We start from the raw sequence: 277,500 nt of genomic DNA, 5'->3' as shown, positions 1-277,500 counted from the left end.
GGGCACAGGTCTATAGCAAAACTATATTTATTCATTCTTTCATTCGGCTCAATTCCCAAGGGAACTTTTTAAGAAATCTACTTGAGAAAGATTCCAATAGGAATCGAAACATTGAATCAATAAATGAGATATACGGTATAAATATATATATATATATAAATATATATATATATATATATATATATATTAATATATATATATATATGAATTGTGAGCACATTCACATGTCTTAGACAGGTCTGCAACCCTGCCTTTCAACCATTATCACCTAGCATACAGTGCTCCCACTGCAGCAAAGGATTCTGGGATTCGGTGGAGGTTTTTTTGTTGCCTTTCACCCACCATAACTTTTAAAAAAAAAACAAAAAAAAAACACACACACACTTTTTCCCCCTTTATACACAGAAGAGCAGCCATCGCACCATATTTAGGTTTCAGAGAGGTGTTCTCATGTCTTTATGGGTATATAGCTAGCAGGGAACCAGCACACTCGACTTTTCAAGCAAGGATGTGGATTTTCCAGTCCTCAATCTTGATGAAGGTCCCATTGGGAACCAAATTGTCAACCCCACACAATAAACGTTTTGGTTTTGAAGGCGAATGTGTGCTAGTTCCTGCACACGTTATTCATAAGAACTGCGTAAATAAATGGCACTGAAGGCGCATTGCCAGGAGGGCTTCTAAAATGGCGTGGTCAAGCCGGTGAATGATTACCTTGATCTGATAACTTGGGGACTTGTGTTTTTCTCTGTTCACCCCAACATGTGAGCGCTTGTGACCTCCGACCATGTACTGGTAAAGCTGCTCTGGAACATTGAGGTCAGACATGCCAATCAGGTTACTACCATGCTACAAGAAAAGAAACCAACAAATAGTCATACACAGAGAAAACAACCCTAAGCAACTCATTAAAGCTACAGAGACTGTAACATTGAATATGCTGGTTGAACTGGAAATCCATACAGTATTCATGTAGGATGCAGTTATATGTTTGTTATTTAGGGTGTAATTCTATATACAGTAGTCTGAAGCGGTCATTCGGAATGTTCTTGGTAGAAATCCCTCCCTTGACATGGATGGGGATTTTCGATAGACCCAAACAGCCGCTTCAGAGTAAGGCCTTAAAATGTGCTACAGTACCACTTTGGTTATAAAACATCACCAACATTGCACCATGTAGAGTTTAGAGAACTGAATCTCCTGAGTGGTGCTACAAAAATCGCTATGAGTTTTATGTGTCAAAAGCGGGAAAGAGACATATCAATCCATAAATAGATGGATCAGACTCACTGCGTATCAGTCTGTGTAATCTGTGCTGTTGCAGTCACTGAGGCGCTCACTGAAGCGCTGAATCAGAGATATGAGCCTGCGGGAAAGGAACCGAACACCGCAGCCCTGCCATTTTGAGCAGCGCAGCAGGTAGGTTTAAACTAACCCGCAGCTCTAGATCCAAGCTGATATCACAGCATGTCAAAGTTTAAATGTCCATAATCCCCTGAACACGTAGTCAGCTCAATGACAGGCAACAGGTTGTGCACTCACGGAGCCATGATGCTTGTATCTGCAGATCTTTAGATCCTGTTGTGCGTCCCGCTGGGAAGCGGTGATGAGTAGAAAGAGAGAGCAAGGGAGCACAGCGAATTTAGAGAACTGGAGGCAGGATCGTGAAAAATAAAATCAAATTTATTGAAGCATGTTGCCCAAAGAAGACAAATACATGATCATCTGACGCGTTTCTCGCCGTCACTGGCGCTTTATCAAAGAGTGGTGCATACAGGTTAAAAACAGCTTTATATACAGGCACTTCCGGCTAGGTAGCAACAATCAACGTGCCAGCTGATACAGGGACGAACCAATGAGGAGACAACTACTGCCTCAGTCAGTAAATCCTATATACTGTATGTATAGCACAGCATAAATGAATAAACTAAAATCTAAATTATTAAACAATTAACCCAAAACCATAAAAAAAGGGAGAACAATATAAAATGACTAAATATATACATGGAGGTGTGTGCAGTAACTACCAAGCGAAAGCATATTGTCTTTGTTAGATGCTATATTGATGATTTAATATTTATTTGGGATGTGGAACTATCTACACTGGTCCCCTTCATTGACACACTTAATAATAATAATCTTAACCTCACTTTCACTTATAAACAGAATATTCATCACATTAACTTTCTTGATATAATAATTTATATTGATGTTAATTTAGAAATTCAGACAGACATCTTTTGGAAGGTAAACGCCAGGAACAGCTTTTTGAAGGCGGACAGCAATCATCCCGTCCTCTCTTAAAAAGGAGGTATCCCAAAGGTACAATTTTTACGTTTAAGGCTGCGTCCATAGAGGGGCAGACTGCGCGGACGTGTCCGCACGCTGAGCGATCAGACTGCCTGTAAAGGCTATACAGCATGCGGGCGGAAGCGGAAGGGGGCGCGCAATGCGCTTTAAATCAGTCAATACTGATTTATCGCGCGATAGGGCGGTCTCGTGAGCGGTTCGACCCAATGAGGGCCAACCAGCTCCGCAACGTCACTGGCCCGCCCCATAGACACGCCCCCGGACGGGGCGCGTACTAAGGCCAGGGAAAGCACCCGCTTTCCCACAGCCTCCGCGCGCCTCCGCACGGCTGCAGTGTCTATGGACGCAGCCCAAGAAGGTTGTGTTCTGGAGAAGAGTCTTTCGATAGACAATCTGCAGATTTGTCCTCAAGATTCATTTCCAGAGGGTATAGAAGAACAGATATTGAAAATGCATATACTTATGTGAAATCAGTTAATCGTCAAGATTGACTTAAAAGCACACATAAACCTAAGAGATCGGACAAGTTTGTTTCTTATCAAAGTGAGTCAGCACCTTTATTCATAACTCAACATAGCAGTCAGGCGACCTAAATGCGTACCATCTTTTACAAACATTGGGATGTGTTACATCTGGACAAGGATATTAAGCAGAGTGTGGAACGGGATCCTAACTTCGTGTTTAGGAAAGCAAAGTCTTTAGCCCATCACTTATTTCATTCATTTATGCTGTGCTATACATATATAGGATTTACTGACTGAGGCAGTAGTAGTCTCCTCATTGGTTCGTCCCTGTGATTTTGGTATCAGCTGGGACGTTGATTGCTGCTGCCTAGCTGGAAGTGCCTGTCTATAAAGCTGTTTTTAACCTGTATACACCACTTTTTCATAAAGCGCCAGTGACGGTGAGAAACGCATCAGAGGTGCTCTTGTATTTGTTTTCTTTGGGCAACATGCTTCAATAAATTTGATTTGATTTTTCACGATCCTGCCTCCAGTTCTCTAAATTCGCTGCGCTCCCTTGCTCTCTCTCTTTTTCTACTCAACATTGCACCATTGAAGATTCACCCACTTATCTCTGTTCCTTACTAATCATGTCAATAAAAATAAAGCACAGTGGCTTGGGAATGAACAGCCAGTAAGGTCTTACCCCAAGACAAACCATGCCCAAAGCCAGCCCAGCTACTAGGGAATAAGACTCTCTATCAGTGCAATACTCCATCTCAGGTCCCGGGGGGCGGCCTAGAATCCAATCAGAAAACAAAAAAGTTCAAAAAAGCATACAGAGGCTATTCTACACGAAAGTGAAAAACTATGGAGGTTGCAAAGGACATTTTGCATAATTTATGATATATACTGTGTACATACATCAACACATCCCACATGAATTATTTTTGGGACACAAGAAGACAATCCTCATATAATAAGTGGGCTGTGTAACTTCTACCTATACTATTTAAAGCAGCAGCTCTGGGAAGCCCCATTTTCTGAGATACCTGTAACAGTAGTGCTGGTACTTCCTGATATTTAAATCCCTGGCGTCATGCGGGCTAACAGCCAACAGATGATGGCCCACATGACTCATAAGATTTAAACTGCTGTATTTCTTCCCTTTGAGGGGTCAGGAACGTGTTCCTTTAACGGTATCTCAGGAACAAGGGGATTCAGCTCCAAAAAGGGACCAGTTTAATGATGCAGTTCCCCCAAAATGATCTTGAAATTGAGCTCAGTGTTATGCCCTTTGCAGTTGAATACTAACCTTATTCATTTCTTTTTATATCCTAGCTGTTTTTCATGTTATTTTAAATGGCCCAAATACTGCGATAGATGGCGATTTCTGTTTATTCCAACATGTTCCACCCCCACCAGGAAGCGCAGTGCTGGTTTTGCAGAATACTAAATGGCTGTTATGCTCTGAATTGTGTTTGTGCTGAAAGATTTTCTAAGGGGACATCTCGATTGGTTGGAAGTATTTTCACTAGATTAGATATTATTTCCAGCGGTTGATCACTTCATGAATAATACATAGATCCCCATTCACTTTTTGGGATATTAAATTGGGTGACTTTCCTTTAGTGCCCAAAGTGCCTCATCAGTGAAGCAGTTTTATAGTGAGCTTAAGAAAGTTCTTTGGAGTCTAACACAGTGAGAGGGGCTTAGAAGCAATTTTAATTTTGTTTCTGGGCGCATTTGCTCTGCTAGGTGATTTTGATATGTGTTTTTTTTTTAACTAAAATTTGTTAGTTTGAAACCTAAATTAAATAAACAGCTGAAAACAGATGCCTCTGCATACGGGGAGAAAAACTTAAAAAAAAATTTTTTAACATGCAGTGAGAACGCCAATATACCCCATATGTCCAAAATATACATAGGCAGTGTCAAAACCATCTTACCTATTTCTGCTAGCAGAACTTCTGCAATGTGTCGATGTGCAGTCCCCTGGTAAACCAGCCCTATTCCAATCACAGCGGCCACCTGCACATTGTGTGGGACATCCAACTCAGTTGAAGTTGGCGGCAGAAGAGCAGGGATGTGAATGCTAAGAAGCCGTGTAATTGAAATGTCCATTGTACCAAGTTTTGCAGCTGAAACACCCAGCAGGAGTCCGATGCTTGTCATCTCATGGCCCTATTCCATATCAAGTTGCAAAAGCAGCAGAAGGCAAAAAACAAAAGGCAAATAATTACAGTGAGGCCGGGACAGCCTGTCTACAGTCAAAGGATGCTCCGAATGGTGGTAACTATTAGTGGAGATAAAATAAATGTTAAGGTTGAACTCTATAACACCTGAAACTAAACTATTTGGGAAAGGAACATACTGTATGTAACTGATGGGATCTAGAGACTGAAGATTTTATTGTCTGGATTGAAGTTCAGAATTAACGGTGCAATCTTGATAAATGGTTTTCAAACTGTGGTCCTTGGAGACTTTATTGATGACTCCCGAAGGCCTTAAAAATTCCCTTCAATCAGCTGTCGCCTACAATCAATGGCCCGTATTCGGTAAGCTGTGATAGCGGTGTTCTGGCGCTATCGCACAAAAAAACCCATTGACTTCAATGGGGCTATCAGTGCGCTCGCATCAGATCTGCACGATCACAGTTAAAAGAATAAGGGCCAAAGTCTAGAAGAGCACTGTGAAAATATTGATTTTGAAGGCTGCTGTTCAGATACAGGGTCAATATATTTCGAATGATATAGTACATAGAAATACAATGTTCAACAGATCTAATAATTGTTGGTCCTCCAAACAATTCTGAACATGGAATTGCTCTGTGACACGGGACTGTGAGAATTCCTGCTCTAGTTAATCATAATAACACTTACATGGAACTGGCGTGTGCAGCAAATGAACCATTATGAGCTCTGAAATCTTCCATCCCAATGTAAAAAACTTAAACTGGTTGATTTTATTCAAATGATAAAGATCCAAATAAACATCCTAATGTGTTCTCCAACAGGGAACACCTAGTTATGTAGTCAGACAACATTTGTATACACCAGCCTGCCCGAAGTGCTGATGGGCGTATGTGCTTTATTACAGCAGTAACTGGGAGAGTCGCAGCAGTCTCTAAAGAAGATTGCACTGATGGAGCATACACTGGGCTAAGTAAAATGTAACATTTATTGAAAATGTATAAAATGAAGGTAAACGGTGAAATAATAATAAAACAACAACATAAATGTGTCGACAAACAACGGTGCTCAGACTAAAAAACAAGAAAGGAAAAGCAGGCAATAGGTTATCTAATAAGAGTAACCCGAATAATGATGGTGGAATAGTGGAGGGGCAATTAGTCTTGCCGTGAGTTACTACTGGAGACAAGATCCCTCTTATATAACAATAATAAAAAATGAATTCTAGTGGATGCAGCGATCCACTAAAGGGAGAACTGGTGGCGAGTGTTAAAGCAACCATAAGGGTATCCCCAGTATAGCGGATATTGAGTAAGAGCTGCCATCGGAGATAATATGCATTATTAAACTCAAAATAGACACCTATGGTCTCAAGTAATTGGAAATAAACTTAAGTCCAAATTGTTGCTGAATTTGCTAGCATAAAAACTTCAATATTTATATTGGGAGTTTTTTGGGTGTCAAATCATCTACATTTAATCCATTAAACAGTTCACTGCCACTAACTAATTTTACAAACCACAAAATAGTCCGTTTTGTAGCATCAAGATGCGTCTCGCTCCCTGGAAAGAAAGCCTCACCTTGGTGAGGTAGTCGTGTATGTTCAGAGTGGCCAACTTAGTAAGGTGCCCATTTAAGCCCAGTGCCATGAGAAAACCTGCATACTCGTTAGCCAGCTCAGCGTTTTTGGGTTTGTTGTAAACGATCCAAGCCGAGTCTATCTGGGAAGCAGGGGCTATTTTCAGGCCCGCAGCCACTCCGTTGTGGAAGCTTGCCCAGCAACCCATGTTCGGAGGCACGTCAATGTTTCCACTATTGAGATCCACGGTTGTGTTTCTTGGAGGCGCTCGACCTGATCATGAACAAGAAAAAACTTCAACTCTCTTATATTTCTGCTGTTCATAGAGTATGTGTACAGGAACTTCGGAATTAAAAAGGATATGGAAAATGAGTACACATTGAAAGGCCATCCCCATATCAACAAGTATACACACTATTGATTCTAGCACCAGGTAAACCCATGGAGGGGAAATCGAGAGATATGATCAACACCGTTATACTTTAATTCTGCAAGTCATTTATAAGATCACTCAAACATCTCTCTGTAGTCAATATTTTGTTTTAAGACAGGGGTGCGCAAAGCGGCCCTCCCTGATTCGCTGAGGGGGGCGCGGGGTTTACAGGGGCCCCGCGTGCTTCCCGAAGGCATTTAAATTAATACCGGAGGAGCTGCAAGGCCTCTGTAAACTTCTCCTTACCTTGGTTCAGACACTCCTGGTGACGTGTCGCCATGGCAACGTGACGTCAAACGACGCTGCAGGGTCACGTGACGTCGCATTGCCGTGGCAACGTAATGTCATGGCGCCAGAATCAAGGTAAGCAGGGGGTGGGGTGCGAGGAGAGGGGGACTGCCGGCAGGGGGGGGCAGGGAAAAAAGTGTGCGCTCCCCTGGTTTAAGAAATGTAATAGTAGAGCACACATACGGCCTCCCTTATTATCCAAAGAGAAGCCTACCTGTGAGGTTCAGCTTAGGAATTGGCAGTGGTTCCGTTGGAACAGGGTGGTAGGAAAACAATGTGAACATCCCACGTCCCAAAGGCAGGGCCATGGTCCTCTGACACAGCTGCAACAGCCTATCAAGAGAAGGTGAAAATACATGAGCAGTGCTACACAACAGGAATATTACAGACATGTACACAGGACAAAGTCTAAAGTCATTACTGGGTGCTAGTGTCAATACTAGCTATCTGGATGGCACATACATTTTGCACAGCTGTCAATGCTGAACGCTGCTAATCAACATTGTACCATTAAATAAACAAAGCTATTGCACCAAAACAATTGACATTATTATATGAGCAGAAATAAAATCTGTGTTTTGGGCTGCGCCAAAAGACAGTTTAAAATTCGAGGTCTATCCATGGTGGACGTGTAAAAGATTATATCTTTATATCTATATTATATCTAATTAACAACTACTTGGTATGTGTCTCTGAGTTGATTAGGCAAACCCCTCCCTTAATTGTTAGTCAAGTTGATGTGTTCAGAGTATTTAAGGCTATTTTGGCTGAGCCATTTGGCTGTGTGTAACATCAAAAGTGTCCCATATAAAGTGTCTGTGGAGTTCATTTGAGTTTAAATTGGAGGTGAAGATTACAGGAAGATCTGGACTCTGCACCACAACAACAACAACAACAACAACTCTGCAGCTGTGAGAACTTCATGCTCTGATAGTTTGTACTCTTCCTATCCTCCAATACCTGGGAAGTCTCTCCTCCTGCATCTCACTATCCCTCCTTATTGTATTTTCTGTTTACTGTTGTCTCACTGCTTTGTTAACTTTTCTGTTCTGTCCAACTTCCCCACTCCCCTCCTATCCACATTTCTTCATATCTCCTCCCCTCCACCTATGCCTGCGCCCATAAACTGCACCATTATCTATACACCTCTCTCCCAACAACTTGTTTACCCCTCAATAATAAACACTCCCACAAATCCTCTATTCACACCGTCTATCTACTCCTTCCTGCTGCCGGGGATCTCTCCTAATCCTGGACCCAGCCCACCTGCTAATGGTGTTAACCTATCTACTGACTAACCTTAAAACTCACCCCGCAAATCAAGCTTCACAATAGCCTGGACTCATGGCTACTGTCTCACACCCAGTCACTCGTACCAACCATTGTGGCCAAGCACTGCCATCTACAGCACTTTTTCCCTTACCTGCTGTCTCTTTAAGTCTCCCAACATACCACTTAGATTGTAAGCTCTTCGGGGCAGGTATTTCCTTTCCTACTGTGTGACTTTGCTGCACTTATTGTATTATTATAATTCCCTGTACTGTATTCTTTGTGAAGCGCTGAGTACACTTCTGGCGCTATATAAATAAAGATATACATACATACATACATACATACATACATACATACATACATGATGCTAGTTTAGAATGGGCTTTGGAAATCTGACCTTGATAACTAATGCATGACAGAAAGCCACATAAGCTGCTCGCGTTCAGCTCATGGTGAAATTGCTTAGAAAGCTTCCAGTGGACATTTTAACAGTAACCGCTATATGCGAAGTAAGAAAAACCTGCATGCCAGGGATGTCAGTGCTTATGTTTAACATCGAGAGACTAAATTGAACCAGCTACCTGTTCTCTTTCTCCTCTATATACTCGTGGTCGCTCACTTCAGGCATTTGGACGACGTTCACTCGGACCGGATGGGAACTTTGAAGGAGCCGGCGCACTTCCTGCACACGCAAGTCTTCGCTCCAGATCAGCGACATGACTTCCTGATTCAAATCATTCATCCCATCATCTTCCTCCTCAGCTTCCCCTGCAGGGGGCGCATCAGTCAAGGGCACCTGTGCCATGGACTTAAATAAAAGATATACAGAGCTTAATGGAGGGTATTCCCGTGAGAGGACAACTCCACTATTAAAGCCCAGTCAAACACAAAGTCCCACTGCTGGATATTTCCAACTGTCGAGACCTTAGGCATGTTCTATAGAGCTGGGTGCGCGCTACGCTGGCGCACGGAATTTTAGTTGGCTGACGTCAGTCAGCCTTTCTATAATGGCGCCGAGCGCACGGCAGGGAGCGGGGAGCCGACAGACAGCGGCGAAGACGCTACCGGCGCCGAGTGTGTGTGTGTGTGTGTGTGTATATGTATATGTATATATATATGCAAATATAGCTGTATGCTCATCTGCATGTCTTAGGCAGGTCTGAAACCCCGCCTTTCCCCATTATCACCCAGCATACAGCACTTCCACTGCAGCAAGGGATTCTGGGAAATGACATGCAAACGAGCACACAGTGTCACTTTTTGCCTCAATAACCATTTTTAACATGGTTCCCTATAGGCTTAAGCTTGCTGCATGGTCACAGCTTTGAGCACAGCCAGTGTTAAGGTGCATACCCAGAAAACCACCCACAGACAGCTGTTTCGACCTTGATGGGTCTCATCAGTGTGGGGTTGATTTTACTGGGAATGCAAGAGAGGCTATGGGATAATGTATATATATACATACACATATATATGTGTATGCATGTGTATGCATGACACACAAAAATGAATACCGCATCAAACAACCAATACATACATGCACTGTCTAAACCAAAACAGAGAATAACTGAAAATAACAGAAAGACATCTGATTGGCGGTGCTGAAGGAATAGAATAGATATAGAAACACAGAAAAAGAAACCTCACAAAAAGCACTCAGACTAATATTGCAAAGAATAATGATAATAAATGGTGTTATGCGAAACGTTGTAAAGCGAAACACGTTTTCCCATAGGAACACTGTTTAAATGAAAGGTTCCGTTCCTGAAGGCATTTTTAACACTAAAATACACCAAATATTTTATGCAGGCAATAACATATGCAGCATACACATAAATTATATAGTGTATATACTGTATTATATATATAATATAACATAATAAATGATATATTATATAGTATAATATAATATTATATAGTATAATATTATATATACACGCTCTTACGACGCTTTGCAATGTTATTTATGTGAATGTGTATATATATACACACATACACAACGTTGCAAAGCGTCGGAAGAGCGTTGAATAAGCCATTTTGGCGTTGTAAAAATGAATATAGGTATGCATTTCATAGCGTTGGATAAGCCATTCGTTGTAAAGCGAAGCGTTGTAAAACGAGGACTGCCTGTATATAACATATATACATAAGAAAAATAAGCATGTGTATGTATGTATGTATGTATGTATGTATGTATGTATGTATGTGTGTATCTATGTGTGTATGTATGTATGTGTGTATGTATGTATGTATGTGTGTATGTATGTGTGTATGTATGTGTCTGCACACATTTAATAAATATTTAATTTTTTACCAATGTTTTTTTTTTAATAAATAATAAATTACACATACATACACACACATATATATACACACATATATATATATATATATATATATATATATATATATATATATATATATATATATACACACACACACACACACTGTACCTTCACAGCTCTCAGACACGTTCTATAGTATACATACAAAAAGCATGCGGCACGTGCACGCGCGTTCGCATAGGCACAGGCGGCCGCACGCAGTATAGAGCAGGCCTTACACAGAGTCATGAACGCAGATTGGGGGAAGGTTGGAACCTCTGATGTGGATCGCGTTGGGTTGACAATCATTCTGGATTGTTATTAATACACATTTATTGCAATTTTGACCGTATTTCAAAATCAGTAGCGTGAACACAATATGTCAAGACGCGTCCTCTTCATATCCCATGTCATATGGCAGGGGGGCGCAAACTTTTTTCCCTGCGCCCCCCTGCCGGCTGTCCTCTCACTCCCGCGCCCCCCCCAACCCCAACTTACCCTCGCACCGGCGTAATGACGTCACGTTGCCATAGCAACGTGACGTCACATGACCTCGCAGCGTCATTTTGACGCCGCGTTGCCATGGCGACGCCGGGAGGAAGCCGCCGGAGCCACGGGTAAGTATGGTTTACAGAGGCCCTGCAGCTCCCCCGGCACTTAATTTATGTGCCTTCGGGAAGCGCGCGGGGCCTCTGTAAACCCCGCGCCCCCCGTCGGCAGTCTCGCGCCCCCCCTGGGGGTCGCGCCCCACAGATTGCGCACCGCTGTCATATGGCATGCAATTTAAAACGGTATGCAAATACAATAATGGCTTAATTTCAGCAAATTAGAATCATTATGGCCATGACTAAACACAATTTTAAAAGGATTTAGTACATTGCAATTGTATCCTCAACACTGTACTCCAATGATCCTGGGTATGTATCACAGGAGAGAAAAGATCATAATTTGTGACGTCCTAGTAAAGACGTATGAGGGCAACATTTTAAAGCCAGGGCTACTCAGTGACCCCAAATAAAAGTGTTTGTCTACTGATGAAATAACTTTACCTTAATGTATATTTTTTATTTATAGTTGATTTATCACAAGTATTTTTTTTCTTCATTTCATATTGAAAGGCCCTGTTTTCTAGGTAACACATATACAGAAAGCAAAGTCCCTGGCCGTGTCATTGCTTGATACAAACTTACAGATTTAGCTTTTGGTATGTTCCCCTCACAGGCTTGTTTGGAGAGGTCCTGACGCCCTATCAGAAGGCAGACAGCTTCCGGCCAATCAGAAGCAGGCTGTTCGCGGCACTGATAGATAGCATGTCTGATAGGAAGAGCAACTCCAAAAGGCAGAGATTCCAAGTCTCGCAGGGTAAAACCTTATGTTCAAACAGGGGGGAAAACATTGTATGAGGTCAACACAATCGTGCCGAGATAGTTAGATGCCCATCGGCGGTGTCACATTAAAACCACGTTTTCAAACACTTGCAGACTTTGAAACTAGGATTGGGCTAAAATTAAGTGTTTAACAAGAGGAGAGGTCTGAATTTCAGAGCCAGAGATGTAAAATAAAAAAAGTAGGGCGAAATCAACAAAAATATCGAAAAGAAAAACACAAAACTTAATGTGTTACCCAAACATCCCACAACAGCAGGCAAAGTATCCTCACCGGGGAGAAAAGACAGCGGTCACGGCCGCACAGCAAATGAACAAGGCTGGACTGTGCTATAAAAAAAATCTTTATTATGCCATGGGTATTTAAAAAGAGAGAGAGGGAAGCACCCCCCGCAACGCTAACGCGTTTCAGCCACAAAGGGCCTTTCTCAAAGAGTGAACATTACCTGCTGCTGTGTCGACTGAAATACAAGCCCACCCGGAAGTGACATCACACTCAGGTGCTAGCAGTGACTCCCATGATGGACAAAGGGAGTTTGCTCACCTGGTGAGTGTAACCACACCCGTAATGAGCTCCTACCAGAAGTCAAAGCAGAAAATGGCAAATACATTGCCAGTGAAAAAACAATTTGTCACATCAGATGTTTATGTCACTAATTGCAACAACCACAATAAACCTTACAGGGAGGTGAGGTGACAATACTATTTACCAAATGGTATTCTATTAACCTCTACCTGCTACGGTAATAAAACACATTAAAATATGTATGAAATTAAATCAATGCAAAAGATGCATTGATTGATTAAAATCAAGTAATAGCGGGGGGATAAATTGTGTGAAACATTACAATTTAAACAATAATTAGAATTACCTTACATTCATGCAATTCTGAACAGACTACAGAATAAAGTCAAGTGGATACATCTAACCCAAATATTATTTAGGACACAATGTATATACACTTATAACAATTTTGGTTGCTTTGTTGCCAATCATATAAATATTAAGGAACTTGAAGTATGATTTTACTGACAATTTTTTCAGATCATCACAACGTTCAGTGAGGTCAATGCAAGGAAATAATAAGATGAAAACAGACAGTGGAAATAATAACAATAAATGCACAATAATATCCAACAAATGTTGAACAATGAAAATGCAAACAACAAGATGAATTGTTTCCTAACATTATTACCCAGTATTTGTTTGAACATACCGATCATAAACAAAAACTTATCTTCATCTAGTTATCAATTAGTGGTTTACTATTCAAAATATGAAAAACGAAAACCACAGACAAGCTTATTAAGATTTTGTCTAGCTAGTCATATGATCTTAATGAATAAAGACCTAGGTATTAATAATACATGGTAGATTTCAAATTGATCAATAATCCTCTCTTTTAAAAAAATAATCAATACTCAAATATTTATATATATGCTTTTATAAGTTGATTTGATTTACAAAGATATTATAACAGAACAAGAACAAAAGGAGCAGCAACTGATTTTTACGGAACAGGGGTTGCCAGGGAGGAGAGAAAAAAACTTAAAGAAAGTGTTTTATCTCCCAGTCTATATTAATTCCTTTTGGTGACATGGTGTCCATAGTGAATATCCAGAACATCTCCTTTTGATTAAGGATGTTCTGTCGGTCACCTCGTCTGACAGGGGGTGGGATATGGTCTATCCCACTGAATATTAACAAATCCAGTTTGCCCATTGGGCATTCTAAAAAATGTCTTTCCACTAGCAATCTCTGATCTCCATTCTTTATGCTTCTAATGTGTTCCATTATTCGATTCTTTAGTGGGCTTATTGTTCTTCCTATGTAGCTCTTGCCACAACCACATGTTAGGATGTAAATTACGAAATTGGTGTTACATGTGATAAAGCTCTTAAGTTTTATTTTATCCTTGTTAACCCTAGAGTGTATTACTTTAATGGGTTTGGCAAAAGTACATACCCTGCAAAAACCACATTTGAAGAAACCCACAGGTGGAGTGAAACCTTTAGTTTTTTGCAAAGGATTGATGAACAAGCTAGGCGAGACATAACTTGCTAATGATTGGCAACAAAGCAACCAAAATTGTTATAAGTGTATATACATTGTGTCCTAAATAATATTTGGGTTAGATGTATCCACTTGACTTTATTCTGTAGTCTGTTCAGAATTGCATGAATGTAAGGTAATTACAATTTAAACAATAATTAGAATGTTTCACACAATTTATCCCCCCGCTATTACTTGATTTTAATCAATCAATGCATCTTTTGCATTGATTTAATTTCATACATATTTTAATGTGTTTTATTACCGTAGCAGGTAGAGGTTAATAGAATACCATTTGGTAAATAGTATTGTCACCTCACCTCCCTGTAAGGTTTATTGTGGTTGTTGCAATTAGTGACATAAACATCTGACGTGACAAATTGTTTTTTCACTGGCAATGTATTTGCCATTTTCTGCTTTGACTTCTGGTAGGAGCTCATTACGGGTGTGGTTACACTCACCAGGTGAGCAAACTCCCTTTGTCCATCATGGGAGTCACTGCTAGCACCTGAGTGTGATGTCACTTCCGGGTGTTCTTGTATTTCAGTCGACACAGCAACAGGTAATGTTCACTCTTTGAGAAAGGCCCTTTGTGGCTGAAACGCGTTAGCGTTGCGGGGGGTGCTTCCCTCGCTCTCTTTTTAAATACCCATGGCGTAATAAAGATTTTTTTTATAGCACAGTCCAGCCTTGTTCATTTGCTGTGCGGCCGTGACCGCTGTCTTTTCTCCCCGGTGAGGATACTTTGCCTGCTATTTCCACTACACAGCTTGGAGCACGCCGCAGACGGACGGACTTTAAAGATTCCAGTGAGTTATTGATTTTTATTTGTTACTTCATTGCGGAGTCCCCAGGTGTTGTGGTTCATATTGTGCGAGACTCAAGGGGTCTGGGAGGGTCCACGGACTTCCCCCAGACATCCCCAGATAGTCACTGCCAGACCACAGCCCAAATAGGGGTTATTAATCTCTCTATACTCTGCCCCTCTGGACACAGCAGTATTTTTTTCAACTAAGTGGTTTAAAGCCCTGCAGCACTGGCTTACTGAGGGGTGAATGTCCCTCAATGTTCTCTTTATCCCACAACAGCAGATTAGGACTCCTTTTGTTATGCATTTTGCTAAACTGGGCAATAACATCTATTCAGTTTTTTTTTTTAATCTGTCATTTTTTATTTGGAGTTGCACCCTTAGGCAGAGATTATACTACCTACGCGGCTGCGCTTGAATGAGCGTGCGCGCACTCCTGGAGATTGCGGAGGTGATGCAGGGGTGTGGCGGGGGCGTCATGAAGCTGGTTCGCGCTCATTGCCTGAACCAGCTCCCATGACGCTGACAACACGCAGCAGCCGCCTGAAAAGACACATTTTTTTGTCTCTACAAATAGCTGCCGCGTCAACACGCTACATCGCTCGCAGGCGCGCTGGCACTTGGCTAACGGCAATAGCCAACTACGGTAGAGTGCTTGACGAGTGCACGCACGTAGCGACTCCGCGACTAGAAGCTCGGCCTTACAGGCTGTACAGGAAGCAGCTCACGAGTTTTACTGTTGTTTCGTCCAAAAACCCTCACTAAAATAGCAGATTCCATTACCTAATTGGCCAGAAACTCTTTACTCTTGTGACCTAACAGGAGGTTAAAGCGGCAGTTTTTCCAATAACAGCAATTCTCAAATCTCTTAGGAGACCACCGGACACAACAGATTTTAGAAATAAGATTTGCACTTTCAGACAGGTGAATCCATCTTATTTACATCTGAATCAAATGTTGGGTGGTTGCCTCAGAAGCCCGCTGTGGCTCAGCGCCCTGTGGGGACATTTGAGAGCCAGTGCCACAGATAATAAATTCTATCTATTGTAAAGACTGATCGCTAAAGTATGAACTAATGGAAAGCCGGAAATAGACAATTAACGGTGACCGTTTCGCCCCTGAGGATCATTTGGCCACGGCCGTTTAGCCCCTGAGGTAGAGGTTATGGTTTACATTGTTTAGGGGTCTCAAGGGTGAAGGCAAGGGTTTAGGGGTTAAGGTAGAGATTACTTAGGGCGGAGAACTGTCCCGGCGGTGAAATGGCCGCTGCCAATTGTCCTAAATACTGGAAAGCTGTTGAGTTTCTACTCCTAATGCCTCATTTTTGACCCCACAAAACAGTTGCAACATCCGTATTGATTTTTTTTTTTTAAAGAGTTCTTACCTATATCAGTCATCCAGACCACTAGCTTTTCAGACAGGCTGGTAACCGAGGTGCCAGGCTTCAAGCTGAACCTGGCAATGGGAAGCAACAGCGACATCAACACACAATTTAATCCACGCCATGTGCTGAATGCCACTTGAGAACTGAGTATTACAGATGTAGCAGACATTATTGCGTCTGTAATTGTGCAGTACGGCACTACGTTTGCACAATGCTGCAACTGCCCGCTCTATTTATTTAAATTGAACGGCGGCAAACCGTACAATAAAACTTGCGACAATGGTAACACATTGTCGTGCGATAACTGTAGCATTAGCGTCTGCTAGATCTGTACAGCGAAAAGTCTTCAGAAGACTAAAATATATATATAAAAAATAAATAAAAGAAGAAATACCTCCTATCCTCTTTATGCTGCTGTTTCCGGTGCCCTGCAAATAAAAACAAAGACATCACACATTTGCTAATGTGTTTAACATTTGCATATTGGTCTGCAGCTTGCGGTTATAAAGGAATGTTCTATTTACCTGCACTTATTTTGGACAGGTACTTTGATGGCTCATCTAGTACAGCTTTCTCATCTCCAAGTATGTACAAAGCAACACTCTATGTTGGGGGGGATGGGGGGAAATACATACATATGAATATTGATTTAAAGAAGTGAACTGAATTCATGATATGGTCTGTAATGTTTAGATACATTGCACACGTGCCTTGATAAGTGTTTCAAGTGTCTGGGCAGCAGGACGGACTGACCAATTTAATGATATCTTATTCAAATCAGCTAAGTTAACTCTTGAGGAAAGATAACTGGAGACTAGATTCCCTGCTGAAAGCCGTGTGTTCACAATAGAGACACAGGTATATGCAAAGATGTTACCAGCACTACGAGCTTGCTCCTTTCACAAATCCTAGGCAGGTACGGGTATGCTGGAGCCTCTTCTCCTTTAAGACAAAAACTTAACCAATGGTAGATGCTCGGCGGCTCAGCATTAAAGAATGACGGATAATTCATGAATCCAGTTTGGGCTGCGAAACGCAGAGAAAGGAAAAGTTAAAACGCTGCAAATAGAATTGGGCAATCACAAAAATGCCCCCGGGACAACGATATAAAGAAACATAATTGTTATATTTATTGCACTATATATCGTTATAGGTTCAACAGAAAAAAAAACAAAAGATTTGAAAATATGGTTTTCATAATATGAAAAATAAATCATTTGGAAGGTATATATTTTTCACATTTGTTACAGATGAAATAAAGAACATTTTAAAATAAAGAAACACCACTTCTTCCAATCATTGGAAATCATAAATGGCAAAGAGAAGGATGAATGGAAGGGGACAAACGCAGGGCAGAACGATCCTCCGGGGGTTTAGGGTGTCTCCATCCAAAGTGTAAGGGGTGTGATAAAACGAGGGTTTCACCACGCCTCGAGGGGTGTGGGGGTGATGGAGAGGTGCCCAGTTCCCATGCACATTGGCAACTCTGCCTTCTTAGAAACTTCTGTGTCTTCATTAGCTTTCCCAAAAAAATGTCCATGACTACCATGGCAAAATAACCGTAATACCACAAAGATAAAAAAATATCAAAACTAAAATATCAGGGTCTTGCCCAACTCTATAAATATGTGCCACAGGTATTCACCATTCAATACTTACGTTTGCAGTATAGTCGACATTTTAATCTATTACTGTACTTTGCACAGGTCTCTGATGAATGTCGAGTTTTAGGCCACAATGTTACCGGAACTCAACTCTTTGATTTGTAGCAACGCTACATCTACTTATCACTTATTGTGTCGCCTTGTATATATACACACAAACCTCATTTTATATTATTTTTTTAAGTTTAGCTCTAATAAAGTTTCTATGTTTTTAATTGCACTCCGACAAAACAATCACTTTGGGATCACTAGAGTGGGGATACTTTTCCCTTTCAGTTCATGTATTCAATAATTTCCCTGATTGTAGCACCTCGCACAACATTACTTTCCAAGCTGCTGCGGGGGTCCTCCCATTCCCCCCCTCCCCTGTGTACGTGAACACTACATCTCAAACACTTTGGTGAAAGGCTTTCCTTTACCATGTGCAATGCAATTTGTTTTTTTTTAACCCCCTATGCCCACGACAGTGCGGTAGGTCTTTGTCAAAGGACTAAGCAAGGTTTAAAAATGAGAAACCTTTCACATTTTGATGGGAAAATGTAAATTGTATTCTTTAAATCAGGATGTTAAACAGTAATAAACTCTTTTAAAAATACCTTAATAAGCCTACATGGCCTTGCGTGCACACCTACAGTATTTGGGAAAATAAACAGGAACACTATTGATTTCTTTTACACAAATGCATGTTAATGAATGTACAGAACACAAGTGAAACTGACATTACGGGTGTTATACAGTATATAGTAAAGGCATTTCACACAATGTGTTGGCATGAAATAGCAATACGTACTTGGCTCAATGCGACAAATTTGCCCAGAGGTTTTGACCAGAGTTGGATAGTCTCTGAAGTAAAAATCTGTGTAAATGTCCAAGTTTAAATCTCTAAAATAACAAAAGATATGAAAAGAAAAAAATAAATAATCTTACGACAATTCAAAACAAGTTGGTAACTGTATGTTATATTTAGCATGTTTTAGAATCAGACATTAAACTCTTCACTGCAGTAGAAGCCAGTAATGCACTAAACCTTTCGGTACTAAGGGAACACGTATTGCTATACGATTGATCTGCTGCCCGCCGCACAGAAGATCTGAGAGCCATAGCACAAGAAAAGTACAAGGCCCCTATCCAACATACCCTGAAGCCTCTTCCCTATGCTGGGGAAGACATTGACTCCAATGAGATGAATTGGACTAAAATCTTCTCCGTCATGGAGAAGTGGATCCACAGCATATTGAATACGTACCTAAGAAGCATTTCTCAGAATACTTCAACATATGATAGTAAGAAGGTTGGTGAGAATGCTCAAATACCCTGCTTATATAACAACATCATACTGTCCCAAAACATAGAGAGGTGTATGCCATACAGTGAGTAACCTTATTGAACGTAAATAAGCCTTAATCCCTGAAAATTGAGAGTAAATGAGGGACCCACCACAAACAATTTCATTGGGGGCTAATGGGGCTAATAGCCCAGTACTCACGGACACCTCTTGTAGTGGATGATGTGCTGCTGCTGATAGATCCAAGGAAACACGAAAGAAGAGAGCACCATCGATGACTGGAGTCAGGAGGGGATCCAAATAACAATCTTTATTGGAGTAAAGCACAGGGAAACACCTCCTACGCGTTTCGAACAAAGGTTCTTTATCAAGGAGTAAATTTTTTTACTCCTTGATAAAGAACCTTTGTTCGAAACGCGTAGGAGGTGTTTCCCTGTGCTTTACTCTAATAAAGATTGTTATTTGGATCGCCTCCTGACTCCAGTCATCGATGGTGCTCTCTTCTTTCGTTTTACCTTACTTCAATATATGAACCTCACGTGAGTGCATGGCTAACGCTCCCACAAGCCGTTCTCTCTACCAGCTTTCCAGAAATTGGGGTGGAGCATCAAATCCGGTAGTAGAAAACATAATAAATGGGATAACTTGAACATGGCATATGAAGACAAAGAAAGGCCGTCAATATGACGCAAAATATAATCAATTCCGAATTACAGAAGTGCAGCAGAAACTATAGTAGTTGCATTAAGAGATGAAAATGGAATATGAGGCACCTTGCCAGCTGAACAAGCAGAATCACTAAGGAGCGGATCTCCTCTCTCATTAAAGTATTGAGTTTCAGCTCTTCGTATGCGAGATGAAGTACATAGAAAATAGCAGGAATGTGGCTGAAGAGAAGCGCAGTGGAGTCCAAAATTAGGACATGTGGGAGATCATCCTTAGGTGCCGGCACTTCTAAGGGGTCCAACTGCAAAGTCTTGGCCAAAAGGTGACACTCAATATTTCGGTGGTAGTCAGAATGTATCAGATATTCCCAATCCTAATAGTGGCAGAAACAGACGTTTAATAATAAAAAAATGAAACCGTATGTTCAATGCTAAAAAAAAAAACACAAATAAGAAATAACATAATGGGACAGGTATTTACTGCCTCGGGGGTTTGTTAGGTTATAGAAGCAATTAAATCTTCTTTTATTTGAACTAACTTAATTTAAAATTCCTTGTAGTGTCGGGAGTATTTAATGAAACTCAGCAGAGTAATACATTGCAAAGAGTAAAATAAAATTAAAAAAAAACTTGAGAATAAAGCTAACCTTAACCCACAAAAATAACAAATAAGGGAAATTCTGATAGAGTACAGCGCGAGCTGCCATTTTCCTATTGGGCGATATGTCCTTACTCGCGAGTGTACTTAAAGTGAGTGTCCTTAAACCGGGGTATGCCTGTATACTGCTTATAAAGGGACAGCTGATTAACATTTGAGAAAACATTTTAACATGTCTTTTACGTACCTCATCTGATCCAGTCTCTGACGGTCGAGCTTTTTTTGGAGCAATCACTGGAGATAATGAACCTTCAAAGTCAAGCTATATATTTAAAAAATAAAAAAAAAGGCATTAAACAATTTGAGAGAGTAAACTTTGTGTGGACAACTAATTTGCATGCACACCAATACTGCTGGGAGATGTATTGTCGCCTAAGAAGTGGGGGGAACACATCTGGAGATCAACACTAGTTCATGTGACCTGTCGCAAGAGGCTCTCCGTGTACCCCCATGAAGAATGAATACGGGTAAACTGATATTAGAGAATAACATTGGTGCTAACGTGTATCTTACAGTATATCCCATTTGTGATATACAGCAAATACGGCATTTGATTACCTGTACAAGTTTAACTTGTGTAAGTAGAAGCGCATTTTAACACATTCTTTTGACATTTGGTAGCTAGCGTAGGACGCTGCAACACACACGGTCAAATGCAGTGTGAAGCCAAATATTAGACAGATTAACAACTCTCATAGTAATAATAAAAAATAAAAAGAAGGAATATGAACTTGCACTCACCTAGGCATATACAGTATAATTTACATAGGAGGTGCTAAGATCCTGCATCCATACTGCTGGATGCATACAACTAAAAAACATGGGATCGGCACACAAAAAATATATATAGATAAGAAAATGATGAACTCCCGTTTTGAGACCAAGTTCATCATTATCTTATCTATATATATTTATTTTTTTGAGTGCTGATCCAATGTTTTTTTTTTTTTTTTAGATTAACAACTCCCCCCTTAAACTACTGTGATGAATCAATGGCCAACATCCCAAGTCTACTTACATTGCGGGTCCAGGACAGTTTGTCTGTGTTATAACCCATCATGTTCATGAGGCAGGTTACAAACAAATTCCACTCGGACTGATTACTGGGTCCTCCTGGTGCATTATGGGAGTTATACCACTTCACAAGCATTTGCACAGCTATTTCTTTTGGCAGAATATACTTAATGGCTTGCAGGCACTTTTTAACTGTTAAAAGAAATGACAAATAATGACATTTTATTGCTTTTGTAAAATAAAGAAGACTGTAACCAATTTCTTTGGCACGCGGGCCCATATTTATAAAGCAATGGCACTCCGTAAAACCATGTCCAGTGCTTCAATGGGTCTTATGGCGAGCAACACTCTGCTCTGCAGCGGTTTCCTAGCCCCTTTGGAAGCCAAAGGGTTAAATCTGCAATTCCTTTCACTCTCAAATGGGTATGTTTAATGCTGAAAACACAGGACAAGCGATTGCTCCGCACAAATAATAAATGTATCCCTGTCCTAAAACTATTAATTCATGCGTTTCTTCAGCTTCCTTCACTAAAAATCATGGTGACAGCCGGATGCAATTTCGCCCATGTGAATAAAATATCCCGGCATTAAAACATAATAATTTTAGCAAACTGGTATTAATCCATTCAATTAACTTGTTGAGGAGCCAACAACATACTGTAAAGACTTATTAATGAGCCATGTGCTGACGGCTATCCAGTAAAGATGGGCCTATATAATTACAGAAAAAGCAGCGGTACGTCTGTGTACTAGTTTTATCCCCTGCTAGAGGTGCCCGAGATGCAATGAACTCGAAAGAATAAGTTGAGATTCCAGCTACACACGTCAAAGTGAGAATAGAATACAAAGCTTGTGATGTACAGGCATACCCTGCATTAACGTACGCAATGGGTCCAGAGCATGTGTGTAAAGCGAAAATGTACTTAAAGTGAAGCACTACCTTTTTCCCACTTATCGATGCATGTACTGTACTGTAAGTCATATACGTACATAACTGATGTAAATAACGCATGTGTAACAGGCTCTATAGTCTCCCCGCTTGCGCACAGCTTCGGTGCAGGTAGGGAGCCGGTATTGCTGTTCAGGACGTGCTGACCGGCGCATGCGTGAGCTGCCGTTTGCCTATTGGGTGAGGGGAATCAGCACGACACTACTAGTGCGGTCGGTAGGGCAGAATAAGTGTCCGTATTCGCGAAGCGAGTATACGGACACAGGGGTATGGGGCGATTCAAAATATGTCCTTACTCGCGAGTGTACTTAAAGTGAGTGTCCTTAAACCGGGGTATGCCTGTATACTGTACCAAGCTGAAGTCACCAGGAAAGGATCTAAAGTCAGTGAAAAAGGACACCACGACTAAAGAGATAACATAAGTGCACCAGACCACATGGAGGATTTTTAACTTGTAAACAAAAAGGCTGGCACAATACTTTAAACTCACCCAGTTCTGAGGTTGCAGTGTCCGGGATACTGACCCTAACCATGGAGGCATTGCTCAGTTCCTAGAATCAAAAGAAACTTGAAATACTGACAGAAAGAGACAAGAAAGCAAGAAAACAGAAAAGAGCCCCCAAAACCAACTGAGGAAATGTTCTGTTGTCGTGTTAAGTAACAGAGTGGGAGCGCACACAAACACACACACACACACACACACAAACGAGGCCGTTTCATTTATATTGCTAAAAGTATGCACACATTAATCAGTTAATTATTATTATTAAGTAACATAGAAAAAATAAAAATAAATTTTCAATCTATTTTTTATCCAAATAAATAATTTATCATGAACAAAAAATAAAATAAAGAAACCCTCTCCGTTTTGTTGCCTGAAACGTCTTCGTACTCCCCGATGCTTTGCCATGTATATTGCAGTGCTCCTGGGATAGCAATATGGAACACTAGCCACGCTCAGTGGTATGGATGGAGAATTAAGGTCTCAACTGCACAGATATGTGGAACGACACTCTGCTTATGGTGCATAAAATAAATTGCAACCTACCAGTGTTACTCTGTTGTGTACTGGGTCTCGCACAGAATGAATGTAAGTCCCAAACTGATGGAAAGTACAGTCGTCCAGATAAGAAGACTCATGCAGCCTGGAGGAGTCCCGCAACTCGGCTACAGGGGACAGCAAAACTGCCTACACAACAATACACAATTAGATGTTATTTAAAAAAAAAGATACACACATACAAATGCCACAGTATTTAGCAAAAACAGTCTAGTGGGAGATAAAGGACAGCGACATGTTACAGATAAACAAAAAAACGCCATATTAATCACATGCTTATCCAATAGGTATTTTGCTTAAAATAAGTAAGGCTAAGGCCCCAGTGTGTGCGACGGGATGCGTGGCGGGGCTCGCTCCCGGCATCATTGCGACCAGGTGTACTACTGGCCACTTGCGACGGGGAGGCATGGCGGGGGCGTAGCCATGACATCACGAGGCTGGTTCGCCCTCATCGGCTGAAGCGCCAATGTGACGTGACCAATGCTCGGCAAAAATCTTGTCTTTTGGCTGAGGAGGTTGCGTATCGCGCCTAGTGCGCACACACGTCGACTGGGGCCTTCACCATAGAGGGCTGTGCCTTGTGTGTGGTGCGCACGCTATCGTGCGCACAGCCGTGGCCACTGGGGGCCTAGCCTAAGTCTTTGTCCCCGGTGGCTGTGGCGGCAGTGTGCACACAAGGTACGGCCCTCTATGGGGCCGGCCCCAGTTGCTGCCTGTGCGCCCCGACACAATGCGCAATGCCAAAAGACAAGAATTTTGTATTTTGGTGCGGCGGCCAAGCATTGGCAAGGTCACGGCGTCGGTTCAGCCATGGAGGGCGAACCAGCCTCGTGACGTCATGGCCGCGCCCCTGCCACGCCTCCCCATCGCGAATTGCCAGTAGCCCAACTGGTCACGCTGATGCCACGAACGAGCGCCGCCAGGCACCCCGTCGCGCGCATTGGGGCCTTAATCTAAGTGTTTTGTTTAGTACAACATCCTATTTATATTAAAAAAAAATTTTTACAAAAACACACCGTACTGATAAACATGTTCTAATTATATCACCTCATCCAGGTGAGCCAAATTCTTGTTTGATGGCTTAGCAGGGGTGCTGATGCTCTCCAGAGGGGTGCTAGGCCGTGGCATTGGATTGGACATGGTGAGGGATGGAGCTGGCAGTCCTGGAATGAAGACCTTTCCCACCTTTGTAATAAAGAAGGCAGAATGGAAACATATGTACAAACAATCCAAACTAGATTTACATATAGCATGCAAAATCTAAACAAAGTGCCTTTAGTCCCTTTTTTTAAATGTTCTGGACTCCCCACCCACACCTGCTTGTTTTGGTTATTAATTGTATGAATTAATTTTGGTTGGAAACTGGCTGAAAACCGGAAGTAGGTAAAGTGGCAAAAAGGCAAACATTTTCATACTGAAAGGCCATGCACAGAAATACAAGAGCAAACTAAAATGGTTTATATGTTGCCGTCACCCTTTTAGTCACACGTAAATATCCACACAGTGTTTGTACATGTCCCTTGCAATTCAACAAAGAATGCAATCCGCAAAGATGACACTTACCCGAACCACTCCAGTGTATAGCACAAAGTTCCCGTTGTTCTCCAGGACCACCATTGTATCAATGCTCTAAAAACATTTCAAAGACCAGTTATCCATGAGTCAAGTGGGAACTCCGGCTGCTTCATATGTAGCAATTGTGCTTCACTCACCTGTATCGGAGCCGCATCTTTTGCAGAGATGTTCGTGACAGACCCGAAGATCAACTGAGACTTATCGTTGCTCTCTTCAAACTTCACCAAGCTTGAGAATACATTTAATCAAATCATTTTAAAAGTGCAGCAACCTCTCCATCTTTGTCCGATTTTACGCCTCTAGTCTTATTCCTGCTCACTAAGTTTTAAACTGAACTTTTCCCCCCCAAAAAATTAGACCAAAACCTTTGTAGTCTGCATGGAATCCTGCTCTGGTAGAGTAAGTTAGAATAAACAACAGAGGTTTAGTATTAGGCCAGGGCCATGGTCAAAAAGACCGTGCTGAGCCGCGCTGAGGGGAAACATCATCCCTAATGAGCACGGCTTTAGACGGCGCTTCCGCAGGCGTGCCGAGGCGTGTGGAATTGCAGCCGACAGCACAATTTAAGTTTTCCCGCTGAGGGAAGCGCAGGGCCGGTCACTTGACCGCCAAAAGCCAATGGCACTCCGTGATGTCAGCGCTGTGACATAGCGCGCTAGCCCCGCCTCCCGCCCGGCTCACAAGCGCGCACGCTGACGCTCATGCTTAAGCAGGAGAGCGTGAGTGTCAGCGCTGATCAGCGCTGTTAATGACACCATGTCCGTAGCCTTAGAGTGAACACTATGTTTGGGCTCCTTTAAAAAGAAAAACAAAAAAACAGCTAGCATTTAGTAATTTTTTTATTAGAGATTTCCCTCCGCTTTCAAGTGAATCACACTGAACTTAACTTTAAAATAGGTCATTTTTGGTGGCAATAACATCCTTTAAAACGAATACCAGCGACTTTGTTTTAGCGATAAAGAGCATGTCTATACTGTAATAGCAATCAGCCTAAATAGAGAATATTTTCCCCCAAAACTTTTTCTGCATCAATTCAACAACTAACGCCAAAGTACCTATTGTTCCCCACATTACTAGTACAACACAGGGCTGCCACCATGGCACTGCCACAGGGCTAGTGAATAAGGAGAATGCAGCTATGCCCAGTGGCATGTGTTTCCCCCCCATGAAATTGGCAGAAACGAAAGGACAGCTGTAAATATTTCCTTAACGTTAGAAGCAAGGGCTTCTGGTGTTTGAAAAATGGTGGCCGTTTCCATGCAGACCCACCGGTTCAGCGAAGACTAAAACATTTTTGATTGTTGTAATGAAAGATGATCTTCCCCTACTGTACGTTTTTTTTTTTTTTTTTTGTACCATGCGTCTGTGATTTCGTTTATTTGCACTAAACACACGGAGCAACTTTATGAGCAGATTTCAAATTGCCGTATTTCTTACGTCACATTGAAACTTTTTCTGTTACGCTTTTAATCAATGTTTAAATTACATTTTCAATACATTAGGGATTTCAGAAGCTATAGATAGCATGGCTCCCAGGATGTCACAACAGATATGTCTAAAGAAGAAATATAACACAAATATTTGACTACAGTATATAGTAGCGTGGAGCTTTCTAAAAGAAATATCTCTGGGAGCTATTCCCGCCATACCCCAGGGTGTATTTAATGTAGTGTGCTGCGCTGCTCTGCTCCCTTTGTCTGCTAGGAAAAACTTACCGCAGTTGGTGTTGGGATTCTACAAGGAAGCATAAGAACTTCTGTCCACAAAGATCAGCTGTAATAAATACTTTTGTGGCCTGAGAGTTCTTTTCCCTATAAAAAGTAAAAAAAAACACAATTTGTGAGGGGCCACTAAAAAGGCATTATTTGTTGCAGTTCCTTTTTTTGAGCGGAATCCCCCTTGCTTGATGAACAAGGATAAGCAGATTGTACAGTACGTATGTACAGTATGCAGTACGTGGCGATTTACGAGACAATACAGTACAGGAAATTATAATACAATAAGTGCAAACAAACAAGATCATACAATAGGAAAGGAAATCCCTGTCCCGGAGAACTTCCAACCAAGTGTAAGCAGCTATACAACAGGGAGCGTCTCTAAACCTTCGGCACCGAACACCAACTTTTCTTCACCAGACTAATTACTTTATTGTTGCTGAATGACTTGGAACGTTTTGTAGTAAGAAAGTGGAGATAAGTGTTGTAATCTTTTGGAAGAAGGAACAATGTGTTTTGGTTCTCACCGTAAAATAATATTTTTTATAATACAGGTATATCTAAAAAATAATAATACGTTGGAAGTGTACAGTGATACTCGTCACTGCTTGCAACTGCAGCTTGTTAATTTCCATGGGGCGCCATACGTGATCGGGCTATTTATTGGTTGAAATTGTAACATTAGCCTTCTTTATGACCACCTTCCCTACCTCATGTTTGGAACAGTCTCGGTCCACAGGTGGTCAATGCAGAGCTCTGGCACAATCGGTTCAGTTTCTGTGACAAGGAAGTCACTGGATGTGCTATTGGGGGAATGGGAAGCATTTAACCTCTTTGGTGATGGGGTATGGCTGGAGAAGTTGAATCTCTGCACGCCAGTGAATGAGTGCACCCCCAAGGCAGGCGAATGCGAGCGGCTGTGTAGGGCAAAAACAAGAAGTCAAAGAGTTCACAGACACCATTTCAAAATCATGAGATCGAGGACATGAATGCTTTGCACTGCATAGGTTCTCCATAACACACTATGGGTGTGTGCCCCACTTACAACTTGGGTCTCCCTGTGTTGACATTAAATCCCATCAGATCAAACACACAGTTCTAAAATGCGCTGATGGGCAAAATCTGGAGTCTAAGCCGACATATATTTGAGGGAAGAGTTGTGTATTGGACATTTTCAAACTTACCAAATATTTAAAGGCAAACCAAAGAGTTACCATAGCACAGTTGTTTATAAGGATTAATCACTTCCTAAATTATTAATGTTAGAAATTGATCTATCCTTCCCATATACTATTTAAAACCTTTCATAATCTGTCAGCAGGAGAGCATGGGGACTAAGGGAGACGGTGCTTACACCCAAACAGTGTTCACATATTGAAAACCTAACCATAAACTCCCATCTATATTATGACATGCGCTGTATTTTTAGCACTGCAAAATGTTGTACACGCATCTCAAACATTTTGGAAACACAATGTGTCCTTTACACCCCAATACATAAATCAGATAACACAAGAGAGAGAGGAAAGTTGCACACCTTGTGTTCTCATATGTTGGACAGAAAGCGCAGCTGCCACTTTGCACAATGTTTTCTCACCTTAGAGCAGCCATATTGGAGATGGAAGGGGAGTGGGAACGAGAATGAATGCTCGGGGAGGACACGGAGCGACTCTGGCTGTAAATGGAGGAATAGTTCTGGAATGGAGAGGCTGCCGGGGAATCTGCTTTTGAGACACTCCGGAGGTGAGCAGTCAGCGAGCTGCTAGTCATCCCATGCTGCGGAGTACCCTGCTGTTCTTGGTATTTCAGGACCACATTTTGCTCCTGTGTTAAAAAAAAAGAAAGAAAAAAAAAAAAAGAAAAGAACGACACACAATACACCTATACAGTTGTGTGACAAAGAAAGTACACCCTCTTTGAATTCCATGGTTTTACATATCAGGACATAATAACAATCATCTAAACCTTAGCAGGTCTTAAAATTAGGTAAATACAACCTCAGATGAACAACAACACATGACATATTACACCGTGTCATGATTTATTTAACAAAAATAAAGTCAAAATGGAGAAGCCATGTGTGAAAAACCAAGTACACCCTTACTGCTTCCATAGGAATTAAGACAGGTGCACTGAGCAAAGCCACAACGAACGAACTTTAATGTGCTTGCTAGCAGCTCTAGCATCCGTGTGATTATACAAGGCATGGCGTGGATTACTTTGTCTTCTTACCTCTGGCTTTACCTTCCGGAGAGCCCAGACCGTGTGCGAGCTCTGCACAGTATCATAGGTCATCACTATAGAAGGGTCAGAATTGGTGAAAACAATCCGCATGGTGTGATCCGAAACATATTGCACTCGTGAGCTGCCGAATATCCCTGCAACAAGAGGAACCAAACAATTAGGCAAATAAGGAGCGACTGGTCTATACAACAGCCACTCCTCCCGTTACTACCCAAGGTGCACAGCTTTCCCCAAGAGTGGAGGGATTACCTCGCTCTGCAAACTGCAAGTGTGTAAACATTCAACAAATCGAGGGTTAATGCTTGCAGAGAAAGAGCCATCTTTCCACCTCCTCCCACAATATACGAAGTGTATTGGGTACCTACCACCAGATCGGCAAACTAAGGGTGTTATTTCATCTAATGGATGCAGCATGCTGAACATAGTTGGCAATGGTTCTCTATAAAAAATAAAAAAAAAAGTGAAAGAAATAGAAAGATAAATGACAATAGAGACGTTAATATACTCATATACACAGCGACTTTGAAAATCTTTACATCTGCAGCTGCAAGACACTGAAACGGTCTATGGAGACCTGTGTGAAAGAGGTGAACACACGCTCGTGTTGTTAGTCTTTAAAATACTGCACAGTAACATACAGTCAGTGTGATCCGGGCTTCTCTATTTTATTTTTAACCTGGTAACTGGGTAAAAACGGATGTCCCTGGAAGGGCTTTCTCGTTTTGCATTTTCTTAACTCCTAATAGCCTTACTGAAAAAAACTAAAAAGGCCTCTTTTGAAGAAAAAGAAAAATGGCTGATGCCCAACCACAAAAAGAATCTGAGGCCTAATGGCCACCAAAAGACAAAAAATAAAAACCATAAACAGGTAGGCGAGATAGGGTTAATGCTGTATTTTGATAACTATCAAAACTTGATAATTGCCATCAAAATGGAAACATTTGCCGTATTTAGTAATTTTGGTGCTGTTCCTGATATTTTAAATCAGATGCATTGAAAATGCTTTATTTTCAGCAGTACAACGTTGACTACTTACACCTTAAAAATATTTTTTGGGTGGGGAGGTAGGGGGGTGGGCTATAATTCATTTTTGGGCTAACTCCATTTGATGACTCTAGGCCAATGTGTAAATAAATGGTGCATTTATTTTCCCTGGTTTATGTCAGATTTCTGATTTGGAGCGTGTCAATAGGAACAGTTGTGGAGAAGATAAACAACATAAATAGAAAGTATACAATTTTAACAGCACCTCAGTAAAAGTATGTTGAGTCGCTAAACAAATGAGGGTGCGGTGCAAGGAGGGGCCCTAATTCACTCCAAATTTGCAATAATGAACATAGGGGAAGTTCCCAGCACTCAAGGAATATAAATGCAAACGACAATGGGTGATATGCCAAAAACAAATATGTTTTACTATACTAATGAATCGTACAAATGTAGCAAACAATTGCATCAGACAATGATACAGGTGTATTAACCCATCCAGTATAACCACAATAGGTATCAAATACACACACTAGGTGTGATGGGCACAAAAAAAACGGGGGAGGGAGATACGGTAAGGGAAAACAAGGGGAGGCGTGGGGGGGATGGGGAAAAAAAAAAACAGGGGAATATGGGGGGGGGGGGGGGGGCAACATTTTAGGGCTCCTAGCCCCTTCTTCTGGCCCGTTCCCAAAGACCAAAAAGTGATCCTGTTACTTCCCTGTGAAACAGGGACTCACTGGGTAAAAACAGTAGCAAGGCTGAAATACTACTGCAAGCAGCAAAAACGTGCAAAGAACAGAGAACTTCCAATTAGGTATACTTCAAACCCGCAGCAGCCAGGTTATCTCGCAGAGGTTGCTAATACCACTAACAGCCAAGAAGATTGACAGTCCTCAGTAGCACAATATACTCCTGTTAGCGGTTAGTGGTATTAGCAACCTCTGTGAGATAACCTTGTTGCTGTGGGTTTGAAGTATACCTAACTGGAAGTTCTCTGTTCTTTGCACGTTTTGCTGCTTGCAGTATTATTTCAGCCTTGCTAAGGTTTTTACCCAGGGAGTCCCTGTTTCACAGGGGTAAGGGAACTACTGGGATCATTTTGGTCTTTGGGAACGGGCCAGAAGAGGGGGCTAGGAGCCCCGAAACGTTGCCCCCCTTACCCCCATGGTTTTTTCCCCATCCCCTCTTTGTTTTCCCTTACCTTATTTCCTCCCCCGTGTTCAGTTTTTCTCTTTTTTTGTGCCCGTCACACCTAGTGTGTGTATTTGATACCTATTGTGGTTATACTGGATGGGTAACTACACCTGTATCATTGTCTGATGCAATTGTTTGCTACATTTGTATGATTCCTAAGTATAGAAAAACATATTTCTTTTTGTCATATCATCCATTGTCGTTTGCATTTATATTTTTGGTTGAGTGCTGGGAACTTCCCCTATGTTCATAAACAACATTTATGTTATAAAAGAAAGTATCACATTTTGTTCATCAGTAATAAAAAAATTAAAAATCTTCCTCTTTGCGACACAAATCTCAGCCAGGCCAAGCTGATGTACACCTGTCTGGCTATTTGATTAGTAAGCTTTTTATAGCTGCAAGCAAAAATGTATTTTCAAATAATTTCTGTTTAAAATAAAAATACATTTCCTCCCATGTGCTTTCTTCTCATTCGCTCAAGAACGTCAGAATTATTTCCGTGGCTGTCATTTACACGAAGGCACAAACAGGAGCACTGCAGTTCTTTTCGCATCCAGCAGAACAGAGAAAAACAATAAACAGTACATACCGTGGTGGGCTCTGGGGGACTTCATGTGAACAACTGTTGCGCTCAAACAACAAGCCATATTTTGTAGGCCAAACGTTGGCTACCTATAAAAGCCACAATATGAAATTATAATCAGTTGCAAGAAGGAGTGGCTCATTGAGTAAAGGCCCTGACTCTTGAGAACAATGATACTGAGTTTGGAGCGGGGAAACCTGGTTCAAATCCCAGTGTCAGATCCTTGTGACCTTGGGCAAATCACTTTATCTCACTGTGCCTCAGGCACCAAACTCATAGATTGTAAGCTCTACGGGGCAGGGACTGTGTCTTTAAAAATTCCTATGTGATGCGTACCGCACACTATACCGTAATTGTGAAACGCTTTGGAGTCCCATTAGGAGAAAAAGCGTTATAATAAATAAAGTTATTATTAATTATCCAAATTTGCCAAAGTTCATCAAAAACAGGCACAACGTGTGTGTGTGTGTATATATATATATATATATATATATATATATTTTTTTTTTTATTATTATTTTAAGAAGGAAAAAAAAAAAAAGAAGGGACAATAACAGTAAGAAAAATATTCTCTCTCATATAGATCTGCCAATACATGCAGAGCTATACATAGTATTTTGCAGGCACAATGAGTCCCTGTCTCGTACAGTTTACAACCTAATCTTGGTACCCGAGACACAGGGAGATAAAATGACTTGCCCAATGTCCCAAGAACAGATGATACTTTGATTTAAAATCGAGTAAAGGCATTGTATTTCCAAGTAGGTAATGAAGAAACAGGCACACGGTCTTAAATCAGCAACAGGAAGGTTTAATGTGCCATGAAAACCTATTATTTATTTATTTATAAAATATTTTACCAGGAAGTAATACATTGAGAGTTACCTCTCGTTTTCGAGTATGTCCTGGGCACAGAGTTAGGACAAATAATACATGGTTACAAATACAGTTACATAATGAGCAGGGTATACATTATATACAAGACATTGCGTGCACAGTTAAAGCAAATATATGTTATGGGCGAATGAAACAGTTACAGACCAGATTAAAATGTGAGACAGCCTTAGATTTGAAAGAACTTAAACTGGTGGTGGATGTGAGAGTCTCTGGTAGGTTGTTCCAGTTTTGGGGTGCACGGTAAGAGAAGGAGCTAGGTTTTCATGGCACATTAAACCTTCTTGTTGCTGATTAAGACCATGTGCCTGTTTCTTCATTAGCTACTGGACTACTTTGGGACATCAGGAGCTCCCTAGAACCAGTGCACCGGCAGCTAAGTACCCCTCATTTACCAGTGTGACTGAGTGCGTGCACTACCCTCTATCCATTGTATTTCCAAGACCATGACATTACCATACAACTAAAAATAAAATAAAAAGTCAGTAGTTTGTATCAATTCTTCTGCAAACTTCAGTAGCGATCGTCATCCAAAGTCCAGACACACTAGACTGCCCCCAAAAACAGTCTGTTCGAGTGTACCCTATGGCCATTGTTCAATGTGCTGTGAAGCAAGTTTCCAATCCTGGAAAAAGGTTTCATTTCAACAGAGCCGATCTCTTCTCCAGCACTGGGAAGCAGCGTCACAATGATTGAATTGGGGCCTGTATTTATTAGACAACATGACTACGTTGCATGATATTGGTGGGCCTGACCCCTTTTTCGATTGCCACCCTACCAGCAAATGGTACAGTACTTATTGTTTTCCCATTTGATATCAGACTGTCTGTAAAAATCTTATGTACAATGCTGCGTACCGCGCGCTATACTGTAATTGTTAAGCGCTTTGAGTCCCATTGGGATAAAAGCGCTATATGAAATAAAGTTATTATTGAATTGTTGAGGGCAATTTTTAAAGTGCACGTGACAACAGAAGTCCCCCATTTTGTGAACAGCTATTCTGTGAATGTAAAGAGGAAACGGCATCTTACCTGGAAAGGCAAAGGAGCGATGTAGTCCATCCCTGCCGTGTTATGGACATTGATGCAGGAACTTTGCAACACGCAGACGCACTTCTCTACTTTATCTTGATCTGAGCATGGGAGGTGAAGACATAAAGCTAAATGCTTTGTGAATTGCAAGGTGAAAGATCATTGGCCCTGACACACTGAAAGCCTCAATCCCTCACAGGAAGAAAAAAAAAAAAGAAGCAAATCATGAACCAATAGTTCATTCTATGCAACTTTATTTCTTACTGTTCACGGAGTTCATATCGGTTTATTTTACTTGCATCAGCCGTTACCATGGCAACCCCTGTTTTACTGTGTGAATGGAAGCAGCCATTTAAATGTGTGTGCGAGGCACATTTTTCAGCCAGCAATATTTCCACAACGCAACTATACAATTTAAAAAAGGGCGACTTTGCTAAAGACATCCCAATGGAATTGCTTCTTTAATTACAAGACAAATTTGGATTAAATATCCAACTGTAGCTATTGTGCAGGTACACTGCAGGTTTTGAAAGACCAACTGTGCCTGTTAAACAAAAAATAGTCTGTGTGTGTGGTAAGCCACATACTCTATGTCAGGGGTGCGCAAACTTCTTTGCCATAGTGACGCGTCGCCCAAGACCCGGCAGAGAACAGCTAAGGGAGTTACAGAGACCTCACTCGGCATTTAATTTAAATGCCTTGGGGAAGAGCGCGGGGCATCTGTAACCGCCCGTGCCCCCCACCCGGAAATTCTCGCGCCAGCCCCCCAGTTTGCGCACCACTGCTCCAGGTTATGGAACTTCCATAGCAATTGCTGAGAAATTCCTACAGTACATCCACCATTTGTAGAGGAACTACAGTGGTACCCATCTTATCTACAAAATGTTGGAGGCTCCAATGTTGTAGATGTGTCATTGTAATGAATGAGTAAGATATTCAACCTACCATTGTCATTTTCGGTTTTATCATTAAATACAGTAAAATCACACCACAGAGCCTGAAAACAAAGGAAATAAAAAATGGTTTCTAACTTATTATAATCACATTACTTCCATTAGCCTCTATTTTTTACCCAATCCAAACAACATCTTAAAATCTCCAAGCGAGAATCATCGCATTTAATTTTCTATTTTAAGGGTTTGAATTAAAGAAAAGTAAAGAGAGCAGGATATTTGGAATCCAAATTTACGTTTTTTTTTTAAAGCAATAATAAAAATAAAGCAAAGCTTTGACCGTTACCTGTACAACTGGGCTGTCCACAGTAAACGCCTTGAAAGCTGCAGAGGCCTGAATTTTACTCCCTTTACTCCAAATCACCATGTTCCCAGCCACATACAGCTCTTCATCATATTCCACATCTTCGCCAGGATCACTGACACCTTTCCTTAGTTGCCAACTTTCCTGAAACAAAAAGGAAAGGTGAATTGTGTATGTTTAACCTTTTTGTCTGCCAGTTGGCCAGCAACCGAGTGAATGGCTTAGTAGAGTAACATTGGAAAGATTTCCAGCTTCGAAGCACTTGCCCCACAATAAATTACCCTTTCATTAAGTCTGTAATCAACGTAAAATAATGTGCTGATCCAGACTTTCTCTGCACAGTAATGTTTCAAGACCATCTGGCAGAGATGGGGCTAAGAAAGGTTAAGGACAATTCAACTTAGTATCTAATGATATTCCAGGAGAGAACTATTAGACCATGAGAATGTATACAGAGACAACAAACAAGAAGCGAGCCAAGTTTTCTCCAAGCCTGTACATCTACACTTTCTTTGTTATGTCGGTGAAATGAAAGGTATCACAGCCAATCCTATACAATATGGAATGCACTATTCATCACGAGTAAAGTCATAATGATTTGTCCATGGGCAGGAGTAATACAGTGGTAATTACTGCCATTCAAGTGGATGAACCTGATTAAAGTCCCTTTTCGTTCTGTATTCTCTACACCCAAAAAAGAAAAGTTCTACAGGGAAGAGACCTGTACCTGGAACATTTGTAGCACTATACAGTATAAAACAACATTATTATAATTAGATGGATTAAGTGCTTGCTCCAGATAAGATTTCTCAAAATCAATACCTTCTGTTTCTCATGGATTGTTACATCCCGAAGGGATCCTACCAAGCCCGCTGCCCCATCAGAGGACCACAGCTCAGAGGCTGGCTGCAGCTGCCGAAGTTGTAGGTTCAATGCATTGGGGTGGTGCTTGCTGTGGTCACGGCCAAAAGGAACAAACTCCTGCAAGTCCCCTGCTGCAATCATTGTTTGCCTCTCTTCATAGATGTTCGACATGGGTTCTAAATATCCACATTATTTCTGAAAGAGGTTGTTACGCATATATGTTAAACATAGTGTAAAATATATTTTTTTTTAAACCGCACATCGACAAAGCCTTCTATTCATTTTTACATTGTCCACAATTTAAGTAAATCTTATCAGTTGTAAGTCTAGAAGTAACTGCCATCAGACATATGTGCATCAATGATAAGTAATTAGCAAAGTTGCTGATCTATCTGTTCTCCTGTGACTGATCGGCGAAGATTCGGCTTGAGGGTTCACTAAATGGCTGACAGTGAAGCAAAAGAGAACCAAAGTTCGGTGGGGGAGATAATGTGACCAGGCAGTCACTAGATACAATTGGTGCACTGCTAGAAAGAGGGCAGGGCTCAAAAAGGGGTGGACCAGAGCCTGTTTCAGATGAGAAAGGTGATTTGACTTTGTAAAATTTACAATGTAAATGGTTATTATAGAAACAAAAAAAATACATTAAAATATCAGCATTGTTGTTTTTGTTAAATGCTACAAGTATTTTCTCATAGTACAAAACTGATCTATTTAAAAAAAAAAAGTTGGATACTACTGCAAACTTTCAGTAGTAGACATACATAAACACTAGCCCTCTCACAAACAAAATGTATCTTGTAGAAATGTGTAACATAAATAACACCAGATATTTAACACAAATATCCAAGTCTACCTGCAGTATAAACCGTAAAGCTATTCATTTAAAGTAAGAATCCTGGCAACATTTAATTTATTTATTTTTTGTAACAAGTCCTCCGGAGCTGAACCGTGTTAATATCACCAACCGAGATATTTAGCGATGTTTAAACTAAGCATTTTAATGGCCACCCAAATTTGGTGGCCATATTAAACTTCTAAAAGGGAATTAACACATTGGTAACTACACTGGTAATTATCCAGGGAATCCGAAGGTCCCGTAGCTGATAACACGGTTCAATTCCAGAGGATCCCCTGGTTCCAATGTGGTTTAAAAAACAAAGCTTTGTGAAAAAGTTCAACTATACACTTTGCCTGTCAGAATGAAATACCTGCCCTGTAACACAGGAATTAACAAATTAGCCAAGGAAATAAGAGACCGATCCAGATCTAATACAAAACGAAAAGAATTAAGCAGCCCTGAAAAGTTTCACTCATTTTTTATTAAGCATCACTCATCAAAACACCAAGACTGGTATGACTGAAATTTGAGGGCTTTCAAGATCACAAATTCCATTCTGATTAAATTGTCCTGATGGGCAACAGTGAGACTCTGAAGTCCACTGGACCGGTAAGGCTACAAATAACGAATTAGCGACACTTGACAGATTTATTTAGTGTCATCAGTCTCATAACATTCAAAAGAGTTTCAGTGTTACTAAGGGCAACATTTTCAAACGGATTCTGTTTTACTTACGACTTTAAGAACAGAATACTGTACATATAGAGAAATGTGTATTTATACAGTATATATATATATATATATATATATATATATATATATATATATATATATATTACACACACAGATATTAATAAATATACTACATATATTATAATACAGAGTGATGATCGTGGATGGACAGACATATATATTATAATACACAGTGATGATTGTGGATGGACAGTCATATCTATTATAATACACAGTGATGATCGTGGATGGACATAAATATTATAATACACAGTGATGATTGTGGATGGACAGACACCCATCAGACCTGGTTATAAAGTAATCGTCTGTCTGTGCTCTCGGCGCTGGAGAGAATCCTGGTGCAGATCTTCCTCCTGACTGATGGCCGCAGCGCTGCTGCTGTGAGAAGAAGATCAGGAAGATGAGATGTGACAGAGAAGCGGGCGCGCTTCACATGCAGGAAAAACTGGGGAGCGGTTCAAATGGACGCGGCCATCTTGGATTTTCCCGTCAGCCCTTGCGCCCGTGAGGAAAGGGGGGGGGGTAGAGAGATTGAGCCTGTGGGTGGCAGGCTCCGGCGGCCATCTTTGTACAGGAGGGAGAGGGACACAGTGATGGCAGAGGTGTGGTCTAGAGATAGAGACGGGTGGCACCGTGAAAAAAAACACCATATCTCCTCTCTGTTTAAGGTCGTGCTTTCCTTTACCATTTCGTAGAGGAATGGTGGGAGTGAGAGCCCACAAATAAATGAATAGAATTAAATACAAATAAATATACATTGTGTAGAGACAGATTATATTCACCACCCATATTTTATTGGGGGGGGGGGAGAATTTTTTATTTTGTAGCTAGGTGGCTGGGACCATATGAGATAACTAGCAAGGTAGGGCCGGTGAAATATGAAATATATCAGCCTGACACAAGAAGAGAAAAGCAACTTTATCACATTAACCCTAGAAAACCGATGGGAACACGAGAGGCAACAACCACAGATAGGAGAAAATTGCTCTGACACACAGACAAGTGAGATAATGGACATGGTAACTCAGGGATCTCTTCTCCAAAATGCCTGGAAGATCATATTAGATTTCTCACCATATTGCGAATCAGCCAGGACAGAAAGTAAACCAAAGGCCCACTGTCTACCCGAGAAGATGAGAAAAGTAGTGAGAAAAGAGTCGACAACCTGTTGAATCTAGTGTATTTGAAGCATCCCAGTGTGAAAGGTGTAGTCTGATAATATTGGTCCCTAAACAGGACAGTTCCACCAGAGTCTGCATCGGTTTTAGAAAAGTGAATTTAATTTCGCATTTTTATTTCTGTTGGAATGATTAGGTAACGCCAAATACATTATCACACTGGTTCTCATAATAAAAGAGTATTGGCAAAAGAAAATTTAAGGGAAAAAAGGCTTTTGCCACTCCACTGGGTTTATTCAATTTTGTAACTCTTCTATTTGGCTTACACGGGACTCCAGCAACTGTCCAGAGGTTGAATGATAAAGTACTAAATCCCCCTCGTGCAAATTCAGTGGCATGTCTAGATAATGTGATACAGTATTTAGCTAGGATTGGATCAGTTGTTTGAAGTTTAGGCAGCGAGGATGTAGAGGAGCACAGCAGCGTTTCTTGGCAGCATACCAGCTAGTGGATCGCCAAAATGAGGGTAACTCCAAACAGGGATAAGTATTAAAAGGGTACTTTAATGGTCAGTGCAAAAAAACAATGGTAGGAACGCACCTACGCGTTTCGTCCGTAAAGGACTTTCTCAAGGTGTAAGGAGAGGTTCATAGATGCATCCTTATATCCATAAACATTTTCGCGCCAAAATCGCGGCATTTATGACGTCATCTCCATGCGACCGGTAATCTCGTCGCTACTATGACGCGCGCTAAACTCCTTACTCGCGCCCATAATGTAGAGAATGTATAAAGCGCCGTGATTGGATGAAAAAGCCATAATATTGAATACGAAAACTTTAATCAAAAAAAATTGTCAAACACACATATTATACATAGAAAACTCATATAGACAAGACCAATGGATATAAGATTAAGCTTGTCCCCTTAGAAAAGGAGGAGGGCAGACAAAATCAATCAATAACCCATGAAGAAATAAAATTAAATTAAAAATATACTTAATATGGAAGCTTTGTTAGGAGTAACCAGATCAGTGCCTACAATTGTACATACAGTACTAGATAAGTAATGGTAGAGGTTAACAATCCTAATCCCTAGCAACATAAAAAGTATATAAATAAATGGGTTAAAGAATACTAATTAGAATACTAAGGGAACAGGGAACTCTCATTCCCAATCTCAATATATTGTTAGAGCTGGAATCAGGTCTCATGGGAAACCCAGCCAAATGTGCTATAGGAAGGTCGTAAACAAAATACTTGGGTTACACAATGGGCAAAGGTCAAATCAAACCTTTGGTGGCAAAGTAAAAGCCTTAATGGATTGCCCTGTGCCACTAGAAAAAAAGCAAGTTCGGTAATTCCTAGGATTTTTCAACTATTTTCGGAAGTTGGTTCTAGAGTTCTCAGCTTTAGCAGCACTTCTAATAGACCTTACTAAGAAGGTAGCACCTAATCAGGTATGGTGGTCCCAATAATGTGAAAAGGCATTTCAAACGATAAAGGGGTTTGTTGCAGGGTACATGCAACCACACAAGCGGGTTCTCTTGATAAGGCTTCTTTATTGAGCCTTAAAAACATACAGCACACAAAACAAAATAGCTTCTCTTCAGCATACAAAAACAAAATAGCTTCTCTTCAGCAGACAAAAACAAAATAGCTTCTCTTCAGCATAGAAAACAAGGCAGCTTCTCTTCAACATACAGGACACAGACAGTTCATCACACATGTACTTTGAAAAACAGACCTTATAGCAGTAATCTCTTCAGTATTTCAGTCCTGTCTCCTGACCAGCTAGCTTGCATGTGTGTACAGCCTGGGGGTATTAAAACACCTTGATTATGCAGCTGGGGTCAGACTAATTAAGCAGCCCTTCTCAGCTGAAGCTTAACCTCGTCACTGCTGCACTGCAAGCCTAAACATAGGTTTGCCAGGTATATGGCTGGTGACGTTCATTCACCCTGTCACAGGGTTATTTTGTTTTGAACCTGTTTTACACAATCCTGATTTTTCAAATTTGTTTGCTAACAGATGCATCAAAGGTGGGGTTGGGGGCTGTGTTATCAGATCACAGATGGTGAGGAGAATTCCATATTGTATCTAAGTATGCAGCTATTTTCAAGGGAAAAAGCTTATTCCATCGTTGAAAAAGAATGCCTTGCAGTGAATTTGACAGTATAAACACTCATAGTATCCAATGGGAGACTCTTGTCACAGATTATGCTCTACTCAAATGGCTTCATGCCATGAAAGACACCAATCCTAGAATCACAGTGGTATTGTAAGGATTGGGCTTCAGTCCCACCCCCATGATGCGCCCCGTGATGAGACAGGTGATGCGTCTCGCACTGAGGTTGCGCACAGGCTCCACGCGCCCAGGCGGCGGATCGGGCTTAGGCCTCACTCCCGTGGTGCTGCGGAGAAGCTCCCTCACACACCGGCGCCGTGTTGCCAGGGACACACGGGGTTAACACGATTAGCTCCAATTACTCATCACCTGCGGTACACTCCGCCCCTGCTTACCAGTGGACAGAATACGTCTGATTATTCATCCCTCACAGACTGGTGCAGCCATGCTATTGGCTGTCAATCCCTTATATGCTCAGCCAGCCCTCCTCCAAGTTGGCTGAGCCTAACCATAGTTTTGTGACCCGTGCTTGCCTCAAGCAACCTGTTGTTTCTTTGCCTTGTGCATCCTGCCTGCTGTCTTTCGTACCTGGACCTCTGCCTCCTCTGACCCTTGACCACGGCTTGTATTTGGACTCCCACCTTCTGTATTCCTGGACCCAGCTACGCACAACGACCGTCCGATTTCTCCAACCCCAGACCACGGTGAGTACCACGACCATCTGACTTCTCTAACCCCAGACAACAATGAGTATTACAACCACTCTGTCTTCCCTACCCTGACCCGGCTTCACGACTACGACTCTGCAATCCAAATGCGGTTACGCTGTTGTAGGTCGGTTGTCACTAACATTCCCACCTCAGCCTTGCAGTCCCGACCTGTTTGTGGTGAGCACCCGTTACAGGTATTTAGTTTTACAACCATTCTCTTTCAAGGTGAAGTATCGGGCAAAGATGTTACATATAAGTGCATATTTCCTTACCTGGAAGGGAGAGATGTGGCTCCTCCCAAGTGGGCCTATGGCTACTCTGAGGCGGCGGTATGTGATTCCATAAACACACATTGAGCATGCATAAAAAAGTTAAAACGTATTGTAAGCTTCTTGATATAAGGTACTGCCACAATTGCATAGACTACAGGCTTAATTGATTAACAGATAAAGTCAAAAGGCTATTTAACATTTTGAGTGCCTTATTGATGCACCATGGTAAAACATTTCTAGGGGATAATCTGGTTGTCCACTCAATTGGAGCGTCCAAATGGAAACATCAAAACTGGTTTAATGAGAATGATTGGGAGATCTAAGAATTGACTGACCGCAAGCACAACATTTCCTCTGTGCTTGGGAGGCGACATCAACTCCAAGTAAAATAAATATCATTATCAACAAGCCAAGGCAGAGGTTCAAAGGTAGACCCTCAACATGAAGAACAAATTGTGGGAAAACAAGACAAGAGAAATCAAACATCTTGCCGACATCTATGCACATTATTTTTTAGAGTCACTAAAGCCATCTATGGTACAAGCACTCAGGGATCAACTCCTTTGAAACCCAAGGATGGAGGAGATCTGGTAAAGGAGCTGGAAGATGTCAATGCTTGTTGAAAGGAGTGTTTTGAAGACCTCAATCAAGACATTGTTGTTGACGAAAGTGTTCTCAACTCCATCCCGAAACACCCAGTCAAAATCGAGCTGGGAATGCCCCAAACTCTTAACGAGATGAGAAAAGCCATCAAGCAGATGAAGAACATGAAGGCATGATCAAATCCCTCTCGAAATCTGCAAACAGGAGAGAGAACCTCTTATCACGAGAAAATCCCAGATCACCTACCCCAACCCATGATCGGGACCTCCGCTCCTTCCGTCAGCCATCACGCTTCTCTTGCTTCTCCTGGGACCAGCCGCCATGCTAGGCGTGTGCTCACATTCCGCGCGGAGGTTAATACCACTCTCTCCGGTCCCGCCTCCAGACTCCGCCCACACGGCAACATCATCGGTGTGCAACAAGCACACATGGCGTGCGGTCAGCGCACTCACAGGCCGCGTCATCTTTCTGCTTTTGGGATCCTCCCCACAACTGTCTCCTGCACCCTATCAGCCTATCACGGTCAGTCTTACTGACGCGCCTCTTCCAACCTGTACCTCATTTTTTCCTGTCTCCTATATATGCTCAGCCAGCCTACTGGCAAATCGGCTGAGCATAAACCTTCCTACGTGCGAAGTGTTCACTGCTACCCTTGCCTCCACAGTCTTGTCTTGCATTCCGGTTCCTAGTTCCCCTGTTTCTGACCTTGGCTATTCTTCTGGACTCCGCTCTTCTAAACTCCTGACCCCGGCTACCAACGATGATCCGCACCTCTCCAACCCCGACCTCGACAAAGTACCACAACGATCCGCACCTCTCCAATCCTGACCACAGCTAAGTACCTTCAACAAGCCGTACCTTTCCAACCTCGACCTCGGCAAGTATCTCTGACCATCCATACCTCTCCAACCCCGACTCGGCTGTCTCGACCTATCTACATTCCAGATGCGCCCACGCGGCTGTGGGTTGGTGTTAAATACAATCCCCACCTCGGCCTCGCAGTTTGTGGTGAGCACTCCATAAATAATTACATCAGTAAAATTAAACCTGATGGCACACAAATTGTCTCTGTACTTTTTGTCCTTTAGCACCTTCCCCCTGCGGTACTTTCCCCAATCCAATAATCATTTAATGTAGATCATACTGTATACAGCATACAAGTGTAAAAGAGGCACAATCCTCAACTGCAGTTAAAAGCCTATATTTAGGGCACTTTTATTGCAGAAACAATTTCACAATGTTTGGTGATGCCACCACCTGCACCCTTCATCAGTTGAATACATAAGTAAATACTTTCACCTTTATATATCTGCCTACCCACATTCTGGGGCCAGGAGGACAAAGGCACTCCCGGATGATGTCACTTCCACGCTAACTTCGAAGAAAGTAACTCCTTCTGTTCCATATCTGTATTTCATTTCTGTAATCATAAATGTCAATAAAATATCCATTAATCCTTTATTGTCTGGTATTTGTCAGTGATACTAAAAAAACATTATGGAAAACTACACGCAAATATTACCTAAATAGATTTTTTTAAACCTACAAGACTAAACAGCAGATAGATTGAATAAAATTAAATACATACAAAGAATTTTTTTATTTTTATACATTATGTATAAAAAGCAGTCAAGATCACATTACGTCTTTAAGTCTCGGGTACAGGGTATTTAATGTTTCGTTACAAAATGACTTCCTCTGGAGAAAATGTCTACCATCATAATAACCTTGCCCCCTTGGGAACAATTCTACACATTCTAAAGTTTCAATTCCAATAGTTAACAGAAGAGGTCAGGTGCCTCTCATTTGTTGTGATGTTTACTTACATTCTTACAATAGAGAATACTATAGATAGGATATTGTGCATACTAGCATTGCGCTTTATATGTCTTGAACTGTAAACCTTTGAAATATTTTCTTTGTTTAATACAACATTATCAATAGGAAGTTACAAAGCTTTACTTCAGGTGAAATCCACCATATGTTATTTTTTTTTTTTTTGCTTAACTCTCCAGCAAAACTTTCTTGTATTTATAATAAAATTCTTGGTGCATGCAAAATTACATTCTCTGTATGCATAGGTTTATCTCTACAGATTAACTATTAAATATAGATTTCATTATGGGGCATTTAAAAAGCTGAAAAAGTGTGATGATTATTCACAAGTTATTTTTCTCAATGCTGTAAGCACTGATATTTATTTATTTATTAGTGCTGCAGCACTCGTTTATGTGACTTTAGATTTTGAGCTCATTTGAACATTATAGTCCCTGTATCAAGCTAACTGCTAATGCTATGTAATGTATCATAGGCAAACTACTTGGCCCTCGATGCTTATAATCTTTCATGCATTTGATTCACATTTCTTTATCATACTAGATTTACTCTTGGCATTTTTTTTCTAGTGATAGAGAACATATTAAATAAAATGACTTCAAGGGATGAAGAAACTCATACATTCCATTTGTAAGAAATACAACACTGTATTTCATGTTCTTTTGGGGAAGCGTGACATAAAGACGCAAACACACGTGAATATATAAAAGTAGGCTATTGATGTAAACAAATCAAACTGCTGTTACAATATATATATTTATAAAAAATGACAAAATACATGTTACATATTCCATAAAGATATATATTACACTAGATCTTCCTATTTCTTCTTCTCCTCCTTGCAATTTAGTGGTCTTTAAATTTGATACTATTTAGTTACATTTAGTAAAATGCACTTGAAAACAGATTGGCTTGAGGTCAGGTATTCTGGGTGTCTGTAGACTTATTTGGTCATATCTGTGTGAAACTTTGTACAAACCAGTTATAGGTCTATATAAAGTATTAAATATATGGTACTCGGTTAGATTCCAAGAATACGACGACCGATGAAATTAGAAAATTTGTTGCTGCAACGTGGAAAAGAGAGGCTTGCAACCGCAGTACCTGGAAGATCATTGGGGAGGCCTTCATCCAGGTCGACAAGAGCTGAAGACGAGGATGGTGATAATATATGCAGCTCAACCCCATTGTAGCGCGATCCGCTACAATGCAAATCTGCTTATAACGCGGTCTGAGCGTGGCTCCCGATTTGAAAACCTCAGTTTTGCCGCTCGAGGACTCACCGGCATCTAGATCTCTCTCCTCTTTGCTGTCAGCTCACTTCAATTCAATGCTTTATTGCTAAAGCACGTGGACACAACCCTATGAAGTGAGGAGAGAGCTGACAGCAAAGAGGAGGGAGATCTAGATCTAGTTAAGTTATGGTGGGTAAAAAAGTGACAAAAACCCTCCACAGTAAAGCATATAGCAAATGGAAATATAACTGTATGCGACAGGCAAATGAGCATACAGTAATATTTCCATTTGCTATATGCTTTACTGTGGAGGCTTTTTGTCACTTTTTTTACCCACCATAACTTAACTAAGTATATATATATATATATATATATATATATATATATATATATATATATATATATATAATCAAAAAATAAATAGATGATACCGTTCTGTGGCTAACGAAATGCTTTTATTTGTGCGAGCTTTCAAGATACACTGATCTCTTCTTCCGGCGATGTTACAATGAATGAAGCAAGCAAAGCAAGCAAAGGGAATCCTCATACCCTGCTGTCTATTTAGCTAATTTTAGTTCAATTTAGGTAAAAACATCTCAAATTGTCTGTGTGTCCTGCAATCCTCATACCCTGCTGTCTATTTAGCTAATTTTAGTTCAATTTAGGTAAAAACATCTCAAATTGTCTGTGTGTCCTGCAATCCTCATACCCTGCTGTCTATTTAGCTAATTTTAGTTCAATTTAGGTAAAAACATCTCAAATTGTCTGTGTGTCCTGCAATCCTCATACCCTGCTGTCTATTTAGCTAATTTTAGTTCAATTTAGGTAAAAACATCTCAAATTGTCTGTGTGTCCTGCAATCCTCATACCCTGCTGTCTATTTAGCTAATTTTAGTTCAATTTAGGTAAAAACATCTCAAATTGTCTGTGTGTCCTGCAATCCTCATACCCTGCTGTCTATTTAGCTAATTTTAGTTCAATTTAGGTAAAAACATCTCAAATTGTCTGTGTGTCCTGCAATCCTCATACCCTGCTGTCTATTTAGCTAATTTTAGTTCAATTTAGGTAAAAACATCTCAAATTGTCTGTGTGTCCTGCAATCCTCATACCCTGCTGTCTATTGAGCTAATTTTAGTTCAATTTAGGTAAAAACATCTCAAATTGTCTGTGTGTCCTGCAATCCTCATACCCTGCTGTCTATTTAGCTAATTTTAGTTCAATTTAGGTAAAAACATCTCAAATTGTCTGTGTGTCCTGCAATCCTCATACCCTGCTGTCTATTTAGCTAATTTTAGTTCAATTTAGGTAAAAACATCTCAAATTGTCTGTGTGTCCTGCAATCCTCATACCCTGCTGTCTATTTAGCTAATTTTAGTTCAATTTAGGTAAAAACATCTCAAATTGTCTGTGTGTCCTGCAATCCTCATACCCTGCTGTCTATTTAGCTAATTTTAGTTCAATTTAGGTAAAAACATCTCAAATTGTCTGTGTGTCCTGCAATCCTCATACCCTGCTGTCTATTTAGCTAATTTTAGTTCAATTTAGGTAAAAACATCTCAAATTGTCTGTATGGAAATCATCCCCCTATTGCCTTAATTTAATTCATCTTTCACACTTGTGCAAGACAACACCCACCTTTGAAAAACAATTTGGTTTAACTACCCTCACATGTGCTAATTAAGTTTGTTGTACCAACCAGGTGACTTTCTAAATGTATATAAGTAAACTTACAACAGCCATTGCTGCTTGCAGCCTTTGCTCTTAAGCAGAAATGCTTTTAAGTAGAAATCTTTAAAATAGTATGGAGGTTTAAAAAAGGAAGTAGAAATCTTTAAAGTAGTATGGATGTTTAAAAAAGGAAGTAGAAATCTTTAAAGTAGTATGGAAGTTTAAAAAAGGAAGTAGAAATCTTTAAAGTAGTATGGATGTTTAAAAAAGGAAGTAGAAATCTTTAAAGTAGTATGGAAGTTTAAAAAAGGAAGTAGAAATCTTTAAAGTAGTATGGAAGTTTAAAAAAGGAAGTTCAAAAAGAAGTGGAAAAAGTGGACACCATCTACTGCTTCTGATTCCTGCATTTGAACTACGCTGGAAAAGAGGTTATCATCCCACACTGCACATCTCAACACATTACTATTGCTGTGATGCCACCTTTACTTTTTATATTTACTGTAACCTCACTTATTTTCAAATTATGCACTTCCTTCCACCAGCCTCATCATGTCTCTAACTCTATTCATATTTCGCCATCTCTCCTTACTTCACCACTTCTCAGTTCACATGAACTCCTCTCTTACCTGCGTCCTCTGTCACCACACAGTGATGCCGCCTGCACTAAAACACACCCCTACAAATCATCCTCACACATTCTCTTTCTGTCCATGCTTCTCCTCCTTGCTTCTGGGGATATCTCTCCCAATCCTGGTCCCTGCCTTATTTCTACTTGCTCTCGTCCTCGCCTTCCACATGCAACTTCTACTCCTTCTGGTGTCAACCCCTCTAACCTCATACCCATCCCCTGCCACCCTCCCTCCTCTCTCCCTTTCTCCTGTGCCCTTTGGAATGCTCGCTCCCTCTCTAACAAGTTCCTCTCTGTGCATGACTTCTTTCTCTCTCACTCCCTGCTTCTCTTTGCTATAACTGAGACCTGGCTCACTCAGTCTGACTCTGCTCTGGAAGCTGCCCTCTCCTATGGTGGCCCTTCCTTCTCCCACACTCCACGCCCTGGTGGCAGGGGTGGAGGCGTGGGGCTCCTGCTCTCCTCTCTCTGCCGTTACAGAACAGTTTCTATTCCCCCCTCTCTTGCTTTTCCCTCCTTCGAGGCTCACACAGTCCAGATCTTCTCTCCTCTCCCGGTCCATGTGGCGGTCATCTATCGCCCACCTTCCTCTACTCATCCCCCTTCTGCCTTTCTCTCTCACTTTGAATCCTGGCTCTCTTTCTTTCTCTCCTCAGACTCCCCTGTTCTTCTCCTTGGGGACTTCAACTGCCACATTGATGACCCCTCTCTCCCTTGGGCTTCCCGCTTTCTCTCTCTAACCTCTTCTTTTGGCCTTCAACAGTGGACTGCAGCCAGCACCCACAAGGATGGCCACTACTTAGACCTGGTTTTCACTAAAAACTTCTCTCTCTCCGACTTCTCCATTTCCCCTTTTCCTCTCTCCGACCATCACCTCATCTCATTTTCTCTCTCTCGCTTCTCTCCATCTCCATCTCCATCTCGCCCTCGTTTTTGCAGAAACCTGCGCTCTATTAACCTACCAGCTCTTGATTCCACTTTACGCTCCTCCCTCTCCTCTCTCAGTTCTGCTTCAGACCCTGACAACCTGGTCAGGAACTACAACTCTGCCTTATCTTCCTCTATTGATCTTCATGCCCCACTTTCTCTCTGCCGTCCTCGCCCTTCTAACCCCAGACCCTGGCTAAACTCCCACACACGCATGCTGCGTTCCTCCACTCGTTCCTCTGAACGCCTCTGGGGAAATCTCATACGCTCGCAGACTTCATTCACTACAAATTTATGCTATCCTGTTTCAACTCTGCCCTCTTTCAGGCTAAACAAACCTACTTTTCATCACTAATCAACACACACAAGTCTAACCCACGCCGTCTCTTTTCTGTCTTTGACTCTCTACTCAGACCACCCTCAGCTGCCTCCTCTTCTTCCTCCATCTCACCTCAGGACTTTGCTGACTTTTTTAAGAAAAAGGTGGAGTCCATACGGCAGAACATCCCATCTGTTGCCTCCTCCCATCCCACAATGCTTCCCAACTCTCCTCCTGTCTTTCTTGACTCTTTTTCTGCTATCTCGGAGGAGGATGTATCACTGCTGATCTCCTCTTCTCCCTCTACCACTTGCCCTCTTGATCCCATTCCCTCCCATCTCCTAAAACCTCTTGCTCCTTCTATAATCCCTATGCTCACACAGATCTTTAACGCTTCCCTCTACTCTGGTACCTTTCCTTCATCCTTCAAGCATGCAACCGTTATACCATTACTCAAAAACAGCAAGCTTGACCCTACCTGTCCTTCTAACTATCGACCTGTCTCCCTCCTGCCTTTTGCCTCCAAACTCCTTGAACGTCTTGTATTCTCTCGATTGCTACACTTTCTCAACACCTATTCTGTACTAGACCCTCTACAATCTGGCTTCCGCACTGCTCACTCTACTGAAACAGCCCTCACTAAAATAACTGACGACCTCCACGCTGCCAAAGACAGAGGTCATTACACTCTGCTCATATTACTCGACCTCTCTGCAGCATTCGACACCGTGGACCACCCTCTTCTCCTTCACATTCTCCATACTCTTGGTATTCGGAACAAAGCTTTATCCTGGATCTCCTCTTACCTCTCCCATCGTACCTTCAGTGTCTCTTTTGCTAACACCTCCTCCTCCTCTATTGATCTCTCTGTGGGGGTACCCCAGGGCTCTGTCCTGGGACCCCTTCTCTTTTCTCTCTACACACTCTCTCTAGGTGACCTAATCACATCTTTTGGGTTTAAATATCACCTCTATGCTGACGACACACAAATTTACCTTTCAACCCCTGACCTTACACCTGCTATACAGACCAAAGTTTCTGAATGCCTCTCTGGAATATCATCCTGGATGGCCATCCGCCGACTGAAACTTAACATGGCAAAAACAGAGCTCCTTATACTACCTCCCAAACCTGGCCCTACTACATCCTTCCACATTGCTATTGGAAATACGATCATTCACCCAGTAGCCCAAGCATGCTGCCTAGGGGTCACACTTGATTCCTCTCTCTCATTCTCCTCTCATATTCAAAACGTTTCTAAAACTTGTCGCTTTTTCCTCCGCAATATCACAAAGATACGCCCTTTCCTCTGTTACTCAACTGCTAAAACTCTGACTCAGGCCCTCATTCTCTCACGTCTCGATTACTGCAACCTCCTGCTGTCCGGCCTTCCTACCTCTCACCTGTCTCCCCTACAATCTATCCTAAACACTGCTGCCAGAATCACTCTACTCTTTCCTAAATCTGTCTCCGCATCTCCCCTCCTGAAATCCCTCTCCTGGCTTCCGATTAAATCGCGTATCTCTTTTTGGGTCCATTATTATATGTTGCATTCTATGTTTTTCTGTTTTTCTTTGTCCATTGGTTTTTTTATTATTCATTAGTCAGGCAGGCTCTCCAGTTAGTTGTTTGTATGTCTGTTATTTTTTTCTAATTTAATTAAAGTGCCCCTTTTATTCTTTGCAAACATTTGTCTGAGTGCTACTTTAGAGGTTTTCTTTTTGTGTTTTCATATCTATCTCCTTCCTCTAGCACCACCTACAGCTTACATTTTTGTTATAACTATTTCAGATATATTTTTCTGACTTAGGTAGGTTTAGACCTTGCTTCACTTATTGGTAGTGATGCGGTATTCGCTTCTTTGTGTATACTATACAGTATATATATATATATATATATATATATATATATATATATATATATATATATATATATATATATATATACAGGCAGTCCTCGGTTATCCGTCACAATGCGTTACTCAAAATGGCGTTGTAAAGCGAAACACGTTTTCCCATAGGAACACTGTTTAAATGAAAGGTTCCGTTCCTGAAGGCATTTTTAACACTAAAATACACCAAATATTTTATGCAGGCAATAAGATATGCAGCATACACATAAATTATATAGTGTATATACTGTATTATATATATAATATAACATAATAAATAATATATTATATATTATAATATAATATTATATAGTATAATATTATATATATACGCTCTTCCAACGCTTTGCAACGTTGTTTATGTGAATGTGTATATATATAAACACACACAACGTTGCAAAGCGTCGGAAGAGCGTTGGATAAGCCGTTTTTTGTTTTGTAAAAATGAATATAGGTATGCATTGAATAGCGTTGGATAAGCCATTCGTTGTAAAGCGAAGCGTTGTAAAACGAGGACTGCCTGTATGTGTATATATATATATATATATATATATATATATATATATATATATATATATATGGAACCATGTTAAAAATGGTTTTTGAGGCAAAAAGTGACTCTGGGTGCTCTTTTGCATGTCATTTCCCAGAATCCCTTGCTGCAGTGGAAGTGCTGTATGCTGGGTGATAATGGGGAAAGGCGGGGTTGCAGACCTGCCTAAGACATGCAAATGAGCATACAGCTGTATTTGCATATTTGCTTTCCTGTGGAGGGTTTTTGTCACTTTTTTTACTCACCATAACTTAACTCAGTATTATGTGTATAGCCTATCCCATAGCCTCTTTGCATTCCCAGTTAAATCAGCCCCACACTGATGAGACCCATTAAGGTCGAAACAGCTGTCTGTGGGTGGTTTTCTGGGTATGCACCTTAACCCTGGCTGTGCTCAAAGCTGTGACCATGCAGCAAGCTTAAGCCTATAGGGAACCATGTTAAAAATGGTTTTTGAGGCAAAAAGTGACACTGGGTGCTCTTTTGCGTGTCATTTCCTAGAATCTCTTGCTGCAGTGGAAGTGCTGTATGCTGGGTGATAATGGGGAAAGGCGGGGTTGCAGACCTGCCTAAGACATGCAAATGAGCATACAGCTGTATTTGTGTATATATATATATATATATATATATATATATATATATATATATATATATATATATATATATATATATATATACTCCTGACCAAGCTGAATGTGTTTGTCCACCTGTGTGGGAATCTTTCTTAAGACTATTTGTGCTTCTTGGGGGCTGTAAATAACTGTGAAGATGTGTAAACAGATTCCCTCTGCTACAATAAGGGTACCTGCTGGGTCCTTTTGTCCTGTGTGACATTTGCAAACAGCTGTTGTGTTTAGATTTGTTCACAGATATACAGATAAGAAACATAATTTATACAGTGTAATATACATTTCTCACAGCAAGATTCACACAAAAAGAAAAGCCTAGTTTTCTTACACATTATTATATATGGGTTAAGTCAAGGAGCTCCACCCTAGCTCTTTCTATTGCACCATATAAGCAAGTACCTTTTTAGATACACATAATCAAAATGCCTCTCTTGGCATTGGCTTTGTCAGAAATGTCAATAGCCATGAATCCAAATCTGCGATAATGAGTGGTTCTGGACAAAAAAAAAAAGAAATTTTAATGGAAAAGTGTTGACTTCTATTAGTGAGACTCCATTGAAGTAAAGAAAAATTCAGCACCGCACAGCCAGGGAGCCTACGCTATAGTAATAAAAATATATATTTATTGGTTAATCAATCAGGCTTCACCATAAGAGGTGCAGAAAACCCTCCTACATGTTTCGCACTAAACAGTGCTTTATCAAGGAGACTCCATTGAAGTCTATGCCACTGGTAATTCTAAAAAAAAAAACATTAGTGAGATTGGTTTCAAATGGGTGAGACACATAGGTGACAATTATGCTGCCCCAGAGGATAAAACTAAGGGGTAAATCCACAGAGCTCCGTTAAACTATTTATCATGGTGTTACCCCCATTTACCGTGCCTATACTTGTAACGCATATCCACAAATGTGATTAGCGTTACGATGACCTCGAGTTAACCAGAGACATATTGTATCGCTGTCTTTTAATGGACGTCAGGGTTAGTCGTATTTTTCAACAGACATCAGACTTACCCATATGCAAATCATATGCGCGCATTTGGAAGTCCGATAAGCACTGTCAAGGACATCTAACTATTTGGTCACTGTTGCCTTTGGGGATCTTAGACAAAACACCCTAAGTGTGTCTAAAGCAGGACCCCTTAAACATTCAGCAAGCCTCTTACGCTTCTCAAGATATTAACACTACCATTCTTGTAACATCTGTGTTGCTGTATCCATTCAGGTTTCAATGTCATCCTCCCCTACAGGGGTAGGCTTTGCTCCTGAAAATGCTTTTAGCAGTTTATATAGGGACTGTTTTCATTGATGTATTTCATGACTTTATCTATGACTTGTCCCACTGCTTGTAGGAGTGCCTGTGGGAAGGGGTGTAATTCTCATTCAAGGCTTTGGTGTGACAGGATTCATCTCACTTCTAAAATCCTCTAGACTCCTTCCCTCTCGAGTTAAAAACTCCTGGACTCTGTCCACAAGTTTATCAGGTAGTGGATCATTAGAAACAGCCGGGAGGTTGTCGAGTTACAATATTCCATACAGCATTTGTCTCTACCCCACATATTTCATTAGGTACTCTCAGTGAATCAAGGGTTTCAGAGCATACACAAAATACAAATACATATTTTGTGCTGCGACTGTATAATTTCCCATTTATTTGTAATCTGGGCCAAATTGTTACTGCAGTGAGGACTCTAACAATGGGGGCCTCATCAATTGCTTCAGGGATCTTTGTGACTAGAAAAGATTTAGGACATCACCGTTAATCTATCGTAACGATGCTACTTTGCCGAACGACAGTTGTTTTTGCATATCATTGGATTTGTGGATACCCGTTAAACTCAGGAAAACTAACAGACGTTACAATTCAATTGCACGCTTTTATGGAGTTCTTCCAATTTAATTTTGTTGCCTGAAGGACAGGGAGAAAAAGTGAGTTGCCCAAGGACAACAGGAATCAAACCAGGCTCCCCTGTTTCCATGTCAGCGTCGTTGTTTTCAGAGTCAATATCTTTACTCACTGAGCCCAGAAGAGCTTACAATCTAATTTTGTTGCCTGAGGCACAGGGAGAAAAGTGACTTGCGCAAGGGAAAGTAGCTGACACCAGGAATAAAGTACTCCTACTGTCCTTAATAAAATGAAAACACTTAACACTGTATTTTTAATCTCTAAAGCCATGTGATCTTCAATGTATGTATTCATTATTATTATTATTATTATTATTATTATTATTATTATTATTATCATCAATATTATTAAGCTCGTTATTTTGTTACGGCTACTTTGTAGAATGTGCTGTGAATAAGAATATAGGTTATGCTGATAAAATGCATATTTTAAGTAAGGGACGAATGAAGAAGTAAATGTAAAAACACAGAAGTGGGCAAAGAGACTGTGGTTTTGGTTTTGCCTTTAGATCATTTTCTGGTTTCCTTCTTGCAAAACATCATTTTTAATTTTTTTTACACCTTTCATCTAATTACCAGAAATACCGATTATGCAAGCATAATAATAATAATTCTATATTTAAAAACAAATAGTAATGTTATGGGTCTCCCTCAAGATTTACTCTGGCAAATCATTGATTTTGTAGGTGAGCTGTAAAATTATTTTTTTTAATATACAGCTTCCTTGGTTCAAGTCAAAAAGTTCCACCTACAGTAACAACAACTGGCAAGAAACCCAAACTACTGTATATCAGAAGCAAAGGAAGTATGAAGTACACATATGTGGTATGGATCATAGAAAGTTGACTGGTGCAATATTCCTAGATTTTGCAAAGGCTTTTGATACGGGTTGACCACTCTATTATGTTAAAGAAGCTCCTGTACTCTGGTATTGGACCGCATGTTCTAAACTGGTTTAACTCTTATTTATGAGGAAGATCCCAATATCTGTCTATCTCAGGCTCCATTTCTAACCATTTTTTTATTACCTGTGGGCTTTCCCAAGGCTCTGTTCTGGGGCCAACTTGTTTGCATGTGTATGCTGATAATACTATCCTATATGCATGCAGCTCAAGCCTCTTTGACCTGAAAAATGTACTCCAATCTTATTTTTGAAAGGTTGAAAACTGGATCACCCGAAACAAACTGTTTTTTATCACTGACAAAACAGTAACTATGGTGTTTGGGACTCAGGCTAAATGCCATAAGCTTCTCATGACTGAGATACTGATTAGAACCAGGTCTAACACTAATCTTGCCTCGGTTACTAGCTTTAATTATTTGGGTGTCTAGTTTCTATAAATAAATCCTACCTAAGCCCATTGGTCAGAAAGCACATTGCCCAGCAGATTCTAATGCCAATTATTGTTTATGGGGATATAGTATATGGTACAGCACCCCAAATTCACCTCAGCAAACTTGACATTCTGTACCACTCAAAATGCCATTTTGTCTTGCTATGTAACTTCAATTCCAACCATTGTGATATGCTAACTGAACTAGGTTGGCTATCCCTTGTGTCCAGACGCAATGTACATCTTTCATCTTCAAATAATTTCTGGACAAGTTACCCAATTATCTGAGCAAGTTTCTCACCCCAACTGTACACAGCAATTGTATCCTTAGATCCGCCTTCAGTTTTTAGTCCCAAGGTTCAATACAGAATTTGGTCGCTCTTCCTCCTCGTACCGCGATCACCCCACTGCTGTAGTAATTTAGCGGAGTCCCTCAAATCCGCTTTCTGTATAAGTTCCTTCAAGACCTTGACTGTTTCCTATTTTTAAGATGTTTGTAACTGTAAATTGTATTTTTGTCAACTTTAGTTCCTGCCCAGACATATTTGAAAATGAGAGGTAACTCTCAATGTTTTTTTTTTTTTTCCCTGGTAAAATATTGAATAAATAAATTAATAATAAATAAACATGGCCTCTGCTATCTTTGGTTAGTTAATTAGTTAATACCATAACTCTATGCCCAGGACTTACTTGAAAATGAGAGGTAACTCTCAATGTGTTACTTCCTGGTAATCATTTTATAGATAAATAAATAAAAATAATCCCTTGTAAGGTTTGCCTCTGAGGACGGCTGTGGGAGAACATACATTACATCGTACTTCCTACCACATTTCTTTTTCATTTATCAGGCTTAACGTTGGCCTTCAAAACCAGAGTGAACATGTTCATAATTGTTCTTTATGTTTGCTGTATACTGTAGGGTTTTGTCACTTTTTAACTCACCATAACTTACTTGTGTAACTGGTTTGAAACCAGCCTTACACATTCTAACAAACCTCTCTAAAATAGGTCAGGTCAGTCATCTGCTTTACTTTAGAGAAACCAGATGTTTTGGTCTCAAGTTTAAACATCTGAATGAATTCATTGAACAGAAGAGATTTTAGATCAATAGACAGATTGTCCAGTATGTTTACATTACATTGATATTTTAATAGATGTCAGCAATCAAAATCAATCCCAAGTTCTCCTCATGACAGCAGACTTCTCAGGTTCAAACGCAGAACACATACTTTCCCATGGACAGTATTGGCTTTTGATCTTTCATTGGTGATAGCCAAGTTTGGGCATTTACAGTTTAAAGGCAATATTCTTCAAATGTATTTGTAAAATCTTTAAAGGCAGGTTATACTCTCTTTTTTAAATGTTGCTTCAAAATATTTTAAAGACATATGCTACAGGAGCTATACAAAATTGAATTTACATTAAAATAATGACGATATCTATCATCCAGAGAAGGGAGGGAGTCCTATTTGATTTGTAATGTAATGTAGGTCATGGCTGAAATGCATTGATCTTATTATTAATCGATCTGGCTTCTGCTCATTTTGGAATAGCATTAACCTCTGCTCTACCACAATGCGGCTTTCTAGTACATCAGGTAATTAAATGATATGTTTGCGCTCTTCCCCAATCAGCAGATCCCAGAAGGATTAACAATAAATCTCAATGCTGTTTAGCCTTTTAGTGTCATAAATGACATTACAAATCAGATATGGCTACCATATCACTCCTGAAGCATTTGAACCAAGCCGGGTATGGTTGGTTCGGTTCTGTCGTACCTCCCCTATACATTAACCTGTCAAATTGTGTGCATGCATTTGAGAATTATTTATTCAAATGCCACAAGAGATTGAACTGTATAAAATACATTGAATTTTATTGGGATGTATTCCAAGTTGAAGAGCCTTTTTTGATAAGCAAGTGGAGCCAAAAGTACATAAAAGAGGAAATTCAGAAAGGCCTTAGTTAAGTGGGATTTTAATTTGGCGTTTACTTAAAAGTTGAAGTTGTGACATTTTTCAGGCTGCTATCATGGGACATATTCTGTGTGGTAACCCTTTCAGTTTGTGAATAGTGGACTCTTTAACTTCTAACTCTCACAGAAAACAAAGAAAATGAATGATTTTTACACAATCTGACTTACTGTAAAATCCATCAAACATATCCACTTCAACTGACAAATGTGTCATGAGAACTCAGAACTAAAACCTCAAAATAGCTGAGAGTGCCAGATGTGAGAAACGACTCACAGTATTCACAGTTCATACATTTGACGCAGATCTCTTAGCTCAATAAGGTGACGCCAGCATGTGGTGCTTTTAATTTTTGTAGGGCATTTGGCAGATTTTAAAAAGGGGACCTTAAAGATACCACCACACTGATCCCAGTTCACCTTGGGAATGACCTTTAATCATGTTGTCTACCTCGTAAAGTGGAATGTGGAAGCCAACATTCCAGATAACTCTTAAAAATAAAAAGGACAATTATAACTGGAGTAGTGACCTTAAATTGGTGCATATTGACAATTCAGGTTGTCCCCTACTCACATACACCCTGCATTCACCCATGCACATCCTCACATATGAGTACTCATTAATTCACACACTAACATATAAGTAGTCAGCTGTGCATACAGCTACCCGCAAGAACCCATGCACACACTCACATATAATCAACCCACCATGCACACACTCGTGTGCGCACACACAAGAAAATATCTGTGTACATATACAAGAGCACAACTATGCACATACCTACCTGCAAAGTAGAACCTTTCCTTCACTGCCCTAAGGGAGAGTCTTTGAGGGAGTCACACTTGGGCTGATGAAGGAAGTGTTTTAGAAGACCAACATTGAGAAGTTGGTGACTGGCATCCTCTCCTCTCTCCTGAGCCGAGACTTGCAGTGTTAATGTGGCCTGACTGCTCTTCTCATTCTGGTAATTTACTCTGTTTTATAGAATATTTCTCATAGACAGGAGGAGGAACCGGTGACATTCACTATAACACTGCAGTACCCAACTCATGATTGATGAAAGGACCACGGCTGCAGGTCAATCAATAGACAGCTCAATTTTGATCTTCTGATCTGTCCTTTTTGCAAGCCCCTCTTCCTCAACCAGAAGTTTCCTGTAGAGGCATGATACATCAAGTTAATACTGCTCATCCTTCCCTGTAGGTCTCATGAAATTGTGGAAGCCATGGGTTTGATGTGTGGGGCCCCTTCAGGTGCAGGGCCGTAGGCAGCCACCTATGTCAATTATACTTCGAACTACCTCTGATGCCAGCTATGGAGCTTTTTATAGAAGTGAAAAGGGAGGCTAGAGATGCAACATTTTTTAATTTCCACTTATCCTGTGAGTAAGGTAACTCATCTCTAAGTCTTCTGGTACAACTCAATTTTGACTCGTATCAACCCATTTTGCTCTGTCTATACCATTAAGAGCTGTAGGGAAGGGAAATATTGGGGGAATGTATCCAATATTGAAATAACATGTATCAAAATATTCACCTTTAATGCCTGGTGCAATTTTCCTTTTTCTTTGTGTCAAACATATTTGCTAGGTTCAGGTGGTGTTAACCTTTGCTCCTAAGTGATGTGTACCACATACAGTAAAACATAGAAAAATATTAGCAAACTTCATTCATATGCCACTTAGGCAAACAGGTGCAAATTACATTTGTTGTCCTGTGTTTTGGAGCAAATTGCTCCATTATAGTTCATATCCCTGTTTACATAGCACAATATATCCTGGATTTATAATTGGATACATTTCTGGTATCTTGTATTGACCCAGCATGAATATTTGTCATCAAAAGTTTGTGTACATAAACCAATAGAAAAAGCACGCTGTGTATAGCCAAGTTATGTGACACACTGTACCTGGAAAAGTCAACGACGATTGTCTATATGTGAAAGTGAACCCAATAAAAAAGATTTGTGAGAAAAAAAAATTTGTGTACATTTTTTTATTTGATTAATTTGTGATCTATCTCAAGTTTAAATTTGTGGTCTAACTGGCGAAGTAACATGCTCTTTATTGAGATCCTGGACCATCAAGGAAGATTATACCTCCTGCATTAACTTTTTATGACATTTGTTTAATCTTTATAGTATATTATTGTAAGAAATCCAGTTCAGTGATCTTATTATATTGTAATATGTATGAATCCAGTATGAAGACACAATGCCAAGTATACAGTATATTGTCTGATTTGCAACTGTTCTTTCTTTAATTCATGTTATATCGAATGTGATATTCTAATGTTGGTTAAATTCTTCTGATAACATCAGTTACATTGGGATGCTATTTTAGTTATACTGGGAGTACAGCTGTACTGAGTTGTCTGGATGAGAGAAGCACTGTGGGTGAAATTTGAGTGACTATAAAAACTGTGGTTAGAGCTGATGCAACCTGAAGAAGCTATGGCATTAGGTTGGATCTTTCCAGAAGACATGCCATATTAGGTTATTCTCTGTATGGAGGCATGGGCAGTTCCTTATCAGATATGTCATCAGTTTGAAGCTGAAGGACCTTATCTGGTAATAGAATTAGATAGCAAGAGCTGACTAAGGAATATTATCGGGATAAATATCCAGCAGGGTAGCTACAGTAGTGGGAGGACAGAGGGATTACAACAGAAGGATGTGAGAGGGTTAACAACGAGATAAAGGAGAGAAGCTTCAACATCATGATACTTAGATCAAATACAAGGATTCCACTCAGAAAAAGCAAACTATGCAACCATCTTTGAGGATATTCTAACTTATTTGAACGTCACTGCCATTTTGTACTATTTTTGTACTGAGTATTTATCTTCAAAATAAACATTTCTTTTTATGTGCTGAGACCAGAATGCTAAGTACTGTGATTCTGGGTTAATTGAAGAAAGAGAAATAAGGACATTTACAATGATATATATATATATAATTATATATATATAGATCAGGGGAGCGCAAACTTTTTTCTTGTGCTCCACTGTCGGCAGTTCCCTTCTCTCTGCGCCACCATTTACAGAGGGATATGCAGACATCCTTAGCCTTTTATATATGTAGATATTATATTATTATTCTTGAGACATCTGCAATCATATAATTTCTCAACAACCGATGAGACAGGTGGTGCATTAAACCGTTTGCAGACATCTGCAGTGAGGGACGGCAAAGGTGATCCTCTCCGGGGAGGCTGTGGGTCAGGCATATGATAGTCAATTGTTTTATTTTGGCTTAATCACCGGAATCGTGCTTAGAGCGGAGGCCATGCCTAAAATATCGGTTAGCAGCCTGTACTTTGCACAGCTTACCTGCAGATAATAAACCAGGAAGGAGAAAATAAGAGTGGGGATTGTTAATAACGCTACCGGCAAGTATGGCGGAGAATCCTTACAGGTTAGTGTTTTGGTGGAGGGGTATAACGGACAGTGTGTGTGGGACAGAATGAGCCCCCAGAAGTAGATGAGACTGTGATTGGAGGAAACAGTAATATTGAGGATATTGATGGATCAAGCGCTGATTATAGAATTAAAGGAGCTGTGTGTGGGGGGTCCCCCAGCTCACCACCAACTGCTGGAATTGAACCAACCTTCACTTTCACACGCATTCCTCTCTTTTTATCTAACCCTCTTACTCTTATCATCTCTCACCTTTCTCTCCATCATTCTTTCTGTTTCAATAGCTCCCTTCTCTCGCCTCTATTTCACACTCACTTATTTTCCTTTTTCCTCCTCACCCTCTCTCTCTCTAATTATAGTGGCGGCGTGCGCATTTGCGTGACGCCAAAACAAACTAATGTTGGCCAATGAGCACGCACATAGTGCGCACGAGCATGACCGAGCGTGTGATTCTCGGACAGACAAATGAATTTGTCTTTGCTGTGTGATGGTCGGGTTACGTGCACGGCTCATCCAATGAGGGCGAACCGCTCACGTGACATCACGCCATGCCTCCGCCACACCTCCACCACGCCTCCCCGTCACCTCCCGACACAGTGCATATTTCGCGTGACATCATGCACTCGGTTGCGTGCGCACGAAGGCACTATAATCGTGACCTAACTCTCACCCTCTCCAACACACCCTCAATTTCACCTTCTTTCACCCTCACACCCGACCGCATGCTCTCTTTATCTCACCCTTACCCTTTTACTCTTTCAGATTACCAATACTATCAAAATGTTAGCAGTATTGGAAAATAAAGATTGGATTTATGTTGAATCAGATTCTATATAAAACACGTTCCATGGACCGGATTCTTTTTAAATCCGTAAATTTGAGCAGCATGGACGACTTTTAAAGAAGACATACAGGCTAAAGTTGCGGAAATTGGAACTCGGATTTCACACGTGTGTGTGTGTGGGAGAATAGTCGGGTGCCTTTAGGAATGTAAGGTTACAGCAGTGTGCCCGTGATGTGTTGTGGGGCACATAGGTAACAGTGCAAATGTGTGCATGCTAGCATGTAAAATTATGTTATCTCTTACAGCTCTGTTTCCTGGGCCTTATTAACAAAATGTTAGTAACAGTTAACACATGGTAAGCGGCCCCCCTAGCCATAGGCGGGGGGGCTTCATGACCGGGGGGGGTCCGGCCTTCCCCTCGCTGGCCCGCCCCCACACCTCCCTCCCCAGGACAGGGGAGGAGTTCCAGGAAGGCCTACTTAAGGCCAGGCTGGCGGGCAGCACATCCTCTTTGGCTGCCCGCCAGACGATTTGTACGTCCCGCTCCTCCCTGCAGTTTAAACTAAGGTAAGGCCCCGAAAGGGGGGTCAATCCTGGGCACTCCCCCCTCCTGTATAGCCGCGATTTTTGAATCGGCGGCGAGGGGGGAGGCGGGATGCAGGGAGGAGAGGGACCCCGTAGGGTAGCGGCCCGTCCCCATCCTCCATCTGCGGCGCGCAGCATGCAGCTGGGGGGGTCGGACTTAAGCCTGTGCCGCGGCGGCTGCAGGCGGGGAGGGGTTGGTCTCGGGGGACAGAGGGGGTCTGGCGGGCAGTAGGGGCCTGACGGGTTTTTCCCCGCTTCTCCTGGGGGGGGGAGGGGGCTACCTGCTCCCGCAGCGTTGTGCGGGCGGGTGCCTCCTCCATCCGCATAGCCCCGCGGCGGCTGCCATGGGTAGGGGCACCCGGCGGGGAGAGGCAGAGGGATGTTGGTTGCGGGGAGAGGGGGTTCCGGCCGAGGCATGCGGCCCGCGTGTGTCCCATGCGGGCGGCTGCTCGCTGCCCGTTCGGGGGCTGGGGCGCAGTCCCACGTGGTGGAATGTAGCGCGGGCAGAGGCCCCTCCTACCCCTCCCCCCCTTTTCGTTTAGTGGTCTCGGGGCACGGGGGTTGGGGTGGACCGGTCAGCCATGCGGCTGGAGAGGCGGCTGCTCCCGCGCCCCCCCCTTCCCCCACACTTGTGGGGTCGTTAAAATGTATGCGTGAGGTGGGCTGTACAGGGGGGGCCGGCCGGGAAAAATCTATAATAAATAAATAACGTTGTATGGGTATATATGGGTGTGATATGGGTGTGTATATATATATATATATATGTGTGTATATATATATATGTATATATATATGTATATGTATGGGGGTGTATATATATATATGTATGTGTGGTATGGGTATATATATGTATATGTGCGTGGGTATATATATGTGGATGTACGTATAGGTATTTATGGGTGTTATGTGCAGGTATGTGGGTGTGTATGTACATGTGTATATGGGTATGCACGTATACGTAAGTGGAGATATACGCATGTATAGGCTAGTGCAGCCGCTCTTAGTGGTTGCGGCCCTAGGCCGGGGGTAAGCGCAAAGAGGGGGCGGCCAAGGTTGGCGCTTCACGGTCTGCCCCCGCAGTTAGTTTCGGCGGGGGGACACACGCTGATGCGCTCGGGGCGATTATGTGCAGGTATGTGTGCAGGTATATATATGTGTATACGGGTACGTATATATGTGTACATGGGTACAGGTAAATCGGTGTACGTGTATGTAGGCATGTATACTATAAGCTATATAAATATACCGTAGTTCGGCGGGGGGACACGCTGAGGCGCTGGGAGCGATGGCAAGTGGATGCTTGACTGCTCCCAGCGGCCGCTTCCTTCTGGTATCCCGTGCGGGGGTAGCAGTTGCCCGCCCGTGCGGGGTGGGGGTATGGCGAAGTTGGGACAGAAAGGCTGGCATAAGATTTGCATAGGAGGGAGCGCGGTCTGACTGGCGACGTGTCCCCCCCACTTATGGTCTCAGACGGTGCAGAGAATTATATAATGTCAATAGAGCTCTTTATCTAGGGACATTATAGACTATATAGATATATTGTGGTAATTATTAGATGATAAATACTTGTTAATGGGAATCGCAATGTTTAGCATTTATGCTTGGTTACTTTATCTGAATTCCCCAATTAATTCATGGATGGGCGCATGGGGAGGCGTGCGTGCGGAGGCGCATGTGTGGGGGATAGGTGTGTGGGCACAGGTAGTTGGATATATGGATATACGTGTAGGCACATCAGAAGTATGTATGTAGGCACATGTGGATGTTTATATGTGTAGGGGCACACGTAGAAGTGTGCGGGTGTATAGGGGCACACGTAGATGTGCGCTTGCGTGTGTGGGCACACGTAGATGCGTGCGGGTATGTATGGCCACACGTAGAGGTGCGCGAGTGCGTATGGGCACACGTAGGCAGGTGCACGTGGATGCACGCGTGTATGAGCACGCGTGGATGCGCGCGTGTGTAGGGGCACACGTGGATGCGCGCGTGTGTATGGGCACACGTAAATGCGCGCGAGTGTATGGGCACTCGTAGATGTCAGTAGAGCTCTTTATCTAGTGACATTATAAACTATATAAATATACTGTAGTAATTATTAGATGATAAATACCACACGTAAATGCGCGCGTGGGTATAGGGGTGCATGTAAATGCGCGCGTGTATGTGGACATGCGTAAATGCGCGCGTGTATGTGGACATGCGTAAATGCGCGTGTGTATGGACACGCGTAAATGCGCGCGTGTGTATGGGCACGCGTAAATGCGCGCGTGTGTATGGACACGCGTAGATGCGCGCGTGTGTATGGACACGCGTAGATGCGCGCGTGTGTATGGGCACGCGTAAATGCGCGCGTGTGTATGGACACGCGTAGATGCGCGCGTGTGTATGGACACGCGTAGATGCGCGCGCGTGTATATGGACACGCGTAGATGCGCGCGTGTATATGGACACGCGTAAATGCGCGCGTGTGTATGTGGGCACACGTAGATGCGCGTGAGTATATGGGAACACGTAGATGCGCGCGTGTATATGGGTTCACGGAAATGCGCGCGTGTATATGGGCTCACGGAAATGCGCCCATGTGTATATGGGCACACGGAAATGCGCGCGTGTGTATATGGGCACACGGAAATGCGCGCGCGTGTGTATACGGGCACACGCAGGGCGCGCACGTGCGTGGGTAGAGGGGCACACGCAGGTGCGCGCGGGTTTATATGGGTGCGCGTGGATGTATATGGGTGCGCGCGGGTGTGTATGGGCACGCGGAAATGCGCGCGCGTGTGTGTATATGGGCACACGGAAATGCGCGCGGGTGTATATGGGCACACGGAAATGCGTACGGTTTGCTGTGCGGGGAGAGGGGCTGGCGGAGGCAAGCGGTCACAGCGCGTGAGGCCCTGGGTTGCTAATCCTGGGGCAGGCAATAGTCGCGACCCGTGCAAGCAGGGACGGGTAGGGACGGGCCGGTGCCCCGTCGCGCAAAAAATTTGGACAGGCATACGGGAAGCGGGCTGCATGGCATCAATGGCAGAGCAGTTACGCCTTCTTCAAGTCGAGGCGGAAAACCATGACGAGGCATGGTTGGATCGGTGGTTGCATGCGTTGTTCTCTGCGATATACGTGTAGGCACATCAGAAGTATGTATGTAGGCACATGTGGATGTTTATATGTGTAGGGGCACACGTAGAAGTGTGCGGGTGTATAGGGGCACACGTAGATGTGCGCTTGCGTGCGTGGGCACACGTAGATGCGTGCGGGTATGTATGGTCACACGTAGATGTGCGCGAGTGCGTATGGGCGCACGTGTGTATGAGCGCGCGTGTGTATGAGCACACGTGGATGCGCGCGTGTGTATGGGCACACGTAGATGTCAGTAGAGCTCTTTATCTAGTGACATTATAAACTATATAAATATACTGTAGTAATTATTAGATGATAAATACCACGCGTAAATGCGCGCGTGGGTATAGGGGTGCACGTAAATGCGCGCATGGGTATAGGGGTGCACGTAAATGCGCGCGTGTATATGGGCATACGTAGATGCGCGCGTGTATATGGACATGCGTAAATGCGCGCGTGTATATGGACACGTAGATGCGCGCGTGTGTATATGGGCACACGTAGATGCGCGCGTGTGTATATGGGCACACGTAGATGCGCGCGTGTGTATATGGGCACACGTAGATGCGCGCGTGTGTATATGGGCACACGTAGATGCGCGCGTGTGTATATGGGCACACGTAGATGTGCGCGTGTATATGGGAACACGGAAATGCGCGCGTGTATATGGGCTCACGGAAATGCGCGCGTGTGTATGGGCTCACGGAAATGCGCGCGTGTGTATATGGGCTCACGGGAATGCGCGCGTGTGTATATGGGCACACGGGAATGCGCGCGTGTGTATATGGGCACACGGGAATGCGCGCGTGTGTATATGGGCACACGGAAATGCGCGCGTGTGTATATGGGCACACGGAAATGCGCGCGTGTGTATATGGGCACACGGAAATGCGCGCGTGTGTATATGGGCACACGGAAATGCGCGCGTGTGTATATGGGCACACGGAAATGCGCGTGTGTGTATATGGGAACACGGAAATGCGCGCGTCTGTGTATACGGGCACACGCAGGGTGCGTGTGTAGCGGGGCACACGCAGGTGCGCGCGGGTTTATATGGGTGCGCGTGGATGTTTATGGGTGCGCGCGGGTGTGTATGGGCACACGGAAATGCGCGCGGGTGTATATGGGCACACGGAAATGCGCGCGCGTGTGTATATGGGCACACGGAAATGCGCGCGGGTGTATATGGGCACACGGAAATGCGCGCGGGTGCGTACGGTTTGCTGTGCGGGGAGAGGGGCTGGCGAAGGCACGCGGTCACAGCGCGTGAGGCCCTGGGTTGCTAATCCTGGGGCAGGCAATAGTCACGACCCGTGCAAGCAGGGCCGGGTAGGGACGGGCCGGTGCCCCGTCGCGCGAAAATTTTGGACAGGCATACGGGAAGCGGGCTGCATGGCAGCAATGGCAGAGCAGTTACGCCTTCTTCAAGTCGAGGCGGAAAACCATGACGAGGCATGGTTGGATCGGTGACTGCAGGTGTTCTCTGTGAAACCAGCACGTGGCACTAAGGCTGCTCCCCGCGGGAAGGGAAAGCAGAGGGCGCTGCAGCACAACGCGTCAGGCGACAGTCCTCAGGCAGCATTGCGCGCTAGACAGGCGGCATGTAGAGAAGCCGCGCTCCACAGGAAGGGAGCGCGGAGGGTGCTGCAGTGCAAGGCGGCAGGCGAAGTTCAGCAACCGCACGCAGGGCGGCAGCCCTCGGTCACGGTACCGTGAGGCAGGGCGTCAAAGCGGAGGGCGCTGCAGCACAACGCAACAGGCGACAGTCGACAGCCCTCAGGCAGCATTGCGCGCTAGACAGGCGGCAGGCAGAGAAGCCGCGCTCCACAGGAAGGGAGCGCGGAGGGTGCTGCAGTGCAAGGCGGCAGGCGAAGTTCAGCAACCGCACGCAGGGCGGCAGCCCTCGGTCACGGTACCGCGAGGCAGGGCGTCACAGCGGCCTGGTCGGGCCTCAGCGAAGGTGGGGAGGACTTTGACCGCTGGGACGCAGGACACGGCGGATCGGCGCGCAGGTCGGCCCGCCAAGGAGGGGCGGCGACTTCCAGCCACCGTGACGCAGAACAGGGCGTCACGGCACGCCACACGGCCGCCCGTTGCTGACGCGGGCGGTGTCACTGTCAGGATTTCGCCTGCAGAGTCGGCAGGGCCAAGGAGACAAAGACGGCCAACCGCAACCGCGGTTGGTGCCAATGTGTTTCGTAGAGCAGAGAACCCAGCAGGGTTCGACTACGTGGAGCCGGCATCGGGTGAAGGGCGAACCAAGTCGCAGCCCAGGTCTCTTCCTCACGGGAAGCCACAGATGGCCACGGCCGGGGTCACTGGCACCGCGAATCCCATTCCAGTACCAACAGCCATCAGCCGGACCCCGGTGTCTTTCAATTCTTCAGCCACGGCCGGGGTCAGGGGCGCGGTAGCCGACCCACGCGGCAGCATCACGCACTGCACAGATGGTGGAACAGCCCCGGCAGGCGGTTGATGGAGACACGCCGTGGAAGGTACGGCATATGGCGTATCGGGTAATGGTAAGGAGTCGCGTTTAGGGCGGTATCGAGGAGATGCGTCAAGGCTTGCAGTGGGCGACACAGAGCGAGCAAGGGAAGAGGCGTGGCCCAGTCCACTGCCAGGGTCGATTCCCTAGGGGTCACTGAGGGCGGGTAAGAAGCCTGCAGCAGTAAAAAAGGCGAAATCCCAGATAGCGCTGGGCAAAGGCGGCCTGCGGCTCCGGAGGTGGGTATGTCCGGGACCGGGTGAGGGATAGTGCAGCGAAAAAAGCGATTCTCAGGGCATCTTTAAAAAGCATGGCAAGTTGAGTAACTACTGCCCCAGGCGCGATTGGCAGCCCCAGGTGGAATGGAGAGGGCAGGCTGAGCCGGTAGAGGAGCATTGGTCCCGCTGCTAGGCATGCCAGGCGGGGTAGACTTATTTGAGTTTCCGGGAGGGCTTCGAGAGGGTCTGGAGGGTTGGCGGTACGGGCCTAGTTTAAGGGGGGTTAAATAGACCCGTCGGTGGCGGCTCTTGGGGGGTGGGTGCTTGTTCTTGCCAGACTGGGAGCTGGGCCGTTTGAGCCCGGGGGGAGTACGAGTGGGCAAGGTCAGTTATCCATGACCTCGAGAGCCCGCTCGCGTAGGGGACACGAGGTCAGCGGTTCGAGGGCCGGCTGACCGTCCCCTCCCCCTCCTGTCAAAGGAGCACACTCTGGCAGGGAGTGCATTTACCCCATTAGGTTTTCTGTATAAATAAATAGCCGCGGCCATTTTACCTCCAGCTCCCGTTTCCTGTCTTTATTTGTACGTTGCATGTGGGTACAAGGCGGGGGGAGAGGGGAACCGCCTGGAACCTCCCTGGTCAAGCGGCCCCCCTAGCCATAGGCGGGGGGGCTTCATGACCGGGGGGGGGTCCGGCCTTCCCCTCGCTGGCCCGCCCCCACACCTCCCTCCCCAGCACAGGGGAGGAGTTCATGGAAGGCCTACTTAAGGCCAGGCTGGCGGGCAGCACATCCTCTTTGGCTGCCCGCCAGACGATTTCCCACCCACCCATCCCCTTAGTTAGTGATTGCAATCATGTAATGAACGGCAGCAGAAGGTTGAGCAGGGCAGGGTATTCCCAGGAATGTGGACATATGCATTGTATGCCGTGTTAATGGTTCTTTGTTCCGTTACAGCACGAACAGCTGATACTGTGCTGAGTGAAAGGACGAGGTTCCGAACAGGAGGGGTCATTGACCAGTTTTGCCTTTGTCGCGGCGGCTCTTGGGGGGTGGGTGCTTGTTCTTGCCAGACTGGGAGCTGGGCCGTTTGAGCCCGGGGGGAGTACGAGTGGGCAAGGTCAGTTATCCATGACCTCGAGAGCCCGCTCGCGTAGGGGACACGAGGTCAGCGGTTCGAGGGCCGGCTGACCGTCCCCTCCCCCTCCTGTCAAAGGAGCACACTCTGGCAGGGAGTGCATTTACCCCATTAGGTTTTCTGTATAAATAAATAGCCGCGGCCATTTTACCTCCAGCTCCCGTTTCCTGTCTTTATTTGTACGTTGCATGTGGGTACAAGGCGGGGGGAGAGGGGAACCGCCTGGAACCTCCCTGGTCAAGGATTTTCACTGTTTGATGAATGAGGCCCATAGTACTCTTTTTTTTTGAGAAGCTGAAATATGATAACCCTCAATTGACCAATATCCCCCCAGGCGAGTCAACCACCGACTATAAACTACCAGAGACTGCACAGTGGTCACAGACACATTCAGTTCAATTTTGCAGCCATGTACCTACCCTGATTTTATTTTACTATCAATAGTTCCTCAACTCGTATGTGAAATATACCTTCTTACTGAACTGGGCTAAGAAGCAGTTTCATTTCTTGTAAATTTATTTGCAATTATTCAAGCTACTAAAAATGAAAATTCTAAAGAAAAAAGCATGACAGAAAAGAAGAAGTAGTAGAAATGTACCCAGTTTCAATTTCATATATTTGCATTTTCTGGGAATGTATCATTTATATTTAAAATGTATCATTGATTGTGTGACGAAAGTTGCAACTCTCATACATCTTCCTACCAATAGCTATGTACATAAATGTATATATTACAAAAAAAGCCATAACATTCTTTCAAAACTAAAGCTGTCTCACATTTTAACCTGGTCTGTAACTGTTACATACGCTTATAACATATAGTATCTCTTACTGTGCATGCAATGTCATGTATATAATGTATAACCTTGCTCACTTAATGTAACTATGTATTTGTAACCATGTATCTGTCATTATAACTCTGTGCCCAGGACGTACTTGAAAAGAAGAGGTAACTCTCAATGTTCCCGGTAAAACATTTTATAAATAAATAAATAAAATAAATAATATGCTACCATGCCTACAACAAAAATGTTGGTTCCAGAAACAGAAAAGTGTTGCTGGTTTCTAATTGGTATTTTGAACTTCACAGGTCAGTGCATAGCACTTAAGTTAAGCAGCAATCCCCCCATGTCAAATGTTTTTTTTTTTATTACAGAAACGTGGTAATCCCCCCACGCCCCAGAGCTGAACTAGGCTTTTTTTTATAGCTTCCATAACCCCACCAGTTCCCAAGATATTTACCTTCTTACGTGCCTGTGTTTCTGGTCCCTTTTGGGAAATCAATGTGGCTGCCATCCAGGCCTCACTCCCATAACCCAATAGAACGCCGTAATGTCTTAAGATCTTTGACATCTCAGCTTCCTGTTGGATTACCCCAGTGGCCTCATTTCATTTTACCAGCACAAGATAAGTATCTCGGGCTGTCCTCAGAGCTAGGAATCGCACAGTACAGCTCCGGGTGAGGCGACGAGGGGCACACCCATGGGTTTTAACTATGCAAACAAAATGGTGGGGACGGCTGCTTTACCACAGCAGAACTAACTGCTTGTAGATACATGCACTATATGTACAATTATAGAATGACACTGCTTACTAACTGTAATTTTTAAGGGGTAATATAGAGACATACAGCAATGTTTCAGGACCAATCTGTGCCTTCATCAGGCTTTCCATACAAGCTGGGGAACTTGTACAATGAAAGCCAGGGTGCCTTGGATGTGTCCATGTGTCTTTGCTTGTAAACTCGCCACTTTTTCACTTTTAATTGAATGATAATAAATGAGATGTTAATGTTGAACCCTTCTTTCATTTTTGGATCTTTGGTTTGGGTGTTTTAATTGTGTCCACTACATATTCACCTGCCTGGATTAATTTGAGTTGTATACCCAGTTGAGTGACCGCCATTCTATCTTTGTTCTTTTATGATCACCATTACCACTATTTCAAAATAATAAAAACACCAGGAAAAAAAACGCTGATTTTGCCACAGCAAAATGTACACGGGAAACCCTAAAGATGAAGGGCCATGTTTTCACACCTTTTTGGCGCTGAAGACACCTCACAGCCCATTGAAGTGAAAGGTTTCTGTAAAGTATCTTCCAGTGCCAGAAGGTAAGAATGGCAGAAGACTGCTCAGTATATATGGGGCGAAAATGTAAATCATAAATTTCCTGAACAATTTTGTATTGCTTTGCCTATTCTGTCAGTCACAGAAGCAGAGCTTGAGTGGAGGTGAAGAAAAGGAACAAAGATGGGAACTTAATTGCAGCATTTATAATATAATGGAAACATTGGATGTAGCATTGGCTATTTTTGTCTTTTGTTGTATACATTTGGCCACTCCCAGTAGCACTCCTTTTGACACAAATATACAGTTATGTGAAAAAGAAAGTACACCCTCGTTGAATTCTATTGTTTTATATATCAGGACATAATAACAATTACCTGTTCCTTAGCAGGTCTTAAAATTAGGTAAATACAACCTCGGATGAACAACAACACATGACATGTTACACCGTGTCATGATTTATTTAACAAAAATAAAGCCAAAATGGAGAAGCCATGTGTGAAAAACTAATCTTATGATTCAATAGTTTGTAGAAACACCTTTAGCAGCAATAACTTGAAGTAATCGTTTTCTGTATGACTTTATCAGTCTCTCACATCATTGTGGAGGAATTTTGGCCCACTCTTCTTTACAACGTTTCTTCAGGTCATTGAGGTTTTTGGGCATTTGTTTATGCACAGCTCTCTTAAGGTGCCACCACAGCATTTCAATCGGGTTGAGGTCTGGACTTTGACTGGGCCATTGCAACACCTTGATTCTTTTCTGTTTCTGCCATTCTGTTGTAGATTTGCTGGTGTGCTTGGGATCATTGTCCTGTTGCATGACCCAATTTCGGCCAAGCTTTAGCTGTCGGACAGATGCCTCACATTTGACTCTAGAATACTTTGGTATACAGAGGAGTTCATGGTCGACTCAATGACTGCAAGGTTCCCTGGTCCAGTGGCTGTGAAACAAGCCCAAATCATCACCCCTCCACCACCATGCTTGACAGTTGGTATGAGGTATTTATGCTGATATGCTGTGTTTGGTTTTCGCCAAACGTGGCGCTGTGCCTTATTGGACAAAGAAAAAAAATGTGCATTATGGCCAAACATCTCCACTTTAGTCTCGTCTGTCCAAAGGACATTGTTCCCGAAGTCTTGTGGTTTGTTCAGGTGCAACTTTGCAAACCTAAGCCATGCTGCCATGTTCTTTTTAGAGAGAAGAGGCTTTCTCCTGGCAACTTTTCCAAACAAACCATACTTGTTCAGTCTTTTTCTAATTGTACTGTCATGAACTTTAATATTAAACATGCTAACTGAGGCCTGTAAAGTCTGAAATGTAACTCTTGGTTTTTTTGCAATTTCTCTGAAATTTCTCTGAGCATTGCACGGTCTGACCTTGGGGTGAATTTGCTGGGATGTCCACTCCTGGGAATATTGGCAACTGTTTTGAATGTTTTCCACTTTTGAATAATCTTTCTCACTGTAGAATGATGGACTTTAAATTGTTTGGAAATGGCCTTATAACCATTCCCAGATTGATGGGCAGCAACAATTGCTTCTCTAAGATCATTGCTGATGTCTTTCCTCCTTGGCATTGTGTTACTACACACCTGAATGCTCCAGACCAGCAAACTGCTAAAACTTCGGCTTTTTTTAGAGGTGGTCACACTTGCTGATGATCAATTAATAAAGGGCATTTGATTAGCAGCACCTGTCTGCTACATAGGATCTTAATTCCTACGGAAGCAGTAAGGGTATACTTAGTTTTTCACATATAGCGTCTCCATTTGGGCTTTATTTTTGTTAAATCGTGACAGTGTAATATGTCATGTGTTGTTGTTCATCTGAGGTTGTATTTACCTAATTTTAAGACCTGCTAAAGAACAGATGATTGTTATTATGTTCTGATATGTAAAACCATAGAATTCAAAGAAGGTGCACGTTCTTTTTCACACAACTGTATATATGATGTGGTGGATGCTGGGGTTAGAGCTTGCAGGGATTGTATGTTCATTAAATGTCAACTGGCATCAGTTGTTTGGAGGTTGGTGACCCCTCCTCCCTGGGTTTAAGCTCACTCCTCCCCACTTTTTAAGTAGCAGGTTTTTCCATGTACCTGCGCAGGACAGGTCTGCTGAGACCATTCTCCCTCCACTGCAGAGATAAATGAGAATACTCTCTGGTAGTGTTAGGACCTGCATACTGGTCATGCCGTGACGTGGCTGCAGGCTTATAATGCTTTGGCCAAAGGGTTTAACTAAATGACCCTTACTTATGAGAATACAATCATTTAAGTATTAAGTACTATGTATTTTCTGTCACATTGGATGTAGCATTGGGTATTTTGTTCTTTGGTGTATACATTTGGCCACGCCCAGAAGAACACCCTTTGACACAAACATATATATGATGTGGTAGGTACTGGGGATAGAGCTTGCTGGGGTTGTGTGTTCATATAATGGAAAGAAGCAGAGTTATGGTCTAGCCCTCTTCTTTTTTTAAGGCAGGTAATCTTCTTTTTTTTGTTTTTTTAAATCTTACCTTAACCGGGGGTACCCCAGAGGTAATTAGTGGTCCTTCAACGTCTAGTGCCCCCTGGGAGATATTTGTAGTTTTCTATGAGCTGATTTTGGCACACAAAAAACTACAAATATGGCAGTGTTCTACATACATGGCTGCCGCGGTCACCGATAGAGAGCCACGACATCCTCTCCCACTGACGTTGCAACTTTTATATTGGTCGCCGGAGCCAGCACGGACCCTGATGGCTTTCGTTTTTCCCAAGTGTGCCCAGATGGAGAAATGTTAGGTTAGTCCTTAGTCGCACATTAGAATTTCCCTGCATCAATTTGGTGCCATAAAAAAACAGCAACACAGGCCCCATAATGCTTTTTTTTTTTGTCAATGGAAGAAAGGGCATGTGTGGCCTGAAACATTGCCATATGTTCCATTTTCTACTTGGTCATTTAACTCGTTATGAATGCTTTTCTCCAGCTCCAACTAAAATGACATTTGTAATTTAACCGGTTTTGTACAGCAAGTATAGCTACTTTAGGAACCTTGTGACCCTTAACAAAGGTTCATTTCAGTCATATTATAATATATCAACATAACATTCTCCATAAGCGCTGCGCTGGTGTATGTCAGTGTCTTGAGGTGGGTATTTAGACCTATGTGATGGTGCCGAACACCGTTGGAGCTCGGGAATGCAGTTGAGTGTAGCAGGCCTGTACTTCACAAAATACTTTGGTACCACTTTTAGCTGCAACCGTTGAGGAACCTCTCCGACAGTGTTTGCTCATCCGTGCGGCTTCCCGTGAGGATCTTCTGGGCCTCCATTCACGACCTGCTGTTCTCTCTCCAGTCAATGTTCGCTCTCTGTAGGCGGGACATAGATTGGCCCTGGGTCACACTCGATCAAGCCTGAAGTCATTCAGACTCGTGCAGATCTCTCTCACACGTGCTCTGCCAACTCCTCTTAAAGACTCTTCTCTCCTTTGTCCCACCTCTTCCACAACCTTGGTTATTGGCAGATCCTATGTCCATCATAAGTCAAATGTCCATGGCACACTGGAGAGGAACCTTACAGGAAGCAGTGTGAGTGTGTTGCTTGGATCACACAGCGGGTTACATCAGTATTATTTTTAGCAAACAGGCACTAACAGAAAAGATATGAGCGCAAATATCATTCACTAGTGAAAATTATGAACACAAGTGTGAAAACAAAATAAATGTATACACTTCCTTGAAAAGAGTGCTGCTCCAGATATTGGACTCAATCCAATATCCAAGAAGGTTGTTTCGACAAAAAATCAGGAGTTCAAATCAGTCCAGGCGTATATGAAAAAACAAATCATAAATATAGTGTAACACAGTATATGATATACTTGCAGTGATAAATAAATTATAAGAAAAGTACTCACATGGTACGTGTTTGAAGCAGTGTGGTTATTAGGAGTAACCAACTCAATGTAGAATCCGGACACTCTTGTAATGGCGTTTGTCAGGATCAGATGAATGAATAGTAGGGACAAGCAAACAGAGAAGACACAAAAAAAGGGTGCAGATTGCTTTTAGATGCAAATAAGGTAAGTGGTATTGAACTCACAAGCAATAAGAAAAAACAGGCGTTGGGACCACCCAGGGTCAGAATCTGGAAAGGGAAACAGCACTCCTTCCTCCACTGGTGGTTCTGCTGCAACAGCCGTGCACAGTGAACAGATGTTAATACCAGGGAAGGTTGGACCCAATCTAGGCCAGAATCTCTCCAGAAAGTCTTCCAGCCATTGGATTGTCCTCCTAACGTCTGTATGGCTCCGCCCTACGTGTTTCGCTCTGTCGAATTTCCTCAGGGCTTAATGGTGATGTCAGTGTCTTCTTTTCTCCCTTTTAAATGTCCCACTGGTGCTGGTAATGTCCCACTGGTGCTGGTTAAATGTCCCACTGGTTTGGTTCTGCCAAAATACTGTAACCCACAAGGGCATGTGAGAATATACACTACATATGCACTTGTACAATTGATAAAACTCTTAATATTAGAGGTTTCACCTGTCACTTTTGAGATAAATGAATTTGCTTATTATTTTAAATCAAATTTACATGTCTTACATTTATCCCATTTAAAAAAAAACTTTTGGTTTATCAGGTAGCCATGTCGCCTCTTTATTTGTCTCTATTTTATTAAGGCCACTAGGTGCCAGATTGTCTCTCAAGTTCCGAGCCTTTGTAAATACCACTTGGGGTGCGACCGGTAGGAGATCTTTAAGAATGGGGTCCTGTTTGAGAACATGCCAATGTTTGAGAATTTATATGCTGTATACTTGATGATTCTTTATTAAACTTGGTAATAAAAGGAATACAATTTGGTTTGATTTCCCTTTTTTGTTATTACTTACTAATAGATTATCTCTATCCTGACCCGCCACTTTTTCCATTGCTCCTTTAATCACTGAGGGTTCATAATTATTTTCTATAAATCTTTTTTCCAGAATTTTAGCTTGTGACTGGAAGACCTCTGGATCTGAAACAATTCATTTTTATCCGTCTGAGCAGTCCATATGGAATGTTACTTAACCACTTCTTGTGGTGGCAACTGGTCTCAAGGATGTAATGGTTGCAGTCAATACTTTTAAAATGAGTTTTAGTGTTAATTCAATTGTTATCCACATAGACACATAGGTCAAGGAAGGGGATGGAGATTGTACTGAATTCAGGAATAAAAATGAGATTTAGGTAATTAGTATTTAAATATTTTAAAAAAATCACGTAAAATAGACTCTTCCCCCTTCCATATGAATATAATGTCATTGATATAGAGTCGCAAGAGGACCAGGTTTACGCCAAATGGGTTGTTATGGTAAGTTAAATCTTCATTTAAAAATAAATTGGCATAACTTGGCACAAACCTGGGCCCCATGGCTGTGCCGCACAGTTGCAAATAAAACTGCCTCTCAAACCAGAAATAATTGTGGGTTAAGATATAAAATAAGATAAGATATAAAATATCCCATCTAAAATAAATTGGACTTGTGCAAGATATAAAATATTTTTATCTAATAATATCCTTTTGACTGCCTCACAACCTTTGTCGTGATTGATGACTGTATATAATGATGATACATCAACTGTACATAAAATGTAATTGTCTTCCCAGACTACTTCTTTCAGGATATTGATAATATGAGTAGTGTCTTTTAAATGAGACGGTAAGCTGGTGACATATTCCTGAAGAAATGTGTCTATATATTGGGACAGATTTGATGTCGCTGATTCCACCCCTGATATAATTGGTCTCCCTGGTGGTCGCTTGGGGATTTTTCTGGATGTTAGGTAGAAAATAACATAAGGGAATTTTTGGAAATGGTTTTGAAAGTAATTTAAAATCAGTATCATTCAAAATCCGCATGTTTTTACCTTTGTGTAGTAACACCTCTAAGTCCCTTCTATTCATTCATCTGATCCTAGCGAACGCCATTACAAGGGTGTCCGGATTCTACATTGAGTTGGCTACTTTTAATAACCACACCGCTTCAAACACTCATGTGCCATGTGAGTGCTTTTCTTATCATTTATTTATCACTGCACGTATGTCATATACTGTGTTGCACTATATTTGTGATTTATTCTTTCATATACGCCTGGACTGATTTGCACTCCTGATTTTTTGCCGCAGCAAACAGATACTGCATGATTTTATTTACCATGAAATACCATGAGCATACCAGCTTCAGATGGCTTGCTGTTGTTCTGGCCATGTTCTACCATGTCTTTGTACAGTTGTAGCTTCTTTTTGTATGTTGTGTTGACAACAACATGTTCCTGTATTTATAACAGAATACAAATCCTGCTTGTATCATCTGATCTTCATGTGAAAATTGGAGAGCGTATTACAATGAATTCACCTGGTTATTAGGGAGATACTATCGTATAATAGCAATAAAAGTGTAGTATAATAATTATTATTTTTATTATTATTGTTACTTCATTTGTATGTAACAATAGAATATTATTTATCACTTTACAATATAAATATGTAAACTAATTACTGTACACAATGTCAACACAGCGTCCAGACAAAAGTGCGGCCTGCAGGAGTGGAATCATAGATTTGAAGAGCTACCACCTCTTTATCAAGATGGGTCACGGTGGCTGGAACTAAGCGTGTGGTGGTCCTGCAACCCACTGAAGATGAATTTCTGTGACTCAGGATCCCTTATGGACTCTATTTGACTTATGCCATTCAAAATATTGTCTTGTTTGCTATAATCCATTTTGTTTCCCTAGACTATTTTGTAATGTTAGTTTCATCGTGTAAGAAAGATTGTGGGATGTGAGAAAGAAACACATTTAATTGTTTATGGAACACGAGTTGGTACAGAAAACATCTCCAAGGTTTAGATAAGAATACGGTCTGTATGCCCAGGCTTCTGATAAGACATTTCCATGGAGAAGAATATGTTATTGTTTAATTGTATCATTGCTACATACTAACAAAGCCATGAATTGGTTAATCTTTACGTAGGAATTAACTATAGGATGTCTGTTTGGGAATAGTTTCTGTTACCTCAAAGCACTGTTCTCCATTTGTAACCGGTGTTACCTGTACTGCCTGAAGCTTATTGGTTACTGCCTCTAGAAGAATAAAGAAAGGAACTGCAAGAAACCTGTTGCAGACTAAATCATTTGGAATTATATACAATGGACCTGCATTATCACACTTTTGGAATGTTTATTTTCATCACCGCTGGGTTTATATATTTTTATATTTCGGCAATGTATGTATGCTACTGATTTTGTATATACTGTACATCATTCCCACCGAAAAAAATAGTTCCCCCACTCCTGGCATGGGTTTAACATACTGGTACATTTACAGCTGGGGTCTACTCTGTTTATGTACAGGTAGCCGTCAGTTGTGATCACTGGTTAATCATTTGCTTAATAATAATAGTTTTTTAGTGCCCAATACAAAACAAATGAAATGTTGGGGTAAATCTCTTAGGACCATATTTTAGAAAGATGTATTCAAAACTTTACTATAAAACAGAAATGGATATAATAATAACAATTTCATATAGGACTTTCTCCCAAGTGCTTAACAGCGCTATACTGTATGGTACTGTATGCAGCGGTGAACACAGAATTGAGAGAGAGACAGAGAGAGCAGAACTGTTCATTAAGAGTAGTGGTAACTGCTAAACCTGTTTAGCAGGTATCATATTTTTCTGTTAGAGTAGAGTACGAAAAATGTATACGGTTGAACTCATATTAACATAATAGGGAAAACATTGTGATTTTAGAACCAAAAGGGAACAGGGTTGTGTAAAAAGGAGATAAATAAAACAAAGTATGGACGTAGATTATACTCATGAGGGCCTATTCTCGTAGCTCCGAACCGGTATAGCATGTTCAGAAGTCGCGGTATTAAATGTGTTAAAAAAACCTTATTCTCTATTGCAAATCGCATTTCTAAACCACGTCTTTAAAAAAATATAATAATAATAACATATATGTAGCTGGTGTTCCCCCACCCTCTGGGAAATTTCGCTGTTACCGAGTGTTGTTGTGCTGCTCACCTGCTAGGCTTACAGGATACTGAGTGTCCGCCGAAGGTAGTGGGGAAGACAGGACAGGGTTTAGGAATATTCTTAGCTCTTCACTCGGTGCAGCGGCTCCATCTCCAGCAGGCTCCAGTAGAACTGGGTGCAGTCCCTTCGGAGAACCCTCTTGTGCTCCCCCTGATTAACTGAAGTCTCAGGCAGGAGTATATAAAACAGCAACTGGTCTATATTCTTCCAACAGAATACAGCATACAACCGGTACACTTCTTAGGATGGTCCCTGGACTCAACCCCCAGGGCTTGAGGCCCTAAAGGTCTATCCTTAGCTCCCCTATTCCCTGGTGGAATAAGAGGTAGTTGCCCCACTCCCATGAGGGAGGGGAAGGAAGGTGTCCAGAACCCTGGCTCCACACTTTCAGCTCCACAGAACACCAGGAATGAACCACACATTAGGCTGTGGTACCCCTTTTGTATCCAGGAGAAGGGTCCTAGGTCTGAACCCGGATAGGGAAGTACACAGGCATTAGGCCCACCTCCCACCTGTCACTCAAGGGAGCTTCTCACTGCAGGGGAAAACCCGGATTAACCCTAACACTGTCTGCGCTGGTAACAGGGTTTATGTGTTTAGGCAGGGCAGATTATTACCCAAGAGGATACATGGCTACATATAGTTATTGGTTCTGATATGAGTAGCCTTAATTATCAGTGTCGTGCACATGGGAACACAAATGTATTTGATTGAGAGGCTTTAAAAACACATATTTACAAAATCTTGAATAAAGGGTATGCTATGGGTTCTAAGTGTCAAAATCACATTACAACGTCAGTTTGTTCCAGGTCAATCTTTGAACAGGAATAATTGCCCTATGTGACGGGGAGGAAAGGGTTAATATCTGATTTACCATGCATTACTGTTGTTGCCCTGTCCCCGCCATTTTTATTCCCCATGTGCAGGCCATTCCCTGTCTGCGAGGGTAAAAGACAAGATGCATTGCTTGCCATACCCTCTAACCAACACATGATAGAAGATCTTAAATGTAAGGCAGGAGGTATTTTTTTTGTAAGTCTAAGCAGGAATTACTTGGACATCCAGCTGTGATATGGGTGAATGAGCTTCGGTATTTTTATGACCAAGCCTGAAAGGGTTGTAATTATTTTTATGATGGAGCCTCAAAAGGCTCCCACAGATTTAGAGTCCCCCTGTCTAAAAGAGTGTCAATTATGACAGTACCCAGAGGCCCATAATGTATATAATACTGGCATACTGATGCACAGCAGATGTCAGGCTAGTGACACCTCTAAGTCAGAGACCAGACACATTGGCCCCAAGAAATGGGTGTAGCCCAGGTATGCTAAGTGGCATGGGCGTCAGCCTGACCCATGCACCCTGCCCACCGGACAGCCCTTTTGACCGGTCTTATGAACTGTGGGTCACTTGGCTATTCGTGGTATTTTTGTTCCCACGAGGGGATTGGATCCACATGTTAAAGATAGCTTTGGCCAGTCTATAACTGTGGCTTCCCAGGTATTTCCCAGTGTGATTCCTGAATTTTAATCCATGATGTAAAGATGCAAGACTTTGTTCCAGTACAGCAGCAACCAGTCCAGGAGTGAAGGGGTTAACAAGCACATAACCACAGGACTTTTAAAACCAAGGCTGCATTTCTTGCACTGGCAAGCAAAGGACAATTTCTTTCATTCCAAGGACAATTTATTTCATTTCCTGATCCCAGTGAGTGTGTTTTAAGTGTATTCTGCAGATGTCGTGTGTTTGTCTATTAAGGAAATTAAATCACAATTTATTTTGCAACTTGTTCTGTTCAATCAAATACCCATAAATATAAATGTGTTGATAAAAGTTGATGTCATCGTGACACCATATATACAAGAAAAATACATGGTTAGACCAGGGGTCCGCAAACTAATCCTCGGCCTTGGGAAAGCTGTCTGCAACTTGGCATGTGTCTACCAACCCCCTATAATGACCTAGAGATCAAGAAGTTCCAGGGTATTTTCATCTCAACAACATTTTCAATTAGACCTGAATTTCTTCTCCCAAAATTGGAAATGATTGGGGAAGACCATCAGATATGAAAACAAGAACCTATCTGGTTGCCGTTACTCCAGCATAATTAGTACAGTATGTACAATATTATATTTCATTATGTTTAGTTTGAATACGTACCATACATATAGTATTTCATACACGTTTTCTTTACTCTTTTTTTTTTCATGTTTTGTACCTATTAAAGCCTGGAGAATCGATTGTACTGATTTCTCCTCTGAACTTTCAGCTAATGAAAGGTGTGTGTGTGTGTGTGTGTGTGTGTGTGTGTGTGTGTGTGTGTGTGTGTGTGTGTGTGTGTGTGTGTGTGTGTGAAGTGTGTGTGTGTGTGTGGAGATCTTGGTTCCTTTATTTTTCACATACGTTTTGAGAGATTGGTGCGTAAGTCTTATAACGTTATCATTTAAATAAGCACTCCCATTACTGATTGCAGCTTCTTATTGGATGGCCATTTCAATGACCTTGGAGAACACTGGTAATTATACTTTGGTGGTTTCACTACAGAAGAATCTCCAGATTGCAATGATGTTAAAAAATATATAGATTTCGGTGGGATTGCTGCTATGACAAACAAAAAAGTGCTTTTATCATTTTTTGGGCTTCAATTTACAATGTGTATTCGTGATGCAACTTCCCTAATGGAGAAAAACAATGGCCTCTAAAGAGATCGGCATCAAAATATCTAGTAGACAGATCTATTCATCATGGAAAAAAATGTGCTGCACTGTAAATTCCATTGGTTTTGTGTTACACCGCTCAAGAGTTCAGGAAGCACTGAAATGAGAAGGGTGAAAGGAAAACAAATATATGATACAATTAGGATTTAAATACAAAAACATGACAATGTGATGTAGTGAATAAAGATTCAGTACACCCCTCCCCACTGGCTATTAAAATGATTCTTATTATATTTGAATGGCACTGACATATTCTGCAGCGCAGTACAATGTGGCAGGGAGGACAATAACATTGTAAGACAAAAGAGTAGAAATAGGTTAAAACAAACTTTGACAACAGGAAGGAGGTATTTGCCCCAAGGAGCTTGCAATCTAGAATATACATGTCTGTTCATGTAGCCTTTGAAGAAACCTTTTAATGTTGTGGCTTCTATACCAGTTGGGAGATGGCGAGGAGGCGGACCCCCCCCCATTCCCTTATCCTCCTCTTCCCCTTTTCCTCCCCCTTCCGTCCCTTTCCCCTATTTTATTTTCAGATGCTCTATTTACAATGAGCAGCAAATTACCCAACAGTGCATGAAACAACGGTTATTTATGTTACCTGATGTATATTGGAATGTGACTGGTTAGATATACGATGTATGATTTGTCAATTTTTGCCTTAAAACAAAACCAATAAAATTGGTTATAAAAAAACAAAACAGCACAATAAAATATTTGTTCGTAAAAGTGCTGCAATGCAGCTTTAATTTTTTTTACATACAGGGTTGGTTCCTTAGGTCTGCGGGGACCACTGGAGACCACCTGAGGTCTCCTCGGATGCTCACGGGTACCAGGCTGGCGTGTCCACGGGGGACACCTGCGGGGAAGAACCGGTGGCCCCATCTGTGGGGGCACTGCAGACCCGTAGGGACCACCCGAGGGCCCCCAGACCCCCGTGGGAACCACCCGAGGCCCCCCAGACACCGCGGGCCTACCCGTGGAGACCCCATTGTGGCCCACGGTGACCCACGGAGACCACCTGGGAGACCACAGTGCCTGGCGGGGACCACCCGTAGGCCTCCAGACCCTGTTTGAAACCTTTTGCTGGGCCACTGTGAGACTTACGGACACCCGTCAGGGCCACCAGGGACTCCCGTGGGCCTGGGGTATTAACCCTGTATGTAAAATAATAAATCATGTATTTATGGGGGGGGGGCACAGGGGGTGGGTTATGTATGTAATAAATATAATGATGTTTATTGTGGGGCTGTGTATTGTTTTTATTGTGGGTACTGGGGGTGGGGGAAGGGGTTATTGGCCCCAAGGGTATGTGGATAGGCCTCCCACCTGGGTAGTGGGTGTCATGGGAGAGGGGGTTTGGCCCGGTATTAAAGGGGTTACACCCCATTTGGCCACCCCCTGCTCTCACTTGGGAAGCAAGGGGTTTACTGGACTGCGGTCCAGTAATGTGTTTTTACCCTGCTTCAGCAACCAAATATATATTCCCCTGTAAATGTGTATTGTTCCCATTCCAGTGTTTGCACCAACACATACACTGGGGTTGATGCGGGAGGGAAAGGGTTAAGGTTAATTCAGTGTTTATAGCCCTTTGTTCCATTTTCCTGCCTTTTCAGGCACCATTTTGCAGCTCTCCATAGGTCGCCATTGCAGCCCAATGCAACCTTATGGAGATTCCGGTGATTTGGTCCTGTTTCGGTAGAAGACCTGTAGGTGGCGCCTGAGAGGAGGAGCGGCGGTTCCTCATTGTAAGTCAATGGAGCCATTCATTTCAATGGGGATTCCTCGACGCCGACCTCCAGGAACGGGTTGGCAGCCATCCAAACCGCAGACCACAAGAGCGGAAACATTATCTGAAAAAGAGCTTTGATCACTACCCGGTCAAGTTCAATCACAATTGGCGTGGGAAACTTAGGTTCTGGGGCACCCAGAAATAAAATTATTTTTGCCCCTAGCCCCTAGGAACCCCCACACACGACCACCACCGGGTCCAAGAATGAGGGACCCCCGTAAAGGGTCGAGCTCGCCACGAGGGTCGCGCCATTGACTCTAATGGCGGAGCGGAGGACCCATTGAATCCTATGGTGGCGCCGGCCCACGCATTGCCTATGGCGGCGCCGGCCATATTGATTCCAATGGGGGAAAAGCCGCGTGGCTTTAAAACGGCTAAGTCCGAAAGGGTAAAATGGGTAAGCCCATATCTCCGGTTCTGTGAGGACCAGAGGGCTGGGATTTGGGTCGCATGTAGTCACCGTTCCGGCATGACTGCATGGCCATTTCCAGCCCTCTCCGAACAACCAGACGGAGTATGGGCCAATGTGAAAAATTGTGGTTTTCCTATAGACTTCAATGACGGAGTTGCTCCATTGAAAGTCTATAGCGGTGGAGCCCATAGACTTCAATGGCGGAATTGCTCCATTGAAAGACTATAGCGGCGGAACCCATTGACTTCAACGGCGGAGTTGCTCCATTGAAAGCCTATAGCGACGGAGCCCGTTGATTTCAATGGGAGAGTGAAAAGCAGAGATTATTTTAGCTTGTGGCGGAGAATCCTGCATTAAAGTTAATGGGAGATTTTAACTTGTTTTTTGTATCTCCGGTTCTGGGGGTCGTGGGAGGCTGAAACTTGGCCACTATTGCAAAGATCCTCCGGCATGAGGACCTGGTAAATTTCAGCCCGCTCAGACCCACAGAACGGATTATTTTAATATGTGAAGATATTAAAGCATGAATTGTATTTTGGGTCTGGTATAAAAACTCTGAGCCCATATGGTATAGTAATGCTCAGGGAGGGAGACAAGTGGTCTACAATAAACCCCTGATCAAAGACTCCCCCAACCTGCTTGTGTATGCGAGCACAAAGGAAAGCAGGACATGGGTACTTGACGTTAAGTGTTGTAATTCACACCCTAGGGTGTGACAAAGGGTTTCCTGGCCCAAGTAGACATTCAGGCGCCAGGCTTGTGGGCAGGGGCCTAGGGAAATAAGCCCCTGATTAGAATAATACCCACCGAGTGGGCAGGTATTACGGTGCCCCTCAGGTGAGGTGGCAAGGAGAGATTGGGTGCAGGTAATTGTTCTCCAATGACCTGCACTCAATGATAAGGTATAGGACTGGAATAAAATATAAACCAGTGTCAGTCCTATGTTCATTATCTTCGTGTCTTTTCGTGATGTCTTCATCTGAACCTGTATTGTGGAAGGAATTGCCAATCCTGTATCCTGATTGCTTTCTTGTCCAACCGTTAAGTAAGTGCTAATTCTTGTCTGTTATTTATATATCTTGTGTGTTCACCTTCTTTAAGGAATATACTATATTTATTATATCTAAGTCGTGTTCAATTCAACCCAGATATTTTGGTGTGTATTATTATAACCTATCACTAGCTACCGTGACAGTGGGTGAGGATGGTTAGGCTTCACGGGGTGGGGGGGGGGTAGTGGGGGAGGGTGGGTTAACCCCTTAATGACTGTAGCGGTTAATGACTGCTAAGGTGATTAAGGGGTTAGGGGACATTACATTGGCTTTTGTTATTCTTGTTTATGTTTTGCAGCATCGGAGGAGGGCAATGTTATTCATCCTTTTGTATCATCCATCCTTATTGGAGTGATTCTATCAGTAAAATACATGATTGTTGGACATACTTTGTTCTTTTTCTTCATTTTTTGAGTGCTGGGAACTTTTGTTGTATTTATGAAAATTCTAAGTTCTAGTAACTGTATTGGATTTAAATGTAGATTTGTTCCTTTTGATATCTACAATCTACTTGCTGCCTACAATATTTATTTATTTTTCTGCTACCTGTAAATATCTGCAGGTACATTTGTACATTTTTATCAGTGACCATTTCTTCCTCCTTTTGAAGGAATATAAAAGGGGGAAAATAGTTCAATTTTTTTATTTCTAATTAATACTGCAAGAAAAAATCTGCATATTTTTAAGTGTGCTTCGATTCTCTGAGGTTCCCCTCTGACCCTCCGTGTGATCACAGCCGCACATCTCCTCTCCCAGGGTGCACAGGGACAGTCACTGGAGTACGGCAAGCGCAGGGGGAGGGGAGTACGGCAAGTGCAGGGGGCGGGGATTACAGATCCCAGCCCTCGCATGACGCGGAAGTCTTTCTCTCCCCGGTCGCATTTGCCTGTCAGCTGAGAAACATGGACTCGTGCAGGAGAGTTTGCTGGTTACCGGTGGGTGCGCTGCTGCTGGCGATTTTCCCCTCCCCCCCATATGCCTACCTCAGGCGGGAGGAGAAGCTGGTATCCTGCCCTGCGGTTGCCGGCGGAGGAGGCAGCGGGGGCCAGGAGGATGTGGTGGCGGCGGAGGGCAGGAGGATGCAGCGGCAGGAGGCAGCAGCCAGAGCAGGCAGGCCTGCACGCATGCGCTCTTGCAGGCACTGGAAGTGCCGCACTGCTAGAGCGCGCTCCTGCAGTCCTGACCTGAGAGCGGGGTGGTGAGCCATGTGAGCGGGGTGGGGGTGAGCGGGCTCGGGAAAGGTTGAGGGGGAAAGCCAGGAAAGCCGTCACAGTGAGTGCGGGCGGCCAGTCCGTATCTGGAACCCCACGGAACCCTGGTTGGGAATCACTGCATTACATGAACAACAGAGGTTATATATTCAATTCACAGACATTTCATGGACAGATAGAGATATGATTATGGGCGTATGTAACCTTTACAGGCAATATTAAAATTGGGTTAGGAGAGGTAGGATAGGCCTGCAATGTGTTTGAATAGGCCCTGCCTCAAGGAGCTTACAATCTATAAGGCCAGGTAAGTAATTTGGCAAATAGCGCAAAAGAGCAACTAAATCTTGTAATATTGATGATCTTGGTTAAAGCCACTTTTTTTGCTATAGAATGATGCTGCTTTTGGTGCATCTCCTGGTGCTTTATTTGAATTTCATTCTCAAATTCTTGATTTATTTTCTCTTGATTTAGCACAGTGGTGCGCAAACTTTTCCTCGTGCGCACCCCTGCCTGCTCTCCTCGGCATCTAGCGCCCTCCCCTGCTTGGCCCCGGCCTCAAATGACACACAGGGTCATGTGACATCACGTCATGTGACATCACATTGCCATTGTCATTTGACGCCGGGTTACAATGACGACGCGTCGCTGGAAGGGAAGTGTGTTAGGCTGGGGCCATAGAGGGGTGAGGAGTTCCGAGCCGCGCTGACGCTGAGGCTCGCCTGCTGAAATCTGCGCGATTCCATGGACTTGCAGGCGAGCCAGCGTGCGCGAAGGGAGCCGGGGGGGGGGGAGGTGGTTGGAGGCGGGGCAGTGACGTCGCTGGGCCAATCGCCTGCGACGCATTGACGTCAACGTCACGGCTGCTTCAGGCTGATTGGATGTTTTCAGCCGATAGCGCGCTGAAAAACAGCTTGGCTGTCGGCTGAAAATTCCAAAGCCTCAGCACGCCTGCGGACGCTCGCTTGAGCCCCCTCTCAAGGCATCCTCATTGAGGATGCAGGGGCTCAGCGCTGAGCGTCCGCACGTCTCAGCGCGGCCTGTCCTTCTATGAACTCGGCCTTATAGAGGCCTTGAGCGTTCCCTCGGCATTTAATTTAAATGCCTGGGGGGAGAGTGTGGGACCTCTATAATTGCTTCCCCCCCAGAAAATCTAGCGTCCCCCTTGCCCCCCAGTTTGCGCACCCCTGATCTAGCACATTCTGTTCAATCCGTTCCCCTATGCCGGAGAAGATTTTAGTCCCACGGAGCGGAGATTTTGCACATGATGGGCAATTGATTTCACTGCATATTGAAGTACTGTAGGACCTCAGAGTCTCAATCAAAGTAACTCTTTTTTTGTTTTTTTGTTTATGGTTCGAAAGCTACAAACGTTTCAATTACATAGTTCACAGTGTATTTGGATGTTAATTATGTTACGTGTTAGAACTATAGTGCTCTTCTACAGTGAAATAAATATTGCAGTGTACGTCCCGTTCACCAGTAAGTGTAAGGAACTGTGATACTAAACCTTCTTTACTTTTTGCCTGCTGCATTCCAAGATCAGATACATTAGCAGGGGGGCTACCTGGGTTGTTGGTGGAGAGGGGGTTGGTTGGTTGCAGGAATGTCTCAAGCCCCACAAATTAATGTATTTAGTAAGGCTAAAGTAAGGTCAAATTGGAATTGCAATTTTGCTGCAAAGTACAACAAAAATATAAGGTATAATTATACATCTCAAAAAGGCAGCTCAACGCCAGTGCTCAATTCCCAAGCACACTTGTGGTGCTGAAAAATAAAATAAATAAACACACACACACACACGCACACACACACGCACACACACACGTCCACTTTCAAGCAGGTCAGACTGAGGCCTCCTCCCCCAGCTGCAAACTCCACCTCTCTGTTGCTGAGGCTGGTGTGTGTGTGTAGCTTTCACTGGCACAAGAAGAGGCTGCAGCGTGCAACGTCACAGGAGCTGCTCACACATTCTGCAGCACTGGGATTGCTGTTGCAGTGAGCAGAGCTATGTCATTGTATGAACCCAAACAACAGAAGCTGCAATCACTGGAATAATATTAAGAATAACAAAGATCGCCTGGAGGGCGCGTAGTGATGGTTTTGTGCGCCTGGAAAGCCATGTCTGCTGGAGTTGCTGAAGCTCTTGTTTTGTATGGGACCTGTGTGAGTGTGCTGCATTTGTGACTGTTCTGCACTTTGCTGTGATTGCATATGCGGCTGTCTAGTGTCTTGCTGTAAATTACCTGCGCTTTTCCTGTGTGCTCTTGTGACTTTCCTGCATTCCATCTGACATTAACTTGTGTTTCAGTGACTTTTCGGCATTGGATCTAACATTAGTTTGTGTATTGCTGCGACTTTCTTGCATTGAATCTGACATTAATTTGTATGTTGCTGTGACATTTCAGCATTGGATATGATATTAATTTGTGTGCTGTGATTTTCCTGTATGATATAGTACCTGGTATTGTTTTGTGCATTGCTGGCACTTACATACAGTATATTGGGTCCATGGTCCTGTTGTGAGTTTCCTTTAGGATTTAAGATTGTCCCCTTGTGTAACTGTTACTTTCCCTATATTCGGTCTGCGGCTGCCTTGCACTTTCTATCAATCTCCTAGTCTCTGTTCTAGCTAATCTCTGGTTCTGCTACTTGATAATTACATCTGTGCTGCTTCTTGCATCTCTGTGCGTGTCCTGTGCCCCATTGGCACTGTCCCTTGGCTGGTCACTGTCCTGGATCCTTGCTGGAGAAATGCAGTGGGGATACATTATGCAAGCAGACCTGTGCTGGCATTTCTTTATCCTGCTGTTACACCATCTGGTCTCTGGAGTAGGTAAGTCCCATGTCACAAAGGGCAAGAGCAAAGATTTCTTCCAGATGTGTCTTGCTAGGTAGTATTTCCAATACTCCATAATGAGGCTGTATACAGTCAGGGGGTAGATGTAAATGATAGGGTAGCAAGTAAGCAACAAGTGGGGGAGGACTGGACACCCAGTTTCATGGCTTTCAACAGGTTTATTCACTTATTGGTGAGATTTCCATGTTAGAGACCACGTATATCGTACTGTATGTAAAGGGGGATTTGGATTACATTGAAGAAAGTTTAGGGTGGGAATGGATCAAAGTCTCCCACACAATAAACTGTAAAATAAATGTCATCAGACTTGTCACCAACAAGGGTCTCTTATTTAGGAGGCAATTGTTTGTCTTTTTGTTCTGATAACCTGGTTCAGTGTTTTTCTCCATGTTTCTTCCAGTTTTGCAGCTGAGCTATTTTGATACATTGGGTTGATCTGAGTTACGCAGTTTTTGTGCATGTAGTATTGTGTTTACCACCATGTAGTACAGTATGTTCTAATCATTTCTTACTTCATATTTAGTGTGTTTTCTTTCTTTATGAATGTGTGTGAGATAAATGTCAGCATGTTTACCTGATATCTTAGAAGTTGCATAACAGTGGTGGGTCCTCTAAGGTGAAATGTATGTTCCCCTGGTATCTGTATAACTAAAGACATGGTATAGGTGCTCAGTCTTATCTCTGTGAGATTGACTTCAGAATGTGTCTCTTATATCTCATTATCCAGAATCCCTGGCTGCAGTGGGAGCACTGTATGGCTAGGAGATAATGGGGAAAGACAGAGTTGCAGACCTGTTTGACACAAGGCTTTGGCACAAGGGAATACACACACACACACACACACACACACATTATATATATATATATATATATATATATATATATATATATATATATATATATATATGGGAAAGCGCCTGATCCCAGTGCAATAAGTTCAAAATAGACATTTAATATTCCCAAAAATCTAACCAATAAAAACTCACAAACAACAGATATTAGAGAGCGTGTTATGAGATAATACTCATGCACCAGTGACTGGATACTCATCTCCTGCGATCATATGCCTTGTGATGGCGTCAGTTCCACACTCCTCTGAGCTTCTGTCCAGCAGGAACTCAGGGAGCTATGTAGCCGCTATTGTCATCCCTCATGAACAGTGCATGAGGATGTATAGTACCGGGCAAGGCAGGAAGAGGCAATGGAGTCGCGTGAATGAAGTTATCAGCGAGTTAGAGTCCAGTACTAGGTAACAGATAATTGCGCTCACACTAGCAGCACAGTGCACACCCTACGCGTTTCTTCACGTCAAGTGATTTCATCAGTTCCCCTTGCCCAGAACTATTCATGCTCGTGCACTGTTCATGAAGGATGACCCTGAGGAAGGTTCCGTTTGCAGGAACCGAAACGTTGGTTTTTGTGTTTTAATACACTTTTTGCATTTTCTACCCGTGTGTGCTGTCTCTCCTTACTGGACCATCATCTGGTAATATACACATTATATATATATATATATATATATATATATATATATATATATATATATATATATAATCAAAAAATAAATAGATGATACCGTTCTGTGGCTAACGAAATGCTTTTATTTGTGCGAGCTTTCGAGATACACTGATCTCTTCTTCCGGCGATGTTACAATGAATGAAGCAAGGATAACTTAAAAACAGTGTCTCCTGGAATGTTATCTGTGCTTCTCCTTCCCCCGGTGTGGATGTGTTTTATGGCTAGAGGTGTCAAAGGGTAACTGAAAGCAAGTGAAGAAAGATTGTGTATGTGTATCAGTGTGAATAAAAATGAATGGAGAGCCCACAGTATAAACAGTGCTCTACACAAGGTGTGTGTGGAGTGAGAGGGATATAAATGGTGTGGGTGGGTGTGGAAATGTGAGAGTTTGTAGCACAACTAAAAGTGTGTGTGGATACTATGTGGTCCCTATTGGTGTATATGGATGGAAAAATAAGGAGTATTAGTATGTGTGAGAGACAGCTGTGTGTGCATACATATAGCACAGTATGTACAGACATGGCCTTTAGCGCTCATGGGAAGAGAGTTCGCTAGTGTCAGTAATGACTCATAAAATTTCGATTTCTGTTTAGGCCACCCACACCATTTATATCCCTCTCACTCCACACACACCTTGTGTAGAGCACTGTTTATACTGTGGGCTCTCCATTCATTTTTATTCACACTGATACACATACACAATCTTTCTTCACTTGCTTTCAGTTACCCTTTGACACCTCTAGCCATAAAACACATCCACACCGGGGGAAGGAGAAGCACAGATAACATTCCAAGAGACACTGTTTTTAAGTTATCCTTGCTTCATTCATTGTAACATCGCCGGAAGAAGAGATCAGTGTATCTCGAAAGCTCGCACAAATAAAAGCATTTCGTTAGCCACAGAACGGTATCATCTATTTATTTTTTGATTATTGAAGCTCGGCTAACACGGTACTGATACCTCTACATATATATATATATATATATATATATATATATATATATACACACACACATACATATACATACATACATACATATATATATATATATATATATATATATATATATATATATATATATATATATATATATACACACACACATGTATAATAAAATTACATACTTATTGTTACTCTTTATTTTAAAAGAAAAGGAGGTTTATTCTAGAAAGTATCTTGGCCTTTCTCTGTTTCTAGCACGGCTATTGTATAAATTCTTTTAAAGTTATGTAGAAAGACTGGGGATCCACTGGGGATGAGGGATGTGTAGCCATCCTATACTGTATGGGACATTGGGTAACCATTGGATAACGGTATATGTTTCCGTTTGCTGTTTAGGGGCATCTTTTGCCCTGTGACTTATATAATAACTGTCTGTTAGGAGCATTTATTTCAGATACCTTTGTGTTGCAAGCTTCTCTGACACTCAAGGGGTTAACGAAATTAAAGGGATAACCCCTCCTAGGACTAAAGTGAACTAATGGCCACATGTTTAATGGGTTTAATATAGATGATTGAGACTACTTCAAAAATATTTTTAATACACAAGTTTTTAAAATGTTATAATAACAAAATCTATTGGTGCTGTTTATAATCCTTTCCTTATTTCTTGTGTAATCAGACCGCATGACAACTGTTATATACACACAAGTGAATTGTTGGTCCAGACTTTTCACCACTTTTATTTAGTTTAAACTTAGCTTTGCTGTTATCCCCCCCAGACACGTAATATATCAAATACTTACATCTTCTGAACAGAGCATCACATTTAAAAACAAAAAAAATGTCGATCAGCACAGACTGCTGCGTATAAGGGAGACTGAAACTTTCCAAGGAAGACAATTACAATGATACATTGTTTAAAGAAAACTTTTATTTTTGCATCTGTTTTGTCAAGATACTATTCTTGGATGATGATTTATTCTTGGATGATGATTTATTCTTGGATGATGATTTAGGCTAAGTCCCCACTGGCGCTGAGCACGCTCATGCTTGGAGAGCGCTCCAAGCATGAGTGCCGGGTGTCCGGCTTGTACGTGCGCGCGGGGGGGTCAATGCGGGTAGTTCAGCGCGCAGGTAAGTATAGATTTTTTCTTTTGCTAAGCGCCGATCGTGGCTGAGTGTGCATGCACGCGAGCACCGCACGCACTGCGTGAGCAGGGACTTACATATATTTATATACGTAAGCCTCCTCCGCAAGCGCCGCCCGATCAGCGCTAGCGGGAATTTAGCCTTACACTGACATCAGCAATTACCTTAATCTATGAAAGAAACAAACATCACCTTTGCCCTACATCAAGAAGTTTGTTACTTATTACATAGACTTAAAGAGGCAATCCAAGCAGGCAAATGGAAATGGTTTTTTTTTAACATAGGATTGAAGCAGGGGGCATCCGGAGCTGAACCCCGTTAATTTCAGCTGTGCGGATCCCCTGCTTCTTGAGATACTTACCTCCGTAAGGGGTGTTCGCTAGCAAGGATCACGTAATGGCCACTTTTCAAAGCTCCTGCGCCCTGCAGGCCAATAGGAAGTCGTGATGTCATCCGGTGCAGCTTCCTATTGGCCCACGTGACACCATACCCCCTTTGGAGTTGAGTATCTCTGGAAGCAGAGGGTCCCTGGAGCTCAAATGAACGGGGTTCAGCACACAGTGCCACTTTTCATCTCATGCTCACATTACATGAGCAACCCTTAGTCAATGCATGCTGCTTTAAACACAGCTTTTAAGCAAGGACTTGGGAGATGCAAAGTCAGTTAACCCACTCACAGACATGTTTCAACCTTGATGGGTATCATCAGTGTGAGGTTGGCTTACTGACATTTGCTCAAATGAGATAAGAGTAGGTAATCACCACGACTATTAAGGTTATGGTGGGTATATATATATATATATATATATATATATATATATATATATATATATATATATATATATATATATATATATATATATATATATATATATATATATATATATAAACCCTGTCTTCCCATAAGAGAAACGTTGGGTTTATAGTGTGCTGTTTTGTCACTGCTAATACATGTCTTTTTGCTTATCTGAGTGTTGCTGCTTTTGTGCCTTATCTTATGGGAAGACAGGGTTTCTATATTGATTTCTATGGAGCATGCACCTTGACTTTACATTTGTTGCTTGGAGTGCTGGCTGCTGCTTTTTGTTATATATATATATATATATATATATATATATATAAAAACTTATATTCATTTAATAATCCATTTGATTTCCATTCACTGTTTTTGTAAAGAAATTATAACTAAGAAAAAAAAAAAAAAAGCTTGTAGATTTTAATCAAAATACACAAATACACATTTTATGTCTATATTTGTAATGTAAAATTCACACCAGCACACATAGTGCATGTCCTATCTACACAGGCTTTTACAAATGATTAACTGTATCTAATTAGGTATGTTACTGTAAAAAGCCGGCTTGTTACAACTGTGGATATTTCTTTTGCTCTTGACTTTGCGGTTATCCAAACAATGCATTTAATGTTCAATAAACCACAAATGCCGCGACTTAGATTTCTATTACAATACTGTTTTCTTACAGCTGTAGATCAGGTTTTTGAGCACAGCGACATGCTTGTCTTCCATGTTTAACCTTTTAGGCGACCTTGAGACATAACTACTACAGCATAGGTTCTGGCCATCCCAGGGCCTACTGACGTGGTAGCTACATTATAAGTCCCTACTTTTGCGGTTACCATGGTAACCTTTAATCGCCTATAGGGCGCTTGGGAGAACTTGTTGGGCAAGTAGAGATCTCTTTAAGTGGCGATACAGTTTGCCTTTTGTGAAAATTGTTTTAATAGATGCAGCCGTGGCTTAGCTTTAAGTAAATTGGTCTGCCTAAGCTGCCGATCGATCTGTTCTCCCGTGATCGATCGGTAAAGATGCCGCTTTCCCTGGGATCATTAACTATGGCCGCCTATTTCAAAAGAGGAGTGCTGTGCCTTTCTAAAAGGTTGCTATAGAAACCCGAGGAAGCGAAATACATTAACAATCATGAAAAAGTGCATAAAGAATTGGGGGAGTAAAAAAAATGCAGTAAGTATTATCTTATACAGGCAGTCCTCGGTTTTCCAACGGAATCCGTTCCGGAAGTAGCGTTGGAAAGTGAAACCGTTGTAAAGTGAGTCCCATGTTAATCAGTGGCGGTGAGCGTTGGATAACGCATTCCAGCGGCAAAAAACGGCCCATAGGGTTGCATTGTAAAGCGTTGGATATGCCATTCATTGTAAAGTGAAACGTTGGATAGCAAGGACTACCTGTACAAAACAACTGATGTATTAAAAAAAAAAAACATAGGATTTTGAATGTAAGATTAATACATTAAAACTCATTAAAAAGGGCTTAAAGGGTGGGCAGGAATAAAACAAATAGGTTCTTGTATTATCTTATACTACACAACTGATTTGCAAAAGAAAAGGATTTTGAATGTATTATGTATTGCTGCTTTAAAGTAATTAAAAACATAAAATGCAAAAAAAAAAATGGCATCAGCAAAAACTGCTGCTTTTAGGGTTTTATGTATCAAGGCAAGAATAGAGCAAAAAAAAAAAAAACTACATCATTTGTATCAAAGACAAAAATCCCATTGATTTTAATGGGCTTTGTTTTCTTTCATTACTATGGTGCAGTTATTTTGCCCCAGAACTGATACATTGACCCCTTCTCAGTTATTTTTTTATACTTCGTGTAGCGAATATGACATAGTTGAAAATTACACGTTCATCTCCATTTCTTTCCTTGGTATAATGAAAATAAACATCTGCAGGCCTGTTCTGTCTTCTTAAGTATTTTAATATTTACAACGTTGAGAATATTTTTGCCATTAACCAGTGTACAAACCGTGGACAGGCTACTGCGGCGTATAAGTGATATAAAGCAGTTCTCAGGGAAGTTTGGCAGATGTACCAAAACACCTTTCTGTTTATCCTGAAGCACCTGCATATATCTGCTTGTTTGCTTTAGGGTTTTGGCTTAAGGAGGCAGTCTGTGTGGCATTTAAAAACCCCCCCCCAAAAAACATTGTTTTTTTTCTCCTGTGATCGATCAGCAAAGATCCTACTTCCCAGGGTTCACTAAATGGTTACCTTTCAGTTTCAATCAATCCTTCAGTGTAACTTAGCAGCTACAATGTATACTAATATTACTAAGGTAACATCTATTATTGCAGTTTGCATCTCAAACTGCTGGGGATATTGGCAACAAATTAGCACAAACAGGAAAGTGTTGCAAAAAAATTTGCACTGCAGAGGAAGTGTGCAAAAACCTGCTATAGAAAGCAAGCATGTTCAGCATATTAAAACTCATAAAGAAAATGGCATTAAGAGCTGAATAAAAAAAGTAGTAATTATTTTCTAATACTACAGAACTGACTTATTTAAAAAAGAAAACACACAGACACAGAGACACACACACACACACACACTGAGACACAGAGACACACACACACACACACACACTGAGACACACACACACAGAGACACACACACACAGAGACACAGAGACACAGAGACACAGAGACACAGAGACACAGAGACACAGAGACACAGAGACACACAGAGACACACACAGACACACACAGACACACACAGACACACACAGACACACACAGACACACACAGACACACACACACACACACACACAGACACAGAGAGACACACACACAAACACACACGATATTGCATGGATTGCTCCTTTTCAAAAGGGAACCAAAAAGGAAAAGGAAAAAAAGCCAGTGTGTCAATGTAACCTGCTTCATTAGAAACACTCAATTACATTTAAAGTATCACTTTGACTGGTATCCTGTGAAACATGACTGTTTTTCTTCTGGTCCTCTGATTCAGTGTATAAGCTACTTGTGTTTATCTGGTTGACTAGTGGTGGTTTCATAATTATTTTGCGCAGAACAGAAGGAACAAATTACCAGTAGATTTGAGGATTGAGGATTTATCATGTAAAGAGAGTAGATGAACAGTAAAAGTTCAACAAATGATCTAAAAATACTTAGATTTGCCTGAAAGCATTAATCACCTAGATCTGACCTATTTAACATTCCACCGCTATTATGTTGTCTTTTGTCCTGCAGTAGTTGGGAGTGTCCCTTTAAGAGAGACATTACAGGGATGATTGGGGGCACTAACTCACAGAAAGTCCCATTGAAGTTAATAGGAGTTTCAATGCGATAATGCCATGATTGGCACTATAGCAATTTTAAAGTGCAATCCCACATAGGAAAAAAAAAAGTTAAAGTAATGATTGGGATAAACAGGGGTGAACAAAGTGTTAAAGTTTTAGGAGCCAGCTAAACAATTTCGGCGCCAAAGTTTTTTTGAGCGGTGTATTGCAGTTAAGGTATTAAACCCCAACCCTTCCCCCCCCCCCCCCCCACTCAACTTTGGCTCCTAAAAATTCTGCTTCCCCCGTTGGGACCTTGTATGTCAAAGTGTGTGTATCAGTGTGTATCTGTGGCACACAGACTCAGACAGACTTACATTGACACACTCACTCTTCCACTGGCACATTCACTCACACGAACACACTCACACTCTCACACTGGCACACTCTCTCACACTGACACACTCACTCACACTAACACACTCACTCACACTAACACCCTCACAATTAGACAATGACACTCACTGACACTCTCACACTCTCACTGACACATAGCATGCTTACACACAGCAGCACACTGAACCCACTCCCCCTTACACTGACCCGGTTGAGAGCAGGGAGGCAGAGTCCTGGAGCTCTCTAACCGTTCCAGCCCCCGGCCCTCTCATGCCTCTGGTCTCCTCTTTCTCCCCCTGCACTACGCCCTAAGCGGACGGTCGCAGTGCACCCGCCCGGGAAACTTCCATCCCTGATGATATGTTTCCTGGTCAAGTCTTTGAGATTTGCGCTTTTTAAAAAAAGTATTGGAAATAATTATGAAAGCTGTGTTGTCGAGTTTATGAGCAATGTTTTTTAATGACATGTGTGGCGGTAATGTTGGTGCATTTTTTTTAAGTATTAAAAACAATGGTCAAGGAGATAACACTTGTGTTTTATTATTGTGTTATTTTGTGTGTTATCTCAGTAGGTTATAAAGTCTGCTACAGTACATCTGTTAATTAAAGTAGCAATCCTCCAGAAGCCCATATGAGTTAGTACAGGGGTGCGCAAACTGGGGGGGCATGGCTGTCATAGAGACCCCGCGCTTCCCTGAAGGCATTTAAATTAAATGCCGGAGATCGCACGAGGTCTCTGTAACTTTACTTACGTTAACTTGCCAGCGACTCGTCGCCATGGCAACCCGGTGTCAAATGCCGCTGCTGGGTCACGTGACGTCGCGTTGCCATGGAGCCGAGCAGGGGTTGAGAGCAAGCAGCGGGGAGAAGAGTTTGCACACCCCTGAGTTAGTATGTTCTTCCTGAGCCTGTCCTGTTCCGTATAAAAATAAAGATGTTGTAGTGTTAAAAAAAATTCCTGATCACTTATATCTCTTGAATGTAGCATCAGATTAAAAACAGTGCTGGAAACAAAAGAGGAGGCCTCGAACTAAAAATGGCGACCAGTGCAGACTGCTGCTTTAATGGAAACCTGCAACAATATTTCAACCATACTTTTCTTAGCCCTTTACTGTAGGTGGGGTTGGTAAAACATTGCCAAGAAATGTGTTGCAGACTTATCCAATAGCACGTAAAGGAGTGATGTATGAAAATGTAGCGTGCCTAGGCTTTAAAGCTGCAGTTCAGTCAATATCCTGCATGTGTGTTTTTTTTAATAAATCAGTTCTGTAGTAAGAAAAAATACTTTTAGCATTTTCTGTTTTTAAAAAAATAACTTTGAAAGACCAATTTTCTTGTATTCTATTTTAACAGCCATGTGCTAAGGCACTGCCCCTTCATGTCCTGTCACAAGCCCTGGCACACCCATTTGTCAGCCCTGCCCTCCCTCTAGCACATGTCAGTGCAGGAATGCTCATGAATATTCATGAGCTTCCACTGAGTGACAGAGGCAGAATATAAACATATGCCAGCTCTAATGATGTCACCAAATTTCGCCTATCAATACATGGAGAACGAATTGACCTGCAGCTATACAGTTCTTTAGGTAATTAGAGATTGCACACATGACACTATTGAAGTAAAAAAATAAATAAAAAAAATAAAATAAAAAAAGACTGAACTGCAGCTTTAATGAATGCCACTATTAGTTTCTACTTCTTAATGCCACAACATATGTTTCCTTTTGTTGTAGTAGAAAAGCAAATATTGTAACCATATTTTCTTTGCTGTTTGCAGAGGACAATGACATACCCGGTGAAAGAGCGGCAGTACCCCCTGCTTTCCGAGCATTACTACCACCCAGGGAAAGGATTTATTTTGAGAAGCTGAGTGCTCACGAACGAATACGTCGTTACATAGACAGCACAAGTGTTCCAGACGTAGCACCAACTCACCTCTCTCAGCGGATCAGGTTCAACCCTACAGTGGCTAATATTGCTCTCTCCGAACATAAGGATGTCAAGTTCAATTGTTCCATTGTGGTTCCTAGCATTGAGAATGGAGAACAAATTACCTGGTGGAAGGATGAGATGTTGCTGCCATCTTCAGAGCGCATTGCCATGCAGTCTTTTGAGATCCTAGACAGTGAAATGACAACTATGCTGTCTTCTTGCAGGTAAGACTTGTGCTCATTTTTGTGTACAGCTGGTAACATCTGCCGCAATGATGAAAAATAAGCTCTTGCTACAGCCTAATATAGTACAGGGTGGTGCAAGGGGGAGTCATTTTAAGTTAAAAAAAAAGAAAAGACGACTCCTCGTCTGCAATCTCACCACGCGAAACGCGCGTCGGTCTGTGGTCTATTTAAATGGCATCATAGGGCTCTGGATTGAGAAAGTGAAGGATTGTGTACATGAGAGGCCATGCGTTATTACTGTACATCTTTTTCTAACCCGCTGTATAAACAATAAGAGTAAGAAGAGCAATGCAACTAATGACTGTGTTATATATACCCAGCACGATTAGGAAGTATCCTTGGTTTTTAACATGGGAAAACTACTACCTCTTGTTCTCCTTTTTTCCTCTCTACTATCCCAACTCCCACATTTCCCAATTTACTTCACCACTTCCTGTCTCTGTTTGCAATGATAGAATTGAGGTTTACTATTTGAGTGCTAGTCTGGCTCGCTAGAGAATTTATAATCAGCCAATGAATCGTGGTTTTTAATACAACAGCGGTCACGGTAACCGAGCAAAGAAATATATCATACACAATATTTCATATAAAACTCTGCAAGGCCATATGGTTGTGGTAATCCTCATGTAGAACTCTCCTTAGTGACTGATGGGGTTTACCCCGCAGACACCTCTTCTCTGGTGAGTAGCTCAGTGTATAGTAACATTTAAACTCATTACAACCCTGTAACATCAATTAGGAGACAAAGTGTTTTAATTTGTATTCCATTAAGAGGATACTGTGCTGAACTTTCTGTAAAACACTTACCAGTGGCTGAGTCTCTTAATCCCGTATGAACTTGGTATTTATAACTGGGGGAAACTTTCATGTGCATATAAGCAAGGGTTGTCAGTAACAGGTACAGTAGTTGTTGACACTTTGCATGCAATTTTGGCAACAAAAAATGTTGTGGGAACGATAACCTTATTGGTATGGACAATTATGACTATGTAGAGGAGAACCATAGAGCAATTAGGAGAATTTTAATGTAAGAAAAGTATTAATTGTGATAGTGAGTCTGCTAATAATTAGTCACAGCTCTTCATTGGTTTTTATCAAATTCTTTCTTGACTAGGGTGATCTTGTATTGTTACCTGTACATAACAAAGGTTACGTATTAATATAAACTAGCTGATATACCCGGCGCTGCCCGGGATTTAATGTTCTGGCTCCCCCTCTCTCTCTCTCTCTCTCCCTTCCACTGTCTCCCCCCTCTCTTTCTCCCCCGTTCACAGCAATAGCCCCCCCCCCTTCACAGCTCTGTCACCTCCCCTGTTCACAACTCTGTCCCCGTCCCCCCCCAGTTCACATCTCCGATGGGTGACTGAGTGGGTGGGTTGGTGACTGGGTGGGTGGGATCGTGACTGGGTCAGTGAGTGACTGCGTGCGTGACTTTGACTGAGTGAGTGGGTGGGTTGGTGACTGACTGAGTGTGTGACTTTGACTGAGTGGGTGACTTTGACTGAGTGGGTGGGTGAGTGACTGACTGACTGGGTGGGTGGGAGACTTACCTTGACCGGGTGGGTAGTGGTTCCTGGCGGCAGATGGTTCCCCTCCTGGCTCTGATATCTCCGTGGCATGCGGGGGGCAAGAGTGGCAGGCTGGGGCAGGAGGGCCGCGCTGCGCTTCCCCTCCGTTCCTCGTTGGGTGCGAGGGGGGAGGAGGCTGGAGATGGCGACTGGGGCAGGAGCGCAGCGCCGCGCTTCCCCTCCGTCCTGGAGCCGGTGCAGGGCGGCGAGGGTGAGGGCCGCGCCGAGCTTTCCCTCCGTCCAGGAGCCGGTGCAGGGCGGCGAGGGTGAGGGCCGCGCTTCCCCTCCGTCCGGCAGCCGGTGCAGGGTGATGGGGGTGTGTGGGTGTGTGGGTGTCTGTCTCTGTGTCTCTGTGTGTCTCTGTCTGTGTGTGTGAGGAGAAGAGAGTGGCAGTTGGGTGACGTCATAGAGGCACCAATCTGATTGGCCAGAGGCTGAGGACCAATCAGATTCGCCGCATCTAGCACCAGACTCACAAGATTCACTTTTATTATATATAGATTTACATGGATGGGATGGAAGTGCAGTCAAGGAGGAGTCTTCTCTTTCTTCTTTTTCATTTTGTGTGTGTGTAATATGTGCCAGATAACTCCATATCAGCTATGTGATGGAGATCAAAAGCCGGCCTCTGTCTTCCAAACTGAATTATGATGGTAACAGACAAGCAAATGCCAATACAATACCGGGGCTAGTATACATTATACAGTGGCATGGAATAGGGTTGCCAAGTAGGTGGTTGAGAAAAGTGGGTCCAGTTAAGGTTTTATGTTTCTCTTTAGTCAATAGAACAGATAATAGACAAAACCTAGAATGCTTTGAGAAAGAATGATAAAGAAAAGCAGAATAAATTCAGTCTGTCTTGCGGTTATAGGTCCAATTGGCAAACTAATGGGGTTATTCATTAAACTGCCATAGTGCTGACTGTGGGTCACTGCTGCACAGAAACTACCTTTGACTTTAGTGATAGCTTCCATGCGATAGTGCCCAGACTGGCACCATTTCAGTCTAAGGAATAACCCTTTAAGTCTGAATAGGTATTATTTATAAATCAAAACTTTAACTTCTTTATCTGAATTAAAATAGATCATTCTTTTTTTAAACCTTATTTCCTTTTCTTATAGAATGCCGTACATATAAAACAAACTAACACAATTAGTCTCTTAATACAATTAGAGCACTGCTATTTTTTTTAATGGTAATAATTATGCACACACTCAGGCCACCTAACATTGTGCACATAAAAATAGGTACCACTGTAGTTCCTCTGCCCATGCTGGATGCACTTACTTCCAAACAATGTCTGTGGAAGTCCCCGACCTACTGTATGCAATTTACCACACACACACACACACACACACACACACACACACACACACACACACACACACACACACACACACACACACACACACACAGCTTACCACAAACACACACACACGAAGCAAACACACACACACCTGGTCTGACAGGAGCCAAAAACATACATTGTACCTGCTAAATAGGGGCACAGTTGAAGGGTCTGCACACTATATGATAATATACTATGGCTGTTTAGAGATTTCTTGAACATTTTGAGCCTTCACATTATATAATCACATAATGCAGATAATTTGAATATTAGTTTGATTGCTGTACATTTAATTCTGTCTTATTATTATTATTATCATTATTATTATCATCATCAGTATTATCATTATTATAATAATCAAAAACCAGAGGTCCCAAATCACTGGGGGTCATCAGCACAGTGCCAAATTACATGATTTCTAAGTGAAATCTATAAAATAGACAGAGTGCGTAATATTCTTAAGAGTGCTTTTCTTCCCGTGTTGTTTTGCTAAACTTGCTTGGGGAAGTACCGCCTTAAATGAAGGCTTTAAAAAGAAAGTTGGGAGTTTAAAAAGAAAAGCATGTCACTTGGATCAGCATTTTTCAGTGCCTGAAGCTACAGTACAATGGATTTGTGTGCTTGCAGTATTACACAGTTTGTAGTGCATTCAGGTGGCATTGTTGCACTATTAGACATTATAATGTAAGTTCCATTTATTTATCTGTCTTATCTGTCTATCCTTATCAGTCCCTTTCTCTAGACAGGTGTCTGACAGGTAGGTATTGGGCATAAATCTGACGACGTTGTCATTGCGGCGGAGAAAATAAAATTGACAACCACCCGTCCCTTTTTAGAATTCTTACTGTAAGTGAAAACAAGGACATTTTTCAAACATTTAAATTTGATTACAAAACACTTTTTCAAGGCATCATTCACCAAAGTTTAACCAAACACATGGAACAATTCACTTTGATCCTACCTGGGACAGCACCATAGTGGATGAATTGAGCTCCTGCACGCACACTCCTCCCCCGGCATTTGAATTACACAGACCTATTAATTACCGCCCTGTAATGCACAATTTCGGGTTACTGTGGTGTAACAGAGAAAAGTTAGGCCGTGCTTATAGTGCACGCGACGGCGACGCGACAGATGACGTCACTCGTCGCCACCCGCGAAAGTTGTATTTCGCTTTCCAGCGACATCGCAAGCGACATGACCATTGATTGATTCAGAGGCTATAACATGTGGCGACAGCCTCTGAAAAATCAAATTTGACCGTCTTGTATTGTATTGTATGTCTTTATTTATATAGCGCCATTAATGTACATAGCGCTTCACAGTAGTAATACATGTGGTAATCGAATAAATAACAGATAATTTAAATAACAGATCATGGGAATAAGTGCTTTAGACAAACATAACATTAAGGAAGAGGAGTCCCTGCCCCGAGGAGCTTACAATCTAATTGGTAGGTAGGGAGAACGTACAGAGACAGGAGGAGGGAGTTCTGGTAAGTGCGTCTGCAGGGGGCCAAGCTTTATGTATCATGTGTTCAGAATGTTCACAGTGCTATTCGTATGCTTCTTTAAGCAAGTGTGTCTTAAGGTGGGTCTTAAAGGTGGATAGAGAGGGTGCTAGTCGGGTACTGAGGGGAAGGGCATTCCAGAGGTGTGGGGCAGTCAGTGAAAAAGGTTTAAAGCGGGAGAGGGCTTTAGATAAAAAGGGGGTAGAAAGAAGACATCCTTGAGCAGAACGCAAGAGTCGGGGTGGTGCATAGCGAGAAATTAGGGCTGAGATGTAAGGAGGGGCAGAAGAGTGTAAAGCTTTAAAAGTGAGGAGAAGAATGGAGTGTGAGATGCGGGATTTGATTGGAAGCCAGGAGAAGGATTTCAGGAGGGGAGATGCTGAGACAGATCTAGGAACGAGTAGAGTGATTCTGGCAGCAGCGTTTAGGATAGATTGTAGGGGAGACAGGTGAGAGGCAGGAAGGCCGACAGCAGGAGGTTACAGTAATCAAGACGGGAGAGAATGAGGGCCTGAGTCAGAGTTTTAGCAGTCGAGCAACAGAGGAAAGGGCGTATCTTTGTTATATTGCGGAGGAAAAAGCGACAAGTTTTAGTAATGTTTTGAATGTGAGGGGCGAATGTGAGAAAGGAGTCGAGTGTGACCCCTAGGCAGCGTGCTTGGGCTACTGGGTGGATGATCGTAGTTCCAACAGTAATGTGGAAGGAGGTAGTAGGGCCAGGTTTGGGAGGAAGTATGAGGAGCTCTGTTTTAGCCATGTTGAGTTTAAGGCGACGGAGGGCCATCCAGGATGATATAGCAGAGAGACATTCAGAAACTTTGGTCTGTATAGCAGGTGTAAGGTCAGGTGTTGAAAAGTATATTTGTGTGTCGTCAGCATAGAGGTGATATTTAAACCCAAAAGATGTTATTAGGTCACCTAGGGAGAGTGTGTACAGAGAAAAGAGAAGAGGTCCCAGGACAGAGCCCTGGGGTACCCCCACAGAGAGATCAATAGAGGAGGAGGAGGTGTTAGCAGAAGAGACACTGAAAGTACGATGGGAGAGGTAGGATGAGATCCAGGATAGAGCTTTGTTCTGAATACCAAGAGTATGGAGAATGTGAAGGAGAAGAGGGTGGTCCACTGTGTCAAATGCTGCAGAGAGGTCGAGTAATATGAGCAGAGTGTAATGACCTCTGTCTTTGGCAGCATGGAGGTCGTCAGTTATTTTAGTGAGGGCTGTTTCCATGGAGTGAGCAGTGCGGAAGCCAGAGTGTAGAGGGTCTAGGAGAGAATAGGTATTGAGAAAATGGAGCAAGCGAGAGAATACAAGATGTTCAAGGAGTTTAGAGGCAAAAGGCAGGAGGGAGACAGGTCGATAGTTAGAAAGACAGGTAGGGTCAAGCTTGCTGTTTTTGAGTAATGGTATGACTGTTGCATGTTTGAAGGAGGATGGAAAGGTTCCAGAGCAGAGTGAGGAGTTAAAAATGTGTGTGAGCGTAGGGATTATAGTAGGAGCAAGAGGTTTTAGGAGATGGGAGGGAATGGGGTCAAGAGGGCAAGTGGTAGAGGGAGAAGTGGCGATCAACAGCGACACATCCTCCTCTGAGACAGTGGAAAAAGAGTCAAGGAAGGCAGGAGGAGAGTTAGGAAGAGGTGTAGGATGGGAAGAAGAAACAGAGGGGATGTTCTGACGTATGGATTCCACCTTTTCCTTAAAATAGTCAGCAAAGTCCTGAGCGGAGATGGAGGAAGGAGAGGCAGCTGAGGGTGGTTTGAGTAGAGTATCAAAGACAGAGAACAGTCGGCGTGGGTGTCAGGAATCCGCTCCGCGGGTTACTGGTTACCTTACCTTGCAGACCGGTGCAGTTCTGGAACAGCTCTCCTGATGTTTGCTGCAGCCTGGATTCACTCACCAAAAGCTATACACACTTCCTCTGGCATCTACTGCAGCTGTGCAGCCTATTATGCAACCTAGACTTGCATTCTTTCATTGGAGCAATACCTTCACACCCCCGCTGGGGATTGGCCTGCTGGCCTTTAAGTATTGCCTTCCCATAATGCTCCTTGCCGAGCATAGTCCTTACCGGATGTCACCAACAGTTCTGCCATAAGCTCTTGCTTGTTCTCTTGTGCTGAAGCGGAGGTTTCCCTTGCGTCCTTCAGCTTCCTGTTCTCCTGTGCTGAAGCGGAGGTTTCCCTTGCGTCCTTCAGCTTCCTGTTCTCCTGTGCTGAAGCTGAGGTTTCCCTTGCGTCCTTCAGCTTCCTGTTCCCCTGTGCTGAAGCAGAGGTTTCGTCCCTGCGTCCTTCAGCCTCCTGGATTCCTGCACTGAAGCGGAGGTTTCACCCCTGCGTCCTTCAGTCTCCTGGATTCCTACACTGAAGCGGAGGTCTCCCTGTGTATCTACAGCTTCCTGGTTCCTGGGGCCTACTCTTTCCCTAATCTAGAGAGGCCGTGTCCTGGTTCCTGCGCTGCTACAGAGGATTCCCTAGCCCGCTCAGGACTCTTGCGCTGTAGCACTGGTTTAACCGTGCAGCTAGGCGGTGTGTAAATCTGGTCTATCTTCCACCTCCTGAGACCAGTACCATGGGCCATGGTCGCCGCACGCGCAGAGACCCCTCCCGCGCTCATAAGCCAAAGCGGGGTTCTCCTGACTCCCTGTTGCCGAACTCCTGCTTGGACAATGTTTATTCTGACGTCTCCTATCCTGACCCTGGCTTGTACAACGACGATGCTGTCTTCTCCAATCCAGACCCTGCTACGTACGACTATGAACTGCGCAATCCGGATCAGCCTGTGAGGTTTAAGGTTGGTGCTTTTACAACCCTACCTCAGCCACGCGGTCCGACCCGAGTTTGTGGCGAGCACAACCGTGACAGTGGGTTAGACTTGTGCATGTTGATTAGTTCAGAAAAGTAGGCTTGTTTAGCTTGTGAGAGGGCAGAGTTGAAATAGGATAGCATAAATTTGTAGTGAATGAAGTCTGCGAGAGTGTGAGACTTCCTCCAGAGGCGTTCAGAGGAACGAGTGGAGGAACGCAGCATGCGTGTGTGGGAATTTAGCCAGGGTCTAGGGTTAGAAGGGCGAGTGCGGCAGAGAGAAAGTGGGGCATGTAGATCAAGAGAGGAGGACAAGACAGAGTTGTAGTTCCTGACCAGGTTGTCGGGGTCTGTAGCAGAGCTGAGAGAGGAGAGGGAGGAGCGTAAAGTGGACTCAAAGTCAGGTAAGTGAATAGAGCGCAGGTTTCTGCAGAACCGGAGTGTAGATGGAGGTGGAGAAGGGGAGAAGCGAGATAGAGAGAATGAGATGAGATGATGGTCAGAGAGAGGAAAAGGGGAAATGGAGAAATCGGAGAGAGAGAAGTTCTTAGTGAAAACCAGGTCTAAGTAGTGGCCATCCTTGTGGGTGCTGGCTGCAGTCCACTGTTGAAGGCCAAAAGAAGAGGTTAGAGAAAGAAAGCGGGAAGCCCAAGGGAGAGAGGGGTCATCAATGTGGCAATTGAAGTCCCCAAGGAGAAGAACAGGGGAGTCTGAGGAGAGGAAGAAAGAGAGCCAGGATTCAAAGTGAGAGAGAAAGGCAGAAGGGGGATGAGTAGAGGTAGGTGGGCGATAGATGACCGCCACATGGACAGGGAGAGGAGAGAAAATCTGGACAGTGTGAGCCTCAAAGGAGGGAAAAGCAAGAGAGGGAGGAATAGGAAGGGTTCGGTAACGACAGAGAGAGGAGAGCAGGAGCCCCACGCCTCCACCCCTGCCATCAGTGCGCGGAGTGTGGGAGAAGGAAAGGCCACCGTAGGAGAGGGCAGCTTCCAGAGCAGAGTCAGACTGAGTGAGCCAGGTCTCAGTTATAGCAAAGAGAAGCAGGGAGTGAGAGAGAAAGAAGTCATGCACAGAGAGGAACTTGTTAGAGAGGGAGCGAGCATTCCAAAGGGCATACAGTAGGAGAAAGGGAGAGAGGAGGGAGGGTGGCAGGGGATGGGTATGAGGTTGGAGGGGTTGACACCAGAAGGAGTAGAGGTTGCAGTTGGCAGGCGAGGACGAGCGCATGTAGGAATAAGACAGGGACCAGTATTGGGAGAGATATCCCCAGAAGCAAGGAGAAGAAGCATGGATAGAAAGAGGATGTGTGAGGATGATTTGTAGGGGTGTTTTTTAGTGCAGGGGATATAGCTGTGTGGTGTCAGAGGACGCAGGTAAGAAAGGAGTTCATGTGAACAGAGAAGTGGTGAAGGAAGGAGAGATGGAGATATATGAATAGAGTTGGAGACATACTGAGGCTGGTAAAAAGAAGTGCATAATTTGAGAAGAAGTGAAGTCACAGCAAATATAAATGGTAAAGGCAGCATCACAGCAGTAATGATGCAGTCTGATATAGATGATATCCTCCTTTCCAGCGTAGTTCAAATGCAGGAATCAGGGCCAGATGGGGTGTCCACTTCTTCCTCACTTCTTTTGAACTTCCTTTTAAACTTCAGTTGTTCAGTAGTCATGCCACTTATAATGGGCCACTTGGATATGGGCTGTAGGCAGACTAGCTGTTCTGACTGGGTTTATATAGGCCTAAAAAGTCACCTGACAGTGTTGTTCTGTCTGCTTAATTAGCACCGTCTTCCAAATTTCGCGCCGCCACATCGCTCCTGTTGCTCAGTGGCGTTGCACTTACTATAAGCGCACGCGACGGTGCAATGCATTTGTTTTGCAGCGACGTTGCATCGCCATCGTCAGCACTATAAGCGCAGCCTTACTTTGAATGTCCAATTACAAAGTCGGTTCAGACATTTTTAAAACACTCCAAAAGTTACACTTCTATAATTAGGGAATATCAGAGACATAATAGTGATTTGATAAAAACAAGATAAGGAATCCGGATGAACTATAACTGCAAGAAATGTGTACTTGCTCTCCTGTTACTCCAATGGCATTCCAAAAAATATTCAATGGTGCAAAGTGTCTCCGTGGCGGAAATCCCCAGACCGTCACAGTATCAGAATACGCTGACAAGGAGAGACAGTCGCACTCATAGTGTTCAAGGATCCTGAGACCATTGTATTTGTATTCAAAAGAGACAAAAAAGTGGCACAACGTTTCCGGACACAATGTTAACCCTTCCTCAGGTCTTACTAAAACTTCAGAGTCTACTTTTCCCAAAGCAAACAAATGTTGACAGGTTCCGGATAAATATTGTTTCTTTTTCTCTGAATCAGATATAAAAAGGCAGCGTTTGTCTAACTGATTAACTATTATGTCTTTCTTTCCAGCATTGCCGACGTGCAGCGGTCTGACAATGGAACTTACAACTGCAAATTGCAAATTGATGGGGAGGAGGAAGTCGTTTCGGATCCTATCTACATTCAGGTGGAAGGTAAGAGAAGACCTTTTGGATTCTATAAAACTTTCACCTACCTCACTAGGATCACATAAGAGGATCTTGTCTTAACAAATGTGTATTAACTCCTTTGCTGCCACGGGGACAGGAGTTGATTTCAATGTATTGCCTTGATTGCCCCTTTGACAGCGAAGGAATATAAAGCTTGCAATAGGATGACCCAATTGTTACAAGTATAAAGGATAGGTCTTTGGCAAAACATTGTGGGATTTCTACTGAAACATTTAATACTTTTTTAAAAATGTGTTCTCAATGCATGGAACGTTTTAGCACCCTAATTAGCATATTGAATCATTGCATCATTTGTATTATTCCTTAAATACTTTGTTGCACATTGCATTTCACTTTTGATGAAGGGTGGACTGAACAAATTGGACTAATATTTGAGATGCTCAGGATCTGTTGAATCTCGCGTTTTTTCAACAATCCAAATTTCGTGATGCTGTTAACTTTAAGAATACATTTCATCGGACTTTTGTGGGCTGTGTGTTTTATTTTGCTTTTGGGTGAATAATGGATTTTCTGTGCGCCCTAACGTGGAAAGTGTTTATTTAATTTATTTGAGATTTTTTGTGTTAGTCAACTGCAGTTGTATTTTCCTGTGTGCCGTACAATTAGTAATATTGAAATACTTGAAATGTAGATTGTGTTTGCAGAAATATTTTGTCTGCCACACCTAGTAAATAAAGTTGCATGCAATGTTTCATAATCAGGAAAAATGTAAACGACTGTACTTTACTAACGTCTTCCACTGACATTCTTATTCATTTTTACTGTTGGTTGTGTTACAGATGAGAACCAGGTGGTCCGCTGAGCAGAACAGCGCTGTTTTTGGCTCTGGTGGGCCTCCCTGTTCCTGAGATACTTACTAGTTTAGTTGCCAGTATACTTCCTAGAAATTCAAAGCTGGTCACCGGTGTTGTCCAGTAGGAAGATGCAACGCCACCTCCCGATGACGTTACGGCTTCCTATTGGCCTGCCTGACCAGAGCCCATTTGGCAGCCATTTTGATTTCCCGAATGGGAGCAGAAAACCTGGTGACTAGAGGGGTAGGTATCTTGGGAAATCAGGGGGGGGGGGCACAACACCCCAGAGCTTTAAATAATGTGGTTCAGCTCCAGAGGTCTCCCCAGTTCTGTAAATTATAAGCTAAAAAACTAAAATGACACGTTGGGGTGATTGCTGCTTTATAGTGTGGTCCAATCGTACTATAAGCTCTCAGCAGTAACACTCTTTTGCATCCACAGTTTCTTCATCAATACTTGAAATCTAAATTGTGTATGAACAAATCCAGTAAATAAAGTTGCACGCAATGTATCATAATCAGGAGGATAATAATAATTATTATTTGTAATACATTTTTAATTGGGGTACAGAAAGAAGAAAAGAGGAAATGACACTGGGGGTACACACAAATAATGAATTTCCTGATGGACAATGACACAAACAATTAGCAAACCTTTGGCGGAAATATGTGGAAATGATCAGATATTGATGGATTTCCGTTGAGCGCCTCATGAGTTTTCTGCTTTTCTTTTAGGCTTACCGCACTTTATCCGGCAGCCAGAGAGGTTAAACGTCACAGAGAACGTGCCATTTAATCTCACCTGTGAGGCTACTGGACCCCCAGAACCTGTGGAGATTTATTGGTTCCGAAATAGCAGAAGAGTCAACGAAATTCCTGAGCTTTCACCAGCTGTTCTGTTTGTTTTAGGTAAGTCATTAAGTTGCCAAAGACGACTAAAGCAATACATGTTTAGATTAGAAGTTCCTTGGAATAGGGACCTCCTTCCTGCTATCTCAGTTTGTCTTAACGTACATGTTCTTTTTTTTTTGTTATAGATTGTTATTGTCCTCCAACCAACATTGTACTGCACTGCAGAATATGTTGGTGCCATACAAATAAAAGATAATAATAATGTTTAAGAGACAGGAGTGGTCAGTGGGGAAGACATGGGGCATTAAGTGAGATAAGATGGTTTAAATCATAGTGCTACCTGGTTAAGTGGTATGATACCTTTTATTTGACCAATAGGTCACCCATATGTTACCTTCATCTGGTATGGCAGAATTACAGAAACAAACATATTATATATACAGTGTTTGGAAGGGGGACATCTGGTTACAATACATGTTGAGAGGAAGTGGGAAATAAGATAGAAACTGGTAGCCTAGTGTGAAAATAAACAGTAGGGACATAAAAGGCTTTTCTCTATTGAAATGCAAAAGCGGCCTAGAGCAAGAGCCAAGTTAGGTGGAGATCCACAAAAGAGTGTTAAGCTTTAGCACTTCATTACTCTCATTCATATGATTAGGAGCTGAGGGTGGCCAAATCTTAGCACCCTTTTGTGGATCTAGGCCTAAAATGGTACAAATAAAAGGTTTAGCTTGTTTACTGTTGTGGTAAGTTGCAGCTGTTAAGCCTAATAAGGCACCAGCTGAAAAACAGCATCTGAAATTCTAAACAGATGCAATATATTCAGTGCCAGAACAGAGGAAATAAATAGTCAAATATGCAGTAAGGAGGCAAGCACACGGTCTTAAGTAATAGATAATTTAATGTGCCATAAATCCAATGTTTCGGCAGTGAGATGCTGCCTTTATAAAATAAATGTATCAAGGTGAGGCAGATAAAGGCAGCATTTCACTGCTGAAACGTTGGATTTATGTTACATTAAATTATCTTTTGCTTATGTCCGTGTGCCTGCCTCCTTACTGCATATATGCCTGTGGGAAGGAGAAGGAGTGGCTCAGTGAGTAAAGACACTGACTGGCCCTGAGTTTGGAGCAGGGGAACCTGGGTTAATTCCCGGTGTCGGCACCTTGGGCAAGTCACTTTATCTCAGTTTATTGCCTCAGGCACCAAAAACATAGATTGTAAGCTCCACAGGGCAGGGACTGTGTCTGCAAAATGTCTCTGTAAAGCGCTACGTAAAACTAGTAGCGCTATACAAGAACATGTTATTATTTCTGGGACCCATGGAAATCCCTGGATACAGAGCACCGCCAGCTAAGTACCCCTGAATAACCTATCACTGAGTGCCTGCATTTCTTCTCTTTTGAAATAGTCAAACCACAGCTCTAGGCTTGCCCCTCATGAAATCCCCATAGGGCTGGGTAATTACTTTCACCACTACACCCCACAGCACGATCCCAATAAAACTGCCTATCCTACAATGTAAACAAGACACCCGGCAGAGAGAAATGGATTTCATTAAAACCACTTGTGTCCAACTCCGTCTTCACAATATACAGAATGGGGTGTCTAGGTTCTGCAATGCTTATGCATTAATTAATAATGAACTAATTAATTCAATATGTATTGAAATGTGCTCCCTGTGCTCTCAGCCATGATTGCTTTCAATGGTCAGTGGCGTTTTTAATAGCTTTAAAGCAGCAGTTCAAGCAATATCCTGCATGCGTTTTTTTTTTTAATAAATCAGTTCTGTAGTATGAGAAAATACTTGTAGCATTTAAAAATGTAAAAAAAAATGTTTTAAAGACATTTTTAATGTTTCTAATATAGGAAGAGTTTCTAAAGTGGCAGCCCCTTCCCCTTCTGATAGGCTCTGGTATTGAGACCCGCCCCCTCTCTCTAGCAGTGAACCAATTGTATCTAGTAACTGCCCTGTCAATCATATTCCAGGAACTACATTGCCCACAATGCTGTGCAAAAAGTGAATTAAATAGCCCAGAGCATGCGATTGATTACAGGAGAAGGGATCGATTTGCAGCTTAGCTAATCACTTGTCAGTGTGCAGATTTTTAAAAAACGGCAGCTTGAACTGCAGCTTTAAAAATAAAACAAAAAGAGCACTGGAAGCATCGAAACGTTGATGATTTGGACTACAAAATATCATCTTTCAACCTGTAGAAAACAAGAGTCTATAGCACTGATATATTCAAAAGTAGCAGAAAACTCTCATTAGAGCTTGATAAAGGGTTATTGGGACCAGCAATGCCGCTTGTGTTACTATGTTTCCTGCTGCCCATCTGCTGGAATAAATGTGAGTTTTCTGCTACTTTTGAATATACCAGGGCTGTGGACTCTTTTGTTTTCTATTGTACTACTTTGGAGGACAGATGGCACTTCCTAGTCTGATACGCACCTGGATACCTCTTCTAGCAACTATACTTTTTGAGCATTCCTGTGTTTTTACAGCATGAAGTAAGGGATTTTCATCCAATTTCCATGTATTTTTTTCTGAAGCTGTTTCCATTTGTTTTTTTTGTGTGAATGTTTCTACTGCACCTGTAAAAGCAGGTACTGCAGTTGATAGCTTGGTAGCTGCAATACAGTAGATCTTGGGGATAGATCAGTCCTTTACTTCCCCTTTAGGTGCGAAGCCAACAGAGGTGGCTCTAGGTTTTGCAGGGCCAAGGGTAATAGTTTGACCGGGACCCCAGATGCCAATGTTTTGCAGCTTTATGTATGCAAATTTTCTAAGCTTATGGGGGGGATCTTTGTAGTGCTGCTGAGAATGAAGCGTCCCCTTGGACCATCGATACACCAGGTTCCACTTGCGGCTGCAATAGGGGTGCATGGAGGTGAGTCTGTACTGTATCCCAGAGGTGTGCCAAGTATCCCTGTAAACCTGGTAAAAAGGTATACAGAGCCAGAAGGAATAGAGCCTGTGTAGGTCCCCTTCAGCTGTCAGACCCTAGGTTGAAGCCTATGGTGCCTAATAGAAAAGCTGTCCCTGGAAGCTACAGTGCACATCAGCCCTAGTGTAAATAGAAAGTGCTCCCTGTGCTGCTTCACTGATTCTCTGGCCCTCCAGCTAAACCCACGATTGCAGTACAGAGGAGGCGGCACAAGATGGAGGAATGACAGAAGCGGAAGGGGCTCACTGACAAATGACACAAGGAAGAGCACAGAAATACAGAAGAGTACAGGGGTCACACAGAAGAGATAGCAAAAGAGGGGGTAAAAGGAGAAGTCAGATCATAGAGGTGAGAATACTCTGGGGCAGGGAGATATGGGGTGAGGATAAAGAGGGAGACTTTGGAGAGGTGCAAGAGGCGTAGGGGAGAGAAAGCGTTGGATTTGGGCCACTAGATTGTACAGCAAGCTCCCAAGAATTTAAATCTTATTTACTAGATCTATTTAGCAGATGCAGTATGGCAGGGGAGTGCAAACTTTTACTGCTGCGCCCCCCAGTTTGCACACTGCTGGTGTAGGGCACACACAACTTTTTTTTAAATGAAAAAAAAAAAGAGATCTAAAGGCACAGTTCTGCATAATAATAAACTAATAAAAATATATATATTTCAATAAACAAATGTAATATTGATTTAGAGTCAAAATTTCTGTTCCTTAAAAAATAATGTTTCTCTTTCTTTCTACATCGGCTTGTCTACTGTTTCCTCTCATTTTGGCTGGTCTGACCTCACAAATATTGATGTGCTTTGAATTATTCACCCTACATCCTGTCAGTGTACAGAAATATTAAGGGCAATATTTATTAAGCTGTGCTATTCCATAAGACACCTTCCCATGCGGTAAGACACTTTACGGAAGACACATAACATATCTTCTGGCACTGGAAGTAGCACTCTTTAGTAAATATGGGCCTTAGTGTAGTATGACATTACTATAGACATTACTATATAAATATACCATTAATATTGAATTGGCTCCGTTTATGCTAGAGGAGCCTGCAATGTTATGTTTACATGCAACACCTCCATTCAGCCATTACTCTCTGTGAGGTAAAGTAGCATCACATCCTTAATGTATTGCTGATCCCTCTAGCTGTGAAGGGGTTACCAAAGTTGTCATCGTTGTCTGGTGTTTTCCATTTTTACCTTACTACAAAACTGAGATCTCTTCTCCATAGGGAAGAGGAATACTGTTCAGTTTACTTACTGGTCCGATGTGTACTTGATCAATTAAAATAGGTGACCCAGAAAGTAGTACATGTTTGGTACGCTTGAGTTGTGGGTGTTTGAAGACAGACACTGACCAGGCTTTGGAGATCACAGATATAGCAATTGCAGTCCATGAGACCATCGCTCTGCGAATGCCCTATCTTCTCAAGGCCAAATTACTAACAGGAAGAGTATTCTTTAGGGGCTCCACATTGTTGTTTGACACATGGGAGGGGAGGTGTTCTATTTTACAGCAACAAAGAAGCCAATGCCAGTCTCCTTGTTTTATATGCCAGGAATGTGTTGTGAAAAAGGATCAACTGTTCTAAAAAGAGATTACAGAGGCAGGCTTCCAGTATTAAACAGTAAATACTTTAAAACGGTGTGGCCTGGAAGGAATGTGCTCATAATTTTCTCTAAAGTCCGCTTCCAGTGGGACCAAGCTATCGGGCACAAGGCCAGTCCCCTCATTCAAGTGTATTTATAAACCATTGGCTGAGAAGAGGAAGCTGCCCTCACAGAATCCTTTAGGGTTCTGGCAACCTAGACATAAGGTCTGCATCTAGACCTGGGCAAGCCTTTCTATAGCCCTGCTCTTTACTAATTCAATGGTTAATGGATTCCAATAACTTTATATGCCATATCTGAATGTAATATTGGAATTTGGCTACTTAATTTCCTCATAGTTCCTGTTGAAGCTGCAGGTAGTGACTAAGGCTGGGGCCATAGAAGTGGTAGCAGGGCTGGAACGCGCTGACACTGAGGCTCGCCTGCTGAAATCTGCGCGATTTCATGCCCATGCAGGCGAGCCAGCGGGCGCGATCGGAGGCGGGGGGAGACTGAGGGAGGCGGGGCAGTGAAGTCGCTGGGCCAATCGCCCGCGACGCACCGACGTCACGGCGCCGTGACGTTGACGCTGCTCCGCGCTGATTGGATGTTTTCAGCCGACAGCGCTCTGAAAAACAGCTTGGCTGTCGGCTGAAAAATCCAGCGCCTCAGCACGCCTGTGGACGCTCGCGTGAGCCCCCTCTCAAGGCATCCTCATTGAGGATGCAGGGGCTCAGCGCGGAGCGTCCACACGACTCAGCGCGGCCTGTCCTTCTATGGACTCGGCCTAAGTCACAGTCACAGACTTTATTGATGGTTTATTTTTGTTGAGGATGTTACCGGTGAAACTTTAAAGCTGGGTTTACATGAAAGTGGAAATGTTTTGCTGTTTTAAATGCCTGAATTCAATGTGGTTCTGAAGGCAAAACACTTTAAAGTTTGTCTTCTGGATTAAATATGGAAACAGGACTTTGCTGGTAGCTGTTAAATAGGGACCAGCAATGCACTGCTCTACACTGTATGCTGCCAGTGAATAGGAAGATACATTAATGCTTCTTATTGACCATGTTCGGCTAATGAACAAGCACACCATTTCAGGTGGCTTAAAAAATATATTAAATAGAAAAAAAACCTTTATGAAAAAGTAATATTTCATTTTCGCTGGTACATAACATTGCTAAAATCTGCTTTGCATGCAGTTTATATTCAAGTGAATGCTACTCCATCTTTGAACTCAAACCGGTCTAGTTTAAGGTACAGTAGGGCCAGGGGGAGTGTTGGTCAATGTGTGCAGAAGCAAGTGACCTATATCTTGCTCCTTTGTCTAAACTTAGAAAATGCATCTATGCGATTTAGAATACCAACATTTAGGTCAGCACATCCTTCTATTCAACAACTAAGCTCAAATGTTGAGTGAATGGACACGTAGAAGGCTCCTGAGTTTGTATTAAGTGATTCAGCACAGCTTGGGTTTTTGGAATAGGCGCTTATATATTATTTCGATTGACATCAGGATTGTGTGTCTGAATTTTTTTTTTTATATATATATATATAAAATCATTATCATCATCTTCAGCCCTTGTCGATCTACAGCTGGATGATAGGCTACCCAATGATCTTCCACATATTGTGGTCGAAAGCCTCTCTTCTCAATGTTGATCCAACAAATTTTCGGATTTCACCATCCCATCTTACTTTTGGTTGCCGTCTTGGTCTTTTAATCTATCATGGAATTAAGTCGAGTACCATTTTTGTCCAACGATGCTCATTTATTCTTGCAATATGTCCGTCCCACTGCCATTTTAATTTATTCACCCTTGTGATGATGTCACAGACTTTTGTGTGGTTTCAAATTCATTCATTCTTTTTCCTGTGTCAATAGGTAATACTTATTTGCGTTGTCTGAAGCTTCTAAATTATTTATGCATTTAGGTTCGAGGTTTCACATCCATACATGTGTAGAATTTTCTTCTTGAGGCACAGTGGAGGTTCCCATGAAATATGGACTTGTTTCTTCCAAATGTGGTCCATTCCGTCTTCATTCTCCTATTGATTTCATTCCAAGGTTCCCATCCATTGTTATTTGCCGGCTAAGGTAGACATAGCCTTCAACGTCTTCTAGTTCTATTCCATTTATTTCAATCTTTGCAGACTTGACACGTATGTTGAACATCACTTTGGTCTTGATGACTGTAGACGGACGCTCACAGAGGTACACAATTGGAGACTTTTGTAAGGTGAAATTATAACAAGGCTTTATTGTGCCTTTTCCTTAACATCAGGAAACCATCCAAACAAGGGGAAACAAAGCTTCTATTCACTTGGGAGTATTTCTAGTGAAATACTATGCAATTCACAACTCCCTTAGAAAAGCATGTCTCCCAGCCCCAAACACATAGCATGAAATGAACAGATTGTAAGGATTATGGAGACACACCGTTCACGGCGTATCTCCCACTTACCTGCTGCCTCGCCTGACATCCTCGTGCCTCGCAGGGACGCCGGAGAGAAGCGCGCGAGTTCCTGCACAGTGCGCGCGCGCGCACGTTCTTCTTCCTCTTCTGCCCTCGGATCAGGGCGTGGGGCCGCGCACGCAGCCGCGGGCGCTGCTACACAGAGGCGCAGTCACACGGAGGCGCAACCGCCTCTTAAAGGTACAGTGAACCAAACTGTTATTGAATGCAGCCAGATTGCTGCCCTTTATGCCTCATCTCCTGGGACTCATAAGGGACCTATCCCTGCTGCAGCTGGCTCCTTCTACACACCCCTTTATGGCTGCAATGCTATTGGACCCTCTCTCCTTTATATACCTGCCAAGATCACTGGCTCTTTGGCTGAGCATAGTTCCAGTTGTCTTTACCATTCTCTGCCTCCCTAGTTCTATTTTTACAGACCTCCTCGTGTACCTACCGGCTTCCGCTACGTCTTCCTGTACCTCTGGCATCCCGAACTCGGCACACGGCTACTCGACTCTCCGCACCTCTGGCATCCCGATCCTGGCTTACAACTGACAACGTCCCTCTCTCTAACCCTGGATTTGGTAAACGGCACTCTCTACCAACCGTACCTCTCCTGCCCCGATCCGGAATCCCAGACCAATCTACTTTCAAGACGTGCCCTCGTGGCTGTGGGTGGTGTTCCTACCTTCCCACCTCAGCACCGTGGTTCCGTCTCGTTTGTGGTGAGCACATCCTAACACAGATACAAAAAGTCTTGTTAATAAAAGTCTTAACTGTTCGCTGGCTGCTGTAGGGGGATGCTTCTCTGCTCTCCTGGAACCGCACCTGTGTGTGCACAGAAAATGTCAGCATCCAGGTTTAGAAGTCTTATTTGTCAGCTCCAGAGATCTGTGTTCTCTTGGTCAGTCTCTCCTGGGAGACTCAAGAACCTCTTCTCTGTCTCCAAAGTTCAGCTCACATGTGAGCTATGGAGTCACTTCCTGTCTCAAAGGCAGGCTTTTTCTACCACCTGTAATCAGGCAGGTGGTGTTAGTTAATTTGCTACCAGCAGCTAACCACCACACTGCTGGATTAGAGGCACATTTGTGAACAGGGATAAGTCCCCTATTACAATGACAGTCATACGGAGGCCCACATTCTTACTTGCTTCGGCGAGTTCTCCAATTTGTTGCTGGAGGTCTTCTGGACTTGTGGTAAAAATAACAATGACCTCTAAAAATCGAAGATGACTCAAATGTTCACAGTTGATTTCGATTCCCTTTTCTTCCCAATCTAATGTCTTGATCAATTCTTCAAGTGTTGCAGTGCAAAGCTTTGGTAACATGGTGTCTCCCTGCTGCACTCCCTTGATGATCCTTATCTTGCATGTGTCTTTATGTAATCTGCAGCTCAAAATAATTATTTTAGGAAAAATAAAGTATTCTAACATGACCTTCACTACAGTAGAGACTATGAGTAGCTTTCTAAATGAAACCGAGCGTCGTTCTCTCGCAAGATGATATACCCATGTCAAAACATGGGGGAAAATGTGAGGAGTCAGGAAGGAAATAGAAAAAGGAAGGACAAGAATGTCATCTGATTGGTGGTTTCATGATTCATAAAGCAAACTGAAAGGTTAATGTATTTAACCCTGACTTAAAAGAAATATACAAAACATTAGCCGTATGGATCTGAACTGTTACAGGTGGGGTTATTCTACATTTACATAACACAACTAATACAAGAACATTGCAACAAATTGTTATGCCTGCGGTAAGCAAGGGATGTATTACCCAAAGCTGAAAGATGTAATAGATTTACACTAAGCCTCATAAAATGGATGCGACTGTTGGTGTTTCCAGCTTAAAGGAATATGCTGATACAAAATCCTGCTCTTTCCACATCCTTATTCTAGTAAATGTATGAATTAAAGTTGAGGGTTGCTGTAACACAATCACAGAGTAGTAGTGTCTGGAACTCCATATCATGACTTTTTTTTATCTTCCTATTTTTTTTAGTTGGGATCACTCCTTTTCACGGTAGTACGCGAAGTATAAAATATTCCATTAACAAGGGATGTTTTGTCTAGTCAGTAGTGCAAAGCAATGCATAGGTGACCCCTTGCACACTGAAAGGGTTAAAGCGCCTTAATAAGCTCTTTCAAGAGCTATGAGGACTTTATTCTTCAGGAGAACGAGCATTTTCACTGGAAGTGTAGTCAGCCATAAAAAAAAAAACATGTACAGTATAGCAAGTTATTCTGCGTCACATACCATTTCCTCATTCAGGCATTAGTTTATCTTGCAGTTTGCACCAAAATCCTGCTACAGTTATATATTTCTATGTCTCTGGGCTAGGGATCATCTGACGGCGTACATGAAAATCGCTTGGTGTTCAAACTCCAATAAACGCTTTTGGCAGAGAATCTTTTTGGTGCCTGCATGAAACTGCAGCTCAAAATGAAATGAAAGCTTTCTTACCTTTTAGATAATATTGTAACAAAGTGAAAAATAAGCGCAAAAAAATTAGTTTGTGATTCTTACTTAATAGTAAAAAATGTATAGATTAATAATCAGTGTATGTCACAATTATGCATACATATAAGTGAATATAAATAAACTAGTGCAGTGCAAAAAAGTTAAATGTGCAATACAAGAAAGTAATGAATTTGAACCCTTTGCTCAAAACCCTCTGGTGGGGTTCGTTTCCAGGAGGAGTATAAAGGGGAAAAACCTTACCTTTAGGTAAGACATGCTCAACGTCATGTTGTTTGAAGTTAATGCCAGGCAGTGCTAACTCAACATGTTAAGCCGATGCTAAAACGTTACACAGCAGACTTTGTTTTTTGCATACAATTAGCTGTGTGGATATGCGTTGACCTCAGGGAAAAGTAGCACTGAGTTAACGGACCTCTGTGCATCTGGGTCGTTGTGTTAGGCTTGTCATATAGAAGGCGCTGGTGCGCATGCGGGCGTGCGCGCGGCCGGAATTGCGCATGCACGTGGCACGCGCGTGTCGTTTATATGTTGTAAGCGGTGGTGTGCGCGGCTAGGGGGCGTGGCTACAGATGTCACAGCAATAGCCGCCCTGTGATTGGCTTGGCAGCATCACGTGGCGCGGCAGCAGCACGAAAATATACATTTTCATGTATTTGCTGTGATCTGCCGCTCCACCGCTCACTGCAGTGCGCGTCGCGCGGCTGAAGTATAGAACGCAAGGCCTGGACACAGCCAATTCTAATTGATGTGCGTGCGGTAGCGCACGTGCGCGCACTATATTACACACCTTACAATGCCTTTGGCACCGACATTTCGGCACTCGGCGCATGTGATCACTTGAGTAGAGATAACATGGCTCAGATCAGCCCCTCAACATCAGGAAGTCAAAAAGAAGCCCTCCTCTTCCATTCCAATTGTGTCCGCGTCTTTCTCTGGCAGCAGTGGATGCAAGCAGCCCCTCCCATGGTAAAAGTGTGTGTGGCGTTCTGGGCACAAAGGACATGTGTGTGTCTGTCCTCGTGCCATTCCCAGTATCATCGCACTGAAGGGCAAAAATGACAAAGCAAATGCTTTGCTGATTGTAAAATAGTGCCAAGGTAAAATATCCTGCTCTAGTTTGCTGTATTATTAAAAGTGGACAGTTGTACGCTTTGATCATATTTACTTGTAATACATCTTTAAATTGTTCTCTAAGTGTTGGAAGCAGCAGCACACATCATGTGATTTTGTTTTTCAAGCACACTTGTAATCCTATTGTGGCAAATGATTTCTCAACAACCAGGTTTTTAATCTTTTTACCAGTCTGCTGTCTAAATTTAATAATCAATGAGAAAATAGTGTGACTGAAAACTGAATTGCTTTTTACACTCCTGTGGAGTCTAATAAGTAGGACAGGTAAAGTTAAAAGCATATCAGTCATTCCCAGTTTTAAGCCATTTTATACCCAAAGGGCCCAAAAATGCAAATAGGTAAAAGAATAAAAATTATTTTCTTTATTGTACTGTATTTTCTCCACTACTGGAATACTTTTAAGTTTTTGGCCACATGAGGGGTTCCTTATAGCAGGGGTGCGCAAACTGGGGGGGGGGGGGGTGCAGAATTTTCCGGGGGTGGGGGGGGGTGCGGCGTTTACAGAGGGCCTGCGCTCTTCCCCAAAGCATTTTAATTAAATGCCTGGGGAGCGCCTGAGGCCTCTGCAAGTTCCCTTACCTTGTCTCCGGCGGCATCTGGCAACGCGGCGTCAAATGACACCATGGAGTCACATGACGTTGAGTTGCCATGGGAACGCTTCATCACATGACGTCAGAAACGCTGGAGTTAAGGAAAGGGTGGAGGGGGTGTGCAAGCAGGGGGGGGGAGAGCAGGCAAGGGGGCGCACACTAAAAAGTTTGCACACCAATGCCATACAGCCTGAGCCGTTTTAGACCATTAATCCCTAAAAGCAACTAATGTAGCATTGTTGCAGGGTACATGCAACCACACACGTGGGTTCTCTTGCTAAGGCTTCTTTATTGAGCCTTAAAACATACAGCACACAAAACAAAATAGCTTCTCTTCACTATACAAAAACTAAATAGCTTCTCTTCAGCATAGAAAACAAGGCAGCTTTGCTTCAGCATGCAGGACACAGACAGTTCATCACACATGTACTTTGAAAAACAGACCTTATAGCAGTAATCTCTTCAGTATTTCAGTCCTGTCTCCTGACCAGCTAGCTTGCATGTGTGTACAGCCTGGGGGTTGAAACACGTTGATTATGCAGCTGGGGTCAGACTAATTAAGCAGCCATTCTCAACTGAAACTTAACCTCGTCACTGCTGCACTGCAAGCCTAAACATAGGTTTGCCAGGTATATGGCCGGTGACGTTCATTCAACCTGTCACAAGCATGATATCACCATTGATTAACTACAACCTGCTTGCACTGTTGTACAGATTGGCCAAGTAGACTTGCATTGTCCCACTGATTTTAGGAAGAGTTATTGCGTATGTGAGAACAGGGGATGGCAGGAACGCTAGTTGGGCCTGCCTAGATTCCACATGCTTGTGTGAATATTAAAATATTGAATTTATCCTGGATTTAAATTAATATACATCCCACACACACCCAATAGTTTTATTCCCAGTAACGCTTAAGAAGTTATGGTAAATGGTGAAGGGGTAAGCAAGTGATTGGAACCAAGTTTTATTCACACAGTTTAAATTCATAACAAAGTATGTTTTGTGTCAATAGACACTAAAGGAAAAACAAATCTGCAGTTTGGATTAATATTGACTTCAGAGGATTTATATCACAAAGTTGTGACTTTTTGCAATAATAATATTACCCGCCTATGCAATATATTGTGTTTTGGAAAACTGAAGTAAGTTCCACCATTTTTACAAATAACTTCAGAATTATTTAGTTTTAATGCCAAATATGAGTAAATGTGTTTAGTACACAATGCGAATTTGAATGGCAGAGGTGCAGTTGTAGGGGTAAGAAAGTAATGAACCTCTCAGAAGACCTCACATTTTTGCAATAAATGTTGATAATAATATTAATAATAATAATAATAACTTTATTTATATAGCGCTTTTTTTCCCAATGGGACTCAAAGCGCTTCACAGTCATAAAAAGGAAAAAAGAAGAAAACATTTAAGGTTATAAAAGAGCTCAAACACAAGGAAAGCTACAAGACAGGATGGGACGGTACTGTAGCTATTAAATGCCAGACAGGTTGTGGTTCATTCATTAAATGCCTGGGTAAACAGGTAGGTGTTGAGACTGTTTTTATAGATTTCTAGAGAGGGGGCCTCTCGAACCGTGCGAGGCAGACTGTTCCAGAGAGTGGGAGCCACGTGCCTAAAAGCTCGGGCCCCAAAGGAAGTTAAGAAGATTCAGGGAACTGTTAGGAGTCTTTCATCTGCAGATTGAAGTGAGAGAATGGGAGTATAGGGAACTAGAAGCTCTTTCAGGTAGCAGGGTCTCTGGTCATGTAGGGCTTTGAATGTCAGCAAGCCAATCTTGAAATAAATTTGCCATTTTACAGGCAGCCAGTGCAGAGAACGGAGAACAGGTGTCAGGTCGCAAGAACAGGTCTGGTTAGTTAACAACCTGGCCGCAGCATTCTGCACTGATGGCGGGATGTTTCCAAGAATTTCCAACATGTTGCAGCTGTTCATTGCTTTCGGTTGCAATGTACTTTGCATTTTTAACAGACTTATTGTATCAATTTAAACACAAAAAAATGGGATTTAAGGATAATGAGTAGAACCAAATTGGCAGCTTTAAAGCAGCAAAACGGTAAAAATCCTTTATCGTTTTTTTAAATCAGTAGTGTGGTACAGTATTAGATAATACTGCATATAACGCCTAATGCTATTTTTAATGATTGTTTTAAATGTACTGATCATCCTTTTGGTTGCTACCGCAACCATTTAGAAAGTCATATCCACTTCCTCTATTGAAACAAGATCTGACACAGGTTTTTGAGCTCTGCACTTTGGCCACAAAGTATCACAAACAGATCTGCTGTTGTGTTCCAAACAGCAGACTGTCTATTACTCTGAAAGCTGTAACAAGAATGTGTTATACTAGTAATATAATGTTACATATGAACTGCAGCATTTCACTGACCGCAGTATAGTCAGAAGGCGGCCATTATGTGAGGCACACAATCAGGATTTTGACAGCTTTATAATAGGAGCACTAAACGATTGCCAGCTTAGGTAAGAATGTAGAATTATACATTGTCACATGCTTCACATAAGTAAGAAAAAAAGTGGGAAATCTAGTATTAATGCTTCAATAATAAGAAGGATGTTTCCAACACTCCCCCAAACAACACAAGACTGTAAAGGGTTTTTGAATGAGTTACTAAATGATCACAGCATGTACTTTAGCATGAAATCATAATGTAGGTCACATTAATGTAAACAATAAATACATGAATACTACAGTACTGTATATAAAACACCACATATGCATGTATGGAAACAAGAAATAAACACGGTATTTACACTGCAAACATGCATCAAGGTTCCCCCCTACACAATGCTTTGTATGAATATGAACCCTGAGGGGTAACCGAAATATTGTGTACAAAAGCATGTCATCCACTACTGTGCAAAGGACAAACATGCATCCCTAAGGACACAACATAGTATAAGTCCCAGTCTAAGGTGCAATGGGGCGCATTGGGCTCTATTCTTGCTATTGCGTAACTACAGTGGGTAATATAAAGTCCACAACAAAAATGTAGGAGAAAGAGGGATCTTCCCTCCATCAGAAATACAAGCACACAGGGTGGTAAAGGCGTTCGAGCCGGTTACGGCCCTTCTTTCACCCCGTTCCCACAAACAGATTTCTGGGACTTCTTGTAAATTGTCCCAAGTACAGTACGTATACTGCTAATCAGCACATGGGCTTCTTTAGCTACACGTGATGACATCCTTATTATTCTTATAGTTATTCTGGATCTTGCTCCGTGGTTTCTGTGTATCAAACTGGTTTGTAATGTAAGTGTCTTATTTGTGAGTGGTGCTGTCTGCTCTACAATCGTCATGTTGGCTGCTTCTTTAATGTGTTTTGGCGTTTGATTTCTTTGACATACCTGGAAAATAATGATGTTTCAGATTTCATTTCCCCCCTTTCCCATTTATTGTCTGCATAGGTCTGCATGAACCTGCTATATTCAGCTGTGAAGCTCACAATAAGAAAGGTCTGACTGCATCTAATGAAGTGAAGATCAATATAAAAGGTATGACTGAATATTTTGTGTAATGCTCCCAATGGTTCATGTTATTGACAAGTAACATTGATTAACCCTTTTGCTGCTAGAGCGGCCAGCAATGCACTGCTTTTAAAATGCGTTTCTGTCAGAGATGGGGCTAAATAAATAATATCTGGATTCAACAGCCAACACAAAATGAAAAACGTACATCAAATGCATATTTTCTGCCCATTAACACCTCCAGTCTGCACTTCATAGAAAAATGCACTGTGACTAACATGTGGTGTAGATGCAGATCAATGTAAGATTCTGTATTGCTTCAGTAATCTAAATGTTCAGTTCTAAGTAGGGTGGCTCTCCTTCTCAAAGCTCACAAATGCCATTGTTTAAAAACTTCCCTGCTGCACTAACAAATTGAAGCTGAAAGGTGGGAACTTCCTGCTTGTTCCTCCTGCTTTTTATTAGAGAAGCCTAGAAGACACAAGCCTACAAGTCCCATGACCGACTCCTGAAAGTAACCCAGCTGCCATTTATTCTGGATATTTGGGGGAAATCATACAGGAAAAGGTTAGCCTCCCTTTTTAAAAAGCGTACTGCCATCTTTATCTCCTTTAATAAGATGTCCCTGGGTAGCCATAATTAGACATTTCACCATTAAGGAAGTTTCAAGTTGTTCTGACTAAAGATTTTTGAAAGTTCAAGCATCCATTTAAGATAAAGAACAATGGCACAAATCGACTGACAAACAAGACAGAAATAGATTGGGAATAGGCCGTTTCTGATGTAATTCACTCGTAATATAGTAGCACAACCTATTTACACTATTTTTTTAAATAGTTTTTCCAATGCTTCTTCCTAATTCTCAATATTTTGGCATGAAGTTCCAGCTGATTAAGCTTCAGAGTATCTCAAACGTCAAAATAGGTTTTCAGACAGTAATACTGCTACAGAGTTCGGACTTCATTAGCTGCAGGTGGGGTTTTGTCTTCCATCCTTCCGCTCTACTACTTATCTCAGTGCAACCTTGCACCTGTTGCCTTTTTACATTTTGGAATCAAGGACTAAAGGCAATATGCTTTTAAGTTTCAGAAATTGGAATGGTGCATTCAGTAGTTCAGTGGTTTCCAACCTTTTTTTGTTAAGGAACCCTATTTATATTGTGAAATTTGGCAGAACCCCAACGCTCTTTAGTAGCACGTCTGAGATCAGATGCATTGTAATGAACCCCAACCCTCTTTCATAGCGTGTCTGAGATCAGATGCATTGTAATGAACCCCAACCCTCTTTCATAGCGTGTCTGAGATCAGATGCATTGTAATGAACCCCAACCCTCTTTCATAGCGTGTCTGAGATCAGATGCATTGTAATGAACCCCAACCCTCTTTCATAGCGTGTCTGAGATCAGATGCATTGTAATGAACCCCAACCCTCTCTAATAGCGTATCCGAGATCAGATGCATTGTAATGAACCCCAACCCTCTTTCATAGCGCGTCTGAGATCAGATGCATTGTAATGAACCCCAACCCTCTTTCATAGCGCGTCTGAGATCAGATGCATTGTAAGGAACCCCAACCCTCTTTCATAGCGTGTCTGAGATCAGATGCATTGTAAATTCTTCTAGATTTGGTACAAATTTAAAAAATCCTGAAAATAGCAGGGAATCCTTTAGGGACGCCCCGGGAAACCCAAGGGTTCCTCGGAATCCTGGTTGAAAAACTTTGCACTAGTTTATCGTGTTCTGATCAGGTTACCCCTTTTGTTTAGTTCTCTTTGTGATTGTTCTGTCAACCCATGGATGGCTTTAGAGCTCAACTTGTCCTGCCCGCTAAGCCAATGAATATGGTCTTGCGGGAGATTTGCTGCTGTGCTGTACGAGGCGCGTGGCTGATGTGCAGCGATGATGCTGTAGATTTGTAGTCATTTTTCTGTTATTTTTAATAGTTAAAAGAGTACAGGGAAGTATGGAAAGGGGAAAAATGTTGCTACACCAGCGTGGGATAGCTAGATATAATCTAATAAAGGGAGAGGGGGGGTGCTATCAGAGGATTCAGGATTGTTAAATAGAAGGTAGCTGGGAGAATTGTAATTCCTCTTCATTGGTGCACACACCCTGATCGTCAATTGATATAAAGGCCAGGCCAGGCCAGGTTTTTGGGTGATGTTTGATTTTTACCACAATCCTACAGCAGGAAAAAGGGCTGAAGAATTGAAATACAATTTTACAGATTTTAGCTTCAGAAAAACAACTAAAATAGATTAGCAGTTAAAAGTATAAGAATAATAATCATAAAGAATGCAGTAAAGCCAAGAACAATGAAGACTTTTCTCTGCCCAGTATAACTTTATTTGATCTAACTTGCCGGGATACTTAAGTGAACGTTGCGGATTGGCAGAGAAAATGTACATTGGCAAAGCAATCGGGAGGTTGTGAAAAATGGGGATTTGGCAACGGACATTTTGTAGGGCAGCTTAAATAATTTATAGTCAGTATGTAAATACAAAGCAGAACCATTCTGCAAACAGTCCTAGTCCTTCTACTGCTAACCACCACTGTTAAAGAGGCAATGCCTGGCAGTGTATTTGTTTTGCCAACTTTCAACAAACCTTGCTCAGTTTAATAGTCTATGTAGTGGCTTTAATATTTCTATTTTATGATGGAGAGGCCTATATAAAGACACACGTACGCCGTACACACACACACACACACACACACACACACACACACACACACACACACACACACACACACACACACACACACACACACACACACACACACACACACACGTACACCCGGACACACATACAGCAGAATACAAATGATCATACTAATCTTGGTTCTTAATGACTTCATCCAAATAACAGTTCTAAGGATCATTTTTTTTTTTAAACTTCAAACAAATTTGCTGAATGTTTTTAAAGTACTCTGATTTGTCCTAAACACTCTTTGTTTTTCTTAAAACGTTGTTAAATGCACTTGTATCCTATATTCTCTCTTTTTTAAAACAATTGCCTAAGGCTATTTATAATTCATTTCAAGAGAAATAAAAAAAAAAGCCAGATCTTTGCTTTTAGCATGGTTACATTAATTTAAGTAAACCAACTAATGGCCAAAGATTGTTTTGACTTGCTGGAATTTAACCTTTAAGGGGGATATAATCTTGCTAAAGATTTTGCAATTGTGACTACTGTGGATATCCTCGATTATCGCCAAACACCCAAATGCAAACTAGCTCAGTACAGGCATACCCCGCATTAACGTACGCAATGGGTCCAGAGCATGTATGTAAAGCGAAAATGTACTTAAAGTGAAGCACCACCTTTTTCCCACTTATCGATGCATGCATCATACTGCAATCGTCATATACGTGCATAGCTGATGTAAATAAGGCATTTGTAACAGGCTATACAGTCTCCCCGCTTGCGCACAGCTTCAGTACAGGTAGGGAGCTGGTATTGCTGTTCAGGACAAGCTGACAGGCGCATGCGCGAGCTGCCATTTGCCTATTGGGTGATATGTCCTTACTCACGAGTGTACTTAAAGTGAGTGTCCTTAAACTGGGTATGCCTGTATAGCTAGGGTGACCAGATTCTCAAAATGAAAAAAAGGTCACATTTATAGATAATTTTTAAAAACAAATTACATCACATGACGCACCCCGTTGCCATGACAACGAGACACTGACATCAGGCAGTGACATGTTGCCATGACAATGTGGCATCACCTGATGCCTCGGAGCCATAATGCGTCCCGTTGTCATGTCAACGTGATGCCGCGTGACGTCACAGAGGGTCTCGTTGTTATGGCAATGAGCATTACGTGACGTTGCGCAGCCATGTTGACGGAAATTGGAGGGGAGGATACAGCCAAAGGCAAGATAAATAAATGTATAATAAAAAGATCTAATTTTTTTTTGTTATCTCTGGGTTAGCCTTCAATAGGAGGTGGCAACCCTGGCTGCAGTGTGTGTTTCTGTATACAGATGTGGGCCCTGCAGAGTGTGTGTATAGAGGTGGGGGCTGCAGTGTGTGTTTCTGTATACAGATGTGGGCCCTGCAGAGTGTGTGTGTGTGTATGTATATAGTGGTGGGGGCAGCAGTGTGTGTTTGTGTGTATAGAGGTGAGGGCAGCAGTGTGTGTTTGTGTATATAGAGGTGGGGGCTGCAGTGTGTTTCTGTATACAGATGTGGGCCCTGCAGAGTGTGTGTGTGTGTGTGTGTGTGTGTGTGTGTGTGTGTGTGTATGTATATAGAGGTGGGGGCAGCAGTGTGTGTTTGTGTGTATAGAGGTGAGGGTAGCAGTGTGTGTGTGTGTGTATAGAGGTGGGGGCAGCAGCGTGTGTTGGTGTGTATAGCGGTGGGGGCTGCAGTGTGCAGGGCCCACCTCTATACACACAAACACACACTGCAGGGCCCACCTCTATACACACAAACACAGTGTGTTTGTGTGTATAGAGGTGGGGGCTGCAGTGTGTGTGTGTATAGAGGTGGGGGCTTTGCTTGGGCCCTTCAACTCTTACAGCCAGGGCATTATTGGCCAAGAATGCTCAGTTCGGAGGGGATGGTCCCTCACCGTGTATGTGTGTATGTGTAATTAAAATAATTAACAAATTAAAATTAAATAAATAATTGACAAATTAAAATTAAATAAAAAAATGTAGGCATTAATTAAAATTAAGACATTTTAAAAATGTGCCACTCCTGACCTTGTATGTAGGGTCCCTTGTTCTCCTTGTGGCAGTCAGTGACATCACTGCCATGCAGGGCCGCAGACAGCTTTCCCGGGGTTCAGGACCAACGTTTCCACCGGGGCCCCCCCACCCACATTTCAGTGGCCTTGCGAGAACCCCCCCCCCTTCTCATACACCTCCTCACTCTCACCCCACCTCACACTCCTCAGTCACCCTTTCCTTCCTCTCTTTTACACCCACACGCAACCTCCTTCCCCAATATACATGCACACACAGTGACACACACACACACACACAGTGACACACACACACAGTGACACACACACAGCCACTTACCTACACACACAGCCCCATCTCTCCTCATATCTCCCCCTCCTCACCTCATATCTCCTAATATCTCCCCCATCCCGCCTCATACTTCCTCCTCATACTACCCTTCCACTCCTCATCTCCCCCTCCTCATATCTCCGTCTCATCTCATATCTCCCCCTCCCCTCCTCATATCTCCTTCTCATCTCATATCTCCCCCTCACCACCTCATAACTCCCCTCCTCATATCTCCTCCCCTCTTCCTGTCTCCCTCCCCATATTACCCCCATCTCTCATCTCCCCCTCTCCTCCTCATATCTCCCCCTCCTCACCTCATACCTTCCCCTCCTCATCTCATACCTTCCCCTCCTCATATCTCCCCCTCATCTCCTAATATCTCCCCAAATCCTCCTCATATCTTCCCCTCCTCTCCCCATGCCTTCCCCTCCCCTCCTCATGCCTTCTCCTCATCATGCCATGCCTTCCCCTCCTCATGCCTTCCCCTCCTCATGCCTTCCCCTCCTTATGCCATGCCTTCCCCTCCTCATGCCATGCCTTCCCCTCCTCATGCCATGCCTTCCCCTCCTCATGCCATGCCTTCCCCTCCTCATGCCATGCCCTCCCCTCCTCATGCCTTCCCCTCCTCATTCCATGCCTTCCCCTCCTCATGCCTTCCCCTCCTCATGCCTTCCCCTCCTCATGCCTTCCCCTCCTCATGCCATGCCTTCCCTCCTCATCTCCTATGACATACAGGAGACACACAGGACATATCTCAGCTCACTGCATCCGCACCCCAGTACTAAGCCCCGCCCCCCGCATTCTCTGACCTCCAACCAATCCCCTGCTTCTACTCTAAAGCCCCGCCACCGGCATTCTACTATTGGAAAAGAAAAAAAATACTCACAGCCGCCGCATCCTCCTCACGCTGCCCCCGCGCACCGCCGCCGACTCTCAAAACCCAGGATATTTCCAGGACGGGCCGGTTCCGGGAGAGGCCAGAAAAAACCGGGACTGTCTCGGCAAAATCGGGACGACTGGTCACCCTATGTATAGCACAACTATTACGTACATATAATTGTTAATTGTTAAATGTGCAAGAATAGTGCGCTCTAATATTATTTCTTAAGGACAAATAATATTGCCTATTTAATGACCATAATAGGATCTATACAACAAAACACAGGGGTGCCCAATGCTACATCCAATTGACAAAACATATAAAGTAATAAGTATAAAGTTTAAATACTTCAATAATAATAATAATAATAATAATATTTACTTGGTTATTTAGTTAAACCCTTTGGCCAAAGCGTCATAAGCCTGCATACCACGTCAAGGTATAACCAAAATTAATGCAGGTCCTAAAATCATAATAGAATCTAGCCTGAGAATAGACTTACGTATGAGTAAATGACAGTCACTGTATAAAACATGAGGCCAAATCCCACCATGTTTTTTCTTCCAAGTGCCGGCACAAGTAGAATTCCAATATGTTGCACGGTAATGTAGGAAGTTTTTTTGACACCTAATTTAAATGGTATTTTAGGAAATAATGAATCACTCTTTTCCTTCCTTTACGAACTTGTTCATTCACTAAATTCTTGAGGAAGTGATGAATATTGCTGCGATTCATACATTTTAAGCAGATAATGATTTCCTTTGAGCCAGCTTGTAATTTAAGCGTATGGCATACTTTAGTGGATTTTCTCCGGTTAAATGTGATATAAAAACTTCCATTAAGTAACTATTAATTGCCAGGTACTGAATATACTGCTCTATATTTCTCAATTGTCATCTGCTAGATCAGTAGCCTTAAAAAGTGTTACAGTGTAGTGGCAATCCAAGCTGGTGATATTTAAGTAATAATCCCTGAAGAACAGGGCATTACTGGCCAATAATGCCCTGGCTGGAAGAGTTGAAGGCCCGAGGCGAAGCCAAGGGACTTTAACCCAGCCAGGGCATTATTGGCCAGTAATGCCCTGTTCTGAGGGGATTATTACTATTATAGGCTAAATGTAGGCTTATTTGTAAAAAATGTTTAAATGTTTCATAAAAAAGATACATTTTTGTAGTCATATTGATTTTTATCAGCATGATTGTCTACATTCTTATGCTTTTACTGCAAGTTTATTAAAAGTAAATTGTACATATACACAGACCCCCCCCCCCCCACACACACTGCAGCCCCCTCTATACACACAAACACACACTCTGCAACCCCCCTATATACACAAACACACACTCTGCAGCCCCCCCTACACACTGTGCAGCCCCCCTCCTCTACACCCACAAAACACACTGCAGCCCTCCTCCACCCTCTGCACTCACAAAACACACACAACACACAGCAGCCCCCCTCTACACCCACAAAACACATTACAGTCACACACACACACTAACAAAACAGACTGCTGACCCCTCTACATCCATAAAACACACACCAGCAGCCCCCCTCTACACCCACTGCAGCCCCCATGTAAACCCACACACTGCAGACACACACACACACACACACACACACACACACACACACAAAACACTCTGCAGCCCTCCTCCAGCCACAAAACACACACTGCAGCCCCCCCTCTGCACCTAAAAAACACACACTGCAAAGATACACACAAATCAACAAAACAGACTCTGCCACCTCTACATCCACAAAACACACACCAGCAGCCCCCCCCCTCTTCACCCACTGTAGCCTCCTGTAAACCCACACACTGCAGACACACACCAACAAAACCCACAACACACACACTGAAGCCACACACACTGCAGCTCCCCCTCTACAAGAAGAAAACACTCACAGCAGAAACACACCAACAAGACTCTGCTGCCCCCTCTACACCCACAAAACACACACCAACAGAAGACACACAAATAAAACACTCTGCTGCCCCCTTTATACCAACAATACACACTCAGCAGACACACAAACCTTTCCCCTCACTCTCCTGTGCGGAGCTCTCTGCAGACAGGGTGGGGGAGGAGTCAGTGCCTTGCTGGTGCCTCCTGTCCAATCACCTCCCCTGTCTAAGTGCAAATCTCACTCTTTGTGAATGAAACCTGAAAGCTGATGGGCTGAAAAAGTTGTCAAGCTGCCAAAAATTCCGGGCCATTACTGATTGGTTAAAATTCCAATCAGAGAGCAGGGATTTCAATAATGCCCTGAATTTACCAGCTTTAGCCTATAATATTTTTTAACATAGGATTGAAGCAGGTGGTCTCTAGTTGCTGAACCCATTCATTTCAGCTCCGGGGACCCCCTGCTTCTGAAGATACTTACCTCCATAGGGGGTGTCAGTAGTAACTCCGCTCAGCTTGCGGGGTTTATGTAATGGTGGAGTTTTATAGCTGCCTCAACACGTGGGTCAATAGGAAGTTGTGATGACATCATGTTCAGCTTCCTATTGGCCCGCGTGATGCGGGAGCTTTAACGTTTGCAGAGATACCGGCACTCCCTACGGAGTCCTGTATCTCAGGAAGCAGGGGGTCCCTAGAGCTGTAATAAATGGGTTTCAGCCCCAGAGACCCCTGCTTCAATCCTATGTTAATGTGAGGGTTTGGGAGTCACGCCGCCCTCGGCGTGCTCCTCACTCACCTACAGCTCCGACGGAGATTCCCGCAGCACACACACATCCCCTCACCGGAGCGCCAGTCACTGCTTCACGTGGGCGCGCGCGCGCACGCCAGGACTGCACTTCTAATCTCGGGCTGGCGGCTTCACCCGGTCACGTGCACGCAAACCCCGCTATACGGAGGCATGGCCACACGGCGTCGCTCCAACCCCTTAAAGGTACAGCACATCAAAACATTGCTGCAAGCAAATGCACTCAGACTACTGGGCTTTATGGCTCCTCCCATGGGACTCATTCTGGACCTATCCCTGCGATAGCCTGGCCCTTCCACACCCCCCCACCTTGCTGCACTGCTATTGGACCCTCTCTCCTATATATACCTGGCAGAATCACTGACTCGTTGGCGGAGCATAGAACCAGTTGTTCTCACCATTCTCTGCCTCCCTAGTTCTCTTCGCAGACTTCCTCGTGAACCGAATCGGCTTCCGCTACGTCTTCCTGTACCTCTGGCAACCTGAACTCGGCATACGGCTACACAACTCTCCGCACCTCTGGCATCCCGATCCTGGCTTACGGTAAACGACAACGTCCCTCTCTCCAACCCCGGACTTGGCAAACGTCCTTACTACCAACCGTACCTCTCCTACCCCGATCCGGAACCCCAGACCAATCTACACTCAAGACGTGCCCACGTGGCTGTGGGTGGCGTTCTAACCTTTCTCACCTCAGCACCGCGGTCCCGTCTCGTTTGTGGTGAGCACATCCTTACAGTTAAAAAACAGTAATTAAAAAAAAGCATGACTTGCTCCTTTAACGTGGCAATCCTGCCTATTTTACTTATTGTTTTTATTTCTTTACACAATTCACACAGAGGTGGTACTCTTGTGCTGAACTGTGCCATTGTTAGCTCTGGGCACTCCCTGGCTCCTGAGATACTTACCGGTTTAGTTGCCTGTGTTCCTTCTTGGATTTTCAAAGATGGTGTCCGCAGTCATTTAATAGGTAGCCGTCGTTCCTCCGATGACTTTGCAGCCTCCTGTTGGCCTGCTGGACCCACCCTGGACCCACCCACTTTTTTGAGCTATTTTAATTTCCCAGGATTGGCGCCCAAAATGCGTGGTTCAACTCTGTAGACCACCTGGATCGAAGTCTGAAAATAAAAAAAACAAGTAGAGGAGATTGCTGCTTTAAAATGGTGCTGTAAGCACCAATGTTTGAAGGTTGGTATAACAAGTAGAATGTTGCTTAACCTTTTATAAATAGTAATAAAATGGTGCACAGCAGCAAGAACGAGGAGGGCTATGGTGTGGAATTCATATAAAAACCATGTTTATAGAATCGGCCATTAAAGCGAGGCACAACATACCCTCCAACGCATTTCATGCCCCCCACATGGCGCTTTGTCACAGAGTCATTAGACTGCATCTCAAGACATCTTAACAAAATCGGAAGTCAGTGAGGATAAATCCGGAGCTTGTTCACATGATCCTCAGGTAACCCCCGTTATATCCGATCATTGGGGCCAAGATGGTGACCGTAACGAACAAAATATATACTCTGGTATTAACCTGAATGTCAACGTCAAAGCGTCAATGCGAGAGGACGCGGCGTAGTCACTGAGGCCACGTGACCTCATTACCTAGGTGACAATGTTCGACAAGCAGTGAAAACTAAACTTAATAAAGAGCGAACATATTAAAAGTCCCTCTAAACAAAAAGGAATCTATAGGCGCAAGACCAGCCATAAATACGGTCTATGCGACAATTTGCTCAATATTGAATGACATTTCTATTTACTCTCAAATAACGTCTAAGAAATCATATATAATACATACATGATTAGCTAGCCTTATCACTATGGGTATATGTAAATATCACCCCATACAGGGCTGGTGCTACCACTAGGCGACATAGGCGGTTGCCTTAGGTGCCACATTTTAGGGGTGGTGGCGGTAGCAGCAGAGGAGGAGGAGGGCGGCGGCTGGAGGAGGACAAGAGGAGTGGAGCAAGGCGGCTAAGGAGGAAGACATCACGGGGCGGCGGGAGAAGAGTGTGGAGGATTGCAGGAGCGGACCAGGGTGGCACAGGAGGACAGCCAGAGAAGAGTACGACCTGGAAGTCTTCACTGACTTCCGGTATCTGACGCTGCTTCATCGCAGCTCCTCCCAAGCCATCCTTTTCTGCTCCCACTGTCTTCAGTCCTCTTCTCCCGCCACCTGATGTCCTCCTCTTCTGTCCTCTCCTCTCGCTGCTGCCCGCCGTCTTCCTTCTCTACTGCCCTGCTCCACCTCAGACCACCGAAGCCAGGTAGGTGAGAGAAGGAAGGCGGTGAAAGGAAGAAGAGAAGAAGGGTGGTGAGAGAGGAAGAGTAAAATGAGGGGTTGAGAGAGGAAAAGGAGAATGAGGGTGGGTGAGAGGAAGAGGAGAAGGAGGGGGTGAGAGAAAGAGGAGAAGAAGGTGGTGAGAGGAAGAGGAGAAGGAGGGGGTGAGAGAGGAGGAGGAGCAGAGGGTAAGAGAGGAAGAAAAGGAGGAGGGAGGGTAATTGCAGAGGAGTGGTGGAGTGAGAGGATGAGTGAGAGGTGGGTGAGAGAGCAGGATTGGGGGATGAGACAAGAATGGAGGAGGAGGAGGGGGTGAGAGAATGGGGCTATAATAACATAAGAAAAAAATCTGAACGTTCGTTAGGGGGCACAGGACTGAAGGTTTGGCTAGGGTGCTGAATATCCTTGCAATGGCTATGACCCCATATATACATGGAGAAAGACACGAGCAGGTCATAATAACATATTCCGCTCAGGACTTTGCTGACTATTTTAAGGAAAAGGTGGAATCCATATGGCAGAACACCCCCTCTGTTTCTTCCCCCCATCCTACACCTCTTCCTAACTCTCCTCCTGCCTTCCTTGAGTCTTTTTCCACTGTCTCAGAGGAGGATGTGTCGCTGTTGATCTCCTCTTCTCCCTCTACCACTTGCCCTCTTGACCCCATTCCCTCCCATCTCCTAAAACCTCTAGCTCCTACTATAATCCCTACGCTTACACACATTTTTAACTCCTCCCTCTGCTCTGGAACCTTTCCATCCTCCTTCAAACATGCAACAGTCATACCATTACTCAAAAACAGCAAGCTTGACCCTACCTGTCTTTCTAACTATCGACCTGTCTCCCTCCTGCCTTTTACCTCTAAACTACTTGAACGTCTTGTATTCTCTCGCTTGCTCCATTTTCTCAACACCTATTCTCTCCTAGACCCTCTACAATCTGGCTTCCGCACTGCTCACTCCACCGAAACAGCCCTCACCAAAATAACTGACGACCTCCATGCTGCCAAAGACAGAGGTCATTACACTCTGCTCATATTACTCGACCTCTCTGCAGCATTTGACACCGTGGACCACCCTCTTCTCCTCCACATTCTCCATACTCTAGGTATTCGGAACAAAGCTCTATCCTGGATCTCATCCTACCTCTCCCATCGTACTTTTAGTGTCTCTTCTACTAACACCTCCTCCTCCTCTATTGATCTCTCTGTGGGGGTACCCCAGGGCTCTGTCCTGGGACCTCTTCTCTTTTCTCTGTACACACTCTCTCTAGGTGACCTAATAACATCTTTTGGGTTTAATTATCACCTCTATGCCGACGACACACAAATATACTTTTCAACACCTGACCTTACACCTGCTGTACAAACCAAAGTTTCTGAATGTCTCTCTGCTATATCATCCTGGATGGCCCTCCGACGCCTTAAACTCAACATGGCTAAAACAGAGCTCCTCATACTTCCTCCCAAACCTGGCCCTACTACCTCCTTCCACATTACTGTTGGAACTACAATCATTCACCCAGTAGCCCAAGCACGCTGCCTAGGGGTCACGTTCGACTCCTCTCTCACATTCGCCCCTCACATTCAAAACATTTGTAAAACTTGTCGCTTTTTCCTCCGCAATATAACTAAGATATGCCCTTTCCTCTGTTGTTCGACTGCTAAAACTCTGACTCAGGCCCTCATTCTCTCCCGTCTTGATTACTGTAACCTCCTGCTGTCCGGCCTTCCTGCCTCTCACCTGTCTCCCCTACAATCTATCCTAAATGCTGCTGCCAGAATCACTCTACTCTTTCCTAGATCTGTCTCAGCATCTCCCCTCATGAAATCCCTCTCCTGGCTTCCGATCAAATCCCGCATCTCACACTCCATTCTTCTCCTCACTTTTAAAGCTTTACATTCTTCTGCCCCTCCTTACATCTCATCCCTAATTTCTCGTTATGCACCATCCAGACTCTTGCGTTCTTCTCAAGGATGTCTTCTTTCTACCCCCTTTGTATCTAAAGCCCTCTCCCGCCTTAAACCTTTTTCACTGACTGCCCCACACCTCTGGAATGCCCTTCCCCTCAGTACCCGACTAGCACCCTCTCTATCCACCTTTAAGACCCACCTTAAGACACACTTGCTTAAAGAAGCATATGAATAGCACTGTGGATATTCTAAACACGATACATAATGCTTGGCCCCCTGCAGACGCACTTACCAGAACTCCCTCCTACTGTCTCTGTACGTTCTCCCTACCTACCAATTAGACTGTAAGCTCCTCGGGGCAGGGACTCCTCTTCCGAAATGTTACTTTTATGTCTAAAGCACTTATTCCCATGGTCTATTATTTATATTATCTGTTATTTATTTGATTACCACATGTATTACTACTGTGAAGCGCTATGTACACTAATGGCGCTATATAAATAAAGACATACAATACAATACAATACAATATAAATACATAGAAAAGTATGATGGAACATCTGTCTGATATCTACGAATTATTGAGCATCTCTGCCCATTCATTAGATTAGAGCAACATAATAAATATAGAAAGTGACTTAACTTCCAATCAATATTCAGTCCAAGAGGGGCAAGTGTTCTCATAGTAAATATCCAATAGATTTGATGGCGGTTAAGAAAGTTTAATCTATTGCACCCACGTACTGCAATAAAATCTATTCCCAAAAATGCACTAATGAATAACCTTTTAGAAACAGCATGTCAGAATGCTTGTCTCAAAATTGTAATATTCTCTGGAAAGATACATCTAAGCCTATTAAAAAACTAACGGATAAAACAAGAAATCCTAGGAATGTTAGTGCAGAATTTTTTTTTTAGCAGAAGCTTAAATGTTAGAATAGGAGAGTTAGCAGTGGCACATTATAACCAGGCAAAGTGACTCGGCTGGAGAGATAGTAGTCATATATTCCGTGATGGAGAAGGAAGCAATGAGAAGTGAGATATGAGAAGCCCCATCCTGGACAAATTGATAAGTATCTATCAGAAAATTGCTTCATAAAATAGTCACCCAGAGAGCGAGGACAGAGCTTGAGAGGAAAATAGATTTGTGTCATCTGAGTAAGAATATTTGAAGCAAAAAGAGTTAATTAAGTCATCCAGAGAGCATGTATAGTGAGAGAAGGTCTCAGGACAGAGCAATGAAGCAAATCAGATGTTTGTGGAACAGGTGAGGAGAAAGAGTTAGCAAGTGAGAAACTTGTCATGAATAGAAACCAGTAAGAAGAGAGACATGTCTGATCCTGCTATTGGTAAATGCCATGCTTGTATAAATTCCTTGCTTGTATTAAGTTATTCGTCTACTCTGTGTCCTATTATCTTCTCGCTATTGGATTATTCTTAATTCTTTAATACCAGAAAGTATGAGCATTTTTCTGCGTTTATTAAAAGGCGATCAATCACATTTGTATCTATTCTTGTACCTTTCAATGTCCGTAGGAAATAAACTCCTATTATATTCGTACACTCTATTCCTTCTACTTGATCTTTAGTTGCCAGCGCTCCTCCGTGGAACTGAGAAAGCTTTTCTTTGAATGTAGGAGTTTGTGATAGTGATCTTATTGTTACAGGCTTAGCTGGCTAATTAATAGAGACATTAATGTGTGTCTTGTTTAGGCCTGCTGCAGTTCCCTTGCAGGCATGGAAGAGAGCCATATTGTAATGGGATGGCATGCCCCAATACTATTGGAACAAGCAATGATAACTAGTGTTGTTTATGTAATTGAAATGGCACATAACTCCGATTCCTTTCTTTAAAAAAAGAGCAAATACGTATAATATTCACACAAATAGGAGAGTGCATTTGGATACACCTGTTACACCCTAATAAAACACAGATAAAATACACAGCTGTGAGTTAAAGATGCAGCCTTGAGCTAACAAAGCTGTTTTGCTAATAGAATTAATTCAACAAGCATATTCATGATATTGACTGATTCTTTCCTTTTTAGTTATGCTGTAGAATACGTGTTTATTTTCTTAAATTTTTGGTGAGTGTCTAAAATGGCAGCATAGTCAAGAGGGGGTTAAAGTGGGACAGCACAGGCATAAAACCTGTCCCATCATCACCACCACAACAAAAACTTATAGAGGACATTGGAAATATTTCTACTGCCACTACACACTCATCTACTGTATCTCCACTGCTAATAGCAGTCTGTCCCACCTACACATGGTAGAATAGAACTACAGGGACAATTATTATCGCTCCACTCAGCAACAACTAGAGGGTGTTTGCAGTGAATGTGCAGTTCATGAGGCTTCTTAAGGGAATCCTGACGTCATCTGCTGTGCGCGTTGCTCCAATCAGCCTGATAGCATGCAGGTGGTAGTGTCCATAGCGCTGTATCACTCTCTCCTTCCTCCATGTAAATGTAAACAGATCAGGTTACCATGGTAACCACGGGACTTCCTCTGGAGCTTGAAGAAACTAATCTTTTGATATGTGGCAGTATAGGAGTCTGGCAGCATGCAGTAAGATCCCAAACCATATTTAGATGTGTGGATAATTAGCTATAGTAGGACCTCCACAGGATTACCCTCAGAGGGCTACCTATATAGGTGAAAATAAAAACATACCATATTAAATGCAGAGTATTATTTGGGCCTCTCATAAGCTAAGCAATGTATGAAAAGAACTGAACACACAAACAAATAATGTATATAGAGGCTACTATATACATAAATAATGATCATTAAATCTATGAAAATATGACCTGGTGGGTAATTGGGGACCCTAAACATAGATAGCAAGATTTCAAAGGAACTATATAGAACCAGGGTGTCAGGCCAGCGGTGGGGGACACCTACCACGGGCGAAAGTTGGATCAATCTGCACAGGCGGCAAGACGCAGGTATGATAAAAGCAGTAATTGCAGCCATGGGTGTAAAAAAAAGAAATGCTGGCAATGGCGCGTTCTTATAGTGTAGCAAAGTTTTCACCTGATCCCCATTGGTGCATAATTAAGACGTGTTAATTAGAGATGGGCGAATTTTAGGGGTGTATTGGGAGGTTCCTTTGGTCTGCGGATTTCGGTGGATTGATCTGAAAAAGGACGCCTCGCGCTTTGCGTATTTTGTATTATTATTACCAATACACTCTGAGGATTCCGCAATCCGTGGGCGGATTCGTGGAATCCATTCAGCAGATTCAGCAATCCGTTAGCTTGAGTCGGCGGATTGGATTCTACAAATCCGTCCACGGATTGTATCCAATCGCGGTTTTTGATGAAAATGTGCGGATTGAAACCGCCCAAATCTGTTTGCGGATTTTACACCGCGAAATGGAATTTGGGGGTTACATCAGCGAAAAATCCGGGAAATGGATCTGGGCGGATTTGCTCATCTCTAGTGTTAACCCAACTCTAAATTGGCCACTAATATACTGTAAGACAAGTGCAATTTAATATTTGAACGCCCATGAGGAACTAATTTAAATACATTAAATTTTAAACTTTACAGTAAGGGCAGTTAAAATGTGGAATTCATTACCCATGGAGACTGTGATGGCAGATACAATAGATTTGTCCAAAAAAGGTTGGACATCTTTTTAGATGGGAAAGGTATACAGGGATATACCAAATAAGTATACATGGGAAGGATGTTGATCCAGGGATTAATCCGATTGCCAATTCTTGGAGTCAGGAAGGAATTTATTTTTCCCCTTATGACATATCATTGGACGATATGACACTGGGGTTTTTTGTTTGCCTTCCACTGGATCAATAAGTAAGTATAGATAAAGGATAATTTATCTGTTGTCTAAATTTAGCATAGGTTGAACTTGATGGACGTACGTCTTTTTTTCAACCTCATCTACTATGTAACTATGTAACTGTTAGGCCTTTGCTCCACCCGTCAAGTCGTTGGACAAATATAGGCACCAAACACTGTTTGCGGGTGGTAAATTAATCTAACTCTAAATCGGGGTCCTATTGTTTCTAGGCACAAACCCCCTAAACTCGACAGTTGTGCTATGACTCCACTGTCGTTAGCCAACTATCTTTCAGTCCATTTAATGAATATACATTGCATAATTATGTATAATTATTTATATGTATAATACTTTTCGAGGAATACACAAAAATTCAAACAACTACATATTGTGTGCTTTTATCTCAAAACCTTATTTGCTGCATTCTTAAGTAACTATAAATACCTTTAAGCATTAAACGTAGGCATAGTTATCGACTGCAAGTTGATTGATATGGGAGAAGCAAGAAACCAGGCTTGATTGTTTTTTTGCCCAACAATAAATATGAAATGAATTAAAAATTGAAGTATTTCAGCGTATATTATAGGTGTTGTGATCAATTATGTTTCTTGCATGGATGATCAGAAATATCATTGCAATATTGTTGATTGCATTACCCTGGTTAAATAATAACATATCCTGATGGTGCTTTGTCTGAGATCAGTGTTTTCTCTACATAATTCCTTTGAATGTTTCAACAAGCTGCACAGATTCAGTTTTAGGTACAGTAACAATATTTTGTAACCAGGAGTTGGATGAGGAACAGTTTGTGAAATGTGGTTCCTCTTCTGCGTTAACAGGCAGGATTCTATAAACTGCTATTTCTGGAAAGGGCATCGTGTATTTTTGGGTGGTTCTTTAAAGAGTTCGCTGTAACCCTTTTGTGACCTTTGGAGTAAAGTAAGTAATGGGATTGTTAAGAGGTTGTTTTTTGTGTGTGCTTGCAGCATATTAAATAGGGATTGTACAGACAACCTCTGATACTTTGTTTCTAACATTTTTGTTGGGGTTTATATTGCCTCTTAAAAAACATTTGAATCTACTCTGTGAATGTGGCCTTTCTTCATTATGATGTAGCCATTGAGAGATGCCAGTTTGCGATTGTTAGGCTGCGCTTATAGTGCCGACGATGGCGACGCGACGTCGCGGCAAAACAAATGTATTGCCGCCATCGCGTGCGCTTATAGTGGAAGCAGCGCGACGGCTTGGTCGCGATTGCTGGAAGTCATTCAATTTGAGTTTTCCAGCGACCGCAGCGTGTCGTTGCTATCGCCGGCGCCGGCACTATAAGCGCAGCCTTAGATTGCAGTAGTTGCTGTTTCCTCTACAGCAGGGGTGCACAAACTTTTCTGTTTGCGCCCCCCCCTGTCTGCTCTCCCCCTGCTCATGCCCCCCTCCTTACCTGCTCCCTGGCTTCAGCGGCATCTTATGACGCCATGGCAACGCGTTGCCATTTGATGACGCTGTGTTGTCATGGCGATGCGTCGCCGAAGAGCCGGCTGGGAGCCGGTAAGAGAAGTTACTGAGGCCTCACGCCTCCCCCGGTATTGAATTGAAATGCCTCGGAAGAGCGCAGGGCCTCTGTAACCGCCGCGCCCCACCTAGAAAATCCCGCGCCCCACAGTTTGCGCAAACCTGCTCTACAGAACATAGGGGTAGTTCCTCAGAAGGACGTTCATTTTTTAACTGAACGATATCTTAATTTAACGTATCGATATCCGTAATGCGTATCCCCAGATGTGCTTAGAGCAGCGATGTCCTGGCATTTTTGATACATTTTTATGGATGTGTGGATTACACATACGTAAATCATATAGTAATGAGCAGCTTATCTAACAATGGAGATCCTCAGACTTCCATTCATTTGAGTGCATGGGAATAACGCAACAATATTTAGCACCTTCCAAAAGCCGCCCTTACTCATATCCAGGCCCTGATTATCATTGAATTTTTTTAAGGGACTTGCCTACAGGCAATGTAATGAGTGTAGAACTTAACCCTTTCATTACAAAACGTTACATGTGTCTTACAAAGATATATATTAGGGATCATATAAATGTCTTAAACACATCATAAACTATATTGCACTTTTTAGTGATTAAAGTGATATGTTTGTGTGAACTAATATGGTATATAATGTAATAATGACTGTATAAAGTATGTGTACAATAATATTTATCCATACATACCTCAACAGTATAAATTAATATTTTATTTTTTATTAATGTATAATTAAAATTAATGAAGTTCATTCTTCATTTATTTTGAATTATTATTGCTTTAATAATGTGCCTTAAAGTTTGATTAATGCACATGTGGAGTGTATTGGAGAACGCATCTCTGAGACATTATAATCTCCGTTAATAGCTCTGGTACTTTTTTTAATGGGCGTTATTTTTGCATCTCATTAGCTTTGCGGATACCCATTAATAAGAAGAAAAATAACGTCCTTTCCCAATTTCGTGAGCGTCACGTTATTAAGTAAAAATGAAGGGAGCTCTGTGTATCTACCCCATAGCGTCATATTTACTAAGCAGTCTTCTGCCCCAAAGACTTATTCACGGCAATGGTGTCTTATTGTTTAATGTGTGTCAGAATGACATTGCTGTCTGCTTTAGGGCTGATTAAATGTGTTCTGAAGAGAAATAAAATAGAATTATTTTAAGAATACTTAAATATGGCAATTTAAAAAAAAGCGCACATTTATATGATATCATTTTCTTGCCCCCCAGGTATTCCCTTCCCACCAGTTAAAGTAGAAGCTTTAAATAGGACGGCGCATGGTATTCTCCTGTCCTGGGTTCCTGGGTTCGATGGATATTCTTCCCTGAGCCTCTGCAGCATACAGGTAAAGGTCCCCGTGAAACCGTGGGGGCAAATACCACAGCGTAAGAATTATCTCTCACTTGGGTTTCTTTTCCTCTCCTCTTGATCGTATTTTATTTTCCCCAGACATGATGGCAATTGCATTATTGTTGCTTTTCACAGAGTGGTAGTGCTTGTAAGGCCTGAGAGGAACCAGTTTGATACATCATTTTCATGTAACATAATGCACATTCATTTGGATAATGCTGTGTAAGCATGATGAAATACAGTATAACCGTGTTGCTTTGCACACTGTACTGTGCACAGTATTACTGCTTTGTTGGTGATCCCATTTTAGACATCGATTTTCACATTTTTCTTTGCCCATCCGAAGCGCGCTGACTTCCCTTTCCATTGGTCTTATGACAGGGGCACATTTCCTTCCTCTGTACAGATATAACTGTGAAAAAAGTACCATGTTATTCACCTAATGTTTTAGCTCCCTAAACGCAAATAGGAGAAATAAGTCTGAGGATCTGGGTTCACTTTCACACTTATTCACCACTCCTCAAAGGACAATCTATAACATGTCTTCTTCTTTAGGTAACCCTAGTTTTAAGCTGCATCCCCCCGTCCTCTCTGTTGTTTAAGAGCTATTACCTGAATTAAGGTTATTTCTGGGAAGGATTAGGACCTTGTTGTGTTGTACAGATTAACCTTCATGTCCAAGCACTTTGGAGAAATAAAGAATATTGCTTACAGGGGTGAAAGAGCAGGGCTCATTGGCAAAAGGCTCTCACTTTGAAGCAGGAGGACGCTGTTCAAATCCCAGTGTCGGCTCCTTGTGACCTTAGGCTAAGATCCCGCTGCACACGTGCCTGATGTTGTGTGCACATCGCTAAACTGCGATCTTCAGTCTGTAGGCAGCTTTCTGCAGCGATCGGAGGCGCGTGGGGGGGCAGTGTGGCCTAAACGGGTGAGGCCATGAACTTAATAGGCTGCCATTGGTTCGAGGACATGCTGAAAAGGAGAATGTACATAGCGGTGTGTGTGTGTATCCACCCCCCTCCCCTGTTCATGCCAGGCTGCCGGCGATCTCCCATCTTCATTGGCTCACAGTGCATCATGTGATGCGTCGCCGCGTGGGAACACAATCTTGTTGTATCCCCTGCTGGCTGAAGCGCCACAGTGCGAAGTGGGACAACAAGCAAGGAGACACCGGGGCCAGGTGGAAAGCAGTAGAGGGACTGGTGAGAGGCGCGCCATCAGCAACGGGGACCCAGCCTTAGACAAGCCCCTTTATCCCCCAGTGCCTCAGGCACCAAACAGAGATTGTAAGGTCATCAGGGCAGGGACTGTGCTCCGTTAAATGATATGCACAGTGCTGCGTGCTGCATGCTATAGTGTAATGGAGAAGCAGTTTGAGTCCCATTGTGAGAAAAACAGTATATGAAAATAAATGTATTATTATTATTACAGGTCAAATAATGAGACAAACAGTTCTATTATTCATTGGCCACCTTTGCTGAAGTCCATGTTTATTTCTAAATAGTGAGTGGTAACGTTGCAGTATTCCTGCATTGGGGATAGCCGCTTCAGGTCAACTTAAACTCTTTGGGGGCAATTCCTGCTTTATTCTTCCAGCAGTTAGAGTAAATGTGTACATTATTAATAAGACCATTTTCTTTTTCTGTAGAGACGGCTACACAGCATTACACTTTACAGTAGCTTGATATTCAGAAATACAATATAAAACTACATGGAGACACAAACATTGGAGGAATACGATGCACGAGACATACAAATAAATCCCTGTCACAGATCTGACAATCTAAAGTACAGTAGCCTGGTGACAGCAGGAGTATATTGCATTAGGGACCCCAGTGTGTTTGGGGAGATGGTGACTCAGTGATCATACTTCCAATCATATAGACCCTCACTAGATAATCACATATGCGATTGCAAGAAGTACGTACATTTATGGTATGGCTTCCAAAAGGGAATTATCAATGATATTATCCTGTCAAGTTAATGTATTATTATTATTATTATTATTATTAGTAGTAGTAGTAGTAGTATTATCGTTTACCATTGATTTCATGTTAGAACATGTCAACTATTAGATATGGTAAAGATAATCTAAAAAGGGTCCTTGAAGCTCTAGTGGGTGACAGGCTCATCATATTCCTTGAAGCGTTGTAAACCTTGTTAAAGTCTTAGGCTACGCTTATAGTGCCGGTGACAGCGACGCAACGGTCGCTGGACAATCAAATAGAGATGACTTCCAGCGATCGCGACTAATCCGTCGCGTCACGCTTACTATAAGCGCACGCGACGGCGGCAATGCATTTGTTTTGCAGCGACATCGCATCGCTGTCGCCGGCACTATAAGCGCAGCCTTACATGCAAAGTTGCAGTCCCACTGTGGACCAAAGGTTGAGACATTAAATGGCACTGCTGTTTTATTTTGGACTGTTTTACAAAAACAACAGAGATCCCCTTTTTATTGTAATTTAGTATTATTTGATCTTCTATTTGTTTCTTTTTTTTTTTACTGTAGTACAGGAAGTAGGATAAAAGAAGTAATTTCCTGCAATTTAACATTCACTGCTTGTCGCAGGAAAGGGTGTAGTCTTTTATGTGGAATTTGAGCTTTAGCTGTAACATTACTTATGCTTTAGCACATCATTTACTGACAGTAATATACTGCATGACAATGCTATTATTGCTCTCACTTGCAGTCATAGTAACGTCACAGACATCCCATGTTCCCTTCTGTAGAAATGTCTGTGATAACCCTCATATACATAAGATATAATGGCAGGCGATAGTGGGACGTAAACTTGAGTTCAAGCCACAGTTCAGATGCTCAACCTCAGCATCAACTTGAACTTACTCCACAATATAAGTTCCCCTGGGCAATCTTTCAAAATGTTTGGGAGACACAAAAGTGCAAAGTATTTTAGCAAAATATTCTGTGCCTCGGTTGTATTTTAAAATTCGCCTTAGAAATATGTATGAATTGAACCATTAGGCAGCAAAGATAATGTTTCCTAACAAACAAATGCGGAACATGCACCCCTAAAAAGTTTAAGCAAGTATCTCTGAAGTACTTCAGCGTACAAGAGAAACGAGTAACTGCACAGAGCATGAAAAATGTTTATGTAAAGGTGACATTACAGAAAATATATGTTTTTGATAACACATGATGCCTTTTTAATTGTGTATTCCAGATTACCAATTTATGGGAAACAATTGTAAATTTAACTACATAGTAGATAAGGTTAAAAATAATAATAAAGTAATGTTCACTGAGTTAAACCTCTGATACTGAGATACTCATCATATTGATATAATTATGGGGTCCTGGCAGCACTCAGTTTATTGTTCCTGATACCCGTCTTCACTGGGGTGCTGGTTGGGGAGTATGGCAGGGGGTGGTCAGGGCTGCCACGTGTAGTTCTTTTTTTTTTTTTCCAAAATTTTTTATTAGGCAAATACTTATTTCACAATGTACATATCATACATGTTAATACAGCCTAATACAAGTTTTCTCCATTTTTTGGTTAAAGAAACCAGAAAGAAAGAGGAAAGCTCATCGCCCCCCTGACCCTCCTGGGGTTGTAAGGGGGGTGCGAGTATGGAAACAGAGAGTAAGAGTGTGGAAAAAGAGAGAAGGGGAGGTGGGGAGGGGGAAGGGGGAAGGAGGGGGGGGATACCTGTTGCTCATCACATCCTCAGAATATTTCTATTGGAGTTTCTGGACTCGTTCTTTTTACTTTTTATTTTTGGGTTAGGGACGCGGGGGTGCCATATGGGTTAGCCACGGGTCCCATGTTTTATTAAAGGAGTCCGTGGATCTTTTCAGAAATGCCGATAATTTTTCCATATTCATTACCTCTTGTATCCTATTTTTTATCGTTTGTTTTGAGGGGGGAGACACTTTCTTCCAGGCGGCTGCCACTGCACATCTAGCCGCTGTTAGGATGAAGGAGATTAATTTACTTGTTGGTCGGTCCACATTTTCTATGGGCCTGGCCAACAGGTAGGTCAGCGGGTCAACAGGGATTTTGAGGCCAGTGACCTCTTCTATTAATTTTTGAGTGGTTCCCCAGTATTTTTGAATTTCCGGACATGTCCACCAAATGTGTGCCATGTCCCCCCTTTGACCGCAACCTCTCCAGCATAGATCGGACGCCTGGGGGTAGATTTGGTTTATTCTAACTGGGGTAAGATACCAGCGGAACAGTATTTTATATATATTTTCTTTGATTGTGGTACATATGGAAGTTCCTGATGCATTCTCCCAAATTCTTTCCCAGTCCTCTCGGTCTATAACTATTCCCAATTCTGCTGCCCAATGCAGCATATAGTCATGGGTGGGGGCTTCTATAGCCCTTTCTAATACTGCGTAAATTTGTGTTATAAGACCTTTCTGGTGGCCTGTTTCTCGACAGAGCCGCTCAAAAACTGTGAGAGGGGGAAATTTCAACGTTGGGGATAAGGTTCGAATAAAGTGCCGAATTTGTAGATACTTGAACACGTCCAACCTTGCTATTTCATATTTGGTTTGTAGATTTTGATAGCTCAGGAATTCTCCAATGCTCAAGAGGTCAGCGATCGCTCTAATATTTTTTGCTTTGAATTGATCCAATTGTCTGGGCTCACAACCAGGAGGGAATTTCGGATTTTTGTGAATTGGTATGAGTTGGGATTGGGGCGATGTGAGCTTGAATTTATATTTGCATCTCGTCCAGATCTCCCATGTGTGTCTCATTGGGCCTAATTTAAATTTACTATTCTGCATGTCTTCCCTGCTCAGGGACCAAAGGCAAGCTGATAGTGAAGGCGTCCCGGCGTAGTATGATTCTATATCTAGCCAACAGTATTGGTTTGGGTTGGCATTCCAGACTACCACCTGTCGCAGTTGTGCGGCTAGGTAGTATTTGGTGATGTCTGGGACACCAAGTCCTCCTCTACCCCTTGATGCCAAAAGAACTGTCCTAGCGGTTCTGGGTTTCTTACCCTGCCAAATGAAGTGGAAGATTAGTTTTTGTATGTTTTTTAATTCTGAGCCAGGGATGTGGATCGGGAGCGTCTGGAAATAGTATAATAATCTGGGGAGTATGTTCATTTTAACCGAGATCATTCTCCCGATCCATGATATTTGATATCCTCCCCATTTCGCTAGGTCTTGTTTAATTTTCCGAAACAAGGTCGGATAATTTTGTTGATATAGGGATTGGTAGTTTCTCGCTATCTTTACTCCCAGATACTTGATACTCGAGGAGCTCCAATGGTAGTTAAAGTTTAATTTGAGGAGTTTCACCTCTGGCTCTGGCAGGCTTAAATTTAGTGCTTCCGATTTATCGCTATTGATTTTATAGCCTGATATGTCTCCAAAATCTCGGAGTTCTTTTTGGAGGTTAGGTAGGGATGTTTGGGGTTGCGTCAGGGTTAAAATGACATCATCTGCGAATAGTGATATTTTGTGCTGCCTGTGTCCAATTTCTATTCCTTTGATGTCTCTATTTGTTCTTATTGCCGCTGCTAGGGGTTCTATGGTTAATGCAAAGAGGAGAGGAGATAGGGGGCATCCCTGTCGAGTTCCATTAGTAATCTCAAATCGCTGGTTACTGCCCCCTGCTAGTTTTACTGTTGCAGATGGATTTTGATATAATCTACGGACTCCTTCTAGATATGCGTCTTTGAAGCCGAATTTGCGCATAACATGGTCCATGAATAGCCAGTCTATTCTATCGAACGCCTTCTCTGCGTCCAGACTAAGGAGTAGTGCTTTGGTCCCTGTGAGATGGACATGTTCAATAATGTCAATTATCTTTCGGGTATTGTCCGAGGCCTGTCTACCTGCTACGAATCCCACTTGGTCTTTATCTATTAATCTTGGTAAAATGGGATTCAATCTATTTGCGAGTATTTTGCTATATAGTTTGAGATCACAGTTAAGCAGGGAGATTGGACGGTAGCTTCCACATTGCATCGGGTCCCTGCCTTCTTTGTGTATTATGGCCAGGGTGGCCAGGGACATTGACGTAGGGATTTGATTTCCTTCCATAAAATCGTTAAATGTTCTTAGAAGATGCGTGGATATTACTGGCAAGAATCTCTTATAGTAGACATTAGTGAAGCCATCTGGGCCAGGAGACTTAGTGATTTTTAATGATTTGACCGCCTCTTCCAGTTCCTCTTTTGAAATCTCAGCATTGAGGACTGTGTTTTCCTCCTCCGTTAGTGTGGGGAGCTGACACTTATCTAAGTAATGTGCTATTAATTCGGATGCTACTGATTCGGGGCGGCCCTTTTTGGATCTTAAGTTATAAAGTTCGGTGTAAAATTTTGTGAATTCGGCTGCTATTTTATTGTCACTATGTTGTATCTCACCAGACCTACTCTTGATCGCCGTGATTTGGGACCGTTTATGCACCCCTCTTAATTTAGTCGCTAGAAGTCTGTCTGCCTTGTTCCCTTTATCATAATATTGTTGGTTGGTCCATTTAAGGGCTTTCTCAACATCCTCCAGCTGGATTTGTCTAAGTTTTGCTCTAGCTGTTGTCAATGTTTTATATATTTTTTTTGAGGGGTTAGCTTTATGAGTTTGTTCTATTATTTTGATATCATCCGTGAGCTCCTTTATTAGTTTTTGGCGGGCTTTTTTCCTGTGGGATGCGATGGAGATGAATTTCCCTCTAATGGTTGCCTTATGGGCTTCCCACAGGATTGCTGGAGAGGAGACGGATCCTGAGTTAAAAAAAAAGTAGTCTCTAATGGCAGTTCTGATCTCTCTTTCTATCTCAGGATGGTTGAGTAGTGAGTCATTTAGCCTCCATGAGTAATTTATTGTCTTTTCGAAGGGTGTTGTCAAGGTTATGGTAATCGGGGCATGATCAGACCATGTGATCGGTCCTATGTCGGAGTCAGTTGTTGCCGCCACCACATTTTTTGTGGCCAGAAAGTGGTCTATTCGAGAGTAGGTCTGGTGAGGTGCTGAGTAGAAAGTATAGTCTCTCTGGCCCTGGTGTTGGGTTCTCCAGATGTCCACCAGTGAAAACTCGCTCAAGATTCCCCTAAACCTTTTCCCTGTGATCTGGGAGGGGGTTGTACGGGGAGGACCCATTGTGGTCGATCTGTCCTCGGTAGGGTTGAGGACCATGTTTAGGTCCCCTCCCACTATCATCGATGACAGATATCCCGGGTCTATGCCCTCGAGTACTCTCTTTAGGAATTCGGTCTGATTCTCGTTTGGGGCATATACATTGATAAGAGCGATCGCTGAGCCCGCTAGGGAGCCATATACCACTAGGAATCTACCCTCTGGGTCCGCAGTTGTTTTGATATGATTGAATGGGGTGCCCTGTCTGATCAGGACAGCTACACCCCTTTTTTTGCTAGTAAATGATGCGAAAAAACACATTGGGAACACTTTTTTGAATAAATTTGGGGGGTCCTGTGATGTGAAGTGGGTCTCCTGTAGAAATATGATGTCCCCCCCTGATCTTTTCATATCTTGAAGTGCTAGCCTCCTTTTACGGTTATTCTGGAGGCCCTTCACGTTGAGTGAGGTGAATTTAATTGTGGTTTGGCTAGCCATTTGGTTTCTTTTTTAGGGGGTGTCGTAAGGCCTCATCTTTCCCATTTGAGAGGCCCTGATTCAGTGAGTCTGAGTCTAGTTTATATCTCTGTAGGTGTGGGAGTTGTGATTTTTTTTTAGCTAGAATAGCTATTTTAAACTGAGGGGGGAGGACGTGGGGGAGGGACAACAGGGGTAGGGCGAAGATCAGCTGGGACAGGGTCAGCTGATAGAAATAGGTTGTAACGATGCCTTGAAAAGGCTTCAACAAACTTTTGCCAGCTTTAAAAACAGCCGGCATTTGGGCTATAAGAGCCCTTCTGGGGTGGTTCCGGGTCAGTCCACCGTTGGACGTCTGAGGGGTCCAAACCCTCTATAGAAATTTCTTAACCCCTTTTATATGTAAATTCTCAATCCACAGGAGAGGGAAGATGGGGGAGGTGAAGGTGTGATTCAGGCAGTTTAAACATTTTGCATTTTTGTACACCATCTGCTGCTTAGTATTACACCGCAGCCCTACTGTGCACATTTTGATTTTCCACCCAGGCAGTTTCAACTTTCTTTTGTCAGTTTGCTTCGTCTGAATGGGAAGGGGGTGGAGGGGGGGGGGGGATGGGGTAGGGGGTGAGGGAGGGGTTGGGGGGGTGGAGGGGGTGGGGGGGCGGTTGGTGGGGGGGGGGTGGTGGGTGGTGGGGTGGTGGATGGGGGGGGGTGGGGGGTGGTGGGGTGGGCGGGTGGGGGGGGTGGGGGGTGGGAGGGGTGGGGGGTGGTGGGGTGGGCGGGTGGGGGGGGTGGGGGGTGGTGGGGTGGGCGGGTGGGGGGGGTGGGGGTGGTGGGGGGGGGAGGTGGGGTAGTGGGGGGGTGGATTGGGATGGGGGGGGGGGGGGGTTGACAGAACCTTTCCAACGATATAGGCCTTTCATATTTTTGTATGCTGCATCCATTATACCACTTTTTGCTCTAAGTATGCAATATATTATCTGGGAATCAGTCAAGGCACCTTTTGTTTTCTTATAAATCTTTGCGTCCCCTGGATTCTATTCCAAGGAAAGGCATAGGTGTATAAACCACATTGCGTTTAATTCACAATTTTTATATATTACCGGGGGGGGAGGGGGTGGGTGGGGGCTAGGGGGGGGGGGGCAGGAGGGGTGAGGGGAGGGGCGGGGAGGGTGGGTGTGGGGGGGGGGGGGTTGCGGTTCCTTTCCAACAGTGTAGGCATTTCACATTTTTATGTGCTGGGTCAGTTGTACCACTCTATACAATAAGTATGCTATACACTATCTGGCAGTCAGCCTAGGCACATTCAGTTTTCCTATGAGCCTTTGCTTCCTCTAGGTTCTGTTCCAAGGAAGGTCATAGGTACATATCGCTTATTGCATACATTTTTCAACTTTTGTATAGCACCCGGGGGGAGGGGGGTGGGGGGGTGGTGGGGGAGTGGGGGGGGAGTTGGGGGGGTGGTGGGGGAGTGGGGGGGGAGTTGGGGGGGGGAGGGGGGGAAGGGGGGGGAGTTGAGGGGGGGAAGGGGGGGAGTTGGGGGGGAGGGGGGGAGGGGGGGAAGGGGGGGGAGTTGGGGGGGGGGAGGGGGGGGAGTTGGGGGGGAGGGGGGGGAGGGGGGGGAGGGGGGGGAGGGGGGGGAGTTGGGGAGGGGGGGGAAGGAGGGGGGGGGAGGGGGGGGAAGAGGGGGGGGGAGAGAGGAGGGGGGAGGGGGGAGAGAGGGGGGGGGGAAGGAGAGGGGGGAATGGGGGGGGAGGGAGGGGGGGAATGGGGGGGGAGGGAGGGGGGGGGAAAGGAGAGGGGGGAATGAGGGGGGGGGGGAAGGAGAGGGGGAAATGGGGGGGGGAGGGGGTAGTGAGGGGTAGGGGGTAGGGAAGGGGGTAGGGAGGGGAGGGGGGGGAGGTTAATGGAACATTTCAGGCAGTACAGGCATTTCACATTTTTATATGTTGTAACTCTCATACCACTCTATGTAATGAGTATCTTGTATACTGTCTGAGAGTCAGCTCAGGCTTATTTGGTTCCCTCACTTCCTCTAGGTGCTGTTCCAAGGGAGGCATAGGTGAACATCACACATTATATATATTTTTCAACTTTATCTAGCGTCGAGGGGGGGGGAGGGAGGGGAGTGGGGGGAGGGAGGGGAGTGGGGGGAGGGAGGGGGGAGGGAGGGGGGAGGGAGGGGGGAGAGGTTGACGGAACATTTCAGGCAATACAGGCATTTCACATTTTTGTGTGTTACATCTGTTATATCACTCTGTCTCATCAGTATGCTATGTGCTGTTTAGAAATCCGCGAGGGCACTCATAGCTTCTCTATGTACTCTTACCTCCCCTGAATGTCGTTCCAGAGGGGGGAAGCACAAGGGGAGGCATAGGGTCATTTCACACATTATATATACTTTTCGGTTGTGTATCATGGGTTTATGTATATCATTCTCATGTACTGTGGACCTGGGTTTTGGGGGTGAGGGGGAGGGTGGGGGCTGGGGGGGGGAGTGGGAAAGGAAACCAGGGTGAGGGGGGGGGTGAGAGGGGGAGTGCGAGGGGAAGGGGGGGACGTGTGGTGGGGAGGAGGGGGGAGGGTGGGGAGGAGGGGGGGGGGAAGGGCGGGGGGCTATGTGCTTGGGTTGTGGTTGAGACGGGGGGAGGGGGGGGCTGCAGGGTACTTTCTATGATTTAACCTTTTATTATACTACTCACGGCCTCCAGGGCGCAAAACCTCAGCTTGTGTTTGTGCGTCCTTTAAAACAAATCGGCTGAACTGGGTCCTCGGGGTCGCAGTTGTCCTCCGACTCTTGAGCCAATGCGTTTTTGTTGGATCAGGCTCTGCTTATTGCTTGTTGATGGGCCGTACCCCCCTCCCCCCCTATGGGCCAAAAAAGATCATCCCGTGGGATCGGGACTACCGGCTGAAGGGGGGGGGGGGTGGTGGTGGTGGTGGTGGAGCGAACACCCCTGCGGCCTCGTCCGAAAGACTGGGGATCGGGGCATGGCAGACCAAGGCCTGGAGCCAGACCCTCGATGTTAACCGGCATTAGGGAAACCACGATCCCGCTCCGTCCGGTCGAGTTGAGTGTGGACCAGGATTTCGATTCGGCTGGCGGGATCTGCCTCGGTGTCATCGCGGGAATAGATGACATGTGTTCCACTGTGGGTAGCGGTTTCCAGTGTCGTCTTGATCGGGAGGTCAGCAGCTTCTCTCCAGGTACAGCTCCGGCCCGACGGGATACTCTTCGGTGTAGTTGTGGGTCTTCTCTCTCTCTCGGGATCGTGAAGGGGGGTGTTGTTTGGGTGCGGTGGCGGCTGTTACTTACTTGTCTCTGGAGTGCTGGGCCGCGATCCTCTCCGATGTCCGGGGTGGGTCTCCTGCGGTGTCTCCAGATGGCAGGTTGCCCGATAGCCATGCCTGGGGAGGGGTTAGGCCCAAGGCCTTTGCAAATGGGGCCATGTCCGCGGGGTATTTCAGGGACAGGAACTTTCCGTTTTTGTTCACCGAGATTTTGAACGGAAAGCCCCATCTGTACTGTATACCCTTCTCCCGGAGTAGGTTAGTCAGTGGCTTTAGCTCCCGTCTGCGGTCTCTTGTCGCTTTTGACAAGTCGTTGTACACTTGTAGTGTCTCATTTTGAAAAGTTATTTCTCCCATGTCCCGGCATGCTGAAATAATTCTTTCTTTTGAGGTATATTTATGCATTTTTATTATGATGTCCCTTCTGCGTTTTGGATCGTCAGACTTGGGTCCTAGCGCACGATGGGCTCTGTCCATTTCCATCTCCTTTTCCTCCATCTCCCCGCAGACCAGATTGAAGAACTCCAGAAGGTAAGGCCGAATCTGTTCTTGTGTGACTGACTCTGGAACATTCCTCACACGGATGTTTTGTCTTCGGTCACGATTTTCTTGTTCCTCCATGCCTTCTTTGAGGAGGGAGATCTCTTCACCCAGGCGGCTGATCTCTTCTTCCGCTTCTCCCTGTCTTTGTAGGGATTCGGAGAGCTTGTTCTCTAGGGTAGTGGTCTTTTCTGTTAGCCCTGAGATTTCCTTCCTTATATCGCTCACCGCAGACCGCAATTCCGTTTGGAAGGAGGTTTTGAGGGTGGCAGCCATTCCCGCCATCAGTTCTTCCAAATATGCCCTGGTTATTGCCTGTTCTGGGCTTGTAGGGGGGCTTTCTCTCGGCTGGGTCTTTTTCCCCGATTGGGAGGTAGCGCCATGCGGTCCGCCGCCATCTTGGGGATTCATAGTGCTTGCTTTCCCTCGCTGGGACGGTGAGAAAAATTTGGTAACAGCCTGGTTATTCGTTTTTTTTGTTTTTGACATTCCCCTTCTGTTTGTCTATCTGATAGGACTATTTTCGTCCATAAATTTGAAGTTTAAGTGGGAGTTTTGTCGCTGTACAACCCGCGGGTTTCAGGAGCTCCTCTAGCAGCCGTCCATACCGGGTGACGTCACCGGAAGTTCCCCCCTGCCACGTGTAGTTCTAACTAGTGGATAATCTATAAATTATCTCTGCCACACATTAAAGATGGATGAAAAAGTTTATTATTCTATCTATCTCTATTTTTGTTTGCAGTTGTGACGGGAGGGGGTAACCAGGCTATATAATAAATGTCAAGCGTTTGGTTCCCCCTGCTCTGTGTATAAGGGTCTGTAGACGGACGTTCACAGAGGTACACAATTGGAGACTTTATAAGGTGAAATTATAATAGGCTTTATTGTGCCTTTTTCCTTTTTATCAGGAAACCATCCAAACACAGGGGGGGGGGACAAAGCTTCTATTCACTTGGGAGTATTTCTAGTGAAATCCTATGCAATTAATTCACATCTCCCTTAGTAAAGCATGTCTCGCAGCCCCAAAACATATAGTATGAAATACGCAGATATAAGCAGTCTCTTAATAATGAAAGTCTTATCTGTTAGCTGCTGTAGAGTAAGCTTCTCTGCTCTCCTGGAACCGCACCCGTGCGTGCACAGAAAATATCAGCATCCAGGTTTAGAAGTCTTATTTGGTGTCTTGCAATCAGCTATGCTGGGCAGAGCTCAAGACCGGTCAGCTCCAGAGATGTGTGTTCTCTCCAAAGGTCAGCTCTCATTCAGAGCTAAGGAGTCTCAAGAACACTCTTCTGTATCTCCAAAGGTCAGCTCTCATTCAGAGCTAAGGAGTCACTTCCTGTCTCAAAGGCAGGCTTTTTCTACCACCTCTAATCAGGCAGGTGGTGTTAGTTAATTTGCTACCTGAAGTTAAGCACCATACTGCTGGATTAGAGGCACATTTGTGAAGAGGGATAAGTCCCCTGTTACAGGGTCCAAGAGAGTTAACTTTATATTATTGCATTGTACTTTGTTTAATAAAAAATTTTTTTTTGTGTTTTTCCCTTTTTGGGCATGCCATCAAGCAGGGATTGCTAGTGTATGAGTTTCAAGGGGGGGATTTGCGGAGGAACTGTTGTCCGAATGTGTCTAGGAGGTTGGGGTCCAGAGTTACTGGTTCCCCAATAAATGTGTCCGGGAATCATGCTTAATTCTCGGATACATGTAGGCACATTGTCTCGGCAATACTACCGCTTGAAAACGTAACCGTGACTCACCACAAGGCTGCCCTGCTTCAGAATAACTCGGAAAGGAAAATGAGGCAAAGGGATCACTATGTTGCGGGAATCCCTGGGTTAAGGGGGGTACCCCAGCTGGTGCCAAGGTGACCCACAAACAGTATATGGTTTGTGGGTGCCCAACCATAAATAAGGTTGGGGGGATTCTGAGTCCAAACTGAGTCAAAGGGAAAGTGTGTGGGGAAATAAGGCAGACAGAAATAAAGAGATATGTTATCCTTTTCTGCCCCCTGTACAATAGAGACTCCAAACTCTGGGACTCTAAGTCTTAGGTGGGGTTTTGGGGTGAAAAGCAAGTCATTTGATTGCAGGGGATTGGGGACAAAGTTACCGGTGGCCCTATAATTCTCCCCGGCTTATTCGCACTATTTTCGGGTACCTGGGGTGAGTTGCACTGGGGCCATACAGTGTCTCCCAGACTCCTAGTTTTCAGCCCCAAGATCCTCACCTAAAGTCCTACATAGCTGAAGGGGTTCCCAGGGACTCTGAGTTTATAAAAAATGTATTTTTAATGTGTTTAAACATTCAGAACCCATGTCCAAACAGGCAAACCGTGCAAACCCATAGGCGCTGGTATGTCTGCTGGACATCGGAGTTCAAAGCAGCCAGAGGATGCACAGAGGTGTGAATGGCATTTGGTTAGCAGAGAAAGGTGGAGTACTAAGTCCAAAGATCAATGGCAGTCCTCTGGGATGCCACTTGTTCTGCCAGACCTAGGGGCGCTTGCCCAGCGGGTGGCATTGGGATTGCTGGGGGGAAATGTGGCAGGCTTGCGCATGTCCCTTGGCTATTCCAAATTTACTGCTGACCCGGTTTGGCTCTGATTGGCTGCTTGAGAAAGTTCCCACATGCTGATTGGTTGTTGAGTTCTGACTCTATGTTTCAGCTAGAGCAGGGAAAGCTCTAAGAAGTTATCAGTCAGATTGTGTGTTCCCCTTGAGTCAGAGCCGAAAAGCACGGGCGGGCTTTTCAAAGTTGCTTTGTTCGAAATAGCAAGGCAACGGCTTAGATTTCAAGCCTGAAAAGCCTGCCCGCCAGAGACTGTCCCGACTTTTGCGCCCAGGTTCTCAGAAATGAACGTAGCGGTCGTGGCTAGAATTTCATGCCGATGTGAGTTCCAGGAGATTCGTGCTGACTCGCGGTCAGGAGGGACCAAGTTCTGAGAAACGAACGTAGCGGTGGCTTCAGGAATTTCAGATTCCGGGCTAAGTTCCGGTCAGGGTAAAACTCTCAAAGTAGAGTGCCCTACACCTAGGAAAGTCTACTTTTCGACCCCAGACCCCCAGTAAATGTGTCTTTTCATCTGTATTTTGTGTTCCATTGTGTGTATGCGGATTTAAGCCGAATAAACTACAATTTATTTCTCTACCTTGTTTTGCTCAATCAATGATCCTGGTAAAAAGGTGTAAATAGCCTGGTCTCCCATGACAGCAGCAACTCATAATTGCACAACATTTTGGGGGCTTAGCCCCTACGTCAGGTATCATGTGTCAAAACAGGGATATACACCACAGTGTACATTTTGTACACACTCATAAATAGATCCCTCCCCTCCACATTGTGGCGCCGCGTTATCTAGCTTGTGTCAGCAGTTTATTAGCATAAAAGATATGGACATATTGTGACGTGTCTAGCATGAATCTATGCCATCATCTTTGATTATCCTTGGGTTTGTATTAGCAGCCATTAAATAAGTCGTGGTTAAGAGGAATGAAGTCTGAAATAATGTGACTGATCTCTATTCATATTGCAGCTAATATCCAAGTAATACATTTGTCAATTATGAATCAATGTGGTATGCATAGATGGTATAAATTAGCAATATAAAAGATGTTCGTGTTATTTAAACGTAAGACAGAGTTAAATTGTCATAAGGTTCTACCCATTTACAGCACGGTGTGAATAATATAATTATACCCCAATGTGCTAAATACATTAGAATAATATCAAATGTCTAATTTGTCTGTTACATTGTTCTGATGTTTTATAATGCTGAGAGAAGTCCAGAGACTGAAGATTAAAATATAATATTTACAACAAATCGTGGGAAATGTGTTACATATAATGTGAAAGTGTGAGACTGATATGTCAATATAACTTAAAATAATAATCAGAAAGTGCTAGTGATTAAAAAAACACCAAAGTTGAGGCTATTGTGGTGGCAAGTAAGCGTAGGACTTTATATCCCGGGGCCATGTTTGTGTTTTTGTTCAGGTATGTCTTAGATTCAAAACACAACTTCCAAGGTGCAAACTCTCCACTAGGAAAATACATTTAAGTGCAAATAAATACACAATGGTGAATAAAAGTGAGTCAATAAATGCCCACTCACGTGGTGTCAATGTTTTCAGACATATATAGACGTCTTCTGAATAGTTGGTAGTGAAAGGAACTCTCCAAGTCATAAAATGAAAGAGAAGATGGACATGGTACAGAACAGTTTTATGAATAAAAAACACAAATGAGCAGTGAGCCCATACTGTACAAACTCACCTGCTCCACGGTAAAAATGAGTGTTTGCACCAATCTGGGTCTATGAAATCGGCGCCCCGCTTTCAAAACAACCGGCCAGTGGTAGCTGACAGCACACTTCCGGGTTTCCCCGGGGGATGACGACGACGGAGCCAATCAGAGCTTCAGGATTCAGCTGCTGCTTCTGTGATACACGGAATGGTGCACAGAACAGCAGGGATAGCGCTCTCAAACGCTCTCAGCTTCAAAGGACCACCCTATGCGTTTTATTCCACTCGAGAACTTCCTCAGGGGTGCAATAATAGTAGGTAGTCAACTGGTTTGATATACATAGTCCCAAAAAGTCAACGCTATACTCAAGGGGCGGCGCAAACATCAAATAGACAAAACATAAACATATTCAGTGAATTAGAAAACAATAAAGATGCAGCAGGACATGTTACATTGTTTGAATGTTCTCAAGGACATAAAAATGCTCTAAGGAGAGAACACACATCAGCTAAGATATGTTACATATTTAAATAATATGCAAGATTGAGGCAATCGGAGAAATACTCCACATCAAAGATGAGACCATTGATAATGGAATAATTAAGATCCATAAATATTAATATGCATAATTGCAAAAATTATAAACATTTACAAAATAATTACAAAAGGTTTAAAAATATATATATTAAAATAATGAAAAGGTACAGAAAGAACTGGAATAAAAGAATACTTCCTAGAAATATAACGTTAAATCAGAAAGACCTGAAATTCCTATGTCAATATTCAAACCATGTGGTTTAAAGTCTTTCATTTTGTGAATCCAAAATGTTTCTTGCTGTGAAACACTCTGGATCATATTACCTCCTCTCCAATTTAATTTGACTGGGTCAATGCCTAAATAGGTAAGACCTTCCATCTTCTCTCTCATTTTATGACTTGGAGAGTTCCTGACTTCACTACCAACTATTCAGAAGACGTCTATATATGTCTGAAAACATTTACACCACGTGAGTGGGCATTTATTGACTAACATTTATTCACCATTGTGTATTTGTCTGCACTTACATTTATTTTCCTAGTGGAGCGTTTGCGCTTTGGAAGTTGTGCTTTTACTTCTAATTAGGGGTGTTGAGAAACACCCTTCTACCAGCTGCATCTCTCCTTAGGGTGATTATATAGTGTATCACTATAGAGTTCACAATTCACTTTTACGCACTAAGTGATTAGGTTTGCACTTTTTCTCTCTCTGTTACATGGCTTAGCTACAGTACCAGTACAAAATAAATCATTGTTGTGGGTGGGGGATTGCTGCTTTACTGCTTTGAAATGTTCAACTTGGAAGTGTTAAAAGTACGGTAGCAGATATCACAGAATATACAATACAGCTTAACCTTAAGCTTGTGGTCTTTTTTTTTTTTTTTTTTTTTTACTATTTAGGGACTAATACACAATTGAGGAAATACAGTAATGCAATGGCAATTAACTCCAGAGTTGTATTGACTATTCTATTTGTTTTCCCATTTACTCTGCCTTTTTGATGCATAGTTTTCTGTGTTGGAAAAATATTTATGGAAAACCATTTTCTCTTGGGTTCTTAATGATGGCCGCCTTTGTGATTTGTCTAGTAATTGCTTAATAACTCAGCTCTGACCACTTCAACCTTGGAATGATTGCTGCAGTTAGTCATGCGCTCAGCAAAAGCAGTGTGTATTAATAATAATGTTTTTTCTTGTGTACCAAGAGCTGTACATACATTTTTGCAGGTACAAGTCCCTTCGCTGTAGAGCTTACAATCTATTTTTTAGTGCCTGAGGCACAGGGAGTGACTTGCCTAAGGTCACAACGAGCTGACACCGGGATTTGAGCCAGCTTTAATGTCAGTGCCAGTGTTTTCAGAGTCAGGTCTTTTAGTCACTGAGCCTCTCCTTCAGCCCCATATTGCATATACATGTTATTGAGCTTTTTGTAATTAGATTCTCAGCTTTACGTTTATAAAGCTATTAAACTTATCCTTAATTATTAAACAATTATTCAAAAGGTAGATAGTGTGTTATATTGGTTACCTCTTTGCAACGTTGGCATTTTAAAATATGTTGCTATATGGTACGGACATGCCATATTAACACGCAGTCTCTTTGCCTTGCAGGTTAAAGAATCCTACCAGTGGAATAATAGCTTGGTAATGATCTTTAACACCTCGGCTCCTCCATATGCATATCAGATTAGTCAGCTGAAGGCATTCACTGGTTATAACATTAGTGTTTCCTGCATGAATGAAGTAGGCTGGTCTTCCCCAAGCCCATGGGCTCTGGCCAGTACCACTGAAGGAGGTAAGAACCATAAAAAAATAATCACAGAACCTGTACAAAAAGCATTGCCAATAATGTTTTGTATTGCTCACGACTCCAGACAAAAAAAGAGCAAAGTCCCAATGACCAGTTCTCTAGTCAAGAGTAGTGGATGGAGCAGCATTTAAAGATGAATAAAGTTGTTTGAAGGCAGACAATAGTTTACATGACTGTGATTCATACAGTATGATATGATTTCAGGTATATATAGCTCCAATGTGGGGGTAGGTATATGTTCCCGGATAAGGAAGATAATGGAGCCAATTTCTGCCTGTGAGGACAGCTATGGCTTCTTCTGCCTCTATTCTACAGGCATACAACCCCTGCCTAGAGCATAATATGGTGTTTGAATCAATTGAAACTTCATTCCAGTGAGTAGAGGTAAAAATCTCAAGTGTAGTACTCACAATTGATGCAGCCTGTCCTCTGGTGCGTGCTTCCAGCTGGCAAGAGTTGAGACGTGGAGCCAAAAAATGGAGAAAAAAAGAGGAGCACAGCAAAGAATGGGGCTATGCACACATGTAGAAAATGAAAAACAATTTATTGGGTGGGTGATAGCATGGAGGATGGCATGTGGATATCTCTAACGCGTTTCACGTTCTCGGATCTTTGGCAAAGCGCCGAGAGCACAAAACGCGTTAGAGATATCCACATACCATCCTCCATGCTGTCACCCACCCAATAAATTGTTTTTCATTTTCTACATGTGTGCATAGCCCCATTCTTTGCTGTGCTTTGCTTTCTGTCTCCATTTTGTGGATCCATTGCTCAAGACTCCAAGTACTATTTCATTGTATTCTTACATCTTGAAAATATCCTAATATTAGAGACGTTTCAGAAAATGCCTGGGCACGCAACAAATTAAATACGAAGGACCTACATTTATAACGGTTGATGTTTCTGTCAAAAATAGATATTCATCATTTTTATTTACCGTATGGTGGTTGGTTTTGTCACTTTGTTTTAACCCACCATAACTTTTTTAATGTCTGATTATGACATAACGAAACTTACTGGAAGAATAAACAATTCTTGTGTCTTTGTTTAAGCAGCCTTTTTACCCCATGTATGCAAGATTCAAGCTCATTTTATATATATATAAAATTGTTTAAATTGGATAATGGTGTTTTTAATGTACAGTGTATCCAGACATGTGAATATAAAGAATCTAGAACCTAGAACCAGAGGAAGGGTTCTGTAGTCTCTGTAGGTCATGCTCGATGTTTACTATAAACCCCTCTATATTCTTTTAATTATGCAAATGTTTATTTCTAGCTCCATCTGCTACTCCTCAGAATGTTACCGTATTATTAAATGACTCCCGGTCAGTACTTGAAGTACAGTGGATTCAGCCTCCTATCAGTGAAATGAATGGGGACCTTTTGGGTTATATAATAATGTCCAAATGGCAAAGCTTCAGAACTCAAGTAAGTATTAGATAATGTATTATTTTTTGGGGTTTTGCTTGCGTTGTACCTTGGAACTGAAAGTTATAAAATGTTATGCATTGTTAAGTTAAGATACCGGTTATTGGATAGGATGCATAATATTGTTTTGCACATTGCGACAATATGTGAGCAGTCAGACAATGATACATTTATGGCTGATTATTGATTGTCAGAGTGGAAAAGTTATGAACTGCTTCCTTTCCTTGCCTGTGATTTATGTCGACACCCCTCCTCTCCTTATTTTGTTGGGAGAAGGAGAACCATTGATAGTTAGGAGAAAACTTTATTCTATGTCCTTGGCATTAAAAGAGCAATCCATACAATATCCTACAAGTATTAGATAATACTTACTATCTTTCCCCCCTATCTCTAATGCCATGGCCCATGTTTAATGAGTTTTAATATACTGAGCATTCTTTGATTTCTATAGCAGGTTTTAGCCCACCTCCCCAGCAGTGCAAGATCTTTGTAACACTTTCCAGTTTGTGATAATTTGTTGCCAATATTCACAGCAGTGTGAGCTGCAAACTGTAACAATATATAATGTTACCACAGTAATATAAGAATACATTGTAGCTGTTGAGGTACACTGTCTGTAGGATTAATGGAAACTGAAAGGCGGCCGTTTAGTGAACCCGGGGTAGCAGCATCGATCAAAATGCTGATCGATCTCGGGACAACGATTCGATCGGCAGCTTAGGTAATCAGTTTGTTTTTAGTTTTTTTAAAGTGCCACTTGGATTGCCTCTTTAAAAAGGCAGAAAGTGTAAGACTGTCTCTTTCACTCACTGATATCATAGTAGAAGAGACTAAATAAGACCAACAAGTTTAAAACTTTTGCCGTTGCCTTTATTGGGGTGATAGGGTGATGATGATGGGGACGGGGGGAAGAGGGAATGGCCATGTTCCTCCCAGGACAGACTCCATTACGAGTCAATTGTGCTTCTCCACCACATCTCATGCTCTGTATCTTGTTTTGTAGGAGTTTTGAAGATCTTGCAAGTATCATCTTTAAATATAGCTTTTAAGTTAAAGAAAGCATGTATATCTAACATGTTATAAACAAAAAAATACAGCAATAATTATCACATAGAAAAGCCAAATATTACATGAACAGTAGGACAAGGAACATAGAAGGGGGGTGGGAGTCAGTGCAAAACACACAGTGTATGACACCACATAACCCCTAGCACCGTGTCAGAGGACTCAGAAGTCCAAGAAAGCACAGGGATAACTAAACAAATGATAATAGAGGACTCACACGGCCCTATGTGAGTCTGCTCCCCAAAAGGTGTCTTGCACTGAGTCACGCAACCCCGTCCTACTGGATGAATAGACCCTTGTGGTGGCGGAACAGAAGCCCATGTGAATAAGGAGATGTCCAGATATTCCAATTAAAATACAGCCATTTAATACACACAATACAATGTAACAGAGAACTTACATAAAAGAAATGACGCTGGTTCGTTTGTCAGCCCCTGGCTGCCTCTGCTTCTCTCTGATGCTCCTCTGTACACCGCGTCCGGTGTGCAGAGCTGGAGGATAGGTCGGGCAGAGCTGCTACGGTGGCCGGCAGGCAACAAGAGAGTACACGTTATCCGAACGACGCGTTTCGTATCTTGCGATACTTCGTCAGGTTCCGAACCACAAACATGAACCTAATTCTAAGAGTACCCATATAGCCCCACCCTCTCCGAACACTGCTCATAATTTTCAATTTGTCCCAGTATTTGAAGAGGAGATTACACAAGCGCTCCTCAAATTAAAACTAAGCGTAAAAACCTGACTTACTGCAATCTAAGTTCCTAATACTTGGTTCCCCAGCCATTACCAAACCAATTGATTCCATAGTCAACTCTATTCTGTCTGCAGGCCATATCCCTAAGACATGGAGAACTGCCAGAGTTGTCCCAATCTTCAAAAGTGGGGACAAAAACCACTCTCTTCTCCCAATACTATCCAAAGTCATGTATAAATGTGTTCACTCCCAATTAAGTGATTTCTATACCAAGACAAATTTCCCTAGCCAATTCCAATCTTGCTTTCGCCCAAAACACTCCACGTTAACTACCCTGCTAAAGGTTTGCAATGAAATCCAGTGTGGAATGGAACGGGGACAACTCACTGGTGCAATATTCCTAGATTTTGCAAATGCTTTTGATACTGTTGATCATGTTATCTTGCTTAACAAACTCCAGTGCTCTGGAATAGGGAAGCGTTCTTTAAACTGGTTTCATTCCTACCTATAAGGTAGACCCCATCATGTGTCTATCTCAGGCTCTAACTCCAACCCCTTGGATATCACCTGTGGTGTCCCGCAAGGCTCTGTTCTGGGGCCCCTACTCTTCTCAGTGTTAATCAATGATCTTCCTACAGCTTGTAAGGAAGCTTCAATACACATGTACAGTATGCAGATGATGTAATCTTATATGCACACAGCTCTAGCCTCTCTGACTTTTTGAGATTTGAAAATTGTATCTCCCAAAATAAACTGGTTTTTAAACACTGACAAGACTGTAACAATGGTATTTGGGGCCAAGGCTAATTTTTTAAAGCTTCCAATGACTGAGCTCCAGATCATAACCAACGTTAATACCACCCTTACTCCTGTTACTAGTTTTAAATACTTGGGCATATGGTTTGACTCTCATTTAACATTTGGGATGCACATTGATACCCTGATATCCAAAACCTATGCCAAACTAGGTGTATTTTATAGGAACAAATCCTCCCTAAGTTTGCTGATCAGAAAGCGTATCGCACAGCAGATGCTAATGCCAATTATCGACTATGGGGACATAGTATACGGCTCGGCACCCCAAACCCACCTTAGCAAACTTGATACCCTCTAAAATTCGGTATGCCGTTTTGTCCTGCAATGCAAATACAACACATATCACTGAGAAATGCTCAAAGAACTAGATTTCATCATACTTGTTCGTGTTGCGTTCAGGTTACTACTTCTGGGATTCCATACTAGCCACCACCAGTGTTAACTAAAAGCCACATCCTGGAATTTTATGCTGGGATCCCACACAGCTCGATTAATCCCTGTGGCTGTGATTATTATTTTTTTACTGGAAAGCAGCCTGCAAACACACTCTACTCAGGTTTCCCTTTAGTCTGTCTAAACAGTTTATTGAATGGTTGGTTAGCTACAGTGCTCATTTACATATCATTTGATGCTTTAACACGTTCTACGTCCGAGCTCATACTGTGTGAGTTGCTGCGTGCGTGCGCGTGCACGACAAGCATACTCTCACTGTTTGGCATATGAGTTCTCCTACTGCTTGCGCACCTGCAAGCGAAGTAGAGAGTTGACGTGGCAGCGCATTCAAAGGCACGTTTTTTGTCTTTTGGCACAGTAGCCGAGCGACGGCCACGTCACGGCGGCGGTTCAGCCAATGAGGGCGAACAAGCTGTGTGACATCATCTCCACATGTTGTACAGCGGTGTATTTTGGGAGTAATAGTGTCCCGGGGTGCACAAACTGGGGGGTGCGAGATTTTTCTGGGCAGGTGCGGCGGTTGCAGAGGCCTCGCAGTCTTCCCCCAAGGCATCTAAATTAAATGCCGTGGGATCGCGTAAGTCCCCTGTAACTTCTCCTACCTGGTTTTCGGTGACATGTCACCTTGGTAACCCCGTGTCAAATGATGCCACGGGGTCAGGTGACGTCATGTTGCCCTGGCAACGTGACGTCACATGACCCCGCTACGCCATTTGACACCGGACCCAAACGGGGGTGGGGGGTGGGAGGAGGAGGGGCGCAAGCAGGGGAGGAGAGCAGGCAGGGTGGCACAGGGGAAAAACTTTGCGCATCCCTGATATAGTCAATGGGTACTTTACTAAAATTGTCTTTCTCTCCTCTCTATCACATTTATTGATCTTTGAAGGTATGCAGTGAGGCTTAATGTGACATTGAGTTAGGTTAAGTCAATTAAGGGAGCTTTGTGGATCTGGGCCATAGACAAGCTCCATGACATCTGTGACCTAGATTCGTAGCCTATTTAAAATGGGGAATTTGTACAAGAAGTGATTTCCTGAAGTAATGATTATGATCCACCACTCATCTTAGAACTCGTAGATTATAAAAAAAGAATTTGATTCTGTCTACACCTCAGCGGTTTTAAAGGTATTGAGAAGACAAAGTGTTGAAGAAGCGTACATTGATATTGTGAGAAACATTTATAAGAATGCCACCAATAGATTATATTAATGTAACAGGTGTTCCCCCATCCTCTGGGAGATTTCACTGTTACCTGTACTCTCCCTGTGCTGTACCTGGGAAAACTCACAAGCCCTTTATCCCCTGTACCCAATTTTCCAACTCTATCTGTCCATGACATGTCTGTGAATTGACTGTATAACCTCTGTTCATTTAATGTAACCATGTATTTTTATAACTCTGTGCCCAGGACATACTTGAAAACGAGAGGTAAATCAATGTATTACTTCCTGGTAAAACATTTTTATAAATAAATAATGATGAGGGGGAGATATGATGATGATGATGATGAGGAGGAGATATGATGAGGATGATGACGAGGGGGAGATAGGAATTTGATGATGAGGGGGAAATCTGATGATGATGATGCTGGGGAGATCTGATGATGAGGGCGAGATCTGATCAGGGTGAGAGCTGGTGATGATGGGGATATCTGATGAGGGGCAGATATGATGATGATGAGGGGGAGATCTGATGATGATGATGATGATGATGAGAAGAGCTGATGATGAGGGGGATAGCTAATGAATATGAGAAGGAGGGGGAGAGATGAGGAGGGGGAGAGATGAGGAGGGAGAGAGTTGATGATGGGGAGGAGAGATGATGATAATGAGGGAGAAAGCTGATGATGGTGATGAGGAGGGGGAGAGATGATGAGAGGTAGAGATGAGGAGGAGATGGAGAGATGATGATGAGATGGAGAGATGATGAGGAAGGATGATGATGAGGAGCGATGAAGAGGGATGATGAGAGAGAGGATCAGGGAAAGGATGGGGGTAGGGAGAAAAAAATTGCAGTCAGTATTAATGGGCCCCCAAAATAAATTTGCTCGGGGACCAGCGCATGTCTAGCTATGCCACTGTGTGTGTGTGTGTGTATATATATATATGTACATTTTATATACAGTTTTACTTGCTATTCAAGAACAAGATCATTGTCTTGTGACAGAAGTAGAAAAAGCTGACCTTACACCTGATGAGATAGAGATATGGGTAGTGAGTGACTCAGGGATATATCTTCCTTTAACACTTACAATTGCTTGCTTAGCGTTTTTCTCACCACTAAAGTGCAAAAAGAAAAACTGTGGTTAACCAACAGCAATGCTGCTGTTCTCTTGTCTCAAATCTGTTGACTTTGTTCTCTTATTGTAATTAAAGAGATCCTGTGTGTTGTGTCTTCACATAACATTTTATTGTGAAATATTCCTGTCTCTTTCTGTTCTTAAAGAAATATTGAAAATAATAAGACCAGACCCGGTTCAATATAGATTCTAATGTGAACTGTTTTGCAAGGCAGCTGTAGTTCCTCGGTTAGACAGGCAGTCCTGCATAGTGATGTCAAAAATATTAACCTTTGCTGTAAGAGGGGCTTGCAACGTTATGCGTAATGTCGTAATGCTATCTGATACTTATTGGGCTTTCCATTTATCTATTTGGCTAATGATGACGGTAAAATACACACACACACACACACACACACACACACACACACACACACACACACACACACACACACACACACACACACACACACACACACACACACACACACACACACACACACTAGAGATAACCAAAATGGTGGCACATACCAGAGTTTAAAAACAGTACAGCAAAGAGATCAGGTGAAAGCTTAAAAAAAAACACATCCAAAGCATTTAGTTACTTTTGAAACGATTAAAAGTTAAAAACATTTTTAAAAAAAAATATTTTATTGTTGTCTATTTTTTTCAAAGTCACTCGCCTGCATTACACATTGCAATACCTCAACCTTTTCATTTTGTGCAGGACACAGGAATGCAGAACGCTAAATAAAATCATTCCGTTCTCTGTTACATTTTCTTCCTGGAAATCATATACAGATGTAGTAAGCCTGTTTTAGGTGCCATTCGCTATACCGAAGGATTATAAAGCATCTTCCGCTGCATCTTCATTGCGACAGACGCTGTCTACAGCGCCGTAGACTTTTGCTTGTTCTTCCGTACGTCTTGTATATTAATACAGGATATTTGGAGGGTAATGAAGAGACTAGCTCCAAATTAGAGAGATCCCATTTGAGATCACACCTGGCTGTAATAGCTGATTAAATGTACAGTAACTTGTATTGGTACAACTAAATAAGCCAAATTAATTAAAATAATTTCTGGTGAGATGGTGAAGTAATTAATTAAAAGTGAGGAGGAAGATGAGATAGAGATCTTCTTCTTCTCCGTTCTGTCGAGTACGACTCTCGGCCACTCTATGGATCAGTGTTCTCCATATCTTCAATCTCTCACGGCTTCTTTCAATTCTGCTATGTTCATTTCAGTATCTTTCTTGATGGTAGCCAGCGAGTTCTTGGGCGGCCTCTTCCTCTTTTGCCACCGATCATTTCAAGCATGACGTCCTTCTCAAGCAACTTCCTTCGCATGATGTGACCAAAATAGGAGAGCTTTTGCCTTATCATCTTGGCCTCCAGTGAGATTTTCGGTTTGACCCTTATCAGAACTGCTTGGTTCGTTATTCTGGCTGTCCAGGGAATGCATAGCAGACGTCTCCAGCATCACAGTTCAAATGCATCGATCTTTCGCTTGTCTGTCTTTCCCAGAGTCCAGGTTTCGCAGCCATATGTTGCTATTGGGAAAACGATCGCACTGACCAATCTGCATTTGGTTGCCAGGCTGATGTCTTTACTCTTCCAGATGTTGTTTATACTGGCCATCGCATTTCTTCTAAGTGTCAGCCGTCTCTTGATCTCAGGGGTGCAGTCGCCATCGCGATCAATTTTGGAGCCAAGAAAGATAAAATCTTTAACCACTTCAATTTCTTCATTGTTGATCTTGATATTAACGTTCGGATTTTTTGCTGTTGTCATGATCTTTGTCTTCTTAATGTTCAGGCTCAGTCCAACTTTCTCACTTTCTTCTTTGATAGAGGTGTACAGGCATACCCCGGTTTAAGGACACTCACGTTAAGTACATTCGCGAGTAAGTACATCTCGCTCAATAGGCAAACGGCAGCTCACGCATGCGCCTTTCAGCACGTCCTGAACAACAATACTGGCTCCCTACCTGTACTGAAGCTGTGCGCAAGCGAGGGAGACTATAGAGCCTGTTACAAATGCGTTATTTACATCAGTTATGCACGTATATGATGATTGCAGTACAGTACATGCATCGATAAGTGGGGAAAAAGCAGTGCTTCACTTTAAGTACATTTTCGCTTTACATACATGCTCCGGTCCCATTGCGTACGTTAATGCGGGGTATGCCTGTACACTATATAAATCAAACAAGGAGCCTAACTATAATAACTATAACTATATATTCTCAATATAGTCTAGTTTCTTCATTGGCCTTCAAATATCCCCATTTTGTAAGAAATATCTCCTTGGCCTTTCTAACACTGTTTTTATTTTTACTATCTGGTGCTTTATTCAGGCGATATAAGCATTTGAAATATTAAGTGGTTAAAATGAAGCTGTCCCCAGAACCCATTGCAGTGTAAAGGTTACCATTTAACCCACTGAAAAAAATCGGCCGCTTCGGCTAAAATAGGATAAGACCCTTAGGCCAGGTCTCCGCTGGCTACTGCAGCGCGCCGAGTTTTTCAGAAATACCTGAAAATTGAGCTGGCCACGGCCGACGGAGCGCTAGGCCACGCCTCCTGGTGGTTCAGCCAATGAGGACGAACCTGCCGGGTGATGTCACGGCAGCGCGCCTGTCCCTCCCCCATCACGCCCCCCATCGGTGCAGACCGGGGGACTCGGCTGCACGCGCCGCCAGCCTCGCTGACGCGCGTGCAGCACAGGCAGCGGGGCCGCAGCCTTGGCCCGTTGACCTATAGCATTAGTTTCAAGATCCTCCTCTTGATAGCTGGGCTAATGGGAGGTGGAGGAGTGCAAGATTGGCACTTAATTACTTACCAACAGTGTGGAATGGCAATAAAGTCAAATCTGTCTGCCATTTTTGACGGTCCTTTCATAAATGAAGATGTGTTTAACAGCTTTGCAAAAACAATAACAAAATAGCTGCTTTTCTGCAGGTGTGAATCGGGGGGGGGGGGGGGGCAGTCATACTGTATTAAGGTAAGAATGAAGCAGCGCTTCCAAAACTGGTGATCAGGAATAAGTTATAAAGCAGCTTTCAGGCACGCACACATGAAGAGCACAAGCAAAAAGGTTTTCACATGAAACTAACAGTAAAGGTAATTTGTAAACAGATATAAATTGGGGAAGGAGATCTATGGGCTTAATATAGTGCAAAGTTAATGGCAGTATTTAGCCTGTCCCTGTGTATTCACCTGCATTGGTCCCTAACGCTGGGATTCAGTAACCAATGATACACATTATGGCCCCATAATCCCGTGCTTACTGCCATTGATTTAAATGACAGGTAATGTGGGATTAAGGTACGATAACATGTCCCTTATGGTTTTTTGTGTAACGCATAGGTTTTTTTTTTTAACCTGTGATGCTCTGTATGTCAGGGTTTGCATTGATGAAATCGGCTTTAGAGTTTGAGATCAGTGAGATTTGGGGGTCCCTGGACCAGAAAATGACAATGTTATTGAAGAGTGTTATTTTTTTTTATCAGTGAGATTGATCAAAGTCTATGAGATGCCGATGGCAAAAATCAGTGAGATTGACTCCGAGCGTCTTATTATATATTCGCCAAAGCGACCAATCCAGTCTCTTGACTTCAATGCAGAATTGCAGCCGAAAACTGCCCGATGGATCGCTTCTGCGGGTGTAGAATGAGCCCGTAAATCAGTGACACGCAAACTAAATCGAATAGTTGACGTCTAGAGATAAATTACCCAAACGACTACTTGGCTAAGTGTCTACATTGCAATTTCTGTGTCATTTTCTAGTTGGGATCAATGCTATGAAAATATCTAAGCATATTAGCCCAGATCCACAAAAGGGTGCTAAGCTTCAGCACGACTTTACTCCTATTCATTTGAACAGGAGTAAAGGCGTGCTAAAGTTAGCACCCTTTTGTTGATCTGGGCCATTGTGTCTCCAGCTCTTGTACAATATGTTATGTGTACGGTTAACTCATGCGTCCTATTGCTGATTGCCTTCTGTTGTTGCATTGTTTTGGGCAGTGGCTTTCTTTCCGAAATGTCAGCATTGTTTTTCTTTGGAATCTGATGTTCCAACTACATCTGGTGACACTGTTTATAAGAAAAAGAGGTTTTACTTCCTACTATCTAGCATTTCTGCTGTAAATATTATGGTACATAAATGACTCAGTGAAAACCACAAACAAATCTATTGTTGGGTAATGTTACAATATAAAAAAAGAATGAAACCGATTGAATTTTAATGATGTAAAATACGTAAGTTCCCAATGTCTCAAATCTGTGTTCTGGACCCAAAATGGCAGCGTAAAAGGAAGTTAAAGCAGCCATGTATGCTACTCATTTCCTTGTTATTGATGTATTTACTGTATTTGAACTGGGGGTCTCTTGGAGCTAAACTTAGGTACACATAGCCCCAGAGCCTTGTAACAATATAGTCTCTTTCTGGCTATCGTATTTAGATAATGAGATAATAGTGATAATATAATTAGATAATGTATGAAACAAAAAGCCAAATGGAGATATTGCTGCTTTAATTTTTGAGACTCCTGTTTGAGGCTGCTGATGCAAACTATCGGCGAGGCGCACTCACTATCGGCGAGGCGCACTCACTATCGGCGAGGCACACTCACTATCGGCGAGGCGCACTCACTATCGGCGAGGCGCACTCACTATCGGCGAGGCGCACTCACTATCGGCGAGGCGCACCCAATATCAGGGAGACTTAATTATTTTGCATTTTAATTTTAATCCAGATGGTGAATCTTAAACTTCATGTATGTAACTGAAAAATCTAGTTCATAGAGAAAGTTGAACCTAAGGCCTCGGGCATGGTCAGCGCTTATGCGCTGAGGCACGCTCACTCTTGGCACTGAGCCCCTGCAGCCGCAATGAGAGCGGCTTTAGCAGAGGCTCCCTTACACAAGTGTGCGGAAGCGTAAGTCTTACTAAAAATGTAAATTCAAGCGCTCAAGGGAGCGCAGGGCCGGTCATGTGAGTGGTTCGCCCAACTTCCTTCGGTTGTTATAGCAACTATTTTGGAAGCCATAGCACTTCCTCTTTTGAACTGGCAGCCATATTGCGTGCCCTGGGAAGTAGGATTTTCACCGATAGATCACGGGAGAACAGATCGACTGGCAGCTTAAAATAATTGCATTGCCATAAATGTAAGGAACGGCTGCATTTATTAATACAAAAATGGGTAAGAGGCAATGCCCCACTGAAGGATATCTGCAGTGCTTCATAATCGGATATCTTTAGTGTTTGAGAAACAATATGTTGTACATGACTGTTGCAGGGTACATGCAACCACACGCGGGTTCTCTTGATAAGGCTTATTTATTGAGCCTTAAAAAAAATACAACACACAAAAACAAAATAGCTTCTCTTCAGCATACAAAAACAAAATAGCTTCTCTTCAGCATAGCAAACAAGGCAGCTTCTCTTCAGCATGCAGGACACAGACAGTTCATAAAACATGTACTTTGGAAACAGACCTTATAGCAGTAATCTCTTCAGCCTTTCAGTCCTGTCTCCTGACCAGCTAGCCTGCATGTGTGTACAGCCTGGGGTTTTTAAAACACCTTCATTATGCAGCTGGGGTCAGACTAATTAAGCAGCCCTTCTCCACTGAAACTTAACCTCGTCACTGCTGCACTGCAAGCCTAAACATAGGTTTTCCAGGTATATGGCTGGTGACGTTAATTCACCCTGTCACATTCCTCCCCTGTTAGTGTGTGGCTGGGCTTACGCACGGCTGAAGCCCGACCATCCAGCCCTTCTCTAGAAAATATGTCAGCATTTGCATTCTCTTTTCCAGGCCTGTGCTGAATCTCAAATGAGAAGGGTTGGAGGGCCATATACCACCTGGTCAATCTAGCATTGGAGTCCTTCATACTATTTAACCACTTCAATGGAGCATGGTCCATCACCAGAGTAAAATGGACTCCTGTAATGCCTCAAAGCCTCGATTGCCCACTTTACTGCGAGGCACTCCTTCTCAATCACTGAGTAGTTTTTTTCCCTCGGGAACAATTTCCTACTCAGAAAAAGGATCGGATGTGTTCCACTCCCTCAAACTGTTGTGACAACACTGCCCCTAGCCCTATCTCTGATGCATCGGTTTGCACTACAAAAGGCCTGTTGAAGTCTGGGCTTCTAAGGACGGGACCCTGTCACGGTAGCTATGACAAGATATAATGAACACCAAATATCTGGGTTGAACTGAACGAGGCTTAGATATAATAAAATATATTTATTCCTTAAAAAGGTGAACACAGCAATATAGTACAATTAACAGTCAAGAAGGTAACACTTACTTAGGGTTGGGGGATGGAGAAGTATCAGCTAGCAATTCTCCAGCAATCCGGTGACATTCCAGGTGGAATCAGAAGCACAACTAAAAACTGTAGGGCTGACACAGTTTATATACCTGTGTAACCCTATTCTTAACATTGAATACAGACTATTGGTGAACAATTATCTGTATCCAATCCCTAACGTGGAGACACAGATTAACCCATGCACCCCCAGATAATTAGCCCATGTGTACTGGGACTCTATGGGTAGCACCATAATTAAATCAGGGGCAACGAACGGTCTACCAAATGAAGTATCTGCATTGTTTGTAGGTGTAGAAATAACACTTACAAACCACTCCAGTTTGATGATTCTCCACCCTCAGGTAACAATTAGAGTGGCAGAGTCTGTTGATTAGTACTTGGTCTGTTGATTAGTACTTAGTGTAAACAATCAGGCAGTTAACTTTTCATCACAGTGCTTAGGCTCAATCAGCCGGCTGCCCTTCATGACCTATTAGCATAGCAGATGGGGTCTGCATTTTCAGAACAGATCCAAAATACCATACATATACACTTTAATATCTACACATATTAATGAGTTACATTCTGGTGGGCTCAGTGGGTCGAAATTTGCCAGTTTTTAATGCCTACAGTGACTCCACATATTGGCCAAATATCAACTCTCTGCGACCTCCAGAACTGAAGATACAGAAATTCACTTTAAAACATCTTTAAAATACAGGATTATAATGAAACATGGGAACAGGGGAACATACATTTTCATGACATGACAAGGTGTAAACCCCATTCCTGGACCGCAGTCCAGTTAACCCCTTGCCTCCCTGTGAGGTCAGGGGGTGGCCATATGGGGTGCAACCCCTTTAATACCGGGCCAACCCCCTCTCCCTCTACAGACCCTCTGATAGACACCTTTGTATGTCCTCAAAGGCTCTCTGACACTCCCTTGACCATACCACTTGTGTAAGGGCACACTTTTTTGTGAGGTCCGTTAATGGGGCTGCAACTTCCGAGTAGTTGGGGATGAACCGCCGATAGTACCCTGCTAAACCCAGCAGAGAGCGTACCTGCATTTTTGTTTGGGGGGTCGGAACTTCTTTCAGGGCAGCTACATTGTCGGCTAGTGGCCTTACTTTTCCACCTCCCACTGCATACCCTAAGTATTTGGTTTCCGCCTTACCTAAGGCACATTTCTTAGGGTTGGCTGTGAGCCCTGCCTCTCAGAGATTTGAGGACCGCTTTTAGCCTATTTAGATGGGCCCGCCAGTGTTTACTATAAATGACAATGTCATCTAGGTAGGCTGCGGCATAAGCCCTATGGGGTCTCAGCACTTTATCCATGAGTCTCTGAAATGTGGCTGGGGCTCCATGCAGTCCAAATGGCATTGTCACAAACTGGTATAAACCCATGGGAGTGGTAAAGGCTGTTTTGCACTTGGACTTTTTACTCTAAAGGTATTTGCCAGTATCCTTTTGTTAAGTCCAGCGTGGATATATATTCCGTGTTATCAAGGGCGTCAATTAACTCGTCCACCCTTGGCATCGGATATGCGTCAAACTTGGATACCGCATTGACCTTTCGGAGGTCCACACAAAATCTTACCTTCCCATCGGGTTTAGGGACCATAACTAGTGGACTACACCACTCACTGCATGATTCCTCAGTCACTCCTAATTGTAACATTTCTTGTACCTCCTTCTCTACCAGGGCCCTACGACTTTCGGGCAACCTATAAGGACGGGAACGTACTTTTACCCCAGGTACTGTCTCGATCACATGTGAAACTAAATTAGTTTGCCCTGGAAAATCAGAAAAAACATCATGGAATTGTGTAATTATTTCTAACAAGTCCCCTTTTTGTTCAGAGGACAATTGTCTACCCATTGGCATTTTATCGTCACCCACGGTGTTCTCCCATGGGGGCTGCAGACCCAGGTCGATTTCCGCCTCCACCGGGTGGATGAATAGAGACTTCATCTTCCAGGGTTTCAGCAAGTTCACATGGTAAATTTGTTTACCCTTCCTGGACCCTGGTTGAGCAATATCGTAATCCACATCACCCGTGCGGCGCAGTACTTCGAATGGGCCCTGCCATTTGACTAGGAGTTTGCTCTCACAACTGGGTAACAACAACATCACCTGAACTCCTGGGTGAAACACTCTCATACGAGCATTTTGATTGTAATGTCTCTCCTGACGGTCCTGAGCTGATCTAAGATTCTCCCTAGCAAATTGGCCGACTACATCTAGGCGCTTCCTAAGGTCCAATACATATTGCAGGGTATTCTTAGAAGGGGACTGCTGTTCCTCCCAAGACTCCTTTAGGAGGTCTAGGATACCCCGGGGTTGGCGGCCATACAGCAGTTCAAATGGAGAGAATCCCGTGGAGGCCTGGGGAACTTCCCGCACTGCAAACAGCAGAAAAGGGAGAAGTTCATCCCAGGCTCTCTTCTCTGAATCTACAAATTTTCTCAGCATCCCTTTTAGAGTTCGGTTAAATCTTTCCACCAATCCGTCAGTCTGCGGATGGTAGACCGATGTCCAACAGACTTGACCTCTAGTAATTTTAAGACATCCTGCATCAGGTTAGCCATAAAATTTGTACCTTGGTCTATCAACATAACCTGGGGAAGTCCAACCCGTGAGAACAGCTCGAACAACTTGTTGGCTACTTGCTTCGCCGTTGCTGTTCTCAGGGGGAACGCTTCAGGATATCTTGTTGCATAGTCAACTATTACAAGAATAAACCTATGACCTTTCGCAGAAGGTTCTAGAGGTCCTACCAAGTCTATCCCAATCCTCTCAAAGGGAACTGACACCAAGGGTAGAGGAACCAAAGGGGCTGGTTTTTGTCCGTTCGGACTAGTTAGCTGGCACTCCGGACATGCCGCACATAACTTAGCAATATCACTATGCATCCCTGGACAATAGAATCGGGACGAAATACGGTCCAATGTTTTATCCCTGCCAAGGTGACCACCCCAAGGGACAGTATGGGCTAGAGTGAACACAGATTTAACAAACGCCTTGGGAACCAATATCTGTCTGGTGACCTCCCTTGTTTGTGTCTGCCTATTCACCCTATACAGGATATAATTTGATAATTCAAAATGGGGGAATACTATCACCCCCTGTACATTCAATATCTGCTCATCAATTTTTACTACTTTATCATACTGTCTAGCAAGGACTGGGTCTTCCCTCTGCCTCTGGCGAAAATCAGGGAGGTATATGTCTGGTAAATCTCCAGGGGCCATATCCCCCTCCCTCTGGCCATCCCCAGCCATCATTTGTGACTTCTGGCTACTAGAATGGTCACCTTGAGACCCAGATTTCTGCAACCAGTCCTGTTTGTCAGAGCGTCTTTGCTTCCGAGTCATTTGAACCCGGTGTCTACTGGGAATAAGGTCTGCCGAGAAGGGGAACAGTTTACCAGGGTTCTCCTGAGCCATAGAATAAGGCTCCTCGTGAGAGACTGGAGCCATTAGGTCCGAAAAGAAAGGCCAGTCCCGGCCGAGCACAACGGGGGCAGGGAGCCAAAGAGTGACTCCTACTTCAAGGTAGTCCTCCTGACCTTTTACCTGTAGCCGAATTTTGGCCGTCGGATACCGTTTTACGTCGCCGTGTATGCATTCTATACTCCATGGGGAGTCAAAAGAACATACGTCAGGCGGTAACAGTTCCTGGAAGACCAGAGTTTTCCCAGAGCCCAAATCTACAAGGGCCCGGACGGTTTTACCCCCAACCTGGGCTGGAAGTAGCCAGGGCTTGTAATTTTCTCCAGTGAAGGCCGAGGCGACTGTCCTGCTGAAGGAACAATCCATCTGAGGACAGTCCACATGCCGATGGCCTTGTTCTCCGCAGGCGGAACATGGAGAGGGTTCCCTCACAGGAGGGTGCTGCGGGTAGCGCTGCGCTGGACTGGATACTGTGAACCAGGCATCTGATGGGTTCTGTGGGCGACGTCCTCGGAAGTTCCTCTCATTTGGCGACGAGCCGACATCAGGGAGGGCATGAGGGTCTGGGTGGTGCCCGGCGTTTTGACTTCTTCCTTGTTGAAAGGACTGCTCCTTTCGTGGCACTTGGCGGTTGCGTATGGAGGGGCCGTAGTTTCCCTGTTGTTCCGATCTCCCTCTTTGGGTGTCCGCAAGTGCTGGTGAAGTTGGATCCATCGGGTTCAGGGCACTCACCTGATCCTCGGCCCCAAGGAAGTTCTCAACGAGTCGGACCGCCAAAGCTAGGGTTTCAGCAGCATGGCGTTTTACCCACGAGCGTGCGGAAGGGGGTATTATTTGTAGGAATTGTTCCAAAACAACTTGCTCAAGAATTGTCTCCTTAGTGCGCTCCTCGGGTTGTATCCAGCGAGTACACAAGTCCAATAACCGCTGAGCGAGGACCCGGGGTCTCATCTTAGCGGTGTACTTCAGGTTCCGGAACTGCTGCCGGTAGGTCTCTGGGGTCAGACCTAAGCGATCCAGTATGGCGGCTTTTACTTGTTGGTAGTCCATTGCCTGATCTGCTGGGAGGCCCTGATATGAGGCCTGGGCTTCTCCTATGAGGAGCGGGGCCAAAGCAGTTGTCCAGCGATCTGCAGACCAGCCCTGACCTTCGGCAACCCTTTCAAACGTCAGTAGAAAAGCCTCTGGATCCTCGTTCTGAGCCATTTTCTTCAGGAGGATCGGGGGTTTGTTCGCAGGTTCTGGACTGGCAGACCCCTGGAATTGGGTCAGCAGCCTGGCCATCCGCTCATCCTGTGCTGCCTGCTGCTGGGTTAGGAGCTGGGTTTGCTGCTGCAATAGTCTTTCATCTCTCTCTGCTTGTAGTTGTCCCTGCTGTTTGGTCTGCTCCGGCATTACCAGTTCCTGCTGTCTGGTCTGCTCCTGCATTAACAGTACCTGCTGTCTGGTCTGCTCGCACAGAAACTCTTTTAAAAATTCTTCCATTTTTCTCATTTTTGTGTGTGTGGCCCTTCAACTGCAGGGGCCTCTCAAAATCCTGGCACTTCTGACACCATATGTTGCAGGGTACATGTAACCACACACGCGAGTTCTCTTGATAAGGCTTATTTATTGAGCCTTAAAAAAAATACAACACACAAAAACAAAATAGCTTCTCTTCAGCATACAAAAACAAAATAGCTTCTCTTCAGCATAGCAAACAAAATAGCTTCTCTTCGGCATACAAAAACAAAATAGCTTCTCTTCAGCATAGCAAACAAAATAGCATCTCTTCAGCATAGCCAACAATGCAGCTTCTCTTCAGCATGCAGGACACAGACAGTTCATAAAACATGTACTTTGCAAACAGACCTTATAGCAGTAATCTCTTCAGCCTTTCAGTCCTGTCTCCTGACCAGCTAGCTTGCATGTGTGTACAGCCTGAGGGTTGTAAAACACCTTCATGATGCAGCTGGGGTCAGACTAATTAAGCAGCCCTTCTCTACTGAAACGTAACCTCGTCACTGCTGCACTGCAAGCCTAAACATAGGTTTGCCAGGTATATGGCTGGTGACGTTCATTCACCCTGTCACAATGACAAAAACATATTGTATGTTATAATGACACTTACCCATGATATCTGCACCTTTTGGGTTATATACAGTATTTGAGTCACCTTACCTTGTTTTCCTCCGGTCATTTGTAGTATGACTAATTGTAGAGTCATTTAGCTATTATAGGAATAGGATAAATGGGAGGCAGCTGAAGAGAGCGTGAGGGTGTTTGTGCCAACTACATCTGTGTGGTATAGTCACCAAATCTAATTGTTATAAAGAAGAATGCTTTATTTTTTCAGCTGAGCTGCTGATCAAAGCCTGAAGCTGTGAGTGGGTTCCTGTAACATGTTTGTCACTTGTTGTTCCGCCTGATCATTTTCTAGTGCAAGAGTTTGACGTTGCTTTCAGAATCTGTGATTAAAGCAAATTCTGCATAATTTTGTGTAAGTTAAAAAAAATGCACACAAGCTTATTGTATGTACGAAGCCTATTAACTCTTTCTCTGCAAAATGGTTCAACCCAAATAGCAATTGCAATATTTTTTTTTTACAAGGGCACATGAGCTTTACAAGTGCTAATAAAACTAGGTCCAGCGGGTTTGGCTCAATACTGTGTAACGGGTATCCCCCTACCCCAATCGCATATAGTGTGCATGTGAGGGGGAATCTATATGTCACCGGTGTGGTGCGTATACCTGCAGGTACACAGGAGGCCTGAACCTCCGCTGATGGGAACCTGGAGTGCTTCTCTGGAACTTTCTCTCGTTGGTCAGCGCCTCCACCTACACTGGCGACACACTTTATTCGAGCTCGGCTAGTCCCACGAATTCGGGTATACCCGGGTGTATTGAGGTTTGTGACTGTTTTCTGCCCGAGTGCATTGAGGTATTTTCCAGGCAGGGATTGAAGCATTTTATTCCCGCTGGCTGCAATACTGCACAGTATATATATATATACTGCATTACAATTCATGAATTTATGCCATCTGGTAGACACGCGAAGCATTGCAGCCTATTAAATCCTAATCATTATCATTTAACAGATCAGCCGCCCGTCAGCCAGGCATGAACCCAGGCTGGGAAGGCAAACGCAACGGGGCTTGTCAGAGGTGAGGAGCGGCGCATTCCAGGTATCTGCCAGGTACATACTGGGTATTTGCTCGAATAAAGTGTGTCGGTGCAGTATGTAGGATTCTAGGCGTGTAGAATGTGCCCCACACAGGAACCCACCCAGAAACCACATACACCAGGGTTATGGCTAAAAGGTTTACTGAACGAGCAACACAATACAGAGTATCATACTATAACAGTGCAACATCATCAGTATACACAACGATATATATGCCACCCTCTGCCACTTGCTGGCAGCTATAACCTTGCCCCTAACTGGGCTATACCTTCTTAGCCCCTACTGGGCTATACCCTTACACCCCCTTCCCAACCCCGTGTCCAAAGACTCCAAGCCCACCCAAGTGTGTGAACAGGCCTGTCACATGTGAGTAGTAAGGTAAAGTTGGTGCACGTGTGGAAGGCTGTAAATACCTCACCAGGTGTCCCTGCACCTGGGTGTCTTTGCAAAGGGTTTACCGGCGCCACTTGGTCAAGCGCTGATCTGTACCTCCGCGTGGGATGGGGTCCAGCCGGACGTCCCACCGTAAGGACAGTCTCTGGATCAGCAACACAGCATACAGGAACATGCAGCAGACTCTATCACTGAGTCCCTGCACTAAGGAACTGCAGCAGGGCCTCTCTCTCCTTCCCTGCACTAAAGAACTGCACAGGGTCTGGTCTCTCTATCTCCCTGCACTAAGGAACTGCACAGGATCTCTCTCTCTCCCTGCACTAAGGAACTGCAGCAGGGCCTCTCTCTCCTTCCCTGCACTAAGGAACTGCACAGGATCTCTCTCCCTGCACTAAGGAACTGCACAGGGTCTCTCCCTCTCCCTGCACTAAGGAACTGTAGCAGGCACTATAACTCTGTCCCTGCCTATCACACAGCTGAAGGGGCACAGGGTCCTTACCTAAGGACCTGTCCCTATGAACACCCACCCTCACTAGTGGGGAGTCAGGGCCTCAACTCTAGCCCGGGGGATTTCTGGCCTAGGGCAGAAGCTCGCAGCACTCTGCCCCTCTTCCTTCCCCTACTGTCTCCTCAGCCTAACTGACTCATAGCACATTGCCCATACAATGTATCTACTCACTGCAGGGAAAACTGCAAACATTATTGGCTGCCTGCAATCATCTGACTCACCTGCCTCTAAGCCTGCTGGGAATTGTAGTCCCCTCTGGGGCTTTTCCCTATGAGGACCGCATGGGCGCTTCTCTAATGGCCGCCTACCTCTCTCTATCTGCGCCTGCGCTACATCTCGGGGTCCTTCCTGCCTCCCTACACTTTCCTGCGCTACGTATAATGGCCGCCGCGACTGCAAACGCGCACCGCGCATGCCTGAACGCACACAAGATGGCAGCGCCCTGCCACTGATGTCGGCGGGAGCCCCCAGAAACGCGCTCGCCCCCGCAGCAACACACACACAAGGGAGAAAGGAACCGGGAGACAGGGGGACTGGAGGGACCCTGGCTACATCTGTAACACCAAGAGATGTTAAGTCACGCAACATGTAAACCACACACGAGAACCAGACCTATTTCGACATCTGACTCCTGCTATTACATGCCTCTGCTTACAAAGCACATTCATGTCCTTTGGTAGCATCTCTAGCTAAAGGTGCTGCCTAGTGATTCTTTTTTTTTTGTAGAACAGGGCTTCCTGCGTTTTCAGTACGAAGCCAAAACTATTTATAACAGGGGTGGGCGACTCCAGTCCTCAAGGGCCACCAACAGGTCAGGTTTTCAGGATACCCCTGATTCAGCACAGATGGCTCAATCTTTGACTGAGCCACTTGTGCTGAAGCAGGGATATCCTTAAAACCTGACCTGTTGAAGGCCCTTGAGGACTGGAGTTGCCCCCCCTGATTTAGAAAATGGCCTTTTCTAGTGTAAAATTAAGTCATGCTGCACACACACAGACTGTCAAATATTTGCTGTACCGACAAGTGTGACAATATACCATAATACACATCATAAAAACCACTTGTTGTGACATTACCAGCCAGTGTCCTGTCTGTAACAGAATCTTCTCCGGGGCCTGAAACATTGTCCTTTTGTGTGTCCTCTGTCTACAGTATAAAATACTTCTGTCTAATTTGTGAATTGAATATCTGCTTTGTAAACAATTCCAAAGTATAGACTCTCTTATTTCACCATGCTGTGATTGGTGCTGGGTGGTTGACGTATGCTATAAGTGTAACAGGTGTTCCCCCACCCTCTGGGAGATTTCACTGTTACCTGTACTCTCGCTGTGCTGTACCTGTGAGGCTTACAGGATTGCTGAGTATCCGCCGATGGTGGTGAGGAAGACAGGACATGCTGTCATCTCGAGCTCTCATCTCGTTCTGGGTGCAGCGCCTCCATTTCCAGCAGGCCCCATCAGTGCTGGGTGCAGTCCCTGCAGGAAAACCATCTTGCAACCCCCCTGATAAACTGCAGTCACAGGCAGGAGTATAAAAGCAGCAACTGGTCTTTATTGAGTACAGCCGTACACATCAACAATGCCTTTTCTTCTGGTTCCTGGACTCAACCCCCAGGACTTGAGACCATGTTCCCTGGTGGAGTATGGGGTTGTTGTTCCCACTCCACTGCTGGAGGGATCTCTCTCTCTTCCCTGAGGAAGGAGAACTCTCTAAATTTGGATCTGCAGCCCCTTCTTTACCCATGGAAGGGTCCTATGTCTGAGCCCGTGATAGGTTAACAAAACACAAAACCCCAGCAAGCTCTTTTTGGGAACCCCTGGGCTCCCACAATATATATATATATATATATATGTACATATATATATATATATATATGTGTGTCAAAAAGGAGTGCTATTGAGTGTGGCATATGTATACAACAGACGACAGAGACGCCCAATGCTACATCCAACATGACAGAAATACACAGTAAAATACTTATATATTCTCTTGAGCCCCTGATAGGGCAGTACACAGGCATTAGGCCCACTCCCCTGTCACTCAAGGGAGTTGTTTACTGCTGCAGCAGCAAGGGCATAGATATGTACCTAACACTGCCTGCGCTGGTACCAGGGCTTGGGTGTTGGGTAGGGCAAATTAGTACATGGGGATGCATGGCTACATAAGGTATTTGGAGAGATCTAGAGGACAAAAAGATTGTGACATTTGGTGCGCCATTCAAGTATATATTTTATTCTTCAAGATAACATGTATGGGTCCCAGCATCCCCAGTCACAGACTCCATGTTTCTGGTATCTACAGCTGTATACAGATACTCAGGGTATGGAAGCCGTATTTTGTCTATCTTGATTGACTTTCCCTCCAAAGATATCTCTCATCAATGGTAATTGCTTCCAGGAGAACCTGTGGGTTCAATTGCACAGATTGATTGCATTGAGTAAGCAGGACTTCATAGCTCCCTGCATCAGTGGTTCCTCAGGAACATAGTGCTCCAAGAACTCAGCTGATATTAACGCATCCCTGCGCTATCATCTGCACTTAGATTTTTTGTGTGTTGTTGTTTTTTTCTCTCCCTTTATTCTCCCCCTGGATCGTGATAATACATTTTGACGTTTTGGGACCAGTGAAGACAGGTCCTACCAGAGGGTCTGAACAGGGAGTTACATCTTTATATTTCACTTTTATCTTTGCACTCATTTTTGCACTTTACTGTATTGTATTTCTATATTGAATATAATTGCATTTTTCACTAAAAATAGTGATCACTCTGTGTGTTTAGCGCCTAAGTAAGATCACTTTAATCTTGTTCCACTATGCTGCTGTCATATCGGAGTAATATTGGTTTAATTTAGTGAAGGGTTGACTAATCTTTGAATGTACCGCACATTTTCACTTTGTTAATTTGGCACTTTTGCAGAGTCGTTGATGTTCCCACGTCTATTACAGGATGTTGATTCCATAATCTCTATAACATTGTTCTCTCCTGGGCTTTTCAATCTTGTTAACATTGCAGATTTGCTTACGAGGTCAATTTCAATCCAAAAAATACTCCAGCCGATGTTGAGTGAACATAATTGTTTTCTGTATTGTAAGAGATCCATGGTACCTTAAATTCAGGTGACAAATTATAGAGTAAGAGCATCCTGCTCTTCCAATTCTCAGTCAAAACTGATGCATTAAAGCAGATTCATAATGTTTTCCTTCGCATCAGTTTAAAGGCAAAAATGCATTTTCTTGGCTTGATACATATCCATTCTGAAGAATACTGCTGAAGAGATTCTCCTGCTGGAATATCCTTTCTAATTACACTGTTTGGCAACAACTATTTAGCCATTTTTATGAAGAAGAAAAAAAAACGTTAGCAATATTTCTGAAGCATTTCAAATTGACCACATGATAGTTTATGAAGAAGGCTTCTTTGGATTGTATTCTTCTTATATTGTGCCTTTTTGTTTTGCTTTGTGTTTTGTAGAATGTGGATTATTATGAGAAGGTCAATTCCACTACAGCGTTTATTCCCATCAAAGCTACCAATGCCAGCTGCAGTGTGTATGTTGCTGCCTATACTAAGGGAGGTACTGGACCATACAGTGAGGCAGTGAAGCTAGTTATCCCAGGAGATGGTAAGAAAACTCTCATATGGGTTAATACACACAGCTATCCAGCTGACACATTTTTCTCCCCGCAGGGCTCCTCAAATGCATAATATTTACCCTCAATACATCACAATATATCTTTACTTTGCATCCACCACCAAAGAGATATCTATAAATCACTTGCAGAGTCTTTGGTCCCTGTTTACTAAGACAAATATTTCCTTAACACACAAAACTCTGTTGTAGCAAAACATGTCTGAAACTGTAATCACTCTCTTCACAATGAGTAACGTTCCATTTAGAGCTAAAGACATGCTTATTACATTTTAGATTTAATACAGTATACACAATAGTATAGTGGTTATGTTACAGAAAAAAAATATTACAAGAATATACAAATGCACAGTTTAACAACTAATGCAGACAGTTTCATCAAATAAAAGGATAAAATAAACAGAAATCCCTAACATACATTACCAAACATATTAGGGCCTCAAAGGCAGGGCTGCCGACAGGGTGGCGTAGCTGGGACTCCTGTCCTGGGGACGGTGAGTAAAGAGGCCTGAGCCCCATGCCGGTAACGATGCCTCCTGGAAGTTGTTGCCAGAGGGGGCCTGCTGGAAGGTGTTCTTGGAGGTGCCTGTCAAGGCAGCATGCTGTAAGCTGGCGGAAGGAAGGCTCCCGTAACAGGCACCTCCGTGGGCCCCCTCCACAGGCAGCTCTGCAGGCCCAGTCCACACGCCTCTGACAAGCCCCCTCAATTCTTCAGGGCAGCAGGAGAGCCGTGGGTACACTCAGCTCCTCTCTTCCTATCTCCCAGTTTCCCTCCCTCTCTATCATTACCTCCTCTTTCTATTCTCCTCTCTCTCTCTTTCTACCCCTCTATCTTTCTCCCCCTCTTCTGTCTCTCTATCTCCTTCACCCTCTCATTCTTTCTAATTCCCCACTCCCTCTGTTCCCCTCCCTCTGTTCCCCTCTCTCCCCCCTACTTTTCCTCTCCCCCCTTTCCCCCTCTTTCACAAAATGTCCAGTATCTTTATTCCTATAATACTTGGAGTAACATGATTCATATCAATACGTTTGGGAAAATTTGCTGCATACAGTATAACTAAACTATTTTTGACCGGCTTACTTCTAAGTTTGAGTGACAAATGGATATCTCCCTTATGCCTTCTCATAAGCATGGAATGTTGGCATTATGTGATTCGTCTGATCGTAAATGTCACAAAAATCTATTTGTTATTCTTGCGAATTGCGGTCAGATCCATGATATCCTTATATTTAGTAAATTCACACAATTCTGGAATACCTTCTTACCTATACCCCCTGGTATTTGCAGATTTTTTTCTGGAATGCCTTTCAAGATGCATTACAAGGTTTCCGTTTATTTCTACTGTCAGAGAAGAATTGCGACGCCAGATTTTCTAAAACTGGTCAGTGGTTTGACCGGCCATAAAAGCAATTCTTGTATTTTTAAGGCAATTTGCAATGAACATTAACCCCTGATGTGCCAGGTTTATTAAAATGCTTAAAACGTTCTGTCATTTTCATTACACTAGTAAAATATGTTATACTGGGTTTTTTTGCATACCCACTCACTTTGTATGACTCTTTATTTACCTCAAAACATTTGCACACAAACATTGTAGTTTGAGACTTGGAAAGGGTCAGAATATATAAGACAGTCCAGTATCACAGAGATAAAGTTCAATATTTTGGACCCGTATGTGGCAATTTTTGAGCATGCCCTGCAACAATGGTGGAAGGTCCCAGGAATCCCACAACTCTTTCAGCACCAGATCGTCAGGGTTAATTTGATGGAGGTTGCGCATATAGAGCTTCAGACTGCCCTCATCCAAATTTCAGACCTCACTTCTTTCTCTCTCATGCCTCTTCCTCTCGCACCCCTTTCCTTCTGTTCTCACCGCCCTCCTCTCGCCTACTGTACATGGATTCGTACAGAGAGCGCATAGATGCTTTCTCCCCTCACCCCCCCCACCCAAATTTGAAGTGTGTTTTTAATGATAACTAATTTTTTTTGTTACATTTATTTTAGAAAGGTAAGTTAAATGTAGGGGTTTCACCATGCCTGCTTTGAGATCTAACCATCTTTTCTTCCCCTTCAGTAAATTCCATTGGATTACTGACTACCCTCAGGGGTGGATCTAATCAGAACTGCTCCCTAAACTTAGTTTCTTTTGGTTACACCGTATACATATAACTCAACGCAACACGTTCTGGGAGTGTCTGAAAAAAATATAGCAATCTCATACCCCAACCCCCCAGCGGCCATGATTTTTACTGTCCCAGTTTTCTCTCCTCTACCGGCAGTCCTGGCTGAGGGGAGTTTAGTATTGGGAAGGAGCAGGAGCAGAACCACTAGGACAGGGGTATTAAAAAAACAAAAAACCTCTCTCTCGGTCTCTCCATCGTTGCATTTATTGTGAGTAATAAATACATTTTATTTACAATATGTGGAGCGCTGTTGCATTTTTCCTTTTTTATTTTTAACCTATTCTTATATTCTCATTTAGGGATCTGGACAGTCCCTTAGCAGCACTAGCAACCACTGACAAACTGCACTTATTGATTTTTGCTTGTCACTTTTTTTGTCACTCTCTGAAAAAATGAAACGTTAGCAATAGATCCGTTAATTGTTTTTTTGGGGGGGGCGGGGGAAGGGTGGCAGCATTTAATATATGGACACAACCATTAGTTACTTTTTTTTCTTGGCAAAGATGAGTTGTACTACTGGTTTAGCAGATATACAACAGTCAGTTCTCAGGCCTTTATGGAAATAAAAAAAAAAAGTCTGCCAGCTGTGTCATATCACAGAGCCAATAAATGACGTAAGGAGTTAAATGGCTATCACTGCCTGCTCCCATTATTTTGGCTGGGGAGGCATATCTACTGAATCAGGGTGTGTTACTGAAAAAAACCAGAAAGGTTAGGAATGGGAAAAAAACAAAACAGCTTTATCAGGGGTATTACTGAATAAGTGATTCTCTGAATTACATGAAGAACCCATTTTGCTGCCAGAAGTGCCAGCAACGCATTGCCCCTCTGGTTGCCAAAGGGTCAAGTCCTCCTGCTGTTGCAACCACTTTGCTGCTAGAAGGAGCAGCAATATATTCCAATAAAATGCATTATTGCTCCCTCTGGGTAGGAATACAATGTTGGCTGCTTGCCTCAAAAAACCTGGTCTGGCTCATGGCCCTGAGGAGAGGTTTAAATACCACAGGGATAAGGGATTTCAGAGTGAATAGTTGGAACAATTTAATGTGATTAAAAACAAGGAGCAAAACTTAATATATTAAATGTATGTAGCTGAATTTTTATATTGATTTGAAAATTTCATTTGAGTTATCACTTTTTTTTTCTCCCAGGCTTGATAATCCTGGCACCTTCATCTACTCCGGCACTGGGGAATGCATATCCTTACCTGATTTTGCTTGGATTTGTCTCTTGTGTGATGATTGTCATGTTGATCATTTATGGTTTCGTGAAAATTATTAGAAGGAAGAAAGAAACAGAATTTGGGTGAGTTGGAAACAAATGGCCATTGTGGTAATCGGAACGTATTTCATAGATTTAGAACTGGCTTGATAGTGGTCATGCAAACCTTCAAGTTTTATTATATATTTTAATTGTGTGTGTGTGTGTATCCCTTCCTGCCCGGCTCCTAAGGAGTTTACATCAAATGTCTCTGTAATTGGCTAATTCAGTACAGGTAGTCCTCGCTATCCAACGTTTCACTTTACAATAAATGGCATATCCAACGCTTTAAAATGCAACCCCAAGGGGCGTTTTTCAACGCCGCAATGCGTTATCCGACGCCTGAATGCGTTATCCAACGCTCACCGCCACTGATTAACATGGGACTCACTTTACAACGGTTTCACTATCCAACGCTACTTCCAGAACGGATTCCGTTGGATAACCGAGGACAGGCTGTAGTGGTTACCTTGTCAGGGTGCTGGATTCACACAGGCTGGGCGTTGGAACAGTAATGATGGGCGCCAGGAACTTTATTCATACAAACAGCAGCTTTATTAATTACCATCAATACAGCTTCATCCACAATATATATATACACATACACACACACACACACACACACACACACACACAATTCTGATATAGCATCATTACTGTTTCCTGTTTGTGCTGTTTTTATCCTCTTCCATAGCTATCCTCTATCTCGGCTCGCTATGGAGGTCCTGAGTCTTTACTAATTCTGGTTACCTACAGTAAGTGATCCCTCTGCTGTGCAGCCCCCTCGGACTCCCCTGCCTCACTTGTCCCATCTGTACCCTCTGACTCCCTGCCAGGGGCGTAGCTAAAGACCGGGGACCTGCGCTCTTGGGGGGGCCACTCGCTAGGGTGACCAATCCATATTTTTCCCAGCAAGCGCCGACTGCGCATGTGCGAAGAGCGCATGCCGATCACACAAGTGCGATCGGCACTTGCTGGCTGCTCATGCACATTTGGCACTTGCCAACCGCGCATGCGCGATCAGAGTTTGCCAGTCGCACATGCGCATGCCCGGTCAGAAAGTGCTGTGGCCAATGCAAATTAAAACTGTGGCCCGGGGGTCCGCCCATGTCTTACTACACCACTGCTCCGTACCCACTCTGACTCCTGTGACTCTCTGACTCCTATGACCCTGTGACTCTCTGACTCCTAAGACATCCTACCCCCTCTTGACTCCTGGCCCCCTCTGACTGTCTGTCTGTCTCCTGTGACAGAGTCTCTGTCCTGTGTTTTCTGTTACCCTGTCCTGCTGTGGGGGTGCCTCAGCAACTGAGCACTGTGGATAGGAGTGCCCCGAGAGAAAAACGGTTGTAAACCACAGGTGTAGCTAAAACCTAAGGATGCCGGCAAAGCTTGCCATTGCTGAAATAAAGTATGGTACAAAAAATGCTGCCTGAATCTGCAACATCTTATATGTAAACACATACTGTAAGTGAAACATACAGGTTGAGACAAAATGTAGTGCACTGGAAAAGAGTGTCTTGAATAGGAAAACACTAGTTGATGTTGATTAGTGAAAACAAAATCATGTAAAAACAACTGGTATAAAGTTCTATGGCTACAGGGACCACACGAAAGACATTTTAATGTATAAAATACTTAAGTACACCCCTGGCTGTGGATCTAGAGTCAAATGCATCAACCATATGCCACTTAGTTATTGGATAGGTACTTCTTGACGGATAGTAAAGTGTAATGGGGCCAGCAATCATAGCTAATAATCCCAATACAGTCCTCGGTCAACAAGGGTATATACAGTCTATGGACTATATCACCCGAACTCAAAACACGGTATACCCAAAGTCTCGGATTTATAAGTACAACCCTGTTCGCAATGTAGGTACATAGACAAAGACCATACTCTAGGATGGATGTCCCTCTTGCCTGGATTTAAAGGTTCTTTATTCCCTTGTCATCCTATTACAAATGCACCCTCCCTTAATCTCCCTTAATCGAGGAATCCAGGCAATTTTTCTCTAACAAGGCATGTTAGGGAGAAATGGCCTATTGTAAAGTGGGAATTCAACTTCAATATTCAGTGTAGCTCCTTGTGACCCTTAACAAGTTATTATTTCATCCTGTTATTTAGGCAGCAGACGGTAGAATGTAAGCTCTTCTGACCAGGGATTAATTGTGCTTGTACTGTACATTCTGTTTGCACTGCAATGTATTCTGTCAGCAATATGTAGCAGTATGTAATATTGTGGTGCGGGTGTTAGTCATAAATTGAGTACACAAGCTGAATTCTTGCTTGAGCCACCTACCCTCCTTGGGTACCTCACACTGCCCGAGAATCATCAAAGTGCAATCTGCACTATCATGGCCAAATCGTCGCTACTGTACATGCCATTAAAGTCAAGCTTTAATAACTCCCTGAGCCTTCTCAGAATGTTCTTTAAATACATTGTGTATTACATTGTGTCTTTCCTAATGAAAAATGTAAACAAAAGTGCATTTTTATTGTTATGCCACATTACTTACAGCACGGGTGGCACCTTTTTTTCAAGCAGGCCAATAAATGGGTACAAATATTTTGGCGGGCCACTGTCCTTCCCACTGCTGCAGTAGGGGGCACATGAAGTGTAGCGGGGGAAGGCAGAATATGAACTGGCCAGGGCTACTCACAGCTTTGCCCTGTGAGCCCCTCCCCCCCCATTGCTCACACCTCCACCTCCTTGCTCTCACCCTCTCTTTCCCCCTTTTGCCCCATATATTTCTCTCTCCCCATGTATTTTGCTCCCCCCACTCACTGTTCCCCTCTGTCTCTCACACCCCCCTTTCTCCTTTCTCACCCATCATGTCTTTCTCTCCTCCTACCCACCACCAGCATGTCTCTCCCTTATCTCTCCCCCAGCATGTCTTTCTCCCTCCCCTCCCTCCACTCCCAGCATGTCTCTCTCTTTATCTCCCCCCCCCCATTCCCAGCATGTCTCTCTCTCCCCTCTGAGCTGGTCCTTCCTTCTCACCGCTGGCAGCCGGTCCCACTCCCTGGCACATGCTTCAGACCCGTTCTCCTCTGCGGGGCTCCACCCCCTTACTGAAGCTCCGTCCTATGCATGCTAGGCAGAGAGGAAGGGATTTCCCCCTCTGCACTGCCTGCAGATATTGAGTGCAGGTAGGCCGGACGCACTGGACCATTCCCAATGCCATCGTTGGCTTGCTGGCCACGGGTTGTCCACCCCTGACTTACAGTCGTTCACCTGGTAAGGGAAAAGACATACGAGTCAAAATATTATGCCAACAATAGATGTTGCGTTCAGTTTATTTAATCTTGAATAGGCACTGTGACTCATCATTCTTACATACTTGATAACATAACCTGACTGAGTCCAAACATTGTCCACATGGAACATGAGGGAAATGAATGAAGTAAAAAGAATGTTATCATAACGTCATCTGCAACCTTTGTATGGATGACTCAAATCTAGAAATAGCATATATAAAAGTAGATATTAAAAGACAGCACGTGTTAGAAATAAAACATTATATCCTGTTATTGCATGTCTCCATCATTTGAGGAGTTATTTATTGAGTGATATTTGAGTAAGGTATGATTTAGGGGCTTAATAATAAGTCCCTTGCAGGTTGATACATTTATTGATTTAGCCTTGATATTTCCCATTATATAAATAAGACATGAACAGCCAATTATATAATAAAGCACACAGGCATGAGACAGTTTACATTATTTAACGTATATTATAAATGTAATATACACACACCACTTAATGAAACACTGTATAAATCCATATATTGCACATGTGCTTTTGGGGAAAATGCTGTAGAATACAATTAAAAGATCTCATGTAATGTATTATTATTGTTTATTTGTAAAGCACCAACATATTCTGCAGTGTGGTACAATGGGGGGTACATAGTTATGTATATTACATAAACACAATGACATACCAAATAAGGACAAACAAGTGCAAACAGATACAGTAGGTAATGAGGGCGCTGCTCCTGGGAGCTTACAACCTTGAGAGAATAAGGGGCAAAGTTGAAACAAAAGGTAAAGTGGTTGCTCATTGTGTATATGTATATTGTATATGGCGTATACCTCCGGATGGAGTATGGTCCAGCCGCACAGCTGATCCCATTCAGGCTTGGGGATGTGGATATTAGGGGATGTTAGCGTGGACTTTGGTCCAGCCCCACAGCTGGTCCCAATAGGTTTGAAGGGGGAGGTAGATGTTAGCGGTATGTTAGATATTCTTCCTTGAAAAGGCGAGATTTCAGGGAGATTGAAATGTCTGAATGCTGGGGGAGAGTCTGATGGTAGGGAATTCCAGAGAGGGGGGGAGGCATAGAAGAAGTATTGTAGGCGGGAGTAAGAGGAGATAATAAGGCAGGAGGAAAGGTGGGTGTCATAGGGATATATTGGGGATGGGGGCTGAGATGTAAGGGGGGCGGCATTGTTGAGAGCTTCGTATGTTAGAACTAGGGTTTTAAATCTGATTGTAAAGGATATGGGAAGCCAGTGTGGAGATTTGCATAGTGGCGCAGCAGAAGTGGAGAAGTCTTGCAGCAGCATTTTGGATGGATTAGAGTAGGGACAGACAGACAAGGGGAATGCCAGCTAGGAGAAGGTTGCAGTAGTCAAGTCAGGATGAGTGAATGAATTAGGATTGTAGTTATGTTATGAGTGAAAAAAAGGCGTAGCAATATTTCAAAAGTGGAGACGGCTGGACTTGGCAAGGGAGTAAATAGGAGAAATGAAGGAGAGGGCAGAGTCAAAGATGACTTCTAGGCAGCAGGCTTGATGTGTTGATGAGATTGTGGTATTATTGACAGTGAGGAAGAGTTTGGGCACAACACAAAAAATGAGTTTGAGTACTGTGAAAGACTTGCCACATACAGATTTGAGCCAAACTTAGACCACAGGACCCGATGAAATACTACCACAGTTAGCCGCGGCAACCTCCCATCTCCTCCAATGTGGTGAAAGACTGCACCCAGGGGCCCTGATGGAATATAACAAAGTTAAAACAGTACCAGTAGAAAAAAGTGGTCCAGGTTTGGGGAGATTCCAGTGAGACAAGTGAGGGTCCAGGGAGACGAGTTAGGGTCCAGGGAACAAGTGAGGGTCCAGAAAATAGAAAAGGGGCCAGGCAACAAGGAAGTTCCAGCAACCAAGATAACTTGTTGCAGCAGCAAAGGTTATATAAGGCCTTGCCCCCGCTGCCTACTACAGCGTCCGCTGTGGCGGACGCTGCGCGCACAAGAGACCTCCCTGCAATGGCGCCGGGCCCGCTGCGCGAGAGCTACTCCTGCTGTCAATAGAATTGAGAGCAGGACTCGCGTCGAGCGATTAGGCACGCCCCCCGGCGGTTCAGCCAATGAGGGCGAACCTGCCGGGTGACGTCATGGCCGCGCCCCTGTCACTCCTCCGCCACGCCCCCCCCCGGTCTCTCCTCCTGCAGTGAGCTGCAGACCGGGGAATCGGCTGAACGCGCCGCCAAAAGCGCGGGCGCGCGTTACAGCGGAGAGACCGGGGCCTTAGCCTAAGGCTCAACCAGGAAATCCCTCTGCTGGACAACAGTGATAACCCTGGGAAACAGAGCGGGCCAAAAGGCACTAATTCCTGCAAAACTTGTTTAGTTAAATATGCAGATGGAGCTAACAGATTTTGATACATTAGACCAGGATGATGAGTTGGTTGTCATAAAATAGCATAGCTTCAGATTACTTCCAGTTCTGACCCCCTGCTATTGGCAATTGCTGTACAAATGCAGATTGTAAAAGTGAGGTCGCCAGTGTAGTTCTGTCCATCTAGGTCCATGGAAGGTAAGTTTCACTTTTTATATAGGAGACTACTATGGGATTTGGGATGGTCTATTATAAAGTGTCGGGTTGGGATCGCACATTTAAGATGACAAATGGCAAAGCATATTTTATCATGATACAGCAGTAGTAGTGAATGTAGCACTAGACATAGTAGTATAATAACAGTATTTCTGCCCAATGAGACATTTCTGCATGAATCACAATGCTTATTGTTTTTGTGTTATTTAACCAGGCATGCTTTCATCAACTCGGATGATTCAGATATTGTGGTAAATTATAAAGCTAAGAAGTCGTACACCAGGAAAACTATTGAAGTGACCTGTAAGTTGGATTTGATGAACATGGGGTTTAAAAAAATGTACGCTATGAAAATGTGCTACTTATTTCACGAGTGAAACTATATCCTAGGTTCCAGTGTTCCATGCACATATTACTAGAATTGAAAGCTACAAAGAAAGGTCTCAGTTTGCATTAAAAGTGTGCCACCTGCAGGATATTATAAATGACTATTTTATAGCTATTTATTGTTGTTAGGGTTAATTATGTTTGAAGAATAATTCCCCACCCCCTGTTCTTCATAGAGAAAAATAAATCCTAGATTGAACACCTTTGCATTGTATTTAATGACAAAATAGTCCGATGATAAGCAAAAATTAGGAAATTGAATGGGAAAACCTATCAGCACAATTTGACATACATTTGAAGATGTAGGAGTAATTGTAAAAAGGAGGTAATAATTAATTAAGGTGCAAAAAATAACACCTGTGGGGAAAGGGTATAAAGGAGGATAAGGGATAGGGGAAAGGAGGGGAGGGAAAACAGGGAGGGAGGGGGGAGAGGCAAAAAATGGAGGGTGTATGTCAAATTGTGCTGATATGTTTTCACATTCAATTCCCTTCTTTTTGCTCATCATCAGACTATTTTGTCATTGAGTGCTGGGAACGACTCTTTTTGTTAGTACTACCTGGGAGGCTTTAGCCCCCCCACCTTCCCGCTGCACCACTTCCTCACACTTTATTATCTTTTATCATTTTTTTCATTGAGTGCTGTCTACTCCATATGTCTATTTAACCTTTGCATTGTATGATTTGGGGAGATTTTTGCATTACACTACAAATTCCATTGGGAAACAATTGAGGAATTAGTGCTATGAAAGTTTCTCCAGTAAATTTGCTATAGAGCTAAAAACACTACTTTTCTATTTACTGATCAGGAATACGGTTACTGTGCCTTGTTTAAGAGTGTCACTTTCTTCTACTTTTGTTCGATCATAAATATGGAAAACATCTTATTAATTCCTAGACATTAGGCAAAGTACCACTACTTTGTTTTGCTGCCTTCTTTGTAGGTTATAGCAAAACACACAAAATCCACGGGGAGCATGGGGAGGAAACAAAAATAAATTTAAGTGCAGCAAAAATGACAATGTGAAAAAAGCCTTCAATTGACTTGGCTCTAATGAATTGACTACTTACAAGATGTAAGAGTCAAAAAGGCAGGGTTGACTCAAACGGTCAGAGGTAAGTGGATGATGCAGTTGTCATCAAAGTGGATCAGGTCCCCAGGATCACGTACCCCAAGGTAGAGAGAAAAACTGGCATAGCGCAGATCACTCAAGATAAAAATAGCTTTAGAACAATAAAATATTATACTCACATTCTAACAATAAAAAACGGGCATTACACTGCATTAGTGTAGGAAGATTTTAGCCAGCTGGCTCACCGTCCTGCAACGTTCCCCTACTCCAGTGGGTTCCAGAGCAGGGGGTGAAACTGTATTTACTTAAATTTTATCACATTTTTCACTTATTTAAGTTTTTGATTAGTCACTTATTATTAGTGTCCACTTTTTATTTCTTTGTAGGTTATAACACAATTCTTGTTCAGTATTTAAATATTATACCTACTACTTTTATCATTATTATACTTATTCATTATACGGTACCAAATTCTGCGGCTCAGTAAAATGGGAAGGATCGACAGCGACACAAATAACATGGCAATATAAAAACAAACTGTAACAGACAAAAGAGGAAGGGTTCTTGCAAAGTGAAGTAAGCCAGGGTTCAGTGGGTAGAATGGGATGACCAAGCACATATAGACAAAGGGAGATCATATATGCTATGGCTCTTTATCATAAGCACAGCAGCTGGGCTGCATCTGCACCGGACGAAATCCAATGTAATAAAGATGTCAAGAAGGCGTGATACAGGCTTCCTATATGAAGTGAGTCTTTAGGATGCCATTAAATGTGTGAAATATGGGTTTGATGGAGTGGAGGAGGAATGCATCAAGTGGGTGTGTTGTTAAACACAAACGCGTGTACCATATGAGAATACCTAAGCATAACTCTTTATCTAAAATTGAACAAAAGCTATTGGAACCTATAAACAATGCAGTTAATAGAATTATGTGCCACAAATTCTACAAAGCAAATTTACTTTGGGTATACCCAGCAACAACAGAAGTGATTCATCTCAGCATAGCAACGGTGAAGCACATCACCAAGTGTTGATATCGGGATGGCACCCAATAATTACTTGTAAGAGGTGTACTTACAGGAAAGTTTAATGCCCTTTAATAGCTGCATAGCCTCGCAACCAATTATTCTGACAGCATAGTGACATGTCAGATAAGCCATGTGCTTATGCGCATCTCTTTTCATCATGCAGTTTTTTTTTTAAAAACATTATATTATAGTGATTATTTGGATTACTAGTATAATCATAAACATAATTTATTACCCTTTGGAAATCTTTGTATACAGTACACACACCACAAAATACCTGTCAGTGACTACCAGAGGCTGGGAGAACACATTGTTTGAGTGGATTAACAGTCAGTGACCTTATTCTTACTTTTCAGTGAGTAATTTAGGCATCAGCCAAGATCTGCAAGAGAAACTGGAAGATGTTATGATTGAAAGCAGCCTGCTAAGTCTTGGAAAGGTGCTGGGAGAGGGTGAGTAACATGATCCGAATAAACGTCAAAAAAAGAAATCAATATTGAAATCGCAATAGTAAACCGAGTGTGGATAAAGATTTATTTGTAACCTAATCCCAGCTTTTATCCTATATTCAGGTGAATTTGGATCTGTGATGGAGGGAGAACTCATTTATCCTGATCAAACAACTCACAAAGTAGCTGTAAAAACGATGAAGTGTAAGTAATATTATTGAGAACTTCTTTACTGTCAGAAGGGAGGCAGGCAGTTCATTCTATCCATATGCCCTAATTAAAAAAAAATAAGATTTCTAGAGATAGTTGAACAATGATGAATAATATCCTTTGTGTTACATTGCTGTGTGAGGGATTGCTGTGCTCGTGGGATGAGTTGTACTTTGTATATGTGTACAATTAATTTCAGAGCGCCAATGCAGCGCTCGGATTTTTTATACCCAATGTTACAAGGCCCATAATGTACTTGCTAAATAACTGTTTTTTCTTGTTTCTAGTGGACAACTTTTCTCAAAGGGAAATAGAAGAATTCCTGAGTGAAGCAGCCTGCATGAAAGACTTCAACCACCCAAATGTTATTAGACTACTAGGTATGTCCTCTAAAGAAGAATACTGGCTGTTAATTCATCAATTAGGATATCCGTCTTTATGAAGCAGCTGTCCCACCGAAACATGTTTTTCACCATATTTCTTTTGCAAACGAAAGAATCTACGTATAAGTGGCGCAATCATTTTAGCCCAATAGCTCATTAGACTATAAAGCACCATGGCAGTGAGTGTAATGCTAATGTGTGTTTTGTATTGTAGGTGTTTGTTTAGAAGTGAGTCCCAGACGAATCCCCAAGCCCATGGTGGTTTTACCTTTCATGAAGTATGGAGATCTTCACAGTTTTCTGCTGTCCTCCAGAATTGGCTGCGGTCCTCAGGTGATTTTAATCATTGTACAGCCCGCTTTATTATTCTCTCTGGTGGTATTTGTAAAGATATATAGTATTGTGATACATTGCCATTAAATGTATAACGCAATAATGAGTATCAATGCAAACTTGCAATTGCAAGACCTTTACTCACAGAAGCAGAGCCCTACATTTTATTACAGCCATGGCCTGCCCCTAGTCCCTTGTAATCAGCGGCAGAGCCATATCAGGTAGGACCCAATACAAAACAATGATCAGACCCGTCCAGGCATTCTTGTGGTTGTCATTCCAGAATTAATTTAGGGTTGAATATGGCAGTGAGTCTGCCAATCTGCCAATCCCTGCTAAGCCCTAGAAAGCCATGCGCCACAATTCATTGCAGCCACACCGCACTCTGCCCTTACAGCAGCATGAATCCCCTCATGTAAGTCATCACGCAGAGTGGGGAAGAGACAGACTTGTTCAGTGGCCGGGCTCTGGGATAGGCCCCGCTGGCCTAGATAGGTGCCCAACCGCTGGCAATACCCCTGCATATAATTCAATCACACAACAACTCTGGGAGGAGGGGAGAGAATAGACACGTTTTGATTCTCACTGGGTACAAAGGAGAATATACAAATGATCAGTGAAGTTGGTAAGAATATGAGTGAACTTTGGCAAATTGTATGTTCTATAAAAAGAGAGTGAATTTTGGCAGACAGACATTCTAATGTTCTCTTGACATCGGGGATTGCCAAAAACCAACCTCCCCACCTCGGCAATCCCCAAAAAATGCAGCGAGCTGTCAGTAATGTAACATTGAGCCATATGTTTCTGCATCTCCGGGAAAGGTGAGTCCGGCTACGTTTGTACATCGGTCTCGTATCTGTGTTATGGTGCATTAAATTCATTCTAAAATAAAAGAAAGAGTACATAGCTGCCTCATATGCATGGTTTTTTTTGTCTTCACTTGTAACTTTGGTACTGGTGGAGGTTCCTGGCAGTATTGTATTATTTTTAAATATCACGTGTTAATGAGAAATTATTTCTGGTCTTCTTGTTATGTCAGTAATATAAAGTGTAATCTGTAAATTACAGAATACACATGAAGTGCTAGATGAGCCTACAGGATGGCATTGACATGAATTGCAGGCCATGTTGCTACTGAAAGGGTCACATTCACATCATGCTTGCTATTTGCTATGTGCTAGCTGAGGCTTTGTCTCATGTCTTTGTCATGTCTGTTTCAGCACGTGCCGTTGCAGACGCTGTTGAAGTTTATGATTGACATTGCAACAGGAATGGAGTACCTGAGCAACAGAAATTTTCTTCACAGAGACTTAGCAGCTCGAAACTGCATGTGAGTTTAATCATAGACGTTTTAGTACAGTTTGTAACTCTGTGCAGCACACATATTGCTTCTATATACAGCATTACAGAAAAATACAAGGGCGCTCTCTCTCAAGGGGTTTCTAATTAGAACCCAAAACTTATACAATAAAATTTTTGTATTACCGTGTAAGAGGACCCCACTCGTAAACCTTGTAAATGGTATATACTTCGGGAGTACATATTACACATGGCATCGTATATAAGTCTATCTATCTATCTATCTATCTATCTATCTATCTATCTATCTATCTATCTATCTATCTATCTATCTATCTATCTATCTATCTACAGTATCACCAGCCCTGTACATAGCGCTTCACAGCAGTTATACACATAATAATATAACATAATGGGAATAAGCGCTTGAGACATAAAAGTAACAATAGGATAAGGAGTCCCTGTCCCGAAGAGCTTGCAATCTAAGTGGAAAGTAGGAAGAACGTATGTAATATAATATATTGTTGAAATAGCAAACTCTTTAGTCTTAATCACCATTTGCATGTCATTACCCAGAATCCCTAGCTGCAGTAGAAGCACTGTTTGTTAAGAGATACTGGGGAAAGTCAGGGTTGCAGACTTGTCTGAGACATGTGAATGTGCTCACAAGTGGTATTTCTATTTGCTGTAAACTTTTAAGCAACATGTGACCGTGGCGACCTATAACCTGGAAATGGAAGCGTCCGCCTCTTCCATTTCCCTATACAGCACATCATGTCCTGCGTTCGTATGGAGCTAAGCTGCCTTGGGCATGAGGTAGCCCCTGGAGTGCCAGACCCCATGACGTAGTGTCAATGTCTTGGGGCACCCAAAGGGTTAAGGATTTTCACACTGTTCCAAAAAAAAGACAATCAGTAACAAATCTCAGATTTCTCTGGCATTTCTCCTAGAACTCGTTCTTGCCGGCTACTTTGATTACTCTATTGATCCTTTTGGTGCCAACAGGGAACATTTTTTGTTTTATAGATGGGTATAATTCCACTCTTGTCCCATAGCCATATTGATTGTGACTTTGTGTATCTCCTTTTTATATATTTTACTAGGTTGCGAGATGACATGACCGTTTGTGTTGCCGATTTTGGTTTGTCCAAGAAAATTTACAGTGGAGACTATTACCGTCAAGGGCGCATCGCTAAGATGCCTGTGAAATGGATCGCTGTCGAGAGCCTTGCCGATCGCATCTACACGATTAAAAGTGACGTGGTATGTTGTATAAGGGGCTTATTTTATATCTGGGGGGTGGTGGTTGATTGGGCTGTATTTTGGATGACATTCCCCATTGACTTAAATGGGGCCCTAAAGCCCCTCTACAGTCCCTGACTGATATCACCCAGCTTCTTGGCTCCATTTCCTCTCTGAATGAGAAGAGTGAGCTGCTAGTTCTTGGGGATTTCAACTACACTTGGCTCAACCCTAAAAAACACAAAATCCAGATACAACTCAAGTCACTTAACCTAACGCAACTCATTTCCCAACCCACACGGACAATCCTGAAATCTCACAACCATTCCTTGCTAGACTGGATTCTCTCCTCAATTCCCAGCAGAATCCAATGCTCTGGCATCCTTCCTGACATTTTCAGTGACCATGCAATATTGTACTGTGTAAGGAAAATTAAACCACCTCAATCAAGCCCTAAAGTCTTCCTCACTAGAACATTTAGAAATGTTAACCCACAACAGTTTCTGGCTAACCTTACCAACTGCCCTTGGTACAGAATCAACTTAATTCCCAACCCCGATTCTGCGCTCGACTGTTTCCAATCCGAGTTCTTAAAACTCTGATACCCATGCTCCACTACACAGAATAAGAGTACATGGCCCACCTTACGTGGGTTACAACTGACCTTATAGCACTCTACCATTTCAGGGATGCCTTGTGGAAAAGCTACAAAGTAACTGGCACTACCAAGGATCTTAATAACTACAGATACCTGCGGAATATGTGCACAAGGCAAACAAGACATGCAAAGGCACAATATAACTCTGACAATCTTCTAAAGAATATATAAAACCCAGCTAACTTCTAGAAGATTATCAACAATATATTCCAGCCTTCTAGCCATCAACAACCAAGTAATATCACTAAGGAGGATATCACACTGACAAATCCCACTGGCATTGCAAATGCATTCAATGATTACTTTGTGGGGTGTGCTACTAAAATATTAGCGAAACGCAATCCAAACCACAAACATGAACCTCATTCTGAGAGTACCCCTATAGCCCCACCATCTCCCAACACTGCCCACAATTTTCAATTTGTCCCAGTATCTGAAGAGATTACACAAGTGCTCCTCAAATTAAAACTAAGCAGCCAATGTGGACTTGACTTACTGCAGTCTACGTTCCTAAGACTTGGTGCCCCAGCCATTGCCAAACCAGTTGCTTCCCTAGTCAACTCTATCCTGTCTGCAGGCCATATCCCTGAGACCTGGAAGACTGCTAGAGTTGTCCCAATCTTTAAAAATGGGGCAAAAACACTGTTTCAAACTACAGGCCAATCTCTCTTCTCCCAATACTATCCAAAGTCATGGAAAAATGTGTTCACTACCAATGAAGCGATTATTATACTAAGACAAATTTCCCTAGCCAATTCCAATCTGGCTTTCGCCCCAAACACTCCACGGTAATTACCCTGCTAAAAGTTTGCAATGAGATCCAGTGTGGAATGGAACTGGGACAACTCACTGGTGCAATATTCCTTGATTTTGCAAAGGCTTTTGATACTGTTGATCATCTTATCTTGCTTAACAAACTCCAGTGCTCTGGAATAGGGAAGCATGCTTTAACCTGGTTTCATTCCTACCTATCAGATAGATCCCAACATGTGTCTATCTCAGGCTCTAACTCCAACCCTTTGGATATCACCTGTGGTGTCCCACATGGCTCTGTTCTGGGGCCCCTACTCGTCTTAGTGTTCATCAATGATCTTCCTAAAGCTTGCAATGGAGCGTCAATACACATGTATGCAGATGACACAATCTTATACCCACACAGCCATAGCCTCTCCGACCTTGAACACATACTTCAATCTGACTTTTTGAGACTTGAAAATTGGATTTCTTAAAACAAACTGTTTTTAAACACTGACAAGACTGTAACAATGGTATTTGGTACCAAGACTACATTTCTAAAGCTTCCAGTGACTGAGCTCCTGATCAGAACCAATGCTAATACCACCCTAGCCCCTGTTACTAGTTTTAATTACTTGGGCATATGGTTTGACTTCCATTTAACATTTGGGATGCACATTGATACTCTGACATCCAAAACCTATGCCAAACTAGATGTACTTTATAGGAACAAATCCTCCCTATGGCTGGTCAGAAAGCATATCGCACAGCAGATGCTAATGCCAATCATCGACTATGGGGACATAGTATACGGCCCAGGCACCCCATCTTAGCACACTTGAAACCCTCTACAATTCAATATGCCGTTTTGTTCTCCAATGCAAATACAACACACACCACCACCAGTCTAAGTTCTTTGAAAACTAAAGCTGTCTCACATTTTAATCTGGTCTGTAACTGTTACATACGCCTATAATATATATTATCTCTAACTGTGCATGCTATGTCTTGTATATAATGTATACCCTGTTCACTTATGTATCTATGTTTTGTAACCATGTATTATTTGTCATCATAACTCTGTGCCCAGGACATACTTGAAAACGTGAGGTTACGCTCAATGTATTACTTCCTGGTAAAACATTTTATAAATAAATAATTGACTTTGTCATAAAAAAAGCCTCTTCAGCAGATATATAGGATACGCCCTCTAGGGCAGGGGTGCGCAAACTGGGGGGCGTGCTCCCCAGGGGGGCGGGAGATTTGTCTGGGGGGGCATGGGTGTTTTTTTTATGTGTGTATACAACACACACATTTAAGTATACAAAATAATTTATAGTATATTGTGGTTTACACTTTTCTAGCTAAAATTAAAAACTACCCAATGTTTTCTAAAACTGTATATTCTACAAACTACATTTCCTATTCAGTGCAAAACATGCAGACACACCAAGAAGTAGTAGAAAAACCTTAGTTAGTTGAACTTCTGAAATGTGATTCAGCGCTGCTAGATGAATGACACATTAACACTGAACGCAGTAATTGTATTTGCTGTATAGTATGGCTTTATATTTCCCTGATAAGGAGAAAAAAAGCTTCACAGCATATTGAATACGGGATAATGAGAGCCCATGTGTTCAGCTATTTTTTTCTCTAAGTACTTAACATCACAAGGGAGCATGTTGACACCATTTATTCAGTAAATAATTCAGCCATTCCATAAATATTCTAGAGTAGTGGCCCCCAACCTTTTTTTACATTGTGCACCTCCTGCTAGACAATATTTATTGTGTGAACCATTAATTAATAAAACCTATTGCCTACTCATCAGACTATTGGTAACTAAACTGTTTGACCAATCCCAGGCAGTATAGTGTCCTGAGTTAGTGAGGGGAACACACGCGTATTAAGGCCCCAAACTGCACCTCCATGTGTGCAGACAGCGTGAGTGGTATAGCTGTCAATCACTATGGGAGCTTCCAAAGTCAAACCTCACCGTGCCTTGCTGCATGGTGGGGAGTGACTTTGGAAGCTCTTGCTGTAATTGACAGCTATACCACCCAACCCAAGGTACAGATTGGGACTTGACCAAGTGCGCGGTTCCCACACATGTTTAGGAACTTACTATACTACCTGGGATTCTCCAAAACAAATTTGTTTTGGAGAATCCCTTATAAACACCTCACAATCTCCACAGGTTCCCTAACATTCTCCACATTTGAAGATTTGATCATTTGGTTCACATGGTGTTTTCTGTACACAAGCTAAAAATACAAATGTTTTACTGGAGGCATAGCTATGTATTTTATTTACTGTAATCTAAGCCATATATGTGTCCAGATTTTAAATCAAAGTGTCTGTAAAATCATAGCTCACTGATATAAAAACTATTATGTATGTTGATATTCCCTGGCAGCCCCACATACTCACTGATTACCCAACTATGTTTTCTAAATTGCTATCTGAAAATGCAGGAGTCTCTTACAGATACAATTAGCAATAGTTGTTGCATTCTAAAGATCTGTGTTATTCCATAAATATCCGCAGATAGTGTGTAACAAGTTGTTCTTATTGTTTGTTAGTTCCAAGTCAAAATCACTTTGAATAGTCATTGTCCAACACACGAGTGGGTTACTGGGACCTGACCTTTTCTCATGAAAGGATGCATTTAGTGTCTCTGGAAATATCATCCTACATTTCTCCTGTGTTATTTACAGTGGGCGTTCGGGGTCACAATGTGGGAAATCGCAACCAGAGGAATGACTCCGTACCCTGGGGTTCAAAACCATGAAATATATGACTACTTACTAGAAGGCCACAGGCTAAAGCAGCCAGCAGACTGTTTAGATGAACTGTGAGTATTACTGAAGTTGGGAAGGGAATCATGACGTTAAATCAATTTCCTGAGAGAATTAAGCAGCTATGCTTGTGGATTCCTACTTTTTCTAATTTCTAGATTAACCTAGGTTACCTAATTTAATCTAGACCATCCAGTGCCAGAGGGATGTGCGCAAAATGTATTTCTGTCCCTCTGACAGTGTGAGAGGGAACACATTTAGAATAAGTTGAGGATATAAATCATTTTTTAATAAAGCCTTATCTTTATTTTTTTAGTGAGTGTCAGTAAGACCTCTATTGTTTTGGAGGGCACATAGAATAATTACTGCTATGGGGCCTTCCACCACTGGTCACAATACGCATTCATTGCATAACCTGAATATTCATATAAATAAAGGGGTAAAAAGGGAGCAGTTGTACGCTATTGCATTCCCTGAGGTACCGTTTCAACCCCTTGAAGATAAATTATTTTCCAGATGGAACAATATGGCCGCCAGATCAGCCTCATTATGGCAGACCATTAGAAATCTGTAACATCATGCCGGCTTGCTATTTGCGGCCCCACCTTGTTGTTTTCCCATAAGTTTACAGAGGGAAAAAACTGTAAGCAACTCAGGATCTATTAGGTTCAAAGAGGGGAAAATAGCAGTTTTATCTGAAGTTGACTCCATGGTTCTTCTGTTAAGTGTATTAATATTTAAAAAATATGTGAAAAGTTTAGGCCTTTGGAACAAGGCTACATCAAAATGTGGATGTCTGAATGCATTTTGTAGGGGGTTGGGTCTCTCCTCTTATTGGCAGAGCCAGCATTATGCCCCACAATTGCAAAGGTCTATGGGTTCCCATGAAGGAGATTTAAGGGACCTGGGCCAAACAGCAATCACATTTAATTCAAATGTACAAAAGCATCAAATTAAAGTTAATAATAGTGCAGCAGTTTGTCGTTAAGCAAAGCATAGTAGAGTAGTTCTGTATTAATACATATGAGGAGCGATGGAACTCTTCAGGGGACAGCATTGCACTGCTCTTCTCCTTTGGAATCCAGTGGTGGCCACACTACATGTATTGACTTGCATTTTTAGACGAGTGATGCTTTTCACAGTATTTTCACTACAAAATGTTAATACATTTTTATTTCCTGCACTCCTTGCAAATGCTGAATGCTCATTTTGTTTAACTTCCAAAATGTAAACCACACGGCAGATAGATTTATAAGATTTTACTCAATATTTACCCCCTTATGCATGGAGGAAAACCAATAGTACTGATCCATCAAACAGAACTCCACTAAATAGTAACTCTTAGAAAAGTCTTAATGGGTAACAATGTTTTATAATGTTTAATCCCACACCTACTTTGCAGGTATGAATTGATGTATCTTTGCTGGAGAGCAGACCCTGGTGACCGACCAACGTTCACGGAACTGAAGTTTCACCTGGAGAATCTCCTAAAGAGTTTGCCGCCTGTTATGGACAAAGAAGATGTTATTTACATTAATACGAGCTTGCCAGAGGACAGCGAGTTCCTGACACAAGACCCAGAGATTAATCACATGGACATGGATCCCAATTACGTATTACAAACCAGCCCCTCAAAGTCTGATACCACTACTGTCATGGTGGAGGTCCATGAAAATCATCACAATGAGGAGAGGTACATCTTGGAGGGGCCATCTGAAGGACAGTCTGGGGCTTTGGAACAGGTTAGCACCCCGTTGTTGCAGGACAGTATTCCACGGAGCAGGGCACCTTGGTGTGAGCCCAGCACACTCCTTGCAGGCAACACGTTGACTGATGGGCTTCTCTATGCTGACGACTCTGCAGAGGATGCAGAAATCATGGTGTAGATAGCTAAAACACTCCTGAGAATTAAACATTCCCCATACCATGTGGCATTAACAATACTGCTGTTATTTTGTGGGGAAAAACCCTTCTTGACAAGATATATTTCAGTGTTTTTAAAAAAGCAGTGAAATACGTTTGGGTGAAGCCAATGTAAATAGCAAGATAGTATACTGTATTCTGTGTATGTGCGTGTTTATGTATGTATGTGTATATATATATATACACACACACACACATCACACATTGTGTATATATAAATATAGATGATATATAGATTTTTATTGATGCTACAAAACAGATGTAAATATTAAAAGTCTAATAGAGTATTGCAGAGTATCTGTGTTCAGTCATTCCCTGTCCTCTCGTGCCTTACTTAGCAAACACAGGAATTATTTTTCTGAAGCACAAGCTATGCTTAAGCATAAAAAACCTCCTTATACCAGTCTTCATTTATGTGCCATTCTTTTTAATCTAAAGACTACACTACCTCCCCTTGCTGCATTAGCTTTGGAAACTGTTAATTGCATTCTTAATACCATTTCAGTATATTGTAAGGAAATTAAGTTGATTTAATCATGTCACACTGCTTTGGAAAATCGAACAATGACTGAAGTGAGGCTTTTCATAGGTTAATGCAGGGGTGCGTAGACTGGGGGGCATGAGATTTTTCAGGGGGGGGGGGGGTTGGGCGAGGCGGGGGGTTGCGCTCTTCCCCAAGGCATTTAAATTAAATGCCAGGGGATCATGTGGTGCTTCTGTAACTTCACTTATCTTGTCTCTGGCGACACGTTGCCATGGCAACACGGCGTCAAATGATGCCAGAGACATGGTAAGGAGGGTGCGGGAGCAGGGTGGGAAAGCAGGCAGGCAAGGGGGCGCAGGGGGGAAAGTTTGCTCACCCCTGGTTAGTGAATCCAAAGAAGGTTACTTTCTGCATGGATGTATTACAGATATGCAGCTCTGATAAGCCTATAAATAGCAAACTTTCGTTTTTAATCTTTAGCAACCCATGGAAATGAAAGGCAGAGCAATGAGAAGCTAATCTCTTCTGTGCTAGAAGTGACAATTCAGCTTTCTGATGGCCTTGTAAACCACCCTCTCCCAGAGACATACACAGATCTGCTGTGATGACAATATGGTCACGGAACCAATTCCAGGCATATATGATATTACAAATATTGATCATTTACATGTTTTTGTATTATTATGTAACGGGTATTCCACCCCACCCAATCTCATATGTAGTGTGGGTGAGTAGAACATGTGTTGTTACCGGTGTGGTGCGTATACCTGCAGGCTCACAGGAGGTCTGAGCCTCCGCTAATGAGAGCCTGGGGTGAATCCTCTGGAATGGATCTTCGTTTACAGCGCCTCCACCTATGTAGGATTCTATGGACGTGTAGAATGACCCTAACATAGGAACCCACTCAGAAACCACATACACAGTATTATGGATAACAGGTTTACTGAATGAACAATGACAACACCTTACTTCAAAACACTATATCAATAACAGTGCATCAATACAACTGTGTACCATCCCCCACCCACATGTCCATCATCACATTCCCCTCAGTCTCTTGAGTGTCCATAGCAATAAAGACCAGTGTGAGTGTGAGGGATAGCGCTTCCCTGTGTTGGGGCCCGGTGGTGCACTTAATATATATAATACCTCCCTGACCAGTCCTGGTCAGGAAAATCCTTGGAGCTCTGCAACACCGCACAGTGATCCCACGGCGTGCTGCACTGCTCTCTGCAGGAGTGGGTGCACCTCTGCATCCACACGAAAGGAATCTCCAGCCGGAGTGCTTCTTTAACACAGTCTCTGAACACGCGATCAGACAGCAACCCTCTTGCTGCTCTAACTATAGTGAATGATTCCCTGTCCTAAGGCCAACCCTATACCATACAGCTTCCTCTGGTGTCATAGGGGACTAACTGGGCCCTGGGGTGTACCTCTACCCTAGTCCCTAATCCTCCCTATAACTAGCTACCTGCACTACGCACAGCCACTTACTTGGTCCGTGCAGCAACCGTGCTGCACAAACACAGTGCCTGCCTGTCAGACCTCACAGCACTAATAGCTGTGACTCTGACAAGACAGCACTCACACTAAGGGCAGAGTCCCTAACTGGGGCCGTCCCTTATCAGTTACCCACTAACCTGGTGGGGAGTTGGGGCCTACCTGGAGGGTGAGGGTACCTATCTGGATGCAGGAGTTGCACTCACTCCCTGCATCCTTCCTTCCCCTTCTGCTCCGCTGCTCCAACTGACTCACCAAAACCCGGGAAATGTATCTATTCTCCCTCCAGGGCAGTCCTACAACCCTATTGGCTCCTAGAAAGCACCTGGTGCCTGCCTCGCTATGCCTCATGGGAATTGTAGTCCCAGGGCACTTACAATAACATTGAGGCCGCGTGCGTGCCTTCCCCCTGCCTACACAAACCTGTAATGGCCGCCGCAACCTCTCACTAACTTCCCCTACTCTCGCGCGACTCTCCTGCGCCTTCCCTGCCCTCACGCAACTGTTCCCTGGCTCTAGGGTTCTCCCTGCGCATGGGCGACTCTGCCCTGTCTCTCGCAGCCTCCCTGCGCATGCGCGAGCTAACTGGGCCGCCGGGTACTCACTGCGCATGCGCGAGTTGAAGCGCAATGGCGGTGCCCTATCCGCCCGGCTACGGGAGCGCCGGGAGCCCTGAGATGCGCGTGCGGCCTTGGCAACCGGCCGCACGCGTCCCCGGCAACCCCCGAGCCGGGACCTGACCGCCCTCTCCCCTGCCACTGCCGAACGGAGCCGCCATTGGACGCGGCGGCCCCCGCGATCGGCAGTCAGGTGAGGGGGGTGCGGTAGCGCTGGGGAGACCTGGCTACAATTAGAAAGAGGTTATAAACCAAATGCGACTTTTCAACCACTATTCTGTGCAATGGAACGGCTGTTAGGCCATGAATTCTCATATTGGACTTACAGTACTTTGGAGCTCAACTCTGACTTGGTTAAAGATGCAGTTCCATTTAGCACACAAAAAAACAAACTTGTAAACAAATCACAATTACAATGTAATTTGTATCCATGAGCAAATGTACTCATACTTACTGCAAATGTATTGCTGTTTGGTAATAAAGCTGCAGTTCAAGCTCCCGTTTTTTAAATTTTTTTTTACTTCAATAGTTTCATGTGGGCAATCTCTACTTACCTAAAGAACTGCATAGCTGCCGGTCAATTCGTTCTCCGTCTATTGATCGGCAAAGTTTGGCGACATCTTTAGATCTGGGGAATGTAAATGGTTGCTATATGAACAAACATGCGTGTTAAAATAGAATACAAGAAAATTGGTCTTTCAAAGTTGTTTTTTTTAAAACAGAAAATGCTAAAAGTATTTTTTCTTACTACAGAACTGATTTATTAAAAAAAAAAAAACCCACACATGCAGGATATTGACTGAACTGCAGCTTTAAGAAAGAGTGTTTATTTTCATCCGAAATTCCCCCAAAGTAGTCAATGAGGAATTTCTGCTTCGGCAGATATAGAATAAGCCCCATAAACTCTTGAGCGTATTATACAAATGGTTTATTTTGAAGGTAGGAGAATCTGTACTACCGTAAAGCTGCAGTTCAAGCAATATCCTACATGTGTGTTTTGTTTAATAAATCAGTTCTGTACTATGAGAATATAATTGTAGCATTTAAAAAAATAAACAATTTTAAAGAAATTTTGAATGTATTCTAATTTAACAAACATTTTTGTTCCTATACAAACCATTTAAAAAGTCACATCCCCTTCTCCTTCTGAAACAGCATCACCTTTTTGAGCCCTGCCCTCTCTAGCAGTAAACCAATCGAATCTAGTGCCTGCCTGGTCACGTGATCTTCCTCACAGAACTTTGTCTGTCAGTGCAGCAGAAGAGGACCCAAAATGCATTTAGTGGACCCCCAGCTGAATTTCAGTGATTGATTACAGGAGAACAGATCGATCAGCAACTTAGCTAATCACTTGTCAGTGTGTAGATTGTTTTAATGCACATATTGAATATATATATATATATATATATATTTTTTTTAAACCAACAGCTTGAACGGCAGTTTTAAGGGAAACCCTCCATAAACTGCATTAGATAACTGAACATATATGACCCATCATTAATCATATCACAGGAAGCACAATTTCTTTTCAAAAGTGCAATCTCGCCCATCACCAAATTTAACAGGGGCAATGGTATGCTTGGTTGGTTAAAAGTTGGTGCATAAAAATTTTATATTTTTCAATCTTATACTGGATCACGTTGGCCTCATACAAATCAGAAACTCTGAATGTTTTTCATTCTTACGTCTACTACTTTTTATATTACTTTAGTTGGGTCCTTCTGTAAGGCAAAGGGTTCTGTTTTTTTTGTCCCAGATTTTTACAGCCGGGAGACTTTGCTACATAACACCAAAGCATTTTTTCTTCTCCTTTTCCTGGATGGTCCTTAGACATGGGTGGACTGTACACACGTTTACTGGTGTTATCATGTGAGGTGGGGCATGTTCAAATAGTGGAGAGAATAGAAGAAATGCTAATTCAGACAATAAGTGTCCTAAGACATTGACAATATGGTGTGATGTTTATATTTCGATGGTGATCTGGTAAGATCCATCCAGGTAAATTATGCACAACAGGTTGGTTTTTTTTTAAACAGGTTGATTGTGAATTCACAGCTGATTGGATATGAGTCTAAGGGACATATTTAGCCATTTAAGGCAAGTGAATGGGCATTAACGATCGATGGTGGCTATTGCTCTCGTGAATACATCAATGTTTTTTTTATTTCTCTAACAGCCAACACATGGGCCAGTTCTATTTTCATCTGTCAACTAGGACTGTCCTTATAATTGATACATTTAATTTTTCTGCAAAACAGACCCTCCAAAAAAAGACAGAATAAATGGCAGACGGGAAAAGGGTATGAAAAACAAAGCATAAGTCTAGCAAATATTCTGTAAATTTAAAACAAATAAATTGACTGAAACTTTGGTATTATGAAAACACTGACATTGATTAGCTAAAGCTACAATGTATTGTCAGCCAGCGAATGTGAAGTTGCTCTGTAATGGTACAATGTACACAGATATATTTGACATAGCAGCTTCTACGTGTAAGATGGTGTTCGTATCCGACGCTGTATTGTTTCTAACTATTTGGTTTGAAAAAAATAAAAAATATTTCATGATTTAATTTGTTTTACTCTTATGAATAACACGTTTGGATGAATTGATGCAGTTTTGACTCTGCAGGGATAGAGTACACGAGGGCATCTTCATTTCTCCCCATGTCTTTTAAATATACAGTATATTATCTCAATGTGACAGAAAAGGGAGGTGGGGAGGTCAAATCACTTTTTCTCACCATGCTTCCACATTTTAAGATGCAGCTACAGTATGATTATTTGTCATGTGCCGTTCTGTATGTGTGACAGAACACAATCTTTTGTTCATTAAATGAACACATAACAGTAATTAAAACTCTCACTTAAAGACTCCTTTCTTACAGTTTTACGTTTTGGCTGTTATTTTACGTGAATACAGAAATTCCAATTATTCAAGCCAAACATGAATGTAAAAATGCTTCTTTGTGACACCTCTTAACCTCTTCCAGCCATGCAGGGTAAGGGCATCTAATATCAGTCCTAATAACTACACATTTGGAATTGCTGAAAGCCAATAAACACAGCTTTCAATTGTTAATACATTAATTTAGAGAATGTAATATAAGGTATTCAGTTTATTGTATACTAAGCATGTGTTGGGAACATACATGTAACCAAGAACATGATTAGTTTATCAGGGACATTTCTAAGAATTAGTTTGTAGAGAAGGAGAAAAACTGGAAGAGTGCTACTGTAGGTATCAAAAAAGTAGAAAGGAGCGTGCGTATCCCATAAAAAGATTATGTATTGGTCATGTAAAAACAGGGCAATGGAGAGCCCTACCAACATTTCACGCTTCACAGAGCGCTTTCTCTGTGAAGCGTGAAATGTTGGTAGGGCTCTCCATTGCCCTGTTTTTACATGACCAATAAATAATCTTTTTATGGGATACACACCCTCCTTTCTACTTTTTTGATACCTACAGTAGTGCTCTTCCAGTTTTTCTCCTTCTCTACTAGCCTACCCCTTGGACAGAAGCACACCTGGGGACCCCTCACCTTTGGATCGCATGGACTGTGCAGCACTCAGAGTGAGTCAATCGATTGCTACATGTTTTCATGTTCAGGACTTTATTTAGACAATTGGTACGTTATAGGGTATTATTATGCTCAATCTTCCTGGTTTTATTGTTAACTACAGCGTCACTTATTAGTGAGCTTACAATTCCGGGACAGCAACCCAGTACCTGTCTTCTATCAAGTTTATGTTTCGGGGTCCCCCCTACAAGTATCTGGTTATTCATTCATTCATTTATCCTACTGTTGGGGTCTTTAGCATTACGCAGTCACATGGTCTAAGAATTAGTTTGGTGCAAAACATTTGTTTTACATATAATGCAATAACTCAGTAACTGGACATGATGACTCTCAATGCTGCTTTAAAGCAGCAATCTGCATGGTTCGTATTAAAGCAGCAATACCCCACACAAGCCTATATGAGTTTAACTCATATAATGTTAGCAACTTTCTCCCTAAGCATGTCCTTTTTTTTTTTTAAATGTTAGTGTTAAAAATCATAATGTTTCTTAATCTCTAGCACCTGAGGTTACCGTGTTAAATATACCATGTTAATATACAAAGGGGACTGTAACCGGGACTTAACCCTGTCTTAATGAGGCTTCAATAAATGGCCTCTAGTGGTCTGAGGAATCCAGCAGGAACTGGTTAATTGCAGCTGAATCAGACCCGTAGAAAAGGCTCCTGCTGGAAACTGCAAGAGAGAACTCCTGAGCAGTCACAACTGTGCTGCCAAGGGAATTATTGTCTTATCAATTTATAAATCAATTTATTATCATAAAGTGTAGGTTGAACACAGCACTCCACGGAACACGAGGAGCGGAGCCACAGAGGGTTTGATTGCTGTTTTCATTAACTATTTACATTGACTGGTGTGGACTCCTGGTGCCACTTTGCAAGCTGTGTTCAGCTTTTACTGTATTATTGCCAGCAGTATTCTGGGGTATTTGAACTATTGGCATTGACTACAGTATAGTAGATTTTTGTTGCCCTTCTACAAGCTGTGTTCAGCCTACACTTTATGATGGCTATCAATTTTCAGGGGTGTCTGATTTGACCAGTGATAGGGGAAGGAAGGCTTAGGGAAGTACTTCTGGGACCCCTTGTGACAAGGGGGAATGGGCCAGATGAAGAGGTAGTCCCTCGAAACGTCGCCCCCCTAGCATACTTTCCGTACTTTTTTTTTGTGTATTTTCCTTGTGTTTCATGTTTTTTTCCTTCTCCTTTTTTCCCCCCACCCCTCACTTTGTGACATTCCCATTGTGACACTGGTTTTTGCAAACACATTTGATTTATTTCCGGTTTGTTTATAGTGTTATTAAATAATATATATATACCCCTCACTTTGTGACATTCCCATTGTGACACTGGTTTTTGCAAACACATTTGATTTATTTCCGGTTTGTTTATAGTGTTATTAAATTATATATATATATATATATATTATCTGCATGACAATTGTTTTCATCATTTAGCTATTAGACAGTGAGTGCTGGTACTTGCGTAGATGTGTCAGCAAAAAGTTATTAGTCCAAAATTGTACATAATGTACAGACAGTATCACATATACATACAGACACAAACACCATATAGATATGTAGTTCTATTAGCATAGTATATAGTTGCCTGATATATTCTAAGGTGACATTGCCATGTATTGTCTGACGTATACATGGATTTAAATATTTTCCTGCTATACAGACTTTTGAGTGCACCATTCTAGGGCTTTAGCAGCCCCTGGTGGTCATTTTTTCCAAGTGTTTACATATCTTGGGCGAGCAACCTACAGGTTGAGCGAGCATTGTTATTTTCTTTGGTGGTGGCAGTAGATAACAGACATACTGCAACCCAGTAAAGGTAAATATTAACTCATTTGAAGTACCTTGCGAAGGTGAAAGGCGAGTTGGCTAGTTTAGCCGTATGTATTAACCCTGGTTGCATGTGATGTCGCGTTGCCATTTGACTCTGCGTTGTGAAGACAAGGTGTCGCCAGAAGCTGCCGGAGAGCAGGTAAGAGGCATACAGAGGCCTCGCACGCTCCCACTGCATTTTATTTCAATTTTGTGGGGAGAGCGTGGGGCCTCAAGTGCCATACACCCCCCCTCCCCACAAAATGTCACCCCCCCAGTTTGCACACCCCTGAGCTAGAGAGCTGGGTATTAACCCTTGTGCCATATACAGGCCACATGCTCAAAGGGGTGCTGGGGTGCTGTATGTGACACACATACAAACAGTTTGCGCCACGGCACATCCGACACTCGCAATCACGTGACCGCTTCTCTGAACATGATAGAACGGAATGGATGGAGTCCTCCTTCCATTCTACTTGGCAACAGATTGCGTTAACAAGGCAATCTCTCCTAGAAAACCGAGCATGGTCTGAAGGAACGTAGCTAGCAAGTCATGGGGCCTTAGTGTCAGAACCCATGAAGTTGTAGCTACACCCATAAGGTACCAACAGGATTAAGCTAACTTAAAACTGAACTTTACTGATGTTATAAATGCAGGCAAAACATAGAAATGTAAATGTCAAAGTCTTTCGACTTATCTCAAATCACATTACAATAAGTTAGTGTCCTTTGTACTCCTGTGAGTTCTGGTCACTATGAAGAAGCAGTTGAAGAGCTGATCTGAAAAAAGGATATATAGGTTTATGTATGAAGGTAAAAAAAAAAACCCTATTATTTTCAACGGAACTTTCTTCTTTGATACATATGGTGCAGTTGTTTTTTTTTGGGGGGGGGGGGGGGGTAGGGCGCGCGGCGCGTGCGTGTATGTGTCATTGTTGTGTCTTGGAACGCGCCTCCATTGCTCCACATGCCGCTCCTCCTCCTCACACGTCACCCCCTCCCTCCTGGGATGTCACCACAAAGGGGCGGTGTACACGTCACCCTCCTTCCTCCAGGTGGAACAGTGATGTCACCACCGTTCAGGTGAGCCAGGCTCCGGGTTGGCGCAGGCAGCCCCGCGCACACTCACAGTGTGAGAGATACAAAGGGGGCGGTGTGTACACAGTGGATGAAGAGACCGGCGCCGGGAAGCCAGCAGGGGGGCTTCAGCATGGCTGCCGCCGCCCGTTTCCCCCTGACAGCCCTCGCTCTAGCCCTGTGCCTGGGCCCGAGGCCCCTGGTGGAGGCGGTGCCGGAGGCGGGAGTCTGGTCCAGGATAGTCCTGAACGTAAGTGGGAGCCAGTTGTTTGTAGGGGACGGCGCATGAGTAGGGGTGACGCCAGCAGAACACGAGCCTCGGCGCGCGATGTGATTGAAGCCAAGGGTTACAGCGCGCCAGTTTCTCGTGGTCAAACAGCTGTCAATAAAGTTTGTTTTGATTCCCTGGCGCGTGCTGCCGCGAGAAGCATAACAGATATTTTTTTTTTTTTCTCTACGAGACGCCGTAGCGACCCCCTATTCTTCTGATGCTGACCGCACGTGATTAAGTCAGTTCTATCTGGCAGTGCCGTCGTCGCAGTTCGCTGCTGAAGCATGCGCAGTTGGGATGAGGGCTGGCAGGACTTGCCCTACTACGGATACATGGCTAGAAAAAGAAACAAAAATTGGCCTATTTATAAATACAGCATCCGATTGATCAAAGAGCAAAGATTAAAAAAAAACAAGGAACAAGTGTAGATCTTCACAATATAACAAAAATCAAGAAACAAACACAGTGGCCCCCAGCACTCAAAAACTGGAATAAACAGAACATCTGCTAATACCATTTTAATATGCAAAATAGACCTTACCAATAAATTGTACACAGTGGTAGAAGTGATAAAAAAATGATAAAGTGAGGCTGAAAACTAGCTGTAGGTGTATAAAGCAAACTACGGGGGCAAGGTAAAGGGATTGGGAAAACAAGGGGAGGGAAAGTAAAAAAAAAAAATAGGGAGGAGGGAAAAAGAGATGCTGCAATGTCAGTGTTTGGCCATTTTTGTGTCAATAACCACTCTGGGAAAAGAAGTAGATAAAATCTTTCTAGATTTATTGTGAAGCGAATGCAAAATTTCAGCTACACCAAGCTCTTTGTCAAGCCAAGAGCAAACATCACTTGGCAGACTTTGTGATAGTGGACCCCAGACGAGAACACTATACTGACCAATTAAGTTTGGGCTGTTAGAAGTCCATTTCTACTGACCATACAATAAAGTCATAATCTACTGTATAATTTGGAAAATTGTGTTTTTCGCTATGCATTTGGACACCTCCGTAAAATGTAACCAAATTTTGCATAATGATTCCTTAAATCAAGGAGCAAGTTTTTCTGTTTGAAAATTGGGTACATTCTATAAAAACTTAATAAAACAAATGAGATCTGTCTCGTACGGCACACCTGTGAGAATGTGACCAGCATACAGGACATGGGTTAATACACAGCTAACAAGCTGGCCCACTTTTCACCTTTGCAAATGTCCCTCAAATGAACAGTATCTCCCATCTATCTGTCCCCATGTACCATCTGTCACGAACAGCACACAAGTGAGCACGTAACTTGGATATGTAACCAGGGTTAATATACACGGCTACTCTATCCTACTTGCCTTTCTCCTGTGCAAGGTACTTTTCAATGAGTTAATATTAACCCCTTACTCAATTGCTATCATATCTATACGCTGCTACCACCACCCAAGAATTATGGGAAAAATATGTAAATGAATATATCTGCCAGGGTCTCCGACCCCTGTTTAATAGAAAAGACAATGCACTTATAACACATCTGTTGTAGCAAAATGTGTCCGAAAATGTAGATACTCCAGAGCATGCAACAGTTCATTCAGAGCCCCAAAGCATCACTTATTAAATGTTAAAAAAAATAAATATATATTTACAGAAAGTTTTTCAAGAACATACAATTATAGTAAATGTAGGACCGTTTCTTAAAATAACAGGATAAAACATAAATACCTATACATTATGTTACCATATCTCAGAAGTTTCCCTGTAGAGGTCACTGGAGTAGAAATGAGAATTGTATTGTATGTCTTTATTTATATAGCGCCATTAATGTACATAGCGCTTCACAGTAGTAATACATGTGGTAATCAAATAAATAACAGATAATATCAATAACAGATCATGGGAATAAGTGCTTTAGACATAAAAGTAACATTTCGGAAGAGGAGTCCCTGCCCAGAGGAGCTTACAGTGTAATTGGTAGGTAGGTAGAACGTACAGAGACAGTAGGAGGGAGTTCTGGTAAGTGCGTCTGCAGGGGGCCAAGCTTTATGTATCATGTGTTCAGAATATCCACAGTGCTATTCATATGCTTCTTTAAGCAAGTGTGTCTTAAGGTGGCTCTTAAAGGTGGATAGAGAGGGTGCTAGTCGGGTACTGCGGTTAAGGGCATTCCAGAGATGTGGGGCAGTCCGTGAAAAAGGTTTAAGGCAGGAGAGGGCTTTAGATACAAAGGGGGGTAGAAAGAAGACATCCTTGAGCAGAACGCAAGAGTCGGGATGGTGCATAGCGAGAAATTAGGGCTGAGATGTAAGGAGGGGCAGAAGAGTGTAAAGCTTTAAAAGTGAGGAGAAGAATGGAGTGTGAGATGCGGGATTTGATTGGAAGACAGGAGAGGGATTTCAGGAGGGGAGATGTTGAGACGGATCTAGGAAAGAGTAGAGTGATTCTGGCAGCAGCATTTAGGATAGATTGTAGGGGAGACAGGTGAGAGGCAGGAAGGCCGGAAAGCAGGAGGTTACAGTAATCAAGATGGGAGAGAATGAGGGCCTGAGTCAGAGTTTGGGCAGTCGAGCAACAGAGGAAAGGGCGTATCTTTGTTATATTGCGGAGGAAAAAGCGACAAGTTTTAGCAATGTTTTGAGAGAGGAGTCGAGTGTGACCCCTAGGCAGCGTGCTTGGGCTACTGGGTGAATGATTGTAGTTCCAACAGTAATGTGGAAGGAGGTAGTAGGGCCAGGTTTGGGAGGAAGTATGAGGAGCTCTGTTTTAGCCATGTTGAGTTTAAGACGTCGGAGGGCCATCCAGGATGATATAGCAGAGAGACATTCAGAAACTTTGGTTTGTACAGCAGGTGTAAGGTCAGGTGTTGAAAAGTATATATGTGTGTCGTCAGCATAGAGGTGATAATTAAACCCAAAAGATGTTATTAGGTCACCTAGAGAGAGTGTGTACAGAGAAAAGAGAAGCGATCCGAGGACAGAGCCCTGGGGTACCCCCAGAGAGAGATCAATAGAGGAGGAGGAGGTGTTAGCAGAAGAGACACTGAAAGTACGATGGGAGAGGTAGGATGAGATCCTGGATAGAGCTTTGTTCCGAATACCAAGAGTATGGAGAATGTGGAGGAGAAGAGGGTGGTCCACTGTGTCAAATGCTGCAGAGAGGTCGAGTAATATGAGCAGAGTGTAATGACCTCTGTCTTTGGCAGCATGGAGATCATCAGTTATTTTAGTGAGGGCTGTTTCCGTGGAGTGAGCAGTGCGGAAGCCAGATTGTAGAGGGTCTAGGAGAGAATAGGTGTTGAGAAAGTGGAGCAAGCGAGAGAATACAAGACGTTCAAGGAGTTTAGAGGCAAAAGGCAGGAGGGAGACAGGTCGATAGTTAGAAAGACAGGTAGGGTCAAGCTTGCTGTTTTTGAGTAATGGTATAACTGTTGCATGTTTGAAGGAGGATGGAAAGGTTCCAGAGCAGAGGGAGGAGTTAAAAATGTGTGTGAGCGTAGGGATTATAGTAGGAGCAAGAGGTTTTAGGAGATGGGAGGGAATGGGGTCAAGAGGGCAAGTGGTAAAGGGAGAAGAGGTGATCAACAGCAACACATCCTCTGAGACAGTGGAAAAAGAGTCAAGGAAGGCAGGAGGAGAGTTAGGAAGAGGTGTAGGATGGGAGGAAGAAACAGAGGGGATGTTCTGCCGTATGGATTCCACCTTTTCCTTAAAATAGTCAGCAAAGTCCTGAGCGGAGATGGAGTAAGGAGAGACAACTGAGGGTGGTTTGAGTAGAGTATCAAAGACAGAGAACAGTCGGCGTGGGTTAGACTTGTGCATGTTGATTAGTGAAGAAAAGTAGGCTTGTTTAGCTTGCGAGAGGGCAGAGTTGAAACAGGATAGCATAAATTTGTAGTGAAGGAAGTCTGCGAGAGTATGAGATTTCCTCCAGAGGCGTTCAGAGGAACGAGTGGAGGAACGCAGCATGCGCGTGTGGGAATTTAGCCAGGGTCTAGGTTTAGAAGGGCATGTGCGGCAGAGAGAAAGCGGGGCATGTAGATCAAGAGACGAGGACAAGACAGAGTTGTAGTTACTGACCAGGTTGTCAGGGTCTGTAGCAGAGCTGAGAGAGGAGAGGGAGGAGCTTAAAGTGGACTCAAAGTCAGGTAAGTGAATAGAGCGCAGGTTTCTGCAGAACCGGGGGGTAGATGGATGTGGAGAAGGGGAGAAGCGAAATAGGGAGAATGAGATGAGATGATGGTCAGAGAGAGGAAAAGGGGAAATGGAGAAATTGGAGAGAGAGAAGTTTTTAGTGAAAACCAGGTCCAAGTAGTGACCATCCTTGTGGGTGCTGGCTGCAGTCCACTGTTGAAGGCCAAAAGAAGAGGTTAGAGAGAGAAAGCGGGGAAGCCCAAGGGAGAGAGGGGTCATCAATGTGGCAATTGAAGTCCCCAAGGAGAAGAACAGGGGAGTCTGAGGAGAGGAAGAAAGAGAGCCAGGATTCAAAGTGAGAGAGAAAGGCAGAAGGGGGATGAGTAGAGGTAGGTGGGCGATAGATGACCGCCACATGGACAGGAAGAGGAGAGAAGATCTGGACAGTGTGAGCCTCAAAGGAGGGAAAAGCAAGAGATGGAGGAATAGGAAGGGTTCGGTAACGGATTCATGTGTTTGGTTCAAAACACACCTCTGTTGAAATCTGATTTTCATAATACCTTGCTAAATCTTATGTACTATTTTTCCCCATTGAAACAACATAAGCCCACCCCTGTCGTAAATCAGCTGCTAAGTTGACGGTTTTTCTACAGAGTAAAAAAAACTTCTACCAAACAATGTTTAAGTTTTGCCTCAATATATAAACGCACTCATAACTTCCCTTCTCTTAATACCTAGACACACGTGATTCACATCAATAGATTGAGGCAATTATGACAGACGCAACGAGACTAATCACGACCGTCTTCATCCTAATTTAGAGTTACAAATGGATAACTGTCCTTGGCACCTTTTTCTCATGTCGTGTGTCTAGTCTTATTGCATGCGACTCTTTGCCACGATTACAAATATGTAACTCTTGGTATGTACATTTGATGACGTCACAGGATATTCTAATTTTTAGTAAAGTCCCCAACTAAGTCCTGACCTGTGAATGCCCTCTCTCTGGAATGCACCAGCAATCCTTCCTGAACGTTTAGTTTTCTTTGAGTCTGGCAGAATAATGTCTGGTTATCGTTTATGGCCTTGAAAACCAGAGGTGCACAAACTTTTTTTTTTTTTTCGTCTGCGCCCACTGCCTGTTCTCCCCCCTCTGCTCTCGCCCCCCGCCTTACCTTGTCTGCTGCGTTTCTAACGTTATGTGACCCCGCTGCGTCATTTGATGCTACTTCGCCATGGCGACGTGTCGCTGGAAGCTGCCGGACACAAGGTAAGGGAACTTACAGAGGCCTCACGCACTCACCCGGCATTTCATTTAAATGCTTTGGGGAAGAGCGCGGGGTCTCTGAAAATGTTGCACACCCCTGGTCTAAACAACACATATGTCACATTTAGTGGGCCATCTGTGATATGCCCCCCAATTAAGTCCTCTTTGAAGACCAGCACAGACCCAGGAAAAGTCTGTTGCTAGATTAACCCCATAAAGCACCAGATATGTATTTAATCTCCTGATATTATCATGGCATCAATTAAAAAGAAATAATCTAATGGTACTTGTCTAATAGCATTCTCATCTATGCTGTATTATTAATTCTACTTTCTGTCTTTCTGTCTTTCTGTCTTTCTTTCTTTCCGCTCGCACTCGCGCTCTCCCCCACCCCCTTAGCCCAGTCGCTCTCTGTCCCTCATGTTACACTATCACCTCTCCCACAAGGTGTCTCCTCACCCCAGTGCCACCTAACAGCCGGAATAGACATTGCGTGCTGCAGCCCTTGCTCCGCTCTACGAAAAAAAAAAAAAAAAACAGATGGGACTGTCCAGGCTAAACTCTGACTGTCCTGGTTTCGCTGGGACTGTCCCGCGTCACCCTAACCAATGCTCAAAATTCAATTAAAAAAAAGTAAGCGATGCTGTGTTCTCACACACAATCCACTTAAAGGCGGGCTTGTGTGATCTGCTGCTCTGACTGTATGTGTGTGACACAAGCCTAGTTGGTCAGTGTTGGGAGTAGCTCCATTATGACTTCTGTCTTTTGGAGTAACCATTTGTTATGGGTATCTTGTTTGTGCTCTTTTCTAACCATAAAAGAGCACCTCTTATCTTATTGTAAATCTTTACCACCCATGAAGTGATGACTTGTGTTCTTGGTTTTCCTCTTTCATACATTTTTAGCACGTTCTGTACTCCTGCTTTTCATTGGAAAAAGAAATCATCTGATTTATATCTATATACTGTATTTATATTTCTAATCAAAATCTGTCTCCCATAAACTTTAATAAGGGATGACTGCTCACACTAAGTTTTTTGGTACTAGACACATATCATTTTACAGCAGATAAGAATCACATGGTCTGCCTATTTTTCTATGTGCTGTAAAACCTCCGCCTTGTGTCTACCCCAATCCATTTATTATTATTATTTTTTTTTAAACTCCCTTGCTGTATTATCTTCTACCACCTGTGCAAGGAGGTTCTTCCACATATCCACCACCCTTTTAAGTGAAGACATACGTCCTGACTTTCCCCTTGGCCTGCTTCAGAGCATGACCTTATTCTAGCACATCTTTCTCGGCAATATTCTTCCCTCCTGCACTTTTTTGTTTATACCCATGTATGTATTTGACAGTTTATATCATACCCACTCTCTCTCCTCTTAAGCTGTACATATTCAGGTCCTTTAGTCTTTCCTGATTACATTCTATGGTGTAGAATCTGCAGTGTAGAGAAGACCATGCACTATTTATTTAGCTCATTCTTGATTGATTGTCCTTCTAAAATATGGTCTCAAACTGAACACCGTACTCTAGGTGCAGTCTTGCCAATGATATGTAAAGTGACATCACCTCTCCCTGTACAACCTAACATCCTACTGGCTTTCCGCATTGTTTTGTTACATTGCTCTCCTACTTTTTAAAGTGGTAATACAGGTTTCATTTATTGTTTTGTTACAGGTGTGAAGCAGGGGATCTCCAGAGCTCTACTGTTTTAGCTCCACGGGACCCCCGTTTCCAGAGATACTTACCCCCTTTAGCGGTGATGGCATCAGTGGAGTTTAAAGGTCCTGGTCACACGGGCCAATAGGGAGCCGCAACGGATGACGTCACGGCTTCATATTGGCCTACAGCAGGGGAGCGCAAACTTTTGGAGCTGCGCCCCCCTGCCTGCTCCCCTCGTTCTCGCACCTCCCTTACCTTGTTTGTCGGTGTCAAATGACGCCGCAGGGAGACGTCACGTGACCCCGAGGTATAATTTGACGCTGTATTGCCATGGCGACGGGCATGTGACATCACATGACACAAAGTGACGCAGCGTCACAGTAACTCTTCTGAATCCCGTTAAGTGAGTTACAGAGGCCTCACGCGATCCCCCGGCATTAATGCTTCAGGGAAGAGCGTGGGGCCTTTGCAACCGCCGTGCCCCTCCCAAAAAAATCCAGCGCACTTCTAGGCTACAGGACATTTAAAGCCGTTGCTAGATACCGTCACAGCTACGAAGGTAAGTATCTCTGGAAGCAGGGGGTCCCCGTAGCTCAAATTAACACATTTCTGCTCCAGAGACCCCCTGCGTCAACCCTGTAATAAAAAAAAAAAACAACAAAAATAGCCCCAATAAATGAAACCTGTATTGCTTCTTTTAAGTCTGTTAAATGAATGACTCGCAGGTCTTTTTTTTTATAACTATAGTAGTTGACATTATAGTGCCATTCTGTATTCTGCCTTTTGGATTTAGGAGATTAGAGTGTATTATTTTTGTACTTTTGGGCAAAAAATTGTAGCTGTCAAACGTGACCACTCTAATCTACCTAAATCATAAACATTCCCCCCCCCCACTTTATTTTTATTTACCATTTCAATGTTTACTGAAACACTAAACAGTTCAGTAATGTTTTTTTTAGCTTGTGTTTTAACTAACTTGACCCCTCATTGACACTTTGCTTCTCGTATGAATACAGTATGTGCCTACATTTGCTTTTATTACCAGCAACTTATGTTAGTTGCTGATGTTGCCACCCGTGTTAGACGGCAAATCGGTCACAGTCTTATTAGCATTTTTGTTTTAAAAATGCAACATTTTCATACTTGTTTAAATTATTGTTTAAAAGAGCATACTGTACCTGTATTCTAATACAAGGTTTTTTTATTTTTTTTAGAGGTCGGGTCCTCTGGTCTTCAGAAAAACATTGTATAGCTCTACAGACATAAGTCTAAAAAGTAAGTATATTATTTTTTTTTAAAGGGGGGACAAGAGTAAAATAATAATAGCATGTTCTTGTATAGCCCTGCTAGTTTTACTTAGCGCTTTACATAGACATTTTGCAGGCACAAGTCCCTGCCCCGTAGAGCTTACAATCTATGTTTTTGGTGCCTGAGGCACAGGGAGATAAGGTGACTTGCCCAAGGTCACAAGGAGCCGACACCAGGAATTGAACCAGTCTCCCCTGCTTCAATCTCAGTGCCAGAGTCAGTGTCTTTACTCACTGAGCCGCTCCTTCTCCTTGAGTTGTTTGTATGGTGTGTCCTGTTTCTAAAAATGCAAATCTATAACTGAGCACTTGAAAGCGGAAAATAAAAAAAACTCCAATGTTCAGTGCCTCCAGCCAGATAGTGAATGTCCCCCAAAATTGAATAGGGGTCTTCATGTTAAGGGAATAACCAAACAAATCCGTGTAATTGCGTAAAAGGATTTCTGTTGGTTATTACTATTTTAATTGCAGGCTTTTTAAGCCACATTAACCCGCTCTTTTACTTTATTTTTTTTCCTGGAACAGTTGAAACACCTAATTGCCCAGATGCTTTGAAGTTTACCGTTGAAACGTATTTCAAATATCACCCGTGTTACAATGAATTTACCAACCTTGAAGTAAGTGTTCTTTACAAAACAGGATCAACAATACCACAACGTTTTAGCTACAAAACTTATCATTCACTCTACAGAAAGGAATCAGAGGTCATTAAAAAAAATATATACATTTTTGTCCTTTCAGCCTAAGTATACCATAAATGTCATATAGCTTTACCCCCCCCCCCCTGTTCAAAATGGTTGTCTTCTGTATGTCAGATCCACGCACCAGTATTTGTTCCTTAGTTCTCTACATCATAAATATCTTGCTCGTCCCCTAACAAACACTGTTGTAACGTGTTGTTGTTGTTCCCCTCTCCCCCCTACTGTAGGAGATTATAGCAAGAAGACATAATGATGATGATTTTGACGATATTTGTGCCAGCTTCTTGCAGTCGACACAGTGCAACAAACATAGAGCTGAAAACCTTGAATGCAACAAAGAGACTCAAACATTTCCCACGTTGAATGTAAGTATTCCATTCCATCCAGTGAGAGGCTCAGTTGGGGTGCTGGAAATTACGCTAAGGTACTTATCGGGTGGGGTCATCCCTCTTCGGTTTTTCTAGTGAGGAAGCCGATATCGAACCTCCATTTGTATTGCCTTCCTCACTTGCAGCCAAGGGGGTCAAATGTTGCATAGCAATAATTGTTATTTAAAAAAAATTCTCGGGCAATGGAGTTAACGGTTTCTTGACCTAGGTACTTAATGAGGCAATCCAAACCAGTTTAAAAAATAAATAAAAATTTGTACAGGATTGGGGGGGTGGGGTTGTTGTGGAAGATGAACCTCATTCATTTCCACTACGGGGACCCCCTGCTTCCAGACTTACTTACCTCCGTAGTGGGTGCTGGTAGCCACTCCAGGACTGACTACATTGCTGCTTTTCAATTCTCTCACGTAGAGTCAGGCCGAACAAGCAGCCATTTTGTTAACGGCAACGTTAATGGTATATTTTTAAGAAAAGGTGAGGTCCACAGAGTTGAGAATAGCACGGTTCTGTTCAGGACACCCCCCCCTGCCCCCCCGCCCTCTTGTTTTGATTAGGAATAAAAAGAAAACTAAAAAGCACAAATGTGTAGGGGTTTTGCGGCCTTAAAGTGGCAAGCCTGGCACGTTCTTGGTTTTGGAGCTGCTGTTAATCTATCTAGTATTTTTGTTGTTTCTGGATACATCTGTCAAATCTTAAATGTCTTAACATGTACCTTCTTATTTCATGCTTTGTTTTCTAGATGAGTCTGGTGGTCCCACCGCTTCTTGTGAGTCAAGTATTTATGTCTCTAACTAAAAAATGAAGAACATTGAGGGGGTGGTAATGAATAAGGATTCCCACTTTTAGATCTTTTGTGCACACTTTTCTATAAAAATAATTGTTTATGTACACTGTATATGATGTCATTAGGATCTGATTTATCTCAGTGTGTGTATACACTGTCTATCTATATATGAAACTGGGATCTGGTTGCACACTTACAGTAGCTGCTGTATTTTAGTGTTACATTGTATTTAATGTGAATTCTAGCAAATCAGGTCATACCTTGCTGAAGCCATGTGTGATTATCAAACTCTGCACTGATTGGCTGATCCCTGGGTAATGTCATGGCACTTTACACAAGGGCTTCTGGGACTTGTAGTTTATCTGTCTGTACATACTATACTTAGGCCTCGGCCAGGGTGGCGCTGAGCGGGCAGGCGCGCTCACGCTGGCCGCTCTGAAACACATTGAGGCAATGTGTGTGGCCAGCGTAAGCAAGCGCTTGCGCATGCTCGGTGCTTAGATGCTTGCAGATCAAGCAAATTTGATTTTGCCGTGCGGAAGTGCGTCACGTGAGCAGTTCGCCCAATCGGGGCGAACTAGCTTTGTGGCTGTGCCCCCAAATGAGCGCGCACCTAGCCGGCCAGAAATCACCCGCCCGAGCAGGGGACCGGGCACGTGTGCCGCAGCCAAGACGCCCCTGCTGAGAATGGAGATCACATTACAAGTTGCAGCAGGGAACGGGCGCCAAGAGTGGATTGTTAAGTGCTGGGATGTTTCCACCCGTGCGTGTGTGTGTGTATATGTATTTTTTTTTTGTTGCAGTCTATATTTATAGAAATGTTATGGATATGACATTTGTATTTTGTCCATGGCCACAGGGTGAAACCACTACAAGTACTATCTCCTCCAAAAAGGAAAAGTTACCAGAGGTAAGATTTTGCATAACGCTTGGAAATATTTCCAACGTGGGCTACTTAGAAAGAGTTGTCCATTGCAGACTATGAAATGTATGTTCCAAAACATTTTTACACAGTGAAATCTGCTTTCTGTCCCAAGGAACAACATAAACCAGCAGCAAGTGCCAGCAACTCAAAAAGTCAGAAAGGTTCACAGGTGAGGGATAGTTTACATTGTTTGCCATTTTTTCTGTTATGAATTTTGATTAATTATGAGAAGATTATTGCAGTGATGTTGGAAAGTGACCCTATACAAACTAGTAGATTGTTTCACACCTCAATACCTTGTTTTTTTTTTTAACTTCAAAGTTTTTTATTGGGTTTCACAACAAATATATTATGCGACATCCCATAGTAAAACGATAAGAAACCTACCGAGGTTTTCCCCTTTCACTCTCACCATCAAGGGTAAAATCACTCAAAATCAACATGGGACTAACAACATAAACTCACAGGACTAGACAAACACGACTAACCGGACCAAAGACAAGACAACAGAGGGTGAAAACATCAGGGAGAGAAGGGGGGGGGGGGAATGGACTTCCACCGTGTGCTCCGGTGTCGGTGAACCTGCTTTCGGTATGTGCTGTGCACTCTTAGGAGAGCCTGACGACTCCTCATCTTGGAACTGTTTTTATTGGTCGGGGGCTCCTACCTGTCGCGTATCTATGTTATAGTATGTTCCGCTCAGTCACCAGAGAACGCACTTGTGTTTATTATTGCAAAATTGTGCTGGCATCTATCCCGGGGATGTCTGACTGGGTAATCCATGGCTCCCATACTTTGAGGAAATTTCGGCCAGAATCGTTGACCCAGCTTGTCAACTGTTCCATCTGGCAAACATGCCACATTCTGTTTCGAATTTTGGGGATTACTGGTAAATCTTGTTGTTTCCACACTGCTGCGATCTCGCACCTGGTGGCGGTAGCCAAGTGTGCTACCAATTTGTGTGCCGCTTTCGGCAGCCCCTGGGCCCGTCTGCCCAACAAGAACAGCCACGGGTCCAGGGGGACCTCTAAGTCGAGGATTCTTTGTGCCCATGCTCTAATGCTCTCCCAAATCGGAAGTACCCTAGGGCAGGACCACAGCATGTGAACTAAGTCTGCTATTTCCCCGCACTGTTTTGGTCAGAGCGGGGAATTATCGCTGACAAATTTGGACAAACGTAGTGGGGTGTGATACCAGCGCATCATGACCTTATATGCGTTCTCTTTTAACGTTCTCAATACCTTGTTTTATGTAATAAAAAATAAAAAGAGAGAACTCGAGTAACTAAGAAGAAACTGCTTGTATTCTCTTAATTTTGATAAACTGTAAATTCTGTGTTAATGCAGCAGGAACCATACTTTTTGATCATTACAGGAATGGATCCAGTATTTATGTTGCTTACCTTTCTAACTAAATGTAGGAGTACAGGGTATGGGACTAGCTTTGCGGAAAGCATTATGTGCTTAATGCAGTGGTTTTCAACCATTTATTTTGGTTAGGGAACCACAGACTTAGATTTTGATATTCTGGGGAACCCCAACCCTCGCCCACTGTCTCTCGCCCCCCCCCCCCCGTCTTGCTCCATCTCACCACCCCCCATCTCTCTCCCTGCTACGCTCTCCCTCTCCAGCTTGCGCACGTTCACACTCTCCCACTTACACACACACACACTTTCACCCACACACTTTCACCCATTTTCACACACTCCCACACACACTCCCACTTGCGCACGCACTCTCAGACTTGCGCACTCTCCCCCGCGCTCACTCTGCCTCTTTCTCCACACAAGCACACGCACTCTCGTACACTCTGACCTCCTGTCTGGACCAGTTCAGGAGTGAAGCTCTTGGAGTGTGTTTCCCCCCCCTCACTGCGCGCCGACCGGAGCAGGCAGAGAGGATAGCAGTGAGCTGCCGGCTGCTTAGCTCGGGAGACGTTGGGTCATTGCTATCCGGGGGTTTCTCCACGCCCCCGGTCCTGGGACAGCTGGGAGAATTGTCCTGGCTCTCTCCCCGTGGCGGCCGTTGAACCCTGGAGGGTGCTCGCGGAATTCCAGGTGAAAACCACTGGCTTACGAAATATAAACTTAAATATGTATGTGCTTTCTGGTTGGAAGCTTAGTTTAGTGGGTAAAGTATTTGTCTTCAATACACAGGCTTACAGGATACATTTTCTCTATGACCTCTTATGCACGGTGTGCTCTTGGGCAAATTTAAATTGTCATGCCTTTACAAATGGGTGAAAAAGAAGAAAATCAAAGTGCGCAGCTAAATTACAACTATAAAGTGATTAAAACCAATCTTGGTGATATATAATTAACCCATCAATTACCCCGAGTGTCTAACAGAGTGATACATTAAAAGGCATACATAACCGTGTTAAATAACAAGAGCGTCTGCAGCTGATAAGAATATAGGGTGGCTCAGCACCCTCAATACACTAGGAGAACAAAGACAAAAAACACAGCGCAAAGATGCAAATCGTGAAGTATATCAAAATATTATTGATTACAAAGGTAAGGTAAGTATTCTGCGTACATCAAATTGAAAGGATAAACACATTATGTGGTTATAACACAAAGGTTACCACACGGCACAAAAGAAACTGCAGGCAGGACCGGATCTCTCTGTTGGACCTCACAGGCTGTATCCGGACAGCGTTCGACCTCCTTGCGACTGATGGCTGCCCGCACAATCACTCAGTCTCGTGGTGCACGTCTCGTCAGGGAAGAATTGTCCGCCCCAGCAGATGGTATAATGGCCGGGTATAGAGAGAACTCTCTTCTTAACCGCCACAGTCCAGTATGCCTTCACCTTGTCGGGTGTAAGACTGGATTGTGGCGCTTAAGAGGAGAGTTCTCTCTATACCTGGCCATTATACCATCTACTGGGACGGACAATTCTTCCCTGACGAGACGTACACCACGAGACTGAGTGATTGTGCGGGCAGCCATCAGTCGCAAGGAGGTCGAACGCCGTCCGGATACAGCCTGTGAGGTCCAACAGAGAGAGATCCGATCCTGCCTGCAGTTTCTTTTGTGCCGTGTGGTAACCTTTGTGTTGTATAACCATATAATGTGTTTATCCTTTCAATTTGATGTACGCAGAATACTTACCTTACCTTTTTAATCAATAATATTTTGATATACTTCGCGATTTGCGTCTTTGTGCTGTGTTTTTTGCCTTTACAAACGGGAACTGGAACCATGGTACCGTCCCTAAAAACATGCAAGAAAGGCAGACAGATGCATCGTCGCTGCATACTGTAAGTGGCTTTGTAAATGTCTTTAAAAGATTCATGAAGGTATCATGTAAAGGAGAGCAGTGGTTGAAGTCAAAATTCTAAGTTCATTAATCATTGGACCGAATGCTCGTGGAACCATTTTATTTTAGAAAGGTTTATACAATATTCTTGCTTTTATAAACAACTAAATCGGTTTTGCAAGTATAATGAACGCAACAACTCTGTATTCTGTATTTCACTTTCAGAGTATCCATTCCATTTCTAAGAGGAGCATTTCACCAAAAAAGGTAAGCTCCATTTCATATATGTATTTTAAGTGGGAATTGGGCAAATATTTGATTAAATGGTGACAGTCAAACAAATCTTTACATTCAGCAAATTGTAACATGTAAAATATTTTATTCATATTGGGGAAATGTTTTGTGATGTAAGAATTATACATTACTTTAGGGGGCAATTTTCCATTTTTTGCCATCCCACCTGAATTTCTTTTTATAAGTGGTAAAGCACACGGTCGCCTTTTAAACACTTGCTTAAAGGAGCAATCCAAGTTGTTTTTTTTTTTAAATACAGGTTTGAAGCAGAGGGTCCCCAGAGATGAAATGAATGGGGTTCAGCTCCGAGGACCCCCTGCTACAATCCTGCATTTAAAAAATGAAAAAAATAAAAAAAAAACCCCCGTCTTTGATTGCTTCTTTAAAGGGAACACACACAAAAAAAAATGAAATGTAGTTGACTTTTCTATCTATTTATTAGTTTGATTGTAAATGGGTAAAATGAGTCCTCTGTAGCAACGTAACTTACTACACTACCTCTGCAGTTTCTCCTAAGGATTTGGGTCAAAAGCAGTGCATCTGTCTGTGACCTGTGAAGTGACCCACGAGTAATCTGTTTCTGATAATCTTATTGCAGTTGATCAAGCAGCCAAGTGCAATTTTTTACACAAGCTCGCTTTTTAGATATTGAAAATATACAATGCAACACGTTTATATCTGATTCACTCAATTTTTTTTTTTAATTGAAATTTTCCCCCCGTAAAACTGAGTCCAACACTTTTTTCTGCCTTCTCCTACCCGTCATTTCTTTTTCTTTGGAAAACGAATTGAAATCGTGTGAGAGATGGAGAAATACGACAGACTATAACGCACTCTATTAGTCTTTGTATAAACCTGCAACGCTGTAATGGTTGTATGGAAACACTCTTCGTTGTACAGTATGCAAACACTCTCTGTTCTGTGTCAAGCAGATTGTGAAATGTATTAAATGAATGGAGCAATAAGTAGGTTGTAATGTGGGAAAGTGTTGCACACCAATAATCAAAAATAAGTATCAGATACTGATACCTGATACTGATATCGGTGCTCTCCAACTCGATAAGGGAATGCTGCTGCAATCCAAGTACAGGATACACAAAAAAGGCAGAGTAGAAGCTCCACGGATTTTATAAATGCAATCATTTATTGAAGCCAAATAAAGTGTCCAACGTATCGGCTGTCACCGGAGCCGTTATCTTGCCACTCCTTGACAAAGGCAGCTGTGACAGCCGAAACGTTGGACACTTTATTTGGCTTCAATAAATGATTGCATTTATAAAATCCGTGAAGCCTCTACTCTTCCTTTTTGTGTATACAGTAGGGCCCCGCTTTTCGGCGATCCACCAATGCAGCGCTACTGAGAAGGGGGCTGCCATGTCTCTGCATGTGAAGAACGGGGGACTGTAGGTCCTGCAGGAAACACTGAAAATCACTGGTTCTGCTTTCTATTGATTTTCGCTTTGCGGTGGGGCCATAGAACGGAACCCGCCGTATTAGTAGGGCCCTACTGTATAATAAAGTGGTTGGCGTGTGTTGACAAGACACACATTTTGGGAATAGTTTGTGTATGTTCTGAAACCAAGTAACGCTTTTTCCAAAAAAAATATTTTCTCAACAGAATATTGTGACTACAACTCGGCAAGATGGACCCTACATGTTTGTGGTTTCTATAAAAGCAGACAAAGATATAAACTGGAATTTAACAGGTATATCTATTAGACTGCTGTATTGTAAGGTTAATGTGATTCAAATATACCTTTTTATAAATGCTAGAGTGGTGTAGGAGCGGGCAAAAGGCAGTAGAAAGGCAAACGGCAATTCTAAAATGAGACCTGTTCTATTTACCCTACTAGCTCAAATATCAGAGGTGTTGAGAGGAGAGAGGACCGTTTCCTGTTGGCAATTGGCATGTGTGAGGACAGGAAATGTCTCCGGTGGTTTAAACCAAAAAGTACATTGCGAATAGTAATCACTTCTAATCCAGCGTGACCTCATCGCCAACACATGGAATGACATTATATTGTTGAGCAGCACAATGCATGCAGATTTCTCCAGCCCTAGACAGATGTTGGATGCATTGTAGTTCAATGGTTATTTTATAGCAATAAACACAATGCAATTTTTACTGCCACGTTCGATTCAAATCCATGTTAAAACATTCAGTTTGGAATCCTAAAAAAAAATAATGTATGAAGCACAATAAGACCAGTCCTTTTTTGAACAACTGTTGCTACTTTGAAGTTTAGTTCATTTAAAAAACTTGGCACTACATTTTCTTTTTTGTTCTATAAATTGAATCAGAGGGTTTTTGGAGCTTAACCCCGCTAATTTCAGCTCCTGGGACCCCCTACTTCCATTGATACCTCCGTAGTGCCGGTATCTCTCTGCACCCAGGGAACTTGTCCACCTAATAAAATGGCGTTTAAATGGCCTGTGTCAGGCGGGCCAATAGGAAGCCGTGACATCATTCCTCACGGCTCCCTATTGGCCTGCGTGACCTGGACATTTAGGCACCCCCTGGAGGTAAGTATCTCGGGACGCAAGGGGTCACCGGAGCTGAAATTAATCGGGTTCCCCTCTGGAGACCCCTGTTTCAATCCTAAAAGAAAATGTAGTGCAAGTTTTTTGCTGCTTTAATGCCATACTATTTTTTTTTCTTCTTCATAATGTCAGGTTTTTTCAATTAAAAAAAACAAACTTAATTATTGAAGAAACGATAAGCATTCTAACGCAGGATTTCTTAAATCCTAAATTGTGGAAAATGTAAAAGATGTGGAATTTTCAGTTTGACGTTGGATTTTTTCTCTCCATGCTTTTTGAGAATAGGTGTATACTTTTTACACTTTATACAGTGTCTAATCTAGCAGAGCTGTATTAAAGAGTGCTAATTTGTCTTTATTTGCCTTTAAAACTTCTGCTGAAGGGTTCCAAATATTTTGAAATATTATATAGTCTCACATATGTAATATATATTGGCACTTTCCGAGTAAGTTGCATAGCTGGACTTGGAAATCTCATTAAAAAAAAACAACCGGGCTGTCCTCTCTATTGTGGGCAGGAATTGGCCCAAGACAAGGGAGACAATTTAAGTCAGAGGTGATTGGGTTTACATTGAAAAACTGGCAATTTTCCAATAAAAAGTATTGGGTGCTGACGAGTCCTAGGCTCACCCCTCTGTTTAATAATCCAAATTCACACCTGGGATGCAGGGGCGGGCGTTTGATAGCTGGAAAGAAAGGTGGAACCCAGATGTGGGAAACTTACTTAGGCGGGATAAACTACAGGCATACCCCGGTTTAAGGACACTCACTTTAAGTACACTCGTGATTAAGGACATGTCGCCCAATAGGCAAATGGCAGCTCGCGCATGCGCCTGTCAGCACGTCCTGAACAGCAATACCGGCTCCCTACCTGTACCGAAGCTGTGTGCAAGCAGGGAGACTATAGAGCCTGTTACAAATGCGTTATTTACATCAGTTATGCACGTATATGACGATTGCAGTACAGTACATGCATCGTAAGTGGGAAAAAGGGAGTGCTTCACTTTAAGTAAATTTTCGCTTTACATACATGCTCCGGTCCCATTGCGTACGTTAATGCGAGGTGTGCCTGTATTGCAGTTTGAGGAAATGAGAGAGAGAGATGTATAAATATATGCAAGCCCGACACTTTTTGTAAAACTGACCCTTCAGAGAGAGGAATTCCCAGAACCCACATTATTTGAGGATTTATGTAGGATTAGAAGATCTCAAAAAGGGTTGATATCATCCCTGTATCAAGGCCTAATCCCAACGAGAGACACCGAAGATCACAAATACATGGGACAATGGGCTATGGATTTCGGAATCGAAATATCAAGAGAGGATTGGGAAGATGTATGGGATAGATGGGGTAAGACCTCCATATGTATAATAACAAAAGAAAATATATACAAAATTATGCTTAGGTGGTACTATACCTCTACGAGATTTAATACAGAGCTGCTTAGAAAAATATTGAATCTAATAAAGGATGTTGTGGGCATTACAATTCCATTAGGCACAATTTTATAATAATTTTAGCCAAACCAATGGAGAACATGGATCTTTCCCCACACAAATAAATATCACATATATTAACAGGAGCTAGGTGCGCTGTGTCAGCAGTGTGGGAACCCCCCCTCCCCTATAAAAGTAAATAAATGTAGTTCCGGCTAATGGAGAAACTTGCCTAATTCCTAAATCACACAACAAAGAATGTCCATAAGACATGGGAACCATGGGATGGGAGAGGATTATGGAGTAGAGTAAGGCCTCGGCCATGGTCAGCGCTTACGCGCTGAGCCGTGCTGAGGCGCGCTTGCACTTACCTGTGAGCCCCTACAGCCGCAATGAGAGCGGCCTTAGTAGAGGCTCGTCTACGCTTCCGCAAGCGCGCGGAAGCGTAGGTCTTAGGTAATTTTTGAATTCAAGCGCTTGCCGGAGCGCAGGGCCGGTCACGTGAGCGGTTCGCCCAATGAGGGCGAACCAGCTCCGTGACGTCACTGGCCCGCCCCCGACACGCCTGCTGTCGGCGCGCAGGGAAAGCACCCGCAAGACCAGGGAAAGCACCCGCTTTCCCTGAGCCTCAGCACGCCAGCGGGAAGCTTGGCCGAGGCCCAAGACAACTGAGATCTGAGAGTGGAGAGGTATGGGAGATGAAGAAGCTAAATGCAGGCAAGAAAGTGAAGGACTGAGGGAAGGGTTCCCTGAGGAGGATTATTTGGCCAAGTTTAAATTGAAACAGAATTAGGAATGTGCACATGTAAAATCAATGTATAGAAAGTAATTTACAAGATATGTGTTCACACCCCCTCACCCCCTTTGTTATTTCTGTACTCGCGCCCCCATTCCCATTTTATTGCTGCAAATTTTTATTAAAAATACAAGTTGCATAAAAAAAAATTAAAAAAAGAACCTGCTGAAGGAATTTGACCTGCATTCGAAAAGAAGAGTTATGACTTCCAAATTCTAGAATAACCTGTAATTGTAGTTAAGGTATGATTATACTGGGCTTTTTTATAGTAGATTTCCTGCATATATACCCGTAACCCACTAGCTGCCAGAAGGGCCAGCAATAGCCCCTACAGCAGAAAAGGGGTTAAGTAATTGCAATAACCAATTTATTTATTGATTCTCACAGTTTCTGTCTCAATGGCTGGTCCTCATGGGTACATCTCCGCTTCAGAATGGCCACTGATGATTGTAAGTGTATTTTAACTTTTTTTTAATTGAACAATCTGCGCATAATGTGTATCTGTACAGTCAAATAGCAGCTCACTTTTTCAGGTCTCAAGAATATATTTTATAGGCTCAACCAGTCCTCAGCCCCCCCCCCCCCCACCCAACAGATCAGGTTTTCAGGATATCCCAGCTTCAGCACAGGTGTCTCAGTCTGAGCCACCTGTGCGGAAGCTGGGACTGATTAAGCCACCTGTGCTGAAGCAGGGATATCCTGAAAACCTGACCTTTTGGGTGGGAGGAGGTGCTTTAGGACTGGAGTTTGGCACCCCTGAGCTAGATCATGATCATGTGGTAATGGCTTTAACCTTCATGTCAATTTCCCCCTGTGAACTTTTAATTTGGAAAGCTTAATTTTAGTGCGACCCAACACAATGGGATTTTCTTCTGTGTCTTACTGTAAGTGATGTATTACTCATTGACTTTGATTGCAGCAAATGGGGACCTTTACAACACGTTGGGGAATTACAAATGGCTGCCGGCAGCATGCCTGAGGAGTAACTGAAAAGTACTACACGAATATTATTCGGCGTATAGTGTTCCATATTTTTTGACCACTGCACATCTTTATTTTAATATTTTTCTTTAAAAGTGATATCAATTAGATTTATTTATTGCATATCTTCCTAGTGCGGGAAACAAAGCACAAACATTCCTTTCAGAAGGAATTAGAAATACTGCACCGACACACTTTATTCGAGCAAATACCCAGTATGTACCTGGCAGATACCTGGAATGCGCCGCTCCTCACCTCTGACAAGCCCCGTTGCGTTTGCCTTCCCAGCCTGGGTTCATGCCTGGCTGACGGGCGGCTGATCTGTTAAATGATAATGATTAGGATTTAATAGGCTGCAATGCTTCGCGTGTCTACCAGATGGCATAAATTCATGAATTGTAATGCAGTATATATATATACTGTGCAGTATTGCAGCCAGCGGGAATAAAATGCTTCAATCTCTGCCTGGAAAATAACCCAATGCACTCGGGCAGAAAACAGTCACAAACCTCAATACACCCGGGTATACCCGAATTCGTGGGACTAGCCGAGCTCGAATAAAGTGTGTCGCCAGTGTACAGAGCAATCAATACTGATTACATTTTTGCAACCCTCAATAATGAGCAATTGTTACAATAATACCCCAACTCACAAAGTAAAGAAATTGCCACGTCCTTGGGATAACCTTTGATTACTTTAAGGAGTGTTTCCAATATTCCTTGATGTAACAATGATAGGGTGATAGTGGAATTGAATATTGCGTCATTATTTTGACCTGCCGGTATAATTGAACAGGTTAGGTGATTCCAGTTCTGTTCTATCCGTTTTTATGTATTTGTTTTCTCTCTCTATCCTACAGTTTTACATGGTGATGTGCATAATGTACATATTGTTTGGGCTACTATGGTTTCTCTGGTCTGCCTGTTATTGGAAGGACTTGTTGAGGATCCAGTTTTGGATTGCTGCTGTTATTTTCCTCGGAATGTTGGAAAAGGCTGTCTTTTATGCCGAATATCAAAATATCAACAGCACTGGGGTGTCTTGTAAGTGAAATACATTTTAAAACGTTTGCTGCAAACTGTAGCTGTACAATACCACATTTTAACCTGTGTTCTTATCTTCCTCCTTAGCTTACGGCTTGTTGATATTTGCAGAGCTAGTTTCTGCTATTAAAAGAACATTGGCACGACTGCTAGTGACAATTGTCAGTTTAGGATATGGCATAGTAAAGTAAGTGATTTTAAGTTTGTATTTATCACATACATACATACATACATGCATACATGCATGCATGCATACATACATACATACATACATGCTACTCTCCACAAAATGCTTTCTGCCTTTGGCTAGGTAGGTAGCTGACCACAGATTTGTGAGGTCACACGAGCTCATCGGTTACATCATAATGCACAGAATGTTGGTTAGCTACAGCAGCGGTGCGCAAACTGGGGGGCTGGGGGCGCAAGTTTTTTGGAGGGGGCGCGGGAAGTTGCCGAGGTCCCGCGCTCTCCCCAGGCATTTAAATTAAATGCCAGAGGACTGGGCGAGGCCTCTGCAACCTCTACTTACGAGGTTCAGCCGGCTCCAGCACGCGTTACCATGGCAACGTGGCGTCAAATGCCGCAGCGGGGTCATATGACGTCACGGTTGCTATGGTAACGTGACTGCAAATGACGCCGCGGGTCACGTGACGTCACACATCGCCGCGTGAGGCGGAGAGGGGCCACCAAGGAGGAGAGCAGGCACGGGGGTGGAATACAGAAGACTTGCAATGGTCATTTAAAATTGCTCTAACTTTTCAATTTGTGCTCATATTAATGTCATTCTTTTGCCAGAATGCTCTTTAAATCATGGAGACTATTCCAAAAACACCTCACAATACAGGTTATCTTGCATTTTATTACATACTGAAGTAGATTACTTTTTAATGCTCGGAGTATGGTATTGTGAGAAGAGTATGACCATGGCGGTCTCTCTTATTTTCCATTGCAGAGCAACGAGTTCTCTCCTAGTTTATTTTCCTTTATGTTTGGCTCTAGTTTTACTGACTGCAGATTCTTTATGACATTGGTCTACTGCTTGTGTTTTATAATTAGTCATTTATATTGGTCCAAATGTAGCTCAGTCAGTTTATTTAAGTACAGTGGTGCTATTCCATTAGGCACCTTCTGGCACCAGGAGACACCTTACTGCCCATTTGTTTCAATGGGTATCTTGTGTTTCCAGAAGGTTCCTTGTGTAATAGTAGATGTGGGCCTAACTTCCAGGGAAACTGATATTCTGAGATACTTTGTGTTATGTGAAGGAACAATATAATTAGTACTCCATGGCTGTAGTTACCTCAGTTCCCTGTTTTACTGAATAAGAAAGATAACCGGCACATCTGATTTCATGATATTCTGCCACAGCATGTCCCATTTTTCTTTCTCTTTGTTTTCTTGATCAGACCTCGTTTAGGAGCAGTTATGCATCGTGTTGTTGGAATGGGTGTCCTCTACATGGTGTTTGCCTCAGTGGAAGGAGTAATGCGAGTCGTTGGGGTAACACAATCATTTTAATTGCTATATTTCAATGTGCAGGGACGGATAGTCTCATTCCGTTTTAAAACCATTAAATATACTGTACGTTTTGTGCCTTCTCTTTCCTTGCTGGCTACAATTTTTGCTCATCCAGGGATTGTCCTGATTAAAACAGAAATGTAATCAGTGGAACTGTGAGACTGCCATAGTAGTGACTGCAATGGTTAAATAAATTAAAAGTTATGCACCTTTTAATAACAGAGACTAAAAGTTCATGTGTTTTTGGTTGTGGCAAAATTTGAGCAAATACAAGCAAATCTTTTTAGACATATACCAGATAAGATGAGGCCTGCTGGATAAAAAATAAAAACAATGTTTCACCCACAAAAAATTGTTTTTATTATTTATTTCTTTTTATGGGGGAGATAGCTACTTTATATTTTAGAAGCTCTTTGTGCTTTGCTTCTTTCTCCTTTTTTTAAATTTTTTGTGTCAGCACAACCTTGACCCATCTAACGTATGACTACCACAGATGAAAAATGACAGCGGAAGTTTTAAAAACGGGCTTGAGGGTACAATTATTATTGCTGACATTTTTTAAAACATAAATCGGCATTTGTTTTCCTTTTTTAAATCCAGACCACCTTAATATAGCAATGAAAACAAATGTAATGCATTTCATGATTTATAATACAGTGTGAATACATATTATGCCACTTTGCTGAAAGAGAAAAGGATATTGGTGTAAGAAGGGTTAGGTAATAACAATAACTTTATTTCATATAGCGCTTTTCTCCCAAAGTGTTTCACAATTACAGTATAGTGCGTGGTACGCAGCACACAGGATTGTTACATACACAGTCCCTGCCCAGATGAGCTTACAATCTATGATTTTGGTGCCTGAAGCACAGGGAGATAAAGTGACTGGTCCAAGGTCATAAGGAGCTGATACTGGGATTTGAACTAGGCCTCCCCTGATTCAAACTCGGTGTCATTGTTTACAGAGACCGTGTGCTTCTGAGCCACTCCTTCTAGGTAGTAGATTTGGGACACAGCATAATCCATTATCCTAATATCTGTAAAAAACAAACAAACAAAAAAAAAACACAAAAACAAACAAAACCCAGCTAAGTAAAGGGTATGACACCTCAAGGGTCAGTACTGCACAACACTGCCTAATGAGAACAGTGTGTTCTTTATTTCTTAAAGACAGTGTTATAATAAAAGTCAGATTTATTTTAAATAGGTAATAGATATGCTGAAATGGTGATAATACCTATTGTCAATTATTTCTGCAGCATTCACTGATGTCTCATTGTGGGTTAGGTATTCTCCATCAGGTAGTTAGGTGCTCTTTTTTTATAATTCAGGAACCACCTAATCAAAAACGTGATGAACCCTTTTTACCCAAAGGCAAAAAGTCAGTTTGCCTGAGATTAAAATGAGATGCTTGTAAAACCTGGGTTTTCACAGCATAGCCTGTTTTACAGGTTGTATGCATTTGCATAAGTGGGTGCACGCAAGCACCGTATTCCATATCAACTTTACTACATTCCTCCATATGCCTTTCCCCAAATAGATGTCTGCCAGAGGCCGGTAAAGCTACTATTACAGTCACAAATGTATTTATTTCCCCTCAAATAATTTTTCAACCTTGTGCTGGGTTGTGTTTTTTCTATGGCAGTCCAAAACTTGAAGTGTTTCACTTCCTTGAAATACTTCTACACTATGTATGATTCTGCCCTGTCCTGTAACAGGAAATGGGGAGTGGAAGATTGCTAGCTGCATGAAATGTGGGCAAAGGGTGAGGCAATAGGAAATAGCATGGCTAAGACAGAGTTGGTATCCGAAAATAAAAAATAGATCTTTTGTGATCATTGGCCCATCAGAGATCTGACTGCTGCATGGCTTGCAGCTTATAACGCTTTGGTCAAAGGGTTTAACTAAATGACCCTTGCTCATGAGAATATTATTATTATTGAAGTATTTAACTATATACTATTTACTATGTATTTTGTCCCATTGGATGTAGCATTGGGCATTTCTGTCTTTTGCTGTATGGAGGACTGAGCTGCAGACACGGATTCTGTTCTGTGGATTGGATGGACTTCAGTATTAATTCTATGTTCCTATTTTGCTACATAAATAATATTTATACCACTATTCATTTTATTTTGTACCCCCTTACATTTACTTTATCACAAAGGTGGAATTAGGGAGCCCTGCTAAAAGGAAAGCGGTTTATAGTTTTTTTCAAAGAAAGATGTTATATGATGAAGCATTAATTATTGTATTTGTATATATATTTAACATGGTGCAAATAATGAAATACCTTAATTTGTAAAAATAGAGTTAATATTGCCGTTTTATATTCTACAAATGTGTGCACGGTTTCTGTTCACGTGCAGGAAATTGTTATGCAGTGTCTTTGTTACGAACGGTATCTCACGCTGGTAGCTGCTAATGTCGCCAGCATTAACCACTTGATCTCTCTCTCGCTTTCTATTTAGACCCAGGCAAGGGAAACTGATCTGGTTCTACTGGCCAGTATCCCATTGGCTCTGCTGGACTCTGGCTTGTGTTGGTGGATATCCTTTTTCTTGTTTTTATCAGGGACGTTCTCCTGTTATCTCACTTTGTCATAACTTACATGTACCCTCTTTTTTTTTTTTTTTTTTTATTGAAGTGAAACTTCTTTGCTGGCATCTAGTTGGTTAATTCTCATGGCACAAAATCTCCTTCATTAGGACCGAAAATGTGTAACGGAAGTGACGTAAGGCGCGTGTACGAGCACACGTGCCCCCCGCTGGCTACTCAGCCGCTCACTCATGCGCAGAAGTGGCCAGTGCCACCTGCTCATGTGCATAAGTGGGCAGCGCTGCAGACATGTCCGCCTGCACATGCGCAAAAGGGCACACACACCCCGTCTTTTTTGTTTTGCATTTTTGCTCATTTAGAAACATGGTTATTTCTGGATTTTCCCCTCCAAAACCATTATCCACCCACTATTTTAGTTTTTTTTTTTCAGGACTAAAACAGCAAGTCGTGTTTTACAAGTGTGGTAAGCACCACCAATATGTTTTTATTGCAAACTAATACGAACTAGGCATTACTGAATGTTGACAAAACATTCTTCTGCAATTGTTGACTTAATTAAATGGTAAGGAATGAAAGGCTATAAATAACTTAATAGTTTACATTATTGATTAAAGGTGATGAAGGGCAGCGGAAGAGAACAAGAGAAGAAAGAGGAGGAGACAGTTTAACTCTTGGGGCTTCCTTGCACCTTTTTGACCTTCATGCTTTTGGTCTCTTATGTCAACACAAGCCTTGCATGCAATTCATTATTTACTGTACCATGGAGTAGGCCCTTGGCTATTCTTCATTAACTATGTCATTTTAAGTCTGTACTTGATATCTCTACAAATCTACATTAATTACAAATTAATTTCAGTGCTATACAGTATAGGCTTGATGCAATTCTCATGTAGGTAGGTGTGGTTACAGTATTTGATTTAACAAAGAAACAAAGCAAGGATAGCCATAAAACCTGACCTGCTTGGGGCCCCTGAGGACTGGAGTTGCCAACTCCTGTCCTAGTTTGTATGTATGTTTTTTTTATTTATAAAAAAACGACTTTCTCCAACATTTTACTACAAAGATGTCCTTAGCTTGCTCATACATATTTGTAAGTTTGGCACAGACCATGAAGACGTTAAAGCTAAGAAAGAATGCAGTGAAGTATTCCCTGTATAGACACTTTACAAATACTTTGATTTTCGCTATTCTAGGTAAGTTTCTCTTTTTTTCACACCTATAATCTGATGTAAGAAACCTACCTGTTTCTAATCTGTTTTTTATTTTTACACTTTGTTTTCTTTTTAGCTTCAGTAATTTTCATGGCTTGGACAACTAAGAAGTTTAGATTAGCAGATTGTCAATCTGTGAGTATAATGTGTGCCTGTGTGTAGACTTCTACTGATGTGCACAACAAAACAAGCATACGGTACGTAGAAAAATATCAGCGCTCTCAGACTTGAAAGAACTCTTACAAATGTATTGCGTGAACAGTAAAATCGATGTGTTGGGGTCCGAAATGTTGATTTTTACTGTTGGCACAATACATTTGTAAGACTTCTTTTAAATCTGAGAGGGCTGATGTTTGTGTGCGTGACCACAGCACTTGTTGACCCCCTTGTGGGAGCGATGCATTAGAAGTTCTCAACGCATCAGGGTTAACTTCTGCATCCGCCTAACTTTATAACATAATTGAGATGTTGAATTGCAGCCGTCTTGCTGCTTTAGTCATCTTTCCTCCTTCTTATATATATGTTACAGGACTGGATGGAGCTCTGGGTGGATGATGCATTCTGGAGATTCCTTTTTTCAGTTATATTGCTAGTTATTATGTTCCTGTGGAGACCTTCTGCAAATAACCAGAGGTACAGAGGCATGTCATTTGTTCTCTAGGATGGGCTTTTTACTTGTCTTCTTATGGCTTCCTGACCTGTAAAAATGAAAAGGGTCTTTTCAGAAATAAATTATACCTTCAACGTTTTATAGATTGTACCCACCTTACTGATAAATCATTCCATGTTAACAGTGAAAAGTGTTATAGGGTTTTGCTTATAATGAGCTACAACTAGGGTTTCAGTCAACTGATAATTTATCAATTTAAAGCCAAAATTATTACATGACACAGGATTTTTCAACAATTTGCTGTATAATGCATACATGTTTAACCAACTTCAGAATTACTTGTGTATGCACAAATGTGCGTTATCTGTTTCTGTATAATAAACATCACCTCCACATCTTTACCTTGGGACGAGCTATTCTGTGGGCTAAAGCTTACATTTTTCACTTAACATAGGTAAAGACGGATGGTACAGTGACACTTATAAAGCAGGAATAGCCACTTAAGGCCGTGATTATACCGAAAAACGCCGGCGGCGTCCCATGGCGCGACTCAAAAACAAAATGCATAAATCCAATTAAAGTTTAACATACCAGTAGCTTGGTGCATGCCGCCTGGAGCTGCAGGGTGGAAGACTGGTCAGGAGGCAGAGGAATTTGTTATTGGCAGGCGACTGTCGGGTCACGTGAACAGTGCAGCCGATGAGGGCGAACCGCTCATGGCCACACCTCCTCTGCTACTCTTCTCCCCTGTCTTGTATAATCTAGATGCCGTTCAGCGGCAGCACAGGGTGACGTCACAGGATAGCGCTGCAGCTCTTGGTAGAATCGAGGCCTAAGATTGAACTAAAAATGGAATGGAGGGTGCTTACTCATTTATACTTTGACAACAACTAGTGTGTCTGAATTGCTTGATCACCGTAGAGTTTTACTAAGGTTAACAATAAAATATATTATATACAAAGATCCTCCATGTCTCATCTGCTGCACAAACAAGGATTTAAGCCAGTGGTAGCCATCCTGAGATATTGCTATATAGTGCACAGGCAGAAGGGATATTGCAGCCATGGGTAGGAGCTTCTCCTTGCTCCCTCCAGTCAGCTGCATAATGCTGGTGAATACTGTCCCACTACTCTTCAGACATGTTAGGGGCTAATAGGGAATTCAGACATTAGTTGGATAGACATAAGGCTATCCTAAATACAAAAAGTAAAGGAATAAATGGGGTCTGAGATTTGACAGCGTGGCACTCTGCCAAACTAGGTAACTAGGTAGGTCAAGTGGCTCTTCTCGGATGTCAAATTCTATGTTCCTGGGTAGAGGTAGAGCGAGGAAAAAAAAGAAAAAGCCCCCCAAAGGTTGCAGTTTTAAAACACTCCCACCCGGCCCCCTGTTGCCCACTAATGCTTTAATCACTAGTAAATGGGAATGCCTAATGTCCACTTGTTTTAACTGCGGTACTGAAATAAATATATACTGTATGTGAGCTACAAATTTGACATTTTAGGCTGCTTTGCCAGTATTAAAGACTATCAGATGGGAACCTGAATGACTTAGTTTTACCTAACAATCTTTTTCTTTTTGTGTGTGTGTGTGTGTATGTTCAGGTATGCTTTCACTCCACTTATTGATGATTCTGATGATGAGGTGGAAGAATTCCTGGTCACTGATCATTTAGGTGATGTATGATATTACATTCTAAGCCAAATGATTTTTACCCAATGCAACACTTCAACTGTAGTTGTAAATGCAATTTTTTATACACTTGTGCCCTTTGTAGCTGAGGGAATGAAATTAAGAGGAGCCAAGGCAGAATCCAATGGGACAGCTAAGCCTGCTGTTGCTAACAATGTAAGTACAATATGTTTAATCTTATTCACCATTGCTACATTCTAGAAGGCATATTTTATCAATTTAGTTTTAACAGGAAAATTATATACCACGATCTAGGAAAACCACTGACCTACATTGATATCTTAGCTGTGCATGTAAGGTTTTTTTTTTTTTTTTTTAATAATATAGTGTTACAGAAGATTTACTAAAGGTTCTAATAGTACCAAAAAGAACCCATGAAGAGTACTCAACAGGATGAACATTCGAAGTCTGGCAATTTATAGGTCCGGTGATGTCACAAGAAGCACGATCATTAAAACGTGTAAAATACACTTTACATGTGACTTTAGAACCTTCTAAAAAAAATCCTTGTCTTTCTTTTCTTTTCCAAGTATCCAAAGGATTTTTTTTTAATTTTGCAAAGTTCAAAACTTCTACAAATGTTCGTTAATATTTAAAGAAATGTAGAAAATGGAAAGTGACAGCTTCACACATTGTGTATGCTTAAAAATGTCCAAGTGGTTACCGTGATCCATACTTAATTGACCTTTTCATTATCGTTTCCCCCCCGCCCCCCCACTTTGCTCAGTTGCAATAAAATCTATGCAACCCTCCCTGCCCGTCTCTCTAGGGAGGTTACATCACTGCAGTTGTTTATTGAACATCCGCATTGATTTACCTTGTCTCAGGGTGCTGTTTGTGGTCGGCTGGGCGAAGGAAAAGAGGGGCGCCAGGAGTTTTTATAGTACAACCTTAATCTTCATTAATGTCCAAAGGCTTGGGAACAGTACATGTGAATTGATATAGCTGCACTTCATTTTCATTTATACTGTGATCAATCTTTATACAGGTCTTCTTCCCTGGGCCCACTCTTAACATACATATGGGAGGTACATTTACTTGTTAGTTACTGACTTCATATTGTGGACCGGGCCCCCCTTCTTATTAATATTCTTATTGTCCCTTTTACTGTGGGCCCATGCTGAGATCCTGTGCTGTGCAACTATATGGTTGCTTTACAACATCTGCTTTGGTCCTGCCTCTTCTGCAGGTGATACTGAATACTGTGGGTGGGAATCCATGGATAAGGCTGATCCCCAGACATCCTGGGGGCACTTCTGCTTGGCCCACTGAGGCATATCTGCATTCCTGTTACTGGGACACGCTCTTCTCTCTTTTTGCCATACTATTGGATCCTATCTGAAGGGACACTGACTGTATCTGAAACACAGTACAAGGGGGCTGCCTAATCTGTGCTATGCTATACTCTGGGGAACATATTCCCTACCTCTACTCTCTGAAGCATCTCTATCTCTTCCATTGCTGAAACGCTCTCCCAGAATCCTCTGCTCCTGCCCTTTATACTTCCTATTACACAGTACTGCTGTGTCACCACTGGGTGGAGCTTAACCTCTACTCTCACTGTTAACGACTTGTTTACTTTAGTAACCAACACCAGGAGGGAGGGAGTTGCATATAAAACTCAGGTTATGTTTATTCCAGGGATGATTTAAGTAGACAGTAATAATAGTACTCAGACATAACCTGAATACAGGCATACCCCGCTTTAACATACGCAATGGGACCGGAGCATGTATGTAAAGTGAAAATGTACTTAAAGTGAAGCACTCCCTTTTTTCCACTTTACAATGCATGTACTGTACTGCAAACATCATATATGTGCATAACTGATGTAAATAATGCATTTGTAACCAAAATAAATACAGTAGGCTTTATTCAAATAAAATGAATGGGAGCAAGCAAGGAGGTGAGAGGCGCGCACGCGGGTCAGTACTGTGTAGCAGCTCTCTCCTTCTCGCAGTCTCTCTCTCCTCGCAGTCTCTCTCTCTCACTCAATCTCTCTGTCTCTCTTTCTCAGTCAGTCTCTCTCTCTCACTCAGTCACACACACAAGCACTCAGTCATACACACACGCACTCAGTCACACACACACACACACACTAAGTCACACACTGTCACTCAGTCACACATAGTCACACACAGTCACTCAGTCACACACAGTCACTCAGTCACACACAGTCACTCAGTCACACACTGTCACTCAGTCACTCACTGTTACTCAGTCACACACAGTCACAGAGTCACACACTGTCACACAGTCACACACTGTCACACAGTCACACACTGTCACACAGTCACACACAGTCACTCAGTCACACACAGTCACTCAGTCACTGTCACACACAGTCACTGTCACACACAGTCACTCAGTCACACACTGTCACTCAGTCACACACTGTCACACAGTCACACACTGTCACACACTGTCACACAGTCACACACAGTCACTCAGTCACACACTGTCACTCAGTCACACACTGTCACTCAGTCACACACAGTCACTCAGTCACACACTGTCACAAAGTCACACTCAGTCACACACACACACACACACACAAAGATTGCAGCATATCTTCTCTTTCCCCTCACTGCTGTTCCGTAGTTAACATCACATGCAAAGCTTCGCAGAGCTCTGAGGAGGGGGGAGAAGGAGGAGAGTGGAGCAAGCAGAGTCACGGGCGGAGTCACTGGTTTAGCTGCTGCTTTATGGAGCGTGAGTGCAGGGGGAACGGAGACAGATGGGAGGGGGAACTGAGACAGATCGGAGGAGGAACGAAGGCAGAGGGAACAGGGAGATCGAGAGCACCATAATGAAGACAAGCATGAAGGAGTTTGCAGGAGTGTTGAGGTGCGCACGCCGCCCCATGGTGTCCGTACTCGCGAAGCACGTGTACGTACACAGGGGTATGGTGTAACTAAAAATAAATGTACGTACTTGTGAGTGTACGTAAAGCGGGTGTACGTAAAACGGGGTATGCCTGTATTCATTTTTCATGTAACTGCAATGAAGTTGTTTATAGCCAGTAAACTGGATGATTGAATATAACAAGTCACATATGTAAACAATACACACAATATATAACAATACACATTTATGTAAACTCCCAGGTCTCATATTTTTTACAAGGTGACTGACTGTCATGAACGGCACACCTGTGAGCATGTGACTTGTATACGTGACAAGGGGTAATACACACAGCTACCTAGCTGACCCACTTTTCACCCCCGCAGGGTCCCTCAAATGAGTAATATCTCCCCTCAATCCGTCACTATTATAGCTTAAAATGCTGCCACCACCAAGAATTTGTCAAGTTGTACCTGCAGGGTTTTTGGTCCCTGTTTACTAAAACAAACATATATATATATATGTGTGTGTGTGTGTGTGTGTGTATATATATATATATATATATATATACATATATATATATATATATATGTGTGTGTGTGTGTATATATATGTATATGTGTATATGTATATATATGTATGTGCAGTGTTCGACAAACCTATACATTTGCACGCCCCGGGCGAGTGGACTTAACATCGTGGCGAGCTCCTATTGGCCCAAGCAGCACACGTGTGGTACTAGGTGGCGAGTAGATTTTTTTTGTTCGGCGAGTAGATTTTTTGGTGATTTGTCGACCACTGTGTATGTGTAGATGTATGTATGTGTATATATATACAGTGTTCGACAAATCTATACATTTGCTCGCCCCGGGCGAGTGGATTTAACCCCCGGGCGAGTAAATATTGGCCCAAGCAGCACACATTTGGTACTAGGTGGCGAGTAGATTTTTTTGTGTGGCGAGTAGATTTTTTGGTGATTTGTCAACCACTGTATGTATATATATATATATATATATATATGTATATATATATATATATATATGTATATGTATATATATATATATGTACAGTGCTTAGTTGCATGAAACATACAGTACAGACCGTTTCATAAAATAAAAAGGGAACAATAGAAAATCTGAATTATGTAACCATATAACATTCCTCATAAGGTCTTGTTTTGAAAATATGAGATTTCATGTGTCATAGCATTAACACTCCCTTGGTTGAAAATCTAAATGCATGGTTTTTGTCCTAAATCCTCCATTGAGCACAGCATAAACCTATCTTTTGGGCGTGTCCTTAAACCACCCTCACGCGCCCCCCCCCCCCCATCAATCTCCAGTGACACCGTTCTGGCCTGAAGAGGAAAAATGGCTTTCTTTTGAATAAAAATGTCTGAGTATAGCTCTTAGAATATCAGAATTCATATCAATGTGTTCGAGTGCATGCAAAGAGACTATTTTTCACAAAAGAGAACGAATATCTGACCTTTGCATCCTCACAATTGTTGATTGTTTAGCATCATTTAATTCTTCTGACCACAAATGTTACAAAGATATATGTAATTCTTGTGAATCACTGTCAGATCCCCGATATATATCTTTATATTTAGTAAATTTACACAGATAATGACTGTCTGGTGTTGTGACACTCTGGTGTTGTCTAGACCCTAGATGCATTTCTTTTATGTTCTATTAAAAGGGTTTTTGCTTATTTCTAATGTCAGGAAGAGTTTCCAAAACGGGCTTTGACCCCAGATAACCTCACTTCTGGACAAACCCAAAAAAACAGGCCAAGTCTCGAACTCCATAAAAACAATCTCCCACATTTAACCCTGTAAACAAGGCGGTGCCATTCGTTTTTTGTTTTTTTTGTTCTGCATAGGAATTAAAGGAATTCTCCTTTTTTAATATTCTGACATAAGCCTACACAGTATACTTGAATACAGTGAGTTTGCGTTTCCGAAACCTGCAGACCTTTCATTTGATTTTGTTATACATTTTATCTTGCTGTTTAGGATGAAGACTTAAAGTGGGTAGAAGAAAATATCCCCTCCTCATTCGCTGACGTGTAAGAACACTTTTTTTTTTCATCTTTACTATAAATTTGTTTAGATTTTGAATGCACCTTTTCCCTGCAAATATTTTAAACGAGTAGTTTTAAGTTGCTGAATGTTTTCGTGGTGTTATATCAAATTTGGTTACTACAATTTGACATTAGGAATGTATGCTTCTTTGATTTTATAACTCCTGCAGTACAGTGTCTATTCCTCCCACCCTGACACATTCCCGTCTTCTGCTTTGTTTATCTCTGCACATAACTAACATCCTAGAAAACTCACAGCTAAGATATCCCCTTCATAATATTCATGATCATTTAATTCTCCCCCCTACTCTAAACTGCTGTAGGACAACAAAGATGACGGCAGCCCAATTTCAGTTAATTCTGTTCTCTCCGTGAGACAATTTGATTATGTAGTTGGAAATCGGGCTGTTAGCAGAAATAATTATTTTGTGGGTAGCTACATGACGGTAAGCCACCTTCTGCAGTGTCGTAACTGGAAAATCAAGATTCGATGAAGAAATGATTAGGAATGGTGGTCTACTGGAATCTCAGTCTACACAATCTGTGTCAGAATCTGCAATTGAGTGTGTAATCCCATGCTAATGTTTCTTTCTTTTTATAGAGCACTCCCAGTATTAATGGATTCAGATGAGGTAAGGCTAAAGCAGAGGCATGCAATAGACACGTTACCAGGGAGATTTTTACCCTTATTTATTATGGGCTGCATATGTATATCTTTATTTATATAGCGCTATCCAGGTACATGGCGCTTCACAGCAGTAAGACACATGACATTAATAATATAACACATAATCGGGATACACGCTTCAGACATGACCGTAACAATAGGTATGGGAGTTCCTGTTCCGAAGAATTTACAATGTAAGTGGTAATTAGGGAGAATTTAAAAAGACAGTAGGAGGGTGTTACAGTAAGTTCATCTGTAGGGGGTCAAGGTTGGTGCATCCGAGATGTATAGTATCAGCCAGTGGAACTACCCATATGTCTCGTTAAAGAGGGGTGTTTTTAAGAAAGGTTCTAAAGGTGGAGAGAGAGGGTCCAAGTCGGTTATTGAGGGGAAGGGCATTTCAGAGGCGTGGGGCAGTGAGTGAGAAAGGTTTTAGGCAGGAGAGGGCTTCAGATACAAAAGGGGTAGACAGAAGACATCCTTGAGCAGAACGCAAGAATCGGGCAGGTGTATAGCGAGAAACTTGGGCTGAGGTGTAAGAGGGGCAGAAGCATTTATAGCCTTAAAATTGAGGAGGAGAATTTTGTAAGTGATACCGAATTTAATAGGAAGCCAGGAGAGGGATTTCAGCAGGAGAAACGCTGAGACAGATGTAGGAGAGAGTAAAGTAATTCTATCAGCAACTATTAGGATAGCTTGTAGGGGAGACAAGTGAGAGGCAGGAAGGCTGGGGAGTTAGAAGATTACAATAGTCAATACCGGAGAGAATGAGGGCCTGCATTAGTTTTGGCAGTAGAGGGACAGCGAAAAGGGTGTATGCAATGTTACGGACGTAAAAACAATAGGTTTTAGCTACATTGTGAATGTGAGACTAGCAGCGTGCTTTTAATATTGGGTGTACGATAGTTCTGCCAACTGTAATGTAGAAGGGGGATGTAGGGCCAGTATTGGGAGGAAGTAGGCCCAGGATTGGGAGGAAGTATGAGGAGCGCCGTCTTGGACATGTTAAGTTTGAGTTGGCAGAGGGCCATCCAGGTTGATTTAGCAGAAAGATATTCAGAGACATTGGTCTGTACAGCAGGTGTAAAGTTAGGGGTAGAAAGGTAAATTTTGTGTGTCATCCGCATAGTGGTGAACCCGAGAGATGTGATAAGGTCACCTAGAGAGGGTGTGTAAAGAGAAGAGGTCCCAGAACAGAGCCCTGGGGTGCACCGACAGAGCGATAGACGGAGGAGGAGGTGTTGGCAAACGAGACACTGAAAGTATTATGGGAGAGGCAAGAGGAAATCCAGGATATTGCTCTGTTACGTATACCAAGAGTGTGAAGGATGTCAAGGAGAAGAGCGTGGTCCACAGTATCAAAAGCTGCAGAGAGGTCGAGTAATATGAGCAAAGTGTAATGAATTGAATTGTCTTTTGCAGCATGGAGGTCATTAGTTATTTTGGTGAGGGCTGTTTCAGTGGAGTGACTGTCTGTTTGTAGAGGGTCTAGAAGAGTGTAGATGGGGAGAAAATGGAGCAACCGAGTGAACACAAGGCGTTGAAGGAGTTTAGAGACAAAAGACAGAAGGGAAACAGGATGATAGTTCGACAGAAAGGGTCAAGCTTGTTTTTGAGTAAGGGTGTAACTGTTGCATGCTTGAAGGAGGCGGGATGGGTACCAGAGTAGAGGGAGGAGTTGAAAATATCTGTAGGAATTAGAGTAGGAGCAAGAGGTTTGAGGAGATGGAAGGGCATGGAGTCAAGTGGTAGAGGGAGAAGAGATCAGCAGCGACACACCCACCTCTGTGACAGGAAAATAAGTCGAGGAAGGCAGGAGGAGAGTTAGGAAGAGGTGTAGAATGTGAACAGGATACAGAGGGGATGTCTTGCCGACTAGAATCCACCTTTGCCTTGAACAAATGATTATTATTAATAGGACTACATTCTTCATAATCTGTGACACAATTTTTTGGTTTATTCTTTGATGCAGGAGATCATGATGACCAAATATGAGATGTCCAAAATTGAATGATGCCTGCTAAACTGCTTCACCACACTAGAGGCCTATTTTGGGGCAGACTTCTTCAGCATTGAAGGGGTTACAATCTTTGGTGTGTTAATTCTGTTAAATTATAAGTGATCTTCCAAACCTTGCACTGTCTTACAGGTGGCGAAGTAATTTGTTTTAGTTTTTTTTCTGTATTTTTTTGAGGGGGGAGGGGGCAGGGTTTTAACAGTTTATGAAAGAAATATGTGAAATTAAACTTTTATTTTTTGTACATTCAACATTTTCTAAAAATTCGTTTCTTGAGACATTTGCCTTAAATTGCACGCAATCAGTTTGACACAGAATCAGACCCCAACAAATTTTATTTTCCCTAGACCTTTCAAAACGTAACTTATTCCATGGATTTATATTAGGAGCGTACAATGGAGGATCTGTGTATACTAGCTTTTCCACTCCATAAGGTTACCTGAGCTCTTTCTAAAGATGGAGCCATGATTGGTATACCCCTGCTAATCAAGTTAAAACAACATCTTTAGTTAATTTTTTTTTTGTCATCCCAGTTTTGTGTTTTTAGTGTTTTTTGTTTGCACATTTTACTTGGCTATCTAATGCATTGTTGTTGATTTACAATCTGGAGCTTTGCGGGACGCAAGAAGGCTTATACCAATTAGGGCTGAGCTAGAGGAAATTACAATGCACCTATAATATGCATACATTGTGGTGATGCACTTGCTGTATTTATAATGCTGCACAGAAGCATACCTTTTTTTTTCTCTCCATTAAATGGATCACCACTCTTTGCATGCATAACATTTTTTTATTTTGTGCTGTTTATGTATTATTTAAGGAAAACCGATAACCCAGAGTTAAATTGTTGCGCTTTTCTGACGTTATATTCTAAGCATTTGTAGGATTAAATGCAGAATTCTACGCACTCATTTATTTGCTTCCCTACAACATTTTGTCTATGAAACAGCTTTATATTTTGAAAAGCAAGAATTTTGGTTAAGGAATTTGTTAATGAATGTGTATGTATACTGTATGCAACTAAATGGACTTGCATGATTTTGTTTTAACATCTAGTAATAAATGTGAATCTCAATGAGGAAGAAACTTCCATGTAAAAAGAAAAACCTCAGTCATTGTTGTCTCCTCTGAATGAATGGTCATTTGGACTAGATGCCTGTTGGATATGCCATTAAGTGTCACTACTGGCATGAAAAAAATATATATAACCTTCTATACAGCTGCTATTTCCAACATGCTTAGAAGGTCTCTGTTGTATTTTTGGTTGCAATCATAATCAAAATGGTCACTTGTATGCAGTGTGGGTCAGTTATAAATCATTATAGTTACCATGCTATGCAGTTCCGTGCTGTAAAAAGTATGTATAGAACTTAATATCCAGAATAACATAGTCGCTTCAGTCCTTCTAGCCAGTGCTGTCTGATAAATCGATTTGAAACCATGTCAGTCAGCATTTGTATGTAGATTTCTATGATGTAAGAATGACTATTATCAATCTTACCACTGACACCCACATGGTAAAATGCACTATTTCCAAAATGTCTTTAGAGGGAACATACACAACTTTAGAAACTATGACTGAAAATAAAAATAAATGTGGATCAGCCTTGTAAACTTAAAATAGTTGAATCAACTTTCTAAGGGTATCTTATTTGTAATGCTCTACGTTTTTCAGTTTTTATTTGTAAAGCAAAAAAATAAATAATAAAGTTAATTGTTCAGAAAAAAGGGACCCCTTTTATTTTTCATCATGTCTTGCAGAAAAATCACTGAATTTTCATGAAAATTTGAGCAATTATAGGTTTATCACAGTACAGTAGATGATTACATTTAAGAATTATTTAACAATCCTATACATTTTCTTTGGAATTGGTGATAACATGATTGCCTCTAGTGTACAGTTACAAAATGGTATTTAGTTAAGAAGATAAGCATGTTATAACATGCTTGAGACAAAGCAAGAATTATGGTCCAAAATACTTGCATAAAATATTTTCTGATCAAGGATGGTTGCTAGGAGGAGCTGGACAATGCATTGTTCCGGAGTGGGAGCAGCTGGATCAACACGTTCTCAATCATGCAATTGGACAGTGGCATTCTCGTCTTTTGGGCGCATGTTTCAGCGGAAGGACTTAATTTTGTTTTTTTTAAACAAACTTTATTGTAATTAATCTGAAACATTAAGATTACAACTATTTAACACCATTACGAGAAAGGAAAAACTCCTATTTCTGGTTTAATGAACATGAACCTACCGCAGTGTATCTGGTACTTGATGACATAATACAGTGACATTAATTTAGTTATCAGTTGATTGTCTACATTGTGCTTCTTAAATAGTATTAATCTACAGTACTTAAAAGACCTAAAATTGTGCAAATTTTCATGGGGAATGAGTGATAAATTAAAATAAAACGAAATGGGTCCCTTTTTTTGTTTGTGTGTGTTCGGGTTTTAACTACAATACATGCTGACACCGCTTTTAAATATGTAATTGATTCTATGCTTATTTGTACAACAACAAGAAGATATTGATGTGGGTCAGTCATATGCTGGGATTTGCCCGATTTGGTGTGTAATACCCAGCATCAGCGCTTGGTGAATCTACTCCATAGCAGAGTTTGACTGCTTAATTTGCCACAATCAGCACTGTTTCTGTTCTGTGTTTAACAGCAATTGCTTCAATCTCAGAGCTGCAGAACACACAACTGTCGCTCAAAGGTGTTGGAGTTTAACTAAAAGTAAGTACCCAGAAAAATATACTAAGAGGGTTGATAAACGGATGTCTGAATTCCTTTGACTAAATAACCAAAAAAAAAAAAAAAAAACCTGTTCATTTATCAGTGAAAATCGGTAAATACTGAAAATGTAGAACACTACTTATTAGGTCTCGACAAAAGTATTCATTTATCAAGCCTTGCTTGGTTTTCTATAAACATGCTGATGTGACAATTACACTTTATTTAGCAATATATGAACTTTACATACTGGACGTCTAAGCAACAGCAGAATTGTATTTTAAGCCATATCTTGTCAGCCAGGGGCTACTTAAAAATCTGTGCACAGGAATAGCATGTAAACCTGTACAGTGATCTATAAGTGACCCCATTTGTGCAGATTTTTTTCCCCCACGGATAAATGTAGCAATAGTTCTGTTAATAGGCAGATGGTAATTTGTAGGTCGTTATTGGGGGGGGGGGGGGGGAGAAAGTATAAGTAAGAGATACTACTTGTTGCTGAAAAGAGTAGGTTAGGTCGGGATCTTGTCACCTCCGTAAGTCTCCATGACTACTACAGCTACTAGAATTCTGTGCTACGCTCATTTAAAATATTTTTTTTTACGTGGTTGAAGATACTTAAACCAAATTGGAAACTTTTGTTCACCAGTTTTATAAACTTGCTATTATTGCTGACAGAAGTGCTTGAATTGTCCAGATATTTTGTGTTTTTTTTTTTTAATAGTATAAAAACAATGGTCTGTTAATTGTGAAGGAATTTCATTACTTGAAAAAATAAATCTGTATTACTGTGCCTTAAACCTTATTCTGACTTTAAATAAAACAGCGTTTCTGTTTTTTATTCTCTCTGCAAATTTAAAAATTTTTTTTATATATTAATATTTTGTCGTGCTCCGGGTTGTTTTTGTAACATTTTATTAATGTTTCATTTACACAAAGGGGAATAAAGTACAGGCATACCCCGGTTTAAGGACACTCACTTTAAGTACACTCGCGAGTAAGTACATATCGCTCAATAGGCAAATGGCAGCTCGCGCATGCGCCTGTCAGCATGCCCTGAACAGCAATACTGGCTCCCTACCTGTACCGAAGCTGTGCGCAAGCGGGGAGACTATAGAGCCTGTTACACGTGTTATTTATATCAGTTATGCACGTATATGACGATGGCAGTACAGTACATGCATCGATAAGTGGAAAAAAGGGAGTGCTTCACTTTAAGTACATTTTCGCTTTACATACATACTCCGGTCCCATTGCGTATGTTAATGCGGGGTATGCCTGTATATGGAAAATAAGAGAGGAGAGAAGAGTAGTAAATACACTTGGCACACTTAGAAGTTTATACATAACATTTAAACATTGTATACAATGTAAGTTGTAACGTATACAGTACTTTATCAGTGATGAAAATTATTTTTCATGCTCAAGGTTGTTAACTTTTTTTATTGCTTCACATTCACGCACTTCAGGCCATTTATGCCAAGCATTAAGGATACGTTACAGCCCAAAAAGTAAAAAAAAGCAACATTCCTTGCTGTACTTTTTTCTTTTTTCTTTTTTTAGTATATGCTGTCACGGGAGACCAGGAATTTACACCTTTAACGTGAATCATATCACTGAGCAAAACCAAGAAGTAAAACAAATTGTCATTTATTCCATAGAAACAGACGTACACACAGTGGATTACAATTATATAGAGGAAAACACATTTACTGGGGGGTCTGGGCTACAAAACTTACCTTTCCTAGTGAACGAGCACAGAGAACAAAGTCTTTACAATGTCCTTTAGATCAACGGTGCGCAAACTGGGGGGCGGGAGAATTTCTAGGGGGTGCGCGGGCGGATACAGAAGCCCCGGGCTCTTCCCCACGGCATTTAAATTAAATGCCGGGGGATGCGTGAGGCCTCTGTGACTCATTTACCTGCTGCCAGCCAGGTCTTCGGCCAAGCGTCGCCATGGCAACGCGTGTCAAAGGATGTGGTGGTGTCACAACGTCATTTGACTCTGAGACATTGGGAGATGGGCGTGAACGCTGCAGCTCCCGGGAAGGGGGCCGCAGCATAAAAAGTTTGCGCACCGCTGCTCTAGATGACCGGGACTAAGCCCGAAACGTGCTGGAATCGGCATGCAGTTCCTGCCGCCACCGCTCTTTACACTCTGGAGGTGCTGAAATCCCTTGACTGGGAGTGAGTACCAAACGTCCTGGTACTCTTTACGGCTTGTAGCTCCAGCCGCGACTGCTATTCTCTTTTCAGAACTTGGTGCCAAAAAGTGGGACTTTCTGAAGCCGGCTCGCGTCTATTTCTCACAGAGCATCTTTTGGTCAGTTCAAATCCGCCGCTGCTGTCCTGCCGCTTAGAATCTGAGGTCTGGATTGGCTGCTGGGTTTCTTATAGTATTTCATGAATGAATCTGAAATACTACAACCAATCCGAGCCTGGGAACTATACAATCAGCCAATCGGAGGGCTGCCAGTCTTCCAAAGCCGGGCAAGCAGGTCTTCTGAATGCAATGGGGGCATAGGTGAGTTTGTCACCCTAGCCACTTGTCATTCAGAAGACAAGTCTGGGAGGGTAAATGCTGGCAGCGATGGCATTCTTTCCCTGACGAGGGTATTCAACCTCACCATCCTGCCCAAATGACTCTTAACACCTCTGGCAGCATCTGACTTTGAAGTACGGACCTAGGGCAGATCAGTGGCACCACAAACTGGTGGCCCATGAGCCCCCCTTCAGAGAACCGTCTTTGAAAGTCCCAGCTTATAACACAGTGTATAAAGCACAATACCTTACAAACATTCAAAGTTAATAAAATATACTTTTACACTTTTCCTGGCTAAAATGTCTTTAAGTCTTTGTGGTGTTAGGGATAGAATGAGAACTTTTACTTTTTATTCCCACTAGGCATATGCCTAAAACTCTGCAAACCAGACTTACATTAAAAAATAAAGAAAAACCACAGCTTTATTATTTAGCTGGAGTACCCCCTGAATCCCTATACCAGGTTCAGGGTGACCTGGGTATTACCTGGGCATCTACCTTTATACTAGGGACCGTTCTGGGGATACCTTACATCCTATGCCCCTTTTACCTTTATGGTCTGTGCTGAAGCAGGAACTCCTGGCGGTGAGATGCAAAAACGTTTTCCGGGTAGAATTTTGACCGGAGAATTGTGCCTATTTGTATCCGGGATTCTGACCTGATTCCAGGCTACATTATTGTGGCATCCAGCAACTCTGGAACCCCACTACCTAGACACAATGTGGCCACATTTTCTCTGAAAAACCCACCCTGAAACTCATAGCCTAGCAATCTCTGCTTTCTACCACCCCTGGAAAGGCAAAATCATACAAATTCTTTATTGTCGCATATTTTACATACAATGCATGGTAGTACATATATAACAGTCGGGCCTAAGAGCTGACACTCTAGGACCCCAAAACATGGATCAGGGGCAACCAAGTGGGCTTGACCTTTATTAGTGAGCCTGGTTACCCCCTCACCGTCACATATGCTACATTTGATTACCTTTTAATGAAAACGAACTAACAAACCTGCATATCAATCAACTAAAATCCTACTCTGGGACAACATAATGGCCGACACTGAATCAATCTTTCAAGAGAAAGCAGGCAGTGCACTGCCAAAAAAGCAGGAGGCTCACTGGTTAAAGAAGAAAAACCTTTATTTCATAATAGGATCATTAAAGGGCTGTGTGCCCTTTATAACAGGTATTTATAGGAGAGGACATTAGGGTTTGTTTTATTATGCCCCTTGAGGAAGTCTGCACTGACGAAATGTGTAGGGCGGTACATATCAAGTGGGGAACTGGTTGACACAGCAGAGGTAACAGTGAAGGATGAACAAGGACATATCACAACAACGTTTCGAGCCCTATTGAGCCTTCCATCAGGTAGGTGGAGCATTAAAGAGTGAATGTGTCCAGTGATGCCTTGCAAGCGTTATTTGAATACTGCGAGTCCCTATAACGTGTGTACTGGATTAAGAGAAAAAAAGTTTTAACTTTTTGTTCTCAATGTGTGCAATATGACTACACGGAGAGAGCCATGTACCTCTATTGCTAAAGATTATTCTTTTTTATGTACACCTTAACTTGGGGCCCTAGGTTACATTTGTGTGCTGGTTCCTATTCAAGCTGGTGGGGACCTGCATGTCTCTTCCCCAAATTCCTCGCTCACTGGCACTGCACTCACCTGTCAGCCAGTGCTGCAGCCAGTCACTGAGGGATGGAGGGGGGGGGAAACAGCTGCAGGACTCTGCTCGCCCCTCCTCTCCATGTCGGCAGTGTGAGGTGTGAGTATGCTGTCGGTATGTAGTGTGCTGTGCGTCAGTGTGCAGGGGGGGAAGGGCTGCACAGTTGGAGGGACTTGCCCTGGATCCAAAAAACCCTAGTTACTCCTTGGTGGTGGTGTTTTTTGGCAAGGTTTTGTGGCTTACTTGAAGGGATTCAAAGCCCAGCAGTTTTGGATCTCTGTCCTCTTCACAGCATCATACCGAGTGGACCTGGAGCCCATTAGGATTGATGCCTGCTATTGTGTGGACCATCAAAGTGGGAATTGCCCTTTTCGATTACATATTGCAAACTGTTTCTTCTCCTTTGTGCTATAGGTTTGTTTTTCTGGATGTTTGGAGAATACCTGACTGCTTTAAGTCCAGTCGAAGGGAATTCTGGTCTCTATCCCTCTGAAGCCCCTGCGCTCAGTGTTGCTTGTCAGGGGAAGCCCAGTTATGGACCATGCTGCCAAGCTCTGTTCATCCAATGGAAGCTTCCTCAACTAAGACTTCTGTTAGTGTAGTACTGAGGTAAGTGTCCAGGGACTTTAGATATGTTTAGTACTATTTTGAATCATTTATTTTTTTATATATTTTCATTCAATGAAAATTTGTGATTTGTGTCTTCTGTAGTCCTGGTTCTAGATTTTCCACAGAGCCTGGCGCAAGGAAAACATAGTATTGTTTAGGCTGTGACAAGTCTGCACTGGAGAACAAAAAGCTATATGAATATTGATTAAAAGATGTGGCTAATGAACCACTGGAACACATGTCTGATTTCCTATCCTGGAGAAAGAAGGCAGTGACAAATTGTATTGAAGCAGCCTCCTCTGAGTCCAAAAGCAAAGGTAATAAGAGGACACGATCTCACACCAGTATGGATAGACCACTGGATCATCCTCAGAAGAGTCCTGTGCAAGAATGATTCAGATGAATGGAGGCTGATCTGGAGTAGTCAGAAGGCGAGATGGTAGTAGAAGAAACGTCAGCCTTTGTTCTGGAGCTGGTGGATCTGCTCGTTAAAGCAGTCAATGAATTTCTGGTGATATTAAAGCCCACAGACAACCTAATAATTGGATGTGAACGCTTAGAACCATCTTAGTCCATGATGTAATCAAAGATATGATTATGTCCAAGTGGTATCAACCGGTCAAGAAGGTTTTGATCTAGAAAATTCTCTAGGATGTACCACTTTGAAAACAAGGATGTGGAAGCTTGGGATTACTCATCAAGGTTCGCTAGGAGGACAACCCTACTGGTCAATGACGCTACTTCTTTTCGCGATGTCATGGATAGACACATGGAAAATGCGCTAAAAGTAATTCATACAGTAGCAGCAGGAGCATCTTGCAGCGGTTGTCATAAAATCGGTGTCCAGCGATATCACATTATAGATTTTCAATATAGAAGAGGCCATCCATCATTAATGCTCTATGAGAAACAATTTGGTGAGGCTGTCCACTAGATCTATAGCCATGTCAGTGGCAACAAGGAGTGATCTCTGACTTTGATTTTGGCTAGCAGATTGCTCCAACTTGAAGGACAATTGTTGTTCGGAAGAAGGGGTGGGAGAATATTTTTCTACCCGAAGAATGGAGATTGAGAACGATTACCATATCAACTCAACAGAATGAGAGGTCAACTTTAAGAGATATGAGTGCTTACAGACCTGCAAAAAGATATTCAAGGTCAGTGTCTTGGAGAAAGGGCTAGAGCAGCCTTGGTCGTGGTCCCTTTATTAGAAGCTCGGGCAGATTCGGATGAGATGAGGAATTCAACCATCTCCAGTCATGGCAGAATCCGCTATTTCCGAGACACTTGGACTCCATCAATTTCAGATTTCTGTATACTCTGCATAATCCACAGATTATGGATATTTTCCGGAAGAAGCTGCTTTTTGATGTCCACAGTCTCAAGGAGCAAGGAGGTCACTTCAGTTTTAAGGCAAAATATAAAGGGTTTATTAAATGACAAGGCATTAAAGCCAGTTCCGTTACATCAAGTGTTTTAGGGATTCTATTCCATAATATTTTTGGTGCGAAAAAAGAACTAAACATTGAGAGCGGTTTAAGATCTCAAGAAAATCAACAGATTTCTCGAGGTAAGAAAATTCAGGATGGAATCGCTGAGCACAATCATTACGGAAACAAATCAAGGAGATTGTATGATGTCGGGGGACATCAAGGACACTTATTTTCACATCTTAATAGCCAGCAGTTATGAAAGATGTCAAAGATTTGCCATCGATCAGTCTTATCAGTTCACAGTGCTTCACAAAAGCCTTAGGCCCGGGCCATAGAGCACTCAGGCGTGCTGAGGCGTGCTGAACAGATGCAGAACGCCCCTGCATCTGCTATCAGCGCGGCTATAGTTTCTCCCTGCTCATGCGCGCTGAGGAGGAGAAACTCTTCCCCGAGCGCCAAACTGAAATTTGCTGCTCGGGGAAGCGGAAGAGCGGTCACGTGACCGCTCCCATCCAATGGGGCTGCAGCCGGTTCTCTACAGAGCCGCCATTACCAGACAGAAGGTGATGTGTGTGTTTGTGTGTGTGTGTAGGAGGGGGGGGGGGAGAGGGTGATGCCCCGATCGCTGTCTCCCTTCTGCTCCGGTCCCTGCCCCGCTTCCCTGCCCCCCTTCTGCTCCGGTCCCTGCCCCCCTTCTGCTCCGGTCCCTGCCCCCCTTCTGCTCCGGTCCCTGTCTCCTGTGTGTGTGTTGTGTGTGTGTCTGTGTGTGCATATGTGTGTATGCATGTATGCATGTGTGTGTGTGTGTGTGCGCATTGTGTGCCTTGTGTGTGTGTGTTTGCATTGTGTGCATTGTGTGTGTGTGTATGTGTATGCATGTGTGTGTCTGTGTGTGCATATGTGTGTGTGCATTGTGTATGTGTATGCATTTGTGTGTGTGTGTGTGTGTGTGTGATTGTATGCATGTGTGTGTATGTGTATGCATGTGTGTGTATGTGTGCATGTGTGTGTGTATATATAATGTGTGTGTGTGTGTATATATAATGTGTGTATGTGTGCATGTGCATGTGCGTGTGCATTGTGTGTGTGTGTATATATGTGTGTGTATATATAATGTGTATTTGTGTGTGTGTGTGTGTGTGTATATATATATATATGTGTGTATATATAATGTGTGTGTGCATCTGTGTGTATGCATGTGTGTGTATGTGTGCATGTGCATGTGTGTGTGTGTATATATGTGTGTATATATAATGTGTATTTGTGTGTGTGTGTGTGTGTGTGTGTATATATATATATATATATGTGTGTGTGTGTGTGTGTGTGTGTGTGTGTGTGTGTGTGTGTGTGCATTGTGTGTGTGTGTGTGTGTGTGTATATATATATATATATATATAATGTGTATGTGTATGTGTGTGTTTGCGTGCGTGAATATATTTATCAAAGTTGCACAATGTTAATAAATAATTTATTCTCACCACATGTCTTTTTTTTTAATTTTTAAAATATTATATAATATACACACACACACACACGTTCCCCAGTGACACACAAACACACAGAACACTTCAAAGTGACACACACACACACACTGACAGCTACCAAGTGACACACACACACACACAGTGATACCCGCCTCCCAAGCGCGCTTGCTGTCTCCTCTGTCAGGACAGCAAAAAGCTCCTGGTAGCGCGAGCGTCAGCAAGCGAGAGCACTGCTCAGCGACGCTCAGTGCACTACACTGGCGACACACTTTATTCGAGCTCGGCTAGTCCCACGAATTCGGGTATACCCGGGTGTATTGAGGTTTGTGACTGTTTTCTGCCCGAGTGCATTGCGTTATTTTCCAGGCAGGGATTGAAGCATTTTATTCCCGCTGGCTGCAATACTGCACAGTATATATATATATATACTGCATTACAATTCATGAATTTATGCCATCTGGTAGACACGCGAAGCATTGCAGCCTATTAAATCCTAATCATTATCATTTAACAGATCAGCCGCCCGTCAGCCAGGCATGAACCCAGGCTGGGAAGGCAAACACAACGGGGCTTGTCAGAGGTGAGGAGCGGCGCATTCCAGGTATCTGCCAGGTACATACTGGGTATTTGCTCGAATAAAGTGTGTCGGTGCAGTATGTCCGAGGCCTTAGTGACTTTGGTTGCAGAACTACTGTAAGGAAAGAAGGTATGCAAATATTCCACTACCTTGACGATCTTCATAAAGGATAAAGGCAAACATATTCTCAACTTGCTAGAGTACAAAAATTTTTAGATCTCCATGGATGGCTTGTGAACAAGAGCAGGACTCACCTCGTTCCACCAGATAATCTAAGGTTCTTAGGTATACCGTTTAACACGTCACAAGGAGTCGTCAGCCTTCCCCACGATGAAAGAGAAATCCTTAGGCACAGGATACAGGCTATCAGAAACAACGATTGACTGTAGGCTCTATGTTGTGTGAAGCGAATAAGCATTCTATCTTCTACCATTTAGGTCTTTGAAATGGAGAAGATGACACAAGGTTGAAATGTATTTGGAAAATTCATAAATGGGACAAACCAAGAAGAGATTCTCTTCAGATCATTTGGCTTCCAGAGCATGTAAGGGACTCATTGACATGGTGTGAACCATAGGAGGATTTAACTAAGCTGCTCTGAGAGACGAAGATTGAGTCATCACAGACGCAAGTGGTACAGGCTGTGGTGCTCAACTCGGTTCTCAGAAAATGGGCCGTAATATATCAGGGGACTCCAGCAAATAACTTAGCAATAAGAGCAGTAATGCAGACAATGATCTCATCAGATAAGGAAAGGGAAGAAGTTTAAAAGTGCGATCAGACAATCTGGCAACTAACATACATAAAAAAAAAACAAGTGGGAACAAAGTCTTTTTTTTAAGAGGTCTCTCCTTTAGGTTGGTGCAGAAACAATTGGAAGACCTAACAGTAACACACATCCCAAGAAATCTATATGTATACTGTACGCATATTCTCGGAAAGCAGTGGCTCCGGGAGAATGGTCCCTTATCAAACATCTTCTCAAATTCTCACAGATTGTACAGAAATAGGGATTGCCCCAAATAGATCAAATGGCTTAATCTAGAAAATAGATGACATTCTGTTCAACATTTCATCCAGGCAGTCTCTGTCTTTTAAATGGAGATTCCATCTAGCCTACATGTTTCCTCCAATACCCCTAATACGAAAGGTGTTCAGGAAAATAAGACTGGACAAATCAGGAGTAGTGGTTTTTGGCTATATGAAGCTATTGTGATAAATTGACCTCTGATAGAGGCTTTATGGGCTTCCCAGAGAGTGGTCGGTCAGGCTTTCAACTGAACCTTTATTTAACTTAAAATAGTCTACCAATACATTCCTTATCTCCTCCTCTATCCCAGTCTGATTCAAAAGCGACTCGTTTAGACGCCACTGGAAAACCTTGGGTCTAATAAAGGGGGGTTTCAGGACCATTTCCATTGGGTCATGGTCCGACCATGTTATAGGGCCTATATTTGTCTGGGTGACTCAATCCAAAAGATTCGCAGAGACAAATATATAATCGATTCTTGTATAAATATCGTGAGGGGGAGAAAAAAATGTATAGTCTCTTTGTTTTTTATTCTTTTTTTTAATTTTTTTTTTAAATTGGGTTCATAAACATTAAACAACATTACAACAATACAATTCAGTAATGACAGTGTTGATAAAAAGAATGAGCAGAAAAGTTTCCCCCTATATTCAGCACTCAATGTCATAATTACAGAAAGAAAGAAAAAACGCAATAAGAAACACAGAAAAATATACTTTTACACAACATTGTTTTTAGTATTGCTCATCATACTTATGATTTCAAAATTCAACACATTAACACAAATAATAACGAAAAAAACAAAAAAAATAACAATAGCATTTTCAAAGATTTACATCAAAGCTATCACCACACATCCTCCTAACAAAATCTGTCATTAGATTCCCCATTCACCATCTCCCCCATCAACAATATACTATCATATTTCCTCAAGGGCGAAATTATCTGTGTCCCATCGCAATCAGTCTGAGGAGACCCCACGAGGTATGCTCAAATGTCTGTATGATTGAATCCCTATATTGTTGCAACATAGAATCAATAAACTTTTTCCATTTTTAAATAAAATTCTTGGTTCTTAATTCTTTATACATCTCAGTTTCTAATTTGTCCACCATCATCAATTTATTCAGATTATCGTTTAACATATCTAAATTGGGGGGTTCAGGCTTTATCCATTTCACCATCACTGTTTTCCTTGCTGTAAACAAGACAATCTCTGCTAGCCTTGGGACATTGTTCCTTACATTGACCTCTTTCCAACTATTTCATATTTTCAAAGAGTAAGGCTAAGGGCTCTTATTGTAATTACCCCAATAACTTCTTGTATATACTGCAGAACTTTATCCCCCAAATCAGAAATAACCAGACAATCCCACAAACAGTGTTTTAAATCTGCTCTTTCCTGGGAGCACTTTGGGCACTTATTATTAGATTTCTCAATCCCCTTATAATTGATTTCGAAAGCATAATAAGCCCTATGCAGTATCTTATATTGCATCACTCTCCACTCCTCAGAAATTATAATTTTCCTAACCCGAGTTAACCTTTGAGTAACAGATCAACTCCTTCAATGTAGAGGGAGAGAGGGGGTGGCCCGGTATTAAAGGGGTTGCACCCCATTTGGCCACCCCTGACCGCACCAGGGAGACAAGGGGTTAACTGCGCTTGCTGAGGCCCCCATCCTGGCTGCCCCAGATTATACCAAGCATTTTCTTATTCAGACTGATGCCTCAGACTTTGGTGTGGGGGCTGTGTTGAGCCAGGTGGGGAACGACGGCAAAGAGCACCCTGTGGTGTATCTCAGTCGCAAACTGCTCCCCAGGGAGGTGGCATATGCCACCATTGAAAAGGAGTGCTTGGCCATTGTGTGGGCACTCAAAAAGCTCCAGCCCTATGTCTATGGGAGGGCTTTCACGGTCATTACCGACCACAATCCCCTGAGCTGGCTACAGAGGGTATCAGGGGAAAATGCCAAACTGCTGAGATGGAGCTTGGCTTTGCAAGAATTCACCATTCAGCACAAAAAGGGCAGTGAAAACAGCAATGCTGATGGACTTTCACGCCAGGACTATCCCTCTGAGACTGAATTCATTAATGGTGCCAGCAGTGCCCCACTCCCCGTCAGGGCCAGTGGGCCACAGGACACGCATTAAGAAGGGGAGGTGTAGAGGGAGAGAGGGGGTGGCCCGGTATTAAAGGGGTTGCACCCCATTTGGCCACCCCTGACCGCACCAGGGAGACAAGGGGTTAACTGGACTGAGGTCCAGAAATGTGATTTAACCCTTGTTATGACCTGTAAATGTATGTTCCCCTGTTCCATTGTAATATCTGTGTTAATCAGTGTCTGCATCACATACACACTAGAATCCATCCGGGAGCACAAGGGTTAATAGTTCTTTAATGATTATAGCCCTTTGTGTAGTTTTCCCGCCTTTTCAGGCACCATTTTGCAGGCCCCCCATTGGCCGCCATTAGGGCTCAATGCATATCCATAGGAATTTGTGCTGTTTTAGTCCTGTTTCCTGTAGTGACCAGCAGGTGTGTCCGAGAGGAAGAGCGGCGGTTTCCCATTGAAAGTCAATGGGCTCATTGACTTCAATGGAGATGCCTCGAGGTAACCTAGTTGGCTGCCGTCCAGACCGCAAACCGCAAAGCGGATACAATGTCCTTCAAAAGAGCTAAAATCACTGGGTCAAGTTCAACGTCAATTAGCGGGGGAATAAACAGTTCTAGGGCACCTAGGGATAAAATTCTTGTTGCCCCAAGTTCCTAGGCTTCCCCCCACTCGACCACAACCGGGTCCCCGAATCCTGGACCCCCGATAAGGGTCGAACCAGATAGAGCGGGTCGCGCCATAGGCTTCAATGGCGGCGGCAGAAACAGCTCAGAAAAATGACTAAGTGTAAAATGTTGAAATGTGTAAGTCCATATCTCCGGTTCTGGAATGCCCAGAGGGATGGGATTTGGGTGACATGTAGCCAAGATTCCGGCTTTAATGCATGCCCATTTCCAGCCCCCTCAGACCCACCAGACGGAGTATGGACCCCCTTGAAGTTCGGGAGTTTTCCCATAGACTTCAATGGCAGAAAACCCAATTGACTTCAATGGCGGCGATTTACCATTGAAAGTCTATGGCGGAGCTGCCCGTTGTTTTCAATGGGGATTTAGTGAAAAGCTGAGATTTCTTTTTCAATGGAGATTTTTGTATTAAAATGATTTAATGTGCATTTGTGTAACTCCGGTTTCTTAGGTCGTAGCAAGTCGCTTTTTGGACCATATGCTGTCCCAGTTCTGGCAATGCGAATTGGGAAGTTTGGACCTGCTAAACCTAACGGAACCGGATATTTTAATACGTTTATGTTTTATGCTTAATAGTGTATCTTAAGGTATGGACAAAGACCCAGAGGAAATTCTTTTGGGCCATAAGGTAGCAGATGGCCCTGGGGTCGCCGCTATGCCTAGGATTTAAGTGCTGTTCAAAGAGTTTTATCACCCTCACTGTTTATCCGAAGCCCAAACCAGGGCAGGTCTTAAGTGTTCCAGTTAACACCTTTCAACAAAGGTTTTCCTGCCAGAACTCCAAATGGTAGACTGGCTGGCATTCCTGATGTAAATGTGGGGCTTCAGAAATGAGACCCCCAGAGTTCTACTGCGCATGTGCCAACTAGCAGGGGGGCATGGGTCAGAATGCTTTCCCACGTTAGTGAGTGGCTGGAGGTAATTGTAAACCAATTCCCTGTGCTTAAGGTTAAGAATAGAAGGAGAATGGTTTATAAACTGCTGTCCACCCATATATCCTTTGTCTTCGTTTGCTGATATGGTTACCTGATATCACCTGAATGATTTCCTGACTGCTGAGAGAAATGCTACATCATACTTCTCATTCCCCAACCCTTAAGTAAGTGTACTCCTTGTTTGTTACTGTATTATCTGTTGTGTTCACCTTTATTCTAAGGAATAAATACAATTTATTATATCTTAAGCCTCGTTCAGTTCAAACCCAATTATTTTTGTGTAATATTAATAAGCCTGTGGAAGCTATCGTCACATTCAATTCCTAGGAAATCTTTTTCCCACCTAGTGAACATTTTTCTTAGATCCTCCCATAGTCCTTGTTCCTAATCCAATCATATAAATCTGAGAGAGAATATTTGGTACTATAAGCATCCTTAAAAAAAAAAAAGCATCAAAAATATCTATTCTTAATAGATCTGATTTATAGCTTTCCATACTCTTGCAATAATGCATTACTTGTATATAAGGGAAGTGATGTGTCCGAAGCAGTCTTATTTGTTCTTTCAGTTCTTCGAACGTCAAGAACCTACCATTGTTCACATCCACCAACTGGCTCAGCGTTCTAATCCCCTTGACTCTCCATATCTGAAAAGAAGCATGGATCTTTCCCGTGAGAAACCTTAAATTCCCTTGTATAGTTAAACATTTTGAGCAAGTATATGAAAGCCCAAATTGTTTTCTCAATATTCTCCAAGTAACCCATGTATAATTAATTAGCGGGTTTCCTTTGGCTTCCATTGGTATTTCTCCCCATTTATATATGTAAAATCCCCGGGAGACTCTCTGGGGATACAAACTGCTCCTCTAATTCTAGGCATGAGTAATAGCTGTTTCCAGTTATCCAATCTCCTACATGTCTTGCTACACAGGCCAGATTATATTTTTTGATATTGGCAAATTAAGCCCCCCACCCACTCTTTCTTCAGACATAATTTATTAATAGCGATTCTATTTCTCCCTTTCCTCCAGATAAACCTAGGAATTGCTTTATTTAGAAGTTTAACATTGGTTTTAATAATATTGGTAACATCTGTAGAGGGTAAATTAATCTTGCGAAATTTATCATTTTAACCATCTGACATCTGCCAGACAAATCAAGTGGTAGGTACATTTTACCACCCCTCTAATTCTGTGATTATTTTAGGGATAAGTGCCCCGAAATTATTTTGTAAAGATATTTTCCCTCCGGATCAATATAGATTCCTAAATATTTAAGTGGTTTCCTAGTTACCTTGAATGGACATTTTCCTTCCCATTTCATATTATTTTTACTTGATAGGATTAGTATTTCAGTTTTAGCTGCGTTCACCTTTAAAACCTGAAAATTTTCAAAACTTCAAATACTTGGCTTTTTCTTTCTATAGCCTCTTCTAAATTTGAGACAAACAGCAATAAATCATCTGCGAATAAGGCTATCTTAGTTTACTTTTCTCCTATCTTTATCCCTTTAAACTCCACCATATTTCTAAAATATTCAGCAAGTGGTTCAATCGCAATATTAAAAAGCAGAGGGGATAAAGGGCAGCCCTGCCTTGTTCCTCTGAAAATCCCTATCTCCTGTGATAGTAAGCCTGCTGCTATTATTTTTGCTTTGGGATCTTTATACATTGCTCTGATGGTACCAAGAAAGTTTCCTGTAATACCCATTTTCCCCAGAACATTCATCAGATATTCTCACCCTACATTATCAGCATCCACTGATATTATTATATTATCTTTATTGCTTTGCTTATTAGTTTTTATCCAGTGTTTAGCTGTTAGAACCTTTCTGATATTTTTAACAGAATCTCTGCCCTTTACAAAGCCCGTCTCATTTGCATGTATTAATTTATGTAGGACTGTAGCAAGTCTATTGTACAATATTTTTGATAGTATCTTTGCATCCTGGCTCAAAAGAGAGATTGGACTATAGGATTCTGGGTTCAAGGGGTCACCTTCTTTATGAATTATTCTTACAAAGGCAGTTTTACCCATCTCTATATATTCTTCTTTAGGCTTTGTCCCCGCTGGCGCTGAGCGTGCTCATCCTTGAGCGTGCTAGAAAGCTAAAAAAATTTGTTTACCTGAGCGCCGGTGAGCGTGTGTGCCCGCGCATACGCTCAGCGTGCTCAGCGCTAGCAGGGACGCAACCTTATCTAGAATTTCTTTGAACACTTCTTTTATGGGGCCCCAATTTCAACAATAAGCATTTTATAAAACTCTCCAGTGAATCCGTCTGGGCCTGGCACTTTCCCATTTCTAAGAGTTTTCATAGAAGTTTCTATCTCTTCAATCGTTATAAGAGCATTTAACATCAACTACTCTTCTCTGTCTAACTTAGGGAGCTTAATTTTTCCCAAAAAACACACTGTGCCTCTGTGTCTACTGTATATTGCTTTTACTATATAGATTTTGGTAGAAATTTTGAAAAACCTTATTTATATCTCTCTAGGATTAGTGGTAATATCTTCTGATTTTTCCCCTTTTCTCAGAATATGGTTTGACTTCATAGGTTTTCTATCCCAACAGTTTCCCGGCTTTATTTCCAAACTTGTAAAAGTTTAGATCTCTAAACTGCATTTTCTTTTGTTCTTCTCTATGCAGCCAAACCTCACATATATCCTTGGCTCTCATATAACCATCTCTGTTATCTGTAGTGGGATTTATCTTAAAAGCACATAATCTATTATTTAACTCTTTTGCTAGCCATAGAAAACTCCAAATCAATCTCCTTCCTTCTCTTATTTATATATGCAATTATTTTCCCTCTTACTGCCTTCCCAGTCTCCCAAAATAACTTTCCTGAGTTGCAATGAGCCGTATTAGTTTCCTTAAAATAAAACCAATTATTTAGGAGAAATGCTTTAAATTCTTCGTTATTATACTGTACAAGCAAGAAGAATATGGAGATTTCCTATCGCCATGCGCTCTTTGTCCCATATTAACCTCCACCCACAGTGGGGCATGATCCGAGATGATGATATCTTCTATTTTAGTATCTGTGACCTTCCCCATTACCGGACTATTGGCAAAAGTGGAGAATGAACTATGTGGGTGTAAGAAAAAAGTGTATTCTCTTTCCAAAGGGTTAAACATTCGCCAGCAGTCTTCCAGACCCAAAATATCCTTAAACCCCATGGCGCCTTTTTGTGCCAATTTTAACCTTAATTTCCCTTGAATCTGAACTGATTTATCCATAAATGGATCCATTACTCAATTAAAATCCCCTCCTACTATCAAATTGCTGTCTTTTCCAGTTTGTATCAGTCACAGTTTGGACAAACTTTAGTTCATATTCATTTGGGCCATAGACATTATACTGACAAGGCATTGTACCACTATCCCTTTGTAACACTTGCGCTACCCACGAGCAAGACAGGACCCTGGTACTGAGGTGGGGAAGTATAGAACCACGCACCCACAGCAGCGGAAACGTGCCTGGCAGGCGGATTGTCAACGTAGCTGGGTCTGGGTTGGAGAGAATGGGTTAGTCCAGATACTTGCCAAGGTCTTGGGATGGAGAGGTCAGAATCGCAGAAGTCCATATAGCCGTGGTCTGGGTTGGAGAGGTACACAGAGTCGAGGGTAAGCCGGGGTTCGATGTCCAGAGGGGGTTCAGTAGTCAAGCCAGGTCGGTACATGTAGAATCCAAAAACTGCAAGAGAGAGTGAGACAGGAGCAAGGCACAACAGACGCAGGAGCACAAGGCTACAACTAGTTATGCTCAGTAATGACTAGAAGTGAGAGCAGGGTATTTAACAGGAACAGGAACCAATTTCAAAGGAGGTGGAGCGGAGGTGCGACCTCTGCGGAGGCTAGGATAGGTTGCAGGAGACAAGTGGGCATTAGGAGATCTAGCCACGCAGCTGGGGAGCGGTGCACGGTGTCACGTGAGCGTGCCACGTGCGAGAGAAGTGCGGCGCGTCTGAGGGGGCGGAGCTAAGCTCCGTGGCAGCATTAGAAGAGCTGCGCATGTGCGCACGCTCTGTAAGCAGAGCGGGGGTGGACGCATGTGCTGGTGTCAGAGTGGAAGTGTATGCGGAGACAGGTAAGGATGGAACACGTCGCAAAGGACGTGTTCCCCGATTCCTTACACCCCTCCACATCTCCTCCACTGGAGATAACTTCAAATGGCAATGATTTGTTTAATAAGATTGCCACTCCTCCTTTTTCCCTACTGCTGGGGAATATATACATTTTTCCACCCAGTCTCTCCTATGTTTTTCACTTTCTGTCGGATCTAGATGAGTTCCTGGATTAATGCAACTTTGGCTTTAAGACGCTTAAGGTGCTTCAGAATTTTATTTCTTTTAATAGGGGAATTGATTCCTTTTAACATTCCATTAATTAATTCTTATAGGGGACAAACACTCTCAAAGGATATACCCAGTGGAGCTATTCATAATACTTAGCACAGTGGAGAGACCGTGTGGATAAACAGCCAAGTGTGGCATGTAAAATACATAACAAAAAGAAAAACAAAAAAACCCAAAACTAACCCCAAAAAAACACAACAAATAACAGAAATCTTCACATATGTTGACTCCCTTTGTTCCATAAGTACAAATTCTATCCAGTTTTACTTTCCCTTCAGCTCCTCCCATCCCCGCCCTTCTACTTACTGAACAATACAGTGCACTGGTCTAATCTAATTCTAACACCTGAGCTTCTAACACATTAAACTATGTATAATTATATTATAGCAACTTGCTATATTTGCAATCATTTCTTGCAAAATTACCCCTAAAAAAATTGAACATATATATCTGCACGGTTAAAATCTACATAGAGTCTCATGATACAGGAGCAGTTGGAGAAATCAGCCCCCATATATACTCCTCATACCAAAAAAGATCCATAATTAAGTCTTGATACTTAAACAAGGTATCTTCTGCTGCAATCAACTCTGCGTTGTATCCTCACTGCGACCTCTTTCTCCAGTTGGTGAATGACGCCTCTGATCCCGCTCCACTCGCCTAAATAACTTTGTGGTGCTCACTAATGTATTTTCAGCTTTCCTGGCCTCAGTGAAGATTTTTACTCCATTCGCCGTGAAAAGTCGCAGGGAGGCTGGAAACCCCAAAGTAAATCATCTGTTTTGTTGAAACAAAGAGCTACAAAGTTTTCCAAACTCTCTCCTTTTGTTAGAGACAGCCACCGGATAGTTCTGGAAAATTAATATCTTGGATCCCTCATATGCAATTTCTCCTGAATCCTTGTAAGCTCACAGAAGTCTGTTTTTTTCACTAAAGTCCAGCAACTTAACCGTCACTGCCCTTGGTCTTTCTCCTTGATATTTTGTGTGATCCAGCCTATGGGCTCTTTCTACTTTGATGGTAGCCAGATCCAAAGGTTACCCCCAAATCTCCGGGAGCCATTGTGAGCAGAAATCCATAAGTTGATATGGTTTTACAGACTCCGGTATCCCAATAATTCTTATATTGCTCCTCCGGATTCCATTTTCAAGATCTACCTTTTCCTCCAAGGCTTGACTTGTTTCTTTTTTAGTTCCTGAACTTCTGACAGAGTTTCTCCCAAATCTCCCACTTCGGTGTCCACCTCCCCCAATCTTACATTTTGCAGGGAGAATTCCTCTTTAAAGTCTTCAACTGACTTTTTCAGGGAGTCATACCTCTTATTTACTGCAGGCAATAACTCTTTTGCAAACGCTTTAGCCATAGCAGCATATTCAGAGTCTGTCTCTTTAAGGGCTTTATCCTGTTGTTCCTCTATCTCTCCCTGCTGCCTTGTAACTCTGTGACAGGGGCCATTTTAGGAGATTCTGTTTTCTTCTCACTTTTCTCAGCTCTCTTCTGCTTAGCTGTTTCAGCCAATTTGCTTTCCAGATAGCTTGCCATGTTGCTCCACGGTCTGCACTGTGGATCACTGTGTTTTTTTCTTCTTCTTTTCTATTGATTTTTTTTCCAGCGCAATTTTGCTTTGCAGAGTGATGCTCACTGGAGCTCAGTAATCTGTGTCTATCCTCAATGGTGCCATACCAGGAAGTCTTGTTTTTCATTCTTAAGGCTGCGTCCCCGCTGGCTCTCAAAGCATGCGGGCCGGGTGTCCTGCGTCTGCTCGCGCGCCCGCGGGTGGGGGGGGGGGGGGGTGGGTGGATTGGGTTGTATAGAGGGGGGACGGCCTTGCCGAATAGTTGAGCGAGCGGGAAAGTTAAAACATTTTATTTACCTGAGCGCCGGTGAGCGTGTGCACGCACATACCCGCGGGCGCATCGCTTGAGCAGGGACTTGCATATATATATATATATATATATATATATATATATGCATGCAAGTCACCTCGCCAAGCACCGCCCGCGCAGCGTCCTCAA

The 277,500-nt window shown here is 42.7% G+C and overlaps 3 protein-coding genes and 2 long non-coding RNA genes across 6 annotated transcripts in view; 3 read left to right on the top strand and 2 right to left on the bottom strand.

Annotated features, from left to right (window-relative positions):
• The window catches only part of ANAPC1 (anaphase promoting complex subunit 1), a 73,480-nt gene extending 35,286 nt beyond the window's left edge, over positions 1 to 38,194 (bottom strand). The window contains exons 1-31 of the mRNA XM_075596352.1: positions 37,994 to 38,194; positions 36,072 to 36,308; positions 35,232 to 35,393; positions 34,938 to 34,989; positions 33,993 to 34,093; positions 32,074 to 32,156; positions 29,666 to 29,739; positions 29,289 to 29,434; positions 28,654 to 28,880; positions 27,767 to 27,973; positions 27,057 to 27,152; positions 25,479 to 25,569; positions 25,330 to 25,395; positions 24,814 to 24,951; positions 23,755 to 23,895; positions 23,197 to 23,257; positions 21,762 to 21,949; positions 20,931 to 21,005; positions 20,194 to 20,459; positions 18,926 to 19,017; positions 17,349 to 17,497; positions 16,996 to 17,074; positions 16,866 to 16,899; positions 16,472 to 16,542; positions 12,032 to 12,210; positions 9,099 to 9,325; positions 7,460 to 7,578; positions 6,526 to 6,797; positions 4,703 to 4,937; positions 3,460 to 3,551; positions 715 to 849 (exon numbers count right to left, since the gene is read on the bottom strand). Coding sequence (XP_075452467.1) covers positions 715 to 849; positions 3,460 to 3,551; positions 4,703 to 4,937; positions 6,526 to 6,797; positions 7,460 to 7,578; positions 9,099 to 9,325; positions 12,032 to 12,210; positions 16,472 to 16,542; positions 16,866 to 16,899; positions 16,996 to 17,074; positions 17,349 to 17,497; positions 18,926 to 19,017; positions 20,194 to 20,459; positions 20,931 to 21,005; positions 21,762 to 21,949; positions 23,197 to 23,257; positions 23,755 to 23,895; positions 24,814 to 24,951; positions 25,330 to 25,395; positions 25,479 to 25,569; positions 27,057 to 27,152; positions 27,767 to 27,973; positions 28,654 to 28,880; positions 29,289 to 29,434; positions 29,666 to 29,739; positions 32,074 to 32,156; positions 33,993 to 34,093; positions 34,938 to 34,989; positions 35,232 to 35,393; positions 36,072 to 36,284 — 4,071 coding nt within the window. The 5' untranslated portion in view covers positions 36,285 to 36,308; positions 37,994 to 38,194. The remainder of the gene's footprint in view (positions 1 to 714; positions 850 to 3,459; positions 3,552 to 4,702; positions 4,938 to 6,525; positions 6,798 to 7,459; positions 7,579 to 9,098; positions 9,326 to 12,031; positions 12,211 to 16,471; positions 16,543 to 16,865; positions 16,900 to 16,995; positions 17,075 to 17,348; positions 17,498 to 18,925; positions 19,018 to 20,193; positions 20,460 to 20,930; positions 21,006 to 21,761; positions 21,950 to 23,196; positions 23,258 to 23,754; positions 23,896 to 24,813; positions 24,952 to 25,329; positions 25,396 to 25,478; positions 25,570 to 27,056; positions 27,153 to 27,766; positions 27,974 to 28,653; positions 28,881 to 29,288; positions 29,435 to 29,665; positions 29,740 to 32,073; positions 32,157 to 33,992; positions 34,094 to 34,937; positions 34,990 to 35,231; positions 35,394 to 36,071; positions 36,309 to 37,993) is intronic.
• Positions 38,195 to 81,522: 43,328 nt separating this feature from the next.
• On the bottom strand, positions 81,523 to 101,509 carry LOC142492996 (uncharacterized). Its single transcript, XR_012800949.1, has 3 exons — positions 101,152 to 101,509; positions 99,360 to 99,450; positions 81,523 to 82,133 (listed from the first exon to the last, which is right to left on the bottom strand). It is a non-coding gene; the product is annotated as an uncharacterized LOC142492996 (long non-coding RNA).
• Positions 88,407 to 209,535, top strand: MERTK (MER proto-oncogene, tyrosine kinase). Its single transcript, XM_075596351.1, has 19 exons — positions 88,407 to 89,336; positions 99,202 to 99,580; positions 109,265 to 109,368; positions 110,933 to 111,106; positions 125,682 to 125,768; positions 145,136 to 145,251; positions 163,015 to 163,198; positions 164,492 to 164,643; positions 187,266 to 187,416; positions 190,776 to 190,929; positions 196,943 to 197,031; positions 199,575 to 199,670; positions 199,791 to 199,871; positions 200,165 to 200,257; positions 200,475 to 200,593; positions 201,814 to 201,923; positions 202,996 to 203,155; positions 207,245 to 207,381; positions 208,728 to 209,535. The coding sequence occupies exons 1-19, from the start codon at positions 89,255 to 89,257 to the stop codon at positions 209,209 to 209,211; spliced, it is 2,952 nt and encodes a 983-aa protein (XP_075452466.1). The 5' UTR covers positions 88,407 to 89,254; the 3' UTR covers positions 209,212 to 209,535.
• A 382-nt stretch (positions 209,536 to 209,917) lies between these two features.
• Positions 209,918 to 212,348, top strand: LOC142492994 (uncharacterized). Its single transcript, XR_012800948.1, has 2 exons — positions 209,918 to 210,417; positions 212,087 to 212,348. It is a non-coding gene; the product is annotated as an uncharacterized LOC142492994 (long non-coding RNA).
• Positions 212,349 to 218,167: 5,819 nt separating this feature from the next.
• On the top strand, positions 218,168 to 258,888 carry TMEM87B (transmembrane protein 87B). Of its 2 annotated transcripts, none has more exons than XM_075596348.1 (22): positions 218,168 to 218,341; positions 226,861 to 226,921; positions 227,479 to 227,570; positions 227,882 to 228,019; positions 228,783 to 228,809; positions 229,687 to 229,737; positions 229,865 to 229,921; positions 233,241 to 233,282; positions 234,928 to 235,015; positions 238,470 to 238,531; positions 239,923 to 240,106; positions 240,194 to 240,293; positions 241,513 to 241,606; positions 244,096 to 244,177; positions 245,272 to 245,376; positions 245,471 to 245,529; positions 245,924 to 246,027; positions 247,609 to 247,679; positions 247,782 to 247,852; positions 252,558 to 252,610; positions 253,227 to 253,257; positions 255,265 to 258,888. In XM_075596348.1, the coding sequence occupies exons 1-22, from the start codon at positions 218,183 to 218,185 to the stop codon at positions 255,304 to 255,306; spliced, it is 1,773 nt and encodes a 590-aa protein (XP_075452463.1). In that variant the 5' UTR covers positions 218,168 to 218,182; the 3' UTR covers positions 255,307 to 258,888. The 2 variants fall into 2 exon arrangements, with proteins under 2 accessions (XP_075452463.1, XP_075452465.1); XM_075596350.1 differs by having other exon boundaries at positions 218,249 to 218,585.
• Positions 258,889 to 277,500: the final 18,612 nt, after the last annotated feature.

This window comes from Ascaphus truei, chromosome 4 (assembly GCF_040206685.1).
Source record: "Ascaphus truei isolate aAscTru1 chromosome 4, aAscTru1.hap1, whole genome shotgun sequence".
NCBI classification, from domain to species: Eukaryota; Metazoa; Chordata; class Amphibia; order Anura; family Ascaphidae; genus Ascaphus; species Ascaphus truei.
Note: the sequence above shows the minus strand (reverse complement) of the source record. Positions and strands in the feature narration are given on the sequence as shown.

Excerpts from the sequence above, each read along its gene's own strand:
- MERTK (XM_075596351.1), top strand. The coding sequence starts at position 89,255 with ATGCAGTGGGGATACATTATGCAAGCAGACCTGTGCTGGCATTTCTTT. Across the intron at positions 197,032-199,574 it reads GAAAACTATTGAAGTGACCT|TGAGTAATTTAGGCATCAGC; the intron begins GTAAGTTGGATT and ends CTTACTTTTCAG. Across the intron at positions 200,594-201,813 it reads GAATTGGCTGCGGTCCTCAG|CACGTGCCGTTGCAGACGCT; the intron begins GTGATTTTAATC and ends TGTCTGTTTCAG.
- TMEM87B (XM_075596348.1), top strand. The coding sequence starts at position 218,183 with ATGTGTCATTGTTGTGTCTTGGAACGCGCCTCCATTGCTCCACATGCC. Across the intron at positions 228,020-228,782 it reads AAACATTTCCCACGTTGAAT|ATGAGTCTGGTGGTCCCACC; the intron begins GTAAGTATTCCA and ends TTTGTTTTCTAG. Across the intron at positions 247,680-247,781 it reads CCTGGTCACTGATCATTTAG|CTGAGGGAATGAAATTAAGA; the intron begins GTGATGTATGAT and ends TGCCCTTTGTAG.